Source organism: Anomaloglossus baeobatrachus, chromosome 9, assembly GCF_048569485.1.
Source record: "Anomaloglossus baeobatrachus isolate aAnoBae1 chromosome 9, aAnoBae1.hap1, whole genome shotgun sequence".
NCBI classification, from domain to species: domain Eukaryota; kingdom Metazoa; phylum Chordata; class Amphibia; order Anura; family Aromobatidae; genus Anomaloglossus; species Anomaloglossus baeobatrachus.
The window spans coordinates 190,719,300-191,007,657 of NC_134361.1; the positions used below are offsets into that span (position 1 = coordinate 190,719,300).

At 48.6% G+C, this 288,358-nt stretch overlaps 2 protein-coding genes across 10 annotated transcripts in view; both read right to left on the reverse strand.

The window, feature by feature from the left end:
- Nucleotides 1-51,618: 51,618 nt before the first annotated feature.
- Nucleotides 51,619-241,547, reverse strand: GOLGA1 (golgin A1). 7 transcript variants are annotated; one of them, XM_075324133.1, is made up of 24 exons: nucleotides 241,469-241,547; nucleotides 238,725-239,027; nucleotides 238,554-238,644; nucleotides 236,428-236,502; nucleotides 226,505-226,602; nucleotides 226,163-226,195; nucleotides 224,288-224,416; nucleotides 182,152-182,321; nucleotides 181,895-182,006; nucleotides 170,354-170,449; nucleotides 168,418-168,543; nucleotides 168,182-168,277; nucleotides 150,623-150,718; nucleotides 143,953-144,048; nucleotides 121,110-121,262; nucleotides 113,854-113,949; nucleotides 111,823-111,912; nucleotides 111,638-111,740; nucleotides 75,470-75,630; nucleotides 75,039-75,191; nucleotides 73,433-73,492; nucleotides 72,633-72,791; nucleotides 71,604-71,690; nucleotides 51,619-52,790 (listed from the first exon to the last, which is right to left on the reverse strand). In XM_075324133.1, exons 2-24 carry the CDS (start codon nucleotides 238,857-238,859, stop codon nucleotides 52,710-52,712), a joined length of 2,496 nt encoding a protein of 831 aa, XP_075180248.1. In that variant the 5' UTR covers nucleotides 238,860-239,027; nucleotides 241,469-241,547; the 3' UTR covers nucleotides 51,619-52,709. The 7 variants fall into 7 exon arrangements, with proteins under 7 accessions (XP_075180248.1, XP_075180250.1, XP_075180249.1 ...); XM_075324135.1 differs by lacking the exon at nucleotides 236,428-236,502; XM_075324134.1 differs by lacking the exon at nucleotides 226,163-226,195.
- Nucleotides 241,548-262,730: 21,183 nt separating this feature from the next.
- Nucleotides 262,731-288,358, reverse strand: part of SCAI (suppressor of cancer cell invasion) — a 194,417-nt gene continuing 168,789 nt past the window's right edge. For all 3 annotated transcript variants that reach the window (XM_075324143.1, XM_075324141.1, XM_075324142.1), the window contains exons 14-17: nucleotides 288,325-288,358; nucleotides 285,425-285,598; nucleotides 278,795-278,895; nucleotides 262,731-265,833 (exon numbers count right to left, since the gene is read on the reverse strand). The exon at nucleotides 288,325-288,358 is cut by the window's right edge and continues 39 nt beyond it. In XM_075324143.1, the coding sequence (XP_075180258.1) occupies nucleotides 265,687-265,833; nucleotides 278,795-278,895; nucleotides 285,425-285,598; nucleotides 288,325-288,358 (456 nt within the window). In that variant the 3' untranslated portion in view covers nucleotides 262,731-265,686. The remainder of the gene's footprint in view (nucleotides 265,834-278,794; nucleotides 278,896-285,424; nucleotides 285,599-288,324) is intronic.

Below are 288,358 nucleotides of genomic sequence, written 5' to 3' on the forward strand. Positions count from 1 at the left end.
AGCACTCCTTAATGCTGATTTGAAAATCTTTACTAAACTACTGGCTCTACGTCTTTCGGTCCTGCTCACTCACCTAATACACAAAGACCAGGTGGGTTTTGTCCCATGTAGGCAAGGGGGGGACAACACCAGGAAGATTATTGACTTAGTAGAAGTTGTTAATAAGACAGAGAGTGAAGCACTCCTTCTTAGTTTGGATGCGGAGAAGGCGTTTGACCGTCTGGGGTGGCCATTCATGTTCGAAACATTGCATCATTTTGGAATCTCAGGTGCATTTATTACAGCCCTGAAAAGTTTATATTCATGCCCCTCAGCATCGGTCAAACTTCCTTATGCCGCATCTCAACCCTTTCAGATACACAATGGCACTCGTCAGGGATGCCCTTTGTCCCCCCTGCTCTTTGTTATGTGCATTGAGCCATTTGCTGCTGCTATTCGCATTGACCCTAATATACGTGGAGTAATGGTGAGAGACAAGGAGTTTAAGCTATCCTTATATGCGGATGATGTCCTATTGATTTTGTCCCAACCACATACCACCCTCCCGAATTTGCATTCCCTATTGCTACAATTTGGAAGGCTGTCAGGGTATAGGGTCAACCAGAGCAAAACTGAAGCCCTGCCACAGGGGCGAGTTTCCTCCTTACAGGAAAACTACAATTATAAATGGAAAAACATATCCTTGACATACCTTGGGATACAACTAACATCTAAGTATAAGCTCTTGTACCAGCAGAACTATCCTAGTTAATTTACTGAGATAAAAAGGCTCCTGCTCAATTGGAACAAGCTCCCATTGTCTCTGTTTGGAAGAATCTCTGCAGTCAAAATGTCTGTCCTGCCGAAGCTACTTTACCTATTTGAGACCCTTCCGGTGTAGTGCAACATTCAGTCTATTATACTTCAATTTGTTTGGGCCCACAAGAGACATAAGGTGGCTTTACACACTGCAACATCGCAAACAACATCGCTGTAATGTCACCGGTTTTGTGACGTTATAGCGACCTCCCCAGCGACATTGCAGTGTGTGAAACACATCAGCGACCTGGCCCCTGCTGTGAAGTTGCTGATCGCTACAAATCGTTCAGGACCATTCTTTGGTCCTTTGTTTCCCGCTGTGCAGCAAAGTCTCAGTGTGTAAAGGGGACTTTACAGCGACTTCGTTAGCGACTTCCCTTTCAAAAAGCTGCTTTACAACGTCCCCAATGACTAGCTAGGTCGTTCTGCAGGTCCGGATCGCTGTTGCGTCGTTGGCCAGGTCTGCCTGTTTGACAGCTCACCAGAGACTTTGTAGCGATCCCGGCCAAGTTGGGATCGCTGGTGGGATCGCTAGAAAGTCTCAGTGTGTAAAGGGGCCTATAGAATCAAGAAAGCTACTTTGTTTGACAGTAAACTGAAAGGAGGCCTAGGAGTCCCTGATATTACTAGGTACTATTGGGCAGTACACTTACGTCACATCCCTGCATGGTCTAATCGCAGTGCCTTCTCTAGATGGATGGAAATAGAGAAGTTATGGCTCGCCCCAATACACCCCAATTCCTACCTCTGGGGCACCTCATCAAACAAGCCTGACCCACATACTCTCGGCCCTATAGCCTTCACGAAGAGGATATGGGACTGTTGTGTCAAAAAGTTTCCACTTAAATCTGAACACTCTCCATTGACTTCTTTTCTTTTTAATCCCAGAATGCCAGACGGTATTCTGGGTACAGTGACTAAATCATGGTTTGACAGGAAACTCTTTTGCTTTGCTGACATAGTAGACGCACGTTCCAGAGTCCTTCTCCCCTACGCCACCATAGCTCCTAAATTTAATCTCCCTGGCAATTCCCAATATCGGTATTTACAAATTAGACACCTGATGCACTCCCTTTTTACCTCCTTAGAAGTCTCTATCCCTACACTTTTTGAGAGATTATGCAGAGCTGGGGTCTCTACTAAAGGCCTCATCTCAGATATATATCGTATTTTAATTACCCCCTGCCCAGAATATAAGCCAGCTCATACATATACAGTGCCTACAAGTAGTATTCAACCCCCTGCAGATTTAGCAGGTTTGATAAGATGCAAATAAGGGTACCGTCACACTTTAGCGACGCAGCAGCGATCCCACCAGCGATCTGACCTGGTCAGGATCGCTGCTGCGTCGCTACATGGTCGCTGGTGAGCTGTCAAACAGGCAGATCTCACCAGTGACCAGCCCCCAGCCAGCAGCGACGTGCAAGCGACGCTGCGCTTGCACGGAGCCGGCGTCTGGAAGCTGCAGACACTGGTAACTAAGGTAAACATCGGGTATGGTTACCCGATGTTTACCTTAGTTACCAGCGCACACCGCTTAGCTTAGCGTGTGCAGGGAGCAGGAGCCGGCACTGGCAGCGTGAGAGCTGCGGAGGCTGGTAACGAAGGTAAATATCGGGTAACCACCTTGGTTACCCGATGTTTACGTTGGTTACAGCTTACCGCAGGCTGTCAGACGCCAGCTCCTGCTCCCTGCACATTCAGGATTGTTGCTCTCTCGCTGTCACACACAGCGATGTGTGCTTATCAGCGGGAGAGCAACAATAAAAAAACGGACCAGGGCTGTGTGTAACGAGCAGCGATCTCACAGCAGGGGCCAGATCACTGCTCAGTGTCACACACAGCGAGATCGCTAATGAGGTCACAAAAAACGTGACTCAGCAGCGATCTCAGTAGCGATCTCGCTGTGTGTGAAGTACCCCTAAGTCAGAGCCTGCAAACTTCAAACAAGAGCAGGATTTATTAACAGATGCATAAATCTTACAAACCAACAAGTTATGTTGCTCAGTTAAATTTTAATAAATTTTCAACATAAAAGTGTGGGTCAATTATTATTCAACCCCTAGGTTTAATATTTTGTGGAATAACCCTTGTTTGCAATTACAGCTAATAATCGTCTTTTATAAGACCTGATCAGGCCGGCACAGGTCTCTGGAGTTATATTGGCCCACTCCTCCATGCAAATCTTCTCCAAGTTATCTAGGTTCTTTGGGTGTCTCATGTGGACTTTAATCTTGAGCTCCTTCCACAAGTTTTCAATTGGGTTAAGGTCAGGAGACTGACTAGGCCACTGCAACACCTTGATTTTTTCCCTCTTGAACCAGGCCTTGGTTTTCTTGGCTGTGTGCTTTGGGTCGTTGTCTTGTTGGAAGATGAAATGACGACCCATCTTAAGATCCTTGATGGAGGAGCGGAGGTTCTTGGCCAAAATCTCCAGGTAGGCCGTGCTATCCATCTTCCCATGGATGCGGACCAGATGGCCAGGCCCCTTGGCTGAGAAACAGCCCCACAGCATGATGCTGCCACCACCATGCTTGACTGTAGGGATGGTATTCTTGGGGTCGTATGCAGTGCCATCCAGTCTCCAAACATCACGTGTGTGGTTGGCACCAAAGATCTCGATCTTGGTCTCATCAGACCAGAGAACCTTGAACTAGTCTGTCTCAGAGTCCTCCAAGTGATCATGAGCAAACTGTAGACGAGCCTTGACATGACGCTTTGAAAGTAAAGGTACCTTACGGGCTCGTCTGGAATGGAGACCATTGCGGTGGAGTACGTTACTTATGGTATTGACTGAAACCAATGTCCCCAATGCCATGAGATCTTCCCGGAGCTCCTTCCTTGTTGTCCTTGGGTTAGCCTTGACTCTTCGGACAAGCCTGGCCTCGGCACGGGAGGAAACCTTCAAAGGCTGTCCAGGCCGTGGAAGGCTAACAGTAGTTCCATAAGCCTTCCACTTCCGGATGATGCTCCCAACAGTGAAGACAGGTAGGTCCAACTCCTTGGAAATGGTTTTGTACCCCTTGCCAGCCTTGTGACCCTCCACGATCTTGTCTCTGATGACCTTGGAATGCTCCTTTGTCTTTCCCTTGTTGACCAAGTATGAGTGCTGTTCACAAGTTTGGGGAGGGTCTTAATTAGTCAGAAAAGGCTGGAAAAAGAGATAATTAATCCAAACATGTGAAGCGCATTGTTCTTTGTGCCTGAAATACTTCTTAATACTTTTGGGGAACCAAACAGAATTCTGGTGGTTTGAGGGGTTGAATAATAAATGACCCTCTGAATAAACTTTTCTCAATTTAAAAAAATAAATAAAAATGAAATAACATTCTTTTTTGCTGCAGTTCATTTCACACTTCCAGGCTGATCTACAGTCCAAATGTCACAATGCCAAGTTAATTCCGAATGTGTAAACCTGCTAAATCTGCAGGGGGTTGAATACTACTTGTAGGCACTGTATGAGGAAATGGGAAGATTTCCTTGGTGAGACCATTCCCCTGTGTATGTGGAAACGGATCTGGGATACTGCCTCTAAGACATCTTCATGCTATGTCTATAAGGAAAATCAGTATAAATTACTTATGTATTGGTATCACACCCCATCACTACTACATAAACTAAACCCAGCGATACCTGACAATTGTTGGAGGTGTGGAGCTACAGGAGGAGACATACCGCACATATTCTGGGTATGCCCCATTATCCAGTGCTTCTGGAGGTTGGTGCAATCCCTTATATATAAAGTAACTGGCTTTCGGGTTCCCCTGGATCCTAAATTCTATCTATTAAATATACCACTTGTTCAGCTGGGGAAAAGAGTGAAGCGGTTATTGTTACATATAACTACAGCAGCTAGATGTCTAATTGCCTGTAATTGGAAGTTAGCCCATCCACCCTCATTTACAGATCTCCATTCTCGGATCCAAGATGTGAGAAGGATGGAGTATTTATCTGCCCTGTCAAATAACACGGTAGATCATGTTGAGAGCGTTTGGTCACTTTGGGACACCTATTGGGCAAATAAAGAATAATAGTAAGGTATGGTTTTGATGGAAGCCTGATATATCTACCCTCACCACTTCATCCCCCCCCTTCTTATATCTCCTTGTCTAGTATTGTTTTGTTTGTCTTGTCACATTTCTTGTTTTTATTGTATTAGTGGATAGTATGATTTCTACACTGATTCTCGGTTTACAGTTATTGCTCATATGCTTGTGAGACATATCTATGCATTCATATACTTTTTCCGTGTCTGTTTTTAAAAAATTTAATAAAACAATCAGTTATAAAAAAAAAATAAAAATATTTACGCTGTGAGCTTTAGGTTGAGTGGATGGGTCATTATTCAAGATTGTATAGATCCCTATAAAATTCTATGAAAGCATTTGATATTTCTTTTGGGTGAAGTCATTCCTGGCCATTATCTTTTCTGATTAAAGGGAACCTGTAACCAGATTTGGTGACTATAAGCTGCGGCCACCACCAGTGGGCTCTAATATACAGCATTCTAACATGTTGTATATAAGAGCCCAGGCCGCTGTGTAGAATGTAATAATGACTTTATAATACTTACCTAAACGGTCGCTGTGGTGCAGACTCGTCGAATGGGTTGCTCTGTTCTCGGGTAGCGGCGCTTCCCTTTCAGCCATCTTTGTCCTCCTTTTTCTGAAGCCTGGGTGCATGACGCGTCCTACGTCATCCATACTCGCCAGTATTGAGGTCCTGCGCAGGCGCACTACAATACTTTGATCTGCCCTGTTCGGGGCAGATCAAAGTGCGCCTGTCCAAGACCTCAATGCCGGTCTATGTGAATGACGTAGTACGTGTCATCATGTACCCCGGCTTATTAAAGTTTAGATGACACAGGAGCATGATCGGACCAGGTTATTACCCCTATTTAACTGCAGTGAATTTTTTTAAGCCAATTCTTGAGTATGTTTTATGCTTCTCAGAGTAAAAAGTAAATTCCCTGGAAGAAGAATTCAAACAGCGAAATGTGTCATAGATGCTCACTATGGCTATCCATTTCTTCATATTAACTTTTTGGGTTTCTGTTTTTAGCTGTAGTATCCAGCTTCTCATCTGGAATCATATTGAGACCTCAAATAAAAAAAACTGTTTTTTTCTTGATTCTGCCAAATCCAGAACTTTTCTATAATTGGCTAATTGGCCATTGTTAGGGGCGTAAAATATTGACCAAGGTACAGTCATCGTTATTGATTTTACAGGTAATTATGATGTATCTCCCTTAATTATTGACAATTTGATTTACTAATTGGATGTTAATAGTACTTTTTTTTTATCAATAAAGCAAACCAAGATTTCTTCTTCTCATTACTGGCAAGTATTATATGTGGATAGTTAGAATGATCAAACTTAGGACATTTGGTCTGAGCAAATTTAGTGTTTTGAAGACAGACCATGTTAGCTTGGGATTTTTTTAATCTTTCCATGCTGAAAACTACTTGCATGGACTATTGGGCTTTTAACATAATAATAGAAGAAATTTAGTCTCCATAACAAGCGACTGGAATCCAACAATACAGAATCTGCAGATAAGGAACGAAAGACGAGTAAAGCTGCGAAAAATATACTGTAAATGGCAAATGGAAAAACAACATTACTACAGGGAAAAAAAACAAAAGGAATTCAAAGCTATACACTAGAAAAACAGATTTATACAACAGAAGAAAAAATAAGAAATAACAACTCAGGTGACGCCGTATATGGCAGATCGGCTCCAAACCACTTGGGAAAGTTCAGGCAAAAATGTCCTGGTGGAGATTACTGTCGAATATTCAGAAGAACCATAAAATGAAAAGACCGTCTGGAAACAAGTTGTCCTTCTCTACCCATGAATATATTAATCAAAGATGGAATAAAAAAAGAATAGAGAAGGTCTAAAGCGTCAAAAAACTGCAAACGCTCAAGGAAAATTGGATAAAAAATCAACGGATGTTAGAAGATTCCCTCTTGTTGAATGAGGCTGGGATACTTCATCCAACGCTTTTAAGAAAATCCCTAGGATCTTCTGTTGAATACACTGGAATGGTTTTCCACTGAAGGAGTATTAGAAGCTTGGTTGGGAACCCCCATCTAAACGGGATTCCTTCTCTTCTGATGAACACCGTCACCTCTCCAAAGGCTCTCTTAAGGGACATTGTGTGACGCCTGTCCAGAACAGGGCCAGCGTCAGCACCCGGCACACCTGGGCAACTGATGGGGCTCTGGACTGCCCAGGGGGCCCACTCACAGATGGCAGGGTGGCGTACCACCAATGGCGGCAAGCCACGAGATCATTTTGGAGCCCGTGAGTCAGAGAGGAGAGGCCCAAAGCCAGCGCTGCACCGCGGCCTCCCTCACCTTCCGTGGGCCCCCCTCTCCCCGCTGAGGATGCAATGATGATAGAAGGAGCGGCGCGCTTCCTCTCTCATCATTCTCCTGCAGAGTCTGTCTGTCTGTGCTCTGCCTCTGACAGCTCAGTACAGAGGAAGCACGATGATGTCATTAGTGTGCACGCCTATGTCCTGAACTGTCAGAGCGGCAGAACAGTGGACGCGCTGAGGAGACCAGAGCAGCGGTGGAACGGGGAGAAGTGAGTATGTATTAATCATGGTGCTAGACGACTATGAGGCTGCATAATGCTGCTACATAGGGCTGCATAATGCTGCTACATGGGGCTGCATAGTACTGCTACATGGAGCTGCATAGTACTGCTACATGGGGCTGCATAATGCTGCTACATGATCTGCATAGTGCTGCTACATGGGGGGCTCCATAGTGCTGCTACATGGGGGGCTGCATAGTGCTGCTTCATGGGGCTGCATAGTGCTGCTACATGGGGGCTGCATGGTGCTGCTACATGGGGGCTGCATGGTGCTGGTACATGGGGGATGCTGCATGGTGCTGCTACACGGGGGCTATTGCATGGTGCTACTACATGGGGGCTGCTGCATGGTGTTGCTACATGGGGCTGCATAGTGCTTCTACATGGGGCTGCATAGTGCTGCTACATGGGGCAGCATAGTGTTGATACATGGGGGGCTGCATAGTGGTGCTACATGGGGCTGCATAGTTCTGCTACATGGGGCTGCATAGTGCTGCTACATAGGGCACTGTATAGTGCTGCTACATGGGGGCTGCTGCATGGTGCTGGTACATGGGGGCTGCTGCATGGTGCTGCTACATGGGGGCTGCTGCATGGTGCTAGTACATGGGGGCTGCTGCATGGTGCTGCTACATGGGGCTGCTGCCTGGTGCTGCTACATAGGGTCTGCATAGTGCTGCTACATGGGACGCTGCATAGTGTTGCTACATGGGGGGCTGCATGGTGCGGCTTCATGGGGTGCTGCATAGTGCTGCTACATGAGGGCTGTGGCATGGTGCTGCTACATGGGGGCTGCTGTATGGTGCTGCTACATGGGGGCTGCTGCATGGTGCTGCTACATGGGGCCTGCATGGTGCTGCTACATGGGGCCTGCATGGTGCTGCTACATGGGGCCTGCATGGTGCTGCTACATGGGGCCTGCATGGTGCTGCTACGTGGGAGCTGCTGCATGGTGCTGTTACATGGGGGCTTCTGCATGGTGCTGCTACATGGGGCTGCTGCATGGGGCTGCTACATGGGGCTGCTGCCTGGTGCTGCTACATGGGGGCTGCTGCATGGTGCTGCTACATGGTGCTGCTACATGGGGTCTGCATAGTGCTGCTACATGGGGTCTGCATAGTGCTGCTACATGGGACGCTGCATAGTGTTGCTACATGGGGGGCTGCATGGGGCTGTTACATGGGGCTGCATAGTGCTGCTACATGGGGCTTCATAGTGCTGCTACATGGGGTGCTGCATAGTGCTGCTACATGAGGGCTGTGGCTTGGTGCTGCTACATGGGGGCTGCTGTATGGTGCTGCTACATGGGGCCTGCATGGTGCTGCTACATGGGAGCTGCTGCATGGTGCTGCTACATGGGGGCTGCTGCATGGTGCTGCTGCTACATGGGGGCTGCTGCATGGTGCTGCTGCTACATGGGGGCTGCTGCTACATGGGGGCTGCATTATATTATGTGGAGCAATCTGGGGTGCATTATATTATATGGATGAATATTCAGTGCATTATTCTATATGGATGAATATTTGGTGCATTATTCTATATGGAGGACTATGGGGCCTGCATAACACTATGGTGGTATATGCGGGTGAATTATATGGAGTAATATGAGGCTGCATTAAATTATGTGGAGCAATATGGATGCATTATGTCATATGGAAGAATGTAGGGGCTGCATACTTCTATACCCCCAGAGCTGTATGTCCCCTCCACCCCAGTGCTGTATACCCCCCCAGAGGTCTATGTCTCTTCCACCCCAGTGCTGTATACCCACAACAGCTGTGTCCCCCCCTGGAGCTGTATGCCCCCCATTGCTGTATGTCCACCTCCTCAGTAATGTGTATGTCCCCTAGTAATGTGTATGTCCCCAGCCTCTCCTGTGATGTATGTACAGCAGTGTCTGTGTGTAGCCATGTCTAATAGTGACGGGCACCAATCGGTGCAGCACAGCCACATGCCCTGGAGTAGCTGGACGGGAGACAAGCGGGGGAGGTGACTGAGGCTGCTGCCGGCTTCCCCATATAAATAATACCTCTAATGTGTCTGTGTGTATGATGTGTGTGTATGTGTGTCAGTGTATATGACTGTGTATAGATTTATGTCTGTTTATATGTGTTTTTCTGAATTTCTCTTTAAATATGTACATGTACATATGCATGTATGTGTATGTATCTGTGTGTCTGCGTGTGAATGGGGCCCACTGAGACTCTTTCACCCGGGGCCCCACAAAAAACTGGAGCCGACCCTGAGCTCAGTGGTATAGGGAACTTGTGAGCCCCAATGTGGACAACATGCTGAAATCTGTGAAGTGTTATGGAATCAACGGAGCTTTATAAGTCAGTACAAAAAATAAAATATAGGGCCAAAATCCACGTGTGTGTATCTATATATATATATATATATATATATATATATATATATATATATATATATATATATATATATATATATATATATATATATATTTACACATACACATGGCCAAAATAATTGGTACCCCCCATTTAATGAAAGAAAAACCCACAATGGTCACAGAAATAATTTGAATCTGACAAAAGTAATAATAAATAAAAAAAATCTATGAAAATGAACAAATGAAAGTCAGATGTTGCTGCTTTTCTGCTTCCACAGAATTAAAAAAAAACTGCACAGAAATGATGGTACCCTTGAAAATAATGAGACAAAATGTTAAATCAAGGTATGTCAACTAATTAGCATCACAGGTGTCTACAATCTTGTAATCAGTCAGTGGTCCTATATATAAGCCTACAGATACTCACTGTGCTGTTTGGTGACATGTACCACACTCAACATGGACCAGAGGAAGCGAAGGAATGAGTTGTCTCAGGAGATTAGAAAGAAAATTATAGACAAGCATGTTAAAGGTAAAGGTTATAAGACCATCTCCAAGCAGCTTGATGTTCCTGTGACTACAGTTGCACATATTATTCAGAAATTTAAGATCTATGGGATTGTAGCCAACCTCCCTGGACGTGGCCGCAGGAGGAAATTGATGACACATCAAAGAGACAGAAAATACGAATGGTAACAAAAGAGCCCAGAAAAACTTCTAAAGAAATTAAAAGTAAACTTCAAGCTCAAGAAACATCAGTGTCAGATTGCACCATCCGTCGTTGTTTGAGCCAAAGTGGACTTCATGGGAGACGACCAAGGAGGACACCATTGTTGAAACAATCATAGAAAAGCTAAACTGGAATTTGCCAAACTACATGTTGACAAGTCACAAGGCTTCTGGGAGAATGTCCTATGGACAGATGAGAGAAAAATGGAAATTTTTGGCAAGGCACATCAGCTCTATGTTCACAAACGGAAAAATGAAGCATATCAAGAAAAGAACACTATCCCTACTGTGAAACATGGAGGAGGCTCTGTTATGTTCTGGGGCTGCTTTGCTGCATCTGGCACAGGGTGTCTTGAATCTTTGCAGGGTACAAGGAAATCTCAAGACTATCAAATGATCCTAGAGAGAAATGTGCTGCCCAGTGTCAGAAAGCTTGGTCTCAGTCGCAGGTCTTACAACAGGATAATGACCCAAAACATACAGCTAAAAACACCCAAGAATGGCTAAGAGGAAAATATTGGACTATTCTGAAGTAGCTTCTATGAGCCCTGACCTAAATCCTATTGAGCATCTTTGGAATGAGCTGAAACGTCTGGAAAAGGCAACCCTCACACACCAGACAACTGGAGTAGTTTGCTCTTGAGGAGCGGCCAAAATACCTGTCGAGAGGCGCAGAAGTCTCATTGACAGTTACAGGAATCGTTTGATTGCAGTGATTGCCTCAAAAGGTTGTGCAACAAAATATTAAGTTAAGGAGAAGGAAGAGGAGGAGAAGGAGGAGGAGGAGGAGAGGGAGGGCGCCATCATTTCTGTCCAGGCCTATTACATGAGTTTTATTTTTTTTTAAATTGTGTGGAAGTGAAAAGCAGCAATTTCTGACTTTCATTTGTTCATGTTCATAGATTTTATATTTATTATTGCTTTTGTCAGATTCAAGTTATTTCTATGACCATTGTGGGTTTTTCTGTCATGAAATGAGGGGTACCAACAATTTTGACCGTGTGTGTGTGTGTGTGTGTGTGTGTGTGTGTGTGTGTGTGTGTGTGTGTGCATAGTTTTGTATATACAGTGGAACCTTGGTTAACGAGAACAATCCGTTCTGGGAGTGTGCTTGTTAACCAAGTTACTCGTTCAGCAAAGCAAGATTTCCCATAGGAAATCATTGCAATGCAGACAATTCGTTCCACAACTTGTTAAATGTCCCATCCTGGTCCCCTATTGTGTCATTCCACACATGCATAAACACACATAAACACGTACAAACTCACACAAACACACACAAGCACGCACGCACACGCACATATTATGCTCACCTTACCTTCCGTTCCATCACCGGTCTCCTGGGACTTGCTGTTCGCTAGTACAGGCTGTGTATCTGGTAACCATAGCGACGAGGGAGGAACTTACGCACCCAGAGCGCTGACGTCAAAGGCAGGAGCCGCTTTCCTCTGATTGGTCAGCGCGCTGCCTTTGAGTAGCGTCTGACAGACGAAGTTCCTGCCTCGTCGCCATGCTTGCCGATACACATCCTGGAGCGGCGAACTACAGGACCCAGGAGGCCGGCGTTTGAACTGAAGGTACACATATTATGCTCACCTTACCTTCTGCTCCATCGCCGGCCTCCTGGGTCTTGTAGTTCGCCGCGAGGATTCCTCCCTCATCGCGATGAGCCGGCGAACTACAAGAACCATGAGACCGGCGATGGAACGGAAGGTAAGGTGAGCATAAAACTGTATGTGCGTGCGTGCGTGTGTGTTTGTGTGTGTTTTGTGCGTACATTTGTATGGACTACAAGTGCGGGTTACAGCGCGGTTGATGAACGGAACCCGGAGTGTGTGCGGTGAGGATTTTGCTCGTACAGCAAAGCTTTCTCGTAAACAGAGTTACAAATTTACAGAAAGCTTTGCTTGTGAAGCGAAATTCTCGTTAAGGCTGGTTTCACATCAGCGTTTTCCTGCCGCACTGCCAGATCCGGCATAAGTGTAGTACAGTTCAATACAGTTCACTGGCAAGCTCCGGGCACATGCGGTCATGTGACCGGAGCATGTGAAAGCGTGACCGGGGCTTGCCGCACTGTTTGTGAACTGTATTGAACTGTACTGTACTGTACTGTACTTGTGCCGGATCTGGCAGTGCGGCAGAAAAACGCTGATGTGAAACCAGCGTAACTGGGTTACTCGTTAAGCGAGGTTCCACTGTATAAATGTGGCGCCCTGGACTAGCCAGGTCGTCACAGGTACTGCAACACACACCCCCACCCTGAGACAGGCACATCAGCCAGACACAAAATCCTTGTTGCCTCCCTCCAGTGGCTGATGTCCACACCAGGTGGGGTGGAGCCAGGTGGTTGGCCCCACCCACTGAGGAGTTCACAGTCCTGGAGGCGGGAAAAGGAAGAGAGTTCAGTTAGGGAAGTGGAAGAGAGAGGAGTGAAGGAGGGAGGAGGGGAAAACTGACCTTGTCCGGGCTTGTGGCCCGGGCACTAAGTGCAAGGTTGGCAGACGGTGGTGGCCGTCTGCAGGAGAGGCGAATCAATGCAGAACCGTAGGACCGGGGTCGGGCGGTGGCCCGCCGGTACCGAATCGGGGAGCGAAGTGAAGCAGGCACACATCGGCAGGGCCTGCGGACCCCTATCCAGGCTTGGAGTCGCCGTTAAGAGGTCAAATCCGTCAGTGACTGGAACCCCAGGGGTTTCCTAACAGCTAAGACCCGATAGAAGGCAACCGTCCGACCAGTAGAAGGAAATACAGCTACCGCCACAGCTAGAGTTCAAAGGGCCAGAGCCTGCGGGCAAAAGGGCTCCTCCGGCACATATACACGCTGGGGAGCAGGTTACCGTTGGGAAGCCATCGGGACCGAACATACACAAAGGTGCAGGGAAAGGCAGCCACCACCAACCGTCCGGGAGAAACCACAGCAGCCGGCTGCGGGACCCGTCCATCCAGCCGTTTGGTTTACCAGAGACTTTGCGTACATTTGTGGCTGAGTGAGTACAACCATGCCATCCGGCACCGCGCTGCGCAGTCCAGGCGACCCTGCACCTTGCCAACCCTGCCTCCCCGTCACCTCACCGGGCCCCGGAACCACCAACCCCTACCCACGGAGGGGGAAAACAACATCCCAGCTGCTCCCCACCATCGCTCCCGGGATCCCCGTCACCAGCAGCGGTGGTGCCCAACCTCACCACAACCCGTGGGTGGCGTCACGGACTAAATCACCCAAAACCAACCACCCCTTTCACTCACGGGTGAGGAGCGCCGCTCGAGTCCCCGGATCCGGCCCACCACTCGAGCCACCGAGCAGCCATCGCAGCAGCACCGGACCCGAGAGTTAGCGAGGGCAGCGGCGTCCTCCCCGCCCGCGACATAAATACATTATTATATGGGCACATGACACCAAAGTAAAATCTGTGTCTGTCATGAAGGGTGACCCTGGTGGTCAACAAACATTACAAAACTGATAGGAAAAGACCCTTCCTATTACAGATCTACGATAATTAGGGGTCCTGTTGGAGGTCTTGCACTGGGGTCCACGAGCTTTGTTACCACACTGCTTACATACAGGACGTAGAGACACTCCCTAACTCTTCCTGCAGCGGTCGGGGGCTTCACATTAATATTACAGAAAGTTGCTTCTACTGTGCCGAAGAATAAAATAATATCTCTAGTCAGTTGCCTCAGATTCACATAACACAAACCTCAGCTGCTGGAGAACATCATAATACACACCGCAGGTGTTGTCAGTCTCAGTTGAAGAGGTTCTGCAGCAGTTGAATTGTGTATTGTTTAGCAATAGTGTAGTACCCACAACTAATATTATAAAGAACTAGTTGTAGTACCCGGTGTTGCCCGAAATAGTAACTGTCTCTCTCCCAGTTTCTTTCCCTGTCTGTCTCTTTCCCTGTCTTTCTCTTTCCCTCTCTGTCTCTTTCCCTGTCTTTCTGTTTCTTTGTCTGTCTGTCTGTCTGCCTCTTTCCCTGGCTGCATTGCGACACGCCAATATTCCATTCAAGGGCGTGGCCGTACATTGTGACACGCCAACATTCTTCTGAAGTTCTGGCTGCATTGTGGCTCCCAGGTCAATTGACTTTAATGGAAGCAGGTGTTTTGATAAATAACTGTAAAGCGCAGGGTTAAAATTTCCCCTCAAAACATAGTCTATGATGTTCCCTGAGTCACATGGTGTGTCTGAGCAAAATTTTGTGATTGCACATGCTATGGTGCGGATTCCTTTAGCGGACATACACACATACTGTACATACATACATACCCTCAGCTTTATATATTAGATATTCCCCATAGACATCTAATGTTTAATAATTACCAATTTATACAATAAATAATATATATTATCTACCAAGCAAAATATTTACTATTTACAAACAATGAGAAAACCTGTTTAAATACTTTTTCCAACTCACAGATTTATATACATTAATATTATAAGAAAAGACAGGATATTTCTTTTCCACATTCTCTGCCCTCATTCATCGGTTGGCAGCAAACATGGCGGCCCGGCTGCTGTGATGTCATAATTCTTGGGGTTCCCCATCATGATGTCTTAATGGAATGGAATGCCGGAGGGTATATATGCCACGTCAGCTGATTGCTTACAATGAATCATGGCTTTGCCGACCAGAAAATCGAGGTAAAGTGAAATATTTGGGGACGATAGACAATATTCACACGGTCTAGGGCAGGGGGTCTCAAACTCGGCTGGGTATAAAGGCCGCACATAGAAAAAAAAAATTTGGGGAGGGCCACACTTTTTTCAGGACAAAGTGACATTTTTATTGGCACCATATTGTTTTTCTATACACCTTTGGATCAACATTTTTGAACATTCTTTTGTTTATTACAACAATTGTACAGTTTTTCGCTTAAAAAAAAAAAAAAAAAAAAAAGTGTGTATATATATATATATACAGGGTGGTCCAAAAGTATGTATAGTAAGGTTATCAAACATGGTGTAAAGTGAAACTGACTCAGTTGCTACTGGCAACCAATGAGATTCCACCATTCATTTTCCAAAGAGTCTGAAGAATGAAAAGTAGAATCTGATTGGTTGCTAAGGGCAACTGAGTCAGTTTCACTTTACACCATGTTTGATAACCCTATTACACACACTGTCCACCTACTTTTGGACCGCCCTGTATATATATATATATATATATATATATATATATAAAATAAATATATGTATATATATATGAGCTGTTGTGATTACTGTGGTTACTCACTAATCCCGCCCCCCCCACATTACCACATGCGACTCCGCCCTCCCCACATTACCACACGCGGCTGCACCCCCCCTCCCCCTGCACATTACACACACACACACACACACGACTCTGCTACATCAACACTCTAAATCCCTCCTGACCCCACACATAAACTTCACCTCATCCAGCACCATGACAACCAGCACAGCAGAGTCCTGCATACACTGAGCAACTGATCATGTGATCCCTGACTCCTCCCCTCCATGTGACATCATCACAGGTCCTGTAAGCACAGAGACAAATAGCTGTATACCAGGGAGGTGAACTATATACCCTCGAGGGGGAAGAGAGCTGTTTACCCTTAGGGGGAAAGCTGTATACCCTTGGGAGGAAGGGAGCTCTATACCATTGGGGGAGGGTAGCTGTATACTCTTGAAGGGAGAACTATATACCCTTTGGCGGAGGGACAACTGTATACCTTTGGGAGAGCTATATACCAGGGAGGTGAGCTGTATACCTTTGGGAGGGAGGAGAGCTGTATACCCTTGAGGATGAGAGCTGTATACCTTTCGAGGGAACTATATACCAGGGAGGTGAGCTGTATACCCTTGGGGGGAAGAGAGCTGTATACCTTTGGGGGAAAGCTGTGTACCCTTGGGGGGAGGAGAGATGTATACCCTTGGGGGGGAGGGGAGCTGTATACGCTTGAAGGGGGAGCTGTATACCCTTTAGAAGGACAGCTGTATACCTTTGGGGGGAGCTATATACCAGGGAGGTGAGCTGTATACCCTTGGGGGGAGGAGAGCTGTATACCCTTGAGGATGAGAGCTGTATAACTTTGGGGAGAGCTATATACAGGGAAGAGAGCTGTATACCCTTGGGGGGAGAGCTTATACCAGGGAGGTGAGCTGTATACCCTTGTGGAAGAGGGCTGTATACCCTTGGAGGGGGAAAGCTGTATACCCTTGGGGGAGGGGAGCTGAATACCCTTGGGGGGAAAGGAGCCATTTACCCTTAGGAGGAGAGCTGTATACCCTTTGGGTGAAAGACAGCTGTATACCCTTTGGGGGAAGGACAGCTATATACCCTTGGGGGAAGGACAGCTGTATACCCTTGGGGGAAGGACAGTTGTATACCTTTGGGCGAACTATATACCAGGGAAGTGGGCTGTATACCCTTGACCCGAGCGTTAGCTGGCTGGCTGGTTAGCATGTCTCCGAATTTCCAAGCCAAAAATGTTGTATTTACTTACTTGAAAATGAGAAATGGTCAAAATAAAACAATAAAACACTGCATTTCTTTCAGAGCTCAAATAATGCAAAGAAAACAAGTTCATAATCATTTAGAAACAACAATACTAATAATGTTTTATCTCAGGAAGAGTTCAGAAATCAAGATTTTGTGGAATAACTTGATATTTATATATATAAATATATCTATATATTTATATTAAGATATATATATATATATATATATATATATATATATACACTCTATATACATACACAGTGTTCTGCTGGCGCTGCGCAGAGTCAAGTTCTCTCTGCACAATTATTCCAATAGCAGCCGATGGCCAATCAGAGGCAAGCACCTGAGATCATACGGGTCAGTTCTTGCCTCTGATTGGCCGATGGCTGCCATTGAGTTGTGCAGAGAGAGCTTGACTCCGTAGCTCCAGCAAAACGCTCATCTGAAATAAATCGCTATTCGTGCATCGGCTGCGATCATTACTGGGTCCACGTGCCTGCAGGGGCCGTGGACCTGTAACACCCCAGCCATGTGTTTGAGACCTCTGCTATAGGGCATTCCTGGAAGGAGATATCAAGGGGTATGATGGGCCACATTTTAGGACAAACACTACAGGTAAACTAAAGTCCAAAATAAGGTAATTTTTTCTAGTGTTCTCCTCTCCCTAAACACCACAGCAGCAGAGGGGCCGATCCCCTATAGGCCAAAAGTGTTTGATAAAATTGGAAATAATCATGATAAATTATAATTTCTTTATAGGTCAGGCCATAACTGTCCATAGGTTGAGGTCTCAAGACAAACATCAGATAAGAAATACTACTGGATGTCAGAGAGACAGCAGTCAGTGAGAGGAGAGGGAGACGTGCAAGCGATGCTCCAGATCATAAGGGACATGAAAAGAGCAGGGAAAGAAGCCGCTCACCTCTAAGCCCAGCCTCTGCAGTGCCCTCCAGCTCAACAGCGGAGGGCAGCTGGAGCAGGAGTAGAGAAAGAAGCCACTCTCCTCCTAGATCAGCCCCTGCCAGGCCCTCCAGCTCAACAGCGGAGTGCAGCTGGGGCAGGAGCAGAGAAAGAAGCCGCTCACCTCTAAGCCCAGCCCCTGCCGGGCCCTCCAGCTCAACAGTGGAGGGCAGCTGGGGCAAGAGCAAAGAAAGAAGTTGCTCAACTCTAAGCCAAGCCCCTGCCGGGCCCTCCAGCTCAACAGCGGAGGGCAGCTGGGGCAGGAGCAGGGAAAGAAGCCGCTCGCCTCTAAGCCCAGCCCCTGCCGAGCCCTGTAGCTCAACAGCAGAGAGCAGCTGGGGCAGGAGCAGAGAAAGAAGCCGCTCACCTCTAAACCCAGCCCCTGCCGGGCCCTCCAGCTCAACAGTAGAGGGCAGCTGGGGCAGGATCAGAGAAAGAAGCCGCTCACTTCTAAACCCAGCCCCTGCCGGGCCCTCCAGCTCAACAGCGAAGGGCAGCTGGGGCAAAAGCAGAGAAAGAAGCCACTCACCTCTAAACCCAGCCCCTGCCGGGCCCTCCAGCTCAACAGCAGAGGGCAGCTGGGGCAGGAGTAGAGAAAGAAGCCGCTCACCTCTAAGCCCAGCCTCTGCCGAGCCCTCCAGCTCGACAGCAGAGGGCAGCAGTAAAGAAAGAAGCCGCTCACCTCTAAACCCAGCCCCTGCCGGGCCCCCCAGCTCAACAGCGGACAGCAGCTGGGGCAGGAGCAGAGAAAAAAGCCGCTCACCTCTAAACCCAGCCCCTGCCGGGCCCCCCAGCTCAACAGCGGGGGGCAGCTGGGGCAGGAGCAGAGAAAAAAGCCGCCTCACCTCTAAGCCCAGCCCCTGCCGGGCCCTCCAGCTCAACAGCGGAGGGCAGCTGGGCAGCTTGCCTCTAAGCCCAGCCCCTGCCGGGCCCTCCAGATCAACAGCTAAGGGCAGCTGGAGCAGGAGCAGGGAAAAAAAGCCGCTCCCTTCTAAACCCAGCCCGTGTCAGACCCTTCAGCTCCACAGTGGAGGGCAGCTGGGGCAGGACCAGAGAAAGAAGCCGCTCACCTCTAAGCCCTGTCTCTGTCGGGCCCTCCAGCTCAACAGCGGAGGGCAGCTGGGGCAGGAGTAGAGAAAGAATCCCCTCGCCTCTAAGCCCAGCCCCTGCCGGGCCCTCCAGCTCAACAGTGGAGGGCAGCTGGGGCAAGAGCAAAGAAAGAAGTTGCTCAACTCTAAGCCAAGCCCCTGCCGGGCCCTCCAGCTCAACAGCGGAGGGCAGCTGGGGCAGGAGCAGGGAAAGAAGCCGCTCGCCTCTAAGCCCAGCCCCTGCCGAGCCCTGTAGCTCAACAGCAGAGAGCAGCTGGGGCAGGAGCAGAGAAAGAAGCCGCTCACCTCTAAACCCAGCCCCTGCCGGGCCCTCAGGCTCAACAGCGGAGGGCAGCTGGGGCAGGAGTAGAGAGAGAAGCCCCTCGCCTCTAAGCCCAGCCCCTGCCGGGCCCTCCAGCTCAACAGCGGAGGGCAGCTGGGGCAGGAGTAAAGAAAGAAGCTGCTCACCTCTAAGCCCAGCCTCTGCCGAGCCCTCCAGCTCAACAGCGGAGGGCAGCTGGGGCAGGAGCAGAGAGAGAAGCCGCTCACCTCTAAACCCAGCCCCTGTCGGGCCCTCCAGCTCAACAGCGGAGGGCAGCTGGGGCAGGAACAGAGAAAGAAGCCGCTCACCTCCAAGCCCAGTCTCTGCCGGGCCCTCCAGCTCAACAGCGGAGGGCAGCAGTAAAGAAAGAAGCTGCTCCCCTCTAAGCCCAGCCTCTGCAGAGCCCTCCAGCTTAACAGCGGAGGGCAGCTGGGGCAGGAGAAGAGAGAGAAGCCGCTCACCTCTAAACCCAGCCCCTGCCGGGCCCTCCAGCTCAACAGCGGAGGGCAGCTGGGGCAGGAACAGAGAAAGAAACCGCTCACCTCCAAGCCCAGTCTCTGCTGGGCCCTCCAGCTCAACAGCGAAGGGCAGCTGGGGCAAAAGCAGAGAAAGAAGCCACTCACCTCTAAGCCCAGCCTCTGCCGGGCCCTCCAGCTCAACAGCGGAGGGCAGCTGGGGCAGGAGTAGAGAAAGAAGCCGCTCACCTCTAAGCCCAGCCTCTGCCGAGCCCTCCAGCTCGACAGCAGAGGGCAGCAGTAAAGAAAGAAGCCGCTCACCTCTAAACCCAGCCCCTGCCGGGCCCCCCAGCTCAACAGCGGACAGCAGCTTGGGCAGGAGCAGAGAAAGAAGCCTCTCGCCTCTAAGCCCAGCCCCTGCTTGACCCTCCAACTCAACAGCGGAGGGCAGCTGGGGCAGGAACAAAGAAAGATGCCGCCTCACCTCTAAGCCCAGCCCCTGCCGGACCCTCCAGCTCAACAGCGGAGGGCAGCTGGGGCAGGAGCAGAGAAAGAAGCCGCTCGCCTCTAAGCCCAGCCCCTGCCGGGCCCTCCAGATAACAGCTAAGGGCAACTGGGGCAGGAGTAGAGAAAGAAGCCGCTCAACTCTAAACCCTGCCCCTGCCGGGCCCTCCAGCTCAACAGCGGAGGGCAGCTGGGACAGGAGCAGAAAAAGAAGCCACTCACCTCTAAACCCAGCCCCTGCCGGGCCCTCCAGATAACAGCTAAGGGCAGCTGGGGCAGGAGCAGAGAAAAAAGCCGCTCACCTCTAAGCACAGTCTCTGCCGGGCCCTCCAGGTCAACAGTGGAGGGCAGCTGGGGCAGTAGTAGAGAAAGAACCCCTCGCCTTTAAGCCCAGCCCCTGCCGAGCCCTGCAGCTCAACAACAGAGAGCAGCTGGGGCAGGAGCAGAGAAAGAAGCCGCTCACCTCTAAACCCAGCCCCTGCCGGGCCCTCCAGCTCAACAGTGGAGGGCAGCTGGTGCAGGAGCAGAGAAAGAAGCCGCTCTCTTCTAAACCCAGCCCCTGCCGGGTCCTCCAGCTCAACAGTGGAGGGCAGCTGGTGCAGGAGCAGAGAAAGCAGCCGCTCACTTCTAAACCCAGCCCCTGCCGGGTACTTCAGCTCAACAGCGGAGGACAGCTGGGGGAGGAGCAGAGAAAGAAGCCCCTCACCTCTAAACCCAGCCCCTGCCGGGCCCTCCAGCTCAACAGTGATGGGCACCTGGGGCAAATGCAGAGAAAGAAGCCGCTCCCCTCTAAGTTCAGTCTCTGCCGGGCCCTCCAGGTCAACAGTGGAGGGCAGCTGGGGTAGTAGTAGAGAAAGAAGCCCCTCGCCTCTAAACCCAGCCCCTGCTAGGCCCTCCAACTCAACAGCGGAGGGCAGCTGGGGCAGGAGCAAAGAAAGATGCCGCCTCACCTCTAAGCCCAGCCCCTGCCGGACCCTACAGCTCAACAGCGGAGGGCAGCTGAGGCAGGAGCAAAGAAAGAAGCCGCCTCACCTCTAAGCCCAGCCCCTGCTGGGCCCTCCAGCTCAACAGTGGAGGGCAGCTGGGGCAGGAGCAGAGAAAGAAGCCGCTCGCCTCTAAGCCCAGCCCCTGCCGGGCCCTCCAGATCAACAGCTAAGGGCAGCTGGAGCAGGAGCAGGGAAAAAAGCCGCTCACTTCTAAACCCAGCCCCTGCCGGGCCCTCAGGCTCAAAAGCAGAGGACAGCTGGGGCAGGAGCAGAGAAAGAAGCCCCTCGCCTCTAAGCACAGCCCCTGCTGGGCCCTCCAGCTCAACAGCGGACAGCAGCTGGGGCAGGAGCAGAGAAAGAAGCCGCTCACCTCTAAACCCCGCCCCTGCCGGGCCCTCCAGCTCAACAGCGAAGGGCAGTTGGGGCAAAAGCAGAGAAAGAAGCCACTCACCTCTAAGCCCAGCCCCTGCCGGGCCCTCCAGCTCGACAGCAGAGGGCAGCAGTAAAGAAAGAAGCTGCTCACCTCTAAACCCAGCCCCTGCCGGGCCCCCCAGCTCAACAGCGGGGGGCAGCTGGGGCAGGACCAGAGAAAGAAGCCGCTCACCTCTAAGCCCAGTCTCTGCCGGGCCCTCCAGCTCAACAGTGGAGGGCAGCTGCTGCAGGAGTAGAGAAAGAAGCACTTCGCCTCTAAGCCCAGCCCCTGCCGGGACCTCCAGCTCAACAGCGAAGGGCAGCTTGGGCAAAAGCAGAGAAAGAAGCTGCTCCCCTCTAAGCCCAGCCCCTGCCGGGCCTTCCAGCTCAACAGCGGAGGGTAGCTGGGGCAGGAGTAGAGAAAGAAGCCGCTCACCCCTAAGCCCAGCATCTGCCGAGCCCTCCAGCTCGACAGCGGAGGGCAACAGTAAAGAAAGAAGCCACTCACCTCTAAACCCAGCCCCTGCCGGGCCCCCCAGCTCAACAGCGGAGGGCAGCTGGGGCAGGACCAGAGAAAGAAGCCGCTCACCTCTAAGCCCAGTCTCTGCCGGGCCCTCCAGCTCAACAGCGGAGGGCAGCTGGGAAAGGAGCAGAAAAAGAAGCCACTCACCTCTAAACCCAGCCCCTGCCGGGCCCCCCAGCTCAACAGCGGAGGGCAGCTGGGGCAGGACCAGAGAAAGAAGCCGCTCACCTCTAAGCCCAGTCTCTGCCGGGCCCTCCAGCTCAACAGCGGAGGGCAGCTGGGACAGGAGCAGAAAAAGAAGCCACTCACCTCTAAACCCAGCCCCTGCCGGGCCCTCCAGATAACAGCTAAGGGCAGCTGGGGCAGGAGCAGAGAAAAAAGCCGCTCACCTCTAAGCCCAGTCTCTGCCGGGCCCTCCAGGTCAACAGTGGAGGGCAGCTGGGGCAGTAGCAGAGAAAGAAACCCCTTGCCTCTAAGCCTAGCCCCTGCCGGGCCCTTCAGCTCAACAGCGGAGGGCAGCTGGGGCAGGAGCAGAAAAAGAAGCCGCTCGCCTCTAAGCCCAGCCCCTGCCGAGCCCTGCAGCTCAACAACAGAGAGCAGCTGGGGCAGGAGCAGAGAAAGAAGCCGCTCACCTCTAAACCCAGCCCCTGCCGGGCCCTCCAGCTCAACAGTGGAGGGCAGCTGGTGCAGGAGCAGAGAAAGAAGCCGCTCTCTTCTAAACCGAGCCCCTGCCGGGTCCTCCAGCTCAACAGTGGAGGGCAGCTGGTGCAGGAGCAGAGAAAGCAGCCGCTCACTTCTAAACCCAGCCCCTGCCGGGTACTTCAGCTCAACAGCGGAGGACAGCTGGGTGAGGAGCAGAGAAAGAAGCCCCTCACCTCTAAACCCAGCCCCTGCCGGGCCCTCCAGCTCAACAGCGATGGGCAGCTGGGGCAAATGCAGATAAAGAAGCCGCTCCCTTCTAAGTTCAGTCTCTGCCGGGCCCTCCAGGTCAACAGTGGAGGGCAGCTGGGGCAGTAGTAGAGAAAGAAGCCCCTCGCCTCTAAACCCAGCCCCTGCCGAGCCCTTCAGCTCAACAGCGGAGGGCAGCTGGGGCAGGAGCAAAGAAAGAAGTCGCCTCACCTCTAAGCCCATCCACTGCCGGGCCCTCCAGCTCAACAGCGGAGGGCAGCTGGGGCAGGAGCAGAGTAAGAAGCTGCTCACTTTTAAACCCAGCCCCTGCCGGACCCTTCAGCTCCACAGCAGAGGGCAGCTGGGGCAGGAGTAGAGAAAGGATCCCCTCGCCTCTAAGCCCAGCCCCTGCCGGGCCCTTCAGCTCAACAGCGGAGGGCAGCTGGGGCAGGAGCAGAGAAAGAAGCCGCTCACCTCTAAGCCCAGCCCCTGCTGAGCCCTGCAGCTCAACAGCAGAGAGCAGCTGGGGCAGGAGCAGAGAAAGAAGCCGCTCACCTCTAAACCCAGCCCCTGCCGGGCCCTCCAGCTCAAAAGCGGAGGGCAGCTGGGGCAGGAGCAGAGAAAGAAGCCGCTCACTTCTAAACTAAGCGCCTGCCGGGCCCTTCAGCTTAACAGTGGAAGGCAGCTAAGGCAGGAGCAGAGAAAGAAGCCGCTTGCCTCTAAGCCCAGCGCCTGCCGGGCCCTCCATCTCAACAGTGGAAGGCAGCTGAGGCAGGAGATGAGAAAGAAGCCGACCGCCTCTAAGCCCAGCCCCTGCCGGGCCCTCCAGCTCAACAGCTAAGGGCAACTGGGGCCGGAGCAGAGAAAGAAGCCGCTCACTTCTAAACCCAGCCCCTGCCGGACCCTTTAGCTCAACAGTGGAGGGCAGCTGGGGCAGGAGTAGAGAAAGGATTCCGTCGCCTCTAAGCCCAGCCCCTGCCGGGCCCTTCAGCTCAACAGTGGAGGGCAGCTGGGGCAGCAGCAGAGAAAGAAGCCGCTCGCCTCTAAGCCCAGCCCCTGCCGAGCCCTGCAGCTCAACAGCAGAGAGCAGCTGGGGCAGGAGCAGAGAAAGAAGCCGCTCACCTCTAAACCCAGCCCCTGCCGGGCCCTTCAGCTCAACAGCAGAGGGCAGCTGGGGCAGGAATAGTGAAAGAAGCCGCTCACCTCCAAGCTCAGCCACTGCCTGGCCCTCCAGCTCAACAGCGGAGGGCAGCTGGGGCAGGAGTAGAGAAATAAGCCACATGCCTCTAAGCCCAGCCCCTGGCGGGCATTCCAGCTCAACAGTGGAGGGCAGCTGGGGCTGGAGTAAAAAAAAGAAGCCCCTCGCCTCTAAGCCCAGCCTCTGTCGGGCCCTGCAGCTCAACAGCAGAGGGCAGCTGGGGCAGGAGCAGAGAGAGATGCCGCTCACCTCTACACCTAGCTCCTGCCGGGCCCTCCAGCTCAACAGCTAAGGGCAGCTGGGGCAGGAGCAGAGAAAGAAGCCGCTCACCTCTAAGCCCAGCCCCTGCCTGGCCCTCCAGCTCAACAACGGAGGGCAGCTGGGGGATGAGCAGAGAAAGAAGCCCCTCGCCTCTAAGCACAGCCCCTGCCGGGTCCTCCAGCTCTTGTAGAGCTGTAGGGGGAAAAAGCGCAATAGGGTCTTACCCGGTATGAGGGTAGAGAGACAGAAAGAGGTACACTCACCTTGTAGGGTTGTGAAAGTCACAACTCCTTATGATCGCATGTGAGTGCCTTTTTGTGGTTTAGCAACGGCCCCGGAATGCAGTATATAAAATATAGGTCAGGTAAAGAGAAAACCGGTTTAAATGCCGCGCTAAAAACCACTGATGTTGTAGATGAAAAAGATTTCCTTTATTTCATAATTCTACGCGTTTCAGAGACATCTCTGTCTCCTTCCTCAGGAAAATAAATCATCTTGATGATTTATTTTCCTGAGGAAGGAGACGGAGATGTCTCTGAAACGTGTAGAATTATGAAATAAAGGAAATCTTTTTCATCTACAACATCAGTGGTTTTTAGCGCGGCATTTAAACCGGTTTTCTCTTTACCTGACCTATATTTTATATAGGGTCCTCCAGCTCAGCAGAGGAGAGCAGCTGGGGCAGGAGCAGAGAAAGAAGCCACTCACCTCTAAACCCAGCCCCTGCCTGGCCCTCCAGCTCAACACCAGAGGACAGCTGGGGCAGGAGCAGAGAAAGAAGCCACTCACCTCTAAACCCAGCCCCTGCCTGGCCCTCCAGCTCAACACCAGAGGGCAGCTGGGGCAGGAGCAGAAAAAGGGGCCACTCACCTCTAAGCCAGCCCCTGCCGGGCCTTCCAGCTCAGCAGTGGAGGGCAGCTGGGACAGTAATAAAGAAGCCCCTCTCCTCTGAGACCAGCCACTGTGGGGCCGTCACCATCCTGCCACGAAGCCATTCAACTGCAGACAGAGCGTATGATCCCACCACTACTGCCACAGGTGGAGACACCTGTACAAAATGTACATGTGCCGAGGAGAAGGTGTGGTAGCGTTAGCTGGAGAGCTCGAGAAATTGTGAGACTCCAAACAAGGAATGTAACCTTACAGGAGGAGGGCGAGAGATGTCCCATATGTATAGAGGACTATCAGATCGGAGAGCAGCTCACAGTCGTCCCGTGCAACCACTTCTTCCATCCGGGTTGCATTTCTGACTGGCTGTGCTCCAGCCTTCACTGCCCCCTGTGCCGTAACCACTGCTACAGACGCGCACCACAATGACATCTTAAGATGTTCATGGTGCGGGCAGTGGAAGAGACCATCTTGAATTCCAGCCCAGGTAAGGGACCCCTGTATTCATTACAACTAATTTGAAGGCTGTAAAAAAAAAGACATCATCTTTAACTTCTTGCTGTTCTGTTCTCTAGTTACCATCAACTTTGGTCAATATCTAACATGAAGGGCTAAACACAGGACGTCCCCCAAACACCGGACGGTAAGTCATCACTCCCTCCTCTATCCAGTGATATGTATATTACATGTAACAGAGAAATAATCGCTGCTTTCTCCTCTTTGTAGGAGGAAAGTAAAAAAAAGTTTGGAAAACAATGAAGAATTAGATCAGAACAACCTGTACTTCATGTAAGTAAATATTAGGATTCAATTTCTTTTAGTCTCCAGCTCATTTTACTAGGAATCTATTCATATTATAAAATATGGGGCGCAACGATCATGGTCGGGACCCCTGTGGGGCCTGGGGGGGCACAGGGTGCTATATAATACCAGAATACGGACAAAGATACAAGCATGGGATAGGAAAGCTGGTTACTGAGTGAAAGAAGTGCTTTCCCTCAGCACCCAACTTTCTCATGGTCTTCTATACTTCATTAATCACCCAGCTTTCCGAAGCTCTGCTATACATCTTTCTTTCATCACCCAGCTTTCCCATGCTCTGCTATATACACCTTACCACACTGCTGGGTTCCTTCCACCTCCATTGAATCATTGTTCGTATTTTAAATATATTATTCAATAAATATTTTTGTATAATTGGTTGTGGTACGCAATTTTCCTTTTAAATATCTTTCTTTTATCACCCAGCTTTTTCATGCTATGCTATATACATCTTTCTCTCATCACCCAGCTTTCCCCATGCTCTGCTATACACCTTTCAGCATCCAGCTTTCCTATGCTTTGCTATACATCTTTCTCACAGCACCCAGCTTTCCCATGTTCTGATATCATGGGAAAGTTGGGTGCTGAAAGATATGTAGCAGAGGATAGGAAAGCTGAGTGGTGAGGGAAAGATGTATAGCAAAGAATGGGAGAGCTGGGTGCTGAGAGAAATATATATATAGTAGAGCATATGAAAGCTGGGTGCTGAGGAAAAAATGTGTAGCAGATCATTAGGAAAGCTGGGTGCTGAGGGAAAGATATAGAGCAGAGCATTAGGAAAGCTGGGTGCTGAGGGAAAGATGTATAGCAAAGCATGAAAATGCCAGGTGCTGAGGAAAAGAGGTATATCAGAGCATGGGAAAGCTGGGGGGGGGGGAGGTCAGGTCCAAATCTTACAGCGGGGCCCATTGAACTCTAGTTACGACACTGGATATAATGATTTGTCATTTTCTCTTCACAGAAATCTGCATTATTTTGAAGGCTGGAATAAAATCCTCTTTATCTTCCTGTTGTTCTGGTCTCTTTGGTCACTTCTCACCAAGCATGAAAGACTATGAACGTGGACATCCCAAAACAGCAGCTGGTAAGTTCCCCCTCATTTCCTCTTCTCTCTTCGCCCCATGTACACTGTGTGCAGAATTATTAGGCAAATGAGTATTTTGATCACATGATACTTTTTATACATGTTGTCCTACTCCAATCTGTATAGGCTGAGAGCCAACTACCAATTAAGTAAATCGGGTGATGTGCATCTCTGTAATGAGGAGGGTGCGTGCGGTGTAATGACATCAACACTCTATATAAGGTGTGCTTAATTATTAGGCAACTTCCTTTCCTTTGGCAAAATGGGTCAGAAGAGAGATTTGACGGGCTCTGAAAATTCCAAAATTGTGAGATGTCTTGGAGAGGGATGCAGCAGTCTTGAAATTGTCAAACTTTTGAAGCGTGATCACCGAACAATCAAGTGTTTGTTGGCAAATAGCCAACAGGGTCGCAAGAAGCGTGTTGGGCAAAAACGTTGGAAAATAACTGCCAATGAATTGAGGAAAATCAAGCGTGAAGCTGCCAAGATGCCATTTGCCACCAGTTTGGCCATATTTCAGAGCTGCAACGTTACTGGAGTATCAAAAAGCACGAGGTGTGCCATACTCAGGGGCATGCCCAAGGTAAGGAAGGCTGAAAAACGACCACCTCTGAACAAGAAACATAAGATAAAACGTCAAGACTGGGCCAAGAAATATCTTAAGACTGATTTTTCAAAGGTTTTATGGACCGATGAAATGAGAGTGACTCTTGATGGGCCAGATGAATGGGCCAGAGGCTGGATCAGTAAAGGGCAGAGAGCTCCACTCCGACTCAGACGCCAGCAAGGTGGAGGTGGGGTACTGGTATGGGCTGGTATCATCAAAGATGAACTTGTGGGATCTTTTCAGGTTGAGGAGGGAGTGAAGCTCAACTCCCAGACCTACTGCCAGTTTCTGGAAGACAACTTCTTCAAGCAGTGGTACAGGAAGAAGTTTATATCGTTCAAGAAAAACATGATTTTCATGCAGGACAATGCTCGACTACTCCACAGCGTGGCTGGCCAGTGAAGGTCTAAAAGATGAAAAAATAATGACATGGCCCCCTTGTTCACCTGATCTGAACCCCATAGAGAAACTGTGGTGCCTCATAAAATGTGAGCTCTACAGGGAGGGAAAACAGTACACCTCTCGGAGCAGTGTCTGGAGGCTGTGGTGGCTGCTGCACGCAATGTTGATCGTAAACAGATCAAGCAACTGACAGAATCTATGGATGGTCGGCTGTTGAGTGTCATCATAAAGAAAGGTGGCTATATTGTCACTAATTTTTTGGGGTTTTGTTTTTGCATGTCAGAAATATTTATTTCTAAATTTTGTGCAGTTATATTGGTTTACCTGGTGAAAATAAACAGGTGAGATGGGAATATATTTGGTTTTGATTAAGTTGCCTAATAATTCTGCACAGTAATAGTTACCTGCACAAACATATATCCTCCTAAGATAGCCAAATCTAAAAAAAAAAACCACTCCAACTTCCAAAAATATTAAGCTTTGATATTTATGAGTCTTTTGGGTTGATTGAGAACATAGTTGTTGATCAATAATAAAAAACCCCCCCACTAAAATACAACTTGCCTAATAATTCTGCACACAGTGTATATTACATGTAATATAATATTAATTGTTTTTTTTAACCATTGAGGGATTGGATCAGAGCGACCTGCGCTTCATGTAAGTAGATATTAGAATTTGCTTCTTTTCTTCAGCTCCTTTGTATTTCCTTTAGGAATCTCTGGATGTGATGTAATATCTTGTCGTCTTCTCTTTCCAGAAATCTACACAAGTTACAGGTCATTTCCATCAAGATCCACAGATTCTCATCGGCTCCATGGAGACACAGATTCCATTAGCTGCAGCTCCAGACGATGTTCTCATATATTCCACATATGGGCGGCACGGTGGCTTAGGGGTTAGCACTGCAGTCTTGTGGTGGCTCAGTGGTTAGCAGTGCAATCTTGCAGCGCTGGTGTCCTGGGTTCAAATCCCACCAAGGACACCATCTGCAAGGAGTTTGTATGTTCTCCCCGTGTTTGCGTGGGTTTCCTCCAGGTTCTCCGGTTTGCTCCCACACTCCAATGACATACAGATAGGGAATTTAGATAAAATATTCATAAAAATAAATCATATTAACTGTCTCTATGTCTGGTTGTGACTTTACTGTATAGAATTATGTTACATACCTCTAGGAGCACATAATAATAAGTGACTGGAGTATTCGGGAATAGGGATGAGCAGACTCCTGGATGTTTGCATTCGCTGGTTTCTGCCAAACTATGTGTGTATGTCCGTTAAAGGAATCTGCACCGTCGCATGTACAATCACAAAATTTGGCACAGACACCTTATTTGACTTAGGGAACATCATAGACTACGTTTTGAGGGGAAATTTTAACCCCTCGCTTTACAGTTATTCGCCAAAAAAAAACCCCTGCCTCCATTAAAGTCAATGGAGCTGCGAGCCACTATGCAGCTAGAACTTCAGAAGAATGTTGGCGTTTCACAATGAAGCTAGGCAAAGAGACAGACAGAGGCAAAGAGACAGACTGAGGGAAAGAGACAGAGAGAGGCAGACAAAGAGAGAGACAGATAGAAACTGGGAGAGAGACGGAGAGACAGTTACTATCTTACTATCCGGGCAACGCCGGGTACTACAGCTAATATACAGCATATTATATATATATATATATACATACATACAGTATATATATATATATATATATATATATATATATACACACACACATCACCACCCCTTGCCAACGGCGAGTGGTCCTGTGCCGACCCCACGTCAGCAGCCGGGTTACTCGGATCCGCGGTGGCTCGAGGGGCGTCTGGACCCAGGGGTCGTGCGGCCACTCGAATTAAGGGGATATTTACAGGGGACGGTGTATTTACAGTTCGTTACGCCACCCGTGGTGTGTGGTAAGGTGAAGTACCACCGCTGCAGCTGGGGAGTACCCGGTGGCGATGAAGTGGGCAGCCAGGTGTTTAACCCCTCCACGGGTAGGGGTATGCCCCGGGACTCGGTGATGGTGACAGGGATGTGCCGTTGGGGAGGTAAGGGTCACTTGTGTTCTCACTCAGTCCAATAACGCTGACACCGACCACTTAATAGACCAAAGTTCTGGACACCACTGTTGCTGAGGGGAGCAACGTTTGGGTCCAGTTTCCATTGGTGTTGCCTGTTGATCTGTGACCTTTCCCTTGGCACCTTGTTCTCTTCTTACTTGGCCCCTATAGCTTGAAACTATTCGGGTCCCGCTCCCCAGTGTGGCTAACTGAGGGAGCTTGCTCTCAGGGTTCACGCTTGGGATTTCTTGGACCGTATGTGTGGAAAGTCCTATCCCCCTCGTTGTGCTAGTACCCCGATTTTGGAGCGGGTGGAGAGCAGATCTTGAAGGCTCCGTTCTCGTCGGGTAAGTTGTCAGGTTGACTGAAGCTACTCCCTGCCCTAGGGTCAACGTACCTCGTCGGCCCGGGTCCCAGCCCGGTGATGGTACAAGGCCGCCGGCTGTCCTCCTCCACAGTTCCGTTCCCCTCGTCATGATCCCCTGCGACCGGGGGTCCAGCTCCTACCAGGCCCAGACCAATGTCTGCTACCTAGTACCTCCAAGCAGTCCAGCTCCTGACCTCCTCTCTCCTTCACTTCCAACACTACACTGGCCCACTCCTGACACTCCTGACGTCCCCTTAACCAACACCCCAAGTGGGCAACCATATTCCACTCAGACCGTCCACTGGTGTGTCTGGTGGGTGTGGTGCAGAGTGTTCCTAGGATTTTGATTAGCTGGTTTTGGCAACACCATAGGTTAGGAACCACAGTCTCAGGATGGCTGATATGGACAGGATAGAGAAAAGCTGCTCACTAAGCAGGATCCAGAGAATACAGGGATTTGGAATTACTACAGGGCCTCGGAGATCGCTACTAGTGATGAGCGAGTACTAAAATGCTCGGGAGCTCGAGGCTCGGGCCGAGCATCTCAAAATACTCGTGTACTCGGCCCGAGCACCGAGCCCAATGTTATCCTATGGGAGACCCGAGTATTATTCTGAAATGACCCCCGACAGCATGTAGAAACCATAAAACTGTAAATTAAAAAAAAAACCGTGCGTGTGTGTGTAAGCGTGCATATATATATACACGCGGAGTGGAGTGCGGGAGGGGCCGTAGCCGAGCGGGGAAGTGTCGGGCTAAAGGCACGGTCATGCTGTGCGGGCCGGCCAATCACTGCAATTCCACAAGTAACAGGGCTGTGGCATTGCAGTGGTCTGCCAGCCAATCCCTGCATAAGGGATGGCTGTAAAAAGAGCGCCAACATGAAGACCCCGAGTACAGCACGAGTATCGCGAGATTACTCGGTCCCCGCCGAGTAGCCCGAGTACAGTGATACTCGTGCGAGTACCGAGTAGTAACAAGCATGCTCGCTCATCACTACTCGCTACCTGTGGAAGACTGAGTCCAAAAAGAATAGTTGCCAGGCAGGGTCCAAACCAGGAGATACGGAAAAGGGACAAAAATCGACAGAAAAGGGCGTAGTCAGGAAATCAGGCAGAGGTCAAAACCGGAGATGACAGCGAGGTACAAAAATGGCAGGCAGGAGAGTAGTCAGAGAGCAGGCAGGGGTCAAAACACGGGAATCAATATCCAGAGCAGGGAGAACAAGAAACTAGCAAGAATACAAAACTATATCTAGCAGTGACCAGCAGACAGATGGGGGAATTAGAAGGGTGTGGTGTCTTCCCATTGGCTGTAGCTGAATGGTGGTAACATCAGCTGGAAGACACACACCACCTACTGTCAGCCAGTGGTACTGCAGGTCCCAGGGAACCCCAGCTTAGTGGATGAGCGAGGGCTGCACCCACCAGAGCCACTGGCATCGACACACTAGAGAGAAAATAAATGATGTATAAATATGACAACCTTTATTCTAAACACCCCAAATCTATTCTCCCCAAAATAAGGACAGAACTAAGCCAAATGTGGGGTAGGAAAACTGCAAGACAATTAGATTATTTCTAACCATTGCTTGTACTGTAAAGTACAATACTGTATCCACAAATGCAAATTGATAGACATACTATATAGTATATACTGTTCTATACAATGGTATACTGTATACGGCACATATGTACAGAAAATTACCTCCAGTAGGTTTACCCAGAGTGGGTCAGAGCGCAATGAAAGGACGGAACCACAAGTGTGTGCAGTGAATATTTGCTCTTATTGCAAATCATTGTTCTTAAACCAAGTTACAAATTTTTAAAAACCTTTGCTTGTCTTGCAAAACGCTCTCAAACAAAGTTACTCTTAACCAAGATTCCACTGTATATGTATGTATGCCTGTATGTGTGTGTCTGTGTATGCATAGGGTCCACTGAGGCTCTTTCGCCCGGGGCTCACGAAAACCTTTAGCTGGCCCTGTATCAACGGATCAGTTAAGAAAAAACCCCCATAAAAAATTGTTTATTTTCCATTTTTCACGTATTTAGATAAAGTCCAATCCTCAAAAATAGATAGAACATATGTGGCCTTCGGTCTACGAGACTCAGGGCAGAAGCATAAAGGGTACTTTACACTCTGCGACATCACTAGCGATGTTGCGAGCGATAGCACCCGCCCCCCTCGTTCGTGAGACATTTGGTGATCGCTGCTGTAGCGAACAATATCGCTACGGCAGCGTCACACGCACATACCTGTTCAGCGGCATCGCTGTGACAGCCGAACAATCCCTCCTTCAAGGGGGAGATGCGTTCGGCGTCACAGCGGCGTCACAAAACGACCACCCAATAGAAGAAGAGGGGAGGAGATGAGCGGCCGGAATATGCCGCCCACCTCCTTCCTTCCTCATTGCCGGTGGACGCAGGTAAGGAGATGTTCGTCTTTCCTGCGGTGTCACACATAGCAATGTGTGATGCCGCAGGAACGACGAACAACCAGCGGCATGCACCACCAACGATATTATGAAAAGGAGCGACGTGTCAACGATCAACGATTTTTGACGTTTTTGCGATCATTGATCGTCGCTCCTAGCTGTCACATGTTGCGATGTCGCTAACAACGCTGGATGTGCGTCACGAATACTGTGACCCCGACGATATATCGTTAGCGATGTCACAGCATGTAAAGCACCCTTTAGAGTTCAGGCAGTGATGTTTGGGGTACAGAGCCTAAGAGCGGCCATATTACAGTAGTCAGATACCACCTTGATACAGGAGTCCTGCTGTTCACCAGCTTTTTTTTTTGCATCGTCTTCTTCGGTTTGGCCATTCTCTGCTGAAGTTGTTTTATAGTCTAGGAAAAAAGGGAATTAAGAATATAAAGAAAGGATACATTTATCCTAAGTGGTCAAACAAGATAATCACGAAGCCCCTGTGCTGATTGTTAAGATTTTCATTCGTTACATCTACGGGTTGACATACCATTAATGTAGAGCGCCTGCACTATATCCTTATCGCAGCCAATCATATAGACACAATACAATCCTATATCTGTGAGTAAGAAATAAATTTGCCCCATCTACAATAAATCCACACTTTAGTTACTGGCTCCAACCTTCGCAGGTCACAAGTCATTTTAAAATAGTAAAAGTAATTATTAGTATTTTATGGCCCAAATGAGATGACTTTCACCAAAGGCTTAATATACAATGGTGTACTCTTGACCTGGTACCAAATATCTAACCATGCTCGAATATTCCTGGTGCTTCTAGAACACCGACCACAAGTTTAATGTGCCAATGGTTGGGAAACACAGACAATATGAAACCCTAAATTATATTGACTGCACAGCGATCCTATAGTTTGGACCATCTGAAAAATTTCATGAGGTGAAATTCGAGGCAACATGGGGAGTGGTCTCTCAACCAGGAAATCTTTCATCAGATAGTGAAACTTTGGGGGTTCCCAATAATAGACCTATTTGCCAGCAGAACCAACAAAAAAAAGTACACATGTTCTGTTCCCTGAATCCTCGCGAGAAGCCCTGGGCAGTAGATGGTTTTCAGATTCATTGGGGCTCAGGCCTATTGTACACCTTCCCTCCACTCATTCTCATACTTGCAGTTTTGAGGAAGATTCGGGAGGAACGAGCAAGGATTATTCTGATCGCCCCCTTCTGGCCCAGGAGGCCGTTTTTTTGGCTGAAAAGAATGTCTCTTTCAGACCCATGGGTTCTTCCAGAAATCCCGGACCTTCTCTCTCAAAGCCCGGTTGTCATCTTCAGGTTCCAGGTCTACATTTGAAGGCCTGGAATTTGAGAGGGACCTGTTAGCGAGCCGTGGAGTTTCTGAAAATCTGGTTTCTACACTATTAAAGAGCAGAAATCCTATTACCACTAAAATTTACAATAGAGTCTGGAACAACTTCCTTTCCTCCTCTGGGGAGCTCCTGGTTTGGGGAGGTTCCTTTAGGTTCAATTCTCAAATTCTTACAGAAAGGGCTGGAGCTGGGCTTAGGAGTTGGCACTCTTAAAGTTCAGGTTTCAGCTTTAGTGGCCCTTTACAACTATGATTTAGCAGGTTATAGTTGGGTCAGGAGGTTTTTGAGATCCAGAGATCTGCTCCGGTTCCTTCCTTAAAGATTCCTCCTTGGGATTTAAACTTTGTATTGGATTCCCTTACAGAGCCTCCTTTGAGCCCCTAAATCAGGCTTCTTTAAAGATACCGTACTTACTTTGAAAACTGTGTTTTTAGTTGCAGTCACATCAGCTAGGAGGATAAGTGACCTACAAGCTCTAGCTTCCAACCCTCCTTACACACTCATTTCAGATGACAGAATAACCTTGAAAACAGACAAAGCGTATTTACCCAAAGTAGCCAGATGATTTCATAGATCCCAGGAGATAGTCTTACCTTCCTTTAGGTACCGTCACACATAACAAGATCGCTAGCGAGATCGCAGCTGAGTCACGGTTTCTGTGACGCAGTAGCGATCCTGTTAGCGATCTTGTTATGTGTGACACCTACCAGCGATCAGGCCCCTGCTGTGAGATCTCTAGTCATTGCAGAATGGTCCAGGCCATTTTCTTCAAAGGCGATGTCCTGCTGGGCAGGACACATCGCTGTGTTTGACGCTGTGTGACAGGGTCCCAATGACTGCTGAGATCGTCATACAGGTCACTACTGCGACCTGTATTGTTCCTGCATCGCTGGTAAGATCTGACTGTGTGACATCTCACCTGCGACCTCCCAGCGACTTACCTGCGATCCCTATCAGGTTGCATCGTTTTCGGGATCGCTGGTAAGTCGTTGTGTGTGACTGGGCCTTTTATTCCCTTCCCCAAAAATCAGAAACAGGAAAAGGTTCATACTCTGGACATAAGAAATACGCTGATTCGGTACTTCAGTCTACCAGTGGGTGGAGGAGGGGTCAGGCACTGTTTGTTTGCTTTCAGGGGGTCAGGAAAGGTTTAAGGTACCTTAGCTAGGTGGGTGAAGGAAGCGATTAGTCTAGCCTATACAGGCCAAAATGTTCCGGTTCCTAAAGGCATTACAGCTCATACCACCAGAACGGTATCAACTTCCTGGGCTGAAAAGGTGGAGGTACCTATTGATCAAATTTGTAAAATGGCAACTTGGTCATCTCCTTGCACCTTTTATAAACATTATAGGCTGGCTTTGTCCTCCACAGTGGATTTATCGTTTGGTAGAAGAGTTCTACAGGCGGTGATCCCTCTGTAATCTTTTTTGGATCCATCATAATCTATCTGGTGATGCTGTCATGGCGGTAGGGAAAAATCAAAATTACTTATTGGTAATGTTTTTTTTCCAGAGTCCATAACAGCACCACTGCTTCCTTACCAGAGGGAAAGAGGATATTAGAGTGGCCCTTGACATGTTCTGCATATGGTCTTGAATCTCTGTTCTAAGCTGGAGATATTTAAAGAAATGACATCTAGCAACACTAAATCGGGACTGGATTTAGTCAAAAGATAACAGAATGTTTTGTCACTGAGAGCAGTTACGCCATGTGAACCACAGAAAGTAGAGGATGGGTGATTCAGTAACGTAGGTAAGTACGAATTCTGCCATTTCAGCAATAGTCTCTGAGAAGCGCAAACCTTTCTTGGTCTGTCTCCAGACCTACCTTGCCAACTTGAGAAGAGGTAATATTTTAGACGAGCCTAGTTTATCTGTTTCCAAGAACCCGAGCAAGCACCTCGACCCCGTCGCTTGCGCAAGATGACTTTGAGTTTGGGATATGGGAGCCAGGCATCCACGAGGACAGCGCTTTCAATTGGCCTGACAGATAATACAAGTAAAAATCTGGTATTGCCACCACTCCCTGTTGCCACCGCGGATTTCAACTCGTCCAAAGTGATCTCGGCGTCTAGAAATGCCTGTTGAGTGGCGGTCAGCCTCGGGAAGTCCACATCTGCTAAGTATGCCAGACAGTCCGCTATGGAAGCCTCACTTCTGGACCTGTGCACAGTGATCTGTAAAAGTCACAGAAACATTGGAGAATGTCAGCTGGGGAGGTAGCAATGCTCCCATCTGGTCTGCAAATTTTAAGAACAGTATTGGAGGAATAATGTTGTCTGACCATGAAAGCTAGGAGTTTGCTGGACTGGTTCCCCATCTCAAAATACCGTTGCTGTGTAGAGAATAGTTTACGCTTGGACTTGGTGTCCAAGTGTTGTGTATATCTCCTATGTCAGCTGAGCCATTTCGGTCTGTTATCACTAGACGGATTGGCAATGTAAGACTTCTCCACCTCTCTAACCTGGTGTTTCGCCATGTCTTCCTCCTGTGAGGTGGTGCGTTTAATGCACAAAATTGTTGAGATGAGGCAACCCCACAAGTAGGTTTTAAGGGTATCCCAAACAAGATTAGCATGTCGGGGCCCCACATCTGCTGTAATAAAGCAATCTATTTGATCAGGGATTCTGTCATTTGACCCAATTAATTTTAACCAGAATGTATTTAATTTCCATGCGGGGCGCTGCAATCAGTGGCTAAACCGGAGCGATAAAATCACTGGGCTATGGTCTGAGACGCCTCTGTTTTCTTGCTCTACCCCCTCCACCCACATTGCCAGACTACCAGACCCAAAGATATAGTCTAATCGAGAGAGTGTGCACCTAGTGGAGGAATCGCAGGTGTATTCCCGCAGACCTGGATGCTGAAATCTCCACAAATCTAGCCAACCATTACCCTGCATGTAGATGGAGAATGCAGTGGAGAGCAAGGTGGAACCGGAGGAGACATCATCCAGTCAAAATCTGTCTGAGCCACCATACATGACAAAGTTAAAGTCTCCCATAGACAGCACATGTGCATCTGGGTATCTGAGCGCAAAACTAACCGTGTTCTTCACAATCACCAGATTAGCAGGGGGAGGATTATAAATGCACATTACGATATATTCTAGGGAGTTAATAGCAGCCTGCACAAAGACAAACCTCCCTTCAGGGTCCTTACAGGCAACCCTGAGGTCCCAACGCAGCAACTTATGAACCAGCAAGGAGACCCCTCTAGTGAGGCGTGGTGTGAGAGGCGTGGATGGACCACTGAACCCAAGGTTTTTGCATAAATTTAGCAGTGACCCTGGTTAGGTGGGTTTCCACCAGTGCCACTAAAGAGAGGTTGTAGCGTTTAACCTGTGATAAAACTTTGGCTCATTTACCTGGGAACTTGAGACCCTGTACATTCCATACTAGCCATTTAAAGATGGAACTCATCGTAAGTTCTCAGATATATGAGCTTGACTTAGTGAATCTGTTACAACCACTGCATTCTCATCTCCAAATTGTGGGCTGCAGAAAAGAAGGGTTAGCACCACACATATCGGTAGAACATAAATTGAAAAATACCAAAACAATCATGCACTGAACGGAGGAATTTTCCCACACAAAAGAAGAAAACAAACAAAGGCAATGTCCAGTGCCTATCTTTTCAAACCTCAAAGGGGATACCATCACTGACATCGGTGGTTGGTATAGATGCTAAAAGTCCATGGCAAGAGGGGTTCCTGAGTCCTAGGATGTCATTGGTATAAAAGGAAAAAGAAAAAGCAACATACAGAAGCTCAGGAGAGGACACCAAGGGAGTATAATCATTTTGTCTCCCGGACGTACAATATAATCAATCCTGGTGGGGAAGGCAATGTAAAGTCACTTTCCCCTACTTTCTGGGTGCAGCTGGAGCAATTCGGAGGCCTCTTGGGTGTAGAAAAGTATAGCGACTTGCCCTCGTGGATAATCTGGAGGCAGGCAGGATAGATCATTGAATACAGAATGTTAAGCTCCTTGAGCGATTTCTTGACAACAATAAAACAGTTTCTGGAGGTCCACAGAGAAGTCAGAAAAAAATGGAGACTGTGGCATTATCCAGTTTAAGCGGGCCCTTCTGCCTGGCCAGACTCAGTGCCGTGTCCTTGTTTTTGCGGTTGACAAGCCTTGCCAGAAAAGGTCAGGACCCGATGGGCTCACTCCACCGCCAACGTTGAGGAGAAAGCATCCCCCAGGATGGTCTTAAGCCAATCTTCCAGTAAGAGTTCCGGCTGTTGCCCCTCCGTATTCTGCTATGTCTACGTGTCCGCCTACAGAAAGCGTGTACGCCCGTAAATGGTGCAAGACAGAGCACACGCTGACTCCGTCTGCTCCATTATAGTCAATGCATCCAAAACACGTTTTGCAGGGGTGTTCAGACGGATGCTCCAAAAGGACCACTGAACGTAGGTAAAAATGAAATGTGAAAGCGGCCTAAGAAATGAGGTGATGACATTCTCTTATAAAGGGCTTCTTTCTCCAACCCTTCAAAGCTTTCTGGATAACTGTTTTTGTCAAATATGACCAGCCTTGTAAAAGAAAATGAAAACTTAAGCAGGTAACCCTGTGCTGGGCTACAAAGGTGGAAACCCCTACCGACCCAAGATAAAGAGAATATCCAAAGCCATATTCTAACTGTGCTAACTCACATTACTTACTCCACGCCTTGCCATAAGTATTTCAAGTAGTGGGAACTACCAAGGATCTGACTAAGGGTATGGTTCCACTTGCGTACGTATGACTCGTGCGAGTCTCGTATCGGTATCACCCGACACGGCCGCACACTCTCCTGACAGGAGCAGGTCGGCTGCATGTATTTCCATGCAGCTAAGACGCTCATGTCTGGAGAGTGTCAGGCCGTGCCGGGTGATACTGATGCAAGACTCGCAAGAGTCATAAGTGGAATCGTATCTTAAAGGCATCTTCTGCACATCAGTATATGCCACAGCTGTGGGGCATGGACTACCTTCCTTGGAAGCCTCCGGGCATGAGTTGCCAAAATTCCTACCAACGAAAACATGAAAGAGCATCAGTGCAGATGTTCTTTATCTGTTACATGACGGGACCTAAACCAGATGTTAAACTGAACTCAGCAAAGAACGAGGAGTCTAAGTAAAGCCAGTACTGGCAAGGAAGATGAGGTGAGGTTGTTTATGCAATGAACTAAGCCTATGTTTCTTGTCTTTTACCTCAGACAATAGGAAATCATTCCAAAAATGTAATTTTACTGCAGAGACCAGCCTCGTTCTATGATGACAGCCAGCCGAACGCACACCATTCACTACCATAAATGGCACCAAATCCCATGGCGCTGGCTGCATCAGTAAACAGATATTTCACGATTTGGCACTTCTGCTGAAAGACAACAAGTGCGACCATTGTAGCTGCGAAGAAAAATACACCAAACATTCAAATCACTCTTCATGGATATAACCATCCGTATACGGTGTTTCGGCCTTAACCTCTCATGTGAAAGGTGACACTGGGATATGTTCGGGAAGAAGGGTAAAGCTGACTCGGTCAGATTTTGCCATAAAGGCTTCTTTCCCTGCTTCTCATATCAATGCAACATCCCTATTGAGAGAGACATACAAGACCGATGTATCTTCTTTTGAGATGCCATCGTTCATTAATGAACCCCTGGGATAGGAAATGTGGTGTATTTTTTTTAAGCACTTGCCATGACTATATATACAGTGGCATGTAGAAGTTTGGGCACCATGGGTCAAAATTACTGTTCTTGTGAACAGTTAAGAAAGTTGAGGATGAAATGATCTCTAAAAAGGCATAAAGTTAAAAATGACACATTTCATGACAGCTATCCCCTCCCCTCGTCCCTAGGTCCCTAGGTCCAGGCTCACAGTTAGGTTTCTGGTTTTAAAGTGTATATATGGATTCCTATATTCGTTTAGTACTGGGAGAGATGTAGGGGTGTCTCAACAGGGATTCCTAACCTTCTCCCGTTTTCTCCCTTATCCGGCACTTAATCCCATTTTTTCATGGCCACACAGAGTCCCCCATGCCCTGTAGATGGATTCCTCTAAAAATGTAGTCCTCAGCTTTTGCCGTGGCCTACTCTTGCGGCTAGACCATACCCCCAGCTGTCTGCACCTATTACACTCGGACAAGCTTTTTGTGTGACCATTTTCCAGCACCACAGCCGGTCAGGCTTTCCCTCCAGTCACAGGGAAACATGCGTTCGCGCTCTGGTCTGGCTTGGCTATTTTCGCATGCAGGAGAAAATATTTCAGAGTGTTATCTGCTCTGGCAGTTGTATCCACCCATAAAACCTAAACATGTAAAGGCCAATGGGGTCAGACCCTATACTGGCAATTATACGTTTCCAGAGTTTAAAAGGTTCTATCGACCTAAAATACTTAAGTTCTTAAAGCTGCAGTGCCACCACCACTAATTTAGTACAAGGCCAAGCCCTCCTAAATCAGACAGTAGCTAGGGCTGATTTGTGATGAATGTGTAAAAATGATGACATTCTTTCCGGTACAGCCAATGGGGTGGAAGAGTAATTCCTGATGCCATTCCAGGTTGTGGCTCCAAATGCAGACAAGCTCCACGAATAAGCAACAAAAAAATAAAATCAGACAAAAGCGTGACACCAGCATCCCTTCTTCTTTCGACCTCACCTTGCATGAACAAGACTTCAATTTAGAGGAGAAATGGCGAGAACTTTGGGTCAGTGTAGTAGACGGTGATCCCCAAATTTTCCCTAACTTACAAAATCCTCCACCAGGCTTCAATCTATCACGGAAAACATGGGTTACTCTAAATCGTATGAGAACAAACTTTGGCGTCTGTGCAGATTTTATGTATACCGTATTTTTCGGACTATAAGACGCACCAGACCGGAAGACGCACCCTGGTTTTAGAGGAGGAAAATAGGAAAATAAAATTTTAAGCAAAAAATGTGGTCATGACACACTTATGGGGCAAGGATCTGCTGCTGACCCTGTTATGGGGGTAATGTCCCCAAATTCTCTACTAAGGTACCCTATCGCAGAGGTTCCCAACTCCAGTCCTCAAGGCACACCAACAGTGCATGTTTTCAGGATTTCCTTAGTATTGCACAGGTGATAATTTAATCACCTGCAAAGGCGCTGACTCCAACACCCATGCAATGCTAAAGAAATCCTGAAAACATGCACTGTTGGTGTGCCTTGAGGACTGGAGTTGGGAACCTCTGCCCTATCCTGATAATGATCCTCCTGCCTTGTATATGATCGCCATCCTTGTATATATGTCCCTCATCTTGGTATATATTCCCATCCTGCTATATACCGCCATCATGGTATAGCCCCCATCCTGCTACATAGCGCCATTCTGGTATATGCCCTTATCCTGCTATATACCGCCATCCTGCTATATACCCCCATCCTGCTATATACCCCCATCCTGGTATATGCCCTCATCATGCGATATACCCCCATCCTGCTATATACTGCCATCCTGGAATATGCCCCCATTCTGCTATATAACCCCATCCATCCTGCTATATACCCTCATCCTGCTATATGACCCGCTACATGTGGCACACAAAAAAAAAAATTAAAGTTTATACTCCCCTTTCCTCACTCCATTCAGCATCGCTCCTCCTCCTGTTAGTGCCGGCAGCAGCGTCGCTGGAGTGTGGAGCCGCCCCCGTTCCCCTGCAGCATCGCGATCTCCTCCTGTCTGCCTGTCAGCTGACCTGCGTGGAGACCAGCGGTGCGCACAGCGATGACGTCATCGCTGTGCTCACCACTTCTACACAGATCAGCTGGCTGGCAGACAGGAGATCGCGATGCTGCAGGGGAACGGTGATGGGTGAGTATACTGATTCACTGTCCCCTGCGCTGATGATGATGCGCATTGCTAGAAAATCTTGATATTTGGCTTTGATTTTTATCCTTTTGATATTTTTCAATCTCTGTCTATTGTCTAGTGTTTATTTTTATATGATGGTAAGGTATACGTTCATATGATTAAATAAATCGATCCTTACATATATATGGATTTGAATCCCATGGGGAGTTTAAAGCCAGAGACTAGATAGCAGCGGGGTTGGAATCAGGATTCCTCATTGTTACAGTGAATAAAAATGTAAACTGGATAAATTATATCCACTTTGACCAACTGTTGGAGGCTTATTCTGACCAGCACATGAATGTGGATCCAGTATAGTTTCCTTGCTTGTTGTGGTTTGTGTGTGTGCGCGCTTGTCCACACAACGATGTGACGGGCAGACCGATCCGGAGAATCCGGTGAAGTGGTGTAGACAGGCTTCTTCTATTAGAGGAGGAGAAGGAATCTGAGGACAGCCTGTTGCACCTGCACTTTGGCTGGAACGTCCACCCACTGCCACAAGAGAAGGGAATTGTGATTGCAAGATCTATTTCGAGTGTGTGTACTATATTTCTTCTCTCCGTGTAACTGTTTATTTTAGGTTAGAATCACATGCATCTCTGTCTAAAAGAAAACTAAGTAAAGATCAGAAATGTGAAACTTAAGTGTATGTTACACCCAGACTCTTACAGTTGGGTGCAAAAGATACTAACATTTAGCCAATAGGATATACAGTGTGTCCACCCATAGCCTATCAACCGCCATTAACTTGAGAATGGCGGCAGCTATAGACATAGAAGTGGTGTCTAGGTATAGTAAAGTTCCCACCCTTTAGCCATGTTTATTCAATTTCCTATATAGCCAGGTCCCTGGCTTCCCATACACAAGCAGGTTTCAACCGCACATAGAGGTAACCTTTGGTTAGGTACCCATGCACACAAGCAGATTTTAACTGCATATAGACGTAACATTTGGTTAGGGACCCCATAAATAAGAGATTACCGTGAAGTGGGTATGGGGCAGTAATTAATTGATCAATACATTAGCTAAAGATCTCTTCTTTTCAAATAATGTTCAGCAGTTATGCAATGTCACATTTCAATTTTTCATATGACTAATTGTATTTTTTATTCCTTATGTGTTATAAAGCAGTTATTCTTGTTCATATTTCTCTGAATTTGGTGTGCAGCTTTCACTTCATATAGATTAGGTATAGTAAAGTAGCCATGTGCTACGCAATGAAACCACCTATAGCGCCACCTGGTGGAAAACAACGGAGTTAGCATTTTTATTTCAAAAACGGAACAAGATAGAGAAAAAAAGTGAATTACAAAGTTGTAGGACATCATCAATTCAATACGAATCGACACCTTGCATACAGAAATGCTATGATTAGAGCGTGTAAAAGTCACAAGGCTGTGGACGTGAAGCGATACCTCATGGAGACCTTCCTACAAGTCATTGGGTATGGTGGCTGTGTGGAGTGGCCTCCGCGCTCACCTGACCTGACCCCATTGGACTTCTTTCTGTGAGGTCACATCAAACAGCAGGTGTATGCGACCCCTCCACCAACATTGCAGGACCTACGACGACGTATCACAGATGCTTGTGAAAACGTGTCACCTACCATATTGCACAACGTGCAGCAAGATACAGTATGCTGTGCAGAGTCCAGATGTGCATTGCAGCTGACGGGGGCCACTTTGAGCATCAAAGATAAATGAGCGCCATATGCGTGACCAGCATTCAATGTTTTGGTGGTGGTGGGGGGGGTTATGGGTTTCATATCATAGCATTTCTGTATGCAAGGTGTCGATTCATATTGAATTGATGATGCCCTACAACTTTTTAATTCACTTTTTTTCTCTATCTTGTTCCGTTTTCGAGATAAAAATGGTAACTCCGTTGTTTTCCACCAGGTGGCGCTAGAGGTCATTGCGTAGCGCATGGCTACTTTACTATACCTAGACACCACTTCTATGTCTATAGCTGCCGCCATTCTCAAGTTAATGGCGATGGACAGGATATGGGTGGACACACTGTGTATATGATAATGCCAGCACTATGTAAGAGATAAGCTGAGCCAATAAATGCCTATATACCTGAGTGATGATGATCTGATAAACACAAAGGGAGATCTGCTTTGATATGTCTGCGTAGTTCTTGGCTCAATACGTACTCTTTGTGATGTAATCTGGAGCAGGCCAATGTCTCACAAAGTTGTCCAATGTGTGGCAACGACACCCACATGTATGTGGTTAATGACCTTAATTTTGAAAAGTCTTGAATTGCAGTTGTGGAAACTTTTAAAAATGTGTGAGTAGTATTTCGAGAGACGCCATTTGGTCATTTTGGCCTTTCCAATATCCCTAACGTGCTCTCACACATGACCATTAAACTCTTTGAGTAGTGAAGTCAACATATTTGCACAGGGGCAGTCAGCCTGGTAAATTACAGCTATAGAGGTACATGTTAGCTATCATCTCATTTTATATTTTCTAGGGCCCCTGGTGTTCTTGAGGCAGTTTTTACATTTTCCACATACATAGAAACCCACTGTGCAATGATCTGAGGATATGTGAGCAAGTGACTGTCTACCAACATAGCCTTGAGATTCCGGAATTGTTTATCAGATAGTTTTGGATTCCCAAGGCATTTTTGAGGTATCAGATCAGCTTATAACACATTCCAAAGTCTGTTTTAGGATTTTAGTATGGTTCCACCATTGGCTGTGGTATGTTATGATTAGTCTTACATCATTAGAGGAGTCAATCGTCAAGGGAACCAGTCACCACTTTTTGACCCTATGAACACGACACCACCTTTAACTGATCCTTTGCTGCTTCCTCAAACGGGTATCAGCACCCAACTCCTCCTGTACACCCCTCAAAATACCATTTGCTATGCTCCCAGTGCTGTATGTAGATGAGGGTGGTTTGGTCCAATGGGCGTCCCCACCGTGGCGTCTATGCCTCCTCTCTGCTCCTACTTGCGTCCTCCTGCTTTGATTGACGTGGATAATGGAACCTCTACCATCCATATAGCAAAGTTAGATCTGGTGCATGTGCAGTAGACTCGCAGGCCCATGTGGGTGGATTCTGCTCTGTCCTACTACGGGAAGAGCATACACAATCACTGCGCAAGCGCCGAGTGACGTCATTCTGATTTTGCCTCCATCTCACTTGTGCTCCAATTCTCCCATGCCAGAGAATCGGGCCACAGTGAGTACCACTCTACTCACGCTCAGAGGAGGTTGTGCTGTGTGTCTTTTGCATATAGCATCCGATTCTCTTGCATGAGAGAATCATCGCCAATGTGAGCAAGCCATCGGGTTGAGCTCACACCTGCAATGATTCTCTCTAAGAAAATCGGAGCAATTATGCTAATAACACGCCGATCAAACTCTGATTTGCAGGTCATTTACTGTGATCCGATTTTCTCGGATAAGAGAATAGTATCACAGGTACGGAAAACTTAAAGAGAACCGGTCATCAGATTTGGCGTCAACCACCAGTGGGCTCTTGTATACGGCATTTTAGAATCCAGTATATAGGAGCCCAGGCCCCTGTGTGAAATATAAAAATCACTTTATAATACTCACCTAAGGGGCGGTGCAGTGCAGACTGGTCGGATGGGCATCTCCGTTCTCAGATACCGTTGCCTCCTCTTTCGGCCATCTTTGTCGTCCTTCTTCTGAAGCCTGGGTACATGACGAGTCCTTCATCATCCATACTAGCCGGCATTCAGGTCCCGCGCAGGTGCAGATCAAAGTATTTTAGTGCGCATGCGCGGAACCTCAATGCCGGCTAGTGTGGACAACGAAGGACACGTCATGCACCCAGACTTCAGAAGAAGGATGACAAAGATGGCTGAAAGAGGAGGCGCCGGAGAACAGAGACACCCATCCGACCAGTCTGCACCGCCCTTTAGGTGAGTATTATAAAGTGATTTTTACGTTCTACACAGTGGCCTGGGCTCTTATATACAGCAGTCTAACATACTGTATATAAGAGCTCACTGGTGGTGGCCGCAGCGTATAGTCACCAAATTTGGTGACAGGTTCCCTTTAATTTCTCCACTTTTGTTTCTAGAAATTGGACTGCATGCACTCATAGTGTGTGTTGGATCAAACACATCCATTCAAGACTATCAATCATAGCATGCTGCAAATTTTTTGTCATGCGGAAGCAGCATGAGGGGAAAAAAAAAAAAAATAGGCTACGGGGGGGGGGGGGGCAAAATCCCAAATGCAGCGTAACATTGGACTAAGTGCTACATCAGATAGCACTCGACCGATGTATATGCTTGTGTGAGCAAAGCCTCATACTGTGACTCAGAGCTATTAGCTGCAGAACCAGAAGCATTGGGTGTCTGTCCCACCCTCAATTACTCCCATCATCTCATGGGCGGGGGTCACACAATTTGTAAATCGTCGTTACCACATGCAGAGGAGACTCTGGTGTTGCAAATGACGACTCGCACAAATATAAACCCAAACCAGCAGACTTATCATTTAATCAGTATTGCACTGCAAATTAAATAAGCCGACTCATAGACTATGTACACCATTCATGGCCTATATACAGTGTCATACAGAGGAGACAGGTCATAAAAAAAACCGTAAAGGATGTAGAATTTATAGTGCATCATATCTGCCTCTGGATTTTGTTATATACAATCTGGAGAAATGCAAAAGTAATGGATAAATCTGAGGAAGAAAGGAATTATCTGATTCTAGCTATGAATGTTGACTATCACCAGTATGAGGAACCAATCATTGGTCGTCAGGGCAGATTCTGATCAATGAATCATATATAGAACAACATTTGTACAGCCGCCATCTTGATTTTAGTGGTTCTACAGAATTTAGGATGTCCAATGCTCAACACCCACCAATTACGTCCTTGTGTTTGGGAAAGATTAGGAGGAATAGCTGTTGGTCAAACAATCGATTACCAATGTATGGACACCCAAAGGCCCAGTTTGCAGTTTATTTTCCCAGATCTTTAGCTTGTGCACGGAGAGCACCTTGTATACATGCTAAATGTGACCATAGATCGTCCCCTGCATACAGAATATGCCAAAAAAGTGTCCTTTTGGCCTAAACTGGAACATTTATCCCCCCCCCCCCCAGTTTGCCTATATGGTGGAGTATAGCAAACGTTTAACTAGTGCAGAGCCAGCCTGACGTACAACTCTGGAGTGTGAAGATCATTACCGGAAAGTAATAAGGAGTGTGTACTTAAAGGGTCCTATTTACTAAAATCACCATATGGCCCAACTGACAATTCCCCTTAAGGGATCATTTTGCTGACTATATGAGAGTCTCTGTATATATTTTCTAGCGGTCTAACAAAAAACCAAAAACCTTTTAATACGATCAACTAAACAGATAAAAACATACATTAAAGGGAGCCGGTCACCAGATTTGGCAACTATAAGCTGTGGCCACCACCAGTGGGCTCTTATATACAGCATGTTAGAATGCCGTATATAGGAGCCCGGGCCGCTGTGTAGAACATAAAAATCACTTTATAATACTCACCTAAAGGGTGGTGCGGTGCAGACTGGTCGGATGGGTGTCTCCGTTCTCCAGAACAGGCGCCTCCTCTTTCAGCCATCTTTCTCCTCCTTCTTCAGAAGCCTGGGTGCATGACGCGTCCTACGTCATCCACACTAGCCGGCATTGAGGTCCCGCGCATGCGCACTACAATACTTTGATCTACCCTGCTCAGGGCAGCATACACGAGTCCTACATCATCCACACTAGCGCAGTTTGATCTGCACTGAGCAGGGCAGATCAAAGTATTGTAGTGCGCCTGCGCAGGACCACAAAGCCGGCTAGTGTGGATGACGTAGGACGCGTCATGCACCCAGGCTCCAGAAGAAAAAGAACAAAGATATGTGAAAGAGGAGGCGCCGGTACCGGAGAACCGAGACACCCATCCGACTAGTCTGCACCGCCCCGCCGTTTAGGTGAGTATTATAAAGTGTTTTTTATGTTCTACACAGTGGCCTGGGCTCTTATATACAGTATATGAGAATACTGTATATAAGAGCCCACTGGTGGTTGCCGCAGCTTATAGGCCCCAAATCTGGTGATAGGTTCCCTTTAACCACTGGAGTATGGAGAAGAAAAATGGTCAAAATAGGAAAGAGGCGGCAAAAAGAGGGAACATAACGAGCTCAGAATAATATTTGCTTTTTTTTCCTAGGAGTTAGCATTTATACAGAAAAATATGGTCAGGTCTCCTACAGAAAACCCAAGAGTTCAGCTTTCTTCACCTACATAAAGTGATTGATTGCTACTTTTTTGTAGTAGTTTGTGCATCAAGAGCGCAATCAAGGTGGAAGCATGGCTGAGCCAAATCATGGAAAAATGCTAGACCCCCATGTTCAGAATCTGCCTTTATCATAGGTTGTCATTAAAGGGAATCTGTCAGCAGGTTTTTGCTACCTCATCTGAGAGCAGCATGATGTAAGCAAAGAGATCCTGATTCCAATGGTTTAAACCTTAGATTACTGGATGCAGCCATTCTGACACAATCTGAATTTTTAGCTTTAGTCATGCAGCAGAGCAGAGAGAGCTGTCCCCGCCCACACCAGGCTCTCTATAGAGATTGTATAGTGACAGTAAGGTGTCAATCAAAGCAGGGGGAGTGTCAGACTTTTCTGCATGTGAGTATCTAGTCCTGTAATGATGATAAGTGTCTTGTCACTTAATCAAACATAGCAAATAAACAAAAGATTGGACTGTGACAAGACAGGCATGCCTGAACTTTCTGTGTCAGCCCTTGCAGAATGCTGGCTTCAGCTTACATAGCAAAAACCTGCTGACAGATTCCCTTTACATAGGGATGCATTGGAAATGCTGAACCAGATGATCTCTGCTCAGAACTTGCTCTTGAAGCCCCCATATGACTAATTAATATTTACTACCATTAGGCGATAGTCCTAGAAGCACAAATGCTACTTTTTTTTGCAGGGGTCTGCACTGATCATGGCAGGGTTTTCTTTATGGCTTTTTAGTGCAAAAATAGTGTCTCTGTGCACGTAAAACTGCAAATTTACAGAATATTGGGGAGGGAAGGGAAGGGAAGCACAGTGGGAATGAGTTTTCATGAAAAGACATTACCTTTGCTCGAACTGTATAATATGGTAGAGATTCTGCATATAAAAAAAAAACACAAAAAAGGCACTGCAGGGGGACATTATCACATAGCTAAATTTAATGTGTCCTCGTTTTTCTCCTCAGCCTCTGCCCAAATTATTCCACATAAGGTGATTAACTATTTCTTACCGTTAATTTCAATCTGTGTCGGGTTGACGTCTGGATCTCACACATTGGTACACGTGGTCCCCAAAGTGCTGGTATTTAATTCGGAAATGGGTCACTGTGGTATTGGCCTATTTTACACAAGATGCACCTGTTCTGTGAGCGCTTTCTGGGCCTAGACTCGTTAGTGGAGGAGACTGACGACAAGTTGAGGTGGTACAATGTACAAACCTCATATCAAGGCACGGGACATAATACCCCTCTCCCCGTGGGTATCTTATAAATGCCTGGAATATTAATACCCCAAAAAGCTACCCCTAAATTTAATACTTTGCATTCATCCATAAGTATTGATATGTTCCGAATGGTGAGAAGAGAATAAACCGCTGCCAAACATCAACTAGTCGGTAAGTTTGGCCAACGTTAGTCTACTTTGTGTAGCCGTCTTATGTGTATGGGCTGACTGATCCATTTTAGATCCTATCTGACCTACGTCCAAGCATCCACTTTGGTGACCGTTACCTCTGTATCTAACAGTGATGTTTAGTACAATGATAAATTACCCTAAAAATCTGTTCTCGCCCTGGGAAAACCAACCGGGACGCTGTAAAAAAAGCAGATAACACTGAGGTGCAGCCGTACAAGAACCGTGCCGCTCCGCGTACTAATAAAGTGCCTTGTGGTGGATTAGATCAAGGAAATTCATTAAGTTAATACTTTAGAGAATGATGAGTTGCATTTATAATACATACAATAATTTACTATTGAATGGCCTCTTTACGTTTCCCCTTCTACAAATGCCTGATGTACAGGTTGTGCGTATGTCTTAAGAGTGGTCCTCATTATATTGTGGTCCTCACTATACCATCATCCATTGCTTTATGGTTTGGCAGTTTACCATAGAGTCAGATTTATCATTTATGAGAAAATAGTGCAGCTCCATCTCCCCCCCACCCCCTTAACTTCTCCATTGCAGATGTGCTGTTGTTTTTCAATGGAGAAAGTTGAGGCAAAACTTTTTACCATGTGCTATTACGAAGTTGCCACCTTCCCTGATGTGATAGCGGGGCAACTTTCTGCTCTAGCACCGACTGTAAATGTGGAAATATAAAGTCACTACCTTACCATCATTCACAGACATTTGATAAAACACTTGTCATCTGCTAAAGATTGGAAGTAGGAATGAGCTGCAATACCAGACCCAGCCTGCAGGGCGGTGCTGCCGTATTACGAATCACAGACAATTCCATTTAAAAGGGAACTAGTCCGGTCCCTTATGCCCTCCAAACCAGAAGAATTCAAGTGTATGGAATAACTAACTTCTTAACCAGCCCTGTGTGATGTGATTTACTAAAATCAAGGTTTAAAAGGGAACCGGTCACCAGATTTGGAGATTATAAGCTGCGGCCACCACCACTGGGGAGGGGGTGGCGGTGGAGCGGAGTCACAGGAGGCAGGGACGGTGGTGGAGTAGGGCGATGCTACGGGCGATGCTGCGGACGGTGCAGCGGGTGTCCCAGATGCTCGCTGCGGGCACTGTGAGGCAGGAGGAGCACCCAGAAGGGGTCAGCGGTGCGGGCTTCAAAGAAATGGCGAGAACGTCATCTGCGCATGCACCAGCTCCAGGCGTCATTATTTAAAGCCTGCACCGCCGAAATTTTCAGAATGGCGGTGGATGCCTCACTCCCGCAGCCCCGTGCCCAGCAGTGGCCGCAGCACAGCGCCCAGCACCGAGCCCACCACCATCGCCCCTAGCACAGCCCCCTCCACCGCCCCCAGCACAGCGCCCACCATCGCCCCCAGCACATCGCCCACCATCGCCCCCAGCACAGTGCCCAGAACCGCCCCCAGCACACCGCCCACCATCACCCCCAGCACAGTGCCCACCATCACCCCCAGCACCGCCCATAGCATCTCTCTCCTAGCTCATGTGACCCCTCTCTACCACCCCCGGTAAGCTACATTTGGATTATAAGACGTACCCCTCATATTTCTCCCAAATTTTAAAACAATTGCACACACACTGGTAAGAGAAGCACAGTTGCTTTTTGTTCTTCAACTCTTACAGCAAGCTGCCCTCAGCTTACAAAACTTGCTGACAGATTCCCTTTAAATTCATTCTGCATTGACCCATAGAAGGCAAACAATGAAAAATTTAACATCCTCTCCTTCTGACTATGCTTTCATTTGTTTTTTGCAGCCAACCAGGGAATAAACCTGAGTATGTTTGTGGCTTCCTTATTCGATGATTTTACATGAGTGATGTCCTGACCGTGTGAAGAACAAACCTCAATTTCTAGCCATCCACAGGTCAAGTAAAAAGGAAAAAACATAAGTTTTAAAACACTATGGTTATTCCACTAATATTCCTTAAGGGGTTACAAGTACCATGAATAGTGAGCATCATAGTAAAGATGCTGCAATCAGAACGGCATTGCTACCGTCACCATTCCTGAGTGCACAAACGTTCCCCCTTCCCCCCCTTTATATAAAATTATGATTTGGGACACTGCATACAAATGTGTCAGAGAGGAAGAATGGAATAGAAAATCCCACGATGGCACCATCCCATAAAACAACATAAATGACCCTGTGCCATGAACTGCTACTCACTTCTGTCAAAAGCCCTTTGAAAGAAATGGAAGAATGGAGGCAAGATGCAGAAACAAAATCCTTCCAAAGTGTCAGTGTTGAGAATTGGGGCAAAATCCTCTACTGCTGCCTTTGTGCAGTAAAGGAACAGTACAGGAGTCGTCTTCCATTGCATAGGATCATATGTACAGTGGTTGGAGGTTGTCATTTCTTTGTGCGGTTTAATTGAACACTAATCATCCACCCTAACCAAAAGACGTCACCACCGAGATACCCGGATCGTAGACTAGTCAGGAAAAGCTTAGTGAGTTGAGTGGTCAGGACGCACCAAAACCTTCGTCATTTCATAGAAAGTGCAGTCAAAAAAGAAGAAGTTCATTTCCGAAAGTTCTGTCCACTTAAGACCAGGGTGTCCTTGGCTTGGAAATTGATGGTCGGATTGTACCCTTAGGAGATGGCTTAGAACCAAACCAAGACATCTAAAAAAAAATAAAAGAAATAAAATTAGACATGGTTTAAGTATCTTTTATTATGTTAACATGAATAACAGGTAAAGAGAACGTGAGGAGGTCAGTGTACTCTTCACGTCTGTACTAGACCATTTCTACATCTAGGGTTATTGCAGCCAAGACTCCACACCATCTCGGAGTCACAATGGGGAACGGACTATTATTTCAAGATCTATTCATTAAAATGAATGATCATTAGTGGGCAAAATAAGATTTTGATTACTTAACGTAAAATTCCTTCCTCAGAGCCTTCATTGGGGGACACAGGAAACCATGGGTGTATGCTGCTACTACTAGGAGGCTGAAACTAGGCAATAAACACTAACTGACTGACACAAAGCTAATCAGTTAGTGAGAAAGCAGAAAAAAAATGAAAACAAAAATCTTATACAAGGGCGGGAGTTGTGTCCTACAATGAAGGCTCCGAGAAAGGGATTTTACGGTGAGTACCCAAAATCCTCCTTTCTCATTCGCTTCATTGAGGGACACAGAAAACCATGGGATGTGCTAAAGCAGTCCCAAGGGTAGGATAAGAAACAAGTAAGAAACAATGGCAGGAGGACTAGACCTGAGCTACTGCCGAAGCTCACATCAGCAGAGGCGTAGGTGTGTACTCTGGCCAGGTAGCAGCCTTACAAATCTGCAACACAGAAGCTTGATGCTGTACAGCCCCAGAGCCACAACTGTATGGGTGGAGTTAGCCTTGGCTCCTGGTGGGGACTGCCTGTTCTTTGCACAATATGCTTCCAAAAGGCAGAGTGGATCCAGAGGGCGATAGTGGCTTTGGAAACATGGAGACCTCTACGATGACCTTCCGGAATCACAAACAAGGAGTCCAAAGGTCTGAAGGGTGCTGTTCTGGAAAGATATAGATGTACTCTGACTAAATCCAACTTATCAAGAGACTATTCCCGAGGATGAGTTGGGGATGGACAGAAGGATGGAAGAATGACATCCTCATTGAGGTGAAAAGAAGAAAGCACCTTGGGAAGAAAATAAAAGAACTAAATCGAAGAACCACCTTGTCCTGAAGAAACACCAAAAAAACAGATCGACAGGAGAGGGCTGCCAGTTCTGAGACATGCCTGATAGGAGTTGTTAGCCACTAGGAAAGGCAACCTTCCAGGAGAGGAGAAAAAAATAAAAAGATATCTTGAATGGGCTCAAAGTGGGAACCATGAAGAACATCCAAAACCAGATTGAGATCCCAAAAGTCCACAGGAGGCCAATATGGTGGCACAGAATGTGTGACCCCTGCATGAACATCATTACCTGAGAGCAGGAGGCTAGGTTCCTCTGGAACAAGATGTATAGAGCTGAAGCCTGTCCCTTGAGGGAGCTAAAAGACAGGGTGGCATTGAGGCCAGATTGCAAAAAGGACATAGGAGAAAAAAAAATCTGGGAGATACCAGTCTGGCCTCGCACCAGCGAAAAAAGGCCTTTCAAATCCGTTGGTAGTCACAGGAAAACTAGGATTTCCTTGAATTGATCATTATTTGTATGACTTGGGCCAGTCTGGAGCCACAAGGATGACCAGTACTCCTTACCCTTTGATCTCCTCTTGAGAAGAGGAATCAACAGTAAGGCTATGTGCGCACGTTGCGTAAATTCATGCAGTTACGCTGCGCTTTGTAGCGCAGCGTAACTGCATGCGTCCTGCGTCCCCTGCACAGTCTATGGAGATTGTGCAGGGGCCGTGCGCACGTGGCGTTTTAGAGCGCAGCGCTTCGGCTACTACCGAAGCGCTGCGCAAAAAGAAGTGACATGTCACTTCTTCCGTGCGCTTTGCCGGCAGCTCCTGCTCTGTCTATGGGAGGAGCTGCAGGCAGAGCGCACGTTCTCGCCGGCACCATGCGCTTCAGAACGGAGCTTTTCAGCTGCGCTCTGAAGCGCACCTTTTACGGTGCTGGGCTAGTACGCAACGTGCGCACATACCCTAAAGGTGGAAACAGATACAGCAGGGTGAATTGAGACCAAGGCAGAAAAAGGGCGTTGGAGCCAATCACTAAGGGATCGAGGGACCTGGAGACGAACCTTCCTGTTCATTCTAGATGCCCTCAGGTCAAGTTCGGAAATGCCCCAACTATGGCAGATTTTATTAAAAACCTCCAGATTCAAAGATCATTTGCCTGGGGAAAGGCCTTCACGGCTTAAGTCGACAGCCCAGTTGTCCACGCCGGGAATGTGTACCACCGAGTATCCTCTACTCGGCTCATGAGAGGGTGCGAGAGACTTCTGCCATTACTGACTTGCGCCGGGTTCCACCATGGTGAATGATGTACGTCAAGGATATGGCATTGCTGGAGTGAATGTGCACAGGACAGCCTGACAGACTGTCCTCCCAGTGTTGAAGGGCGTGCTAAATGGCCCTGAGCTCTAAGATGTTGTTTGGGAGGAATGACTCGCTCTGTGTGAACAAGGGGCGAGAGTGGCTATCCAATCAAGGACTGTTTCACACGTGTGGGGAGAATGATGGGATGGTCCCGGGAGGAGAGATCTTGTCTCAGCGTAACAGGAGAGCCAGCTGAACATGACAACAAGTGTGGAACTGTGCAAAGGGAACAGCGTCCATTGCGTCAACCATCTTGCCTAGCACACTCATGCGGCACTGGAGTGGGCAGGGAGAGTGCCGTCTGAGGAAGTGAATCCCAATAGACAGGGTGAAAACCTTTTTTTCAGGAAGACTGGTGTGAGCGGTATCAAACAGAATGCCCATAAAATATAGACATTGGGCTAGGATCAGATATTACTTCGCCAAGATGATCCAGCCTAGACAGTACATCGTTTCCAGAGTGATTTGAAGACTTTCGCACCAGGCTCGATGGAAAGGGGCCTTGATCAAGAGATCATCCTGGTAAGGGATTACCATGATCCCTCTGGGACGCAGAATGACCATGACAGCCGTCATGACGTTCGTGAAGAGTATGTGTGCCGAAGCTAGACCAAAGGGGAGAGTTTTGAACTGGAGGTGTCAGCCCTGAACTGCAAATCGGAAAAATCTTTGACGAGATATGCAAAGGGGTATGTGGAGATAAGAGGCCTGGATGTCCACAGAGCACAGGAATTCCTAAGGTTCCATGGAGGCTATAACTGATCAGAGGGACTCCAGATTGAAGTGGTGAATGCCAGCTTGATATCTTTTGATAAAATGCCCTCAAACTCCTTGTGATTCAAAAAACACCCGAGGGGGGTGCTTTATCTTCTTGAAAGATACAGACTGCCTCGCTAGCACCAAATCGTCTTCCCTGACACAGTCTGCTTGACTAGCAGGACCAGGATGGCCAAATTGAAGCTTGGCGGCCTGGTCGGAGTTGAGGTCGAAATGCGACTCAGAGTTTGGATCAGAACCCTGTGCAGCCTTGGGGATCCAGCGATGAAAAGTGTGAGAAGGATGCCAATCTGGAGGATGTGGAAGGAGTTAAAGAAGAGGAACTGGAGTGTGTCCGCTTCTTTGATATTTATGGGTCTGCCTTGACGGAAAGCATTAACAGGTGAATCAGACCTGCCCCACGAAGCGGTCAGAACACTGGAGGCGCTTGACAGGTTAACAGACATTCTATGACTGAAACTAAAGCGGGCTTTACACGCTACAATATATCTAACGATGTGTCAGCGGGGTCACGTCGCAAATCCGGCATCGTTAGTGTTGTAGTGTAGTGTGACACCTACGTGCGATTCCGATTGTACGCAAAAGCGTTGATCGCATACACGTCGTTCATTTTCTAAAAATTGAACGTCCGGTTGTTCAATGTTCCCGAGGCAGCGCACATCGCTCTGTGTGACACCCCAGGAACGATGAACACCTCTTACTTGCATCCCGCCAGCAATGCTGAAGGAAGGAGGTGGGCGGGATGATGTTTACGTCCCGCTCATCTCTGCCCCTCTGCTTCTATTGGCCGGCCGCTGTGTGACGTCGCTGTGACGCTGAACGTCCCTCCACCTTCAGGAAGCGGATGTTCGCCGCCCACAGCGAGGTCGTATGGAAGGTAAGTACATGTGACGGGGGTTACAGCATTGTGCGACACGGACAACAAATTGCCCGTGCCGCACAAACGATGGGGGCGGGTGCGATCGCAAATACGATCACACGTTTAATTGAAACTTATAAAGCAGTCTTAAGGTTTGGGACACCTTTGTAAGGTCAGGAACGGACTGCGAGAAATTGGTGGTCAATTCGGGAGGAGTAGGTGCGTTCACATCCCTGGCAGTGGGGGATTCCTTGTGAGCTTGCACTGTGGAGGTAGCGCTATTGCTTCAAAGGGCAGAGCTTTGACCTGAACGCAGTTTTTCATTTCAGGAAGAGCAGATAAAGTGAAGAACAATAGGAGAAATACGAGAATGAGTTTCCCTAGAATTAGGCATAGCGAGAGAACTCTGCAGAGGAGTGCAAGAGAAGCCTGTGTGCCCCAAGAACAGAGCCTACATCAGATCCCAAAGCAGCGGATGAAGAGGTCTTGATCTATGCATAAAATTTAGTTGTGGTCCCCTGAAATCTGAATGAGGATGCAGCAGTTCATTGCGACATCTGGTTAATATGCTTCTTGGCGAGAGAAGATGGTGCCAGAGAAAATGGGGTGGAGACTGGGAGAACGCACGCAAGGTGTCCGCACATCTGTGACTGTCTTGTTGCAAGAAGTCCAGTGATTGCCAAAAGATTGGAGATCCCTGACCGGCCAGAAGGATAAAAAAAAAAGGATGACGAGTACAGAGCGCGCATGAGAAGATGCTTGGAGGTGTGGTCAAGAGGAAGCAGGCCGCGGAGAAGCCGGGGTCTAAATTGTATGCAGACAGACCAACAGAACCCACCACAGCTACGTCTGACAATTGCTTGGTAAGAGCTGTGGAAGGACATCAAACTGCTACGCAGGGTTGTCACCAGGACATGTAAGGACACCACGCTTCGGGAAGGAGGGAGATGCCTGTTCAGATACGGTCCTGGTTCCTTCTTCAGAGTGGCACACAGTTCCAAAGGTCCCGGGATGTAGTCTCTATGGATGGATCAAGTCTTCCACCTCAGAGCAGTCTTGGTATGATGGATGATCAGGCTGTGGATGGATGGTGATGACCCTCTAGGTGGCTGCCCCGAGACACTCTTGATGTGTTCAAGGGGTAGGATCCTGCCGGACAGACCAGAGATGGTACGATGTGGATTAGACCACACTGTTCTCTCTGTCTCTAAGGTGGGAAAGCAGGATGAGCGATTTCACCGTGCTGCCCAAATCATAACCTTAGAAAAACAACGACCAAGTAGAGTGGACCTCATATTTGTGTAATATACATAGACCCCATAGAATACATAGTGAAACTTGTGGACAAGAAGGGGTATTTATCATGTTTTTGAAGTAAAACTAAGTAAGTACTGTACCACAGTTGTGAAAAAGTATACAGTTTTTATTATTACAAAAAGTGCAAATATCAAAATCACATGTGATGACCGTTAGTAGTTAGACATACATAGATAAAATCCAATTAGATGAGACAGAGAGAGAAAAAGGTCCCAGGGAGGGAGACAGACTACCCCTTAGCTAAAACTGGGAAGAAAGTGGTATTACTATATCCCAGGGGGTATATAAGTAACCAAAAGATATCAATAGTATATCCCCTGGGCTCATAACCTGTATCTGAAAGCGAAAGGGAAAAGATTAACAACACCCGTTAGTGGAAACTGGCCTGGGAGAAAACCAGTGTCTGCCTCCCACGGACACCAAGCTAAAACTGATTAGCTTTGTGTCAGTCGGTGGGTGCACCCTGCTGAGGAGGAGCTAACCTTTTATCGCCTAGTGTCATCCTTCTAGTGCTAGCAGCATACACCCAAAATTTCCTGTGTCCGTCAAGAAAGTGAATGAGAAACCCCTTTAAAGTTAATCTGACAAAACAAGAATCAAAAGGTGACTCAATTATATTATGAAGTCCTGGCCTAAAAACACTAGTTGGGGTACGTTTATACGTTGCATTTCGCAGTGAAAAAACAGTGTTTGACAGTAACATCAAAGTGAAGTCTCATCCACACGCTGGTTATTTGTTTCCTTTCAGATTTGCAGCCATTTAAAATCTGCAGCATGTCAATTCTTTCAGCGCTTTTCACCTATTCAAATGAATGAGGGGGGCATAAAAAAATTCACGGATTTTACGCAGCTTTTCCTGCCATTACTCCAGTTTCTCTATAGCTTCATTGGGGGACACAGGAGACTGCGTGTGTGTCCCAATGAAGGCTCCGAGAAAAAGATTTTACGGTGAGTACCCAAAATCTTTATTTTTACAGCACATATTTATGCTGCAAATACTGAATGTATGCAGATATTCAGAGCTTTTGCAGCATCATTTTCATGTGTTAAATACAGATTTCATCATGTGACGTACAAAAAGTGAATCAATCTGTTATGACAAGCACAGCAGAAATTAACATACTGCAAATTTAAAACCCGCTGAACAAGTCAATAATCTTTATTTTTTTTTACTCTCACAGCCATTGATGCACTTTGCTACTACCGTATTTTTCATTTTATAAGACGCACTGGATTATAAGACGCATCTCAACTCAAATTTAGAGATAAAAAAGGTAAAAAGGGGGTCAGTCTTTTACTCCGGTGGTGTCTTACCAGAGGGGGGCAGCAGCGGTGGTGGAGCAGGGGTCACACAAGACAGGGGCAGTGCTGCAGTAGGGCGCTGCAGTGGGGGCTGTGCTGGCTGTGTGGAGCAGGGCTGTGCGGCGGGTGTCAAAGATGCAGTCAGCAATGCGGGTTTCAAAGCAATGGCGCCCTAAGTCGGTGTGTGCGCAGATTGAGTTCTTGGTTCAATGACAAGCCAAGATCTGATCTGTACATGCATCACCTCCGAGCACCATCTTCCTCAAGTCCACTGCTGGGAAATCAATGGGCCGGAGGCGGTGTGTGGACAGATGAGATCTTGACCCGAGAACTCCATTTGGGCACTATTATTTGAAGCCTGCACCACCGACAGAGCATTTGGAACACCCTCCGAACCACCCTACACCACATAGCCCCCACCGCAGCCAGCATAGCGCTTATTCTCCACCTCCCAGTTAGCTACATTCACATTATAAGACACACCTCTCATTTTCCTCCCAAATTTTTGGGAGGAAAAGTGCGTCTTATAATCCGAAAAGAAGGGAATTTTGTTTACTTACTGTAAATTCCTTTTCTTCTAGCTCCAATTGGGAGACCCAGACACTTGGGTGTATAGCTATGCCTCCGGAGGCCACACAAAGTATTACACTAAAAGTGTAAAGCCCCTCCCCTTCTGCCTATACACCCCCCGTGCATCACGGGCTCCTCAGTTTTGGTGCAAAAGCAAGAAGGAGGAAAAAGAAGGGAATTTTGTTACTTACCGTAAATTCCTTTTCTTCTAGCTCCTATTGGGAGACCCAGACGATTGGGTGTATAGCTACTGCCTCCGGAGGCCACACAAAGCATTACACTAAAAAGTGTAAGGCCCCTCCCCTTCTGGCTATACACCCCCAGTGGGATCACTGGCTCACCAGTTTTAGTGCAAAAGCAAGAAGGAGGAAAGCCAATAACTGGTTAAACAAATTCACTCCGAGTAACATCGGAGAACTGAAAAACCGTTCAACATGAACAACATGTGTACCCGAAAAAACCCAAAAATCCCGAAGGACAACAGGGCGGGTGCTGGGTCTCCCAATAGGAGCTAGAAGAAAAGGAATTTACGGTAAGTAACAAAATTCCCTTCTTCTTCGTCGCTCCATTGGGAGACCCAGACGATTGGGACGTCCAAAAGCTGTCCCTGGGTGGGTAAATTAATACCTCAAGTTAGAGCTGCAAAACAGCTCTCCCCTACGAGGAGGCAACCGCCGCCTGCAGGACTCTTCTACCTAAGCTGGCGTCTGCCGAAGCATAGGTATGCACCTGATAATGTTTGGTGAAAGTGTGCAGACTCGACCAGGTAGCTGCCTGGCACACCTGTTGAGCCGTAGCCTGGTGACGTAAGCCCAGGACGCACCCACGGCTCTGGTAGAATGGGCCTTCAGCCCTGATGGAACCGGAAGCCCAGCAGAACGGTAGGCTTCAAGAATTGGTTCTTTGATCCATCGAGCCAGGGTGGCTTTGGAAGCCTGCGACCCTTTGCGCTTACCAGCGACAAGGACAAAGAGTGCATCGGAACGGCGCAGGGGCGCCGTGCGGGAAATGTAGATTCTGAGTGCTCTCACCAGATCTGACAAATGTAAATTCATCTCATACCGATGAACTGCATGAGGACAAAAAGAAGGCAAAGAGATATCCTGATTAAGATGAAAAGAGGATACCACCTTCGGGAGAAACTCCTGAATGGGGCGCAGCACTACCTTGTCCTGGTGGAAGACCAGGAAAGGAGCCTTGGATGACAGCGCTGCTAGCTCAAACACTCTCCGAAGAGATGTGATCGCTACCAGTAAAGCCACTTTCTGTGATAGTCTAGAAAGTGAAACCTCCCTCAGAGGCTCGAAGGGCGGCTTCTGGAGGGCAACTAGTACCCTGTTCAGATCCCATGGATCTAACGGCCGCTTGTACGGGGGTACAATATGACAAACCCCCTGCAGGAACGTGCGCACCTTAGGAAGCCGTGCTAGACGCTTTTGAAAAAAGACGGATAGCGCCGAGACTTGCCCTTTAAGGGAGCCGAGCGACAAACCTTTTTCTAACCCAGATTGCAGGAAAGAAAGAAAGGTAGGCAATGCCAAAAGCCAGGGAGACACTCCCTGAGCAGAGCACCAGGATAAGAATATCTTCCACGTTCTGTGGTAGATCTTAGCGGACGTCTCATGGTGGCAACGACCCCTTGGGATAATCCTGAAGACCCTAGGATCCAGGACTCAATGGCCACACAGTCAGGTTCAGGGCCGCAGAATTCCGATGGAAAAACGGCCCTTGGGACAGTAAGTCTGGTCGGTCTGGTAGTGCCGACAGTTGGCCGACCGTGAGATGCCACAGATCCGGATACCACGCCCTCCTTGGCCAGTCTGGGGCGACGAGTATGACGCGGCTGTAGTCGGATCTGATCTTGCGTAGCACTCTGGGCAAGAGTGCGAGAGGTGGAAACACATAAGGGAGCCGGAACTGCGACCAATCTTGCACTAAGGCGTCTGCCGCCAGAGTTCTGTGATCGCGAGACCGTGCTATGAAGGTTGGGACCTTGTTGTTGTGCCTGGACGCCATTAGGTCGACGTCCGGCCTTCCCCAGCGGCTACAGATTTCCTGAAACACGTCCGGGTGAAGGGACCATTCCCCTGCGTCCATGCCCTGGCAGCTGAGGAAGTCTGCTTCCCAGTTTTCTACGCCGGGGATGTGAACTGCGGATACGGTGGAGGCCGTGGCTTCCACCCACATCAGAATCCGCCGGACTTCCTGGAAGGCTTGCCGACTGCGTGTCCCTCCTTGGTGATTGATGTATGTCACCGCTGTGGAGTTGTCCGACTGAATTTGGATCTGCTTTCCTTCCAGCCACTGCTGGAAGGCTAGTAGGGCAAGATACACTGCTCTGATTTCCAGAACATGGATCTGAAGGGTGGACTCCTGCTGAGTCCACGTACCCTGAGCCCTGTGGTGGAGAAAAACTGCTCCCCACCCTGACAGACTCGCGTCTGTCGTGACTACCGCCCAAGACGGTGGTAGGAAGGATCTTCCCTGTGATAATGAGGTGGGAAGAAGCCACCATTGCAGAGAGTCCTTCCGAAAAGGATACTTTCCTGTTCAGGGATGTTGACTTCCCGTCCCATTGGCGGAGAATGTCCCAATAAGAGGACGCAGATGAAACTGCGCAAACGGAACCGCCTCCACCATCTTCCCGAGGAAGTGCATGAGGCGTCTTAAGGAGTGCGACTGACCTTGACGGAGAGTCTGCACCCCAGTCTGTAGTGACCGCTGCTTGTCCAGCGGAAGCTTCACTAGCGCTGACAGGGTATGAAAACTCCATGCCAAGATACGTTAGTGATTGGGTCGGTGACAGGTTTGACTTTGAAAAGTCGATGATCCACCCGAACGTCTGGAGAGTCTCCAGCGCAACATTCAGGCTGAGTTGGCATGCCTCTTGAGAGGGTGCCTTGACAAGTAGATCGTCCAAGTAAGGGATCACAGAGTGTCCTTGTGAGTGCAAGACTGCTACCACTGCCGCCATGACCTTGGTGAACACCCGTGGGGTTGTCGCCAGACCGAATGGCAGAGCTACGAACTGAAGATGGTCGTCTCCCATCACGAAACGTAGAAAACATTGGTGCTCTGTAGCAATCGGCACGTGGAGATAAGCATCTTTGATGTCTATTGATGCTAGGAAATATCCTTGAGACATTGAGGCAATGACGGAGCGGAGGGTTTCATCCGGAACCGCCTGGCCTCCACGTGCTTGTTGAGCAGTTTTAGGTCCAGAACGGAACGGAAAGAGCCATCCTTTTTTGGCACCACAACCAGATTGGAGGAAAACCGTGTCTTGTTCCTGAAGAGGAACAGGGAGTACCACTCCTTATGCCTGCAGAAGAGCATCGGCTCGGTGGGGAGGTGGGGACGTTCTGAAGAATCGAGTCGGAGGACGAGAACAGAACTCTGTCCTGTGCACGTGGGCACAATGTCCCTCACCCACCGGTCTATGACCTGTGGCAGCTAAATGTCGCCAAAGGCGAGCGAGTCTGCCATCAACCGCGGATGCGGAGAGATGAGAGAGCTGAGAGTCATGAGGAGACCGCCTTGGTAGCGGTTCCTCCGGCTGCCTTCCTTGGGCGTGATTGAGCCCCCGGAAACTGAGCCCCTCTGAGGCTTTTCAGCTCTTCTGGGCGAGGACAATTGGGACCTGCCCGAGCTTGGGAAGGACCGAAACCTCGACTGTCCTTCCAGGACAGCATTAAAAGGGTAAGTCGCAATGCAGACATTGCGAGGTTACGGACGCCCATGCGGCACAAATGTACATATGCTCAAGACCAGCTGGAACAGCTGAAAAACTTAGGGTGCCCATACGGCTGTAAATGCCGGAGCAACCGACACGCCGATAGCCTCATAGACAGATTTCAACCAGAGTCCATCTGTCTGGCATCTTTAAGTGAAGTCCCATCTCCACTGCAACTTCATCCCTGTCCTTGGACAGGGTTGACAGGTGGTTCCTTTGGCCACGTCTAGTAGAGACCCCGGCTGACCAAGTGCTCCAGGGGAGCATTGCACACAATGGGGTTCAGTGCCGTGGAACAGTATCACATGCAGTAAAAACAGCATCGAAAGCCTGTGTTGCTTATATGCTGCTGCCGACTAGCCATCTAGGACATAGAGCCAATAATGGCGACCGTACAATGCAATGTATAGCATACAAGCATAAAGTACAATGAACACTGCAGCACATGCAATACAAGCAGCATAGAAAGCCTGTGCCTTGGCACCCCTGCTTTTCTGCCGCTGTAGACTAGCCATCTAGGGGAATATACAGTGCAATGTATAGCATACAAGCATAAGTACAAATGAACGCTGCAACCCCTGCAATACAAGCAGCATAGAAAAAACCTGTGCCTCAGCACCCCTGCTTTTCTGCTGCTGTAGTCTAGTCATTCTAGGCGAAAATAGCCCAGACTAGCGACCGTACAGTGCAGTGTATAGCATACAAGCATAAATACACATGAACACTTCAGTACGTGCAATACAAGCAGCATAGAAAGCCTGTGCCTTAGCACCCCTGCTTTCCTGCTGCTGATGTGTCGCCATCTAAGAGGGCATATAGCCAAAGATAGCGATCTATGCAGTGTAAGCATAAAAATACAAATGGACAACTGCGGTATTTAGTGGGGTCAGCACTTCAGGTGCCGCTTACCGCCCGCCTATAAGCGGGTGTGTGGTCGCCCTAGTCCTGTGCCTGGTTGCCCAGAGTCCGATCTCTCAGCTCGGACTGCAGGAATGGCTGCCGGCGTCTTCTCCAGCTCGTGTGAGTAGGGGCGGGCCGTGGGCGTGCCCCCAAGTCAGAGCGGGAAACCGGCGTCCCACAGTGTCCAGTGAGAGGGCTGGAGCATGTAAATAAGGCTCCAGCCCTCGGCGCTGCTGATTGTACAGCGTCTCTCCCCTACCCTGATTGACAGGGTGGGGGCGGGAACGAAGCGGAGCTAGGCCGCAAAAGCCGGGGACTGGATTTATAAGCGCCGCCGCCGTAAAAGCGCGGTCGGCGCTGAGTCCCCGGCGCACTACAAGTCCCAGCCGCGCCGCCGCTCCCGAGCGTCCGGCGCGGTAGTTCCCCATACATAAAGTCACTCAGCTAGGCTGCAGTGACTGTAACCCTTTACTGTCCCCGGCGCACTAGCACACCCAGCAAGTCTGGAGTGTGCTGTGCCTGTGTGTACGGGGACACAGAGTACCTGAATGGTGCAGGGCCTTGACCCTGAACGGCACTCCCGCTCCACATCCAGCAGGTTCAATGGGTCTGTGGATGGAGCCCGGCCTCAGGGCTTTGGGGCCGGTAAGATCCCACTTCCTCAGAGCCCCTCAGGGGGATGTGGAAGGAAAACAGCATGTGGGCTCCAGCCTCCGTACCAGCAATAGGTACCTCAACCTTACAAACCACCAGCGGGGTGAGAAGGGAGCATGCTGGGGGCCCTATATGGGCCCACTTTTCTTCCATCCGACATAGTCAGCAGCTACTGCTGACTAAACAGTGGAGCTATGCGTGGATGTCTGACCTCCTTCGCACAAAGCAGAAAACTGGTGAGCCAGTGATCCCACTGGGGGTGTATAGCCAGAAGGGGAGGGGCCTTACACTTTTTAGTGTAATGCTTTGTGTGGCCTCCGGAGGCAGTAGCTATACACCCAATCGTCTGGGTCTCCCAATGGAGCGACGAAGAAATTATAAATTGGTTTAAAGTAAATTCAATCCGAAGGAATATCGGAGAACTGAAACCATTCAACATGAACAACATGTGTACACAAAGAACAACAGCCCGAAGGGAACAGGGGCGGGTGCTGGGTCTCCCAATTGGAGCTAGAAGAAAAGGAATTTACGGTAAGTAAACAAAATTCCCTTCTTCTTTGTCGCTCCATTGGGAGACCCAGACACTTGGGACGTCCAAAAGCAGTCCCTGGGTGGGTAAATAATACCTCATAATAGAGCCGTAAACGGCTCCGTCCTACAGGTGGGCAACCGCCGCCTGAAGGACTCGCCTACCTAGGCTGGCATCTGCCGAAGCATAGGTATGCACCTGATAGTGTTTCGTGAAAGTGTGCAGGCTCGACCAGGTAGCCGCCTGACACACCTGCTGAGCCGTAGCCTGGTGCCGCAAGGCCCAGGACGCCCCCACGGCCCTGGTAGAATGGGCCTTCAGCCCTGAGGGAACCGGAAGCCCCGAGGAACGATAAGCTTCGAGAATTGGTTCCTTGATCCACCGAGCCAGGGTTGATTTGGAAGCTTGTGACCCTTTACGCTGGCCAGCGACAAGGACAAAGAGTGCATCCGAGCGGCGCAGGGGCGCCGTACGAGAAATGTAGAGTCTGAGTGCTCTCACCAGATCTAACAAGTGCAAATCCTTTTCACATTGGTGAACTGGATGAGGACAAAAAGAGGGTAAGGAGATATCCTGATTGAGATGAAAGGGGGATACCACCTTAGGGAGAAATTCCGGAACCGGACGCAGAACCACCTTGTCCTGGTGAAACACCAGGAAAGGGGCTTTGCACGACAACGCTGCTAGCTCAGACACTCTCCGAAGTGAAGTGACTGCTACTAGGAAGACCACTTTCTGCGAAAGGCGTGAGAGAGAAATATCCCTCATTGGCTCGAACGGTGGTTTCTGAAGAGCCATCAGTACCCTGTTCAGATCCCAGGGTTCTAACGGACGCTTGTAAGGAGGGACGATGTGACAAACCCCCTGCAGGAACGTGCGTACCTGTGGAAGTCTGGCTAGGCGCTTCTGAAAAAACACAGAGAGCGCTGAGACTTGTCCCTTAAGGGAGCCGAGCGACAAACCCTTTTCCAATCCGGATTGAAGGAAGGAAAGAAAAGTGGGCAAGGCAAATGGCCAGGGAGTAAAACCCTGATCAGAGCACCAGGATAAGAATATCCTCCACGTCCTGTGGTAGATCTTGGCGGACGTTGGTTTCCTGGCCTGTCTCATAGTGGCAATGACCTCTTGAGATAACCCCGAAGACGCTAGGATCCAGGACTCAATGGCCACACAGTCAGGTTGAGGGCCGCAGAATTCAGATGGAGAAACGGCCCTTGAGACAGCAAGTCTGGTCGGTCTGGTAGTGCCCACGGTTGGCCGACCGTGAGATGCCACAGATCCGGGTACCACGACCTCCTCGGCCAGTCTGGAGCGACGAGGATGGCGCGGCGGCAGTCGGCCCTGATCTTGCGTAACACTCTGGGCAACAGTGCCAGAGGAGGAGACACATAAGGGAGTTGAAACTGCGACCAATCCTGAACTAAGGCGTCTGCCGCCAGAGCTCTGTGATCTGGAGACCGTGCCATGAATGCTGGGACCTTGTTGTTGTGCCGGGACGCCATTAGGTCGACGTCCGGCATGCCCCAGCGGCAACAGATCTCCTGAAACACGTCCGGGTGAAGGGACCATTCCCCTGCGTCCATGCCCTGGCGACTGAGAAAGTCTGCTTCCCAGTTTTCTACGCCCGGAATGTGAACTGCGGATATGGTGGAGGCTGTGGCTTCCACCCACAGCAGAATCCGCCGGACTTCCTGGAAGGCTTGCCGACTGCGTGTCCCGCCTTGGTGGTTGATGTATGCCACCGCTGTGGAGTTGTCCGACTGAATTCGGATCTGTTTGCCTTCCAGCCACGGCTGGAACGCCTTTAGGGCAAGATACACTGCCCTTATCTCCAGAACATTGATCTGAAGGGAGGACTCTGTCTGAGTCCAAGTACCCTGAGCCCTGTGGTGGAGAAAGACCGCTCCCCACCCTGACAGGCTCGCGTCCGTCGTGACCACCGCCCAGGATGGGGGCAGGAAGGATTTCCCCTTCGACAGAGAAGTGGGGAGAAGCCACCACTGAAGGGAAGCCTTGGCTGCCCGCGAAAGGGAGACGTTCCTGTCGAGGGACGTCGACTTCCTGTCCCATTTGCGGAGAATGTCCCATTGAAGTGGGCGCAGGTGAAACTGCGCAAAGGGAACTGCCTCCATTGCTGCTACCATCTTCCCTAGGAAGTGCATGAGGCGCCTCAGGGGGTGTGACTGGCCTTGAAGGAGAGATTGCACCCCTGTCTGTAGTGAACGCTGTTTGTTCAGCGGAAGCTTCACTATCGCTGAGAGAGTATGAAACTCCATGCCAAGATATGTCAGTGATTGGGCCGGTGTCAGATTTGACTTTGGAAAATTGATGATCCACCCGAAACTCTGGAGAGTCTCCAGAGCAATGTTCAGGCTGTGTTGGCATGCCCCTTGAGAGGGTGCCTTGACAAGCAGATCGTCTAAGTAAGGGATCACCGAGTGTCCCTGAGAGTGTAGGATTGCCACCACTGTTGCCATAACCTTGGTGAAGACCCGTGGGGCTGTCGCCAGGCCAAAAGGCAGTGCCACGAACTGAAGGTGTTCGTCCCCTATGGCGAAACGCAGGAAGCGCTGATGCTCTGGTGCAATCGGTACGTGGAGATAAGCATCTTTGATGTCGATTGATGCCAGGAAATCTCCTTGGGACATTGAGGCGATGACGGAGCGGAGCGATTCCATCCGGAACCGCCTGGTTTTCACATGCTTGTTGAGCAGTTTTAGGTCCAGAACAGGACGGAAGGATCCGTCCTTTTTTGGCACCACGAACAAGTTGGAGTAAAAACCGTGACCCCGTTGCTGAAGAGGAACAGGGATCACCACTCCTTCCGCCTTCAGAGTGCACACCGCCTGCAGAAGGGCATCGGCTCTTTCGGGGGGCGGAGATGTTCTGAAGAAACGAGTTGGAGGACGAGAGCTGAACTCTATCCTGTAACCGTGAGATAGAATGTCTCTCACCCATCGGTCTTTTACTTGTGGCAGCCAGGTGTCGCAAAAGCAGGAGAGCCTGCCACCGACCGAGGATGCGGATTGAGGAGGCCGAAAGTCATGAGGAGGCCGCTTTGGGAGCGGTTCCTCCGGCGGTCTTTTTAGGACGTGACTTAGACCGCCATGAATCGGAGTTCCTCTGATCTTTCTGAGGCCTTTTGGACGAGGAGAATTGAGACCTGCCCGCGGTCCGAAAGGACCGAAACCTCGATTGTACCTTCCGTGGTTGAGGTCTGTTTGGTTTGGACTGGGGTAAGGATGAGTCCTTTCCCTTGGATTGTTTAATGATTTCATCCAATCGCTCGCCAAACAAGCGGTCGCCCGACAATGGCAAACCGGTTAAGAACTTTTTGGAAGCAGAGTCTGCCTTCCATTCACGTAGCCACATGGCCCTGCGGACTACCACCGAATTGGCGGATGCTACCGCCGTACGGCTCGCAGAGTCCAGGATAGCATTAATGGCGTAGGACGCAAACGCCGACGCCTGAGAGGTTAAGGACACCACTTGCGGGGCAGATGAAGGTGTGACTGTGTTAATCTGCGCCTGACAAGTTGAGATAGCTTGGAGTGCCCATACGGCTGTGAATGCTGGAGCAAAAGACGCGCCGATAGCTTCATAGATGGATTTCAACCATAGTTCCATCTGTCTGTCAGTGGCATCTTTGAGCGAAGCCCCATCTTCCACTGCAACTATGGATCTAGCCGCCAGTCTGGAGATTGGAGGATCCACCTTAGGACACTGAGTCCAGCCCTTGACAACATCAGGGGGGAAGGGATAACGTGTATCCTTAAGGCGCTTGGAAAAACGCTTGTCTGGACAGTCTCGGTTTTTCTGGACTGCCTCTCTGAAGTCAGAGTGATCCAGAAACGTACTCAATGTATGCTTGGGAAACCTGAAACGGAATTTCTCCTGAGAAGCTGACTCCTCGATTGTAGGAGCAGGGGGAGAAATATCCAACACCTGATTGATGGTCGCTATAAGGTCATTCACTACGGCGTCACCCTCAGGTGTATCAAGGTTGAGAGCGGCTTCAGGATCAGAATCCTGATCTGTTACCTCCGCTTCATCCTCCAGAGAGTCCTCCTGCTGAGACCCTGAACAGTGTGATGAGGTGGAGGGAATTTCCCAGCGACCCCGCTTGGGCGGCCTGGGACTGCGGTCCGTGTCAGAGACCTCATCCTGGGACCTATGGGTCACCCCAGGGGCACTTTGCTGTTCCAATTGAGGGGGACCAGGGGTCAAAGATTGAACAGAGCCCGGGGCCTGAATCACCGGTCTGGACTGTAAGGCTTCTAGTATTTTAGCAGACCATTTATCCATACTCTCAGACAGTTTGTCAGCAAAAGCTGCAAACTCCGTCCCTGTCACCTGGATAGCAGTGGTAGCAGGTGGTTCTACCTGGGCCACCAGTAGCAGAGGCTCCGGCTGAGTAAGTGCCACAGGGGCCGAGCATTGCACACAATGAGGGTCAGTGGAACCTGCCGGTAGTATGGCTGCACATGAGGTACAGGTTGCAAAGTACGCCTGTGCTTTGGCACCCTTGCTTTTTGCAGACGACATGCTGTTGTCTCCTCTGAGAACAATCCAGGAGGGTATATAGCCAAAAATCAACAGAGCGACCGTACAGTGCAAATGTATAGCCTATAAGCCTATATATATATATATATATATATATATATATATATATATATATATATATATATATATATATATACACTTCGGTACTCAGTGGGGCCAGCACCACAGGTGCTGCTTACCGACCGCTCAGAGCGGTTGTGTGATCACCAGATTCCCTGCCTGGGTCTCCCTGTGTTGTCTCTCCTCTCCAGCGTCTGAATCGCTGACAGGAATGGCTGCCGGCGTTCTGTGGGGAGGAGGGGACCGTGGGCGTGCCCAAGAAAGTGCGGGAATCTAGTGCCCCAGTGTACTGAGTGAGGGGGGAGGAGGATACTAATGTATGCTCCGGCCCTCAGCGCTGACGATCTGTGCAGCGTCCCGCCCTTCCCCTGACTGGCAGGCCTGGGGGCGGGAATATGCGATACTAGGCCGCAGAAGCCAGCGCGGTAGTCCCCGGCGCACTAACACACCCAGCAGTGCTGCAATGTGTATGGCACAAGCGCTCCATGCGCGGTCCCCACGGGGACACAGAGTACCTCCCTGTAGCAGGGCCTTGTCCCTGACGATACCCAGCTCCTATCCAGCAGATTCCCAGGGGCTGCGGAGGGAGCACGGTCCCAGTGCCTGGAGACCGATTAGGATCCCACTTCACCCAGAGCCCATTAAGGGATGGGGAAGGAAAACAGCATGTGGCTCCTGCCTATGTACCCGCAATGGGTACCTCAACCTTAACAACACCGCCGACAAAGTGGGGTGAGAAGGGAGCATGCTGGGGGCCCTGTTATGGGCCCTCTTTTCTTCCATCCGACCTGGTCAGCAGCTGCTGCTGACTAAGCTGTGGAGCTATGCGTGGATGTCAGCCTCCTTCGCACAAAGCATAAAAACTGAGGAGCCCGTGATGCACGGGGGGTGTATAGGCAGAAGGGGAGGGGATTTACACTTTTAGTGTAATACTTTGTGTGGCCTCCGGAGGCATACCTATACACCCAAGTGCCTGGGTCTCCCAATGGAGCGACAAAGAAATACGCTCTCTTCAGGATGATTTTCCACTCAGAAAACCGGGCGAAAAATCTACAGTGTATCCACCGAGTGTTCAGACAGAATAGGATAGCCTTCGGATTTTGCTCCAGGAGTCGGCTGGCCACATTTTTGTCCAGGACATCAAAATCCATAACTGGGCATAAGTAATGGATGAAATGTTCAATTACCTTATATTCTAGCGTCTCCTTAAGGAGATTTTCTTCTTCCACTGAGAAGTTGAGTAATACTGATACAGCTTTAATAAGGTGAAACGCCTAAAATGTTAAGTGAAAAATAAGTCAATTAATTAACTTAAAAGAATGTATAGAGCGGACCATATGCAGGGCAATACCAATGTATATCGCAAAGACACTGGGATCTTCAGAAAATAATAAACCTCAGATACAGTGGAATTCTTGCTTAACGAGAACAATCCGTTCTGGGACTGTGCTTGTTAACCAAGTTACAAAGCAAGATTCCCTATAGGAAATCATTGCAATGCAGACAATTCCTTCCACAACTTGTACACACACACACACACACACACACACACACACACACACACTATGCTCACCTTACCTTCCGTTCCATCAGGATGTGTATCGGGTAACCATTGCGTCCGATGCCGGAGCTTCCGCTGACGGGGCGCTGACGTCAAAGGCATGAGCCGCTTGCTTCTGATTGGTCCGCGCTGCCTTTCAGTAGGAGCGGACAGCGGAAGTTCCTCCATCGTCATGATGGTTACCCGATCCACATACTGTAGCGGCGATCTACAAGAACCGGGAGGCCGGCGATGGAACGGAAGGTAAGGTGAGCATAATGTGTGTGTGTGTGAATGTTTGTGGGGACTGAAAGAGCGGGTCAGAGCACGGTGGATGTACAGAAACGGAAGTGTATGCGGTGAGTATTTGCTCGTATGGAAAAGCTTGCTTGTAGTCAGAGTTATAAATTTACAGCAAGCTTTACTCGTTAAGCGGAATACTCGCACACCAAGTTACTCGTTAACCGAGGTTTTACTGTATTAATCAAGAACATATTCCCCCCAAAAAATGTAAAAAGCCTGCAATCCTTGTAGAGAAGGTAAAGTTAAGAGGAAATATATAAAACTGCAGCGCCGGTCTACGAAAGTAGCCATTATCTTGTGCCTCCAGCTCTCCATATAAAACAAAGAGGTCTGTGATGAGTTGCCCTTTTGCACTACATGGAGCGTCCCTCACCTCTGCTTCCCGGGCCGACATAAACTTCAATACAACATGTTTCAGGTACTCAAAGTTTATCTCCCGAGAGTCATTGAGATCAGCATTGTTGGTCACGGTGAGGGAAGGCGGCGGGGGGTCCGCAGGACTCAGCCTATCCTCCACTTCTGGTTTCAATCTCTGGAAAACAAGACATAGCAGTTGTCAGATTCTGCTGCTTAAAGTTAAAGGAGCATTCTCAAGGTTGAAAGTTATCCTCTACCCATGGGAATAACTTTCCAATCTTTATTTTTGAGACCCAGAGGTCCGATCCCCAATGTGGTGGTCAATTGTGCGCACTGCCACTTTTCATTCTTAATGGGTCTGAGCCCTGCGCTTGGCTGGCCTACAGCACTCCAATAAGAAACAATGGTGTGGTAGTGCGAATGATTAACCGCCACTAAATGCACACGGGGCTTTTCAGAGACCCAATTTCTCATGGTTACTGGAGGCAGTTATCCTCTATCCTATGGACGGGGGATGACTTTCAAACTTGACTATACACAGAATACACGGTCCTGTTCCCAATCACTCAGCAAGAACCCACAGGATCAAAGTAGGTTCATTAAATTCTATTAGTGAGTTTACAGTCCGTCTTCAATCCGCACAGGTCATGGATGAGGAAGCCACGTTTCTAAATGTGACCTTAAGTCTACGAAACTCAGGACAGAGGTATAAAAGAGTTCTGTGAGTGACGTCTGGGATAAAGAGGCTAAAGAGCGGCCATATTACAGTAGTCAGATACCGCCCTGATAAATGAGTCCTTCTATCCTCCAACTCACCAGCTCTTTCTGTAATGTCTTCTTCAGTTCAGCCATTCTCTGCTGAAGTTGTTTTATAGTCTAGGAATAAAAGGAATTAAGAATTAGGACTCAAAATATACGGAAAGGGTTAACTTATCATAAGTGATCAAACATGCCGATCATGAAGCCCCTGCGCTGATAGTCTACTTATTCACTAGTTATATACGTGGGGTGCGGTACCGTTAATTTTACATTTTTCAATAAGCCAGTACCCTAACCTCGCATGGTCCTTTACATGTGTTCATAAAGGTATGTTACTCCTTGTGAGGAGCAATGGGCCAACTCCCTAAATACGGGACCTGGTCCTGCTGGATCCAGGACGGTTGGGAGCATTACATTAGTTTACAGGTAATATCCTTCGAGAAAGTGTGGTCAACTGAAAGGGACATTCTCATCCTAGACATTCACACACCAATTCTTGACGGAATCTCTGTATGGGAAATCGAAGCACACTTTCTGTAATACTCAAAACTCCCACAGAAGTGAATGGGCGAGCGTAAAACATGTGCAGCACCATCTCTATGCACAACACGTAGGATGAGGGAATGAGGAACGGATATCATTTTCGGTATATAGTGGATGGGCTATAAATGTCCAAGAATGGAATACCTCTGATTATTTAGACCTCATGTTGTATTTAACCCCCCGCCCTGAAAAGAATTTTGAAACCTTCTTTACCTAATCTGAGCCTTAAACAGTTCTTTGAAAGCCCCAAAGCCTGCAATGTACAGGACACATTCAAATTACCGTATTTTTCGGATTAGAAGATGCCCTTTTCCTCCCAAAAATGTTGAAGGAAAGTGAGTGGTGCGTCTTATAATCTGAATGTAGCTTACCGGGGTGGTGGAGAGGGGTCGCAAGGGGCCGGGGGAATGCTGCAGTAGCTGTGCAGGGGCTGCGGCGGTTGGGCTGGTGCTGGGTCTGAGGAAGCTGGTGCGGCTGTGCAGTGTCAGCATCTGCTTTGCGGGGTCTCCGGCTGCTGCAGTGGCTGTGCAGGATCTGTGCGTGGTCTCCGGCGGTTGGTCACGGGCTGCTGTGCGGGGTCTCCTGCGGCTTCACTGGCGCTGCGGGTCGGGCGGTGAGAACTTCAAATAATATCACCCGGAGTCGGCACGTGCGCAGTTGGAGCTCTCGGCTCAAACTCTCATCAGCACAGGGGTAACCTCCGGCCCTTTGATCTCCCTCCAGCGGACTTCAGGTAAATGGCGCCCGGAGGTGGCGCTTGCGCAGATGAGATCTTGGCTTGCCATTGAGCCTAGAGCTCAATCTGCGCTGACTCCGGGCGCCATTTCTGTGAAGCCCTCACCATCTGCAGCCACTTCACAGCACAGCTGCCCCAACACAAAAGCACCAGCCTCCGCCTCCGCCCCGTCCTCCGCCTCCTCCACTACTGCCCCCCTCTGGTAAGACACCACTGAATTAAAAGACGGACCACATTTGTTTTCCACTTTTTCTTGCTCTAAATTTGGGGTGTGTCTTATAAAACAAAAAATACGGTAGATCTCAGTAATTACTATTGGACTGTACCCACAAACCATGTAATATTGTCAGATGCATCTAGTGACATTAATCCAGTTGGAGGCACCTTATTTTTTTCAGCAATCTGTTGCTCCATGTCCCTGTTCTCCTTCTGGATCTGAGCAATGTCTCCAACTGTCACCTCCCCATTGGGCTCCTGGGCGGGTGGACCATGCAAACGTTCATGAAGAGTAGAGACTTCCTCTTGGAGGGAAGACACCTAGAAAAAAAAAAGGGGGGAAAACGACTTGTGACTCCATTGTGTGAAGTTGCAAGACAAATTTCGAATGTTCCTTCTTCAAGGTCAGTGGTCTCCAAACTGGAACTCTCCAGATGTTGTGAAACTACAACTCCAAGCATGCAGGAACAGCTACGGGATTGGAGAGCTACAGGACGAATACTGTCCCAGGCCAGTAACGACCATGACGCTGTGTTGTTATAACAGACTAATGTCTCCTCAACGATCAAAAAAAGTCTTCTTCTCCGGTTCGTTCTTACCTGCGATTCACTTGCCAGCAGAGCCTCTTTTTGCTCCTGGAGCTGCACCGTGACATCTCGTACATGCTTCTCTGCAGATTCCTTGCTCTGAGCAGCTCTAGATTTATATGTCTCCAGATCAGATTGTAACTGCTGCATTTTTAATACGACGGTATCGTAATCTGTGGGGGAAAGGAATTAAAAGAAGGATGCAGAAGAACAGTATGGGATTTTAAGTCGATATTCCTAAAGCCCCCATAAATCTTTGATGGCCGTTCGCCAAACAAATGTTTTGACCTTCAGTTATATTGGCGGTCTCTACCGTGCACGAGCACTCATTCTACCGAGCATTCTCGTGGTCTCTACAAAAGAGCCACTGTCAGACACTCTTCAGGGCTTGATGACCTATCCTACCGGATAGATCATTAATACAGTATGCCCGGACAACCCCTTTAAGATCCAGCCATCTTGATCTAGTCATGCAGTAAGAGTTCCTATACTATTGTGGCATAATGTCAGATAGTAAAAGCTGTTTTTATGTAGCGCTAAGTACTGAGGTGTTCTGTAAGATTCACTGGCTACGTTTGGAAAGAAGTAAATTACAGTGTAACATTATAGACAAAAAATAAGTTAGGCTCAATGTATAACAGGGGGCATTTAGCCCCTTCCAGGGAAGAAGCCATGGTACCAGTATTTAATTTTAAAGACCCTCCGAATTTGATGATCATTTTTCAACTCCGGAAGAACAAAAAAAAATGATCAGTCTCAAATGAGGCACACTGAATCCTTATCGCCATTTACAATTATCTTTACAGGGTCCCCATACACAGACTGTTGGCCAAAAAGGTGGATTTGGCTTACATTAGTCTTAAGGGCGCTTTACACGCAGAGATATCGCTAGTGAGCGTACCCGTCCCTGTCGTTTGTGCGTCACGGGCAAATCACTGCCCGTGGCGTACAATGTCGTTAGGAGCCGTCACACGGACTTACCTGCCTAGCGATATCGCTGTTGCCAGCAAACCGCCTCCTTTCTAAGGGGGCGGTTTGTGCGGCGTCACAGCGGCGTCACTAAGCGGCCGCCCAATAGAAGCGGAGGGGCGGAGATGAGCGACCGTAACATCCCGCACACCTCTTCCCTTCTGCACTGCCGGCGGTCGCAGGTAAGCTGTAGTTAGTCGTTCCCGAAGTGTCACATGTAGCGATGTGTGCTGCCTCAGGAACGACGAACAACCTGCGTCCTCTGCAATCAACGATTTTTTGAAAATTAACGACGTATCAACGATGGACGATTTAGTGAGTATTTTCTATCGTTAACGGCCTCTCGATGGTGTCACACGCAACGACGTCGCTAACGATGCTGGATGTGCGTCACAGAATCTGTGACACCGGCAATATATCGTTAGATACGTCATTGCGTATAACGGGGGCTTTAGGCCTCGATTTCACTAGCATATGGCATCTAATTCTATATGCTAGTGACCCTCTGCTGCGAGCCTGAGCCGAGTATCATGTGACTGTGATCCGTTCTTGTGAATGTATCACAGGTATGGAGAAGAGGGAGAGAGCACTTTCTCCCTCTTATCTGTGGCCTGTCTGCGTATATTGGCACTGCATTCGGACAACATCAGAGTGCAGTGCAATATTTCACTGCACCCATAGACTTTTATGGGTCCTTGTGAGCCAAGACTCACTGTCAGGCCTTAGTCACACTTGCGAGTGACTCGGCGAGTCTTGCATCGGCATCACTCGGTATGGCCGCATACTTTCTAGACAGGAGCATTTCAGCTGCATAGAAATACATTCAGCAGACCTGCTCCTTTCAGGAGAAGCAAGCTGCGCCAAGTGATGCGATCCGATAATTATGCGAATCACACGTTCGTGTGAGCGCACCCTCAAACGCAGCATGCTACGATTCTTTTCTGATGCCAATATGGCATGAGAAGAAAAAAAAAAATAACAGATGGACACTGCCCCATAGTTTTACACTGGTGCGAGTGCAATTTGCTGTTTTATCAGATTGCACTAGTCCATATAAAACGCAAGTAGAGCCAAGGCCTTATGTCTATAGTGGCCTTAGGCTGTGAGCATAGCCTGGATGGTACATTTATAATAAATTATTCCAGTAGTATCGATAAATGAAGAAGGTGATCCAGCTGAGTAATCAGGTGATCTATTCAGTGCAGTTCAGACAATGCATAGAGACGTTAACGCGTTTCTGGCTTAACGCCCTTATTCATAACAACTAGTGAATGTTGCCAGTGCCGCTATATACTCCCCTCTCCATCTGGGGCAATTAAGCGGAAATGGGAACATATGTGTCAGCAAACAAAGCTGGATTAGATAGAAGTGAACAAGTGAGAAAACATATAAAGTCAAAAATACTTTTGTTAGGACTACATATAAATGCTCTATTATTATATGTCCCAATTAATCAAAATAACAGGGAACTCATGTAAGAATTGTTCTGAATTACTTAATTACTTTATGTGTATGATTACAAATAAATAGATCATAAATGCATACTGTCTATGATTCATGCTTATATTTAATTTTTATAAAAAATGTTTTATATATGATATATATATATATATATATAATGTGTATATATTGTGAGACTGTGACCGGGGTTATCTATGACGGCCGGTATGTCTCGCCCCGGTTGTGCTCACTCCATGATAGGAAGTAACTCCACTCCAGGGTTAATGCTGTTTCCCTACAGGCTTAAGGAAGGGTTAAAAGGAAACAGGAACGAGGGCAGGTGTGCCGGGTGTGAGGGAGTGATCACATCTCCCTGAGTTCTCTGCCGGAAAGAGGCTCATATGTACTATTGTGGACTTTTTCTTTGGATAATAAACCGTGTGCTGTGAACCTTGGTGCCTGGATCCCGTGTCTTCTGCAGCGCAGCCGACGACGCTACCTCACATATGGTGGAGAATGCGGGCATGACAGCCGGTGAGGTGTAGCATCCATCCCGGGTGACCCAGCTGCGCATGTCCTGGATTCGAGCGGCTATACTACAGCCCAAACCCGGCGACGCCATGGAGGACATACTAAAGCATTTGGCTCAGGCTAATGCACAGCAGCAACAGACCAATGCACACCTGCTCCAATCCTTGCAAGTGCAGGAAAAAAAACTCCAAGAACAGATGGATCAAGCCAATGCACGTCAGCAGCAAGCCTTGCAATTGCAGGAAAAAAGGCACCAAGAACAGATGGTTCTCCTGGCCAAGTCGATCCGTGCCGGACCGGCAGCAACAACCCCAGGACCGGGTGACGATGGCAGCGTCCGGAAAGCGGTGAGACAAGCGTTGCAAAAGATGACCCCGGGGGATGATGTGGAAGCGTTCCTGGCGGTGTTTGAGCGGGTGGCCGAGCGGGAAAAACTGCCGACCCCCCAGTGGGCTGAGGTATTGTCGCCCTATCTGACGGGGGAGCCCCAAAAAGCATATCTGGACCTCTGTACCGAGGACGCCTTAGAATATGCAACCCTGAAAGCCGAAATACTTGCTCGGATGGGGGTGAATACATATGTACGGGCTCAGCGGGTAAGTCAGTGGTTCTATGAGGAAGCCAAACCCGTACGCTCCCAGGCCTATGACTTGTTGCATCTCGTAAAAAAGTGGTTGCAGCCTGACACTCTGAGCCCGGCGCAAATGGTAGAAAGGGTAGTTGTTGACCGTTTTGTACGCACTTTACCCGTCACCATTCAACGGTGGGTTGGACAGGGCGACCCAAGTACCCTGGACCAATTAGTATGCCTGGTAGAGCGGCATGTGGCTACGCAGGACTTGATACGGGACACTGAGACTGCGTACCGCCCGTCGGTCCGGCCCCTCCAAGCCTAGGGCCAAGGACCCACCGCTGACACCAGTGCGGGAGTCCGCTACCGTCCCGTTTGAGGCCGCACCCTCCGTCCCTGAGGTCCGGAAAACTATGTACCCTAAACGACAACTCGTCAAGGGGGTGTCCTTCCCTATTAGATGTTGGCGGTGCCAGCGGGTGGGACATATGGAAGCCCAGTGTCCACTCACCACGGAGCCCATGGATTGTGGGGTTACCCGGCGGGGTTCAATGTATGCTCAGGTGGTGTGTACCGCTGACCTGGTATACCCAGAGACTGAGCCCCACTTGTGCCAAATACAGGTGAATGGATGTCCGGTTACAGGCTTGTTGGATTCCGGAAGCTTAGTGACCCTTGTGCGATCAACCCTAAGGGCTAAAGTAAAGGCCACAGGACGTACCGTGAGGGTGGTTTGCATACATGGGCACCGCCGAGACTATCCCACGGGGATAGTCACCATCACAGCACCTTGCGGTCAGGTGCAACATGAGGTGGGACTTATTAATACTCTTCCCTATGATGTGATCCTAGGAAGGGATCTGCCCTATTTTTGGACTTTATGGAAGGGACCTCCTAAGTCCCCTCAGATATTGGTCAGTCCGGGACCTGAGCCCTACAATCCTGAATCCGGGACGCCTGCCGTAGGGGTCCCCATGATAGGGACAGGATGTGAACCTGATAGGTCGCCCCTAGAGGTATTGGCAGGAGAGGCTGAGACGGTCGAGCCCATCCCGGAGTTGGAGGCGTCCCCGGATACGTTTGGGACAGCCCAACTCCAGGACCCTACATTAATACATGCCCGGAGTCGGGTGACAGTAGTTGACGGGGTGGCACAGCTGCCTGGTGCCCAGGTAAGATACCCCCATTTCGCTCTTAAGCAGGATTTACTCTGCCGGGTAGATGAAATACGGGGCGTAGGGGTAGAGCAGTTGGTGGTGCCCCAGCCGTATCGCCGGCGGGTCCTCGACTTGGCTCATAAACACCTGATGAGTGGTCACCTAGGGGTCAAGAAAACGCAGGAGCGAATATTGCAAAGGTTCTATTGGCCCGGGGTCTTTGGGGAGGTAAAACGGTTCTGCGAAACCTGCCCGGAGTGTCAGCTTACCGCACCCCTGACCCATTTTCGCAGTCCGTTGGTACCGTTACCCATTATAGAAGTCCCTTTTGAACGGATAGGGATGAATCTGGTGGGGCCCCTCGTAAAGTCTGCTCGAGGGCATCAGCATATCCTAGTGATCGTTGACTATGCCACCCGGTATCCAGAGGCGATACCTCTCAGACATACTGCAGCAAAGCTTATAGCTCGGGAGTTGTTTGCTGTGTTCTGCCGGGTGGGGTTGCCCAAGGAGATCCTTACGGATCAGGGGACCCCATTCATGTCTAAAGTGACCAAAGAGCTATGCCGGCTACTCCAGATCAAGCAGTTGCGTACGTCTGTGTATCATCCTCAGACGGATGGTTTAGTGGAACGATTCAATAAAACCCTGAAAACCATGCTCAAAAGGGTGATTTCCAAAGACGGGAAAGACTGGGATATGATGCTTCCCTATTTGAGGTTTGCCATACGAGAGGTGCCACAGGCATCCACGGGGTTTTCGCCTTTTGAATTGTTATACGGGCGACATCCCCGGGGATTGTTGGACCTGGCAAAAGAAACCTGGGAGCAGGAGCCCACCCCCCATAAAAGTGTGATTGAACACATTTTAGGAATGCAGAACCGCATAAGCGCGGTCATGCCAATTGTGAAGGAGCATTTACAGGAGGCTCAGGCCGCGCAAAGCGGCCGCTACAATAGTCAAGCCACCGTGCGGACCTTTAAACCCGGGGATCGGGTGTTGGTATTGATCCCCACGGCGGAGAGTAAATTCCTGGCTCAGTGGCAAGGCCCCTACGAGATAAAGGAAAGAGTCGGGGTGGTCAACTATAAGGTATTGCAGCCCGGTAGGCGGAAACCTGAACAAATATACCATGTTAACCTATTAAAACCTTGGCAGGAACGGGAAAGCCTGATGGTTGATTTTCCCCCATCTCCCTCCTCTTCGGGTCGTTCAAACCCGGCTCCAGCAACCTCCGGAGAGGACGAACCGGAAGTAAGGATTGGAGAAGCCCTCACCAAGCAACAGAGGCGAGAGGCCAGACGGCTGGTTCAGCAGAACCCCGATGTCTTCTCCGAGTTGCCGGGTAGGACCAGTCTGATACGACATGACATTGTCACCGAGCCTCACCTGAAGGTACGCCTGAAGTCATACCGGGTGCCGGAGGCTCGAAGACAAGCCATATCAGAGGAAGTGAAGACAATGCTACGCCTGGGGGTCATCGAAAAATCCCGGAGTGAATGGGCTAGTCCTATTGTCCTAATACCAAAACCCGATGGCTCCTTAAGGTTCTGCAATGACTTTAGGAGATTGAACGAAATATCCAAGTTCGATCTATACCCCATGCCCCGGGTGGATGAGCTGATTGATAGGCTGGGACAGGCGCGATATTTTACCACGCTCGACCTGACCAAGGGGTACTGGCAGGTGCCACTGACGGAGTCCGCCAAGGAGAAAACCGCTTTTGTTACGCCGGAGGGTCTCTTCCACTATGTTGTCTTGCCTTTTGGGTTACATGGCGCTCCGGCCACGTTCCAGAGGTTGATGGACTTAGTGCTGGAACACCACCAGGCGTATGCATCAGCGTACCTTGATGACATCATTATTTACAGCTCCGATTGGCAGACCCACTTGGAACAGGTACAAGCGGTGGTGGACGCGCTTCGAACAGCCGGATTGACAGCCAATCCCAAGAAATGTGCGTTGGGACTCACGGAAGCCCGCTACTTGGGCTACGTAATAGGCCAAGGAGTGATTAAGCCCCAAATTAACAAGGTTGAGGCGATCCAGAAGTGGCCTAGACCCCTGACCACGAAGCAGGTTAGGGCCTTCCTGGGTATTGTGGGGTACTACAGGAGGTTTGTAAAAGATTTTGCGACCTTCTCAAAGGCAAGAAGTCCGTCATGGTGCGCTGGACTCCGCAGGCCGAGGACTCCTTCCGGGCCCTGAAGGGGGTCCTATGTGGACAGCCCGTTCTTGTAAGCCCTGATTTCCGGAAGGAGTTCATAGTACAGACTGACGCCTCGGAGGTCGGCCTGGGGGCAGTGCTGTCTCAGGTGGTTCAGGGGGAGGAACACCCCGTCACCTTCTTAAGTAGGAAGCTCACCCCTCCCGAGCGGAATTATAGCGTAGTGGAGAAGGAGTGCCTGGCGATTAAGTGGGCCTTGGAGTCCCTACGCTATTACCTGCTGGGACGTCAGTTTCGCTTGGTGACGGATCACTCTCCACTGGTCTGGATGAGGTCCGCCAAGGAACGGAATGCCCGGGTTACCCGGTGGTTCCTTTCTCTGCAGAACTTCAGGTTTACGGTTGAACACCGGGCCGGTAGGTTGCAGGGCAACGCCGATGCCTTGTCCCGCGGCCCGTGTTTGATGGCAGGAGTTCAACCCCGCTCGCTTGAACTGAGGGGGGGGGGTATGTGAGACTGTGACCGGGGTTATCTATGACGGCCGGTATGTCTCGCCCCGGTTGTGCTCACTCCATGATAGGAAGTAACTCCACTCCAGGGTTAATGCTGTTTCCCTACAGGCTTAAGGAAGGGTTAAAAGAAAACAGGAACGAGGGCAGGTGTGCCGGGTGTGAGGGAGTGATCACATCTCCCCGAGTTCTCTGCCGGAAAGGCTCATATGTACTATTGTGGACTTTTTCTTTGGATAATAAACCGTGTGCTGTGAACCTTGGTGCCTGGATCCCGTGTCTTCTGCAGCGCAGCCGACGACGCTACCTCACATAATGTATATATATATATATGTGTGTATATATGTGTATATATATATATATATGTATATATATATATGTGTATGTATAAGTGAAATATAGAGGAATTATAGGGGGTCTCACAAGTATAATATCAATATGATACATAAAGGTGGAAAACATGCATAAGTGAACAGTGAATATTCACAAAAATTGAAAAACTGGAAATCCACTAACTTATGTGAAATTAATTAAAATAATTCACATTTGTCATATTTTTATAAATATTTTAGAAAATACTATCCTGTCATGTCAAGAATTTTAAATGAATTGTTCGGTTTTATTATGTAGCAGTTCTGATGAATCTGACTATAGCTTCAACCATCTAGGTGTCATGTTTCCAATTACTAAGATAACGAGCATGTTTGTGCAGTGGTTTTAAAATCTCTCCCATGACTAACTTGTTATTACATCTTACAATAGTGTTTATTAATAATCAACTTGATCCTGTCTAAAACAAATGACTCTTGTATTCTACAGAAATACCTTGTAAAAGAATGCATCAGTTGTTTCTTATTACAGAAACGATTCTAGAAGTAACTGATGCAGGACTTCGTTCACATTTATTCATGATGACACGGACCTTTTCCATTAAACTTGATCTGGAGAACTTCTGAAAAGATCGTACTTCTGATGTCAGTTTGATCCAAAGGAATTCCCTTGTATTTTCTTATGAAAGAATGCATCAGTTGTTTCTCATTACAGAAACGATCTAAGAAGTAACTGATGTAGGACCTCGTTTACATTCATTCATGGTGATATGAACTTTTCTACTATACTTGGCTTGGAGAATTTCTGAAAATATTGCATTCGTGATGACAGTTTAATCCAAAGGAATTCCTCCTGTTTTTTCTAAACAACATGAACTGCTTTATCTTAATCATTATTGACTATTTGGATTATCCATTTGAAACTGATACACATAAGAAATGGAATTTGCCATAATGTTTGATGAATTTTATATACAATTTTTCATGCTTTCTAAAATATTTATAAAAAATATGACAAATGTGAATTATTTTGTTCAAATCAAAGTTTATTAGAATAGAAGAAGATAATCAAACAATTGCACAGCGCGCAGGCAGAGGGTATATATCCAAGCTAGCTGCTAAAAACACAACAGTTCTTTGACTACACCTGCGCCACTGGCGACCAAAAATAACAAGTACAATTCGTATGTGTTTGAAATAGGAAGAACAAGTTGAAAAAAAAAGAGATAAAGAAGAGGAGGTGGAAGAAGAATTTAGAGACAGTAAAGACAACAGAAACGTGGGAAAGTAAGATGAAAGGGGAAGGGTACAAAGAGTTCCCACCCAAGTGGACGCGCCCTCCTACATCAAAACCACATTTTCAAGGCTAACCTTCTAGGTACAGAAATAAGAGAATGGAAAATTACCTACGTACCTGCCCCCCCGTGAATCCATAGACCCATATCCGGCGAGTCCCTGAACATGATCCACGGGGCCCACGTAGCATCAACTTTGTCCTTGTTGCCGAGTGTCTGACCTATCAAGGTCTCCATCCTGAAGATCTCGTTGCACTCTGCTATGAATTCATCCCGTGATGGGATTCTAGTTTGCTTCCAATATCTTGGAATTAGGTTTCTGGCAGCTGTTAAAAAATGTCTTAATAAACCTTTCCTAAACCCTGAAGCAGAAACATTCCCGAGGGACAGGAGAGCTAACTCTTTTGTGGGCCGGATCTGCCTCAAGGAAAGTTTATTGAGTAACTGGAAAATGCTCTCCCAGAATGATCTCACTGGGGGACATGACCACCAGATATGAGTGAGGGTTCCCCTCTCCTTTTGGCATCTCCAGCACACATCAGAGGCTGATGGAAAGGCAGCATGGATACTCACAGGACACCTATACCACCTAGATAGGATCTTGTAGCACCTCTCCTGTGATATCACATTCAGCGAAGTTTTACCAATAAAGAGAAGGATTTTGGTCCGCTCCTCAGCCGAGAATGACCTCCCCCACTCTCTCTCCCATTTCCCAAAGTACCCAGGCAAGCCGTCCCTCGCACCTCTGCATCTGAGAAACAAGTCATACAAGGTCGAAATGGTATGGCCTGGAGGATCCTTCTCTAGGCAAAGGGCCTCAAAGGGTGTGAGTGCCCTATAGATGTCTACCCTCCTAGCCATAGACACTATAAAGCTTTTCAGCTGTTCGAAGAAGAACCACATATCTTGAGATTTGGTGATATCTGAAGAGTAATTATCTAGGGGTTTAATACCTGTGTCTGAGATAAAGTCACGAATAATAGGATGGTCACTCTTCCTTTTATGGAGGAATGTTGATCTATGGAAACCCGCCTGAAAATCTGAATTACTATGGACCGGTGTCAATGGGCCTGGAATGGAGGACAAGTCAAGATATTTATTACCTCGGGACATAAAATTCCGCAATTGCTTTGTGATAAAGGGTACTGTGATAGAGCTGGAGCTGGGTGGTGCTCTGGTCCAAATAACTACCTTCGGATCAACATCAGATTGCGCGCTTTCGGCTTCCACCCATCTTTTCGTTTCACCTGAGTTAAATAGATCCAGAACGCACGTCCCTAAAGAGGCGTAGCTATACAAAAGGAGATTAGGGAGTCCAGTTCCTCCCATATCCCTTGATCTACTCAATATTTTGTGGGAAATACGTGGGCGTTTATGTGCCCAGACAAATTTGGTTATGCTAGATTTCAGACGTGAGAAAAAAGAGGCCGGCAATACTAAGGGGATGGTTTGGAAGTAATAAAGCAGCTTCGGTAACAGGTCCATTTTGATCGCATTTATCCTCCCAAACCATGAAAGCTGGAGTTTGTTCCAGTTATTGAGGTCTAATTCTAACTTCCTGGAAATGTGGCGGTGATTTGATTTAAAGAGGTCAAGGGGATCTGCCGTCAGTTTAATTCCTAGGTATGTCAATGAATCCACCTGCCATTTGAAGGGGAGAGAGGCTTTGAGCTGAGTCACCAGTATTGGAGGAAGAGATATATTCAGTATTTCGGATTTATGAGTATTTATTTTAAAATTACTCAGAGATCCGAACCTCCGCAATTCAGCCATTATGTTGGGTAGACTAATGAGTGGAGAGGTAACGTACAGGAGCAGATCATCTGCGAATAAAGCTAATTTATGGTCCTGTTTGTGAAATGTAACCCCTTTAATTGATATATTGCTCCTCAATGCCACCGCCAGATGTTCCATGGTCAGAATATATAATAATGGGGAAAGGGGGCACCCTTGTCTTGTTCCATTACATATTGTAAAGGAATCTGAGAGGGAGCCATTTATTTTGATTTGTGCTGTGGGCGAAGAGTAGAGTGCTGTAACTCTGTTCATCATGTGCTCTCCCAACCCTATGTTTTTAAGGACCTGAAACATGAAACCCCAGTGCACCCTGTCAAACGCCTTCTCTGCATCTATCGACAGGATGCACATGGGGATCCTGTGACGTCTTGCGCCGTCAATCAGGGAGATGGTCCTCAGGGTGTTGTCCCTGGCTTCTCTTCTGGGCACGAAACCCACCTGGTCTGGATTTACCAGTCTGGGAAGAAGGTCTCGTAACCTATTTGATATCATTTTAGAATAAAGCTTGATATCTAGATTTATGAGCGAGATCGGTCTATAGTTGCAGCAAAGAGATGCGTCCTTCCCTGGTTTTGGTATAACTGTGATGTGGGCCATCAACGCCTGGGGAGGGAACGCACCCCCTGCAGATATATATCTACAGACCGATAGGAACAGAGGATTTAGAAGTTCTGAAAATTGTTTATAGAAACCCGCTGAGAACCCGTCTGGACCTGGGCTTTTCCCTGACTTCAAATCTGAGACTACCGCATTGACCTCCTCCAGGGAGAAGTCCTCTTCCAGCTCCAGTAAGGTATCATTTGAGATGGAAGGGAGATTATGGGATTTCAGGTAAGCTTTAACATCATCTTGAGTCCCATATGTCGCTGTGTGTCCCGATTGTCCCCTAATATCATAAAGCGCCTTGTAGTATGTGCGGAAGCCTGCTAAAATGTCCTGGTTGCTATGCAAATGACCATCACTTCCTGGGTCTTTTATGAAAGGGATGTAAGTATTCATGGAGCGGGGATGGAGGGCCCTTGCAAGAAGCTTCCCACTTCTATTTCCCAGTTGATAAAAGCGGCTTTTGAGACGTTCTCTTAAGCCCCTGGATTTCTGGTCTAATACCTCTAGTAATTTAAGTCTGGTTGTAGAGAGTTGTGCGTAGGTTGTAGGAGATGAGTCCCGTTTGTGTTTGCTCTCTAGTGAGGCAATCTGGTTAGATAACTGCGTTATTTCAATGGCTCTTTCTTTTTTCAGGCGGGTACCATGTGAGATCAAAATGCCCCTTAATACACATTTCAGTGATTCCCACTGGATTGCAGGAGAAGTGGTATCACATTCATGATCTCTAATAAAGTTATGAATTGACTGGGTAAGGTCCGCTTTGCATAACTGATCCTGTAATAGGTTTTCATTCAGTCGCCAGGTGAAATTTGATTTGACACGAGGCCCTAACTGAATCGATAAGTAAATGGGAGCGTGGTCTGACCATATTATATTACCTATGGTCGCTTCTACTGTCATGTCTAGGAGGGTATGAGAAATGTGGAAGGAGTCAATTCTGCTATAGACAGAATGGACCGAGGAATAGAAGCTGTAATCTTTGGTGTCCGGATGAAGAATCCTCCATATGTCCACCAATCTCAGACCATGCATGTGCTTTTTGACCCTTTGTATGACTGAGGCCGGATAGGACGACTTACCCGAGGACACATCGAGGGCCGGGTTCATTGGTAGATTAAAATCGCCTCCTAATATCACCGGAGAGGAGTCCGCAAAATCTTCCAGAATTTTCCTCCCGTCTGCACAGAATCTGTCCTGCCCCTGGTTAGGAAAGTACATGTTAGCAATAACAAAGATATTGGTTTTCCAAGAAAGCTTTAAGAAAATATATCTTCCCTTGGGGTCGATACAGGAGTCTAACACCTCTGGTATGAAGGACCTATGAAATGCCACGGAAACCCCCTTAGACTTAGCATCAGGATTCGAGCTATGGTGCCAAATCGGGTAGTAAGCCGAGGAACACTTAGGAATTGCATCTGACCTAAAGTGAGTTTCCTGAAGCATCAAGATGGCCACCCGTTGCTTATGACAGGAATATGCTATCTGTTTTCTTTTTTCAGGGACATTCAAACCTTTAACGTTGAAGGAGCAAAACTTGACACTATCCATAATGCAGGTCAGCTGGAAGCATGATGTGGTATCTGGGGGCTGGTCCAGTCAGGTGAGAGGGAAGGATAGAGAAGAAAGAAAGACAGAGAAAAGAAAGAGCAAGGTTTAGGTCAAGGGACCTAAAAGGTGGGTAAGGAACCCTAGTATTAAGTGGTGCAAAATTTCCATGGCAATGGATTGCCATTTGCACTAAGGGGGGTTAGAGGAAGCCAAGAACGGCAGCGAGTCCGTTCCTTACCCCCCGCCTCTAATACAATATGATATATCATTATAAAGCGCACTAACTATATGCTCCCGCTAAAACTTTATCATCTAAAGAAAAGTAAACATCATAACAGGCTATTATTCTAGGCATTGACCCCAATCAGCATTCCCGGTAGGTAAGCAAAGTGTTCAGATCAGGGACAAGATTCTAGTAATTGTAAAAAACAAGAAAATCACATGGGTCTCCCGGGCTTATTTCTCAAAAGGCCCAGATCTTCGCCTCTAGACGGTCCAGCCCCACAGGGTCCAGTCAGTAAAGGCTAGGGGAAGACACTCCCAACCAGGTCCACCAGGTGGAGGGTCCAAGTGGATCTATAACACAAACAGTTTACTGCTTCCTCCTATGAGGTTTAAGTAGTACTTGACCCAATGTCAGAACCTCTGATAACACCTGTGAAATAACACAATGCTAGTCTGGAAAGAAGCAATATTAGGTGACAGGAGAAAGACTTTCAACAAATCACAGTAACTTGCAACGATGCCTTTGATGCAGTTTCATGGAAAGGCCCTCCCCTGTGGCTCCAGGGATAATTGGCTATCATGCCGGAAGGGCCCATGAAGGTTATCCCCAGTAGGAAACAGGGATGCTACACAGGACCGCTACCCTGTCGGATTGCTCTTGTCAGGACCTCTTTGTCTCCCATGGCGACGGACTGGCTGCCATACTGGGGGTTCCACAGGGAGTTGGGGGCCTGAGGGCCAATCCGGCAGTGCTACCATAGGAAGCTCGAAAGTCCCCAAGAACTTAGCCAGATCTCCGAGTTTGCGAAAGATTGCTGATTTCCCATCCTTATGCGCTGTCAGCTGGAAGGGGAAACCCCATCTATATGGAATGTTTCTGTCCTGGAGGTGTTGGAGCAGGGGTTTTAATGCTCTTCGCAGCTGCAGAGTGCGTCTAGCCAGATCCGGTAATATCTGGACCTGGGACCCCTGGTAGTTGATGGATCCTGCCTGCCGCACCGCGGACATGATGGAGTCCTTTACCTTATAAAAGTGGACTCTACATATTATGTCCCTTGGACGTGAATCTGGAGGGGATTTGGGACCCAGGGCCCTATGTATGCGGTCTAACTCAATCGGCCCAGAGCTTTGTTCTCCCAGAATTTGAGCAAAGAGCTTCTGTGCCATGGCCTCCAGTTCAGGCGTGCCAATACTTTCAGGGATGCCACGGATACGGACATTATTTCGCCGATTGCGATTCTCTAAGTCCTCTTGCCCTGAAGTGAGCTCATCAATCTTTGCTGAGTGGCTAAGTAATATTTTCCTTTGTAGGGACAACTCAGCAGTGATGGCTTCCTGGGACTTCTCCACCTCCTCTACCCTGTATGTGAATTCAGACTTCAGTGCCTGCAGCTCTTTCTTATAAGTATTCTCAAGCCTGCTAGCAAATCTGTCCAGATCTTTTTTTGTAGGCAAAGCCTTGATAGATTTACTTATCTCATGTAGATTAGGCAGATCTCCCTCATTGTCCTCCTCGCTGGAGAAGTCCTGCTGTGATTTCCCCAGCTCCTGCTGTGTCTGTGTTTGACTTTCCCGGGGCTGTGAGTTTTCCATGAGGGAGGCAGACGCCATCATTGATCTAGTGTTCCTGACGGCTGCTGAGGTGCTCTGGCTGAGGAAACGATCCATGCTGCTCAATGTCTCCTTTATCTCACCTCGGTGTCGGGTGACTTTCCTGGATCTGCCCATAAGCAGGGAGATGTTAATGTGCTCTAATAGAGGCTAATGGGGGAAGTTCAGGACAGAGCTCCCAGCAAGTGCAGCTCACTCGGCCATCAGCAAGCCACGCCCCCAAATGTGAATTATTTTAATTAATTTCACTTAAGTTAGTGGATTTCCAGTTTTTCATTTTTTGTGAATATTCACTGTTCACTTATGCATGTTTTCCACCTTTATGTATCATATTGATATTATACTTGTGAGACCCCCTATAATTGCTCTATATTTCACTTATACATTATATATATCTATGTATATATATAATTGCCTTATTCTGTCTGTCTGTCTGTCTGTCTGTCTATCTGTCTGTCTGTCTGTCATGCTCCAAAATTGTGTCCTTACGGTGACACAAAGCTGATTGGCCGCTGGGCTCGCCATGGCCCCGCCCCCCCACACGGATTGGCCGCTCGCCCAGGCTGCGCCCCCACACGGATTGGCCAGCCGCTCGCCCAGGCTCCGCCCCCCCCCACAGATTGGCCTCTCGCCCCGGCACCCTGCAGGCATTGGCAATTCGGCCACGCCACGCCCCGCCCCCCTCACGCAATGCACGTTAGCTCTGGCCCCACCCCCTCCCTCCTCCCGCGCATTTCTCGAACTGACACGGCTGTCACGGAGGTGAGTACGGTACTCCCTGCCCACCCCCCCCCCCCCTCCCTCCCCCCCCGCCCCCGCCCCCCGCTCGCACAGGACTGGTGTGGATACGTTGCTAACCATGCTCGCATGGTTACAAGCGCTGTCACGGAGGTGAGTACTGTACTCCCTCCCCCCCCCCCTCCCCCCCCCGGCCCCCGCTCGCACGGCAGTGGTGGGAGTGGTGTGGATACGTTGGTATCAAGCCCATCAAGGTCCTGCTGCGCCAGAAGATCCACACGCACACACACAAACATACACACACATCAGATCACACTCACACTCACTCTTACACACACCTCACACACACCTCACACACACCTCACATCGCATCCACATACTCACAACATCCTGGGATATCGCTTGCTTCTCGGCGGCGAAAATGTGCTGTTGTGATCTTCCAGGACCTGACGGAGGATCACATGGCCAGAAGCATGTGATATCCCCGGATGTTGTGAGTATGAGCGCGTAAGTGCGATATCGTCAGTGTCTGTGTGTGTGAGTGGATGCGATCGGGTGTGTGTGAGTGGATGCGATCGGGTGTGTGTGAGTGGATGCGATCGGGTGTGTGTGAGTGGATGCGATCGGGTGTGTGTGAGTGGATGCGATCGGGTGTGTGTGAGTGGATGCGATCGGGTGTGTGTGTGAGTGGATGCGATCGGGTGTGTGTGTGAGTGGATGCGATCGGGTGTGTGTGTGAGTGGATGCGATCGGGTGTGTGAGTGTCGGCAGAGGACCAGGCCGTGCTGGAGGAGGCTGGGAACAGAGAGGCTGATCATGGGGAAGAGGGGAATGCTGATGCTGAAGGAGGCTGGGATGGGAAGGCTGGGAGGAAGGAGGCTGGGACGAGAGAGGCTGATCCTCAGGAAGGCTGAGGAGGGGAGGCTGATGCTGAGGGAGGCTGGAAGGAGAGAGGCTGAGCAAACGTGCTCCATCCGCCATACTGCGCACTCCCCATCGTGCTGCATCCCCCATGCTGCGCACTCCCAAACGTGGTCCATCCGCCATGCTGCGCACTCCCAAACGTGGTCCATCCGCCATGCTGCGCACTCCCAAACGTGCTCCATCCGCCATGCTGCGCACTCCCAAACGTGCTCCATCCGCCATACTGCGCACTGGAGCACGTTTGGGAGTGCGCAGCATGGCGGATGGAGCACGTTTGAGAATGCGCAGCATGGCGGATGGAGCACGTTTGGGAGTGCGCAGCATGGCGGATGGAGCACGTTTGGGAGTGCGCAGCATGCCGGATGGTGCACGATCGGGAGTGCGCAGTATGGCGGATGGAGCACGTTTGGGAGTGCGCAGCATGGCGGATGGAGCACGTTTAGAAGTGCGCAGCATGGCGGATGGACCACGTTTGGGAGTGCGCAGCATGGCGGATGGAGCACGTTTAGGAGTGCGCAGCATGGCGGATGGAGCACGTTTGCAAGTGCGCAGCATGGCGGGTGGAGCACGATGGGAGGTGCACACCTCCCCCCAACACACACACACACGCGCACTGCACAACACACACACACTAGGAATCACAAACAACGCCCTACACAGACACCCACACAGACAACGCTGCACACACAAATATACGCACATACTGCACAACACACACATTGCTCAAAACATACCTCCCCCCAAAACACACCACACCCACACAAACCGCACAACACACACACACACACACAACGCTACAGACACAGCGCTCCACAAACAACGCAACACACGCAACACACATACAACACCGCTCTCACCCCCCGCGACACTCAGAACATGTACAGCGCCCTACACAAACACTTGGTAACTACACACAACAACATCTATATATATATATAACAAAAATCATACATGAACTACACAATACGTAAATTCTAGAATACCCGATGCGTAGAATCGGGCCACCTTCTAGTATATATATAATTGCCTTATTCTGTCTGTCTTGCTCCAAAATTGTGTCCTTACGGGGACACAAAGCTGATTGGCCGCTGGGCTCGCCATGGCCCCTCCCCCCGCACGGATTGGCCGCTCGCCTCGGCTCCGCCCCCCCACGGATTGGTCGCTCACCTCGGCCTGGCCCCGCCCTCCGCATGGATTGGCCACTCGCCCCGGCCCTCCGCACGCATCGCCAGACATAACCTTGCGCTGCTGGGATCGTGACGGAGCCGGTGAACGCTGGTAACCATTATACACATCGGGTAACTAAGGTCCCTTAGTTACCCGATGTGTATCATAGTTACCAGTGTACACCGGCTCAGTCAGGATCCCAGCAGCGCCAGACATAACCTTGCGATGCTCTGATCGTGACGGAGCCGGCGAACGCTGGTAACCATTATACACATCGGGTAACTAAGGTCCCTTAGTTACCCGATGTGTATCATAGTTACCAGCGTACACCGGCTCCCGGTACACATGTGCAGGGAGCCGGCATTATACTCCTCTCCCCCCAGGACTACTCCTCCTATTATAGTCCTCCTATTATACTCCTCTCTGAGTATAATAGGAGAACTATTATAGCATGGGGGATGGAGCACGATGGGGGGTGTGAGGCATGGGGGATGTAGCACGATGGGGGGTGTGCAGCATGGGGGATGTAGCACGATGGGGGGTGCGCAGCATGGGGGATGTAGCACGATGGGGGGTGCGCAGCATGGGGGATGGAGCACGATGGGGAGTGCGCAGCATGGGGGATGGAGCACGATGGGGGGTGCGCAGCATCGGGGATGGAGCACGATGGGGAATGCGCAGCATAGGGGATGGAGCATGATGGGGGGTGGGCAGCATGGGGGATGGAGCACGATGGGGGTGCGCCGCATGGGGGATGGAGCACGATGGTGGTGCGCAGCATGGGGGATGGAGCACGATGCGGAGTGTGCAGCATGGGGGATGGAGCACGATGGGAGGTGCACACCTCCCCCCAACACACACACACACAACACACCACACACACACTGGGAACCACAAACACCGCCCTACACAGACACCCACACACACAGACAACGCCGCACACACACAACACCCAACACACAAACACCGCGGCATACATAAATATACGCACATACCGCACAACACACACATTGCACAAAACATACCTCCCCCCAAAACACCCCACACCCACACAAACCGCGCAACACACACACACACAACGCTACAGACACACAGCGCTCCACAAACAACGCAACACATGCAACACCCAGACAACACCGCTCTCACCCCCCGCCACACCCAGACAACACCCAGAACATGTACAGCGCCCTACACAAACACTTGGTAACTACACACAACAACATCTATATATATATATATATATATATATATAAATAAAACAAAAATCATACATGAACTACACAATACGTAAATTCTAGAATACCCGATGCGTAGAATCGGGCCACCTTCTAGTATATATATATATATATATATATATATATATATATATATATATATATATATATATATATATATATATATATATATAATTGCCTTATTCTGTCTGTCTGTCTTGCTCCAAAATTGTGTCCTTACGGTGACACAAAGCGGATTGGCCGCTGGCCTCGCCATGGCCCCGCCCCCCCGCACGGATTGGTCGCTCGCCCTGGCTCCCCCCCCCACACGGATTGGTCGGCCGCTCGCACAGGCTCCGCCCCCCACACGGATTGGCCTCTCGCCCCGGCACCCTGCACGTATTAGCAACTCGGCCACGCCCCGCCCCCCTAACGCAATGCACGCTCGCTCTGGCCTCGCCCCCCGCACGCATCCCCCGAACTGACACGGAGACACGACTCCCAGGTGAGTACTGTACCCCCGGGAGCCCACACCAGCATACGCCGCCAACCCAGCCGACACAAACCCTCGCATTGCTGGGGTTTGCCGCCGTATGCTGGTGTGGGCTCCCATGCGAGTGGGGGACGTGATGCGCTGGTAACCATGGTAGCATAGGTCCTGCAGCGGCGGAACATACACACGCACACACATAACAACAGACACACACACACACACATCAGATCGCATCCACACACTCACAGCATCCGGAGATATCGCTTGCTTCTCGGCCGCGATACTGTGCTGTGAGCTTCCAGGACCTGCCGGAGGATCACATGGCCAGAAGCATGTGGTATCTCCGGATGTTGTGAGTGTGAGCGCGTATGTGCAATATCGTCAGTGTATGTGTGAGTGTATGCGATCGGGTGGGTGTGAGTGTATGCGATCGGGTGGGTGTGAGTGTATGCGATCGGGTGGGTGTGAGTGTATGCGATCGGGTGGGTGTGAGTGTATGCGATCGGGTGGGTGTGAGTGTATGCGATCGGGTGGGTGTGAGTGTATGCGATCGGGTGGGTGTGAGTGTGTGAGTGTATGCGATCGGATCTGAGTGTCGGCAGAGGAGCACGGCGTGCTGGAGGAGGCTGGGAGGAGAGAGGCTGATCCTGGGGAAGGCTGAGAGCGGGAGGCTGATGTTGGGGGAGGCTGGGAGGGTGTAGGTTGATGCTGGGGGAGGCTGATGCTGGGGGAGGCTGGGAGGAGAGAGGCTGATGCTGGGGGGAGGCTGATGCTGGGGGTGGCTGGGATGAGAGAGGCTGATGCTGGGGGAGGCTGATGCTGGGGGAGGCTGGAAGGAGAGAGGCTGATGCTGGGGGAGGCTGATGTTGGGGAGGCTGGGAGGGTGTAGGCTGATGCTGGGGGAGGCTGATGCTGGGGGAGGCTGGGAGGAGAGAGGCTGATGCTGGGGGAGGCTGATGCTGGGGGAGGCTGATGCTGGGGGAGGCTGATGCTGGGGGAGGCTGATGCTGGGGGAGGCTGATGCTGGGGGAGGCTGATGCTGGGGGAGGCTGATGCTGGGGGAGGCTGATGCTGGGGGAGGCTGATGCTGGGGGAGGCTGATGCTGGGGGAGGCTGATGCTGGGGGAGGCTGATGCTGGGGGTGGCTGGGATGGGGGAGGCTGGAAGGAGAGAGGCTGATGCTGGGGAGGCTGATGCTGGGGAGGCTGATGCTGGGGGAGGCTGGGAGGGGGAGGCTGATGCTGGGGGAGGCTGGGAGGAGAGAGGCTGATGCTCGGGGAGGCTGGAAGGAGAGAGGCTGATGCTGGGGGAGGCTGATGCTGGGGGAGGCTGGGAGGGGGAGGCTGATGCTAGGGGAGGCTGGGAGGAGAGAGGCTGATGCTGGAGGAGGCTGGGAGGAGAGAGGCTGATGCTGGGGGAGGCTGGGAGGAGAGAGGCTGATGCTGGGGGAGGCTGGGAGGCGGAGGCTGCTGCTGGTGGAGGCTGGGAGGCGGAGGCTGATGCTGAGGGAGGCTGATGCTGGGGGAGGCTGGAAGGAGAGCGGCTGATGCTGGGGGAGGCTGAAGCTGGGGAAGGCTGGGAAGAGGGAGGCTGGGAGGAGAGAGGCTGATCCTGGGGAACGCTGGGAGGAGGGAGGCTGGGAGGAGAGAGGCTGATGCTGGGGGAGGCTGATGCTGGGGGAGGCTGAAAGGAGAGAGGCTGATGCTGGGGGAGGCTGATGCTGGGGGAGGCTGGAAGGAGAGAGGCTGATGCTGGGGGAGGCTGATGCTGAGGGAGGCTGGGAGGTGGAGGCTGATGCTGGGGAAGGCTGGGAAGAGGAAGGCTGGGAGGAGAGAGGCTAATCCTGGGGAAGGCTGGGAGGAGGGAGGCTGGGAGGAGAGAGGCTGATGCTGGGGGAGGCTGATGCTGGGGGAGGCTGGAAGGAGAGAGGCTGATGCTGGGGGAGGCTGATGCTGGGGGAGGCTGGGAGGGGGAGGCTGGGAGGAGAGAGGCTGATGCTGAGGGAGGCTGGGAGGGGGGAGGCTGAGAGAAGAGAGGCTGATGCTGGGGGAGGCTGAGGCTGGGAGGAGAGAGGCTGATGCTGGGGACAGAGAGGCTGATGCTGGGAGGAGAGAGGCTGATGCTGGGAGGAGAGAGGCTGATGCTGGGGGCAGAGAGGCTGATGCTGGTGCAGCATGGGGGATGGAGCACGATGGGGGGTGCGCAGCATGGGGGATGGAGCACGATGGGGAGTGCGCAGCATGGGGGATGGAGCACGTTTGGGAGTGCGCAGCATGGCGGATGGAGCACGTTTGGGATTGCGCAGCATGGCGGATGGACCACGTTTGGGAGTGCGCAGCATGGCGGATGGAGCATGTTTGGGAGTGCGCAGCATGGCGGATGGAGCACGTTTGGGAGTGCGCAGCATGGCGGATGGAGCACGTTTGGGATTGCGCAGCATGGCGGATGGACCACGTTTGGGAGTGCGCAGCATGGCGGATGGAGCACGTTTGGGAGTGCGCAGCATGGCGGATGGAGCACGTTTGGGAGTGCGCAGCATGGCGGATGGAGCACGATGGGGGGTGCGCAGCATGGGGGATGGAGCACGATGGGAGGTGCACAACTACCCCCAACACACACACACACACTTGGAACCACAAACACTGCCCTACACAGACACCCACACACACAGACAACGCTGCACACACACAACACCCAACACACAAACACCGCGGCATACATAAATATATGCACATACCACGCAACACACACACACACTGCACAAAACATACCTCCCCCCAAAACACACCACACCAATACAAACCGCGCAATACACACACACAACGCTACAGACACACAGCGCTCCACAAACAACGCAACACACGCAACACACATACAACACCGCTCTCACCCCCCGCCACACCCAGACAACACCCAGAACATGTACAGCGCCCTACACAAACACTTGGTAACTACACACATCTATCTATCTACAGTTAGGTCCAGAAATATTTGGACAGTGACACAATTTTCGCGAGTTGGGCTCTGCATGCCACCACATTGGATTTGAAATGAAACCTCTACAACAGAATTCAAGTGCAGATTGTAACGTTTAATTTTAAGGTTTGAACAAAAATATCTGATAGAAATTGTAGGAATTGTACACATTTCTTTACAAACACTCCACATTTTAGGAGGTCAAAAGTAATTGGACAAATAAACCAAACCCAAACAAAATATTTTTATTTTCAATATTTTGTTGCGAATCCTTTGGAGGCAATCACTGCCTTAAGTCTGGAACCCATGGACATCACCAAACGCTGGGTTTCCTCCTCCTTAATGCTTTGCCAGGCCTTTACAGCCGCAGCCTTCAGGTCTTGCTTGTTTGTGGGTCTTTCCGTCTTAAGTCTGGATTTGAGCAAGTGAAATGCATGCTCAATTGGGTTAAGATCTGGTGATTGACTTGGCCATTGCAGAATGTTCCACTTTTTTGCACTCATGAACTCCTGGGTAGCTTTGGCTGTATGCTTGGGGTCATTGTCCATCTGTACTATGAAGCGCCATCCGATCAACTTTGCGGCATTTGGCTGAATCTGGGCTGAAAGTATATCCCGATACACTTCAGAATTCATCCGGCTACTCTTGTCTGCTGTTATGTCATCAATAAACACAAGTGACCCAGTGCCATTGAAAGCCATGCATGCCCATGCCATCACGTTGCCTCCACCATGTTTTACAGAGGATGTGGTGTGCTTTGGATCATGTGCCGTTCCCTTTCTTCTCCAAACTTTTTTCTTCCCATCATTCTGGTACAGGTTGATCTTTGTCTCATCTGTCCATAGAATACTTTTCCAGAACTGAGCTGGCTTCATGAGGTGTTTTTCAGCAAATTTAACTCTGGCCTGTCTATTTTTGGAATTGATGAATGGTTTGCATCTAGATGTGAACCCTTTGTATTTACTTTCATGGAGTCTTCTCTTTACTGTTGACTTAGAGACAGATACACCTACTTCACTGAGAGTGTTCTGGACTTCAGTTGATGTTGTGAACGGGTTCTTCTTCACCAAAGAAAGTATGCGGCGATCATCCACCACTGTTGTCATCCGTGGACGCCCAGGCCTTTTTGAGTTCCCAAGCTCACCAGTCAATTCCTTTTTTCTCAGAATGTACCCGACTGTTGATTTTGCTACTCCAAGCATGTCTGCTATCTCTCTGATGGATTTTTTCTTTTTTTCAGCCTCAGGATGTTCTGCTTCACCTCAATTGAGAGTTCCTTAGACCGCATGTTGTCTGGTCACAGCAACAGCTTCCAAATGCAAAACCAAACACCTGTAAGCAACCCCAGACCTTTTAACTACTTCATTGATTACAGGTTAACGAGGGAGACGCCTTCAGAGTTAATTGCAGCCCTTAGAGTCCCTTGTCCAATTACTTTTGGTCCCTTGAAAAAGAGGAGGCTATGCATTACAGAGCTATGATTCCTAAACCCATATTATATATATATAATTGTATTTCTGAACATGTTTTTGTAAACAGCTAAAATAACAAAACTTGTGTCACTGTCCAAATATTTCTGGACCTAACTGTATCTATCTATCAATATATATATATATATATATATATATATATATATATATATATATATATATATATATATATATATATATATATATATATATATATATATATATATATATATATATATATATATATATATATATATATGCGGAGAATCGGGCCACCTTCTAGTATATATATATATATATATATATACACATACATACATACATAATTATATATATATATATATATATATATATTATATATATATAAAAATATTTTTTATAAAAATTAAATATAAGCATGAATCATAGACAGTATGAATTTAAGGTATATTTATTTGTAATCATACACAAAGTAATTCAGAACAATTCTTACATGAGTTCCCTGTTATTTTGATCAATTGGGACATATAATAATAGAGCATTTATATGTGGTCCTAACAAAGAAGGGAATTTTGTTTACTTACCGTAAATTCCTTTTCTTCTAGCTCCAATTGGGAGACCCAGACAATTGGGTGTATAGCTATGCCTCCGGAGGCCACACAAAGTATTACACTAAAAGTGTAAAGCCCCTCCCCTTCAGCCTATACACCCCCCGTGCTGCCACGGGCTCATCAGTTTTGTGCAAAAGCCAGAAGGAGGAAAAAATTATAAACTGGTTTAAAGTAAATTCAATCCGAAGAATATCGGAGAACTGAAACCATTTAACATGAACAACATGTGTATACAAAAACAGGGGCGGGTGCTGGGTCTCCCAATTGGAGCTAGAAGAAAAGGAATTTACGGTAAGTAAACAAAATTCCCTTCTTCTTTGTCGCTCCTAATTGGGAGACCCAGACAATTGGGACGTCCAAAAGCAGTCCCTGGGTGGGTAAATAATACCTCATAATAGAGCCGTAACGGCTCCGTCCTACAGGTGGGCAACTGCCGCCTGAAGGACTCGCCTACCTAGGCTGGCATCTGCCGAAGCATAGGTATGCACCTGATAGTGTTTCGTGAAAGTGTGCAGGCTCGACCAGGTAGCTGCCTGACACACCTGCTGAGCGTAGCCTGGTGTCGCAAGGCCCAGGACGCTCCCACGGCCCTGGTAGAATGGGCCTTCAGTCCTGAGGGAACCGGAAGCCCCGAGGAACGGTAAGCTTCGAGAATTGGTTCCTTGATCACCGAGCCAGGGTTGATTTGGAAGCTTGTGTCCCTTTACGCTGGCCAGCGACAAGGACAAAGAGTGCATCGGAGCGGCGAAGGGGCGCCGTACGAGAAATGTAGAGTCTGAGTGCTCTCACCAGATCTAACAAGTGCAAATCCTTTTCACATTGGTGAACTGGATGAGGACAAAACGAGGGTAAGGAGATGTCCTGATTGAGATGAAAAGGGGATACCACCTTAGGGAGGAAATCTTGGCGGACGTTGGTTTCCTAGCCTGTCTCATAGTGGCAATGACCTCTTGAGATAATCCTGAAGACGCTAGGATCCAGGGCTCAATGGCCACACAGTCAGGTTGAGGGCCGCAGAATTCAGATGGAAAAACGGCCCTTGAGATAGCAAATCTGGTCGGTCTGGCAGTGCCCACGGTTGGCCGACCGTGAGATGCCACAGATCCGGGTACCACGACCTCCTCGGCCAGTCTGGAGCGACGAGGATGGCGCGGCGGCAGTCGGCCCTTATCTTGCGTAACACTCTGGGCAACAGAGCCAGAGGAGGAAACACATAAGGAAGCTGAAACTGCGACCAATCCTGAACTAAGGCGTCTGCCGCCAGAACTCTGTGATCTTGAGATCGAGCCATGAATGTTGGGACCTTGTTGTTGTGCCGTGACGCCATTAGGTCGACGTCCGGCATCCCCCAGCGGCAACGGATCTCCTGAAACACGTCCGGGTGAAGGGACCATTCCCCTGCGTCCATGCCCTGGCGACTGAGAAAGTCTGCTTCCCAGTTTTCTACGCCCGGGATGTGAACTGCGGATATGGTGGATGCTGTGGCTTCCACCCACAGCAGAATCCTCCGGACTTCCTGAAGGCTTGCCGACTGCGTGTCCCACCTTGGTGGTTGATGTAAGCCACCGCTGTGGAGTTGTCCGACTGAATTCGGATCTGCTTGCCTTCCAGCCACTGCTGGAACGCTTTTAGGGCAAGATACACTGCCCTGATCTCCAGAACATTGATCTGAAGTGAGGACTCTTGCTGAGTCCACGTACCCTGAGCCCTGTGGTGGAGAAAAACTGCTCCCCACCCTGACAGGCTCGCGTCCGTCGTGACCACCGCCCAGGATGGGGGTAGGAAGGATTTTCCTTTCGATAATGAGGTGGGAAGAAGCCACCACCGAAGGGAAGCTTTGGTTGCTTGAGAGAGGGAGACGTTCCTGTCTAGGGACGTCGGCCTCCTGTCCCACTTGCGTAGGATGTCCCATTGAAGAGGACGCAGGTGAAACTGCGCGAAAGGAACTGCTTCCATTGCTGCCACCATCTTCCCCAGGAAGTGCATGAGGCGCCTCAAGGGGTGTGACCGACCTTGAAGGAGAGATTGTACCCCTGTCTGTAGTGAACGCTGTTTGTCCAGCGGAAGCTTCACTATCGCTGGAAGAGTATGAAACTCCATGCCAAGATATGTCAGTGATTGGACCGGTGTCAGATTTGACTTTGGAAAGAAGGGAATTTTGTTACTTACCGTAAATTCCTTTTCTTCTAGCTCCAATTGGGAGACCCAGACGATTGGGTGTATAGCTACTGCCTCCGGAGGCCACACAAAGCACTACACTAAAAAGTGTAAGGCCCCTCCCCTTCTGGCTATACACCCCCCGTGGGATCACGGGCTGCTCAGTTTTAGTGCTAAAGCAAGAAGGAGGAAAGCCAATAACTGGTTTAAACAAATTCAATCCGAAGTAACATCGGAGAACTGAAACCGTTCAACATGAACAACATGTGTACCCGAAAAAACCAAAAATCCCGAAGGAAACAGGGCGGGTGCTGGGTCTCCCAATTGGAGCTAGAAGAAAAGGAATTTACGGTAAGTAACAAAATTCCCTTCTTCTTCGGCGCTCCATTGGGAGACCCAGACGATTGGGACGTCCAAAAGCAGTCCCTGGGTGGGAAAATTAATACCCCCTCAAGTTTGAGCTGCAAAACAGCTCTCCCCTACGAGGAGGCAACCGCCGCCTGCAGGACTCTTCTACCTAGGCTGGCGTCCGCCGAAGCGTAGGTATGCACCTGATAATGTTTGGTGAAAGTGTGCAGACTCGACCAGGTAGCTGCTGGCACACCTGTTGAGCCGTAGCCTGGTGTCGTAATGCCCAGGACGCACCCACGGCTCTGGTAGAATGGGCTTTCAGCCCTGATGGAACCGGCAGCCCAGCAGAACGGTAGGCTTCAAGAATTGGTTCCTTGATCCATCGAGCCAGGGTGGATTTGGAAGCCTGCGATCCTTTGCGCTTACCAGCGACAAGGACAAAGAGTGCATCCGAGCGGCGCAGGGGCGCCGTGCGGGAAATGTAGATTCTGAGTGCCCTCACGAGATCCAACAAATGCAAATCCTTTTCAAACCGATGAACTGGATGAGGACAAAAGGAAGGTAAGGAGATATCCTGATTGAGATGAAAAGAGGATACCACCTTAGGGAGAAACTCCTGAACGGGGCGCAGCACTACCTTGTCCTGGTGAAAAACCAGGAAGGGAGCTTTGGATGACAGCGCTGCCAGCTCGGATACCCTCCGAAGAGACGTGACCGCTACCAGAAAGGCCACTTTCTGTGAGAGTCGAGAAAGTGAAACATCCCTCAGAGGCTCGAAGGGCGGCTTCTGGAGAGCAACTAGTACCCTGTTCAGATCCCATGGATCTAACGGCCGTTTGTACGGAGGGACGATGTGACAAACCCCCTGCAGGAACGTGCGTACCTGAGGAAGTCGTGCTAGACGCTTTTGAAAAAATACCGATAGCGCTGAGACTTGCCCTTTAAGGGAGCCGAGTGATAAGCCTTTTTCCAAACCAGATTGCAGGAAGGAAAGAAAAGTAGGCAATGCAAATGGCCAGGGGGACACTCCCTGTGCCGAGCACCAGGATAAGAAAATCTTCCACGTTCTGTGGTAGATCTTAGCAGACGTGGGCTTCCTAGCCTGTCTCATGGTGGCCACGACCCCTTGGGATAATCCTGAAGATGCTAGTATCCAGGACTCAATGGCCACACAGTCAGGTTCAGGGCCGTAGAATTCAGATGGAAAAACGGCCCTTGTGACAGTAAGTCTGGCCGGTCTGGTAGCGCCCACGGTTGGCCGACCGTGAGATGCCACAGATCCGGATACCACGACCTTCTCGGCCAGTCTGGGGCGACGAGCAGGACGCGGCGGCACTCGGACCTGATCTTGCGTAGCACTCTGGGCAAGAGTGCCAGAGGGGGAAACACATAGGGCTGCTGGAACTGCGACCAATCTTGCACTAAGGCGTCTGCCGCCAGAGCTCTGTGATCGCGAGACCGTGCCATGAAAATTGGGACCTTGTTGTTGTGCCGGGACGCCATTAGGTCGACATCCGGCCTTCCCCAGCGGCGACAGATTTCCTGAAACACGTCCGGGTGAAGGGACCATTCCCCTGCGTCCATACCCTGGCGACTGAGGAAGTCCGCTTCCCAGTTTTCTACGCCGGGGATGTGAACTGCGGAGATGGTGGAGGCCGTGGCTTCCACCCACATCAGAATCCGCCGGACTTCCTGGAAGGCTTGCCGACTGCGTGTCCCGCCTTGGTGGTTGATGTATGCCACCGCTGTGGAGTTGTCCGACTGAATTCGGATCTGCTTTCCTTCCAGCCACTGCTGGAAGGCTTGTAGGGCAAGATACACTGCCCTGATTTCCAGAACATTGATCTGAAGGGTGGACTCCTGCTGAGTCCACGTACCCTGAGCCCTGTGGTGGAGAAAAACTGCTCCCCACCCTGACAGACTCGCGTCTGTCGTGACCACCGCCCAGGATGGGGGTAGGAAGGACCTTCCCTGTGATAATGAGGTGGGAAGAAGCCACCATTGAAGAGAGTCCTTGGCCGTCTGGGAAAGGGAGACTTTCCTGTCTAAGGACGTCGACTTCCCGTCCCATTGGCGGAGAATGTCCCATTGAAGTGGGCGCAGATGAAACTGCGCAAACGGGACTGCCTCCATTGCTGCCACCATCTTCCCCAGGAAGTGCATGAGGCGTCTTAAGGGGTGCGACTGGCCTTGAAGGAGAGAGTGCACCCCTGTCTGTAGTGAACGCTGCTTGTCCATCGGAAGCTTCACTATCGCTGAGAGAGTATGAAACTCCATGCCAAGATATGTTAGTGATTGGGTCGGTGACAGATTTGACTTTGAAAAGTTGATGATCCACCCGAAAGTCTGGAGAGTCTCCAGCGCAACGTTCAGGCTGTGTTGGCATGCCTCTTGAGAGGGTGCCTTGACAAGTAGATCGTCCAAGTAAGGGATCACCGAGTGTCCCTGAGAGTGCAAGACTGCTACCACTGCTGCCATGACCTTGGTGAAAACCCGTGGGGCTGTCGCCAGACCAAATGGCAGGGCTACGAACTGAAGGTGTTCGTCTCCTATAACGAAGCGTAGAAAACGCTGGTGCTCTGGAGCAATCGGCACGTGGAGATAAGCATCTTTGATGTCTATTGATGCTAGGAAATCTCCTTGAGACATCGAGGCAATGACGGAGCGGAGAGATTCCATCCGGAACCGCCTGGTTTTCACGTGCTTGTTGAGCAGTTTTAGGTCCAGAACAGGACGGAAAGAGCCGTCCTTTTTTGGCACCACAAACAGATTGGAGTAAAAACCTTGACCTCGTTCCTGAAGAGAAACAGGGATCACCACTCCTTCTGCCCTTAGAGAGCACACCGCCTGCAGAAGAGCATCGGCTCGGTCGGGATGTGGGGAAGTTCTGAAGAACCGAGGCGGAGGACGAGAACTGAACTCTATCCGGTACCCGTGAGACAAAATGTCTGTTACCCACCGGTCTTTGACCTGTGGCAGCCAAATGCCGCAAAAGCGGGAGAGCCTGCCACCGACCGAGGATGCGGAGAGAGGAGGCCGAAAGTCATGAGGCAGCCGGCTTGGAAGTGGTTCCTCCGGCTGCTTTCTTTGGGCGTGAGTGAGTCCGCCAGGAATCTGAGCTCCTCTGCTCCTTCTGAGTCCTTTTGGACGAGGAGAATTGGGCCCTGCCCGAACCTCGAAAGGACCGAAACCTCGACTGTCCCTTCCACTGTTGAGGTTTGCTTGATCTGGGCTGGGGTAAGGAAGAGTCCTTACCCTTGGACTGTTTAATGATTTCCGCCAATTGCTCACCAAACAGTCTGTCTTGAGATAATGGCAAACTGGTTAAGCATTTTTTGGAAGCAGAATCTGCTTTCCATTCCTTTAACCATAAGGCTCTGCGTAAAACCACAGAGTTGGCGGACGCCATTGACGTACGGCTGGTAGAGTCCAAGACCGCATTGATAGCGTAAGTCGCAAACGCAGACATTTGCGAGGTCAAGGACGCCACTTGCGGCACTGATGGACGTATGACAGAGTCCACCTGCGCCAGACCAGCTGAAATAGCTTGGAGTGCCCACACGGCTGCGAATGCTGGAGCAAACGACGCGCCGATAGCTTCATAGACAGATTTCAACCAAAGGTCCATCTGTCTGTCATTGGCATCTTTAAGTGAAGCCCCATCTTCCACTGCAACTATGGATCTAGCCGCAAGCCTGGAGATTGGGGGGTCCACCTTTGGACACTGGGTCCAGCGTTTGACCACGTCAGGGGGAAAGGGGTAACGTGTATCCTTAAGACGTTTGGAGAAACGCTTATCTGGATAAGCATGGTGTTTCTGGACTGCTTCTCTGAAGTCAGCGTGGTCCAGGAAAGTACTCAATTTACGTTTGGGATACCTGAAATGGAATTTCTCCTGCTGTGCTGCTGCCTCCTCCGCTGGAGGAGAAATATCCAGCAGTCTATTGATGGCCGCTATAAGATCATTCACCATGGCGTCACCATCAGGGGTATCCAGGTTGAGAGCAGTCTCAGGATTAGACTCCTGATCACCTAGCTCTGTCTCATCATACAGAGAATCCTCTCGCTGAGACCCTGACCAGCGTGATGACGCCGAGGGTCTCTCCCAGCGAGCTCGCTTAGGCTGCCTGGGACTGTCGTCCGAGTCAGAGCCTTCAGCCTGTGATGTCTGGGACCCCCTTGGAGCACGGATTAGTTCCAACTGAGGGGGACCGGGGAACATTGAATCAGCAGTACCCATGGTCTGAGTGACCGGCCTGGACTGCAAAGTTTCTAGAATTTTTGTCATAGTCACAGACATCTTATCAGCAAAAACTGCAAACTCTGTCCCCGTCACCGGGGCAGGGTTCACAGGCGTCTCTGCCTGGGCCACTACTAGCATAGACTCCGGCTGACGAAGTGGCACAGGGACCGAACATTGCACACAATGGGGGTCAGTGGAACCTGCCGGTAGATCAGCCCCACATGCGGTACAGGCAGCATATGAAGCCCGTGCCTTGGCACCCTTGCTTTTTGCGGATGACATGCTGTTGTCTCCTCAGAGCAATATAGGGGTATAAGCCAAGAAGCGACCGTACAGTGCAATATATAGGTACAGACAAAAGTACACAAAACAACACTGTGGCACTAGTGGGGTCAGCACCTAGGTGCTGCTTACCGCCCGCTTAACAGCGGGTGTGTGGTCGCCAGAATCCCTTGTCTGGGTCTCCCAGGGCTATGTCCGTTCTCCAGCTCAGACTGCGTGCAGGAATGGCTGCCGGCGTCCTGTGAAGAGGGGCGGGCCGTGGGCGTGCTGCAGACAAAGAGCGGGAAACTGGCGTCCCACTGTGCCCAGTGAGAGGGCTGGAGTATGTAAATAAGACTCCAGCCCTCGGCGCTGACTATTGTACAGCGTCTCTCCCCTTCCCTGACTGACAGGGCTGGGGGCGGGAACGAAGCGTAACTAGGCCGCAGAAGCCGGGGACTAGATTTATAAGCGCTGCCGTCGTAAAAGCACGGTCGGCGCGAAGTCCCCGGCGCACCACAAGTCTCAGCCGCGCCGCAGTCACCATGGCGGCCGGCGCGGTAGTTCCCCACACATAAACTCACTCAGCAAAGCTGCAGTGAGTATAACCCAAGCGCGCAGCGCTACTGTCCCCGGCGCACTAGAACACCCAGCAATGCTGGAGTGTGTCTGTGCCTGTCTGTACGGGGACACAGAGTACCTGAATGTTGCAGGGCCTTGTCCCTGACGGTACCCAGCTCCGTATCCAGCAGGATCTCCGGGTCTGCGGATGGAGCCCGGCCTCAGAGTCTGGAGGCCGGTAAGATCCCACTTCACCAGAGCCCTTCAGGGGGATGGGGAAGGAAAACAGCATGTGGGCTCCAGCCTCCGTACCCGCAATGGGTACCTCAACCTTAACAAACACCGCCGACAAAAGTGGGGTGAGAAGGGAGCATGCTGGGGGCCCTAGTATGGGCCCTCTTTTCTTCCATCCGACATAGTCAGCAGCTACTGCTGACTAAAACAGTGGAGCTATGCGTGGATGTCTGACCTCCTTCGCACAAAGCATAAAACTGAGCAGCCCGTGATCCCACGGGGGGTGTATAGCCAGAAGGGGAGGGGCCTTACACTTTTTAGTGTAGTGCTTTGTGTGGCCTCCGGAGGCAGTAGCTATACACCCAATCGTCTGGGTCTCCCAATGGAGCGCCGAAGAAATTGATGATCCACCCGAAACTCTGGAGAATCTCCAGAGTAACGTTGAGGCTGTGTTGGCATGCCTCTTGAGAGGGTGCCTTGACCAGCAGATCGTCTAAGTAAGGTATCACTGAGTGACCCTGAGAGTGGAGGACCGCAACTACTGTAGCCATGACCTTGGTGAAAACCCTTGGGGCTGTCGCCAGGTCGAACGGCAGTGCCGCGAACTGAAGGTGTTCGTCTCCTATGGCGAAGCGCAAGAAGCGCTGATGCTCTGGAGCAATTGGTACGTGGAGATAAGCATCCTTGATATCGATCGATGCTAGGAAATCTCCTTGGGACATTGAGGCGATGACGGAGCGGAGGGATTCCATCCGGAACCGCCTGGTCCTTACGTGTTTGTTGAGCAGTTTTAGGTCCAAAACAGGACGGAAGGACCCGTCCTTCTTTGGAACCACAAACAGGTTGGAGTAGAAACCGTGACCCTGTTGCTGAAGAGGAACCGGGACCACCACTCCTTCTGCCTTCAGAATGCCCACCGCCTGCAGAAGAGCCTCGGCTCGCTCGGGAGGCGGAGATGTTCTGAAGAATCGAGTCGGAGGACGAGAGCTGAACTCTATCCTGTAACCGTGAGACAAAATGTCTCTCACCCAACGGTCTTTTACTTGTGGCAGCCAGGTGTCGCAAAAGCGGGAGAGCCTGCCACCGACCGAGGATGCGGTGTGAGGAGGCCGTAAGTCATGAGGAAGCCGCCTTGGTAGCGGCACCTCCGGCGGTCTTTTTAGGGCGTGATTTAGACCGCCATGCGTCGGAGTTCCTCTGATCCTTCTGAGGCCTTTTGGACGAGGAGAATTGGGACCTGCCCGTACCCCGAAAGGACCGAAACCTCGACTGTCCCCTCCTCTGTTGGGGTGTTTTTGGTTTGGCCTGGGGTAAGGATGTTTCCTTTCCCTTGGATTGTTTGATGATTTCATCCAATCTCTCACCAAACAAACGGTCGCCAGAAAATGGCAATCCAGTTAAGCACTTTTTGGAAGCCGAATCTGCCTTCCATTCCCGCAGCCACAAGGCCCTACGTATTGCCACCGAATTGACGGCTGCAACCGCCGTACGGGTCGCAGAGTCCAGGACAGCATTAATAGCGTAGGACGCAAATGCCGACGTTTGAGAGGTTATGGACGCCACCTGCGGCGCAGACGTACGTGTGAGTGCGTCAATTTGCGCCTGACCAGCTGAGATAGCTTGGAGTGCCCATACGGCTGCGAATGCTGGAGCAAAAGACGCGCCGATAGCTTCATAGATGGATTTCAACCAGAGCTCCATCTGTCTGTCAGTGGCATCCTTGAGTGAAGCTCCATCTTCCACTGCAACTATGGATCTAGCCGCCAGTCTGGAGATTGGAGGATCCACCTTGGGACACTGAGTCCAGCCCTTGACCACGTCAGGGGGGAAAGGGTAACGTGTATCCTTAAGGCGCTTGGAAAAACGCTTATCTGGACAAGCTCGGTGTTTCTGGACTGCCTCTCTGAAGTCAGAGTGGTCCAGAAACATACTCTTTGTACGCTTGGGGAACCTGAAACGGAATTTCTCCTGCTGAGAGGCTGACTCCTCCACTGGAGGAGCCGAGGGAGAAAAATCCAACATTTGATGTATGGACGCGATAAGATCATTCACTATGGCGTCACCATCAGGAGTATCAAGGTTGAGAGCGGCCTCAGGATCAGAATCCTGATCAGCTACCTCCGCTTCATCATACAGAGAGTCCTCTCGCTGAGACCCTGAACAATGTGATGAGGTCGAGGGGATTTCCCAGCGAGCTCGCTTAGTCGGTCTGGGGCTGCGGTCCGTGTCAGAGACCTCACCCTGGGATCCATGGGACACCCCGGGAAGACATTGCTGTTCCCACTGAGGGGAACCAGGGGACAATGATTCCACAGTGCCCCTGGCTTGAGATGCCGGCCTGGACTGCAAGGCTTCTAATATCTTAGCCATAGTCTCAGAAAGTCTTTCAGTAAAAACTGCAAACTCCGTCCCTGTCACCTGGACAGTGTTAGCAGAGGCTCCGGCTGAGAAAGTGCCACAGGGGCCGAGCGTTGCACACAATGAGGGTCAGTGGAACCTGCCGGCAGTGTAGCCGTACATGCTGCACAGGCAGCATAGTAAATCTGTGCTTTGGCACCCTTGCTATTTGTGGACGACATGCTGTTGTCTCCTCTGAGCAATACAGGAGGGTATATAGCCACAAATCAACAGTGCACCATACAGTGTAAAGTATAGACTATAATCATATAAACTATAAATACACTTCTGCACTAGTGGGGCCAGCACCACAGGTGCTGCTTACCGCCTGCGCAAAGCGTTTGTGTGGGCACCAGAATTCCTGCCTGGGTCTCTTTGAGCTTGTCTCTCCTCTCCAGCGTTAGCAGAGCTGAGAGGAATGGCTGCCAGCGTCCTGGGGAGAGGAGGGAGCCGTGGGCGTGACCCAGAAAAGTGCGGGAACTGGTGCCCCACTGTGCAGAGTGAGGGGGGTGGAGTATGCAAAGCATGCTCCAGCCCTCAGTGCTGCCGACCTGTACAGCGTCCCGCCCTTCCCCTGACTGGCAGGGCTGGGGGCGGGAAGAAAGACACAAACACACTCAGCGACGCTGAAGTGTATAGTGGCACAAATGCAGCCAGCGCTGCTGTCCCCGGTGCACTAGCACACCCAGCAATGCTGGAGTGTTGCTGTGCGCGGTCCCCACGGGGACACAGAGTACCTCCAAGTAGCAGGGCCATGTCCCTGAACGATACTCTGCTCCTATCCAGCAGGGTCCTCAGGAGCTGTGGATGGAGCACGGTCTCCTGTGCCTGGAGACCGATGGGATCCCACTTCACCCAGAGCCCTAATTGAGGGATGGGGAAGGAAAGCAGCATGTGGGCTCCAGCCTCCGTACCCGCAATGGATACCTCAACCTTAACAACACCGCCGACAAGAGTGGGGTGAGAAGGGAGCATGCTGGGGGCCCTGTTATGGGCCCTCTTTTCTTCCATCCGACATAGTCAGCAGGTGCAGCTGACTAAGCTGTGGAGCTATGCGTGGATGTCTGACCTCCTTCGCACAAAGCATAAAAACTGATGAGCCCGTGGCAGCACGGGGGGTGTATAGGCTGAAGGGGAGGGGCTTTACACTTTTAGTGTAATACTTTGTGTGGCCTCCGGAGGCATAGCTATACACCCAATTGTCTGGGTCTCCCAATTAGGAGCGACAAAGAAAGTATTTTTGACTTTATATGTTTTCTCACTTGTTCACTTCTATCTAATCCAGCTTTGTTTGCTGACACATATGTTCCCATTTCCGCTTAATTGCCCCAGATGGAGAGGGGAGTATATACCGGCACTGGCAACATTCACTAGTTGTTATGATTAAGGGCGTTAAGCCAGAAACGCGTTAACGTCTCTATGCATTGTCTGAACTGCACTGAATAGATCACCTGATCACTCAGCTGGATCACCTTCTTCATTTATCGTTGCTGTGCGGCCAGGGCAGGGCCGGATCCGAGTCTGAGGCACGGTGAGGTCAGACGTGGGTGAGCTGGATTCCTATACAAATTCCAGTAGTATGTACTTGGGTGTATAAAGACTTAGAAACACTGGACTACGTCTAATACTTACTAGAAAAGCACCACTCACCTCCTTTCAGTAGTGCAGCCTCTTCATCTTTCCTGGCCAGCTCCTCCTTCCTCAGAGTCATCTCTTGGGTGTTGCTGTTGATTAATGCCGTCACATCTGCCATCTGTCAGAGGACAAAGTGAAAAGTACATCACTACTGAAAAATCAACCATGATCTGGCCAGAAACGTTCTGGTAATCCCATACCTGCTGCTGGAGATCTTCCTTCTGCTTCCGGGTTTCCTCCAAAGCTTTGGCGATCTCGACGCTTACGGTCTCTCTACTACTCAGCTCCTCCTGCAAAGAGGACTTACTGTGAGTGAAGGTTTCCAGATAGACGTTTTACACGCAATGTTCCCTATAAACCTCTAAATGTGCCCAAATTGATGAAATCCAGTACAATATACCACGGGTATCATGAGACATATACTGACAAACAATAAAAGCGAATTGGATAAACACGTTGAAACTGCAATTACCTAACTTTATTTGCCTCTGTGGGGTTGGAGATACATGTACGTCTGCCTCCCCTAAATTAGACTTTATAGCCATGTCTGCTACTAAAGTCACTTTCTGTATATAAGAGATAATAGATGACCTCTAAAGATATGCTTTAAGTGTATTCAAAAAGAAATTATCCCCTTCACGACCGAGGACGTACTGGTACATCCTAAATCATAAAGGGGTGATCACTGCTGGATGCTGCAGTGATCCAGCAGCGATCCCCGCACATGTCTGCTGATTTGTTCAGCAGACATATGTGCCTGGCAGGCGCAGGTGGATCCGCAATCCACCTGCACCTGTTAACTCCTTAGAGTGCGCTGTCAAAATGTGACAGCGGGATTTAAATCACCGTAGCGGGTAACGCGCACTTACCTGCTCCCATCGGAAGCCCCGTGACGTGATCATGGGAAACCGATGGTTGCCATGGTAGCACAGGGTCATGTGAGGACTCCTGTTGCTATCATGACGTAGCTCCTGTTACAGCCAGCAGAGCGCTAGCGGCCTGGAACAGAAGATGAGCATTTCTGCTGATCAGAGCTGTGCTGCTCTGATCAAGAGAAATTAATGAGCGATCAGACTGCTGATCCTTATAGTCCCCTAGGACTATATCTCCGATTGATAAACCGCATAGTGGCAAAAAATTCCAATCGCCAAAATTACGTTTTACGCAAAATCCAATATGGGCTTTATCATGAAGCCGTCTCCAGAGCATGTGGATATAATCAGCTTGGAGAAACCTCACCAGTAATTCCCTCCGCAGCACACACTCCATATCCTCCCTCAGCTCCGGGATACGACACCAAGATGGCCACCGCTTCCTCTCCCACACGGGCCCAGTCAGATTTCTTCAGTGTCTACCAGGTCAGTGCCTGAAAACTGATGACCTGCAATCACCCAGCTTTGTCCACCTTTCTTTAAGGAGCATTTTAGTCATCAGATAGTCAGGAAAGGGATACAACCCTCAGGATGGCGTTCAGCAGCTGTACTCCAACATATCAGCTCAGTGCATGGGCATAACCATGACACCCTAGTTTCATGTATTCAGCGGAGAGCTCTTTGTGGTGCACTCTGACCCCCAATTTATGTTGTTGCCCCCCTCTCACAGAATGCAGTATTGCCCAAGAAAGATTATTATGGAGGGTCTAACATTTACCATTTACAGATCCTGCATGAAGCAACAAGGAGACTACAAATAGCCGGAGGTGACACCACTTTACCCCAATTACATATTTGGGAAGGGGGGGGGGTTGGTTTGTGGCAGCGGTGGTGTCCCAGAAACTGTCGGCGGTGTGCGCTTCAAAGAAATGTCACCCACATTTGGTGCATGCGCAGATTGAGCTCAATGACAAGACGAGATCTCATCTGCTTAAGTCCACTACTGGGAGATCTTGAGCAGAGAGCTCCATCTGCGCACTCGCCAACTTCGGGTGAAATTATTTGAAGCCCTCACTGTCCGCAGCCAAAGCACAGTGCCTGCAGCATTGCCCCTGCCTCCTGCTACCCCTCTCCACCACCTCCTGGTAAGCTACATTCAGATTATAAGATACACCCCTCATTTTCCTCCCAAATTTTGGGGAGGAAAAGTGCGTCTCATAATGCGTAAAATACGGTATGTTTATTTCAGTGCTCCAATAACATTATGGGCTTTGTGGTGTCCAACTTCTTCACGGACTTAGTTGGAGCCGCCCCACCGAGTTTACATTACAGCATGTATAGCGGCTCGTTGGCACGTACCTTCATCTTCTCCTGATCGGCTTCCAGGTTTTTCAGAGTAGTTTCCACATCTGTATTCCTTCTTTGTAGAGACTCCTTCTCTTGTTCTAACTGACTCTGTAGACCATTAAAAGACAGAAAAAAGAAGGGAATTTTGTTTACTTACCGTAAATTCCTTTTCTTCTAGCTCCTATTGGGAGACCCAGACAATTGGGTGTATAGCTTCTGTCTCCGGAGGCCACACAAAGTATTACACTTTAAAAAGTGTAACCCCTCCCCTCTGCCTATACACCCTCCCGTGCATCACGGGCTCTTCAGTTTTGGTGCAAAAGCAGGAAGGAGGAAAAACTTATAATTGGTCTAAGGTAAATTCAATCCGAAGGATGTTCGGAGAACTGAAACATGAACCAAAAGAACAATTCAACATGAACAACATGTGTACACAAAAGAACAACCAGCCCGAAGGGCACAGGGGCGGGTGCTGGGTCTTCCCAATAGGAGCTAGAAGAAAAGGAATTTACGGTAAGTAAACAAAATTCCCTTCTTCTTTGTCGCTCCATTGGGAGACCCAGACAATTGGGACGTCCAAAAGCAGTCCCTGGGTGGGTAAAAGAATACCTCGATAAAAAGAGCCGAAACGGCCCCCTCTTACAGGTGGGCAACCGCCGCCTGCAGGACTCGCCTACCTAGACTGGCATCTGCCGAAGCATAGGTATGCACCTGATAGTGTTTTGTGAAAGTGTGCAGACTAGACCAGGTAGCAGCCTGACACACCTGCTGAGCCGTAGCCTGGTGCCGCAATGCCCAGGACGCACCCACGGCTCTGGTAGAATGGGCTTTCCGCCCTGAAGGAAGCGGAAGCCCAGAAGAACGGTAGGCATCAAGAATCGGTTCCTTGATCCACCGAGCCAAGGTTGACTTGGAAGCCTGGGAAGCCTTACGCTGGCCAGCGACAAGGACAAAGAGCGCATCTGAACGACGCAGGGGCGCCGCGCGAGACACGTAGAAACGGAGTGCTCTCACCAGATCCAAAGAGTGCAAATCCTTTTCACATTGGTGAATTGGATTAGGGCAAAATGAAGGTAAGGAGATATCCTGATTGAGATGAAAAGGGGATACCACCTTAGGGAGAAATTCCGGGACCGGACGCAGAACCACCTTATCCTGGTGAAAAACCAGGAAGGGGGCTTTGCATGACAGCGCTGCAAGCTCCGACACTCTTCGGAGTGATGTACTGCCACTAGAAATGCCACCTTCTGCTAAAGACGTGATAAAGAGACATCCCGCAGCGGTTCGAAAGGTGGTTTCTGAAGAGCCGTTAGCACCCTGTTAAGGTCCCAGGGTTCCAGCGGACGCTTGTAAGGTGGGACTATGTGTCAAACTCCCTGCAGGAACGTGCGGACCTGCGGAAGCCTGGCCAGGCGCTTTTGAAAAAATACGGAGAGCGCCGATACTTGTCCCTTGAGAGAGCCGAGTGACAAACCCTTGTCCATTCCGGATTGGAGGAAGGAAAGAAAAGTGGGTAAGGCAAACGGCCAGGGAGAAAAACCATTATCAGAGCACCAGGATAAGAAGATCCGCCAAGATCTGTAATAGATCTTGGCGGACGTAGGTTTCCTGGCCTGTCTCATAGTGGCAATGACATCCTGAGATAATCCTGAAGACGCTAGGAGCCAGGACTCAATGGCCACACAGTCAGGTTGAGGGCCACGGAATTCAGATGGAAAAATGGCCCTTGTGACAGCAAGTCTGGGCGGTCTGGAAGCGCCCACGGTTGACCCACCGTGAGATGCCAAAAATCCGGGTACCACAATCACCTCGGCCAATCTGGAGCGACGAGAATGGCGCGACGACAGTCGGACCTGACCTTGCGTAACACTCTGGGCAGCATCGCCAGAGGAGGAAATACATAAGGCAGGCGAAACTGCGACCAATCCTGAACTAATGCGTCCGCCGCCAGAGCTCTGTGATCCTGAGACCGTGCCATGAAGGCCGGGACCTTGTTGTTGTGTCGTGACGTCATAAGATCGACGTCCGGCGTTCCCCAGCGGCGACAGATCTCTCGAAACACGTCTGGGTGAAGAGACCATTCCCCCGCGTCCATGCCCTGACGACTGAGAAAATCTGCTTCCCAATTTTCCACGCCCGGGATGTAAACTGCGGAGATCGTGGAGGCTGTGGCTTCCACCCACTGCAGAATCCGCCTGACTTCCTGGAAGGCCTGACGACTTCGCGTGCCGCCTAATTTGAGAATGCATGAGTGGATGTGTGCCTCCTTCCACACAAAGCATAAAACTGAGGAGCCCGTGATGCACGGGAGGGTGTATAGGCAGAGGGGAGGGGTTACACTTTTAAAGTGTAATACTTTGTGTGGCCTCCGGAGGCAGAAGCTATACACCCAATTGTCTGGGTCTCCCAATGGAGCGACAAAGAAAATAATCATTACACAATTGGCGGTAACGTAAAAGGACCCCAGACATTTCTTTTCATATAAACAAGTATATAGTGGACATATTAAGTCGCAACCCGACTGCAAATCTCATGATCTGGTATTGCCAGTATCATAGGCATATAGGATGCTGCTTTATCAAACCACAAAATGCATGGTCAGGCCAGGACTACAGGCTGTATTATAGAGAATATAGACATTATAATATTAAAGGGTACCTGTCACCAGATTTTGTCCTTCTAATGTAAAACTAGCACCATAAGCAGTGCCTGCTGCATTCTATAAAAGGTGCACGTTACCCCCTGATCCCATAGTAGACCCCTATAAAATCTCTAGCCACATATGGCGTCCTAATTTGTGCCTCCTGTCCCTCCTTTCGCCATCCTCTTGTGCTGACCGACGTGGATGAAACCTCAGAAGCCATCCACATAGGCAGGCAAAACTTCGCGCCTGCACAGAGATATTCCTGGCTTCCACAGACGCACTTCGCTCTGCCTTATTGTGGGCAGAGTAGAAAACATTGGTGCGCCTGCGCGAACTGGTGAGTTCTCTGCGCAGGTACGAGATTTTGCCCGATGATGTGGATGAAGCGGGTGATGTCATCCACATCGCCGGGCAAAATTTTGCGCCTGATCAGAGAAGTCACTGGTTCACACAGGCGCACCCATGCTTCAGCAACAGGAAGAGAGAAGTGCGCCTGCACAAGTCGGGAATAGGTTTGTGCAGGCGCAAGATTTTGCCTGCCTACGTGGATCGCACCGAAGGCATGATCCATGTCAATCGCCACAAGAGGACAGCAAAAGGAGGGACAGATTAGGACGATCACCGGACGATTTACTTACATGGAGGGAGATTTTCTTAAGGTATTTGTGGTGTCTACGGGGGGGGGGGGGGGGGTCAGGGGGTAGCTTGCCCCTATATAGAATGTAGCAGGCGCTGCTTATGGTGCTAGTTTTAGTTTAGAAGGCCAAAATCTGGTGACAGGTTCCCTTTAACTATTAGCCAGAGAGAATGGGTGTCACTTACTACTGAAGTTGTCCAATAGCTACTACCCTGCGGATGAGTATCTCTTTCCCTTGGGATCCCATACAGGCAATGAGTATCTATTCACTGGGGGTCCCATACAGGCAATGAGTATCTATTCACTGGGGGTCCCATACAGGCAATGAGTATCTATTCACTGGGGGGTCCCATACAGGCAATGAGTACCTATTCACTGGGGGGATCCCATACAGGCAATGAGTACCTATTCACTGGGGGGATCCCATACAGGCAATGAGTACCTATTCACTGGGGGGGATCCCATACAGGCAATGAGTATCTATTCACTGGGGGTCTCATACAGGCATTGAGTATTTATTCACTGAGGGTCCCATACAGGCAATGAGTATCTATTCACTGGGGGTCCCATACAGGCAATGAGTATCTATTCACTGGGGGTCCCATACAGGCAATGAGTACCTATTCACTGGGGGGATCCCATACAGGCAATGAGTATCTATTCACTGGGGGTCTCATACAGGCAATGAGTATTTATTCACTGAGGGTCCCATACAGGCAATGAGTATCTATTCACTGGGGGTCCCATACAGGCAATGAGTATCTATTCACTGGGGGTCCCATACAGGCAATGAGTATCTATTCACTGAGGGTCCCATACAGGCAATGAGTATTCACTGGGGGTCCCATACAGACAATGGGTATGTATTCACTGGGGGTCCCATACAGGCAATGAGTACCTATTCACTGGGGGGGTCCCATACAGGCAATGAGTACCTATTCACTGGGGGGGTCCCATACAGGCAATGAGTACCTATTCACTGGGGGGTCCCATACAGGCAATGAGTACCTATTCACTGGGGGGGTCCCATACAGGCAATGAGTACCTATTCACTGGGGGGGTCCCATACAGGCAATGAGTATCTATTCACTGGGGGTCCCCATACAGGCAATGAGTATCTATTCACTGGGGGTGTCCCATACAGGCAATGGAGTATCTATTCACTGGGGGTCCCATACAGGCAATGAGAATCTGTTCACTGAGGGTCCCATACAGGCAATGAGTATCTATTCACTAGGGGTCTCATACAGGCAATGAGTATTTATTCACTGAGGGTCCCATACAGGCAATGAGTATCTATTCACTGGGGGTCCTATACAGGCAATGAGTATCTATTCACTGGGGGGGTCCCATACAGGCAATGAGTATCTATTCACTGGGGGGGGTCCCATACAGGCAATGGAGTATCTATTCACTGGGGGTCCCTTACAGGCAATGAGAATCTGTTCACTGAGGGTTCCATACAGTCAATGAGTATCTATTCACTGGGGGTCTCATACAGGCAATGAGTATTTATTCACTGAGGGTCCCATACAGGCAATGAGTATCTATTCACTGGGGGTCCTATACAGGCAATGAGTATCTATTCACTGGGGGTCCCATACAGGCAATGAGAATCTATTCACTGGGGGTCCCATACAGGCAATGAGTACCTATTCACTGGGGGGGGGGGGTCCCATACAGGCAATGAGTATCTATTCACTGGGGGGTCCCATACAGGTAATGAGTACCTATTCACTGGGGGGTCCCATACAGGCAATGAGTATCTATTCACTGGGGGTCCCATACAGGCAATGAATATCTATTCACTGGGGGTCTCATACAGGCAATGAGAACCTATTCACTGAGGGTCCCATACAGGTAATGAGTATTCACTGGGGGTCCCATACAGACAATGAGTATGTATTCACTGGGGGTCCCATACAGGCAATGAGTATCTATTCACTGGGGGTCCCTTACAGGCAATGAGAAGGAAGGATCTGTGTCCTCTTTCATTTTGCACTAGTTGCACACATACCTGTCGCACACACAGCACCGTAGCTTTGAATGGAGCTTGGGTTGGGCATGCACATTACTGATTCATTTAAAGAGGACACTCAGGATCCCCTCCCTTATGATTGGGGGGGGGGGGGTCACGGCGGTCAGCGACTTATTTATTCTGTAGCACAATTCCCTTAAAGGGTTAGTCCTGTTCAGCTCACTTTTGCATTGAAAGGTGAGCAGGGCAGGTAACACCATAATGCTAGAACACATACAGTTAGGTCCAGAAATATTTGGACAGTGACACAATTTTGGCGAGTTGGGCTCTGCATGCCACCACATTGGATTTGAAATGAAACCTCTATAACAGAATTCAAGTGCAGACTGTAACGTTTAATTTGAAGGTTTGAACAAAAATATCTGATAGAAATTGTAGGAATTGTACACATTTCTTTACAAACACTCCACATTTTAGGAGGTCAAAAGTAATTGGACAAATAAACCAAACCCAAAAAAAAAATTTTTATTTTCAATATTTTGTTGTGAATCCTTTGGAGGCAATCACTGCCTTAAGTCTGGAACCCATGGACATCACCAAACGCTGGGTTTCCTCCTTCTTAATGCTTTGCCAGGCCTTTACAGCCACAGCCTTCAGGTCTTGCTTGTTTGTGGGTCTTTCCGTCTTAAGTCTGGATTTGAGCAAGTGAAATGCATGCTCAATTGGGTTAAGATCTGGTGATTGACTTGGCCATTGCAGAATGTTCCACTTTTTTGCACTCATGAACTCCTGGGTAGCTTTGGTTGTATGCTTGGGGTCATTGTCCATCTGTACTATGAAGCGCCGTCCGATCAACTTTGCGGCATTTGGCTGAATCTGGGCTGAAAGTATAGCCCGGTACACTTCAGAATTCATCCGGCTACTCTTGTCTGCTGTTATGTCATCAATAAACACAAGTGACCCAGTGCCATTGAAAGCCATGCATGCCCATGCCATCACGTTGCCTCCACCATGTTTTACAGAGGATGTGGTGTGCCTTGGATCATGTGCCGTTCCCTTTCTTCTCCAAACTTTTTTCTTCCCATCATTCTGGTACAGGTTGATCTTGGTCTCATCTGTCCATAGAATACTTTTCCAGAATTGAGCTGGCTTCATGAGGTGTTTTTCAGCAAATTTAACTCTGGCCTGTCTATTTTTGGAATTGATGAATGGTTTGCATCTAGATGTGAACCCTTTGTATTTACTTTCATGGAGTCTTCTCTTTACTGTTGACTTAGAGACAGATACAACTACTTCACTGAAAGTGTTCTGGACTTCAGTTGATGTTGTGAACGGGTTCTTCTTCACCAAAGAAAGTATGCGGCGATCATCCACCACTGTTGTCATCCGTGGACGCCCAGGCCTTTTTGAGTTCCCAAGCTCACCAGTCAATTCCTTTTTTCTCAGAATGTACCCGACTGTTGATTTTGCTACTCCAAGCATGTCTGCTATCTCTCTGATGGAATTTTTCTTTTTTTTCAGCCTCAGGATGTTCTGCTTCACCTCAATTGAGAGTTCCTTAGACCGCATGTTGTCTGGTCACAGCAACAGCTTCCAAATGCAAAACCACACACCTGTAATCAACCCCAGACCTTTTAACTGCTTCATTGATTACAGGTTAATGAGCGAGACGCCTTCAGAGTTAATTGCGGACCTTAGAGTCCCTTGTCCAATTACTTTTGGTCCCTTGAAAAAGAGGAGGCTATGCATTACAGAGCTATGATTCCTAAACCCTTTCTCTGATTTGGATGTGAAAACTCTCATATTGCAGCTGGGAGTGTGCACTTTCAGCCCATATTATATATATAATTGTATTTCTGAACATGTTTTTGTAAACAGCTAAAATAACAAAACTTGTGTCACTGTCCAAATATTTCTGGACCTAACTGTATATTGCATCAGTACCACTAAATGTTCTTTACAACAAATAGATCTTATAACAGTAGGTGATGAAGGACCGCCATGCTTACAATATTGTGCTGTGCAGACGTCCTATCGATTTCCCGAGCACTCTCCAGAGCGGAGACCTGGGCTTCCAGGCGATCCACCTTTTCCGCACATTGCTGTTTCACGTTGTGTAGCTGATGTGTTAGTTTATCAGTCTCGGACTTGAGCTCAGATTGCTTGACAAGAAAAACCAAAAATGTCACCTTGCAATAATAATCACATTTTTTGCTTTACAAATCTTGTATCTTAATAAAAATTCAGAAAAAAAAAAAAAAATAATAGCAGGACGAGATTAATAAAACAAGAAGATTTTTGGTACTCACTATAAAATCTATATGTCGAAACCTTTTTTTTAATAAATTAATATTGCACATGGAGGAGAATGAAAAGAAGGAGGCATCCTTGTCTAAGCAAATAATTTACATAATAAGTACATCCATTGGAGGCATAAGACTATACAGGCCAAATTAGCCCCATTGAAAATATTAACGTGGATTGTTACATAAGTAGCATATTGTATAGACGTACACATTAGCAAAATTACTCATAAGACCAGGCGGCCACCCTAACCTGACGCACGTTTCGCTATATATACTTCATCTGGGGGTGACTGTCTGTTCCAGAGAGATGATTTTTATATAACATAATACCCATTTGGAGATTGCATTGCAAGATGAAACACATGAATTTAATAAAAGGCTTATTTTTGTTTTAGGATTACTCTGCCATTAGAAGTTATTTTTCAAAATAAGTGCACCAGCCTCACCAGGTCTAAGAGATCTATTTAACAATGTACAGTCATATGAAAAAGTTTGGGCACCCCTATTAATGTTAACCTTTTCTTCTTTATAACAATTTGGGTTTTTGCAACAAATATTTCAGTTTCATATATCTAATAACTGATGGACTCAGTAATATTTCTGGACTGAAGTGAGGTTTATTGTGCTAACAGAAAAAATGGATTTTTGTGTACTCACCGTAAAATCGTTTTCTCTTAGCCATCATTGGGGGACACAGGACCATGGGTATTATGCTGCCTATCCATAGGAGGACACTAAGTAGATGCAAAAGACATTAGCTCCTCCTCTGCAGTATACACCCCCTGGCCGGGCAAGGCAACCTCAGTTTTAGTACACAAGCAGTAGGAGGAAAAAAAATAGTAAGAACTTATCTCAACGGAGGAACATGAGAAAAAAAAAAAGAGTCATAACCAAATAAGGTACTGAGAGAACCAAGGCCCAACAGGGCAACAGGGTGGGTGCTGTGTCCCCCAATGATGGCTAAGAGAAAACGATTTTACGGTGAGTACACAAAAATCCATTTTGCTCTGACGCCTCATTGGGGGACACAGGACCATGGGACGTCCTAAAGCAGTCCATGGGTGGGAAAAATAAAAGAAGACAACACAACCCAAGGATGAGGAACCAGTCTCAGACAGCCTGGAGCGCCTACTGAGAGAGGTGCTCTACTGCCGTTTGCAGAATTTTCCTACCCAGATTTGCCTCAGCTGAAACCTGGGTATGGACTCTGTAATGCTTTGAAAACGTATGTAGGCTAGACCAGGTCGCAGCCTTACACACCTGTTCCACTGAAGCCTGATGCCGAATGGGCCACGAAGCGCCAACTGCTAGCGTGGAATGAGCCCGCAGCCCACTAGGAATGGGCTTGAGTTGCAAGCGGTAGACTTCCTGGATCGCCGAGCGAATCCAGCGAGCCAGAGTTGCCTTTGAAGCTGCCTGTCCTTTCTTAGGCCCCTCAGGAATGACGAACAAAGCGTCCGTTTTCCTAAAGGGGGCTGTCCTGGATATGTAATATCTGAGAGCTCTGACGAGGTCTAACGAATGCAGAGACCTTTCCACCCTATGAACTGGGTGTGGACAAAAGGAAGGCAGAACAATGTCCTCGTTCAAATGAAACGGGGTAGGAACCTTTGGAAGGAAATTTGGAAGGGGGCGCAGAACCACCTTGTCCTGGTGAAAGATCAGAAAAGGCTTGTGGCAAGAGTGCTGCCAGCTCCGAAACCCGCCTGATGGACGTAATCACCACCAGGAATGCTACCTGCCAGGACAGAAGAGCAAGGGAGGATTCCTTGAGAAGTTCAAAGGGGGACCTCTGGAGACCGTCCAGAACGAGATTGAGGTCCCATGGGTCCAGCGGCCATTTGTATGAGGGAACTAGATGGGAAACGCCCTGGAGGAAGGGCTTGACTTGCGGTTTTTGAGCCAGGCGGAATTGGTAGAAGATTGAGAGCGCTGAGACCTGCCCTTTAAGGGAACTGAGAGCCAACCCAGCTTGCAAGCCAGACTGCAGAAAGTCGAGAATTCTGGGGATGGCCAGAGGCATAGGCTGGACGTTAGTTTCCCTGCACCATGAAAGGAAGATTTTCCACGTACGGTTGTAAATGCGGGATGAAGCAGGCTTTCGGGCGCTGATCATGGTGGAGATAACCGCGGGGGAGAATCTCGCTCTTGTTAATACCCAGGTCTCAATGGCCATGCCGTCAGCTTCAGGGCTCTGGAGTTCAGATGGGAAATGGGCCCTTGGGTCAGCAAGTCTTGGATGTCTGGAAGGCGCCACGGTATGTCTGCGAGCATTTGTACTAATTCGGCGTACCAGGCGCGCCTGGGCCAGTCCGGTGCTATCAGAATCACCGGAACACCCTCTGCCTTGATCTTCCTGATTACCCGCGGCAGCAGGGGTCGAGGTGGAAATATGTAAGGCAGGCGGAAGTGGTGCAAGGAGCAGACTAGAGCATCCGCGCCGATGGACTGCGGGTCGCGTGACCTGGCGATGAACGCGGGTACCTTTGCGTTCAACCTTGAGACCATTAGATCCACGTCTGGTGTACCCCAGTGAGTGCAGATGTGTAGGAACACTTCTGGGTGGAGAGACCACTCTCCGGCGGCCAGGCCTTGGCGACTTAGAAAGTCTGCTGCCCAGTTCTCTACTCCCGGTATGTGTACCGCTGATATCTCTGACCCAGTCGATTCGGCCCAGCTGAGGATCTTGTGGCCCTCGAGATAAGCCGCTTTTCTGCGGGTGCCCCCCCTGCCGATTGATATAGGCTACAGCTGTCGCATTGTCCGATTGGACTCGAATCTGACGACCCGCTAGCAGAGGGCAGAACGCTCTGAGCGCGAGGAAGATCGCGCGGATTTCCAGGATGTTTATGGGTAGGGAAGACTCCTGGGGCGTCCAACGTCCTTGAGCAGTGTGGTGCCGGTACACTGCTCCCCAGCCTAGGAGGCTGGCGTCCGTGGTCAGGACCAGCCAGTTCACTGGGAGAAAAGATCTCCCCTTCGATAGGGATGAGGACCGAAGCCACCGGCGGAGTGCATACCTGACTGACGGCGTCAGGTGAAGATGTTTGTCCAGGGAGAAGGGGCTCTTGTCCCAGGCAGCTAGAAGGGCTAGCTGCAGTGGGCGGAGGTGCAGTTGAGCAAAGGGTACTGCTACCATAGCCGCCACCATCCTGCCGAGCACCTTCATGCTGAATCGAATGGAGCGAGACGGAGGACGTAGAAGGCAGCGTACCGCTCGTTGAAGAGCGATCGCCTTGTCCTGAGGGAGAAGGATCAAGCCTCGATGGGTGTCCAGGGACATGCCCAGGAAGGTGATGGATCGTGATGGGACCAGGGATGATTTGTCTAGATTCAGTAGCCACCCTAAGCGGGATAGGGTGTCCACGGTGATCTGTACGCTGGTTGAGCAGTCGCGGAAGAAAGGAGGGGGCCTTGATGAGGAGGTCGTCCAAGTAAGGGAGAACGACTACTCCCCTGGCGTGAAGGACGCTCATGGCGGCTGCCATGACTTTGGTGAAGACCCTTGGTGCGGTGGCAAAGCCAAAGGGTAGGGCTACGAATTGAAAATGGGAGTCCTGAACTGCAAAGCGGAGGAACTTTTGGTGATCTGGGGCGATGGGTATGTGCAGGTACGCGTCCTTGATATCTATAGAGGTGAGGAATTCCCCTTCGACCATGGATGCCATAATGGATCTTAGGGACTCCATTCTGAATCTCCGTACGTGCACATGTTTGTTCAGGTGTCTGAGGTCCAGGATGGGTCGAACTGACCCATCCTTTTTGGGGACCACAAAGAGGTTGGAATAAAAACCCCTGAACTTCTCGTCGTCCGGGACAGGTATTATCACTCCTGCTGTTTGGAGCGAGTGGATTGCTGAGAAAAAAGCCTCGCGTCGTTTTCGAGTCTTTGAGGGGTTTCAGAGAAAGAACCGACTCGGGGGCCGGGTCCAAAATTCTGTGTGGTAACCGGAAGACACAAGGTCTCGCACCCATTTGTCGTCTGAGGCGGCAGCCCAGATGTGTTGAAAGAGCCGCAGTCGACCTCCTACAATGAGTGTGTCTTCCGGGGCGCCGAAGGAGTCATGAGGTGGGAAAACGTCGTGGACGAGTCTCCCTAGTCCTGGACTGTTTCGGCCTAGGCTGCCATGACGAAGTGGGTTTCGGGGAGAGCTGAGAAGGTCGGTCCCTGCGTAGTCCGCGGCTAGTGGTGGGGGCAGAGCGGGATGTCGACCAACCAAATGAGTTCCGAAAGGAGTGGAACGAGGACTGTGGACGTCGGGTGAAGGTCGTCCTGGACTTCAGCTGGGGGAGGGAGGTACTCTTTCCTCCCGTGGCGTCAGAAATGAGCTTGTCCAGACGTTCGCCAAACAATCGGTCTGGAAAAAAGGGAAGGGCCCGTGAGAGACTTCTTGGAGGCAGAGTCCGCTCGCCATTGTCGGAGCCAGAGAGCTCTATAGATGGCTATGGTATTTGAGGCGGCAAAAACTGCGCAGGTAGCAGCGTCAATGGAGGCCTGCATGAGGTACTCCGCCGCAGCGGCAATTTGAGCTGTTACCTCTGTGAAGGTATGAGGGAACTGGGATTCCTCAAGCGACGTGTTAAGGGATTCTGCCCAGACCGAGATCGCCTTTGCGACCCACACAAAGGCAAAGGAGGACGAGAGGGAGGAACCCGCAGTCTCAAAGGCAGAGCGGGCGACGTGCTCCACCTGTCTGTCTGGTCCTTGATGGAGGAACCATCGGGTAAAGACAGGAGCGTCTTTGTGGCAAGGCGGGAGACGGGGGGGGCAAGTGAGGCAAAAGGGTACCGGGACTCCATGAGTTTACGGTTACCGAAGCGCCTGTCAGGCTTCTCCCTTTGCTTTGTGAGGATATCCTGAAACTCTGGGTTATCAGCGAAAACCTTTTGGGGTTTCCTTGCCCTCTTAAAGGAGACCGCATGGTCAGTGATAGTGGATGGGGGATCCTCCACATGCAGAGTTTAGTTGATTTCTGCTATAAGGGAGTCTACTGCAGTTTGATCATCTGGGGAGGGTAAAACCAAGGAATCATCCTGGTACAAACAGCATTCTCCCTCCTCCGGCTCTTCAGAAGCCGTGGAGCGTGTGGGAGAGCCTGCCCTGTGTGCTCCTGAGGGAGAGCCATGGGGGCCATGAGAGAGTGCTGGAGACACCCGGCCGTGTGCTCTTTTTCTGATCCCTGCAACTGGTGAAGCATGGGCCCGGATTACCTCAGAAGGACCCTCCATAGGGGTATCCTAAGGCTGCGTTCCGTCCAGGGGCCCAGAAGGGTGTGGAGGACGACATTGCATAGCCAGCACCAGGTTCTGTGACAGTTTTTCCATGGATTGGGATAGAAACTGTAACCATTTCGGTGGGCTGGGAGCCCTAGGCTCTGGGCTGACGGTTGCGGCGGTGGTGACGGGGGGGGGTCTTGGGGGGCTATAGGGGCACAGGACTCACAGAGAGAAGAGGTGTGTTTACGTGGTAGCTCAGCGTGGCAGGCAGTGCAGGCTGAATAATAGACTATGTGGGCCTTAGCACTCTTAGTTCCCTTAGAATTCTGCATGTTCCTAATAGGAGTATGCCAGGAGGGGGACCAATGCTCAGCAGAACTACGTCTCCCCTTACCTGCTGCCGGCCGCAATGCGGAAGGAAGGAGGTGGGCGGGATGTTACGTCCTGCTCATCTCCGCCCCTCCGCTTTGATTTGCCGGCCGCTTAGTGACGTTGCGGTGACGTCGCTGTGATGTCGAACGTCCCTTCCCCTTGAAGGAGGGATTGTTCGGCAGTCGCAGCGACGCCGCCGACCAGGTAAGTACGTGTGACACTGCCATAGCGATAATATTCGCTACGGCAGCGATCACAAACAATTGCATGCGCGACGGGGGCGGGTACTTACACGCTCGATATCGCTAGAAATTGCTAGCGATATCGCTACCGTGTAAAGCCCCCTTTAGTACCCTTAGAATTCTGCATGTTCCTAATAGGAGTATGCCAGGAGGGGGAGCAATGATCTGCAGAGCCACAAGTGAAGCAGTGGGAAGCAAGGATTGTATTTGCTTCGGTGTACCTCACCAGAATCAGCCGATGGCTCTGCGTCCTCAGGAAGGAGTAAGCCCGCTCTGTGGAGATCTTCGTGCGCTTTCCTGGGGGAAGGGGGGTGGGTCTTAGCACTAAAAGAGCGCCAAGAAGAAGTCAGTGTGCCCCCCTGCAGTCGGTAGTAAAAAACGGCGGGAAGGGAGCTTCTGTGACAGTTTTTCTCCCCCTCCCTCCAGTCAGCACACAGCTCGCCACCGGTAGATTATCTCTGCAGGATTCCCTGCAATCAGCAAGGGACTTTCCCCTTCTCCAGCCAGCACGCAGCTATGGTGGGAATAAAGACTGTAAATTCAGTAGTCCTGGGAGCCTTCCCTGCACAGTCTTTCTCCCTTTGTCTGGGAAACCAGTCAGGGGGGGGATCTCACCTTAACACTGCCTCAGTCCAGGCAGTGGAATAGCAGAGTCAGCTTGCTGTGTCCGGCCACACAGGTGCAATGTATCAACTCAGAGCCTGCAAAAAGGAGCTGAGGAATTGTGCCTCTGCCCTGGGCTCTGGAAAATCGGTGTCTGTAGGAGCCGTCGTCCAGTAAAAGGCAGCCCAGGATCCAGCGTCGCAGGAGGGGGTACTCCGCGTTCCCGCCCATTGATGGTATTGGGAGATCGGTCCCTAGGGGAAGCCGTCGCCCTCAAAAAATAACAAAACCTTGAAAGGATGTGCCTCCTACAGACACTAAGCTAAAACTGAGGTTGCCTGGCCCGGCCAGGGGGTGTATACTGCAGAGGAGGAGCTAATGTCTTATGCATCTACTTAGTGTCCTCCTATGGATAGGCAGCATAACACCCATGGTCCTGTGTCCCATAATGAGGTGTCAGAGAAATGTGCAATCTGCATTTGAACAAAATTTGACCGGTGCAAAAGTATGGGCACCCTTATCAATTTCTTGATTTGAACACTCCTAACTACTTTTTACTGACTTACTAAACCACTAAATTGGTTTTGTAACCTCATTGAGCTTTGAACGTCATAGGCAGGTGTATACAATCATGAGAAAAGTTATTTAAGGTGGCCAAAAAAATGTTTTAAATTTATATACTGCCCGTAGGCAATTGTCAGCGCTTAACCTAATAACCCTTATACTCTTGCAGCTAGGTTAAATGACAAAAAGGCCCCTTCAATTTGCCTGATAGCACAAATTCTATAAATGGGATTTTTTTGTATAAAAAAATCCTCAAAAACCAGCGCTAGAAAAGGGTTATAACAAAAAACCTTTTTATTGACAATTTGTTGCTATCCTTGTTCTAGATAAGAACAATAAATCACAGTACATAGAACCATAAGAAATATAAATAATAAATAATAAAAATAAAAAATAAAAAATGAATGGAAGTGATTACAATATTAATATTAATATTTCAAATTAACACAGCAGGTTTTCTCCGGTTAGTCTGTTGTAATGCCCCGGCCGGTGGCAACAAGCAACTATAATAATATGATATAATGGTGATGTACTGCAGATACCATATAACACCGGATCAGACTACCGCTGTAATCTGTAAAGGGTCCAGAATTATTTAATAGCAGTGTGCAGTATATATATATAAAAAAACTTGCAAAGTTCCAGGTGCCTCCAAATAAAAGAGAGAGACTGCTCTCCGGACAGTCTAAGCCGGCAATGTATTCGGGAAATCAGAGAGAGTGAAATAAAGTGTAAGAATAAAGCTTCTCACCTTGCTGCAGCTGAAATTTCACTGTCTCAAGAGTCCCCAAAACTTCTTCCGAATAGGCTGGTTGGCCACGACTCCACGTTGGGCACCAAAAACTGTTGTAGCTGTTCTGTTTTGTCACAAGTCAGCTTATGGGATCACCAGTGAGGTCTTCTCAATTAGGCCTCTTCAGACCTAATCAAGATCGAGCGCTCGGAGAAAAAGACCAGCATCCATGTGGCCATGATCAATTTTCTGTTTATTTAACCAAAGTACACTTTATTTATACCATTTACAGATCAATGTGATATTGCAAATAAGGCTTCTAAGCTGGACTTTACAAGTTGCTCATATGACCTTTAAGTTTTAGCAAAGCAAAAATGTAGTCATGCATATGAGATAAGAAGAAGATAAGAAGAACATTTAGAGACAAAATAATCCTTGAGCCTGTCTCTTATTCCGAAGGCTCTGACTATGAACTACCACCAGATATACTTACTAATAACAATAAAATATCTTTAATGAAGAAATATAGAAACTATTAACCCTTCTATATCATAGGGCACCGGTTCGTACAGTTATTTCAACAAGGCTTTTTACCTGCACTTTAATTTGGGTAGGAATCCCCGCAGGTTTAGTTGCTGCACACACCTCCTTTGTTACTGGAGCCGTTTAAATGCAGGATTCCCCTGTCAGAGCTTCCAGGGCGAACAGTGCAGAGCCGGTGATCCACAATATAGTGCTGGCTCTGCAGCTTGATTTGGGCAGAAAACCCCTGCAGATTAGTTGCTGCACACACCTCCTTTGAAACCGGAGCCGTTATATGCAGGATCCCCTGTTATAGCTTCCAGAGCGAGCAATGCAGAGCCGGTGAACCGCAATATAGTGCTGGCTCTAGGGGGGTACAGATGGTACAGATGTCCCCTTTCACCGCTTCCAGAGCGTACTGAGCAGAGCCGGCAACGCTAAGCAGGGCTGGCTCTGAGGAAGGAAGTAAATTGAGCAGTCCAGGAGTTTCCTTTTTGCGCTTACAGAGCAAGCGAAGCAGAGCCGGTAAAGCACTTAGTACTAGTGCTGGCTCCAACAAGATTGAATTTAAGTGCAGATTGCAGCTTCTCCAGCTCTTCAAAGTGGCAGCCTAGGTAGTCACCTTATTAGGCTGATGTAATCCACATAAAGGAGAAGTCACTAGGAAGAGTGTCACCACACAACTTGAGCTGAGCAAGGACCAAGAGCTGGAGAAGCTGCAATCTGCACTTAAATTCAATCTTGTTGGAGCCAGCACTAGTACTAAGTGCTTTACCGGCTCTGCTTCGCTTGCTGTGTTAATTTGATATATTAATATTGTAATCACTTCCATTCATTTTTTATTTTTATTATTTATTATTTATATTTCTTATGGTTCTATGTACTGTGATTTATTGTTCTTATCTTATCTAGAACAAGAATAGCAACAAATTGTCAACAAAAAGGTTTTTTGTTATAACCCTTTTCTAGCGCTGGTTTTTGAGGATTTTTTTATACAAAAAAATCCCATTTATAGTATTTAAGGTGGCCACTTGCAAGTTGTTCTCCTATTTGAGTCTCCTATGAAGAGTGGCATCATGGGCTCCTCAAAACAACTCTCAAATGATCTGAAAACAAAGATTATTCAACATAACATACTTGTTCAGGGGAAGGTACAAAAAGTTGTCTGAGGAGATTTAAACTGTCAGTTTCCACTGTGAGGAACATAGTAAGGAAATGGAAGAACACAGGTACAATTCTTGTTAAGCCCAGAAGTGGCAGGCCAAGAAAAATATCAGAAAGGCAGAGAAGAAGAATGGTGAGAACAGTCAAGGACAATCCACAGACCACCTCCAAAGACCTGCAGCATCATCTTATCCTAGATAGTCCATGTTATCCCGGGACTTGACTCTGTACTTTTCTTCCTTAACCCTTATCATTTTTAACCTAGAATATAAATAGTATCCTGCCTCTCAAGGCTCTGCCAACAAGACACGTCTTTTCTTGTGTAATGAGCGCGGCACATAACCTGAGTTATACGGTCACAAGGTACCTAGTGAATGTCAATGCTCACTATTTTGATCATGTATCTTTGCGCATACCTTAGAGGTTTTTTCATTTTCTCATATAGTACCGAACCCTAGTGTTCGACGCGGTTGACTACTACACGTGTCATCCATTGGTGCATGTTCATTCTATTCTCTACAATTCTCTAGGTATGTCCAAATGTATTATTTACTAGTTACGGCACCCGTCCATGATATCATATGTTCATACATTGTCTGTATTTTTGTGTTATTTGTACTCCCTCTTCCAGGGTATGATGTGCATTTACAAAATATTTGCATCAGAAGATGTGTTTCATTATCATGTCGTGTTTTCCCTCAATCACCTTTGTATGATTCTCCTTGTGATGATACACTTATTTATTGTATACTCATTGATTGTTTTTGTTGTTTTTTCTTGTTCACTTTGTCAGTCTGATAGATCCCTTGATAAAGGTCAGGTGTAGACCGAAACGTTGGGACAGACTTCATTCCTTTGTTTAATAAAAACGTATTCAGCACCACCCAAGACTTTATACATTTTTTCTAAGGAGTGCCAGAGTTACATGTATTTTTCTGCAGTTGTTTTTGTTCTCCAGAGCACCCAACTAAGATAGTGAGCCAGGCTTGTTTTTTCTATTGGACTCTATTTGTCCTGTGCTCCTATCACCTACACGTTTTCAGTACCAATGTCGTTCAATACCTTATCATATGGACAAGATGAAGTAACTAGTATCCTTTCACGTGTGACCACACCTCGCTCATTCCTTTCAATTCCATCGGAAGAGATCCGCACCCGAGATTATGATAAAGAATTGAGGAGACATACCGCGTTGGATTTACATTGTGCCACCTTAGCGGAATATCACCGTGTACAGAAAATCCCAAGAGGCCTGAGGGTACCTCTACGTCCGACCTTGTTCGCAGATAACCCGGAGTACTGCACCAAATACGAAGGGATCCTAAATAAGTGCTCTATGGACATAATCATACTTACAATAGAATACCTGCAGAAGGAGGTCAATGAATTAGAACCGAAAATCAAATCCATAGAGGACCAGTTTAGCAATACCTTACCAAGTTCCGAGTGGGAAAAGCTAAAACAGAGGTCGAAGGACTCTATTGAAAGCTTCCAAAAAACACTTCAGGAACGCAAACGATTGAAATTTATCAGAGACCAGGAGGACTATGCCAAGGACCGCGTATATCGGTGGCGCTCTCTAGACTCTAACCAACAGCGCCGTCCAAATTATTACCGTTTTTCTGCATCTTCAGGTTCTGATAGCGACTCCCAATCTACTCACTCCTACCGTTTTTTAGAGCCACGAGTACCCGCAGGAGAAAGACGAGGAGGAGTCAGAGGAAGACCGGGTCCATCAACCAGAGCACAGACTCGTTCACAGGTATGACGGACGTAGCTGACAATCTTGTTTTTAACATTTCATCATACAATTTGACACCTCTCGAGTCGCAAGTGTTACAGAAAGGTCTTTCGTTCTGTCCAACCCCTAAATTTGACTCTTTTCTAGTTGACCAAGAGATGAGGCGTTTTTACAGGAACCTAAGACTCAAGGCCCACTTTGCCTCTTCTGATAACGATATCCGTTCTGATCATGTCACCCAGGACACTGGTACCTTCTCTTTACGTAATCTCAACCTAAGGGTCACCAGTACTTTCAATCCCCCTAGATTACATCATCCTATTGAGACATACATCTCTTTGGTCTCTAGGGACATAGATTCAACACTTAAGGAGATTGACAATGGCAATTTTAGGGTTAAGAACAACATCACCCCTGAAGAACACAGAGCTATTAAGGGACTTAAAGACAATAAGGACATCATCATTAAGCCAGCTGACAAAGGGGGCGCGGTGGTAGTTTTGGACAGGACCTATTATCTGTCAGAAATAGATCGACAGCTCAAAGACACGACCACATATCTTCCTGTCTCCAAAGACCCTTCTCCACTTATACGTGGATATATTAAGGACAAGGTAGATTACCATCTACAGCAGGGCACAATTGATAAGACCTTAGCAGAATTCCTGGTTAAATCCAATCCGGTGATTCCGTTTTTTTATGTATTGCCCAAAATACATAAGAACCTACAACGACCACCTGGGCGCCCCATTGTGGCTTCCACCGAGTCCATTTTGTCACCTCTTGCCATCACCCTAGACAAGATACTCACCCCATTAATTCCATTGATACCCTCTTATGTGAGGGACACTTCTGATTTTCTTTCTCATATCAAGGCACTTCCATCTTTACCCCCTGATTGTCTTCTTGTCACCTTACATGTCGATAGTTTATACACCAGTATACAGCACAGTGACGGCATTCAGGCCATCAACTGGTTCCTTGAAAAACATGGTACCATTTCCTCCTCACAACATACCTTTTGTATTGACTTGCTTCAACTGGTTCTTGGCCATAATTTTTTTTCTATTTGGTGACCAATTTTACATACAGCAACGAGGGACCGCTATGGGATCTAACGTAGCGCCTCCATACGCTAACATTTTCATGGCGCATTTCGAAGACATCTTTGTGTACAAACACCTCCTTTGGATCCGACATGCCAAGGTTTGGAAACATTATATTGATGACGTGTTTGTCATCTGGCAGGGTGACGTTGACTCTTTGAGTACCTTTGACAGTGATATCTCCTCTGCCCTACCCGGTCTCACATTTTCCATGCAACATGATCTCCGACAAATAAACTTTTTGGACACCCTAATCATTCTTGCATCCGATGGCAATATCTCTACTGACCTCTTTGTCAAATCCACTGACAAGAACAGTCTCCTATTATACTCAAGTTGCCATCCTTCTCACATGAAGAGATCTTTACCGATCTCACAACATAAGCGCATTGAGCGGATTGTTTCAGATCCCCAACTACAACTACTGCGATATAACGAGATGGGCAATAAATTTATTTCACGAGGCTACCCCTCCTCGGTAGCAATGAACCGTACACCTCGCCCTCAGAGACGTGACACCAATACACCTCGTATCTATTGCGTACAGACTTATCATCCCTTTTCCTCCATCTTTAAGGGAATTATCTCCAGGCATTGGCCACTTCTACACAAAGCCTATCCCTCCATTACAGAGTTCTCGACACCCCCGGTTTTTTGCCATAAAAGACCCAAGAACCTCAGAGACAGCCTGATCAGAGCCGATATAGGATCACCCAGTCCTGCCCGACAAACGTTTCTAGGTCCACCCAAAATGGGCAACTTCCCCTGTTTGCATTGTCTCCAGTGTAACAATCTGACCAAAGGGAATACATTCACACATCCCTACACAGGCAGGATCTTCAAGATCAGGGATTACTTTACCTGTGAGACTTCATTTGTCATTTATCTCATCAAGTGCCCGTGCGGTCTCGGATATGTTGGAGAAACCACCCAGCATATCCGAGACCGCATCAGCAAACACAAATCCACGATACGATGCGGACAACTCCTGTTACCTATTCCCCATCATTTTCATACAGCACACCACACTGTGGCTCAGCTACGATTCCAGGTCATAGAACACGTTCCATCTATGCGGAGGGGTGGTGACAGGATCCGCAGACTGAAGGATAGGGAAGCCTTTTGGATACACACATTGGGCAAGCTTGAACCAAGAGGATTAAACCGGGAATATGACGTTCATTTATAATCATATACATACTTTGAGGTCTTATAATCCATTTTGATGTGACTTCCAATTCTTGTAGACCCCAGTGGTTTTTAATGCTTGAGAGAGTCCCCTTTATATTGGTTAGCACATTGACTATTACCCCTGTGCATCTCATGGCAGATATATGCATGTTTGATCATATCACAGCATAACCTCTCCTTCTTCATTTTGATGTACTATGTCCTTTTTCCTCCTCTAGGCACTTTACACCACGTGATCACGAGGCCTTCACCTACCATCACCTTCGTTAGAAAAGGCACTTCCTCCCTAGCTGTCACTGGTGGATAGCACAACTTGAATATTACCTCCACTCACGAAGTTCCCCCACTGGTTTGATGTTTATGCTGCAATACCAATCGCCACCTGTCTTTCCATGTTTCCTATGCTACAGCACAGGCGCGACACAGCGCCGCAATACCACCATCCACCACCGACCTTTCCACTACGTGATGCACGGTGCGCATGCGCGGACCACGGCACGGTCTGCGCATGCGCCACCGAGCGCATCGCGTCACCACACTGCGTCCTCATAGATCAGGAAGTGGTGTCACCTGATTCCACTTCCCTGGTTCACGGCAGCTATATCAGGTCCGGCCCATCCACCCCACACTGAGCATCCGGTCCACACTGACCCACCCGGACACAGGTCTGTACATAACTATGTCTCCCTCCAGCCTTGCACCATAGCCTCCTGAATGTCTGCTTTCCTCACCACAGGCACAGTCCAGCGCTTGTCACAATAGCCCTGTCCCCCTGACGGTATGTGTAACCTTCCTTTGTCTCTTATGTAGCTGCTAATTTTACACACGGTTTTTACCGTTCCTGTTGCTATTAAAACATTATGTTCTCACTCCCTTTCACATAGTGTTCCCACAGGCATTACCCGATTAGACTTGCAGCTGTTCTGTCGCCCAGTACCAGGACATATGGTAAATCCCCCATAATGATACCACAATCCCTCTCTTCTCCCAGAGTACGGATAACCATCCTCCTTATATACATGCACTTCCACTTTTTTCTGTTAGATCCTTCTCCTGATGCCACCGAAGTCTTGCCATTGTGGCTTTCCACATTAAATATACTATTATCCCATGTGACAGGTACATTACTGTTTCCTATTTTTCATGATATATGTATGGCAGCTTTATTCAAGGGCACATGAACACACCAGTATCCCCTTTTAAGATGCTGTGTTTATTATCTTCTCATTTTTCCCCCTTTTGTCCCTTATCTTTCTTCTTTTCTCTTTCTCACCTAGAGAATAGTCATATTACCTTCTTTACTACCTGACCGAAAATACATGGTCTTTACCTCTAACTGATACTACAGTGAATGTGATTCCAACGCTGAGAAATCAGGTACTTCATTTTCCAGTACATAATCACTCTACGACAATATATGGAGAATGACATTAGTACATCTCACTACCTCTGCTTTTCCCATCAGGACGCATTTTTGGACATAACACCCTGTTCATTCCATTTGGTCCCCCCCCCCCCTTTCCCCTCTCTTCTTTTTTTCTGCCGAACAGCACATGCACAGGTATGATCCTAGATAGTCCATGTTATCCCGGGACTTGACTCTGTACTTTTCTTCCTTAACCCTTATCATTTTTAACCTAGAATATAAATAGTATCCTGCCTCTCAAGGCTCTGCCAACAAGACACGTCTTTTCTTGTGTAATGAGCGTGAGTTATACGGTCACAAGGTACCTAGTGAATGTCAATGCTCACTATTTTGATCATGTATCTTTGCGCATACCTTAGAGCTTTTTTCATTTTCTCATATAGTACCGAACCCTAGTGTTCGACGCGGTTGACTACTACACGTGTCATCCATTGGTGCATGTTCATTCTATTCTCTACAATTCTCTAGGTATGTCCAAATGTATTATTTACTAGTTACGGCACCCGTCCATGATATCATATGTTCATACATTGTCTGTATTTTTGTGTTATTTGTACTCCCTCTTCCAGGGTATGATGTGCATTTACAAAATATTTGCATCAGAAGATGTGTTTCATTATCATGTCGTGTTTTCCCTCAATCACCTTTGTATGATTCTCCTTGTGATGATATACTTATTTATTGTATACTCATTGTTTGTTTTTGTTGTTTTTTGTTTTTTCTTGTTCACTTTGTCAGTCTGATAGATCCCTTGATAAAGGTCAGGTGTAGACCGAAACGTTGGGACAGACTTCATTCCTTTGTTTAATAAAAACGTATTCAGCACCACCCAAGACTTTATACATTTTTTCTAAGGAGTGCCAGAGTTACATGTATTTTTCTGCAGTTGCTTTTGTTCTCCAGAGCACCCAACTAAGATAGTGAGCCAGGCTTGTTTTTTCTATTGGACTCTTGTTGTCCTGTGCTCCTATCACCTACACGTTTTCAGTACCAATGTCGTTCAATACCTTATCATATGGACAAGATGAAGTAACTAGTATCCTTTCACGTGTGACCACACCTCGCTCATTCCTTTCAATTCCATCGGAGAACCACCTTGTCTTGATGAAAAACCAAAAAAGGTGACTCCGAAGAGAGCGCAGCCAAATCGGAGACTCTCCTGAGGGAAGTTATGGCCACTAGAAAGACCACTTTCTGTGAAAGCCGAAACAAAGAAACCTCCCTAAGAGGCTCAAAGGGGGGTTTCTGTAAAACCGTGAGAACCAAATTGAGGTCCCAGGGATCCAAGGGCCGCCGGTAAGGCGGAATGATGTGAGACGTGCCCTGCATGAAGGTGCGGACCTGAGCCAGCCAGGCGAGACGCCGCTGGAACAGCACTGACAGAGCTGAGACTTGTTCCTTGAGAGAGTTGAGGGACAGTCCCAGCTGCAGACCGGACTGTAGAAAGGACAGAAGGGTCGGCAAGGAAAATGGCCAAGGAGGATGGCCGGAAGAGCGACACCAGGACAGGAAAATTTTCCAAGTCCTGTGATAGATCTTGGTGGAGGAAGACCTACGGGCCAGAGTCATAGTGGAGATGACTTCAGGAGGGATACCAGAAGCCGTCAAGATCCAGGACTCAAGAGCCACGCCGTCAATTTGAGAGCCGCAGAATTCAGGCGGAAAAACGGACCTTGTGAGAGAAGGTCTGGACGGTCCGGAAGATGCCACGGCACCTCTACGGACAGAAGGAGCAGGTCTGGGTACCAAGCTCGCCTGGGCCAGACCGGAGCAATGAGAATGACTCGACGGCCCTCCATTCTGATCTTGCGCAGGACTCTGGGCAAGAGAGCTAGAGGGGGAAACACGTAGGACAGACGAAACTGGGACCAGTCTTGGACCAGAGCGTCCGCGGCGAATGCCTGAGGATCGTGGGAGCGAGCCACGTAAACGGGAACTTTGTTGTTGTGACGGGATGCCATTAGGTCCACGTCCGGAGTGCCCCATTTGCGGCAGATTAACTGAAAAACTGCCGGGTGCAGGGACCATTCGCCACTGTCCACGGTTTGACGGCTGAGATAATCTGCCTCCCAGTTTTCCACGCCTGGGATGTGGACTGCGGATATGGTGGACTTGGAGTCCTCCGCCCATTGAAGGATGCGTTGTACCTCCAACATTGCCAGGCGGCTGCGTGTCCCGCCTTGGTGATTGATGTAGGCAACCGCTGTCGCGTTGTCCGACTGGACTCGGATGTGCCTGCACGCCAGCAGATGGTGAAAAGCTAGGAGAGCCAGAAGCACGGCTCTGGTTTCCAGCACATTGATCGAGAGGGCTGATTCGGACGGAGTCCAAGTGCCCTGCGCTCAGTGGTGGAGACATACCGCTCCCCAGCCGGATAGACTGGCATCCGTGGTGAGGATCACCCAGGACAGGGCCAGAAAGGAGCGCCCCTGGGACAGAGAGAGGGGCCGAAGCCACCACTGAAGAGAGCTTCTGGTCTGTGGCGACAGAGGCACTAACCTGTGCAAGGAGGAAGGCCGCTTGTCCCAGCAGCGGAGAATGTCCAGCTGCAGGGGGACGCAGATGGAACTGGGCAAAGGGAACAGCCTCCATTGACGCCACCATCTGACCCAGCACCTGCATCAGGCGCCTGAGGGAATAACGGCGGGGCCTCAGCAGAGAGCGGACCGCCAGTTGGAGGGACTGCTGTTTGACTAAGGGCAACTTCACAAGTGCCGGCAAAGTCTCGAACTGCATCCCTAGGTACGTGAGACTCTGGGTCGGATTCAGAGTGGACTTGGGAAGATTGACAAGCCACCCGAATTGGGCTAGAGTGGCGAGAGTGAGCGAGACACTCTGCTGACAGTCCACGCTGGATGAAGCCTTTACCAGAAGGTCATCCAGGTAAGGGATCACTGCCAACCCCTGTAGGTGCAGGACCGCAATCACTGCTGCCATGACCTTGGTGAATACCCGAGGAGCTGTGGCCAACCCGAAGGGGAGAGCCACGAATTGGAAATGTTCCTCTCCGATTGCAAAACGTAGCCAACGCTGGTGTGAAACTGCAATTGGCACATGTAGATAGGCATCTCTGATGTCGATGGATGCCAGGAAATCCCCTTGGGTCATTGAGGCAATGACTGATCGCAGAGACTCCATGCGAAAATGCCGCACCTGAACATGCTTGTTGAGAAGCTTGAGATCCAGGATGGGCCGGAAGGAACCGTCCTTTTTGGGGACTAGGAAGAGATTTGAGTAGAAACCTCTGAACCGTTCCCGGGCGGGAACCGGTACAATTACTCCGTTGGCCTGCAAGGATGCCACGGCCTGTGAGAAGGCGGCGGCCTTGGAGCAGGGGGGACGTTGAGAGAAAAATCTGTTTGGCGGACTGGAAGAAAATTCTATCCTGTAGCCGTGGGAGATGATATCCCGCACCCACTGATCGGAGACGTGTTGAAACCACACGTCGCCAAGGTGGGAGAGCCTGCCACCGACCAAGGACGTTGCTGGCGCAGCTAGATAGTCACGGAGGAGGCTGCCTTGGTGGCAGCACCTCCTGCGGTCTTTTGTGGACGCGCTTTTGGGCGCCAGTTGGATTTCTGGTCCTTGGCTGAGTTAGTGGACGAGGCCGAGGGCTTAGAGGAGGACCAGTTGGAGGAACGAAAGGAACGAAACCACGACTGATTCCTGCCCTGGACAGGTTTCCTGGTTTTGAGTTTGTGGCATGGGAAGTACTCTTCCCGCCAGTAGATTCCTTGATAATTTCATCCCAAGCTGTTCACCGAACAGCCTGGACCCAGCAAAAGGAGGTCCAGCAAGGTACTTCTTTGAAGAAGCATCTGCCTTCCACTCTCGAAGCCACAAGATCCTGCGGATAGCGAGGGAATTAGCCGAAGCCACCGCAGTGCGGTGAGAAGCTTCCAGCATGGCAGACATGGCATAGGACGAAAAAGCTGAAGCTTGGGAAGTTAAGGAAACTATTTTGGGGCATAGATTCCCTGGCGAGGGAATGCATCCCCTCTAGAGAAGCAGAGATGGCTTTGAGAGCCCACACTGCTGCAAAAGTCGGGGAGAACGAAGCCCCCGCCGCTTCATATACGGATTTGGCCAGAAGATCAATCTGGCGGTCAGTGGAATCCTTAAGAGAGGTGCCATCAGCCACCGATACAACGGTCCGGGCTGAGAGTCTAGACACCGGGGGGGTCTACCTTTGGGGAATGAGCCCACTCCTTGATCACCTCAGGTGGAAAGGGAAAGCGGTCATCAGAACCACGCTTTGGAAAGAGTTTGTCAAAACAGGCCCTGGGCTTGGTCACAGCGGCCTGAAAACTGGAGTGGTTAAAGAACACACTCTTTGCTCTCTTAGGCGAGGTAAACTGGTGGCTTTTCTGCCAGAGAGGGTTGCTCCTCTGATACTGGGGGATTGAGATCCAGTACAGAATTAATGGACGCAATCAAATCACTAACATCTGAGTCAACTTTCGGACAGATCAATGGGGCACATGGAGTTAACCTCTGAGCCCCACTGTAAAGGCATCCTCCTCGCCCTGCGAGTCAGCTCCTGAATCAGAGCCGCGGGACGAGGAAGGAGAGGGAACCCTGCGTCTCTCTTCTTAGAAGGACGGGGTCTGGGGCCAGATGATGAATCCTCTGTGAGCTCCGGTCCTGAGAGACCCCTAGCAGCAGAGGCACCCTGTGAAAGGGGCTGATGCATGTTCAGCAAAGTCCTGGACAGAAGTCCCATGGAGTCAGCAAAAGACTGGGAGATAGACCTAGAAAAGGATTCTACCCAAGCCAGGGGTTCAGCCACAGGAACAGGGGCAGCCTGAGAGACCACTGGGGGTGAGACTCCAGGCTGAGGCACCGCCAGGTTAGAGCAGGCATCACAATGTGGGAATATGCTCGGTTCAGGCAGCAGGAGCTTACATGCAGTGCATACTGAATACAGCTTTAGAGCCTTGCTCCTCGTGTGAGACATGCTGCTGGAGTGAGGGCTCTGCCAGAGAAGGAACCCCAGAGAGTATAATCGGAGACCGGTTGTGGCTTACCAGACCGCTGGAGCGGTGTTGTGTGCCCTCCAGATCCCGAAGCCCGGACCCCCAAGCACAGCACCTCAGCAGAGATGCTGCAGACCAGCGCTTGCAGAGAGAACGCTGAGAAAATGGCCGCCGGAGCGAAGCGAGGGGGCGGGGCTTGCTGAGGAGCGGGAACTGGAGGGCTATAGAGACCTACCGGGGAGGAGGGACGCCCCAGCAGTGGGGAGTATCCAGAACGGCCGCCGGGCGGAGCCGAGCCTGTCCCTCTGCATGAGTGACATGCGAGGGCAGTGAAACCGAACTAGGCCTCCGGCAACAATAAAGTACAGGGACCCCCAATATATAAACGTCTCAGGTACTTAGCTTGCTGAGACGCAGGGTTCCAAGTCCCTGGGGATGAGTGCTCCGGTCTGGCAGGGTCCTGAAGGGCTGCGGATGGAGACCGGTCTCCTGCAAAGCATGGAGATCGTGCTGGCTCCCACTTCAAGCCAGAGCCCAGGAGGGATGGTGAAGGAGCGCGGCATGTAAGGCTCCAGCACTGGAAATCAACCTTAACAACACCGCCGACACAGTGGGGTGAGAAGGGACATGCCGGGAGTCCAGAATTGGACCCGCTTTTCTTCAAACTCTTTCCAAAAATCAAAAAATCAGATGAGAATGCATGTGTGGATGTATACCTCCTGACACAAAGCGATAAACTGGCTAGATCTGGTTCTCCAGGGGGTGTATAAGCTCAGAGGGAGGAGCTACACTTTTAAGTGTAGTACTTTGTGTGTCCTCCGGAGGCAGAAGCTAAACACCCATGGTCTGGGTCTCCCATAGGAACGATAAAGAAAAGCACTTGCTACCCACAGTAAAATTTAGTGGAGGTTCCATCATGCTTTGGGGCTGTGTGGCCAATGCCGGCACCGGGAATCTTGTTAAAGTTGAGGGTCGCATGGATTCAACTCAGTATCAGCAGATTCTTGACAATAATGTGCAAGAATTAGTGACGAAGTTGAAGTTACGCAGGGGATGGATATTTCAGCAAGACAATGATCCAAAACACCGCTCCAAATCTGCTCAGGCATTCATGCAGAGGAACAATTACAATTTTCTGGAATGGCCATCCCAGTCCCCAGACCTGAATATCATTGAACATCTGTGGGATGATTTGAAGCGGGCTATCCATGCTCGGCGACCATCAAACTTAACTGAACTGGAATTGTTTTGTAAACAGGAATGGTCAAATATACCTTCATCCAGGATCCAGGAACGCATTAAAAGCTACAGGAAGCGACTAGAGGCTATTATTTTTGCAAAAGGAGGATCTACAAAATATTAATGCCACTTTTATGTTGAGGTGCCCATACTTTTGCACCGGTCAAATTTTGTTTAAATGCGGATTGCACATTTTCTGTTATTACAATAAACCTCATTTCAATCCAGAAATATTACTGAGTCCATCACTTATTAGATATATGAAACTGAAATAGCTGTTGCAAAAACCCAAATTGTTATAAAAAAAAAAAAAAAGGTTAACATTAATAGGGGTGCCCAAACTTTTTCATATGACTGTATGTAGTCTGTATTGTGAAAACTAATGACAAATCCACTTTTATAGGTGCAAAAAGGTGCTGTTCCCCTTCACTTCTAATTTTATTGGCATCAAAATGCATAATATTCAAAGATGTTGGATAAGTTATTTTTCGACAGAAAATAATTTTAAGTGTGTGAAAAATATGTAAATGGAAATAAAAACAGGAAATCAGAAGGGAAACAGATCAGCAGCAAAAAATAAATATCTATCTAATATATATATATTAGTTTGGTTCTTGTCTACTACTGTATAGGGTTAGTAAAGAGGGATAGAGAGACTACTTTTAAAACTATGCAGTAACTGCTGATCAGCTATAGTGGTCGGATGTACTGTTGGAATAGACGACCATTAGTGATGGGCGAATAGTAACTTAGGCTATGTGCCCACGGGACTCTGTACCTGCGGATACATCTGCAGGTACGGCTGCAGGTTTTCCGCAGCTGATCCCCGGAATCCGCAGCTATCAATTGCTGCGGGATTCCAGCGAAATATCTGAGGTAAACCTGCGGACATTCATGCGACTTACCTGCGGACGTCCCGGCCTCTATCTCCATAGTGGAGAGGTGGGAATTCCGCAGGTATTTCCACAGTAATAATTGACCTGCAGTTATGTACGGCTGCGGGACATCCGCAGCAAATTCCGCAGCCGCACGTACTGCAGCATGGACACAGCACTCCCCATGTCCCATAGGATAACATGGGGAGTGTCTGTACTTGCTAAAACCTGCGGATTTATCTAGAAAATCCAGATAAATCCGCAGGTTTTCCGCGGCAAAATCCATGGGTACAGAGTCCCGTGGGCACAGGGCCTAAGTGTTCAGATTACTTGTAACAAATCCCAAAGTTCTATTCCGGTATTCGTCACAAATAACAAACCTAAAGCAAGTCACTGGGGAAAAAGTGCATTTTTCTTGCCGTGACGAAGACTACTAGTACTTGGTATTCAGTAAGCATTATCCGAACATGAATAGTTACCATTTGCCCATCACTAACAGCCACCATGTATAATCCCCCCTATTTGTTTAGCTGTATGATGTAGTGAAAAGCTGCAGTTGTTGTACGGATACATACACATGTAGCGATCAGCTTCTCTTTGTGCTTCAGCTCCTCGTCTCCGGCATGTAGCTGTTGTCTCACTGTCTGTAATGTCTGCTCTAGATCGCGGAGCTTAAAAATGGAAACAAAATGAAAAATCAGATTTTTGTGTACTCGCCATAAAATCTTTTTCTCTGGGCCTTCATTGGGGGACACAGCTCATGGTTTCCTGCGTCCCCCAATGAGGCAAGAGAGAAAATTAGATTTTTGTGTACTCACCATAAATCTTTCTCTGGGCATTCATAAGGGGACACATGAGCTGTGTCTCCCCAATGAGGTAAGAGATTCTAACTTGGTAATTTTATACCATTTGACCGCTGCCAACCATTAAATTAGTTTTACCAAGATTGAAGAGTATCTTACTGATTGCATGGGAGCCAAACCACTGGGACGCCTCCCAAAATTTTAACTCTGCAAAGCCCTGACTGAAAGGAGCAGATGTCAAGCATGCACACTTCTTTTCCATTCATTGGCTATGCTGAAGAAAGCTGCCAGCAGTGGCTTTGGCAATGAATGGAGTAAGGGTGCGGCGGCTCGACCTCCGATTCATTCAGTTCTCTGAATTCCTGGAATTCAGAAATCCTAAGCATAGGGGATAACTTTCTCTATTACTAATTGTCACAATTTTGCTCATTTGGGGCTACTCTCCAGTAAGAAGGACCCCACTCATTAATGCACTAAGGTGGCCATGCACAATGTCATGATCCAGGCCGGCTTTTCCCTGCTGCTGGTTACACTCAGGGCCTGGTCATAGCAGGAGTTCTGGATCCCAGGACGCTATATCTTGCCTCTCTACCTATGGATCAGTGCCAGTGATATTTCTGCCTTGCAGCGTGTATACTGGCTCTGGTGAGTGTTCCCGATCTGTCCTGCCTCCCTGCTACTGTGTCCTGGCTTGTACCCTTCCCCCGTTCGTCTGCCTGTCCCGGTCCCTGACTTCCCCTCCTGTCTGTTGTTTGTGTTTCCCTCTCCATACCTGATCTCCCGGCTTCCGACTCGGTTCTGTTTTCTGACTTTATTTTGATCCTCCCCTTGCAGGGACTTGACTTTTCTGGCTAGACCCTGACTGACTACTCTATTGCCCCCTGGTGGTCTGCCTGTTAACTGCCTGCTGATGTTACTCTGCTGTACTTCAGCTGCCTTTCCCTTACAGTGTTGCTTTGTCTCTCCTTCACTACTCTGCTGCCACCTAGTGGGGAATACACTGTACTACATCTTACTAGCCTTTGTACAGCATGACACACAGGAGATAAAACATCACGGTCTAGACCAGAGGTCTCAAACACGCGGCCTGCATGCGGCCCCTCAGGCTGCTTTGTGCGGCCCCCAGGCCCGTGCCCCCGTTCACTATCATGGCCGGTGCAGGGGCCGCAGCCCCTGTCTGTGCTTTATGTCAGATGAATGTTTTGCTGGCGCTGCGCCGGCAAAAAAGAGAATTTTGTTTACTTACCGTAAATTCTTTTTCTTATAGTTCCGTATTGGGAGACCCAGACCATCGGTGTTTAGCTTCTGCCTCCGGAGGACACACAAAGTACTACACTAAAAAGTGTAGCTCCTCCCTCTGAGCTTATACACCCCCTGGTGAGCAGACCCAGCCAGTTTAGTGCAAAAGCTGAAGGAGAATAGCCACCCACAAGTAGAACAGAGCAAGAGCCGGAACAACCGGAGACTCTGTCCACGACAACAGCCGGTGAGAACACGCGGAACAAGAAAAAATTGCCAACAGGCAACAGGGAGGGTGCTGGGTCTCCCAATACGGAACTATAAGAAAATGAATTTACGGTAAGTAAACAAAATTCTCTTTTTCTTTATCGTTCCTTTGGGAGACCCAGACCATGGGACGTTCCAAAGCAGTCCCTGGGTGGGAAATAAGCAGAATAAACTAAGAAGTAGGCAGAACCTAACTTCACAAATGGGCGACTCCATTGACGCCACCATTTGACCCAGCACCTGCATCAGACGCCTGAGGGTATAACGGCGGGGCCTCAGCAGAGAGCGCACTGCCAGTTGGAGGGACTGCTGTTTGACTAAGGGCAACATCACAAGTGCCGGCAAAGTCTCGAACTGCATCCCTAGGTACGTGAGACTCTGGGTCAGAGTCAGGGTGGATTTGGGAAGATTGACCAGCCACTCGAATTGGGCTAGGGTGGCGAGAGTGAGCGAGACACTCCGCTGACAGTCTGCGCTGGATGAAGCCCTGACTAGAAGGTCGTCCAGGTAAGGGATCACTGCCAACCCCTGTAGGTGCAGAACCGCAATCACTGCAGCCATGATCTTGGTGAATACCCGAGGAGCTGTGGCCAACCCGAAGGGGAGAGCCACAAATTGGAAATGATCTTCTCCGATTGCAAACCGTAACCAACGCTGGTGTGAGACTGCAATTGGCACATGCAGATAGGCGTCTCTAATGTCGATGGACGCCAGGAAATCCCCTTGGGTCATTGAGGCAATGACTGATCGCAGAGACTCCATGCGAAGGTGCCGCACCTGAACATGCTTGTTGAGAAGCTTGAGATCCAGGATGGGCCGGAAGGAACCGTTCTTTTTGGGGACTAGGAAGAGATTTGAGTAGAAACCTCTGAACCGTTCCCGGGCGGGCACCGGTACAATTACTCCGTTGGCCTGCAAGGATGCCACGGCCTGTGAGAAGGCGGCGGCCTTGGAGCAGGGGGGGGGTTGAGAGAAAAAATCACCTCCTGCCGTCTTCTGTGGACGCGCTTTTGGGCGCCAGTTGGATTTCTGGTCCTTGGCTTAGTTAGTGGACGAGGCCGAAGGCTTAGAGGACGACCAGTTGGAGGAACGAAAGGAGCGAAACCTTGACTGATTACTACCCTGGGCAGGTTTCCTGGCTTTGGTTTGTGGCATGGAAGTACTCTTCCGGCCAGTAGCTTCCTTAATAATTTCATCCAGCTGTTCTCCGAACAGCCGGGACCCAGCAAAAGGGAGCCCAGCAAGGTACTTCTTAGAAGAAGCATCTGCCTTCCACTCTCGAAGCCACAAGATCCTGCGGATAGCGAGGGAATTAGCCGAAGCCACCGCAGTGCGGTGAGAAGCCTCCAGCATGGCAGACATGGCATAGGATGAAAAAGCTGAAGCTTGGGAAGTCAAGGCAACCATTTCGGGCATAGATTCCCTGGAGAGGAAATGCATCTCCTCTAGAGAAGCAGATATGGCTTTGAGAGCCCACACTGCTGCAAAAGTCGGGGAAAACGAGGCCCCCGCCGCTTCATATACGGATTTGGCCAGAAGGGCATCACAATGTGGATAGGTGCTCGGTTCAGGCAGCAGGAGCTTACATGCAGCGCATACAGAGTAAAGCTTTGGAGCCTTGCTCCTCGTGTGAGACATGCTGCTGGAGTGGGGGCTCTGCCAAAGAATGAACCCCAGAGAGTATATACAGAGGTCCACAACCAGAGCCGGTTGTGGCTTACCAGACCGCTGCGCTGTGCAGAGCGGTGTTGTGTGCCCTCCAGATCCCGAAGCCCGGACCCCCAAACACAGCACCTCAACAGGGATGCAGAACGCAGACCAACGCTGAGAGAACTCTGAGAAAATGGCCGCCGGAGCGAAGAGAGGGGGCGGGACTTGCATAAAGAGCGGGATCTGGAGAGCCATAGAGACCTACAGGGGAGGAGACACGCACAGCAGTGGGGAGTGTCCCTCCCCTGTGCAGAATGGCCGCTGGGAGGAGCCGCGCTGTCCCTCTGCATGAGTGACATGCTAGGGCAGTGAAACGAAACTAGGCCTCCGGCGAAGCCAGGGCCTAAATTTGAGCGGAGAGGCCGACGCGCAAGCACCATCGGCGCGGTTCTCGGGCGACAGCTAGAGAACCCGCCGGAAATGTCAGAAAATACAATAAGCACACTCTCCCCCAACAATAAAGCACAGGGACCCCCAAATAAAAACGTCTCAGGTACTTAGCTGCTGAGACGCAGGGCCATGTCCCTGTGGATGAGTGCTCCGGTCCAGCAGGGTCCTGAAGGGCTGCGGATGGAGACCGGTCTCCTGCCAGGCATGGAGACCGTGCTGGCTCCCACTTCAAGCCAGAGCCCAGGAGGGATGGTGAAGGAGCACGGCATGTAAGGCTCCAGCCTAGGAAATCAACCTTAACAACACCGCCGACACAGTGGGGTGAGAAGGGACATGCCGGGGGTCCAGACGTGGACCCACAGTTCTTCAAACTCATTCCAAAAGGGAAAAATCATATGAGAATGCATGTGTGGATGTATGCCTCCTGAACACAAAGCGATAAACTGGCTGGGTCTGCTCACCAGAGGGTGTATAAGCTCAGAGGGAGGAGCTACACTTTTTAGTGTAGTACTTTGTGTGTCCTCCGGAGGCAGAAGCTAAACACCCATGGTCTGGGTCTCCCAAAGGAACGATAAACAAACATTCATCTGACGTAAATCACCGACAGGGGCTGCGGCCCCTGCACTGGCCGCGATAGTGAACGGGGGGCACGGGCCTGGGGGCCGCACAAAGAGATGAGGCAGCCGAGGGAACATGGGACAGATAAGAATAGTGCTTTTTTTTGTGTGTGTGTGTGAAGGACGGCACATTAACCCCTTAGCGATCTATGACGTACTGGGTACACCATAGCTCCCTGGTACTTAAGGACCCTTGACGTACCCTGTACGTCACGGCGAAATCGCGGCCCCGGTGGCTGCGATCGATTTGCAAATAACTTAGATTCGGGGAGGAGGGGATCTCAGGAGGGGTGGTGTCTCCTCCCCAGATCTATGGAGGCTGTGATTGGCTGACGAACGCCGCTCAGCCAATCACAGCCACTGTAATGTTTAGCCATTGAAAATGGCTGAAACATTGAAATCCAGCCCTGATCAGTGCAGCTATAGCCCTGATTGGCTGAAGCTGGGTGACCTCTGTTTTACCAGCCCCCAGCTCTGATTGGAGAGATAGGTCACAAGGCTGGTCTCTCCAATCACTGTGGATCTGGGGCCGGAGACCACTCCCCTCAGCTTCACTCTGGCGTCTGTGGAAGCTTATGGGAGCAATCGGTAAGTTATAGCGCCCCTATCCCCGCCCAAACCCCCCCTCCCTCTTCAGCCGCCACCACCACATTACTATCGGATGGGGACAAAGTGGGCACATTACTATTGGATGGGCACATGACTAAAGGATGGGGACAAGGCTGGGGACATTACTAAAGGATGGGGACATTACAAGGATGGGCACAATACTATTGGATGGGGACATTACTATAGAATGGGGACAAGGCTGGGGGCATTACTATAGGATGGGGACAAGGTGGGCACATTACTATAGGATGGGGACAAGGTGGGCACACTACTATAGGATGGGGACTAGGATGGGCACAGTATTACAGGATAGGGACATTACTACAAGGGGACAATGATGGGAAATATTACTATAGGATAGGGATAAGGCTGGGGACATTACTATAGGAAGGGGACATTACTATAGGATGGGGACTAGGATGGGCACAGTACTACAGGATGGGGACAAGGATAGGCACATTACTATTGGATGGGACATAACTACAGGATGGGGACATTACTATAGAATGGGACAACTATATGATGGGGACAGTACTAGAGGATAGGGACATTGCTACAAGGGGACAAGGATGGGGAACATTACTATAAGATGTGGACAAGGATGAACACATTACTGTAGATGGGGCACAATACTACAAGGGGACAAGCATGGGCACATTACAACAAGATGGGGAGCATAACTAAAAAATGTTGGCCAAAATTTCTACATAGTGCTAATTGTAACAGTTACAAGAAAGGGATAAAATGTAAAAAACAAAAACCCCAACTCAAAATAAGGCATGACTTTTTTTTTTACCATCAAATTTTTTTTTTTTATATACAGTATATTTAAACAAAGAATGTGCACATTTGTTATAATAAACAAGTGACAAGTGTTCAAAATCAGTGATCAAAAAGGTGTGTAAAAAATTAAATATATATATATATATATATGGTACCAATAAAAATGTCACTTTGACCTGCAAAGAATGCAGCCCCCCAAATTATTTTTTTTCCTCTGTGCGGCCCATACACCCAGCCGAGTTTGAGACCCCTGGTCTAGACTTTGCCCTGATGAGAGAAAGAAGGTTCTGGCAAGTTGGATTTCAACAGGTCAAATCTGTTGATCCCACAGGGGATAAGCTGCACAGAAACGTCTGGAAGAGGCTTATTCCCGTCTCCTCGTACAAAACGCAAGCAACCAAGCCTGGCACGCCAGTTTATGCTGGGCTCTGGAAGAATAGCATGCTCAATGTGTATGACCATGACCATAGTATTTGTATTACTATGTACACTGTGCATAGGCAGAAAGCTGCTAATCACCGGTGGTGGTGTAATTGGACTAGGAGACAGACACCTAGTCCTGTAGTGATAATCTTCTGCTGATAAAACACAGATTTTATTGAAACCGCAAAACACAGCCTAGTAAGTGACATCACTGGAATCATAGTTTCTGCCCCTGCATAATACTGTTCTCAAATTAGATAGCAAAAACCTGCTGACCGCGTCCTTTTTACTGTTATTATATAAAATAGTTATATTTCAATCTTTGGGTTGATAAAGATCCCCTTGTTTTGTCAACCAATAGAAACAACCTTCTAAGGCACAGCAAGTGGCGCAAACCAGCTAACCTTCAAGGAACTTTCATCTCGAAACCGGTTTATCTCCATGTCCTTCCGCTGTAATACGTCCTGCGTATCTTGTAACCTACTGTTCAGTTTTGCTGTCTGATGAAAAACAAAGATGCAAGTCTTCGGTAAATAGAACAAAATCACGAGTTCTCATAGCAAACAATAGGAGCTAGCCGAAGACGAACAGTCAATCTTGTGATCATCACTAAGAGGAGGACAGCATGGGAGGTGAACGCGAAAACAAGTCTGGGGCTCGTCTGCTCGTTACTACTGACAGAGAATGGAAATGAAGGGGATCGGCTTTTATTTGGGAGACTGAGCTTCTTGTGCTAAATGTAATCTACATTTGATAGTTTTATGTTTCTTCAGCCGGTGCACCAAAGATCCATTCTAAAACCCCTTTGGTGGACACAAGCTTTACCGAACCTGGCAGCAACATCGGCTCAGTCTCTCCTGCTCAGCATTAATTAGGGAAAACTATGCAGCCGCTTAGTTATCTCAGTGATAGGAGCACAACGCTTATGAATGCTCTACCCTATGATTTAAAGGGAACCTGTCAGGTCCAATATGCACCCAGAACCATGATCAGTTCTGGGTGCATATTGCTAATCCCTGTATCTGGTAGCATAGATAGAGATCTTTAGAAAAAGTATTTCTAAAGATCCTGTATGATATGCTAATGAGTACAAGGACTAGTCCCCTGGGCGTTATATCCCCCAACTAGCCACAGGGGCGTACCAACATGCTACTCAATGCTCATCTCTCAGTGTCATGTGTACCATGTCTGGTTTAGGCTTGGTGCGCATGATCAGAAATCACCGCACTTCGAAGCCGGGTGTAGTCCGGGGAAAATAAGATTTTTGTGTACTCACCGTAAAATCTTTTTCTCTGAGCCTACATTGGGGGACACAAGAAACCATGTGCTGTGTCCCCCAATGAAGTGACAGCGAAAAAAAGATTTTGGGTACTCACTGCAAAATCTCTCTCGGAGCCTTCATTGGGGGACACAGCACATGGTTTCCTGTATCCCCCAATGAAGTGACAGAGAAAAAGAGAATTTTGTTACTTACCGTAAATTCTTTTTCTTATAGCTCCATATTGGGAGACCCAGACCATGGGTGTTTAGCTTCTGCCTCCGGAGGACACACAAAGTACTACACTAAAAAGTGTAGCTCCTCCCTCTGAGCTTATACACCCCCTGGTAGCCAGTCCTAGCCAGTTTAGTGCAAAAGCTGAAGGAGAATAGCCACCCACAAGTAGAACCGAGTAAGAACCGGAACAACCGGAGACTCTGTCCACGACAATACCGTGAGGACCAAGTTAAGGTCCCAGGGATCCAAGGAACGCCGATAAGGCGGAATGATGTGAGACGCACCTTGCATGAAGCTGCGGACCTGAGCCAGCCGGGCGAGACACCGCTGGAACAGCACTGATAGAGCTGAGACTTGTCCCTTGAGAGAGTTGAGGGACAGTCCTAGCTGCAGACCGGACTGTAAAAAAGACAGAAGGGTCGGCAACGAGAATGGCCAAGGAGAATGGCCGGAACAGCGACACCAGGACAGGAAAATTTTCCAAGTCCTGTGATAGATCTTGACGGAGGAAGACTTACGGGCCTGAGTCATAGTGGAGATGACTTCAGGAGGAATACCAGAAGCCGTCAAAATCCAGGACTCAAGAGCCACGCTGTCAATTTGAGTGCCGCAGAATTCGGGCGGAAAAACGGACCTTGCAAGAGCAGGTCTGGACGGTCCGGAAGATGCCACGGCATCTCCACGGACAGTTGGAGCAGGTCCGGATACCAAGCTCGCCTGGGCCAGTCCGGTGCAATGAGGATGACTCGACGGCCCTCCATTCTGATCTTGCGCAGGACTCTGGGCAAGAGAGCTAGAGGGGGAAACACGTAGGATAGACGAAACTGGGACCAGTCTTGAACCAGAGCGTTCGCGGCGAAGGCCTGAGGATCGTGGGAGTGAGCCACGTAAACCGGAACCTTGTTGTTGTGACGGGATGCCATTAGGTACACGTCCTGAGTGCCCCACTTGCGGCAGATTGACTGAAACACTGCCGGGTGCAGGGACCACTCGCCACCGTCCACGGATTGATGGCTGAGATAATCTGCCTCCCAGTTTTCTACGCCAGGGATGTGGACTGCGGATATGGTGGACTTGGAGTCCTCCGCCCATTGAAGAATGTGTTGGACCTCCAACATTGCCAGGCGGCTGCGTGTCCTGCCTTGGTGATTGATGTAGGCAACCGCTGTCGCGTTGTCTGACTGGACTCGAATGTGCCTGCCCGCCAACAGGTGGTGAAAGGCTAGGAGAGCTAGAAGCACAGCTCTGGTTTCCAGCACATTGATTGAAAGGGCTGACTCGGACGGAGTCCAAGTGCCCTGTGCTCTGTGGTGGAGATGTACCGCTCCCCAGCCGGATAGGCTGGCATCCGTGGTGAGAATCACCCAGGACGGGGCCAGGAAGGAGCGCCCTTGGGACAGGGAGAGGGGTCGAAGCCACCACTGAAGAGAGCTCCTGGTCCGTGGCGACCGAGCCACTAACCTCTGTAAGGAGGAAGGCCGCTTGTCCCAACAGCGGAGAATGTCCAGCTGCAGAGGACGCAGATGGAACTGGGCAAAGGGAACCGCCTCCATGGAGGCCACCATTTGACCCAGCACCTGCATCAGACACGCCTGAGGGTATAACGGCGGGGCCTCAGGAGAGAGCGCACCGCCAACCGGAGTGACAGCTGTTTGTCTAAGGGCAACTTCACAAGTGCCGGCAAAGTCTCGAACTGCATCCCTAGGTACGTGAGACTCTGGGTCGGAGTCAGAGTGGATTTGGGAAGATTGACAATCCACCCGAATTGGGCTAGGGTGGCGAGAGTGAGCGAAACACTCCGCTGACAGTCTGCGCTGGATGTACCCTTGACCAGAAGGTCGTCCAGATAAGGAAGCACTGCTAACCCCTGGAGGTGCAGGACCGCAATCACTGCCGCCATGACCTTGGTGAATACCCGAGGGGCCGTGGCTAACCCGAAGGGGAGAGCCACGAATTGGAAATTATCCTCTCCTATCGCAAAACGTAACCAACGCTGATGTGACACTGCGATTGGCACATGTAGATAGGCATCTCTGATGTCGATGGACGCCAGGAACTCCCCTTGGGTCATAGAGGCAATGACTGATCGCAGAGACTCCATGCGAAAATGCCGCACCCGGACATGCTTGTTGAGAAGCTTGAGATCCAGGATGGGCCGGAAGGTACCGTCCTTTTTTGGAACTAGGAAGAGATTTGAGTAAAAACCTCTGAACCGTTCCTGAGCGGGAACTGGGACAATCACTCCGTTTGCCTGCAAGGACGCCACGGCCTGCGAGAAGGCGGCGGCCTTGGAGCAGGGGGGAGTGGAGAGAAAAGAAGGGAATTTTGTTTACTTACCGTAAATTCCTTTTCTTCTAGCTCTAATTGGGAGACCCAGACAATTGGGTGTATAGCTACTGCCTCCGGAGGCCACACAAAGTATTACACTTAAAAGTGTAAGGCCCCTCCCCTACTGCCTATACACCCCCCGTGGGATCACGGGCTCCTCAGTTTTAGTGCAAAAGCAAGAAGGAGGAAAGCCAATAAACTGGTTTAAGCACATTCAATCCGAAGGAATATCGGAGAACTGAAACCATTCAACATGAACAACACGTGTATACAAAAAAACAGGGGCGGGTGCTGGGTCTCCCAATTAGAGCTAGAAGAAAAGGAATTTACGGTAAGTAAACAAAATTCCCTTCTTCTTTGTCGCTCTATTGGGAGACCCAGACAATTGGGATGTCCAAAAGCAATCCCTGGGTGGGTAAAATAATACCTCGTGATAGGGCCATAAAAACGGCCCTTTCCTACAGGTGAGCAATCGCCGCCTGAAGGACTTGTCTACCTAGGCTGGCGTCCGCCGAAGCATAGGTATGCACCTGATAATGCTTGGTAAAAGTGTGCAGACTCGACCAGGTAGCCGCCTGGCACACTTGCTGAGCCGTAGCCTGGTGCCTTAATGCCCAGGACGCACCCACGGCTCTGGTAGAATGGGCCTTCAGCCCTGATGGAACCGGAAGCCCCGCAGAACGGTAGCTTTCAAGAATTGGTTCCTTGATCCACCGAGCCAGGGTGGATTTGGAAGCCTGCAACCCTTTACGCTGGCCGGCGACAAGGACAAAGAGTGCATCCGAGCGGCGCAGAGGTGCCGTGCGGGAAATGTAGATTCTGAGTGCTCTCACCAGATCCAACAAATGCAAATCCTTTTCACATTGATGAACTGGACGAGGACACAAAGAAGGTAAGGAGATATCCTGATTGAGATGAAAGGGGGATACCACCTTAGGGAGAAACTCCGGAATCGGGCGCAGAACCACCTTGTCCTGGTGAAACACCAGGAAGGGAGATTTGCATGACAGCGCTGCTAGCTCGGACACTCTCCGAAGAGACGTGACCGCTACTAGAAAGGCCACTTTCTGTGAAAGGCGAGACAGGGAAACATCCCTCAAAGGCTCGAAAGGCGGCTTCTGGAGAGCAATTAGAACCCTGTTCAGATCCCAGGGCTCTAACGGCCGCTTGTAAGGAGGGACGATATGACAAACCCCTTGCAGGAACGTGCGTACCTGAGGAAGTCGTGCTAGGCGCTTCTGAAAAAATACAGATAGCGCAGAGACTTGTCCCTTAAGGGAGCCGAGCGACAGACCTTTTTCCAACCCGGATTGCAGGAAGGAAAGAAAGGTAGGCAAAGCAAATGGCCAGGGAGAAACTTCCTGAGCAGAGCACCAAGTTAAGAATATCTTCCACGTCCTGTGGTAGATCTTGGCAGAGGATAGTTTCCTAGCCTGTCTCATGGTGGCAATGACCTCTTGAGATAGTCCTGAAGACGCTAGGATCCAGGACTCAATGGCCACACAGTCAGGCTCAGGGCCGCAGAATTCTGATGGAAAAACGGCCCTTGAGACAGCAAGTCTGGCCGATCTGGTATTGCCCACGGTTGTCCTACCGTGAGATGCCACAGATCTGGGTACCACGACCTCCTTGGCCAGTCTGGAGCGACGAGGATGGCGCGGCGGCAGTCGGACCTGATCTTGCGTAGCACTCTGGGCAACAGCGCCAGAGGTGGGAACACATAAGGCAGCCGGAACTGCGACCAATCTTGAACTAAGGCGTCCGCCGCCAGAGCTCTGAGATCGTGAGACCGTGCCATGAAGGCCGGGACCTTGTTGTTGTGCCGGGACGCCATTAGGTCGACGTCCGGCCTCCCCCAGCGGCGACAAATTTCCTGAAACACGTCCGGGTGAAGAGACCATTCCCCTGCGTCCATACCCTGGCAACTGAGGAAGTCCGCTTCCCAGTTTTCTACGCCCGGGATGTGGACTGCGGATATGGTGGATGCCGTGTCTTCCACCCACGTCAGAATCCGCCGGACTTCCTGGAAGGCTTGCCGACTGCGTGTCCCTCCTTGGTGGTTGATGTATGCCACCGCTGTGGAGTTGTCCGACTGAATTCGGATCTGCTTGCCTTCTAGCCACTGCTGGAAGGCTTGTAGGGCAAGATACACTGCTCTGATTTCCAGAACATTGATCTGAAGGGTGGACTCTTGCTGAGTCCACGTACCTTGAGCCCTGTGGTGGAGAAAAACTGCTCCCCACCCTGATAGACTCGCGTCTGTTGTGACCACCGCCCAGGATGGGGGTAGGAAAGACTTTCCTATTGACAATGAGGTGGGAAGAAGCCACCACTGAAGAGAATCCTTGGCCGCCTGAGAAAAGGAGACGTTCCTGTCCAGGGACTTCGACTTCCCGTCCCATTGGCGGAGAATGTCCCATTGTAATGGACGCAGATGAAACTGCGCGAAAGGGACTGCCTCCATTGCTGCTACCATCTTCCCCAGGAAGTGCATGAGGCGTCTCAAGGGATGCGACTGGCCCTGAAGGAGAGATTGCACCCCTGTCTGTAGTGAACGCTGTTTGTCCAGCGGAAGCATCACTATCGCTGATAGAGTATGAAACTCCATGCCAAGGTATGTTATCGATTGGGTTGGGGTCAGATTTGACTTTGAAAAGTTGATGATCCACCCGAAACTCTGGAGAGTCTCCAGCGCAACGTTCAGGCTGTGTTGGCATGCCTCTTGAGAGGGTGCCTTGACAAGTAGATCGTCCAAGTAAGGGATCACAGAGTGACCCTGAGAGTGCAGGACTGCTACTACTGCTGCCATGACCTTGGTGAAGACCCTTGGGGCTGTCGCCAGACCGAAAGGCAGGGCTACGAACTGAAGGTGTTCGTCTCCTATAACGAAGCGTAGAAAACGCTGGTGTTCTGGAGCAATCGGCACGTGGAGATAAGCATCTTTGATGTCTATTGATGCTAGGAAATCTCCTTGAGACATTGAGGCGATGACGGAGCGGAGGGATTCCATCCGGAACCGCCTGGTTTTCACATGCTTGTTGAGCAGTTTTAGGTCCAGAACAGGACGGAAAGACCCGTCCTTTTTTGGCACCACAAACAAGTTGGAGTAAAAACCGTGACCTTGCTCCTGAAGAGGAACAGGGATCACCACTCCTTCTGCCTTTAAAGAGCACACCGCCTGCAGAAGAGCATTGGCTCGGCCGGGAGGCGGAGAAGTTCTGAAGAATCGAGTTGGAGGACGAGAACTGAACTCTATCCTGTACCCGTGAGACAGAATGTCTCTCACCCAACGGTCCTTGACATGTGGCAGCCAAATGTCGCCAAAGCGGGAGAGCCTGCCACCGACCGAGGATGCGGAGAGAGGAGGCCGAAAGTCATGAGGAAGCCGCTTTGGTAGCGGTTCCTCCGGCTGCTTTCTTTGGGCGTGACTGGGCCCGCCAAGAATCTGAGCTCCTCTGATCCTTTTGAGTCCTTTTGGACGAGGAGAATTGGGACCTGCCCGAGCCTCGAAAGGAGCGAAACCTCGACTGTCCCTTCCTCTGTTGGGGTTTATTTGGTCTGGGCTGAGGTAAGGATGAATCCTTACCCTTGGACTGTTTAATGATTTCATCCAATCTCTCACCAAACAGTCTGTCACCAGAAAAAGGCAAACTGGTTAAGCACTTCTTGGAAGCAGAATCTGCCTTCCATTCCCTTAACCACAATGCTCTGCGTAAAACCACGGAGTTGGCGGACGCCACTGCCATACGGCTTGTAGAGTCCAGGACAGCATTAATAGCGTAAGACGCAAATGCAGACATTTGAGAGGTTAAGGACGCTACTTGCGGAACAGATGTACGTGTGACAGTGTCAATCTGCGCCAAACCAGCTGCAATAGCTTGGAGTGCCCATACGGCTGCGAATGCTGGAGCAAACGACGCGCCGATAGCTTCATAGATGGATTTCAACCAGAGCTCCATCTGTCTGTCAGTGGCATCTTTAAGTGAAGCCCCATCTTCCACTGCAACTATGGATCTAGCCGCAAGCCTGGAGATTGGGGGATCCACCTTTGGACACTGGGTCCAGCCTTTGACCACGTCAGGGGGAAAGGGATAACGTGTATCCTTAAGACGTTTGGAGAAACGCTTATCTGGATAAGCGTGGTGTTTCTGGACTGACTCTCTAAAGTCAGAGTGGTCCAGAAAAGTACTCAATTTACGCTTAGGATACCTGAAATGGAATTTCTCCTGCTGTGAAGCTGACTCCTCCACTGGAAAAGCTGTGGGAGAAATATCCAACATTTTATTGATGGACGCTATGAGATCATTCACCATTGCGTCCCCATCAGGTGTATCCAGATTGAGAGCGGTCTCAGGATCAGAATCCTGATCAGCAACCTCTGTCTCATCAAACAGAGAGCCTTCCTGCTGGGACCCTGACCAGTGTGATGAAGTCGAGGGTCGCTCATAGCGAGCTCGCTTAGGCTGTCTGGGACTGTCGTCCGTGTCAGAGCCATCACCCCGGGATGCATGGGACCCCCCCGGAGCACGGATGTGTTCCAAAAGAGGGGAACCAGGGAGCCTTGAATCAACAGTGCCCATGGTCTGAGTTACCGGTCTGGACTGCAAAGTCTCAAGGATTTTAGACATAGTCACCGACAGTTTATCAGCAAAAACTGCAAACTCCGTCCCTGTCACCTGGACAGTGTTCACAGGTGGTTCTCCTTGGGCCACCTCTAGCAGAGGCCCCGACTGAGCAAGTGCTACAGGGGCCGAACATTGCACACAATGGGGGTCAGTGGCACCTGCCGGTAGAACAGCCTTACATGCGGTACAAGTAGCATAGAAAGCCTGTGTCTTGGCCCCTTTGCTTTTTGCGGACGACATGCTGTTGTCTAGCAATCTAGGAGGGTATATAGCCAAGAATAGCGACCGTACAATGCAATGTATAGCATGCAAGCATAAAGTACAAATGAACACTGCGGCACTAGTGGGGTGAGCCCTCGAGGGCTGCTTACCGCCCGCTGAAAAGCGGGTGTGTGACCGCCAGAATCCCGTGCCTGGGTCTCCCAGAGCTCGTGTCCCTTCTCCACTCAGACTGCAAACAGGAATGGCTGCCGGCGTCCTGTGAAGAGGGGCGGGCCGTGGGCGTGCCCCAGACAAAGTGCGGGAAACTAGCGTCCCACTGTGCCTAGTGAGGGGGGTTGGAGTATGCTAAGCAGACTCCAGCCCTCAGCGCTGACGTTCTGACCAGCGTCCCGCCCTTCCCCTGACTGGCAGGCCTGGGGGCGGGAACGAAACGGAACTAGGCCGCAAAAGCCGGGGACTCGATTTATAAGCGCGGCCGTCGTATAAGCACGGCCAGCGCGGAAGTTCCCCGGCGCACCACACGTCCCAGCCGCGCCGCAGTGTAAAAAACCGCCAGCCGCGGCCGGCGCGGCAGTTCCTAATACAGAAAACTCACTCAGCAAAGCTGCAGTGAGTAAAGCACCAGCGCGCCGCGCTGCTGTCCCCGGCGCACTAACACACCCAGCAATGCTGGTGTGTGTGCGCGATCTGTACGGGGACCCAGAGTACCTTAATGTAGCAGGGCCCTGTCCCTGACGATACTCAGCTCCATGTCCAGCAGATTCCCAGGGGCTGTGGACGGAGCACGGTCTCCTGTGCTTGGAGACCGATAGGATCCCACTTCACCCAGAGCCCTAAGGGGATGGGGAAGGAAAGCAGCATGTCGGCTCCAGCCTCCGTACCCGCAATGGGTACCTCAACCTTAACAAACACCGCCAACAAAAGTGGGGTGAGAAGGGAGCATGCTGGGGGCCCTAGTATGGGCCCTCTTTTCTTCCATCCGACAAAGTCAGCAGCTGCTGCTGACTAAACAGTGGAGCTATGCGTGCATGTGTGCCTCCTTCGCACAAAGCATGAAAACTGAGGAGCCCGTGATCCCACGGGGGGTGTATAGGCAGTAGGGGAGGGGCCTTACACTTTTAAGTGTAATACTTTGTGTGGCCTCCGGAGGCAGTAGCTATACACCCAATTGTCTGGGTCTCCCAATAGAGCGACAAAGAAAATCTGTTTGGAGGGCTGGAAGAGAATTCTATCCTGTAGCCGTGAGATATGATGTCTCTCACCCACTGATCGGAGACTTGCTTTAACCAAGCGTCGCCAAAGTGGGAGAGCCTGCCACCGACTAAGGACGTGGCTGGAGCGGGCCGAGAGTCATGAGGAAGCTGCCTTAGTGGCAGAACCTCCTGCGGTCTTCTGCGGACGCGCTTTTGGGCGCCAGTTGGATTTCTGATCCTTGGCTGAGTTAGCCGACGAGGCGGAAGGCTTAGAGGATGACCAGTTGGAGGAACGAAAGGAACGAAACCTCGATTGATTCCTACCCTGGGCGGGTTTCCTGGTCTTGGTTTGTGGCATGGAAGTACTCTTCCCGCCAGTAGCTTCTTTAATGATTTCATCCAGCTGTTCCCCAAACAGCCGTGAACCAGCAAAAGGAAGCCCAGCAAGAAACTTCTTGGAAGAAGCATCTGCCTTCCACTCTCGAAGCCACAAAATCCTGCGGATAACAAGAGAATTAGCTGAAGCCACTGCAGTGCGGTGAGCAGCCTCTAGCATGGCAGACATGGCATAGGATGAAAAAGCTGAAGCCTGAGCAGTTAAGGTAACCATCTCAGGCATAGATTCCTTGGTGAGGGAATGCATCTCCTCTAGAGAAGCAGAGATGGCTTTGGGAGCCCACACTGCTGCAAAAGTCGGGGAAAACGCGGCCCCCGCAGCTTCATACACAGATTTGGCCAGAAGGTTAATCTCACGGTCAGTGGAATCCTTAAGTGAGGTGCCGTCAGCCACCGACACAACGGCCCGGGCTGAGAGCCTAGACACCGGAGGGTCTACCTTTGGGGAGTGAGACCACTCCTTGACCACCTCAGGTGGAAATGGAAACCGGTCATCAGAACCACGCTTTGGAAAGCGTTTGTCAGGCCAGGCCCTGGGTTTGGTCACAGCGGTCTGAAAACTGGAGTGGTTAAAGAGCACACTCTTCACTCTCTTAGGCGAGGTAAACTGATGTTTTTCTGCCAAAGAGAGTTGCTCCTCTGACACTGGCGGATTGAGATCCAGCACAGAATTAATAGAAGCAAACAAATCACTAAGATCTGAGTCACCCTCAGAGAAATCGATGGGATACATAGCCTCCGAGCCCCCAGTGAGGGCATCCTCCTCATCTTGAGAGTCAGCTCTTGAGACAGTATATAAGAATAAGGCTGCACATCAAACTTAGATAATGGTATAATGCCTCAAGCATATGGAAAAATATTGGAATATACAATGAAAAATGCTACTTGCTAATTTGAACATGTGAATAATGAATTGCATACCTGCTATGAATATTAGGAAAAAGGAGATATTTAGCAATCGCATTGATCAATGTAACTGAGCCCCAAGGCCTCGTCAAGGCATATCTCTATATTGGGGTCCCTAGCTCTGTGACCCTAACTGTGTGTCATCTCATTGCAATTAAAAACTGCTATGGGTAGAGAGGGGTAACTAAGGACTTTCTTATATAGGAGATGGAAAAAACATGGCCGAAAGGGGCGGAGCTGTGTTCACATTCAGAAAAAAAAAAACTACATATAACTGAATAGGATAACTGAAGTGAGCACTAATATATATATATATGAGTGCAAGCCAAAAATACATACTATATATAAGAATAAGGCTGCACATCAAACTTAGATAATGGTATAATGCCTCAAGCATATGGAAAAATATTGGAATATACAATGAAAAATGCTACTTGCTACTACTACTTGTGACCCTATTCTTATATATAGTATGTATTTTTGGCTTGCACTCATATATATATATATTAGTGCTCACTTCAGTTATCCTATTCAGTTATATGTAGTTTTTTTTTTTTTCTGAATGTGAACACAGCTCCGCCCCTTTCGGCCATGTTTTTTCCATCTCCTATATAAGAAAGTCCTTAGTTACCCCTCTCTACCCATAGCAGTTTTTAATTGCAATGAGATGACACACAGTTAGGGTCACAGAGCTAGGGACCCCAATATAGAGATATGCCTTGACGAGGCCTTGGGGCTCAGTTACATTGATCAATGCGATTGCTAAATATCTCCTTTTTCCTAATATTCATAGCAGGTATGCAATTCATTATTCACATGTTCAAATTAGCAAGTAGCATTTTTCATTGTATATTCCAATATTTTTCCATATGCTTGAGGCATTATACCATTATCTAAGTTTGATGTGCAGCCTTATTCTTATATATAGTATGTATTTTTGGCTTGCACTCATATATATATATTAGTGCTCACTTCAGTTATCCTATTCAGTTATATGTAGTTTTTTTTTTTCTGAATGTGAACACAGCTCCGCCCCTTTCGGCCATGTTTTTTCCATCTCCTATATAAGAAAGTCCTTAGTTACCCCTCTCTACCCATAGCAGTTTTTAATTGCAATGAGATGACACACAGTTAGGGTCACAGAGCTAGGGACCCCAATATAGAGATATGCCTTGACGAGGCCTTGGGGCTCAGTTACATTGATCAATGCGATTGCTAAATATCTCCTTTTTCCTAATATTCATAGCAGGTATGCAATTCATTATTCACATGTTCAAATTAGCAAGTAGCATTTTTCATTGTATATTCCAATATTTTTCCATATGCTTGAGGCATTATACCATTATCTAAGTTTGATGTGCAGCCTTATTCTTATATATAGTATGTATTTTTGGCTTGCACTCATATATATATATTAGTGCTCACTTCAGTTATCCTATTCAGTTATATGTAGTTTTTTTTTTTTTCTGAATGTGAACACAGCTCCGCCCCTTTCGGCCATGTTTTTTCCATCTCCTATATAAGAAAGTCCTTAGTTACCCCTCTCTACCCATAGCAGTTTTTAATTGCAATGAGATGACACACAGTTAGGGTCACAGAGCTAGGGACCCCAATATAGAGATATGCCTTGACGAGGCCTTGGGGCTCAGTTACATTGATCAATGCGATTGCTAAATATCTCCTTTTTCCTAATATTCATAGCAGGTATGCAATTCATTATTCACATGTTCAAATTAGCAAGTAGCATTTTTCATTGTATATTCCAATATTTTTCCATATGCTTGAGGCATTATACCATTATCTAAGTTTGATGTGCAGCCTTATTCTTATATATAGTATGTATTTTTGGCTTGCACTCATATATATATATTAGTGCTCACTTCAGTTATCCTATTCAGCTCTTGAGACAGAGCCGTGGGATGGGGAGGGGGAGGAAACCCTGCGCCTTCTCTTAGAACAGGGGTGGGCAATTAATTTTTCCATGGGGCCGCATGAGAAATTGGGATGGTTTTAGAGGGCCGGACTAATATAATTAACTCAGTTTTACCCAATACTGTATACAGTATATATACTATCCCTTCATATACAAACAGTAAGTTACGGACTGTGTGACCCCTCGTGGCCCTGCACGCACACATGTCCGTTTTTTTCTCCGGCAGCACGGGTGTCACACAGATCGCACACTGATGTGATCTGTGTGACATCAGTGTGACAAATACCAGAGAAAACACGGGTCTTTTTAATAAAATGATTTTCTATATTTACCTCTCTCCAGCGCTGCTGTCTCTGGCTCTGCTGCCTCCCGCTCCTTATCGCTGGTAATTATACTCACTGAATATTCACTGCAGTGAGCAGCTGGAAGCAGGGACAGCGCTGGGGACCGCATCGCTGGGTAAGTATACAGGTGTGTGTGTGTGTGTTGAGAACCTAGAAGCCGGAGCATCTCGGGGACTAGTCACAGTTCCCAATGAACTCTGATGAACCCATGAAGCTGTAGCGTGGGTGTCGCAGGGGGGTCATCAGAGTTCATTGGAAACTCTGATGACCTCCTGGAGGTCACTGTGCTTGCAGAATACTCACCTGTCCCTGCGGTGATGTCCTCAACGGTGCTGTGCCCGGTGCTGTCATCGCGATGCTCCGGCTTCCAGGTCTTGAGTGCGGTGAATAATCAATGAATGAGCGGTGGTCAGGAGCGGGAGGCAGCAGAGCTGAAGAAAGCAGGTAAATATGGAAAATCTTTTTATTTCACAGACTCGTGTTTTCTCCGGTACCTGTCACATGTATGCAAACAGGTACCGGAGAAACGCAATCAGGCCCTGTAATGGCGGTATGGCGCTGCAGGGGGCGGGGAGAGAGCACGTGGTACCCGATGTAACTCCAGTACCACTCGCAGTTACGGGTTTTCTCTCTCATATATTATATATATATATATATATATATATATATATATGTAATATACATCACTACACCCCTATATACACCTGTAATATACATCACTACACCCCCATATACACTTGTAATATACATCACTACACCCCCATATACACCTGTAATATACATCACTACACCCCCATATACACCTGTAATATACATCACTACACCCCCATATACACCTGTAATATACATCACTGCACCCCCATATACACCTGTAATATACATCACTGCACCCCCATAGACACCTGTAATATACATCACTGCACCCCCATATACACCTGTAATATACATCACTACACCCCCATATACACCTGTAATATACATCACTGCACCCCCATATACACCTGTAATATACATCACTACACCCCCATATACACCTGTAATATACATCACTGCACCCCCATATACACCTGTAATATACATCACTACACCCCCATATATACCTGTAATATACATCACTACACCCCCATATATACCTGTAATATACATCACTACACCCCCATATATACCTGTCATATACATCACTACACTCCTATATACACTTGTAATATACATCACTACACTCCTATATACACTTGTAATATACATCACTACACCCCTATATACACCCGTAATATACATCACTACACCCCTATATACACTTGTAATATACATCACTACACCCCTATATACACTTCTTATACATCACTACACCCCTATATACACTTCTTATACATCACTACACCCCTATATACACTTGTAATATACATCACTGCACCCCCTTATACACCTGTAATATACATCACTACACCCCCATATATACCTGTCATATACATCACTACACCCCTATATACACCTGTAATATACATCACTAAACCCCTATATACACCTGTAATATACGTCACTGCACCCCCATATACACCTGTAATATACATCACTACATCCAGATATACATCACTAGACCCCTATATACTACACCTGTAAAACTACATTGCCATATACTACATCACTACACCCAAATATTACTCACCAGTTACACCCCCCCCCTCCCCTCCATTCCCCCCATTGTCCCCTCAGGTTACTAGTCACCACTCACCTTTCCCTCCTCAGGCACCTCCGTACGGGCTCCCGCTGACATCCTCTTCTCTTGTACGGCTCCCCGCTGAGCTGCTTCCTCTCTCCGTACGGGCTCCGGCTGCTGCATCATCTTCTCCTGCCGGGCGGGAACTTTTCATTTTCAAATGACACACACGCGCGCGCCGTACTGACGACATCAGGGCGCGCGTGTGTGTCACAGAGAAAGTGCCGGCAGGAAACAGAGGACAGATTCCTGCGTTCCGCTGCTGCACTATCTGTCCTCTGTTCCCTGCCGGCACGCAGCGTGTGATGAGGGCAATCTGACCACGGGCCGCCCGGAGCCTGGAGCTCCGGACAACAGGTCAGATTGCCCTCATCAGTGACCGGCCAGCAAGGACGCCCGGAGCCAGGCGGGCCGGTCACAGAGAGTAGGCGGGCCGGATGTGGCCCGCGGGCCGCCCCTTGCCCAGGTCTGTCTTAGAAGGACGGGGTCTGGGATCAGATGATGAATCCTCCGTGAGCTCCGATGGACGGAGGTCAGAGGATAGGAGTCCTCTGTCAAGAGTATTAGAGGCACCCTGTGAGGGGGGCTGATGCATATTCATCAAAGTCCTGGACAAAAGCCCCATGGACTCAGCAAATGACTGGGATATGGACCTAGAAAAGGACTCTACCCAGGCCGGGGGTTCAATCACAGGTGCAGCAGCAGCCTGAGAGACCACTGGGGGTGAGACTCCAGGCTGTGGCACCGCCAAGTTAGAGCAGACATCACAATGTGGATAGGTGCTCGGCTCAGGCAGCAGGAGCTTACATGCAGTGCATGCAGAATAAAGCTTTGGAGCCTTGCTCCTTGTGTGAGACATGCTGCTGGAGTGGGGGCTTTGCAGAGAATGAACCCCAGGGAGAATATACAGAGGTCCACAACCGGAGACCGGCTGTGGCTTACCAGACCGCTGAGCGCGGTGTTGTGTGCCCTCCAGATCCCGAAGCCCGGTCCCCCAGTCGCAGGACCTCAGCAGAGATGCAGAATGCAGGATGTCCCAGAGCAGAGTGAACTCTGCCTGAGAAGAGGGCGTTCCTATAAAAGAGCGGGAACTGGAGGGCTATAGAGACCTGCAGGGAAGGAGGGACGCCCCAGCAGTGGGGAGTGTCCCTCCCCTGTGTAGAACGGCCGCCGGGAGGAGCCGAACCTGTCCCTCTGCATGAGTGACATGCGCGGGCAGGAAAATGAAACTAGGCCTCCGGCGAAGCCGGGGCCTAAATTTAAGCGGCGAGGCCGACAAGCAGGCACCATCGGCGCGGTTCTCAGGCAAAAGCTAGAGAACCCACCGGAAAAGTTAAAACAATCACATACAGCATACTCTCCCCCATACAATAAAGAACCGGGACCCCCAACATAAACGTCTCAGGTACTTAGCTGCTGAGACGCAGGGCCATGTCCCTGGGGATGAGTGCTCCGGTCCAACAGAATCCTCAAGGGGCTGTGGATGGAGACCGGACTCCTGCCAGGCATGGAGACCGTGCTGGCTCCCACTTCAAGCCAGAGTCCAGAAGGGATGGTGAAGGAGCGCGGCATGTAAGGCTGCAGCCTTGTAAATCAACCTTAACAAGACCGCCGACACAGTGGGGTGAGAAGGGACATGCCGGGAGTCCAGACATGGACCCGCTTTTCTTCAAACTCTTTCCAAAAGTCAAACAAATCAGATGAGAATGCATGTGTGGATGTATGCCTCCTGACACAAAGCAATAAACTGGCTAGGACTGGCTACCAGGGGGTGTATAAGCTCAGAGGGAGGAGCTACACTTTTAAGTGTAGTACTTTGTGTGTCCTCCGGAGGCAGAAGCTAAACACCCATGGTCTGGGTCTCCCAAAGGAACGATAAAGAAATAAGATTTTTGTCTACTCACCGTAAAATCTGTTTCTCTGAGCCTTCATTAGGGGACACATATATGGTTTCCTGTGTCCCCCAATGAGACGAGAGAGAAATATGGCAATAATGCGGCCAACACCCCCATATAGAGCAATAATGCCTCCTTATAAAGTAATAAGGTCTGGCGTGTCCCATTTTAAAGTAAGAAATGTCTCTAATAAAAGAACTAATGCCATGAGCACACCCTTAAAAATTATAAGGCCACAAATGCCTTCCTTAAAACCAATAATGCCCAAATGTCAATGTTACAAAAGTAATGATGCCCCCACAATTGTCCCCTTAAAAAGTAGTAATGACCTGACCGGGGTTCCGTGTATATTGTAATAATGCCCAAGTGTTCCCATAATAATGCCCCTCCCGGTATATGACAATACAGATGAGAGCAGCACTCCCCTAAGCAGACAAGGGTCCCGCAAGCTACTGTTGTGGACCCCCCGCTCTAGGAGGTGCTGGCACTAAGCAGCACAGTGTATGATCATAACCCTGGGGAAACGTCTATTCTCCTTCCCCATTGTCTGATTACAATTTTTTTTATATTCTGCAAAAAGAAGATTTTTGTGTACTCACCGTAAAATCTCTTTCTCTGAGCCTTCATTGGGGGACAGAGGACCATGTGCTGTGTCCCCCAATAAGGCGAGAGAGAAATGTGATTGTTACATTAGGAATTGGAGAATAGGATTGTCTTCCAATTCCAAGAGTAAGCAGAATTGTGAGTGCAGCTCTGGAATACATTACAGATGATAATGTTGGAGGAGTATAAGAAAAATAATGTAATAGGGTTACAAAAATTAGTTACTGCTTCTAAAATCTGCCTAGAAGAGATACTGTAGATACAGGTAGGAGAACGTACAGGAACCCCTGATTGTCAGGTATATACCTGTGATTCCATCTGAGTGACTGCATCCATATGTAGAGTCCTGGTCTCCAAAAGTTGTTGTCTTGTCTCATCCAGTCTCAGTTCTAGGGCAGCTTTCTGCATAAAATAACAAGAACTCTGTGTTATACCAGGCAAGTAATCTGGATTATGTTATAATCATCTCATATTTAACTTTTTTAACTCCAATATGGAGCATCTACACACCGGTCACCAGGAGGTCTAGACGATGAGCTCACCTCCTTAAGAAGTTCCTGTAGACCTTCCTCTCCAGAGAACGTTCCTTCAAGCGTCTTCTCCAGTGAACTGACTTTTTCTTGCAGACGAACTATTAAGGCATCTTTTTCTTCAGCCTCTACCGCCATCTAGTGTAAAATAGCGATGTCAGTATCGGGATGAGGTTCTAGTAGCCATGGCATAATTTCACCACGAAGCCAGATTTCTTAAAGAAAGCAGAAGGTCCCCCAACTGGCGATGCGCGTCAGTGCGCTTTTTATTGTTTTATACTAATTCGACAATGGGGGGGTTCAGGTGCTGTACTGCCGCAATCACCGTCGGGTGACCAGCTGAACTGACAGCCGGGACTCGGCTCTCGCTGTCAGGACCAGTGCTTGCGCCGCTCCCGGCAGTTTAATCCCAAAATCGGACAGGGTCAAAGGTGCGAATCTCCCGGGAAGCGTGAAGGCTCATTCCACCCGAGCGGTGGGAGCTTCTTGGGCTGTTCGCCATCAAGCCTCGGCTATTCAACTTTGCAAAGCAGCTACCTGGGCCAGCGTCCATACGTAGGCCTGGGGAGACAAGTTCTGCAAGCGGCGGTGGCTCACCTCTGACTCACAGGGACTCCATTTTCAGTTACAACCTTTATAGCTAATGGTCCGTTGGTTTGTCTGACCTTAATAGTTGTTAATGTTTTTGTTCCCACCCAGGGACTGCTTTGGGACGTCCCATGGTCCTGTGTCCCCCAATAAGGCAAGAGAGAAAGGAAGATTTTAGTGTACTCACCGTAAAATCTTTTTCTCTGAGCCTTCATTGGGGGACACAGGACCATGTTTTTTGCTGTGTCCCCCAATAAGGCGAGAGAGAAAAAGGAAGATTTTTGTGTACTCACCGTAAAATCTTTTTCTCTGAGCCTTCACTGGGGGACACAGCACCCGCCCTGTTTGGATTGGTAATTTCTAATTTCTTTATCGCTTCATTGGGGGACACAGAGACCATGGGTTGTATGGTCTCTGTGTCCCCCAATGAAGGCTCCAAGAAAGAGATTTTACGGTGAGTACCCAAAATCTACTTTTCTTGAATGACTACAGCTACTACTTGTGCACTAAAATGGCTTGGTTCCTAGTCGGTCACAGGGTATACACTGCGGAGGAGGAGCTAACTTTTTTCCTTATTAGTTTGCATAGTGTCAACCTCCTGGCAACAGCAGCATACACCCATGGTCCTGTGTTCCCCAATAAGATGAGAGAGAAATGTCTGCGGACACTGGCTATGTGGCCTAGGTGCAGTGAATTCCGGTGATGTCACAAGGTGAACCGAGTTCATGGCGGCGGATCTACAAGAAACCCCGGTGATCCACCGGCATGAACTAGATTCACCTTGTGACATCACCGGAGTTCCCTGCAGCAAGGTCCCACAGTAAAGACTGCGAGATGAGAAAATGGCTGAAGGGAACCCTAGTGACGTCAAAAGGCAGATTTTTGTGTACTCACAGTAAAATCTTGTTCTCAGCCTTCATTGGGGCATGGTCCTGTGTCCCCCCAATAAGACGATAGAGAAAAAAAGCAATGTGTGCACTATACATGTGTTTTTTCCTGACTCCATTAAAGTCAATTGGTAAAAAAAAAGCAGGAAAAAACCCAGAAGCAATTGACACGCTGCTTCTTTTTTCAGCAACAAAAACAGCAAAGAAAAAAGAAGCAGCGTGTGAACAGCAAGTTAGGATTTTCAGACTTTGCTGGGATGCTTTTTTTCTTGCTGTTATTGATTAAAAGAAGCAAGGAAAAAAAGCATGAAAAAAAAGCAACGTGGGCTCGAGGCCTAAACCCTTCAGCTTTTCCACTGCCGATTACCACTTTAGCGCCAATATGCTGATAATTGGCCAGTGATTAAAGCAATTAAAAAGCAGCCGGTCATTGGCTTAGTGTAATATTTGTAGGGAACGAGGAGACGACATACCTTGGATTTCAACTGTTCATGCTGCAGTTTTAGAGCGTCATACTCATCCCGAATCTCAATCAGTCTCTTCTCACTGCTAGAGGCTCCGGACTGGGCCTAAGTACAAGGCAAGACAGTAGAAGCTAGATAGCAGACAATGCCGTTCTTAAATATAATAGTTCTATTCTTGCGTATGTAATGAGAGGTTTAAGATGAGTTTGGTTTTTTTTAAGCAAATCGTTTAGAATTAAACTCTAAGGAAAAGCAACTGCCCCATTGATCATCTTTTATCCCATATACAACATACGGTGGCAACTCGGATGCCTAACCATCGTTCCATTCCTTCTCTATGGGGCAGTCAGAAAAACCTGAGCTCAACACTTTGGAAATTAATGGATTGGCAGTCAGGTATGAGCATTCATGCTCCATTCTACCAAGAATAAAAGTGCCCCCTTCTCCCGATCGCTGCGGGGCCAAGCTTGCGAATCCCAGAGCGGATCACCCATCTTTTTTTTATCACTGGCCAATCGCTTTAAAAGGTCCAAGTGGTAATTCAGAGACTCCTTTTACGCCACACAACGCCAGGCAGATTTAAATTGAATCTGGCACCCTTTTGTTATTATTTGTTGTTCGTCTGCAAGACGAAGCATATCGGTGCGAAACGCGCGTCGGGTGAGGCGGGACCCTGCTGTTCTATACTGTACTTTGAATGAATGGGGTTTAAATATATGGAGTATTTTTTGGTCAATGAGCATGTATCTTAAATATATAATTATAATAAACGGATTTTTGTGTACTCAACGTAAAATCGTTTTCTCTTAGCCATCATTGGGGGACACAGGACCATGGACCATGGGTGTTAGTGTCCTCCTATGGATAGGCAGCATAAGTAGACGCAAAAGCATAGCTCCTCCTCTGCAGTATACACCCCCTGGCCGGGCCAGGCAACCTCAGTTTTAGTACACAAGCAGTAGGCGAAAAAGCCAGTAAAAACTTACCTCAACAGAGGAACATGAGGAAAAGGAAAAAAAAAAAAGAGTCATAACCAAATAAGGTATTGAGAGAACTAAGGCCCAACAGGGCAACAGGGTGGGTGCTGTGTCCCCCAATGATGGCTAAGAGAAAACGATTTTACGGTGAGTACACAAATACGTTTTTCTCTGACGCCTCATTGGGGGACACAGGACCATGGGACGTCCTAAAGCAGTCCATGGGTGGGAAAAATAAAAGAAAGACAACGCAACCCAAGGACTAGGAACCAGTCCCAGACAGCCTGGAGCACCTACTGAGAGAAGGTGCTCTACTGCCGTTTGCAGAATTGTCCTACCCAGATTTGCCTCAGCTGAAACCTGGGCATGGACTCTGTAATGCTTTGAAAACGTATGTAGGCTAGACCAGGTCGCAGCCTTACACACCTGTTCCACTGAAGCCTGATGCCGAATGGCCCACGAAGCGCCAACTGCTCGCGTGGAATGAGCCCGTAGCCCACTAGGAATGGGCTTGAGTTGCAAGCAGTAGACTTCCTGGATCGCAGAGCGAATCCAGCGAGCCAGAGTCGCCTTTGAAGTTGCCTGTCCCTTCTTAGGCCCCTCAGGAATGACGAACGAAGAGTCAGTTTTCCTAAAAGGGGCTGTCCTGGATATGTAATATCTGAGAGGTCTAACGAATGCAGAAACCTTTCCACCCTATGAACTGGGTGTGGACAAAAGGAAGGCAGAACAATGTCCTCGTTCAAATGAAACGGGGTAGGAACCTTTGGAAGAAAATCCGGAAGGGGGCGCAGAACCACCTTGTCCTGGTGAAAAATCAGAAAAGGCTCGCGGCAAGAGAGTGCCGCTAGCTCCGAAACCCGTCTGATGGACGTAATTGCCACCAGGAACGTTACCTTCCAGGACAGAAAAGCAAGGGAGGATTCCTTGAGAGGTTCAAAGGGGGACCTCTGGAGACGGTCCAGAACGAGATTGAGGTCCCATGGGTCCAGCGGCCATTTGTACGGGGGAACTAGATGGGAAACGCCCTGGAGGAAGGTCTTGACCTGCGTTTTTTGAGCCAGGCGGCATTGGTAGAAGATTGAGAGCGCTGAGACCTGCCCTTTAAGGGAACTGAGAGCCAACCTGCAGAAAATCGAGAATTCTGGGGATGGCCAGAGGCAGAGGCTGGACGTTAGTTTCCCTGCACCATGAAAGGAAGATTTTCCACGTACGGTGGTAAATGCGGGATGAAGCAGGTTTCGGGCGCTGATCATGGCGGAGATAACCGCGGGGGAGAATCCTGCTCTTGTTAATACCCAGGTCTCACTGGCCATGCCGTCAGCTTCAGGGCTCTGGAGTTCTGATGGGAAATGGGCCGTTGTGTCAGCGAGTCTGGGATGTCTGGAAGGCGCCACGGTACGTCTACGAGCATTTGTACTAATTCGGCGTACCAGGCGCGCCTGGGCCAGTCCGGTACTATCAGTATCACCGGGACTCCCTCTGCTTTCATTTTCCTGATTACCCGCGGCAGCAGAGGTAGGGGTGGAAATATGTAAGGCAGGCGGAAGTGGAGCCAGGAGCAGATTAGAGCATCCGCGCCGATGGACTGCGGATCGCGTGACCTGGCTATGAACGCGGGTACCTTTGCGTTCAACCTTGAGGCCATTAGATCCACGTCTGGTGTACCCCAGCGAGTGGAGATGTGTAGGAACACTTCTGGGTGGAGAGAGCACTCTCCGGCGGCCAGGCCTTGGCGACCTAGAAGTCTGCTGCCCAGTTCTCGCTCCCGGTATGTGTACCGCTAATATCACTGACCCTGTCGATTCGGCCCAGCTGAGGATCCTGTGGGCCTCGAGATAAGCTGCCTTGCTGCAGGTATACCCCTTGGCGATTGACGTAGGTTACAGCTGTCGCATTGTCCGATTGGACTCGAATCTGATGACCCGCTAGCAGAGGGCAGAATGCCCTGAGCACGAGGAAGATCGCGCAGATTTCCAGGAGGTTTATGGGTAGGGAAGACTCCTGGGGCGTCCAACGTCCTTGAGCAGTGTGGTGCTGGTAAAATGCGTGGTCAGGAGCAGCCAGTTCACTGGGAGAAAAGATCTCCCCTTCGATAGGGATGAGGACCGAAGCCACCAGCGGAGTGCGTACCTGACTGAAGGCGTCAGGTGAAGATGTCTGTCCAGGGAGAAGGGGCTCTTGTCCCAGGCCGCTAGAAGGGCTAGCTGCAGTGAGCGGAGGTGCAGTTGAGCAAAGGGTACTGCTTCCATAGCCGCCACCATCCTGCAGAGTACCTTCATGCTGAATCGAATGGAGCGAGATGGAGGACGTAGAAGGCAGCATACCGCTCGTTGAAGAACGATTGCCTTGTCCAGGGGGAGGTAGATCAAGCCCCGACGGGTGTCCAGGGACATGCCCAGGAAGGTGATGGATCGTGATGGGATCAGGGATGATTTGTCCAGATTCACTAGCCACCCTAAGCGGGATAGTGTGTCCACAGTGATCTGTACGCTGGTTGAGCAGTCGCGGAAGGAGGGGGCCTTGATGAGGAGGTCGTCCAAGTAAGCGAGAACGACTACTCCCCTGGTGTGAAGGACGCTCATGGCGGCCGCCATGACTTTGGTGAAGACCCTTGGTGCGGTGGCAAGGCCGAAGGGTAGAGCTACGAATTGAAAGTGGGGGTCCTGAACTGCGAAGCGGAGGAACATTTGGTGATCTGGGGTGATGGGTATGTGCAGGTACGCGTCCTTGATGTCTATGGAGGCGAGGAATTCCCCTACGACCATGGATGCAATAATGGACCTTAGGGACTCCATTCTGAATCTCCGTACGTGCACATGTTTGTTCAGGTGTTTGAGGTCCAGGATGGGTCGAACTGACCCATCCTTTTTGGGAACCACAAAGAGGTTGGAATAAAGAGAATTTTGTTACTTACCGTAAATTCTTTTTCTTATAGTTCCGTATCGGGAGACCCAGACCATGGGTGTTTAGCTTCTGCCTCCGGAGGACACACAAAGTACTACACTTAAAAGTGTAGCTCCTCCCTCTGAGCTTATACACCCCCTGGTAGCCAGTCCTAGCCAGTTTAGTGCAAACCTGAAGGAGAATAGCCACCCACAAGTAGAACCGAGTAAGAACCGGAACAACCGGAGACTCTGTCCACGACAACAGCCGGTGATAACACACGGAACAAGAAAATTGCCAACAGGCAACAGGGAGGGAGCTGGGTCTCCCAATACGGAACTATAAGAAAAAGAATTTACGGTAAGTAACAAAATTCTCTTTTTCTTTATCGTTCCTTTGGGAGACCCAGACCATGGGACGTTCCAAAGCTGTCCCTGGGTGGGAATAAACAGAAAAAACTAAGAATTAGGCGGAGCCTAACTTCACAAGTGGGCGACAGCCGCCTGAAGGATGCGTCTGCCCAAGCTCGCATCTGCCGAAGCATGAGCATGCACTTGGTAGTGCTTCAAAAAGGTATGCAGGCTAGTCCAAGTGGCAGCCTGACAGACTTGTTGAGCCGTAGCCTGGTGCCTAAAAGCCCAAGAGGCACCGACAGCTCTGGTCGAGTGTGCTTTGATCCCCGGCGGGGGAGGCACCCGAGTACTCTGGTAGGCGTCCGAAATGGTCGATCTAATCCAACGGGCCAAGGTCGGCTTAGAAGCAGAGAGACCCTTGCGCCGCCCTGTGGTTAGCACAAAAAGAGAGGTGCACCGCCTAAGTGCAGCGGTGCGAGACACATAGATCCGGAGAGCACGCACCAGATCTAGAGTATGCAGCGCTTTCTCAAAGCGATGAACAGGGGCCGGACAGAAGGAAGGCAAGCAAATATCCTGGTTAAGGTGGAAGGGAGAGACCACCTTAGGAAGAAAGTCCGGGGTCGGACGGAGAACTACCTTGTCTTGGTGAAAAACCAAAAAAGGTGACTAAGAGGAGAGCGCAGCCAAATCAGAGACTCTCCTGAGAGAAGTTATGGCAACTAGAAAGGCCACCTTTTGAGAAAGACGATACAAAGAAACCTCCCTAAGGGGCTCGAAAGGGGGTTACTGCAATACCGTGAGGACCAAGTTAAGGTCCCAGGGATCCAAGGGCCGCCGATAAGGCGGAATGATGTGAGACGCACCTTGCATGAAGGTGCGGACCTGAGCCAGCCGGGCGAGACGCCGCTGAACAGCACTGATAGAGCTGAGACTTGTCCCTTGAGAGAGTTGAGGGACAGTCCTAGCTGCAGACCGGACTGTAAAAAAGACAGAAGGGTCGGCAACGAGAATGGCCAAGGAGAATGGCCGGAAGAGCGACAACAGGACAGGAAAATTTTCCAAGTCCTGTGATAGATCTTAGCGGAGGAAGACTTACGGGCCTGAGTCATAGTGGAGATGACTTCAGGAGGAATACCAGAAGCCGTCAAAATCCAGGACTCAAGAGCCACGCTGTCAATTTGAGTGCCGCAGAATTCGGGCGGAAAAACGGACCTTGCGAGAGCAGGTCTGGACGGTCCGGAAGATGCCACGGCATCTCCACGGACAGTTGGAGCAGGTCCGGATACCAAGCTTGCCTGGGCCAGTCCGGTGCAATGAGGATGACTCGACGGCCCTCCATTCTGATCTTGCGCAGGACTCTGGGCAAGAGAGCTAGAGGGGGAAACACGTAGGACAGACGAAACTGGGACCAGTCTTGAACCAGAGCGTCTGCGGCGAAGGCCTGAGGATCGTGGGAGCGAGCCACGTAAACCGGAACCTTGTTGTTGTGACGGGATGCCATTAGGTCCACGTCCGGAGTGCCCCACTTGCGGCAAATTGACTGAAACACTGCCGGGTGCAGGGACCACTCGCCACCGTCCACGGATTGACGGCTGAGATAATCTGCCTCCCAGTTTTCTACGCCAGGGATGTGGACTGCGGATATGGTGGACTTGGAGTCCTCCGCCCATTGAAGAATGCGATGGACCTCCAACATTGCCAGGCGGCTGCGTGTCCCGCCTTGGTGATTGATGTAGGCAACCGCTGTCGCGTTGTCTGACTGGACTCGAATGTGCCTGCCCGCCAACAGGTGGTGAAAGGCTAGGAGAGCTAGAAGCACAGCTCTTGTTTCCAGCACATTGATTGAAAGGGCTGACTCGGACGGAGTCCAAGTGCCCTGTGCTCTGTGGTGGAGATGTACCGCTCCCCAGCCGGATAGGCTGGCATCCGTGGTGAGAATCACCCAGGACGGAGTCAGGAAGGAGCGCCCTTGGGACAGGGAGAGGGGTCGAAGCCACCACTGAAGAGAGCTCCTTGTCCGTGGCGACAGAGCCACTAACCTCTGTAAGGAGGAAGGCCGCTTGTCCCAACAGCGGAGAATGTCCAGCTGCAGAGGACGCAGATGGAACTGGGCAAAGGGAACCGCCTCCATGGAGGCCACCATTTGACCCAGCACCTGCATCAGACACGCCTGAGGGTATAACGGCGGGGCCTCAGGAGAGAGCACACCGCTAGCTGGAGTGACAGCTGTTTGTCTAAGGGCAACTTCACAAGTGCCGGCAAAGTCTCGAACTGCATCCCTAGGTACGTGAGACTCTGGGTCGGAGTCAGAGTGGATTTGGGAAGATTGACAATCCACCCGAATTGGGCTAGGGTGGCGAGAGTGAGCGAAACACTCCGCTGACAGTCTGCGCTGGATGTACCCTTGACCAGAAGGTCGTCCAGATAAGGAAGCACTGCTAACCCCTGGAGGTGCAGGACCGCAATCACTGCCGCCATGACCTTGGTGAATACCCGAGGGGCCGTGGCTAACCCGAAGGGGAGAGCCACGAATTGGAAATGATCCTCTCCTATCGCAAAACGTAACCAACGCTGATGTGACACTGCGATTGGCACATGTAGATAGGCATCTCTGATGTCGATGGACGCCAGGGACTCCCCTTGGGTCATAGAGGCAATGACTGATCGCAGAGACTCGATGCGAAAATGCCGCACCCGGACATGCTTGTTGAGAAGCTTGAGATCCAGGATGGGCCGGAAGGTACAGTCTTTTTTTTTGGAACTAGGAAGAGATTTGAGTAAAAACCTCTGAACCGTTCCTGAGCGGGAACTGGGACAATCACTCCGTTTGCCTGCAAGGACGCCACGGCCTGCGAGAAGGCGGCGGCCTTGGAGCAGGGGGGAGTTGAGAGAAAAAATCTGTTTGGAGGGCTGGAAGAGAATTCTATCCTGTAGCCGTGAGATATGATGTCTCTCACCCACTGATCGGAGACTTGCTTTAACCAAGCGTCGCCAAAGTGGGAGAGCCTGCCACCGACTAAGGACGTGGCTGTAGCTGGCCGAGAGTCATGAGGAAGCTGCCTTAGTGGCAGAACCTCCTGCGGTCTTCTGCGGACGCACTTTTGGGCGCCAGTTGGATTTCTGATCCTTGGCTGAGTTAGCGGACGAGGCGGAAGGCTTAGAGGATGACCAGTTGGAGGAACGAAAGGAACGAAACCTCGATTGATTCCTACCCTGGGCGGGTTTCCTGGTCTTGGTTTGTGGCATGGAAGTACTCTTCCCGCCAGTAGCTTCTTTATCCAGCTGTTCACCAAACAGCCGTGAACCAGCAAAAGGGAGTCCAGCAAGAAACTTCTTGGAAGAAGCATCTGCCTTCCACTCTCGAAGCCACAAAATCCAGCGGATAACAAGAGAATTAGCTGAAGCCACCGCAGTGCGGTGAGCAGCCTCTAGCATGGCAGACATGGCATAGGATGAAAAAACTGAAGCCTGAGCAGTTAAGGTAACCATCTCAGGCATAGATTCCTTGGTGAGGGAATGCATCTCCTCTAGAGAAGCAGAGATGGCTTTGAGAGCCCACACTGCTGCAAAAGTCGGGGAAAACGTGGCCCCCGCAGCTTCATACACAGATTTGGCCAGAAGGTCAATCTGACGGTCAGTGGAATCCTTAAGTGAGGTGCCATCAGCCACCGACAACGGTCCGGGCTGATAGCCTAGACACCGGAGGGTCTACCTTTGGGGAGTGAGACCACTCCTTGACCACCTCAGGTGGTAATGGAAACCGGTCATCAGAACCACGCTTTGGAAAGCGTTTGTCAGGGCAGGCCCTGGGTTTGGTCACAGCGGTCTGAAAACTGGAGTGGTTAAAGAACACACTCTTTACTCCCTTAGGCGAGGTAAACTGATGTTTTTCTGCCAAAGAGAGTTGCTCCTCTGATACTGGCGGATTGAGATCCAGCACAAAATTAATAGAAGCAATCAAATCACTAAGATCTGAGTCACCCTCAGAGAAATCGATGGGATACATAGCCTCCAAGCCCCCAGTGAGGGCATCCTCCTCATCTTGAGAGTCAGCTCTTGAGACAGAGCCGTGGGATGGGGAGGGGGAGGAAACCCTGCGCCTTCTCTTAGAAGGACGGGGTCTGGGATCAGAAGATGAATCCTCCGTGAGCTCCGATGGACGGAGGTCAGAGGATAGGAGTCCTCTGTCAAGAGTATTAGAGGCACCCTGTGAGGGGGGCTGATGCATATTCACCAAAGTCCTGGACAAAAGCCCCATGGACTCAGCAAATGACTGGGATATGGACCTAGAAAAGGACTCTACCCAGGCCGGGGGTTCAATCACAGGTGCAGCAGCAGCCTGAGAGACCACTGGGGGTGAGACTCCAGGCTGTGGCACTGCCAAGTTAGAGCAGACATCACAATGTGGATAGGTGCTCGGCTCAGGCAGCAGGAGCTTACATGCAGTGCATGCAGAATAAAGCTTTGGAGCCTTGCTCCTTGTGTGAGACATGCTGCTGGAGTGGGGGCTTTGCAGAGAATGAACCCCAGGGAGAATATACAGAGGTCCACAACCGGAGACCGGCTGTGGCTTACCAGACCGCTGAGCGCGGTGTTGTGTGCCCTCCAGATCCCGAAGCCCGGTCCCCCAGTCGCAGCACCTCAGCAGAGATGCAGAATGCAGGATGTCCCAGAGCAGAGTGAACTCTGCCTGAGAAGAGGGCGTTCCTATAAAAGAGCGGGAACTGGAGGGCTATAGAGACCTGCAGGGAAGGAGGGACACCCCAGCAGTGGGGAGTGTCCCTCCCCTGTGTAGAACGGCCGCCGGGAGGAGCCGAACCTGTCCCTCTGCATGAGTGACATGCGAGGGCAGGAAAATGAAACTAGGCCTCCGGCGAAGCCGGGGCCTAAATTTAAGCGGTGAGGCCGACAAGCAGGCACCATCGGCGCGGTTCTCAGGCAAAAGCTAGAGAACCCGCCGGAAAAGTTAAAACAATCACATACAGCATACTATCCCCTTACAATAAAGAACCGGGACCCCCAACATAAACGTCTCAGGTACTTAGCTGCTGAGACGCAGGGCCATGTCCCTGGGGATGAGTGCTCCGGTCCAACAGCATCCTCAAGGGACTGTGGATGGAGACCGGACTCCTGCCAGGCATTGAGACCGTGCTGGCTCCCACTTCAAGCCAGAGCCCAGAAGGGATGGTGAAGGAGCGCGGCATGTAAGGCTGCAGCCTTGTAAATCAACCTTAACAACACCGCCGACACAATGGGGTGAGAAGGGACATGCCGGGAGTCCAGACATGGACCCGCTTTTCTTCAAACTCTTTCCAAAAGTCAAACAAATCAGATGAGAATGCATGTGTGGATGTATGCCTCCTGACACAAAGCAATAAACTGGCTAGGACTGGCTACCAGGGGGTGTATAAGCTCAGAGGGAGGAGCTACACTTTTAAGTGTAGTACTTTGTGTGTCCTCCGGAGGCAGAAGCTAAACACCCATGGTCTGGGTCTCCCAAAGGAACGATAAAGAAAATAAGTTTTATTTATATAGCGCCAACATATTCCACAGCGCTTTACAATTCAGAGGGGACATGTACAGACAATGTGAGACAATACAAAATAACAAAATTAAGATACCAAGAAGAGTGAGGGCCCTGCTCTTAAGCTTACAGTCTAATATATATATGTTTTAAGAGGATAGTCTGGTTTCGGATATTCTCTTTACACAAAGATATTAATATATCCCTTATATATATATTATAGTCACTGTGAGCATACATATTTTGTGTAGTATATATTAACCCCCTTATGTACCGTATTTTTCGGACCATAAGATGCCCTTTTTTCCCCCAATTGTTGGGGGGAAAGTGGGGGGTGCGTCTTATGGTCTGAATATAGGGCTGCGGCCGGGAATAAGGGTGCTGCGGTGGAGCGGGTCATCGGCAGCACGAGCAGGCTGTAGCAGCGCCTGCCGTGCCCACTTGGGCCCAATTATTACATATGCACGCCCATCCTCCCTCAGCGCTGAAGCCGGCGCTGACAGGTGGGCGGGATGATGGGGGGGTGCACGCATAGTAAACAGCCGGCCGTGATCACCCCTGGCAACTACAGCCTGGAGTGATCACGTGCGGCTGTATTCACTGCTCCCCGCGCATCATCATCATCAGCGCGGGGGGGGGGGCAGTGAATAAGTACGGTATACTCACCGTTCCCCTGCAGCTTCGCGATGTCCTCCCGTCTGCCGGTCAGCTGATCTGTGTATGAGCGGTGAGCACAGCGATGACGTCATCGCTGTGCGCGACGCTAGTCACGCAGGTCAGCTGACTGGCAGACAGGAGGACGAGCGGTGCTGCAGGGAAGTGACCAGTGACGGCTCCACACTCCAGCGGCGCTGCTGCCGCCACAGACGGGGGGGGGGGTAACAGGTAACAGTGCTGCATGGAGCGAGGAAAGGTGAGTATAAACGTTTATTTTTTTTGTGTGATACAGGCCATATAGCAGGATGGATGGGGTTATATAGCAGGATGGATGGGGTTATATAGCAGGATGGATGGGGTTATATAATAGGATGGATGGGGTTATATAGCAGGATAAGGGCATATACCAGGATGCCAGTATATACCAGGATGCCAGTATATACCAGGATGCCAGTATATAGCAGGATGCCAGTATATAGCAGGATGCCAGTATATAGCAGGATGCCAGTATATAGCAGGATAAGGGCATATACCAGGATGGGGTACATATACAAGACAGGAGGATCATTACCAGGATGGGGTACCTTAGTAGAGAATTTGGGGACATTACCCCCATAACAGTGTCAGCAGCAGATTCTTGCCCCATAACAGTGTGTCATGACCACATTTTTTGCTTAAAATTTTATTTTCCTATTTTCCTCCTCTAAAACCAGGGTGCGTCTTATGGTCCGGTGCGTCTTATAGTCCAAAATATACGGTACTTATATTATCAAATTCCTTATTTCACCTATTTATTAGGTCAGGGGTCCGCTTGCTATTTTTATGTTCTATGTGTCTGGGGTCTCTTCCCTATTTGTTTATATATTAATGATTTAAGAATAGGAATTTAATATTCTACTATTTGGGCTTGTATTTTTTCCTTTTTTGATGTTGGTTATTAATATGGGCATACAGGTGAAATTAGCCATACTTGTATGCCTCCTGGGTGATGGGTCATTTGGCAAATATCCTGTTTTATATTTTTTGGGCAATGATGCATGTGCTGCCCAGAAGATAAGACGGCCTCCAGTTTTCATTATATAGGATTGATAACTTTTTGTGAGTAGTGTATATTCAGCAATAGTAGATATGTTAAAGTTTGATATCAGACCTTCTGCAAGTCCAGGGACAGCCGCTGGATAAAGTCCTGCAGTTCTTGTTGTCTCTGTTCCAGCTCCGTAATCTTCTTCTCTGCCCCTTCCTGAGCTGCTGCCAGTTCTGCCCTGTACAACCAGAACAAGCCATGCTGAACTGAGAGTTATGTAGGAAAAAGCAGTGCGGTTTTATTACTGTGAGCAACTATACGGTATTTTCCCTGTAACAATCTTTCAGACACATAAAAGGGGAGTCATTTCTCTTGGATCTTACCTGTGCTCTGCCAACTCGGCGTTTTCTTCCTGGAGCCGCTGAAGGTCTTCCTCGAGTTTATCCGATCTGTGCCGACTGTCCTGCAGTTCTGCCCGGGATGTCTCCGCGTCTCTCCGTTTTAGCTCTAAGTCTTTTTCAGCTTTGCTCAGCAATTCTTCCTTCTTTAACAGCTGAAATGTTGGCCCAGAAGCAAAATTTCTAGTTAAGACCAAAGCCTCAATGCAATGACGTGGAGCCATAACAAAAATATTCTCAGTACAGAAAAAAAAAAAAAGTCAGTTTTTGGAACAGTACAACCTCTACAATGTTAATGCTGAGAGACTAAAAATTTGCGGGGTTCATAAAAAATGTCCAAAAAAAGGAAGATTTTTGTGTACTCACCGTAACATCTTTTTCTCTGAGCCTTCATTGGGGGAAACACAGGGCCATGAGTCTCAGTGCTGGCAGGCAGATTCCCGGCACAGGAAGGGTGTTTCACAAGGGTGGGGGCCTTTTCATTCATGAGCCCGCAGCCCAAGCCTCCTGAGCAAGGAGCGCTTACCCTGTTCAGATCCAGAATCAGAAGCTGCTGGCTGTGTCTCTCGGGCAGAACAGAGTTTTCCCAAGATGGCGCTGCTGTGAGGATTGCGATCGTGGGCGTAGCCTAGGCTTAGGGGCACTTTGCACACTATGACATCGCAAGCCGATGCTGCGATGCCATGCGCGATACTCCCCGCCCCCGTCACAGCTGCGATATCATGGTGATAGCTGCCGCAGCGAATATTATCGCTACGGTAGCTTCACATGCACTCACCTGCCCTGCGACGTCGCTCTGGCCGGCGAACCGCCTCCTTATTAAGGGGGCGGGTCGTGCAGCATCATAGCGACGTCACACGGCAGGCGGCCAATAGAAGTGGAGGGGCGGAGATGAGCGGGATGTAAACATCCCGCCCACCTCCTTCCTTCCGCATAGCTGACGTGAGCCGCAGGACGCAGGTAGGAGATGTTCCTCGCTCCTGCGGCTTCACACACAGCGATGTGTGCTGCCGCAGAAACGAGTAACAACATCGTAACATCGGTCATTTCCAAATTATGGAAATGCCGGACCCTACACCAATGATACGATAACGACGCTTTTGCGCTTGTTAATTGTATCAAAAAGGATTTACACACTACGATATCGACTGCGACGCCGGATGTGCGTCACTTTTGATTTGACCCCACCGACATCGCAGCTGCGATGTCGTAGTGTGCAAAGTACCCCTTAGGGCAGACCTGGGCAAGGGGCGGCCAGCGGGCCACATCCGGCCCGCCTACTCTCTGTGACCGGCCCGCCTGGCTCCAGGCGTCCTTGCTGGCCGGTCACTAATGAGGGCAATCTGACCTGTTGTTCGGAGCTCCAGGCTTCGGGCGGTCCGTGGTCAGATTGCCCTCATCACACGCTGCGTGCCGGCAGGGAACAGAGGACAGATACTGCAGCACCGCACAGTGCAGCAGCGGAACGCAGGAATCTGTCCTCTGTTTCCTGCCGGCACTTTCTCTGTGACACACACGCGCCCGCCCTGATGTCGTCAGTACGGCGCGCGTGTGTCATTTGAAAAGTTCCCGCCCCGGCAGGAGAAGAAGATGCAGCAGCCGGAGCCCGTACGGAGAGAGGAAGCAGCTCAGCGGGGAGCCGTACAAGAGAAGAAGGATGTCAGCGGGAGCCCGTACGGAGGTGCCTGAGGAGGGAAAGGTGAGTGGTGACTAGTAACCTGAGGGGACAATGGGGGGAGTGGAGGGGGGGGGGGGGTAACTGGTGAGTAATATTTGGGTGTAGTGATGTAGTATATGGCAATGTAGTTTTACAGGTGTAGTATATAGGGGTCTAGTGATGTATATGTGGATGTAGTGATGTATATTACAGGTGTATATGGGGGTGTAGTGATGTATATTACAAGTGTATATAGGGGTGTAGTGATGTATATTACAGGTGTATATAGGGGTGTAGTGATGTATATTACAGGTGTATATAAGGGTGTAGTGATGTATATTACAGGTGTATATGGGGGTGCAGTGATGTATATTACAGGTGTATATGGGGGTGCAGTGATGTATATTACAGGTGTATATTGGGGTGTAGTGATATATATTACAGTTGTATATAGGGGTGCAGTGATGTATATTACAGGTGTATATAGGGGTGTAGTGATGTATATTACAAGTGTATATAGGGGTGTAGTGATGTATATTACAGGTGTATATGGGGGTGCAGTGATGTATATTACAGGTGTATATGGGGGTGCAGTGATGTATATTACAGGTGTATATAGGGGTGTAGTGATGTATATTACAAGTGTATATAGGGGTGTAGTGATGTATATTACAGGTGTATATGGGGGTGCAGTGATGTATATTACAGGTGTATATGGGGGTGCAGTGATGTATATTACAAGTGTATATAGGGGTGTAGTGACGTATATTACAGGTGTATATAGGGGTGTAGTGATGTATATTACAGGTGTATATAGGGGTGTAGTGATGTATATTACAGGTGTATATAAGGGTGTAGTGATGTATATTACAGGTGTATATGGGGGTGCAGTGATGTATATTACAGGTGTATATGGGGGTGCAGTGATGTATATTACAGGTGTATATTGGGGTGTAGTGATATATATTACAGTTGTATATAGGGGTGCAGTGATGTATATTACAGGTGTATATAGGGGTGTAGTGATGTATATTACAAGTGTATATAGGGGTGTAGTGACGTATATTACAGGAGTATATAGGGGTGTAGTGATGTATATTACAGGTGTATATGGGGGTGCAGTGATGTATATTACAGGTGTATATGGGGGTGCAGTGATGTATATTACAGGTGTATATGGGGGTGTAGTGATGTATATTACAGGTGTATATGGGGGTGCAGTGATGTATATTACAGGTGTATATGGGGGTGTAGTGATGTATATTACAAGTGTATATAGGGGTGTAGTGACGTATATTACAGGAGTATATAGGGGTGTAGTGATGTATATTACAGGTGTATATGGGGGTGCAGTGACGTATATTACAGGAGTATATAGGGGTGTAGTGATGTATATTACAGGTGTATATGGGGGTGCAGTGATGTATATTACAGGTGTATATGGGGGTGCAGTGATGTATATTACAGGTGTATATGGGGGTGTAGTGATGTATATTACAAGTGTATATAGGGGTGTAGTGATGTATATTACAGGTATATATGGGGGTGTAGTGATGTATATTACAGGTGTATATAGGGGTGTAGTGATGTATATTACAGGTGTATATGGGGGTGTAGTGATGTATATTACAGGTGTATATAGGGGTGTAGTGATGTATATTACAGGTGTATATGGGGGTGCAGCGATGTATATTACAGGTGTATATAGGGGTGCAGTGATGTATATTACAGGTATATATGGGGGTTCAGTGATGTATATTACAGGTGTATATGGGGGTGCAGTGATGTATATTACAGGTGTATATGGGGGTGTAGTGATGTATATTACAGGTATATATGGGGGTGAAGTGATGTATATTACAGGTGTATATGGGGGTGTAGTGATGTATATTACAGGTGTATATGGGGGTGTAGTGATGTATATTACAGGTATATATGGGGGTGTAGTGATGTATATTACAGGTATATATGGGGGTGAAGTGATGTATATTACAGGTGTATATGGGGGTGTAGTGATGTATATTACAGGTGTATATGGGGGTGTAGTGATGTATATTACAGGTGTATATGGGGGTGTAGTGATGTATATTACAGGTGTATATGGGGGTGTAGTGATGTAGTATATGGGGATTGTTTGTGTATATATGTATATAGCGTGTGCGTGTGTGTATGTATGTGTGCGTGCGTGCAGAGAGAAAAGCCCGTAACTGCGAGTGGTACTGGAGTTACATCGGGTACCACGTGCTCTCTCCCCGCCCCCTGCAGCGCCATACCGCCATTACAGGGCCTGATTGCGTTTCTCCGGTACCTGTTTGCATACATGTGACAGGTACCGGCGAAAACACGAGTCTGTGAAATAAAAAGATTTTCCATATTTACCTGCTTTCTTCAGCTCTGCTGCCTCCCGTTCCTGACCACCGCTCATTCATTGATTATTCACCGCACTCAGGACCTGGAAGCCGGAGCATCGCGATGACAGCACCGGGCACAGCACCGTTGAGGACATCACCGCAGGGACAGGTGAGTATTCTGCAAGCACAGTGACCTCCAGGAGGTCATCAGAGTTTCCAATGAACTTTGATGACCATCCTGCGACACCCACGCTACAGCTTCATGGGTTCATCAGAGTTCATTGGGAACTGTGACGAGTCCCCGAGATGCTCCGGCTTCCAGGTTCTCAACATACACACACACCTGTATACTCACCCAGCGATGCGGTCCCCAGCGCTGTCCCTGCTTCCAGCTGCTCACTGCAGTGAATATTCAGTGAGTATAATTACCAGCGATAAGGAGCGGGAGGCAGCAGAGCCAGAGACAGCAGCGCTGGAGAGGGGTAAATATAGAAAATCTTTTTATTAAAAAGACCCGTGTTTTCTCTGGTATTTGTCACACTGATGTCACACAGATCACATCAGTGTGCGATCCGTGTGACACCCGTGCTGCCAGAGAAAAAAAGGACATGTGTGCGTGCAGGGCCACGAGGGGGGTCACACAGTCCGTAACTTACTGTTTGTATATGAAGGGATAGTATATATGCTATATACAGTATTGGGTAAAACTGAGTTAATTATATTAGTCCGGCCCTCTAAAACCATCCCAATTTCTCATGCGGCCCCATTGGAAAATTAATTGCCCACCCCTGCCTTAGGGTTACAGAGCGGGAAAACAGCCCACTCAACTGTGAAACTTCAATTGGAAAAAGGGATTCAGGGCACTACTCAGCACTCAATATGTCCAATGTAATAACCGTCCTATACAGAAGGCAAAAATCAGCGCAGCTCCAGGGTGCATATAGTAACAGAAGTAGATGTCATCCAATGTAAAAGACAAAAAATGCACTCACCAGATCTTTTTGCTGTGCTATGTGCGATTTATTCAATCGTGGAGGTTACATGAGTGGAGAGGGCTGGTAGGGGAGGGAGCACACGCCAAAACATGTCAAACAACGGCCGTTTCGCACTTTCACAGTGCTTCAGCTGGTCTGATTAAGTGTGACATCGTGTCCTTTTTATCCACAACACACCATGTGGCTGATGTCAAACAATTAAAAAATGTTAAAAACAACAAGTATAAACAAATCTTGATAAAATAACAGCAATATATATATATATATATATATCTCAAAAATATTGTCAGGACAGGCTCTAGGCTTGGTCACAGTAGCCCGAACACTGGAGTGGTTAAAGAACACACTCTTTGTCCTCTTAGGCAAGGTAAACTGGTGCTTTTCTGCCAGAGAGGGTTGCTCCTCTGATACTGGCGGATTGAGGTCCAGTACAGAATTAATGGACGCAATCAAATCACTAACATCTGAGTCACTTTCGGACAGATCAATGGGGCACATGGAGGCCGCCTCCGAGCCCCCAGTAACGGCATCCTCCTCGTCCTGCGAGTCAGCCCTTGAATCAGAGCCGCGGGACGAGGAAAGAGAGGGAGCCCTGCGTCTCCTTTTAGGAGGACGGGGTCTGGGACCAGATGAAGAATCCTCTGTGAGCTCCGCTGAGAGAGCCCTAGCAGCAGAGGCGCTCTGTGAAGGGGGCTGATGCATGGTCAGCAAAGTCCGGGACAGCTGTCCCATGGAGTCGGCAAAAGACTGGGAGATTGACCTGGAGAAGGATTCTACCCAAGCCGGGGGTTCAGCCACCGAAGCCGGAGCAGCCGGAGGGACCACTGTGGGTGCGATTCCAGGCTGAGGCATTGTCAGGTTAGAGCAGGCATCACAATGTGGATATGTGCTCGGTTCAGGCAGCACGAGCTTACATGCAGTGCATATTGAGTACAGCCTTGCAGCCTTGCTCCTTGTGTAAGACATGCTGCTGAAGCGGGGGCTCTGAGCCAGAATGACCCCCAGAGAGTATATAAACAGGTCCACAACCGGAGGTTGTGGCTTACCAGACCGTTTGTGTGCCCTCCAGATCCCACAGCCCGAACCCCCAGACAGATTAGCAGGGATGCTGCAACCAGCGCCGATCGCTGAAAGAACGCTGATAAAATGGCGCCGGAGCGAGGAGAGGGGGCGGGACCTACTCTGAGAGCGGGATCTGGAGGGCCAAGGAGATTTACAGGGGAGGGGACATTTACTCAGAGAGGAGTGTCCCTCCCCTGTGCCGAACGGCCGCTGGGCGGAGCCGCACTGTCCCTCTGCATGATTGACATGCAAGGGCAGTGAAATCGAAACTAGGCCTCAGGCGAAACCGGGGCCTAAATTTAAGGGATGCGGCTGGCGCGCAGGCTCCATCGGCGCGGTTCTCAGGTGACAACCAGAGAACCGGCCGGAAATGTCAGAACAGTTACACAGCACACTCTCCCCAACAATAAAGTACAAGGGACCCCCCGAACATGAACGTCTCAGATACTTAGCTTGTGAGACGTAGGGTTTCAAGTCCCTGGGGATGAGTGCTCCGTCCAGCAGGATCCTGAAGGGCTGCGGATGGAGACCGGTCTCCTGCCAAGCATGGAGAACCGTGCTGGCTCCCACTTCAAGCCAGAGCCCGAGGGATGGTGAAGGAGTGCGGCATGTAAGACTCCAGCCTTGGAATCAACCTTAACAACACCGCCGACACAGTGGGGTGAAAAGGGACATGCCGGGAGTCCAGGCTTGGACCCGCTTTTCTTCAAAAACTTTCCAAAAATGAAAAATCAGATGAGAATGAATGTGTGGATGTATGCCTCCTGAACACAAAGCAATGAACTGGCTAGATTTGGTTATCCAGGGGGTGTATATGCTCAGAGGGAGGAGCTACACTTTTTTAGTGTAGTACTTTGTGTGTCCTCCGGAGGCAGAAGCTATACACCCAATGTCTGGGTCTCCCATAGGAACGATAAAGAAATATTAAATAGATCAACCTAGAAATACACTTAGATCGTTTTTTTCATTTAATCCCAACGGGCCAGTGGCATTAAATTGCATGATATATTCAGCCTCTCTCCTAAGTAACATTTTCTGGGTGTCACCACCTCTAGAAGTGGGCTTAATCAGATCTATGCCCGCAAAAGACAAAACATTACTGTCAGCATTGTGATATTCATGTATATGGTTAATTAACCTTGTGGCTCCTATTCCACTCACAATGGAGTTTTTATGCTCTCTGAATCTCACAAATAATTGACGTATAGTTTTACCGATGTAAAAATATTGGCAAGGACAGAAAATTACGTACACCACCATTTTGGTCCTACAGGTAATCAAATGCTTTACTAAATGTGAATGGTCACCAATTTTAAAGGTTCTGCCAGTCATATGAATGAAGTTGCCGCATCTGTAATTACCTATAGGACCATCTTGCTGTAACCAAGTTTTGGGCGGTATGTGTCGTTTTTTTACTATTATGTCACCAAAATTCCTACATCGTCTGTGTGTCACCAATGGTTTTTGAGGGCCATTTCTCTGAGTTCAGTAATTCCTTCAATTATATGCCAATTTTTGTTTATGACTGTTTTTATCATTTGGTCCATAGGGCCGTATTTGAAATTAAAAACAAAACGATTTAGTTCTTTTTTGGCATGTGGTTTAACCAGATTTTTACTAGAAGGATTGTTTTCATGCAGAATTTTCTCCTCAGCCTGTTTTTGCATCGAATTAATCAGATTCAAGGGGTAACCACTAGTAAATCACTATAACACAAAATCTCAAACCTGGCTGAAAAGGAGATCTCTCTCTTTTTTGGTCGGCACAATCATTGCGTTCCTACAAAGACTGTAAACGTGTCCCTAGAGGACTCAGGGTTATGAAAGCAATTTCATTTTACCAAGAAGACGCTGAGTTTAAACACCTATAGAATGAGGTCCAAACGGAGTGTTCCCTCAAGTTTCTGAATTTGGTGCTACAAATAAAAATAAACAAGAGCACATAAAAATAACTGAATTAATCAGATTGAGGAAAGAGTTGGAAACACGCCTTTCAAAAGAACAGTGGAACAGATTTTTGCAGAATTTGGATAATAAACTAATCCCTTACCAGTCCATAGTAAAAGAACACAAAAAAGACAAATTTTTAAGGGATAAGGCGGATGATGATTCTAATAACGTGTTTAAATGGAATAAAAATCAGGACTTTCCTTCCTTTTTCAAAAAAAAGGGAATTTTGTTTACTTACCGTAAATTCCTTTTCTTCTAGCTCCTATTGGGAGACCCAGACAATTGGGTGTATAGCTTCTGCCTCCGGAGGCCACACAAAGTATTACACTTTAAAAAGTGTAACCCCTCCCCTCTGCCTATACACCCTCCCGTGGATCACGGGCTCCTCAGTTTTGGTGCAAAAGCAGGAAGGAAAAAACTTATAAATTGGTCTAAGGTAAATGCAATCCGAAGGATGTTCGGAGAACTGAAAACCATGAACCAAAAGAACAATTCAACATGAACAACATGTGTACACAAAAGAACAACCAGCCCGAAGGGAGCAGGGGCGGGTGCTGGGTCTCCCAATAGGAGCTAGAAGAAAAGGAATTTACGGTAAGTAAACAAAATTCCCTTCTTCTTTGTCGCTCCATTGGGAGACCCAGACAATTGGGACGTCCAAAAGCAGTCCCTGGGTGGGTAAAAGAATACCTCAATAAAAAGAGCCGAAACGGCCCCCTCTTACAGGTGGGCAACCGCCGCCTGAAGGACTCGCCTACCTAGACTGGCGTCTGCCGAAGCATAGGTATGCACTTGATAGTGCTTCGTGAAAGTGTGCAGACTAGACCACGTAGCTGCCTGACACACCTGCTGAGCCGTAGCCCGGTGCCGCAATGCCCAGGATGCACCCACGGCTCTGGTAGAATGGGCTTTCAGCCCTGAAGGAAGCGGAAGCCCAGAAGAACGGTAGGCTTCGAGAATCGGTTCCTTGATCCACCGAGCCAAGGTTGACTTGGAAGCCTGCGAACCATTACGCTGGCCAGCGACAAGGACAAAGAGCGCATCTGTACAACGCAGGGGCGCCGTGCGAGACACGTAGAGTCGGAGTGCTCTCACCAGATCCAAAGAGTGCAAATCCTTTTCACATTGGTGAATTGGATTAGGGCAAAATGAAGGCAAGGAGATATCCTGATTGAGATGAAAAGGAGATACCACCTTAGGGAGAAAATCCGGGACCGGACGCAGAACCACCTTATCCTGGTGAAACACCAGGAAGGGGACTTTGCATGACAGCGCTGCCAGCTCAGACACTCTCCGGAGTGATGTAACTGCCACTAGAAAGGCCACCTTCTGCGAAAGACGTGATAAAGAGACATCCCGCAGCGGCTCGAAAGGTGGCTTCTGAAGAGCCGTTAGTACCCTGTTAAGATCCCAGGGTTCCAGCGGACGCTTGTAAGGTGGGACTATGTGGCAAACTCCCTGCAGGAACGTGCGGACCTGCGGAAGCCTGGCTAGGCGCTTTTGAAAAAATACGGAGAGCGCCGATACTTGGCCCTTGAGAGAGCCGAGTGACAAACCCTTGTCCATTCCGGATTGAAGGAATGAAAGAAAAGTGGGTAAGGCAAACGGCCATGGAAGAAAACCGTTATCAGAGCACCAGGATAAGAAGATTTGCCAAGACCTGTAATAGATCTTGGCGGACGTTGGCTTCCTGGCCTGTCTCATGGTGGTGGCAATGACATCCTGAGATAACCCTGAAGACGCTAGGAGCCAGGACTCAATGGCCACACAGTCAGGTTGAGGGCCACGGAATTCAGATGGAAAAACGGGCCTTGAGACAGCAAGTCTGGGCGGTCTGGAAGCGCCCACGGTTGACCCACCGTGAGATGCCACAGATCCGGGTACCACGACCGCCTCGGCCAGTCTGGAGCGACGAGCATGGCGCGACGGCAGTCGGACCTGATCTTGCGTAACACTCTGGGCAGCATCGCCAGAGGAGGAAACACATAAGGCAGTCGAAACTGCGACCAATCCTGAACTAACGCGTCCGCCGCCAGAGCTCTGTGATCCTGAGACCGTGCCATGAATGCCGGGACTTTGTTGTTGTGCCGTGATGCCATGAGATTGACGTCCGGCGTTCCCCAGCGGCGACAGATCTCTCGAAACACTTCTGGGTGCAGAGACCATTCCCCCGCATCCATGCCCTGACGACTGAGAAAATCTGCTTCCCAGTTTTCTACGCCCGGGATGTGAACTGCGGAGATGGTGGAGGCTGTGGCTTCCACCCACTGCAGAATCCGCCGGACTTCCTGGAAGGCTTGACGACTGCGAGTGCCGCCTTGGTGGTTGATGTAGGCGACGGCAGTGGCGTTGTCCGACTGGATACGGATCTGCCTGCCCTCCAGCCACTGATGGAAAGCCAATAGGGCTAGATACACTGCCGTTATCTCCAGAACATTGATCTGAAGGGAAGACTATCGGAGTCCAGGTTCCCTGAGCCCTGTGGTGGAGAAAAACCGCTCCCCACTCTGACAGGCTCGCGTCCGTGGTGACCACAGCCCAGGTTGGGGGTAGGAAGGATTTTCCCTGCGATAGAGAATTGGGAAGGAGCCACCACTGAAGTGACGTCTTGGTTGCAAGGGAAAGAGAGACGTTCCTGTCGAGGGAAGCGGACCTCCTGTCCCATTTGCAGAGAATGTCCCATTGGAGTGGCCACAGATGGAATTGCGCGAACGGCACTGCCTCCATTGCTGCCACCATCTTCCCCAGGAAGTGCATGAGGCGCCTTAAGGGGTGTGACTGACCCCGAAGAAGTGATTGCACCCCTGCCTGCAGAGAAAGCTGTTTGTCCCGCGGTAGCTTGACTACCGCTGACTGTGTATGAAACTCCATCCCGAGGTAAGTCAGTGATTGGGTCGGTGTCAACTTGGATTTCGGGAAGTTGATGATCCACCCGAACTGCTGGAGAGTCGCCAGAGCGACGGTAAGGCTGTGTTGACACGCCACCCGAGAAGGGGCTCTGACTAGGAGATCGTCTAAGTAGGGAATCACCGAGTGGCCCTGAGAGTGTAGGACCGCCACAACGGATGCCATGACTTTGGTGAAAACCCGTGGGGCTGTCGCCAAGCCGAAAGGCAATGCCACGAACTGAAGGTGTTCGTCCCCGATGGCGAAACGCAAGAAGCGTTGATGTTCGGGTGCGATCGGCACGTGGAGATAAGCATCCTTGATGTCGATCGATGCTAGGAAGTCTCCTTGTGACATCGAGGCGATGACCGAGCGGAGAGATTCCATCCGAAACCGTCTGGTTCTCACATGTCTGTTGAGTAGCTTGAGGTCCAGAACGGGATGGAATGATCCTTTTTTGGCACCCCGTTGCTGAGGTCTCTTAGGTTTGGACTGGGGTAAGGAGGAGTCCTTTCCCTTGGATTCCTTAATAATCTCATCCAATCGTTCGCCAAACAAGCGGTCGCCAGAAAACGGCAAACCAGTTAAGAACCTCTTGGAGGCCGAGTCTGCCTTCCATTCGCGCAGCCACATGGCCCTGCGGACTGCCACAGAGTTAGCGGATGCCACAGCTGTACGGCTAGCAGAGTCTAGGACTGCGTTCATGGCGCAGGAAGAAAAAGCTGACGCTTGAGAAGTCAAAGACGCAACTTGCGGAGCAGAATTGCGTGTGATAGCATTAATCTCAGCCAGACAAGCTGAGATAGCTTGGAGTGCCCACACGGCTGCAAAGGCCGGGGCATAAGACGCGCCCGTGGCCTCATAGATGGACTTCACCAGGAGCTCTATCTGCCTGTCAGTGGCATCCTTTAGCGATGAGCCATCTGCAACCGATACCACGGATCTAGCCGCCAATCTAGAGACTGGAGGATCCACCTTGGGACATTGAGCCCAACCCTTAACGACTTCAGAGGGGAAGGGGTAACGCGTGTCAGTGAGGCGCTTAGTAAAGCGCTTGTCCGGAACCGCTCTGGGCTTCTGGACAGCATCTCTGAAGTTAGAGTGATCGAAAAACGCACCACGTGTACGTTTGGGGAACCTAAACTGGTGTTTCTCCTGCTGAGACGCCGACTCCTCTACAGTAGGAGGCGGGGGAGAAAGATCCAACACCTGGTTGATGGACGAGATAAGATCATTCACTAAGGCGTCCCCTTCAGGTGTATCAAGGTTAAGGGCGACGTCAGGGTCAGAGCCCTGAGCTGCGACGTCCGCCTCGTCCTCCAGAGAGTCCTCAAGCTGGGAACCCGAGCAGCGTGAAGAAGTCGGGGAAGATTCCCAGCGAGCTCGCTTAGCCTGTCTAGGACTGAGGTCCGGGCAGGAGTCCTCCACGTGAGACCTAGGGCCCAACCTGGGAGCGCGCTGCGGCGCAGACCGAGAGGGGCCTGGAGGCGACGATCCAACAGGGGCCGGGGCCTGTGTAAGGACCGGTCTGGACTGCAAAGCTTCTAGCAGCTTGGCAGACCATTTGTCCATAGACTGAGCCATGGATTGTGAAAGTGACTCAGAGAGTTTCTCAGCAAAAGAGGCGAACTCTGTCCCTGCCGCCTGGACAGGGGGAGCAGGGGGGTCTACATGAGCCGAGGGGCCCACTAGTGACCGAGGCTCCGGCTGAGCAAGCGAAACAGGGGTTGAGCATTGCTCACAGTGAGGGTAGGTGGAACCCGCAGGTAACATAGCCCCACAAGAGGTACAGGCCGCAAAAAAACCCTGTGCCTTAGCAGCTTTGCTCCTTGTGGACGACATGCTGTTGTCTCCTAGGAGAATGATCACTGAGGGTATATGGGCAAAAAAGGGTATACAGCCCGACCGAACAGAAATATATATATAAATACGTATCTATTCCGGCACCCTAGGGGGACCAGCACCGGGTGACCGGTGTGGCTTACCGACCGCTAACAAGCGGAGTGTGTGTGTCCTCCAGATTCCCTGCCTTAGGTCCCCCGGAGCTGCAGAGCTCTTCACTGAGAATCCTCCACCGGCAGAATGCCAAAAAATGGCTGCCGGAGCTCTCAGGGGAGGAGTGGAGCCGTGGGCGGCGCCAGGAAAGTGCGGGAATCTGGGGTCCCCACAGTGATCAGTGAGGGGGGAGGAAACATGCAGGATGCTCCAGCCCTCACATCCGACGTCAGGTCGGCAGTCCCGCCCTTAGCCCTGACAGGCAGGCCCGGGGGCGGGATTTTTGCGACTAGGCCGCGATGAAGCCGGGGACTAAATTTGAGACCGCGCCCGACAAGCAGGCACGGTCGGCGCGGAAGTCCGCCGGCCTTCTCAATTCAGCAGCTGCCGCAGCGTCCGGGAAGAAGGTGCGCTCCCTGCACAGTCCCCAATGGGGACACAGAGTACCTTTGAGATGCAGGGCCCGGTCCCTGAGGTTGAATAGACTCCGGTCCGGCAGATTCCCACAGGGGCTGCGGAGGGAGCACGGTCCCAGTAAATGGATGACCGCTCAGGATCCCACTTCTCCCAGAGCCGCTAAGGGATGGTGAAGGAGACGGCATGAGGCTCCGGCCTTTGTACCCGCAATGGGTACCTCAACCTTAACAACACCGCCGACGTAGTGGGGTGAGAAGGGAACATGCCGGGGGCCCCGTGGGGGCCCTCTTTTCTTCCAACCGACATAACTAATATGAGAATGCATGAGTGGATGTGTGCCTCCTTCCACACAAAGCATAAAACTGAGGAGCCCGTGATCCACGGGAGGGTTTATAGGCAGAGGGGAGGGGTTACACTTTTTAAAGTGTAATACTTTGTGTGGCCACCGGAGGCAGAAGCTATACACCCAATTGTCTGGGTCTCCCAATGGAGCGACAAAGAAATAATACCTCGATAAAAAGAGCCGAAAACGGCCCCCCTCCTTCCACACAAAGTATAAAACTGAGGAGCCCGTGGTCCACGGGAGGGTGTATAGGCAGAGGGGAGGGGTTACACTTTTTAAAGTGTAATACTTTGTGTGGCCTCCGGAGGCAGAAGCTATACACCCAATTGTCTGGGTCTCCCAATGGAACGACAAAGAAAAGTAAATCAAGAAAGAATTTTAAAAAAATCTTCCACAAATAAAAAAGCTGCATGGACGACGGATTCCGACTCCAGCGGGCAAGAGGAACCACCACCTGCTAAAAGAAAGTTCAGTGATGATAGAACTCCCTCAACTTCAGCAAGTAACCCTTTAGAAAGAGGACAAGAAGAGGCCGTGGGAGGAACAAACGAACAGCTTATGGGGAAAAGGAAGAATGTGTCCTGGATGGATTAACATCTTACCCTATAAATAAGAAAAAAAATCTATAACCTCACTGACCATTTACTTGATACGAATATGCTGTCTGTCCTTGAGAAAGGACTGAATTTTTGTCTCCCAGAACCATTCGATTTGGTGGACTTTGAAGTAGATCTCTACAAAGCATGTCGTAAATTGCACCTAAAAAAAACAACATTTTTCTAATCTGAATAAAGACACATGGCAAAATCACACCAGTGAAAGGCAATGTTACAGCAGTGCCTTAGGCTTTTCGTATGAAGGCTCTGAGATGAGCAAGATTAGACAGGATGCTTTACAGCTATTGAGCTTGACGGATGATAATGCAGACAATGCGGTTTTTCCCTCAGTGAGAAGTAATTTAAAACACCAATACAAGGTTCACTAGAGGTATAAAATCCTCGTTTGTTCCACCAATATCTCCAGGAAATAGTATTAATCTATTTCAGGAGATCGTAAAAAAAAAGGACATTCAGAAGTTAGAGTCAGTTCAAAGGCGGACGAGTAGACTACTACAAGGAATGGAGGCCTCCCATATGATGACAGGTTGAAAAAGTTAGATATGTTTAGCTTAGAAAAAAAGACGTCTCAGAGGAGATCTCATTTATATGTATAAATACATGTGTGGTCAATATAAAGGACTGGCACATGACTTATTTCTTCCGAAGACAGTACTAAGCACCAGGGGGCACTCACTGCGAGTGGAAGAAAAGCGATTCCGACAGCTAAATAGGAAAGGGTTCTTTACAGTTAGAGCAGTCAGACTGTGGAATGCCGACCACAAGAGGTAGTAATGGCAGATACTTTAACAGCTTTTATATCAGGGCTGGATGATTTCCTCAGTACACAACATTGTTGGTTATAAATGACTTAGTGACTAAATGTAGAACTGGTGGAGGAAGGTTGAACTAGATGGACCTAGGTCTTTTTTCAACCTTAGTAACTATGTAACTATGTAACTATGTAATGAGAGACATGAGGGCATTAAAATATCCTAGTCTAAGAAATAACTTGTCAAATGCAGAAAAACTAGCTCTAAATAAAATCAAATCCCTTAAAAACGTGGTAATACGAAAGGCAGATAAAGGTGGAGCTACGGTCCTTATGACCACTGACTATTATTTAGAAGAATCCAAGCGTCATCTAGACAATCGTGCAGTTTATCAAAAATTAGATAGTGATCCAACTAATAGGTTAAAGGGGTGGTTCACCCATTTTTTTTTTTCCCCCAATGATTCTCACTTACCATTGTCTGCATCTTCTGCATTGGCTTCTGTTTCCATTTCTGGCACTGAGCGGCGCTATCCTGCACGCTCAGTGCCAGTCACATGACCCCCTGGAGCTGTGGCTGCCGGCATCCTCTGACGTCCCGGCATTTCCGGGCTCTCAAACTGGACGGGTACGTCACAGGATGCCGGCGCCACTCACACTGATTGACTGGGCTGTGGGCGGTGACTACCTTACGTCACAGCCCAGCATCGAGGGGAGGATCCGGAGGACGCCAGTGTGTGGAGCGGTGAAGGCAGAGCGCGCGCTACCAGCATTCAGCTGTGGGAGGTACGGGCTCCAGTGTGGAGTACAGGGGGGGTTTCCTCCACTGAAATCCCCCCTGTCACGCAAGTATGTGATCACACTGTCCACCCGCCCGCTGTGCTCAGCTGTCAGGAGAGCGGGCGGTGTCGGCAGTGTGATCATATACTCCCACAAGCAGCACAAGTGACAGGACGCGGAGTGAGTGTGTATGTCATACTCACCTGTCTGCAGGGTCCGGGTGCCATGCCTGCTTCCAGCCCCTGTCTCGGTCCCGCCGCTTCGGCTGTGTGCAGTCTCCCCGGTGCACGCACGAAGCTTGCAGGACCTGGCCGTGGATCACCTGATGCAGTCACCTGACGCATCAGCTGATCGTAGTCTCGCCGGCTTTTTCGCGCCCGGCCGGCTATCAGCTGATCCTGCCGTCAGGGGACTTCATCAGCTGATTACCGGCAGCTCCTGCAGCGATGGGACAGGATCATACTCCTGTCCAATCGATCGCTGCAGGAGCTGCCGGTTATCAGCACATAAGTGAGTATGTATTTATTTATTTATTTTTTTTTTTGCACTGATGCATTAGCTGATTGTATAATCGGCTTTTATACAATCAGCTGATGTGTGATGTGATTCAAGCACTTGATCCTGACACATCATCTGATCGCTTTGCCTTCCAGCAAACCGATCAGATGATATTGGATCCGGATTGGACGGCGCGGGACCCTAACCCAGGATTACTGCGGAGGGGGGTTTATTTCAATAAAGATGGAGTCACTAATTGTGTTGTGTTTTATTTCTAATAAAAATATTTTTGTGTGTTGTGTTTTTTTTTTTTTTTTATATCATTACTAGAAATTCATGGTGGCCATGTCTAATATTGGCGTGACACCATGAATTTCGGGCTTAGGGCTAGCTGATAATATACAGCTAGCCCTAACTCCATTATTACCCGGCTAGCCACCCGGCATCAGGGCAGCTGGAAGAGTTTGATACAGCGCCAGAAGATGGCGCTTCTATGAAAGCGCCATTTTCTGTGGTGGCTGCGGACTGCAATTCGCAGTGGGGGTGCCCAGAAAGCTTGGGCACCCTTCACTGTGGATTCCAATCCCCAGCTGCCTAGTTGTACCCGGCTGGACACCAAAATTAGGCGAAGCTCACGTCATTTTTTTTTTAAATTATTTCATGAAATTCATGAAATAATTAAAAAAAAAAAAGGGCTTCTCTATATTTTTGGTTCCCAGCCGGGTACAAATAGGCAGCTGGGGGTTGGGGGCAGCCCGTACCTGCCTGCTGTACCCGGCTAGCATACAAAATATGGCGAAGCCCACGTCATTTTTTTTTCTTTTTTGGCAAAAAACTGCATACAGTCCGGGATGGAGTATGCTGAGCCTTGTAGTTCTGCAGCTGCTGTCTTCTCTCCTGCTTACACTAGTGAATGGAGGATGCTGAGCCTTGTAGTTCTGCAGCTGCTGTCTGCTCTCCTGCATACACTAGTGAATGGAGGATGCTGAGCCTTGTAGTTCTGCAGCTGCTGTCTGCTCTCATGCATACACTAGTGAATGGAGGATGCTGAGCCTTGTAGTTCTGCTCCCCCTGCCTCTCCCTCCAGCATACAGTCCTGGATAGAGCATGGTGAGCCCTGTAGTTCTGCAGCTGTATGCTCTCCTGCATACACTAGTGGAGAATGAAGAACATATTGAAGAAGGAAATTACTTCAGAACTTTTATATTTTTTTTTTCTCTTTCAACAATCTTTCTGTGATAAAAAAAGCATAAAAACACAGAGCAAAAAACGCACCAAAACACGGTAAAAACGCATCTGTTGTTTGCCACGTATGCTTTTTTTTGTTTTTTTTGACGCAAAAAAAGGCACAAAAACACCGCTTAAATAAAACGACGCAGTGTGTGAACTTAGCCGAAATCCACACTGTTACTTGTCATGCATGGGACACACTTTTTCCACTCTCAACTGCACAAGTCCCAGAGTGGCTCAAATTGTGATAATCCCTGCAATCATTAGAGGATTGGAGATTAGATTCTGTAACAATAAATGTTTAGAGCAATATTGTTATATTGATGGTGTATCCTTAGTATAATACATCATTATGTGATCGTAGGGATCTGATACACGGCCATGTTCTCCACTAAGATTTTCATGGCCACACAATGGAAAAAGTATCGTGTTCCTTGAGACTCTGCCCTGACTCCATCACAGCTAAGTCTCCACCACTCAAGCCTTCTACTATTACACCGCCAGGCAGTGCAGCCATTTTGAAAATTTATTAAAGTTTATTTTTCTCATTAATAAAATACTGAAATGTCTCCAAATTTCAAATTTTACCTATAAAGATAAAAATCAGTTAACATGAACTTTGATGATGTCATAGTCATGAGACCAGTCTGAAAGCTAAGGTCTGTGCAACATTCACACCAGACTGGTCACATGGCTATGTTGTCATGGAAGGTCTTTTAGGCCGTTGTGCATACCGGGGGACATAGCAATGATCTAAAGCAGAAGAGCCACGTAGACAGAGTCTGCAGGATGCGTTGCTGAACCTGTCTGTATAATGAAACTTTTTTTTTATTCTTTATTTTACAGCACCTCACCCGCCCCATACCATAACTGTAAAGACAGAGTTCGGTGTTTACCCACAAGGTCGCGTTATCTCTTCAACTCTGCCACTATGTATAATATCACCCACACACACTGCCAATCTGTATAATATCTTCCTGGTATACAGTATATGTCCTCTTCTTGGTATTTATGTCTTCCTTTTGGGTTATGTCCTCATCATGGTTTGTGTCCCCTTTTTGGTATATATGTCCTCTTAATTGTATAGAAGTCTCCTTTTTTGGCCCTTCGTGTCATATTATGCAGCAAAAACAAAAGACAAAACATTTTACTCACCTTCCATAGCTCCAATGTTAGTCAATGTTCTCTTTGAGCCACGATGCAATTCAGCTAGTTGTGTGCCTTCCGATGCATAGCCAGCTGAGACAAGGCTGGTTCTTTGGTCGGCGTGCCACCCAACCACCCCTGGCATTTGGCCCGCGCATGTGTTCAGCTCACAGAGTGCTTTCATGCAGCACTGTGATGAGGTCGCAGACTAATGACCTAATTAAGCTGCTGCACACACAGCGCTTTGCTACATTGACCTTGCCTTCAGCACCTGGCTAATTTTCAGGCAATGTTCCTTCACATGCAAATTTGCTATGTGTTGTGGTAGAAGTGACATGGCTGGGTCCCTCTGATGAGGCTGTGATTGTGGCCATTTGCAATGGTGGGCCAGACCGTACCTGGGCTTAATAAAGCTAAGTTATTACCCAATGCCTGGCCATGCCCCCCTCTTCATCGGGACCCATACAACAGTCATTGTTTTCATGCACTGATGGTGGCCCTGTACACGCCACCACGCAGATTTCGTGTTTCTGGTGTCAATTAGAGTAGCACAGTTGCGTAGCTGCATAGACCCTTCATTGTAATAGTCACCGTGGTCATGTAATGCACATGCGCCATCTATTCAAATCAACATGAACTGCTGATTGGCGGTGGCGCTTTTTGATGTACCTACACCGATCACACAATGATTACATATCTAAAGGATTGACCATCAATGTAAAAGGTCATAGACAAATAGCTTTCATGGAGTTATGCATTATTGACACTGTATTGCAAAATTTAAAACCAAAACTAATATATGCATTTCTACTCTATACATTGAATGTTTTACAGAATGCCTTGCTGCATTGTCAAAGGTTGCTCTTGTGAATCCAGAAGGCTGAATACTGCTGTCATTCTACATGTGTTCCCATGGAATCCACAGCGCATAAGAGATTGGCTACTTCAAACTGGACAGTATGGAGAAAATCTTGAAGACATGGTTCAAAAGGTTCTCAATGGAAAAATTAATGATACTTATCGATTATGCTCACTACATTTTGCAAGTGATGCCTATATCTACATTGATGACCGTCGTTCTCTGAGACCGGATGCAATTCCTACTATCTTTCCCAAAAAATTATTACAAATACCACCCATTGAGTATTATGTGGAGCAACCCACAACAAGTGGTATAACAACAACAAGAACTCCTACAAGCCGTGGATCTCTTGTTCCATGTGTGTCAACAAACACAAATACAACAACCAGCGTGTTATATACTTTAAGCTCAAGTTGCACAACTACACAAACTAACTTCCAGCAATTATGTAAAATTTGTAGGAGATATGTTTACAACAATACCTTCCATTGTATTCCAAACAGAGCAACCATCACGAAAGAGGAAGAGGAGTACCCACCAAACATTCCCTACACCACAAAGTGGTGAAACTTCAGTGTTTAGTAAAATAAATAATACACAATCTGTTGCTGTGAACACAGAGTTTGAAAAATTTCAGAAATCAAGAATGACTCAAACAATTTTTTCAAAAAAAAATAAATACACGATGTGCAAAATGGGTCCTTCAGAAAAACCAAAGGATGACCAAACGCAAAATAATACTGTATTTGAACTGAAGACATTAGTAGGTGACTCAGGTAGTGATTCAGACCTGGAACAACATTGGTCACAACACAGGAAAAGGACAGATAATCAAGATTCAAGCGAAAAACAATTACGATTTAATTTAAGCGCAGCGAGTGCTGTTCACAAAGAAATGCCTGTTACAGATCATTTAGAATATTCAGATGAGATGGATTTGGATGTATCCTTGGCAAGATCATCACAATCCACATCAACACCGTTGAAAAGATATAATCCCACAGTTGAAACATGTTTGCTTGAACATAATTATTGTGCATATAAAAGTACAGAATATGACGAACTAAAAGAATATGGCCAACACTCTGGTCAGCTTTTGACAACATTTGAGGAAAGAGCGTGCCCACTATCACCAATACAAGAAGAAGTGGAAGGAACCGAAACATCCCCTCAGATTGTTGTGCATGAAAGTACAAGGGACCAAAGTGGCACTACTTACATTGATCCAAGTGATGCATCTTTTCATTTTTCTGATTGTGCAGAGGAAAGTGAAGAAAGTTGTAATGAGGACGTTGATGAGGAAACCGAAGAAAGTGATTTCAAACTGTTGCGTACACAATGTGATAATCATTCAGCTGAAAAGAAATATCTTGTATTTGACTGTTCTCTGAGGGTTTTAATTTCTATGGTACCTTGTCAATACACACCTCGATGCTCGGGTAAATTAAAAGAAATTAAAAGGCAATTAGTTGGCAGCATGATTACCGTATTTGTCCAGTGTGAAAATGGACATAATTATAAATTGTGGGACAGCCAACCTAAGCATGGATGTAGACCAATGGGAAATGTTTTGATTTCTTCTGCCTTAATTTTAAGTGGTTCAAGTTTTCTGAAAATGAAGCATTTCTTTAATACTTTAAAAATGGCCAGCATAGGAAAAACTACGCATTACAATAATCAAAAAGATTACATTTTCCCAGCAATAGATCATCAATGGAATCTAGAACAAAGAAATGTACTTGAGGACATGAAAAAAGGTTCGGTGTGCCTCTCAGGGGATGGACAGTCAGACAGTCCGGGCTTCTGTGCAAAATATTGCATATATTCTCTGATGGACACAGAAACGAAGGGAATTTTGTTTACTTACCGTAAATTCCTTTTCTTCTAGCTCCAATTGGGAGACCCAGACAATTGGGTGTATAGCTACTGCCTCCGGAGGCCGCACAAAGTACTACACTTAAAAGTGTAAGGCCCCTCCCCTTCTGGCTATACACCCCCCCGTGGGAGCACGGGTCCTTCAGTTTTAGTGCAAAAGCAAGAAGGAGGAAAGCCAATAACTGTTTCAAAAACAAATTCAATCCGATAAACAATATCGGAGAACGTAAGTTATTAACATGAACAACATGTGCACCCGAAAAACAAATACCCTCAGAAAAACAGGGCGGGTGCTGGGTCTCCCAATTGGAGCTAGAAGAAAAGGAATTTACGGTAAGTAAACAAAATTCCCTTCTTCTTTTTCGCTCCTAATTGGGAGACCCAGACAATTGGGACGTCCAAAAGCAGTCCCTGGGTGGGTAAAATAATACCTCGCGATCGGGCTGTCAGGCAGCCCTTCCTCACAGGTGGGCCACCGCCGCCTGCAGGACTTGTCTACCTAGGCTGGCATCCGCCGAAGCGTAGGTATGCACCTGATAATGCTTGGTGAAAGTGTGCAGACTCGACCAGGTAGCCGCCTGGCACACCTGCTGAGCCGTAGCCTGATGCCGTAATGCCCAGGACGCACCCACGGCTCTGGTAGAATGGGCCTTCAGTCCAGAAGGAGTCGGAAGCCCAGCAGAACGGTAGGCGTGTAGAATTGGTTCCTTGATCCACCGCGCAAGGGTGGATTTGGAAGCTTGCGACCCTTTATGCTGACCAGCGACCAGGATAAAGAGTGCATCCGAACGGCGCAGAGACGCCGTGCGGGAAATGTAGATCCTGAGTGCTCTCACCAGGTCCAACAGATGTAAACCCTTTTCAAATTGGTGAACTGGATGCGGACACAAAGATGGTAAAGTGATATCCTGATTGAGATGAAAGGAAGATACCACCTTGGGAAGAAACTCTGGAATTGGACGCAGTACCACCTTGTCCTGGTGAAACACCAGGAAGGGCGATTTGCAAGATAACGCCGCCAGCTCTGACACTCTCCGAAGAGACGTGACCGCCACCAGAAAAACCACTTTCTGTGAAAGCCGAGAAAAGGAAATCTCCTTCATAGGCTCGAAAGGTGGCTTCTGGAGAGCAATCAGAACCTTGTTCAGATCACAGGGTTCCAATGGCCGCTTGTAAGGGGGAATGATATGACAAACCCCTTGCAGGAACGTGCGTACCTTAGGAAGTCGCGCCAGGCGCTTCTGAAAGAATACGGATAGCGCAGAAACTTGTCCTTTAAGGGAGCTAAGCGACAAACCTTTTTCCAACCCAGACTGCAGGAAGGAAAGAAAAATAGGCAATGCAAATGGCCAGGGAGAAACTCCCTGAGCAGAGCACCAAGATAAGAATATCTTCCACGTTCTGTGGTAGATCTTGGCGGAGGATGGTTTCCTAGCCTGTCTCATGGTGGCAACAACATCATGAGATAAACCTGAGGTCCCTAGGACCCAGGACTCAATGGCCACACAGTCAGGTTCAGGGCCGCAGAATTCAGATGGAAAAACGGCCCTTGAGACAGCAAGTCTGGACGGCCTGGTAGCGCCCACGGTTGTCCTACCGTGAGATGCCACAGATCCGGGTACCACGACCTCCTTGGCCAGTCTGGAGCGACGAGAATGGCGCAACGGCAGTCGGACCTGATTTTGCGGATCACTCTGGGCAATAATGCCAGAGGTGGGAACACATAAGGTAGTCGGAACTGCGACCAATCCTGAACTAAGGCGTCTGCCGCCAGAGCTCGGTGATCGTGAGACCGTGCCATGAAAACCGGGACCTTGTTGTTGTGCCGTGACGCCATCAGGTCGACGTCCGGCATCCCCCAGCGGCGACAGATCTCCTGAAACACGTCTGGGTGAAGGGACCATTCCCCTGCGTCCATGCCCTGGCGACTGAGAAAGTCTGCTTCCCAGTTTTCCACGCCTGGGATGTGAACTGCGGATATGGTGGATGCTGTGTTTTCCACCCACGTCAGAATCCGCTGGACTTCTTGAAAGGCTTGTCGACTGCGTGTTCCCCCTTGGTGGTTGATGTACGCCACCGCTGTGGAATTGTCCGACTGAATCCGGATCTGCTTGCCCTCCAGCCACTGTTGGAAGGCTCGCAGAGCAAGATAGACTGCTCTGATTTCCAGAACATTGATCTGAAGGGTAGACTCTCTCTGAGTCCACGTACCCTGAGCCCTGTGGTGAAGAAACACTGCTCCCCACCCTGATAGGCTCGCATCTGTCGTGACCACCGCCCAGGATGGGGGCAGGAACGACTTTCCTTTTGACAATGAGGTGGGAAGAAGCCACCATCGGAGAGAGTCCTTGGTTGCCTGAGAGAGGGAGACATCCCTGTCGAGTGACGTCGACTTCCCGTCCCATTGGCGGAGAATGTCCCATTGTAGAGGGCGCAGATGAAACTGCGCGAAAGGGACTGCTTCCATTGCTGCCACCATCTTCCCTAGGAAATGCATGAGGCGCCTCAATGAGTGGGACTGGTTCTGCAGGAGAGATTGTACCCCTGTCTGCCGAGAGCACTGCTTGTCCAGTGGAAGCTTCACTATCGCTGAGAGAGTATGAAACTCCATGCCAAGATATGTTAGTGATTGGGTCGGGGTTAGATTTGACTTTGAAAAGTTGATAATCCACCCGAAACTCTGGAGAGTCTTCAGTGCCACGTTCAGACTGTGTTGGCATGCCTCTTGAGAGGGTGCCTTTATAAGTAGATCGTCCAAATACGGGATCACAGAGTGACCCTGCGAGTGCAGGACAGCTACTACTGCTGCCATGACCTTGGTGAAGACCCGAGGGGCTGTTGCCAGCCCGAAAGGTAACGCTACGAACTGCAGGTGTTCGCTTTCTAGAACGAAGCGTAGAAAACGCTGATGCTCTGGCGCGATCGGCACGTGAAGATAAGCATCCTTGATGTCTATTGATGCTAAGAAATCTCCTTGAGACATTGAGGCTATGACGGAGCGGAGAGATTCCATCCGGAACCTCCTGGTTTTTACGTGTTTGTTGAGCAATTTTAGATCTAGGACGGGCCGAAAGGACCCGTCCTTCTTTGGCACCACAAACAGATTGGAGTAAAAACCGTGACCTTGTTCCTGAAGAGGAACGGAAGTCACCACTCCTTCCGCCTTTAGAGCGGCCACCGCCTGCAGCAGAGCATCGGCTCGGTCGGGCGGTGGGGAAGTTCTGAAGAAACGAGTTGGAGGACGAGAGCTGAACTCTATCCTGTACCCGTGAGACAGAATGTCCCTCACCCAACGGTCTTTGACCTGTGACAGCCAAATGCCGCCAAAGCGGGAGAGCCTGCCACCGACCGAGGATGCGGAGAGAGGAGGCTGAGAGTCATGAGGAAGCCGTCTTGGTAACGGTTCTTCCTGCTGTCTTTTTTGGGCGTGACTGCGTCCGCCAAGAATCTGAACCTCTCTGATCCTTTTGAGTCCTTTTGGACGAGGAGAATTGGGACCTGCCTGAGCCTCGAAAGGACCGAAAACCAGACTGACCCCTCCTTTGTTGGGGCTTGTTTTGTCTGTGTTGAGGTAAGGATGAGTCCTTACCCTTGGAGTGTTTAATGATTTCATCCAAACGCTCCCCAAACAATCGGTCACGAGAAAAGGGCAAACTGGTTAAGCACTTCTTGGAAGCAGAATCTGCTTTCCATTCTCTCAACCACAGGGCCCTGCGCAAAACCACGGAGTTGGCTGACGCCACCGCCGTACGGCTCGTAGAGTCCAGGACAGCATTAATCGCGTAAGACGCGAATGCAGACATTTGAGAGGTCAATGGTGCCACCTGCGGGGCAGATGTACGTGTGACCGAGTCGACTTGTATAAGCCCAGCTGAAATAGCTTGGAGTGCCCATACGGCTGCGAAAGCTGGCGCCAACGACGCTCCAATAGCTTCATAGATGGATTTCAGCCAGAGCTCCATCTGCCTGTCAGTGGCATCTTTAAGTGCCGCTCCATCTTCTACTGCAACTAAGGATCTAGCTGCAAGCCTGGAGATTGGAGGGTCCACCTTGGGACACTGGGTCCAACCCTTGACCACGTCAGGGGGAAAAGGATAGCGTGTATCTTTAAGCCGTTTAGAGAACCGCTTCTCAGGATAAGCGTGGTGTTTCTGGATTGCATCCCTAAAGTCAGCGTGGTCCAGAAAAGTGCTTAATTTACGCTTGGGGTATCTGAAATGGAATTTCTCCTGCTGTGAAGCTGCCTCCTCCTCAGTAGGAGCTGGCGGAGAAATATCTAACATCCTATTGATGGACGCTATAAGATCATTCACTATGGCGTCACCATCCGGTGTATCCAGATTGAGAGCGGACCCAGGATCAGAATCTTGATCAGTTACATCCGCCTCATCACCCATAGATTCATCCCGCTGGGATCCTGACCAGTGAGACGAAGTTGAGGGCCCCTCATAACGAGCCCGCTTAGGTTGTCTGGGACTGTTGTCCGAGTCAGAATCGTCACCCTGGGGTGCATGTGACACCCCCGGAGCTTGGAAGTGTGCCAGCTGAGGGGGACCAGGGAGCAATGATGCCACAGTGTCCATGGTATGAGTTACTGGTCTAGACTGCAATGTTTCAAGAATCTTTGACATGGTCATAGACAATCTGTCAGCAAAAGCTGCAAACTCCGTTCCTGTCACCTGGACAGCATTCACAGGTGGTACACCCTGGGTCACGTCCAGCAGAGGCCCCGGCTGTGCAAGTTGCACAGGGGCCGAGCACTGCACACAATGGGGGTCAGTGGAACCTGCCGGTAGAGCAGCCGCACATGCGGTACAGGCAGCATATAATGTCTGTGCCTTGGCACCCTTGCGTTTAGCGGACGACATGCTGTTGCCTCCTTGTAATCTAGGAGGGTATATAGCCGAGAATCACCAGCGACCGTACAGTACAAAGTATTTGCAAACACAAAATACTCAGTATACAAACGGCACAAGTGGGGGTGAGCCCTTGAGGGCTGCTTACCGCCCGCTGAACAGCGGGTATGAGGCCGTAGAATCCCGTGTCTGGGTCTCCCCGTCTCCCCTCTGCAGCTCAGCGTGCAGGCAGGAATGGCTGCCGGCGTTCTGTGAAGAGGGGCGGACCTTGGGCGTGCCACAAACAAAGAGCGGGAAACTGCGTCCTACTGTGCCTGGTGTGAGGGCTGGAGTATGTAAAAAAGACTCCAGCCCTCAGCGCTGATGCTCTGTACAGCGTCCCGCCCTCCTCCTGACTGGCAGGTGCGGAGGCGGGAACGAACGAACTAGGCCGCAAAAGCCGGGGACTGTAGTAATAAGCGCGGCCGTGATATATGCACGGCCAGCGCGGAAGTCCCCGGCGCACCACAAGTCCCAGCCGCGTCGCAGTCCCAGCGGCCGGCGCGACCGTTCTCCCCGAGTCTACCCATTCAGCTAAGCTGAAGTGAGGAAATGGCACAAGCGCAGCAGCGCTGATGTCCCCGGCGCACTAACACACCCAGCAATGCTGCGGTGTGCGCGCGTATGCACGGGGACACAGAGTACCTTGACGGAGCAGGGCCATGTCCCTGACGATACTCAGCTCCAAATCCAGCGGCTTCTCCAGGGGCTGCGGATGGAGCACGGTCTCTGTGCCTGGAGACCGGTAAAATCCCACTTCGCCCAGAGCCCTAATGGGGATGGGGAAGGAATCAGCATGTGGGCTCCAGCCTCCGTACCCGCAATGGGTACCTCAACCTTAACAAGCACCACCGACAGAAAGTGGGGTGAGAAGGGAGCATGCTGGGGACCCTTGTATGGGTCCTCTTTTCTTCCATCCGACATAGTCAGCAGCTGCTGCTGACTAAACAGTGGAGCTATGCGTGCGTGTCTGACCTCCTTCGCACAAAGCAAAAAACTGAAGGACCCGTGCTCCCACGGGGGGGGTGTATAGCCAGAAGGGGAGGGGCCTTACACTTTTAAGTGTAGTACTTTGTGCGGCCTCCGGAGGCAGTAGCTATACACCCAATTGTCTGGGTCTCCCAATTAGGAGCGAAAAAGAAAAAGAAAATTTGCACTTTTTCTGTGGAGCAGGTGGTGCCACCAACTGCATCCGTTGCACTTGAAAAACTTGCTTTTGAAAAAAAATGTAAATTTCCTCCTTGAACAAGGAGTTGACATTCAAATCATTGCCACCGACCGACATGTTGCAATACGTAAATTAATGAGGTTAAAATATCCAAATATTAAACATCAATTTGATGTTTGGCATCTGGCAAAGTCAGTGGGCAAGAAGATTCTAGCAGCATCCAAAAAAAAAGAAGGTGCAATACTGTCACATTGGATCCAGCCAATAAAAAATCATTTATGGTGGTCATCACGTACCTGCCGAAGAGATGCTGACCAATTGATATTGCGATGGAAATCAGTTTTGCCACATGTGAAAAATGTACATCAGTGGACTGTTCCTGAACCGTATATTGCATGTGAGCATTTACCACTCACTGAGGAAAAACTGGCCAATACTAAATGGCTTGAGCCTACATCCACAGCCATGAGCCTGCTGAAAGACATAGTAGAAAACAAAAATCTTCTACGGGACATAAGACAGACCAATTACTTTTGTCACACAGGAGAATTGGAATTATATCATAGTGTGAGCTTAAAATACCGTCCTAAACGTTTACATTTCTTTATTGATGGCATGATTGCTCGAACTCAGTTGGCAGCATTGGACCACAATAGGAATGTCAATCGGATGAAAGCTGTGCAGCAACATAACAGTGAAACAACTGAGTCCCCTGTCAGTGTTAGACACCGTGTGGAATTTTCCAAATTACGCAAAGCATGGGTTGTAAAATATTTATATCACCCAACATCACAAGCTTTTCAACAAGACATCCAGGACGATGTAATTCGAATTATGAAGCAGGAACTTCAAACCTCCTGGACCTCCAAACGTCCAGATTTTCCAACAAATATTGCTTCTATCCCGAAGCCGGATAAACAACAAATTGTTGAAGAGCATGAAACCCGATATTAAAATGTAATAACGTTGCATGTGTAAAAGTACTAGTCTAGCTAATGTTTGTAGTTAAAGTGGTTGTGTGGTCTTGAAATCCAAGTCACCGGGCACTATGTTCCACTATGTTACTGCAGACTTAAAAATCCTCACATTGTGTGCTCTGGTTGCTCTGAGGATTTTCCGTTGTTGGGAGAGGAGAGGGTGTTATTAAAAATATGCAATTTGCATACATGCAATCACGTGGTCACTTCACTTTAGCGGTCCACGCTCTATCAAAATGTAGTTTGTGGCCAGATATAGTGTATTCATAATGTGGATGAAACTTAGAAAAAAGCAGACTTGCAGTGGCATAACAGGTTCATTACTGTAACGTCAAATACTCACTTGGCGTATTGTGAGTGCTGTGAGGACAGACAAGTACGTAGTCAAATGAAGTGACTATTGGCTTGTCCAGCATTCCTCTGTTTTCCTTTGTCTGTTTTAGTTTTGGGGTATTCCCATCACCAAGATCCTATCTCAATATGTATGAGGTGTTATAATAATAATATTAGCAAATATATGCAATTTGAAACGTAGTATACATCTCATGATTAGCCATGTATCTTACCTGACGTGGAAGTGATTAACTCTAAGGTATCCATGGTTACAACCAATCATATAGTGAAAGTTGATACTGTTCGTTGCCATTGATGCCTAGGCCGTTGGAATGCCCCTGCCCATGAGGTAAGTGACATGGCTTATCACGAGAGCTACACTACATTTATAATGCGATATATTTGCTAATATTCTTATTATTACATCTACTACATAGTAGTAGTGGATCTTGGACATGGGAATACCCCTTTAACTGTTAATAATGTAATCTGTTTATCTAATAATATTTTTTTTTTAGTTGACATTGATTAAAACAGTTAATATTTTCATACACAGGTATAATTAAAAAGTCCAGTCAAGTACATATCATATTTTTCATTTATTTTATGCAGCAGAAATCACAGAGTGGTGCAGTTAGTGACATGTATCATCCGGTCACCTGCACAACAAGTCCCAGAGTGGAGGCAGTGACATGCTCTGCTCTTACACATAGTGTGCTGCATGGCACTATCTGTCTCCACTGTGGGACTTGTTGTGCAGGTGACCAGATGATACATGTCAATAACTGCCCCACTCTGAGACTTGTTCAGGTGAGAGTGTATACAGTTGGAACAATGCAGCAGAAGTCACTGAGTGGAGCAAGTTAGTGACATGTATCATCCGTTCACCTGCACAACAAGTCCCTGAGTGGAGACAGTGACATGCTCTGCTCTGACACATAGTGTGCTGCATGGCACTATCTGTCTCCCCTCTGGGACTTGTTGTGCAGGTGACCGGATGCTACATGTCACTAACTGTATCCACTCTGGGACTTGTGCAGGTGACCGGATGCTAAATGTCACTATCTGTCTCCACTCTGTGATTTCTGCTGCATAGTACCAACTGTATACACTCTCACCTGCAGAACAAGTACCACAGTGGAGACAGTTAGTGACATGTATCATCCGTTCACCTGCACAACAAGTCCCAGAGTGGATACAGTGACATGCAGCACACTATGTGTCAGGGCACAGCATGTCACCAACTTGCTCTGCTCTGTCACCTGCGGTGCTGCATGTCACGTTTTTGCTGCGATTTTGTGCGTTTTTGCTCACTGCGTTTTTAATCAGTGCACAATGCCATTAAAGATTGTTGATGAAAAAAAAAAAAAAGGTCTGATGTCATTTCCTTATTCAAAATGTTCATTGTATGCAGGAGAGCAGACAGCAGCTGCAGAACTACAAGGCTCAGCATCCTCCATTCACTAGTGTTGCAGGAGAGCAGACAGCAGCTGCAGAACTACAAGGCTCAGAATCCTCCATTCACTAGTGTATGCATGAGAGCAGACAGCAGCTGCAGAACTACAAGGCTCAGCATCCTCCATTCACTAGTGTATGCAGGAGAGCAGACAGCAGCTGCAGAACTACAAGGCTCAGCATCCTCCATTCACTAGTGTATGCAGTAGAGCAGATAGCAGCTGCAGGACTACAAGGCTCAGCATCCTCCATTCACTAGTGTATGCAGGAGAGCAGACAGCAGCTGCAGGACTACAAGGCTCAGCATCCTCCATTCACTAGTGTATAAGGAGAGCAGACAGCAGGTGCAGGACTACAAGGCTCAGCATCCTCCATTCATCAGTGTATGCAGGAGAGCAGACAGAAGCTGCAGAACTACAAGGCTCAGCATCCTCCATCCAGGACTGTATGCAGTTTTTTACCCAAAAAGAAAAAAAAAATGACATGGGCTTCGCCATATTTTTGTATGCTAGCCGGGTACAGCAGGCAGGTATGGGCTGCCCCCAACCCCCAGCTGCCTATTTGTACCCGGCTGGGAACCAAAAATATAGAGAAGCCCTTTTTTTTTTTTAATTATTTCATGAATTTCATGAAATAATTTAAAAAAAAAAATGACGTGAGCTTCGCCTAATTTTGGTGTCCAGCCGGGTACAACTAGGCAGCTGGGGATTGGAATCCACAGTGAAGGGTGCCCAAGCTTTCTGGGCACCCCCACTGCGAATTGCAGTCCGCAGCCACCCCAGAAAATGGCGCTTTCATAGAAGCGCCATCTTCTGGCGCTGTATTCAACTCTTCCAGCTGCCCTGATGCCGGGTGGCTAGCCGGGTAATAATGGAGTTAGGGTTAGCTGTATATTATCAGCTAGCCCTAAGCCCGAAATTCATGGTGTCACGCCAATATTAGACATGGCCACCATGAATTTCTAGTAATGATAAAAAAAAAAAAAACAACACACAAAAATATTTTTATTAGAAATAAAACACAACACAATAAGTGACTCCATCTTTATTGAAATAAACCCCCCTCCGCAGTAATCCTGGGTTAGGGTCCCGCGCCGTCCAATCCGGATCCAATATCATCTGATCGGTTTGCTGGAAGGCAAAGCGATCAGATGATGTGTCAGGATCAAGTGCTTGAATCACATCACACATCAGCTGATTGTATAAAAGCCGATTATACAATCAGCTGATGCATCAGTGCAAAAAAAAAAATAAATAAATAAATAAATACATACTCACTTATGTGCTGATAACCGGCAGCTCCTGCAGCGATCGATTGGACAGGAGTATGATCCTGTCCCATCGCTGCAGGAGCTGCCGGTAATCAGCTGATGAAGTCCCCTGACGGCAGGAGCAGCTGATAGCCGGCCGGGCGCGAAAAAGCCGGCAAGACTATGATCAGCTGATGCGTCAGCTGACTGCATCAGGTGATCCACGGCCAGGTCCTGCAAGCTTCGTGCGTGCACCGGGGAGACTGCACACAGCCGAAGCGGCGGGACCGAGACAGGGGCTGGAAGCAGGCATGGCACCGGGACCCTGCAGACAGGTGAGTATGACATACACACACACATACACACTCACTCACACACTGTATATATACACACACACACACACACACACTGTGTATATGCACACACACTGTATATACACACACACACACACTGTATATACGCGCACACATACACTGTATATACGCGCGCACACACTTTCTTCCCCTGGCTGTGTAGAGCTGCTGCTGTCTCTATATGATTGATCTCAGTGCACATCCACTGGGAAGAGGCAGGGAGGAGGGTTTGGGTGGGAGCAGAGTGGGTGTATTAGACACAATGGGTGTGTTAGATAAGCTAGACACCGCCCTAGAGCCACAAAGAATTCTGGGACTTGTAGGAACTGAACACAGGAAGTCAGAGGGGAGATTAACCCCATCAGATCTGGAGCCAGCAATGAGCATGTGCTGCTAGTGCACAATGAAAGGTAATTTTGCTGAAAAAACATAATAGATGTGTTGAAAGGCACATATTAGCAAGATTTATCAGAAAAAAAAAAAATCAGTTTTGGTAACTGGACAACTTCTTTAACCCCTTAACGACCGCGGGCCGTAAAATTACGTCCTAAATGACATAATCTTACTGCCCGCGGTCCTCCGGCGGCAGCATGCCGCGATCGGCACACATCTCAGCTGATTTTCACAGCTGAGATGTGTGCCTGCTAGGCACGAGCAGAATCGTTATCTGCTCGTGCCGATTAACCCCTTATATGGCGCTGTCAATACATGACAGCGCCATTATAAGCGCAATCGCGGTAAAGTTTTACTTACCGCCGAAACCGGAAGTCACGTGACGCGATCACGTGACTCCCGATAGTTGTCATGGTAGTACAGGGTCATGTGATGACTCCTGTACTACACATGAATTGGTTTCACTTTCGCTGTGCCCGGGGCACAGCAAAAGAGAAAGAGAGCGTATCTGCTGTTTACAGCCTTCCAGCTGTGATCAGCAGATACTGCAGAGCGATCGGAATGCTGATCGCAATAGCCCCCTAGGGAGACTAGTAAAATAAAAAAAAAAAAAGTAAAAAAATAAGTTTTAAAAAATTAAAAAAAAACAAAAAAACCTAAAAGTTCAAATCACCCCCCATTCGCCCCATTGAAAATTAAAGGGTTAAAAAAATAAAAAATATACACACATTTGGTATCGCCGCGTTCAGAAACGCCCGATCTATCAAAATATAAAATCAATTAATCTGATCAGTAAACGGCGTAGCGGCAAAAAAATTCCAAACGCCAAAACGACGTTTTTTTGTCGCCACAACTTTTGCGCAAAATGCAATAAGAGGCGATCAAAACGTAGCATCTGCGCAAAAATGGTACCGTTAAAAACGTCAGCTCGAGACGCAAAAAATAAGCCGTCATTGAGCCTAAGATCCCGAAAAATGAGAACGCTACGGGTCACGGAATATGGCGTAAAACGTGCGCCACTTTTTTCGGACAAACTTCCGATTTTTTTTTAACCCCTTATATAAAAGTAAACCTATACATGTTTGGTGTCTACGAACTCGCACTGACCTGAGGCATCACACCCACACATCAGTTTTACCATATAGTGAACACAGTGAATAAAATATCTCAAAAACCATAGTGCTATCGCACTTTTTTTGCAATTTTTCAGCATTTGGAATTTTTTTGCCATTTTCTAGTACACAATATGGTAAAACTGATGGTTTCATTTAAAAGTACAGCTCGTTCCGCAAAAAATGAGCCCTCACATGACCATATTGACTGAAAAATAAAAAAGTTACGTCTCTCAGAAAAAGAATGGCGAAAAAAAAAAACGGAAAGCGAAAAATCGGCCGGTCGTGAAAGGGTTAAAAGAGAAATTGCGCAGTTTATTAAATAGACATGTGATGGCGGGTTTCATCACAAAAAAATAGGGCAGAAAAACTTTTCCCCTTTTTCCAACTAAGCCGCACTGGTACTGGCTACCTAAGGTGCATAAGTCTGAGTCCAAGCCACCGGGGAGACAGATAGTCTCGGGATCAGGTTCACTCACTGAGCCCCTCTCAGCATATCTTGATTGGTTGCTGCATCCTTTGTTAAAAACTATCCCTTCTTTTGTTAGGGACACAGGAGATCTGGTTAAGCAGTTAGAACAATTTGAATGGCAAGAAACTTTTTGTTGGGCGTCATTAGATATAGAAAGCTTATTCACAAGGCTACCGCAGCAACTGGGAATGGATGTCATAATTGAGATGCTGAGAGGGCTCGGTGAGGATGACCTTTTAGTAAATTTTGTAAATGAGGCTTTGTCTTTTGTGTTGAAACACAATACTTTCAAATTTGGTCATTCCTGGCACCAACAAGTGAGTGGTGTGGCAATGGGCACCCCGGTGGCATGCACCTTCGCAAATCTTTTTCTCGCACACCTTGAGGATAATCTGATCTATAGTCTTGCTAACCCCTATATTAAATATATAAAAAGAAGGGAATTTTGTTTACTTACCGTAAATTCCTTTTCTTCTAGCTCCTATTGGGAGACCCAGACAATTGGGTGTATAGCTTCTGCCTCCGGAGGCCACACAAAGTATTACACTTTAAAAAGTGTAACCCCTCCCCTCTGCCTATACACCCTCCCGTGGATCACGGGCTCCTCAGTTTTGGTGCAAAAGCAGGAAGGAGAAAACTTATAAATTGGTCTAGGGTAAATTCAATCCGAAGGATGTTCGGAGAACTGAAAACCATGAACCAAAGAACAATTCAACATAAACAACATGTGTACACAAAAGAACAACCAGCCCGAAGGGAACAGGGGCGGGTGCTGGGTCTCCCAATAGGAGCTAGAAGAAAAGGAATTTACGGTAAGTAAACAAAATTCCCTTCTTCTTTGTCGCTCCATTGGGAAACCCAGACAATTGGGACGTCCAAGAGCAGTCCCTGGGTGGGTAAAAGAATACCTCAATAAAAAGAGCCGAAACAGCCCCCTCTTACAGGTGGGCAACCGCCGCCTGAAGGACTCGCCTACCTAGACTGGCGTCTGCCGAAGCATAGGTATGCACTTGATAGTGTTTCGTGAAAGTGTGCAGACTAGACCACGTAGCTGCCTGACACACCTGCTGAGCCGTAGCCCGGTGCCGCAATGCCCAGGACGCACCCACGGCTCTGGTAGAATGGGCTTTCAGCCCTGAAGGAAGCGGAAGCCCAGAAGAACGGTAGGCTTCGAGAATCGGTTCCTTGATCCACCGAGCCAAGGTTGACTTGGAAGCCTGCGAACCCTTACGCTGGCCAGCGACAAGGACAAAGAGCGCATCTGAATGACGCAGGGGCGCCGTGCGAGACACGTAGAGTCGGAGTGCTCTCACCAGATCCAAAGAGTGCAAATCCTTTTCACATTGGTGAATTGGATTAGGGCAAAATGAAGGTAAGGAGATATCCTGATTGAGATGAAAAGGAGATACCACCTTAGGGAGAAAATCCGGGACCGGACGCAGAACCACCTTATCCTGGTGAAACACCAGGAAGGGGACTTTGCATGACAGCGCTGCAAGCTCAGACACTCTCCGGAGTGATGTAACTGCCACTAGAAAGGCCACCTTCTGCGAAAGACGTGATAAAGAGACATCCCGCAGCAGCTCGAAAGGTGGTTTCTGAAGAGCCGTTAGCACCCTGTTAAGATCCCAGGGTTCCAGCGGACGCTTGTAAGGTGGGACTATGTGGCAAACTCCCTGCAGGAACGTGTGGACCTGCGGAAGCCTGGCTAAGCGCTTTTGAAAAAATACGGAGAGCGCCGATACTTGGCCCTTGAGAGAGCCGAGTGACAAACCCTTGTCCATTCCGGATTGAAGGAATGAAAGAAAAGTGGGTAAGGCAAACGGCCATGGATGAAAACCGTTATCAGAGCACCAGGATAAGAAGATTTGCCAAGACCTGTAATAGATCTTGGCGGACGTTGGCTTCCTGGCCTGTCTCATGGTGGCAATGACATCCTGAGATAACCCTGAAGACGCTAGGAGCCAGGACTCAATGGCGACACAGTCAGGTTGAGGGCCACAGAATTCAGATGGAAAAACAGGCCTTGTGACAGCAAGTCTGGGCGGTCTGGAAGCGCCCACGGCTGACCCACCGCGAGATGCCACAGATCCGGGTACCACGACCGCCTCGGCCAGTCTGGAGCGACGAGAATGGCGCGACGGCAGTCGGACCTGATCTTGCGTAACACTCTGGGCAGCATCGCCAGAGGAGGAAACACATAAGGCAGTCGAAACTGCGACCAATCCTGAACTAACACGTCCGCCGCCAGAGCTCTGTGATCCTGAGACCGTGCCATGAATGCCGAGACTTTGTTGTTGTGCCGTGACGCCATGAGATCGACGTCCGGCGTGCCCCAGCGGCGACAGATCTCTCGAAACACTTCTGGGTGCAGAGACCATTCCCCCGCATCCATGCCCTGACGACTGAGAAAATCTGCTTCCCAGTTTTCTACGCCCGGGATGTGAACTGCGGAGATGGTGGAGGCTGTGGCTTCCACCCACTGCAGAATCCGCCGGACTTCCTGGAAGGCTTGACGACTGCGAGTGCCGCCTTGGTGGTTGATGTATGCGACGGCAGTGGCGTTGTCCGACTGGATACGGATCTGCCTGCCCTCCAGCCACCGATGGAAAGCCAATAGGGCTCGATACACTGCCCTTATCTCCAGAACATTGATCTGAAGGGAAGACTCTATCGGAGTCCAGGTTCCCTGAGCCCTGTGGTGGAGAAAAACCGCTCCCCACCCTGACAGGCTCGCGTCCGTGGTGACCACAGCCCAGGTTGGGGGTAGGAAGGATTTTCCCTGCGATAGAGAATTGGGAAGGAGCCACCACTGAAGTGACGTCTTGGTTGCAAGGGAAAGAGAGACGTTCCTGTCGAGGGAAGCGGACCTCCTGTCCCATTTGCGGAGAATGTCCCATTGGAGTGGCCGCAGATGGAATTGCGCGAACGGCACTGCCTCCATCGCTGCCACCATCTTCCCCAGGAAGTGCATGAGGCGCCTTAAGGGGTGTGACTGACCCCGAAGAAGTGATTGCACCCCTGCCTGCAGAGAAAGCTGTTTGTCCAGCGGTAGCTTGACTACCGCTGACTGTGTATGAAACTCCATCCCGAGGTAAGTCAGTGATTGGGTCGGTGTCAACTTGGATTTCGGGAAGTTGATGATCCACCCGAACTGCTGGAGAGTCGCCAGAGCGACGGTAAGGCTGTGTTGACACGCCACCCGAGAAGGGGCTCTGACTAGGAGATCGTCTAAGTAGGGAATCACCGAGTGGCCCTGAGAGTGTAGGACCGCCACAACGGATGCCATGACTTTGGTGAAAACCCGTGGGGCTGTCGCCAGGCCGAAAGGCAATGCCACGAACTGAAGGTGTTCGTCCCCGATGGCGAAACGCAAAAAGCATTGATGTTCTGGTGCGATTGGCACGTGGAGATAAGCATCCTTGATGTCGATCGATGCTAGGAAGTCTCCTTGTGACATTGAGGCGATGACCGAGCGGAGAGATTCCATCCGAAACCGTCTGGTTCTCACATGTCTGTTGAGTAGCTTGAGGTCCAGAACGGGACGGAATGATCCGTCCTTTTTAGGCACCACGAACAAGTTGGAGTAAAAGCCGCGACCACGTTCCTGAAGGGGAACGGGGATCACAACTCCTTCTGTCTTCAGAGCGTCCACTGCCTGAAAAAGTGCGTCGGCCTGAGTGGGGGGCGGAGAGGTTCTGAAGAAACGAGACGCAGGACGAGAGCTGAACTCTATCCTGTAACCGTGAGACAGAATGTCTCTCACCCATCGGTCTTGAACATGTGGCCACCAGGCGTCGCCAAAGCGGGAGAGCCTGCCACCGACCGAGGATGCGGCTAGGGGATGCTGAGAGTCATGAGGAGGCCGCCTTGGAGGCAGTGCCTCCTGCGGCCTTTTGGGGGCGTGACTTGGACCGCCGCGCATAGGAGTTCCTCTGGCCTTTCTCCGGCCTGCTGGACGTAGAGGATTGGGGCTTGGCGGAGGGACGAAAGGACCGAAACCTCGATTGTATTTTCCGTTGCTGAGGTCTCTTAGGTTTGGACTGGGGTAAGGAGGAGTCCTTTCCCTTGGATTCCTTAATAATCTCATCCAATCGTTCTCCAAACAAGCGGTCGCCAGAAAACGGCAAACCGGTTAAGAACCTCTTGGAGGCCGAGTCTGCCTTCCATTCGCGCAGCCACATGGCCCTGCGGACTGCCACAGAGTTAGCGGATGCCACAGCTGTACGGCTAGCAGAGTCTAGGACTGCGTTCATGGCGTAGGAAGAAAAAGCTGACGCTTGAGAAGTCAAAGACGCAACTTGCGGAGCAGAATTACGTGTGACAGCATTAATCTCAGCCAGACAAGCTGAGATAGCTTGGAGTGCCCACACGGCTGCAAAGGCCGGGGCAAAAGACGCGCCCGTGGCCTCATAGATGGACTTCACCAGGAGCTCTATCTGCCTGTCAGTGGCATCCTTTAGCGATGAGCCATCTGCAACCGATACCACAGATCTAGCCGCCAATCTAGAGACTGGAGGATCCACCTTGGGACATTGAGCCCAACCCTTAACGACTTCAGAGGGGAAGGGGTAACGCGTGTCAGTGAGGCGCTTAGTAAAGCGCTTGTCCGGAACCGCTCTGGGCTTCTGGACAGCGTCTCTGAAGTTAGAGTGATCGAAAAACGCACTACGTGTACGTTTGGGGAGCCGAAACTGGTGTTTCTCCTGCTGAGACGCCGACTCCTCTACAGTAGGAGGCGGGGGAGAGAGATCCAACACCTGGTTGATGGACGAGATAAGATCATTCACTAAAGTGTCCCCTTCAGGTGTATCAAGGTTAAGTGCGACGTCAGGGTCAGAGCCCTGAGCTGCGACGTCCGCCTCGTCCTCCAGAGAGTCCTCAAGCTGGGAACCCGAGCAGCGTGAAGAAGTCGGGGAAGATTCCCAGCGAGCCCGCTTAGCCTGTCTAGGACTGTGGTCTGGGCAGGAGTCCTCCACGTGAAACCTAGGGCCCAGCCTGGGAGCGCGCTGCGGCGCGGACCGAGAGGGGCCTGGAGGCGACGATCCAACAGGGGCCGGGGCCTGTGTAAGGACCGGTCTGGACTGCAAAGCTTCTAGCAGCTTGGCAGACCATTTGTCCATAGACTGAGCCATAGATTGTGAAAGTGACTCAGAGAGTTTCTCAGCAAAAGAGGCGAACTCTGTCCCTGCCGCCTGGACAGGGGGAGCAGGGGGGTCTACATGAGCCGAGGGGCCCACTAGTGACCGAGGCTCCGGCTGAGCAAGCGAAACAGGGGTCGAGCATTGCTCACAGTGAGGGTAGGTGGAACCCGCAGGTAACATAGCCCCACAAGAGGTACAGGCCGCAAAAAAACCCTGTGCCTTAACAGCTTTGCTCCTTGTGGACGGACATGCTGTTGTCTCCTAGGAGAATGATCACTGAGGGTATATGGGCAAAAAAGGGTATACAGCCCGACCGAACAGAAATATATATATAAATACGTATCTATTCCGGCACCCTAGGGGGACCGGTGTGACTTACGGACCGCCAACAAGCGAAGTGTGTGTCCTCCAGATTCCCTGCCTTAGGTCCCCCGGAGCTGCAGAGCTCTTCACTGAGAATCCTCCACCGGCAGAATGCCAAAAAATGGCTGCCGGAGCTCTCAGGGGAGGAGTGGAGCCGTGGGCGGCGCCAGGAAAGTGCGGGAATCTGGGGTCCCCACAGTGATCAGTGAGGGGGTTGGAAACATGCAGGATGCTCCAGCCCTCACATCCGACGTCAGGTCGGCAGTCCCGCCCTTACCCCTGACAGGCAGGCCCGGGATTTTTGCGACTAGGCCGTGATGAAGCTGGGGACTAAATTTGAGACCGCGCCCGACAAGCAGGCACGGTCGGCGCGGAAGTCCGCCGGCCTTCTCAATTCAGCAGCTGCCGCAGCGTCCGGGAAGAAGGTGCGCTCCCTGCACAGTCCCCAATGGGGACACAGAGTACCTTTGAGTTGCAGGGCCCGGTCCCTGAGGTTGAATAGACTCCGGTCCGGCAGATTCCCACAGGGGCTGCGGAGGGAGCATGGTCCCAGTAAATGGATGACCGCTCAGGATCCCACTTCTCCCAGAGCCGCTAAGGGATGGTGAAGGAGACGGCATGAGGCTCAGGCCTTTGTACCCGCAATGGGTACCTCAACCTTAACAACACCGCCGACGTAGTGGCGTGAGAAGGGAACATGCCGGGGGCCCCGTGGGGGCCCTCTTTTCTTCCAACCGACATAACTAATATGAGAATGCATGAGTAGATGTGTGCCTCCTTCCACACAAAGCATAAAACTGAGGAGCCCGTGATCCACGGGAGGGTGTATAGGCAGAGGGGAGGGGTTACACTTTTTAAAGTGTAATACTTTGTGTGGCCTCCGGAGGCAGAAGCTATACACCCAATTGTCTGGGTCTCCCAATGGAGCGACAAAGAAATACATGAGATTTGTCGATGATGTACTCCGTGTAGGATGGGGACAGATTTCAATTCGAATCCTTTGTGGCATATTTAAATTCAAAGAACAACTATAACATGTTATTCACACACTTTTTTGGTGACAAAACTATACAGTTTCTAGATGTGAAATTGACAGCACATGAGGGGAAAAAAAAAAAATCACACGGGAACTCTATAGAAAATCTATCACCGTGAATACGCTGTTGCATCATTACAGTGCCCATCCAGGACATGTTTTGAAATCTGAATAGGATAACTGAAGTGAGCACTAATATATATATATATATATATATATATATATATATATATATATATATATTATGAGTGCAAGCCAAAAAATACATACTATATATAAGGATAAGGCTGCAGCCTTATCCTTATATATGTTTTGAAATCTGTCCCATTTAGTCAATTTCTAAGGCTAAACAGGGTCACAAATAATCCAGACACACTACACACTCAGACATTAGACCTTAGACAACGATTCCTAGAAAGAGGTTACCCCGTGAATCTGATTAATTCGATGCAAAAACAGGCTGGGGAGAAAATTCTGCATGAAAACAATCCTTCTAGTAAAAATCTGGTTAAACCACATGGCAAAAAAGAACTAAATCGTTTTGTTTTTAATTTCAAATACGGCCCTATGGACCAAATGATAAAAACAGTCATAAACAAAAATTGGCATATAATTGAAGGAATTACTGAACTCAGAGAAATGGCCCTCAAAAAACCATTGTGAGTGGAATAGGAGCCACAAGGTTAATTAACCATATACATGAATATCACAATGCTGACAGTAATGTTTTGTCTTTTGCGGGCATAGATCTGATTAAGCCCACTTCTAGAGGTGGTGACACCCAGAAAATGTTACTTAGGAGAGAGGCTGAATATATCATGCAATTTAATGCCACTGGCCCATTGGGATTAAATGAAAAAAACGATCTAAGTGTATTTCTAGGTTGATTATTTAATATTTTTGATATATATATTGCTGCTTAATTGCTGTTTTTATCAAGATTTGTTTGTACTTGTTGTTTTTAACATTTTTTAATTGTTTGACATCAGCCACATGGTGTGTTGTGGATAAAACGGACATGATGTCACACTTAATCAGACCAGCTGAAGCACTGTGAAAGTGCGAAACGGCCGTCGTTTGACACGTTTTGTCGTGTGCTCCCTCCCCTACCAGCCCTCTCCTCCACGATTGAATAAATCGCACATAGCACAGCAAAAAGATCTGGTGAGTGCATTTTTTGTCTTTTACATTGGATGACACTCAACTGTGGAATGTGCAGGGCAGTGAGAAAGAGCCCCCCCATAGGGACGAACCACCCGCATACAGAGAAACTGTCCCAGCGCTGCCGTGAGAAGTGAAAGTGCCCCCACCCTTGTGAAACACCCTTCTTGTGCCGGGAATCTGCCTGCCAGCACTGAGACTCATGGGCCTGTGTCCCCCAATAAGGCGAGAGAGAAAAGCAGCTTGGACTACTTTAAGAAGCAATACTAAATTCAGATTTAACAAATATATACTTGAACTTGTTTTTTTTACCTTTTAACGATCCATGATGAGAATATCAGTCATTGAGCAGGTCAGAGTGTGTACAGCAGCTTTAAGAGCTTAGTCAGAGCAGATGCCGGCTGTGATACACAGCCAGCATCTGCTCCTGACAGCAGTGATTGACACAAGCATTTAAAAGGTTAACAGCAGTAATCACAACATTGCCAAGGTGCACGTCTGCAACCTCGTGTTGTAATCACATATTAGAAATGTGCTACCCTCGTTACGCAAAGCCTTAATACAAAACACAGGACTAAAGCCCACATTGTTCTTACCATGTGTTTGATTTTTGCCATTTCTTGCTGCTGAAACACTTCCAACTCATCCACATCTTCTCGTTTTTGGAATAAAGTGATGCTCTGCCTCTTCAGAAGCTCCACCTGCTCGGAAAGTTTTTTCTTTTCCTTTAAAAAGTACAAACAAAAAGAATTCAGAAGCTGCAAACCCATAAAAGTATATATGCAAATTAGATCTGCAAGTGCACAGATTTTCATATTGGTGCACTTGCAGTCCTCAGCTCCTCTGTGATTCTCTCAAGAGGCGCCGTTTTATTCTTCTTGACTGAAAGTGGAGGCATAGGTTTAACTGTCCGTCATCACCTCTGTCTTCATGGTCATTCAAAAAGCAAGGGCAGCACCAGCGGGGAGAACCAAAGAGGAGCTATGGACTGCAAGTGCACCCAAGCTCCCACCAGTACCCTTGTGAGCCTAATTTGCATCAGAATAAAACACATGAATTGCGGTGCAACTGAGCGTCGGATAATTGTAGGATAGGTATACTTGGAACTGCGCTTCCCTGCAGTATATCAGGTTTCCTAGGTATAGTCTTAGGCCTTGGTCCCACTTACATTGTGCATAAACGAGTGAAATGAAATAAAACATTGTACAAAACCAGTACAAAACTACGAGGCAGTGTCTATCTGCGATTCTTTTCTCATGCCATATCGGCATGAGAAATGAATTACAGCATGCTGTGTTAGGCAGCCATTTTCGGCTCACACGCACCCATACAAGTCTATGGGCGCGTGTGAAACATTGCACTGCACTCGCATGTCATCCGACAGCAGTGCGATGTACGCAGAGACAGGCCGTGGAGGAGATGGGGAGAAAGTGTTCCCCCCCCTTCTCCTCAGCTGTGATCCAATTGCAAGATCAGATCACAGTCACATGACCCTCGGTTGATGCTTGCAGCAGAGGGTCATTAGCATATCGCTTCCGATGCTCTCGCATCAGATGCTATGCGGAACCGAGGCCTTACTGACAGGTTCGCTTTAAAGGGCTGTTCCACAAAATGTTTTTCAAAACTCAGTAGATGTCAAAAGAAGTGTATTTAAAATATAGAGTGTAATTGTAGTGCCCCGTTGCTTCTTCTTGGGCCCGACCTTCGCTGTTAGACGCACATGCTCAGTAGCTTCAATGCTCGGTCGCTCTGTATACAGTGTAGTGATCAAACAGTAAAAAAGCTGATACTATGTGGTAACGAAATGAGCATGGAGCAGGTTCGGAGGGAAAAAGTCAGGATGATCACTAGCTAGCTAAGACGTAGGTGGCTATATCAGTGGGATTGCTGAGGCCGTGTGAGGGTTTTTTAGCATTCATATGATTAAACATAACTTTGTGTGTTTATTTCTTTAAAATATTTTCATTTCATTTTATTAAATTCCCTTTAAAGGGAATCTGTCAGCAGATTTTTGCTATGTAATCTGAGGATAGCATGCTGTAGGGGTTAATAAACAAAAATCAACAATGCTTTTCTTATGTTGTGTGCGGTTTACTTAAACTAAAGGCTTTATCATCTAGTGATTATCATGGCTGGACTACAATGTCAGAAGCAGGGCAGTCAGGCACACCCCCCTCCTGTCATTGGCAGAGTCTGGTGTGGGCGGAGACAGCTCCCTTGGCTCTGCTGCTTTGCTAAAACTAAAAATTCTGATTTGTGTCAGAATGGCTGCACCGAGTAATCTAAGTGATACATCGTTGGATTCAGAATCTCTTTGCCTACATCATTCTGCTCTCAGATGAGGTAGCAAAAACCTGCTGACAGATTCCCTTTAAGCCTATACTTTGTTTAGTAGACAAAAATATTTTTTAGAAAACTGTATCATTTCAAAAGTTAATTACTTTTATTGTTTAATTCTACTTTTAAATTACCTCTTCAAGACTTTCAAGATTCACTAGCCACTCCTTAAAAGAAAAAAAAAAACATTCAGTTACATTTATGGAAGTTGCAACACCACCCAGTGCCTGTGGCCTACCATGGTGCCGATTCTGGAAGAATGCACTGTCTTATCAGACAGTCCCTCTAAAGTTCTTCCATACGTATATCATTACTATTTCTCGGTCTGGCAGGTTTATCTGTTATGCTGGAGATGCGTCATTTGCTCATCTCACATCAGGTTGCATCCTTAGATCCTTAGTCACTTGCGGTAACGTGAACACAGCTCGTCACAAGAACAGACAAAAGTAACACAAGCAATCGCTCTTCACACCCACCTGCTCCTTCTTTTCTAGAGAAAGCGCATATTCCTCCGCCATCTTGGCTCGGCTTGCCTGATACGTCTCATTTTGGTCTTGAAACTTCCTCATCGATGCTGGGACAGAAGCAGCAAGTCACTAAAAACAGACCCCCTCCAATGCACACAGAGACCACCAATAAACAAGTGTAGAGGTAAGTAGGGGAATCCAGAGCCACCAAACCATCCGCTATGGAGAGCAACGGCCGTCTTAAGTGTGTGCTACAATATTAAAGGATTCTCTGGGAATACAAGTTATCATATAGCCATTGGATAGGTGAAAACCTATTGATCGGTCGGGGTCCGAATACTGGGACCCGCAGGGATTTTCAGCACGGGGAACATTTATCCCAGTTACATGCCTGACCACCACTCCATTTACTTCCTATGGTGCTTGGCAGCCCCATAGAAAATGAATGGAGCAATGATTGGGCAACCTATCGGCAGCTGCATATTGCAATAGGGATGACTGTGCCCTGTCAAAGACCGGTAGGGACCCCTTAAATTTACAGGACAACTCCATTACCCAACTAGATGGCTAACTTTAAGATTCATGGGTCCTGAAAAAACCCTTGTATCACAGGTCTTTATGCCCCAAAACACCCAAACTGCCCCCAATTTTACATGCTTATGGGCATATTGTATGAAGTAGACGTTTGGCCACATATGTGATGACACCGGCATGGAGTACCTACTTTTAAGATGACTGAATCATAAAAACTAAAAAACTTTGTACCCCCTTTTAATTTTTTTTGTTTTTTACTAGGATAGGTAAACATGGCCACTTTTCATCAGAAGGAGCACCAAACCTATCCATGGGTGGTGTCTGGTATCACAACTCAACGCCCATTGAAGTTAACACAGTAGAGGAACTTCAGTGTAAATTGCCATAATCATATGTGTATGGAGGGGTACGGACTCTCCTGGAATAGTAGGTGGCAGGGGAGAAAAAAAAAAAAAAGATTGGGCATGCTGAATATCAACATGCCCAATCTTTTTTTTTTTTTCTCCTTACACCTACTGTTCCAAGAAGAGAAAGATTGGGCATATTGATATTCACCATGCCCAATTCATTTTTCCTTACAAGAACTAATCTGCCTCCAAAAGTGACCGACGGGGGTTTACTCCACCCTCCCCAATCAATAGCACATGCACGCTAAGAAAACAGAGCATGCACGTTCATGGGGACCAGGAGGACTAAAGAGTATGGCCGGCTGACCCATGGAGTGGACACATATCAATGCATACGTTTGTAAAGGTAATTCCACTACAGTTATATCTGAACATGCAATAAATCAGATGACACAACTATTAAAATAACAATATTATTGGATTAAATGATTATAGCAAATAAGAAATGCAAAGAATTATTAATAATTAGAAGGATTAAAGCGATGTGATCATTAATAAGCTTGAAGGATTGTACGGGATTAGAAAAAAAAAAATGGCTTTTTTTGCTCTTTAGAAACAGCACCACTTTGGCCTAAGGGTCTAAAACTACAGCTCGGCCCATCTACATAAAGGGGTATTCAGTTTCCAAACAATCAATAAATAAGTGCAATATCTATTTATTAATAGAGAAATTAATAAATAAATACGTATAATCGGTGTGGGTCCTCGTGCTAATAATTATATTCCCCTTTCTCACCTGATAGCAAATCCCATCATGTAGGAGTTGAATGATGAAACCATACAATAATATTATTATATTGTTATATTATTAATAACATTATTATTATTATTATTATTATTATTATTATTATTATTATTATTAATAATAATAATAATAATAATTATATTGACAATATAATTATTATAAGTAATATTTGCATTATTAGCAATAATATTAATGATAATAATATTGTTAATATTATTCTTTATAATTTAAATAATATATTTATTATATTATAATTTATTTTGTATTACTATTATTGAATAGTAATAATAACAATATATTGATAATATTATTGATTAAAAATAATAATATTTTTTATTATTATTAATATTAGTAGCATAAATTATAATAATTATATTGTTATTAATATTTATAATTTAATTATTAATATATATTATAATATAATTATTTACTATTAATATTAATTATTCTTATAATAAATATAGTGATAGTTTATTAAAAAATATTAGCAATAATATTAATGATGATAATATTAATATTGTTATTAAAATTTATAATTTAAATTATTATTAGTATAATTTATTATATTATCACAATTAAAATAATTACTATTTAATATTAATTATTATTAATAATAATAAAATGATGATAAGGCTAAATTCCTACAATTAATATTTGGAGAGTTTCTCATGTCAAAGATTTTCTGCACCCATTAGGTAAATTAGGTCACTTGCATTTTGTTTTTCATTGTGTATTTTAAAAGCTTTTTTTAATCTCATTTTTTGTATCTTTTCAGCATGTCATACTTTTAAGAAAAAAGAAGGGAATTTTGTTTACTTACCGTAAATTCCTTTTCTTCTAGCTCCTATTGGGAGACCCAGACAATTGGGTGTATAGCTTCTGCCTCCGGAGGCCACACAAAGTATTACACTTTAAAAAGTGTAACCCCTCCCCTCTGCTATACACCCTCCCGTGCATCACGGGCCCATCAGTTTTGGTGCCAAAGCAGGAAGGAGGAAACTTATAAATTGGTCTAAGGTAAATTCAATCCGAAGGATGTTCGGAGAACTGAAACCATGAACCAAAAGAACAATTCAACATGAACAACATGTGTACACAAAAGAACAACAGCCCGAAAAGAACAGGGGCGGGTGCTGGGTCTCCCAATAGGAGCTAGAAGAAAAGTAATTTACGGTAAGTAAACAAAATTCCCTTCTTCTTTGTCGCTCCATTGGGAGACCCAGACAATTGGGACGTCCAAAAGCAGTCCCTGGGTGGGTAAAAGAATAACTCGATAAAAAGAGCCGAAAACGGCCCCCTCTTACAGGTGGGCAACCGCCGCCTGAAGGACTCGCCTACCTAGGCTGGCATCTGCCGAAGCATAGGCATGCACCTGATAGTGTTTCGTGAAAGTGTGCAGACTCGACCAGGTAGCCGCCTGACACACCTGCTGAGCCGTAGCCTGGTGCCGCAATGCCCAGGATGCACCTACGGCTCTGGTAGAATGGGCTTTCAGCCCTGAAGGAATCGGAAGCCCAGAAGAACGGTAGGCTTCAAGAATCGGTTCCTTGATCCACCGAGCCAAGGTTGACTTGGAAGCCTGCGACCCCTTACGCTGGCCAGCGACAAGGACAAAGAGCGCATCCGAACGGCGCAGGGGCGCCGTGCGAGAAATGTAGAGCCGGAGTGCTCTCACCAGATCTAACAAGTGCAAATCCTTTTCACATTGGTGAACTGGATGAGGGCAAAAAGAAGGTAAGGAGATATCCTGATTGAGATGAAAAGGGGATACCACCTTAGGGAGAAATTCCGGGACCGGACGCAGAACCACCTTATCCTGGTGAAACACCAGGAAGGGGGCTTTGCATGACAGCGCTGCTAGCTCAGACACTCTCCGAAGTGATGTGACTGCCACTAGGAAGGCCACCTTCTGCGAAAGGCGTGATAGAGAGACATCCCGCATCGGCTCGAAAGGTGGTTTCTGAAGAGCCGTTAGCACCCTGTTAAGATCCCAGGGTTCCAGCGGACGCTTGTAAGGTGGGACTATGTGGCAAACTCCCTGCAGGAACGTGCGGACCTGCGGAAGCCTGGCTAGACGCTTTTGAAAAAACACGGAAAGCGCCGATACTTGTCCCTTGAGAGAGCCGAGAGACAAACCCTTGTCCATTCCGGATTGAAGGAAAGAAAGAAAAGTGGGTAAGGCAAACGGCCAGGGGGTAAAACCCCGATCAGCGCACCAGGATAAGAAGATCCTCCAAGCCCTGTGATAGATCTTGGCGGACGTTGGTTTCCTGGCCTGTCTCATGGTGGCAATGACATCTTGAGATAACCCTGAGGACGCTAGGAGCCAGGACTCAATGGCCACACAGTCAGGTTGAGGGCCGAAGAATTCAGATGGAAAAATGGCCCTTGCGACAGCAAGTCTGGACAGTCTGGGAGTGCCCACGGTTGACCCACCGTGAGGTGCCACAGATCCGGGTACCACGACCTCCTCGGCCACTCTGGAGCGACGAGGATGGCGCGGCGGCAGTCGGACCTGATCTTGCGTAACACTCTGGGCAGCAGTGCCAGAGGAGGAAATACATAAGGCAGTCGAAACTGCGACCAATCCTGAACTAATGCGTCCGCCGCCAGAGCTCTGTGATCTTGAGACCGTGCCATGAATGCCGGGACTTTGTTGTTGTGCCGAGACGCCATGAGGTCGACGTCCGGCGTTCCCCAGCGGCAACAGATCTCTTGAAACACGTCCGGGTGAAGAGACCATTCCCCTGCGTCCATGCCCTGGCGACTGAGAGTCTGCTTCCCAGTTTTATACGCCCGGGATGTGAACTGCGGAGATGGTGGAGGCTGTGGCTTCCGCCCACAGCAGAATCCACCGAACTTCTTGGAAGGCTTGACGACTGCGTGTGCCGCCCTGGTGGTTGATGTACGCGACCGCCGTGGCGTTGTCCGACTGTATTCGGATCTGTCTGCCCTCCAGCCACCGCTGGAACGCCTTTAGGGCTAGATACACTGCCCTTATCTCCAGAACATTGATCTGAAGGGAGGACTGTCGGAGTCCAGGTTCCCTGAGCCCTGTGGTGGAGGAAGACCGCTCCCCACCCTGACAGACTCGCGTCCGTCGTGACCACAGCCCAGGATGGGGGCAGGAAGGATTTTCCCTTCGACAAAGAAGTGGGAAGAAGCCACCACTGAAGAGAGGTTTTGGCTGCCAGTGAAAGAGAGACGTTCCTGTCTAGGGACGTCGACCTCCTGTCCCATTTGCGGAGAATGTCCCATTGAAGTGGACGCAGATGAAACTGCGCAAAGGGAACTGCCTCCATTGCTGCCACCATCTTCCCTAGGAAGTGCATGAGGCGCCTCAAGGGGTGTGACTGGGCCCGAAGGAGAGATTGCACCCCTGTCTGCAGTGAACGCTGTTTGTCCAGCGGAAGCTTCACTATCGCTGAGAGAGTATGAAACTCCATCCCGAGGTAAGTCAGTGATTGGGTCGGTGTCAATTTTGACTTTGGGGAATTGATGATCCACCCGAACCTCTGGAGAGTCTCCAGAGCAATGGTCAGGCTGTGTTGACATGCCACCCGGGAGGGTGCCCTGACTAGAAGATCGTCTAAGTAAGGGATCGCCGAGTGGCCCTGAGAGTGTAGGACCGCCACCACTGCTGCCATGACCTTGGTGAAGACCCGTGGGGCTGTCGCCAGGCCGAAAGGCAGTGCCACGAACTGAAGGTGTTCGTCCCCGATGGCGAAACGCAGGAAGCGTTGATGCTCTGGTGCAATCGGCACATGGAGATAAGCATCCCTGATGTCGATTGATGCTAGGAAGTCTCCTTGGGACATCGAGGCGATGACAGAGCGGAGAGATTCCATCCGGAACCGTCTGGTTCTCACGTGTCTGTTGAGTAGCTTGAGGTCCAGAACGGGACGGAATGATCCGTCCTTTTTAGGCACCACGAACAAGTTGGAGTAAAAGCCGCGACCACGTTCCTGAATGGGAACGGGGATCACAACTCCTTCTGTCTTCAGAGCGTCCACTGCCTGAAAAAGTGCATCGGCTCGCTCGGGGGGCGGAGAGGTTCTGAAGAAACGAGACGCAGGACGAGAACTGAGCTCTATCCTGTAACCGTGAGACAGAATGTCTCTCACCCATCGGTCTTGAACATGTGGCCACCAGGCGTCGCCAAAGCGGGAGAGCCTGCCACCGACCGAGGATGCGGTTTGGGGAGGCCGAAAGTCATGAGGAGGCCGCCTTGGAGGCGGTTCCTCCGGCGGTCTTTGTAGGACGTGACTTAGACCGCCATGCAGAAGAGTTCCTCTGGCCCTTCTCTGACCTGTTGGACGTGGAGGATTGGGACCTGGCTGAGGGCCGAAAGGACCGAAACCTCGGTTGTATCTTTCGTTGCTGAGGTCTGTTTGGTTTGGACTGGGGTAAGGACGAGTCCTTTCCCTTGGATTGTTTAATAATTTCGTCCAATTGCTCGCCAAACAAACGGTCGCCAGAAAATGGCAAACCGGTTAAGAACTTCTTGGAAGCAGAGTCTGCCTTCCATTCGCGTAGCCACATGGCCCTGCGGACTGCCACCGAATTGGCGGATGCTACCGCTGTACGGCTCGCAGAGTCCAGGACGGCGTTCATGGCGTAGGACGAAAAGGCCGATGCCTGAGAAGTCAAAGACACAACTTGCGGAGCAGAGGTACGTGTGACCGCATTAATCTCAGACAGACAAGCTGAGATAGCTTGGAGTGCCCACACGGCTGCAAAGGCCGGAGCAAAAGACGCGCCTATGGCTTCATAGATGGATTTCATCAGGAGCTCTATTTGCCTGTCAGTGGCATCCTTGAGCGATGAACCATCTGCCACTGATACTACGGATCTAGCCGCCAGTCTAGAGACTGGAGGATCCACCTTGGGACACTGAGCCCAACCCTTAACTATGAAGTCGGGGAAGGTTCCCAGCGAGCCCGCTTAGCCGGTCTGGGACTGCGGTCCGTGTCGGAGTCCTCACCGTGGGACCTAGGTGTCACCCCAGGAGCACTTTGCTGCGCCGACCGAGAGGGGCCTGGGGGCGATGAACTCACAGTGCCCTGGGCCTGTGTTACCGATCTGGACTGCAAGGCTTCTAGTATCTTAGCAGACCATTTGTCCATAGACTGAGCCATGGACTGTGAAAGCGACTCAGAGAGTTTCTCAGCCAAAACTGCAAACTCTGTCCCTGCCACCTGGACAGTGGAAGCCGGCGGTTCTACCTGAGCCGAGGGTCCCACCAGTGCCTGAGGCTCCGGCTGAGAGAGTGCCACAGGGGCCGAGCATTGCACACAGTGAGGGTAGGTGGAACCTGCAGGTAACATAGCCGCACAAGAGGTACAGGTTGCAAAATAAGCCTGTGCCTTGGCACCCTTGCTCTTTGCGGACGACATGCTGTTGTCTCCTCTGAGAGTGATCAGTGAGGGTATATAGCCAAAAGCAAAATAATGCGGCCGAACAGAAGAAATGTATACAATATATATATATATATATATATATACACTTCGGCACCTCAGGGGGGCCAGCACCTGGTAACCGGTGTGGCTTACCGACCGCCCAAAGCGGTTGTGTGTCCACCAGATTCCCCGCCTGGGCCTCCCAGAGCTGTGGAGCTTGTTCTGAAATCCTCCACCTGCAGAAGTGATTGTAGCAATGGCTGCCAGAGTTCTTAGCAATGGCTGCCAGAGTTCTTAGGGGAGGAGGGAGCCGTGGGCGGTGACTAATAAAGTGCGGGAATCTGGAGCCCCACAGTGCTCAGTGAGGGGGGAGGAGAACACCTAAGTATGCTCCAGCCCTCACTGCCGACGTCCAGTCGACCGTCCCGCCCTTACCCCTGACTGGCAGGCCCGGGGGCGGGAGTTATGGTACTAGGCCGCAGAAGCCGGGGACTAAATTTAATAACGCGGCCGACGAACAGGCGCGGTCGGCGCGGTAGTCCCGGTCGTCACAGAAAAACAGCAGCCGCTGCAGCGTCTGTAACACAGGCGCTCCTGCGCCGTCCCCAAGGGGACACAGAGTACCTTTTAGATGCAGGGCCTGTCCCTGATGATACCCAGTCTCCTGTCCGTCAGATTCCCCCAGGGGCTGCGGAGGGAGCCCGGTCCTAGTGAAAGGTGACCGGTTAGGATCCCACTTCTCCCAGAGCTTCTAAGGGATGGGGAAGGAAAACGGCATGTGGCTCCAGCCTTTGTACCCGCAATGGGTACCTCAACCTTGACAGCACCGCCGACTTAGTGGGGTGAGAAGGGAGCATGCCGGGGGCCCCGTGGGGGCCCTCTTTTCTTCCATCCGATACAATCAGCAGCTGCTGCTGACTAAAATGTGGAGCTTGCGTGAATGTGTGCCTCCTTCAACACAAAGCATAAAACTGATGGGCCCGTGATGCACGGGAGGGTGTATAGGCAGAGGGGAGGGGTTACACTTTTTAAAGTGTAATACTTTGTGTGGCCTCCGGAGGCAGAAGCTATACACCCAATTGTCTGGGTCTCCCAATGGAGCGACAAAGAAAAAAAGTTTGTTTTTTTATATTATTTGGCTTTGACAATACTATAATGATACTTGTATAGTCATGTGCAGATCACATGCCTTTTTAGTGCGTTTCTGCAGCAAAAATGCACTAAAAACTCATGCATTTACTACCTGGTATTCAATTTGGATAAATCCGCATATAAAAAGTCAGCATATCCGCATGAGAGATTGACATGCTGCAAATTTCAAACAAAGCACAGTGGTCAGGAGATTTCTATCAATCCCATCCACTATTTTGAAACTGTAAGACGTTGCGTGAAAAGGAAGATTTTTGAGTACTCACCGTAAAATCTTTTTCTCTGACCCTTCATTGGAGAACACAGGACCATGGTTTTTTGCTGTATCACCCAATAAGGCGAGAGAGAAAGGAAGATTTTTGTATACTCACCGTAAAATCGTTTTCTCAGAGCCTTCAATGGGGGACATAGGACCATGTTTTTTTGCTGTGTCCCCCAATAAGGCGAGAGAGAAAGGAAGATTTTTGTATACTCACCGTAAAATCGTTTTCTCAGAACCTTCAATGGGGGACATAGGACCATGTTTTTTTGCTGTATCCCCCAATAAGGCGAGAGAAAAAAAAGGAAGATTTTTGTGTACTCACCGGAAAAAATTTTTCTCTTAGCCTTCATTGGGGGGGGGGGGGCACAGCAAAAAAAACATGGTCCTGTGTCCCCCAATAAGGCGAGAGAGATCACCAAATACTCATTGTGGGAACAGTCTACAAGGATGTGCACCAGGGGTTAAATGGGGAAAATAACTCCTGCAACGCTTGAGCAATTATTCTTGGAAACTAGATTATCCCTGTAGGCAGTTAAGCAATATCAGCTCGACCCAGCCAGTAGGCAAGGATGGTGATGAAGGAAAAGATCAAAAAAACATGTTAAGCATTTTTTATTTTGAGCATACCCAGCCCAAAGACAAGACTGTAAAACTCCTTTAAAAGGGAACCTGACAAGTGCAATATGCACCCAGAACCACGAGCAGTTCTGGGTACATATATCTAATCCCTGCATCTAGTAGCATAGATAGAGATCTTTAGAAATAGTATTTCTAAAGATCCTTTATGATATGCTAATGAGCTCGGGGATTAGTCGCAAGGGTGTTAGTTCCTGCGCTCATTACGCCCTCTTAGCATGTTAGCACACCCACAGAGGGGGTGCCAACATGCTATTCAATGTAGCATCACCAGAAGTGACGTGTATATCTGTGTCCGCTTTCAGAGCTGATCAGAAGCCCCGACACTTCCGGTCATGCATATAGACCTCTCTGAAGCTGGGACACGTACAACGGGCTTCATACTGCACATGGCCGGAAGTGTCCGGACTTCTGATCAGCGCTGACAGCAGACACAGGTATACACGTCACTTCTGGTGATGCTGCATTGAATAGCATGTCAGCATGCCCCTGTGGGTGTGCCAACATGCTAAGAGGGAGGAATTAGCACATGAACTAACGTCCTTGGGACTAGTCCCTGCGCTCATTAGCATATCATAAAGGATCTTTAGAAATACTTTTTCTATAGATCTCTTTATACTACTAGATACAGGGACGGTTAGGAAGGGATTCGCAATATGCACCCAGAACTGCCCGTGGTTGTGGATGAATATTGCACCTCACAGGTTCACTTTAAGAAAATCTGGAACAGATGGAACGTGAATAATGGCGGTCAGAGACAGGACATGGATAAGCGACAACATGACAGGTTAAATACGTACAATCCTGGTGCGTTTCTAAAGCAAGCTCAAGCTTTTCCTTCGTCTTCTGTAAATTTCGGATCTGTTCTGCGTAATCTTTGTTGGTGGAGTAGACATACATGATGGAAGTACGAGGAGAGGACAAAGTGGGAAAAGGCAGGACAGAACAGAAAAGTAGAGGGGGGGGGGGGTAACGAAAAAGGGAAAAAAAAAAACATGAGTGGGAGAAGGGCAGGGATAGTCACACGTCTAAAATCAATTTACTATTGGGAGGCACCAAACAGGAGCGGACATTTATGGGAAAGCAACCAACCATATAAGAACAGACGGCGTCTTAAAATACAGCAAGACATTAAGGCGAACACATATTGATGCTCTTTGTGGGTAAATGAAGTCTCGACCTTGGGCACCAAATGATTTGGTGATGCCACTTACCGGACAACTCATTGTCTACAGAGACAACCCGATAAATATACTAAAGTTGTCTAACTTTTAGATAGATCAATCCTAGAAGAAAGCCCTCCCCTATACATAGGTGAAAATAGTCAGAGCCCTCCGAATAAACGACCCTGGCTGACCCTCTGATGTGTATGGGGGGGGGCTTTTTGACTCTCCCCAGACAGATGATGTTGGGGGAGAAACATTGGAGATTTGGTATTTTAACCGCCAGTCGTTTTCTTTTCAGGAGGTGAGCCGCTGCCAGGAGTCTCGCATGGTTTTCTCCCCATGGAAAACACAAGAAATCTTGATCGAGTCGAGCACTTGTGTGTATGGGGGAGTGAGGAGAAATACCATATTTTTCGGATTATAAGACGCATTGTTCCTCTCAAAAAATTTGGGAGGAAAATGAGGGGTGCGTCTTAAAATCTGAATATAGCTTACCAGGTGGGCTGTCTGTGCGGCTCTGTGTGCGGGCGGGCAAGTGCCTGTCGGTGCGTGCGGGCGGCTGGGTGACTGGTGCTGCGGGTGTTCCAGTCTCTCGCGGTCCCGGCTTCAAATGATGGCACCAGGAGTCAGCGCGTACACACATGGAGCTCTTGGATGAGAGCTCCATCTGCGCACATACCACTCCGGGAGTCAGCGCGTGCGCAGATGGCGCTCTTGGATGAGAGCTCCATCTGCGCAGTTGTCACTCCAGTAGTCAGCGTGTGTGCAGATGGCGCTCTTGGATGAGAGCTCCTTCTGCGCATGTGCCGCTCCGGTATCCAGCGTGTGCGCAGATGGAACTCTTGGATGAGAGCTCCGTCTGCGCAGTTGCCACTCCAGTAGTCAGCATGTGCGCAGATGGCGCTCTTGGATGAGAGCTCCATCTGCGCACGTGCAGCTCCGGTATTGAGCGCATGCGCAGGTCGCGCTCTTGGATGAGAGCGCCATCTGTGCAGTTGCCACTCCAGTAGTCAGCGTGTGCGCAGATGGCGCTCTCGCACGTGCCGCTCCGGTATTCAGCGCGTGCGCAGATGGCGCTCTTGAATGAGAGCTCCATCTGCGCATGTGCCGCTTCAGGTGCCATCATTTGAAGTCGGGACTGCGGACAGACAGGGACACTTGCCGCACCGGCCTGCTCCACCACTGATCCGCCGCTGCCAGCACAGCCTCCACCCCCACCGGTAAGACAACACCGGAGTATAAGGCGGACCCCATTTTTTTTTACCTTTTTATCTTTAAATTTGGGGTGCATATTATAAAACGAAAAATACGTTAGTCATTTGGAGACAGAACATTCGACCAACAGTTATCCCATGCGTATGACCAGCTCTAAGCAGTACCATGCTTGGTGCTCAAAACGAGCAGATTGGAAGCTTAGAACGGCTCAATTCGTTTCCCAAGTATAATGTATTTCAATGGGGGACTCGAGCATTCCAGAAACATGTTTGAGTTTCCCATTGACTGACATTATACTCTTTAAAAGAGTCATGTCCGTCCGAGCATCCGACCTAATGAGTACCGAGCACCCGAACATGGTAGTGCTCGCTCATCACTACCTGTGGAATATTGTCCTTCCTGGCACACAAAAACTTCTCTCTGATAAAGGGGTTAAAACGGTGACACAGAAGTGGATGGATCAAAGGATATGATTCCCCAGTAATGAGATGTCACTATGTAGGAGAGTATAATAAGTGATATTATTATGTGGAGGAGATGAATACCTGATAACTTGGCTTCCAATCTGCGGATATGCTCATTCCTCCTGGAAATTTGAGAAGGTAAATCGTCTCGGGAGCTGCTGCCATCTGAGGCCTGTAAGAGTAGAATCACATGAGAGTCAATAGGCGATCATACCCGGAAAACAGATATTACTAATGTCACCTGTCACTCACAAAGTCATCACCAGAATCCGCCCCGACAGACGTGATGGACTCTTTGCTGATGGAGCGCGGGATGCGGGCAGCGCCCCCGGGCCGTGGGGCTATGGCCGCCTCCTCCGCAAGTTTCTTCTTCAGCTTGGTGAACATTGCCCTGATTCCCAGCCTGAAGAAGGACAAGTACTAAAGACTGGGGACGAGGAGGGGCGCTCAGACCGTGCCAGGAGCTGTCAGAGGTGCGCTTCAAAGGCACCGCACGGAATCAGATCACACGATCCATAGTCCCTTCCATTCTGCGGCCGGAGAGAGCGATAAATCCTTTAAATACAGAAAGCAAAAGTCACAACGAGAAAAGCCGCTGCAGATCTCACCTAAAGAGCAAAATAATAGTAATAATAGTCATTTATATAGCGCTATTAATTCCACAGCACTTTACATACAATGGCAACACTGTCCCCATTGGGGCTCATAATCTAGGTTCCCTATGAGTATGTGGGAGGAAACCCACTCAAACACGGGGAGAACATACAAACTCCTTTCAGATGGTGTCCTTGGCGGGATTCGAACCCAGGACCCCAGCACTGCAAGACTGCAGTGCTAACCACTGAGCCACCACAAGACCACAGTGCTAACCACTGAGTCACCACAAGACTGCAGTGCTAACCACTGAGCCACCACAAGACTACAGTGCTAACCACTGAGCCACCATGCAGTGCTAACCACTGAGCCACTATGTCGCCCATAAACCAACAATACACAAAAAACCTCCCTCCACTGACCCCCGACCAGCTTTATTTTTTTTCTTCTTCTTACGTTCGGGGGTGCCTGGATGTTTTTCCCTGATTGATCAATTGCGATTTTTTTAAGATATGTATGTGCAATTGTATTCCTCTCCCACCCGCTTCTCATTATAGCTTTGATCTTTACGACGCTTTAGCGGAACGTGACGTGCTTAAAAAAAAAAAAAAAAAAAAGCAAAAAAACAAGTTTAAGACCAAAAAAAAAAAAGAACAAAATCATGATTTTGTGGCTCGGTCGACAGCCGTCCATACACAGGTTTGCTCCCCTAGAAGTAATCACTTTATATAGTTCATCTGATGACGCTTGCTGCTATGAAAATCTGCAGAAAGACTTGTTATGGTGGGATTTAAAGGGAACCTGTCACCAGATTTGGGGCCTATAAGCTGCGGCCACCACCAGTGTGCTCTTATATACAGCATTCTAATACACTGTATATAAGAGCCCAGGCCGCTGTGTAGAACATAAAAATCACTTTATAATACTCACCTAAGCGGTCGGTGCAGTGCAGAGTGGTCAGATGGGTGTCTCCGTTCTCTGGGTGCGGCGCCTCCCCTTTTGGCCATCTTTGTCCTCCTTCTTCAGAAGCCAGGGTGCATGACGCGTCCTACATCATCCACACCAGCCAGCATTGAGGTTCTGCGCAGGCACACTACAATACTTTGATCTACCCTGTCCAGATCAAAGTGCGCCTGCGCAGGACCTCAATGCCGACTAGTGTGGATGACGTAGGACGTGTTATGCACCCAGACTTCAGAAGAAGGAGGACAAAGATGGCCGAAAGAGGAGGCGCCGATACCGGAGCCACCCATCCGACCAGTCTGCACCGCACCGCCCCTTAGGTGAGTATTATAAAGTGATTTTTACATTCTACACAGCGGCCCGAGCTCCTATATACAGTATATTAGAATGCTGTATATAAGAGCCACTGGTGATGGCTGCAGCTTATAGGCCCCAAATCTGGTGACAGGTTCCCTTTAAAGGGAGTGGTCCCCCATCAGATTTCACAATATAAACTGCCTACCTTATTAAATAGATCTTAGACCTGATGAGACTTGTGTACTTTCTTTGGACATCATGGCTGTGGTATAAACTTACTTTACTGGTAGGACGCAAAATCCACAGCTAATACATTATGCCGAAGATTTACTAAAAAGGGGGTTTGTCATTTTCTTTCTTCAAGAGCACACCGCTCCCCTGCCTCTCGGCTTCCTGAAGATTGACATTTGGTTGGACAACTGCATTGGTTGAGCTCTTCCTATGAAACGTGTGAAGGCAGCTTTGCTTCAGAGCAGCGCTTACAAGCTCTATAATTATAGCTGGAGTGGAGGATAAGGCCCAGAGCGGCTCTCTGACCACACAGCCCAACACATAGCGCTCTGGGCACTGACATCTGGCTTAGGAGTGCGCAGCATTTGGCTATGTCAGTGATCTGTGAGCGCAGGCGGAAGCGGGAGACATCTCTTATCTGACACCGTCCCCGACTCCTCTTGTAGTTGGCTGGGCTTAGTGTGATGTCATCGTTGAGACATGACATCACACCACATTGGCCAATCACAAAACGCCCCCAAAAACACATGAGTAGGAGGGATGACCGCTTCTCGGGGCGAACTAAGCCAGGGTCCAGCCGGATCGTCCCGCTTGCTCATTTTCTCGCTTCCATTGCATCGACTTTGACAGATCCCACCCTATAATGGTACAGCCGGGGTCCGCACACCATTCATAGCCCCATACATGGGCACAGACACCGCTCCAGGAGGGGTATCGCCAGGACACACCTGTACCAGTCTGTCCGGCTGATACTCAGCCATATATGCACGGGAGAAACCAATACACACCACTTTCCCATAGTTATAAGGCACAGCCATATGCCCGGGCTCAGTGTGGGGCTGAGTGACTGATAAACGTCACCACCTCCCGAGCCACATCAACCTCCCACAGTGTGACGTCACAACGTTTACCCCGTCGGTTGATTTTTCCGGTATCCGTCTTCTTCTCCTCTGCCCTCCTGGGGTAGATGTGGCTGATGACGTCACCACAGCGCCCGGGTCAGGTGAGGCGCAGAAAGCTCATTGGCTGTAATCGAGAAGGAGGCGGAGAGTTCACGAGAGGCAAAAGACTGCCATTTGATTGGCTAAAATAAGGACCCTGACGTCAAGAGCATCAAGCATGCGCAGTACGGAGACAGCTTGCAAAGCATGATGGGATGTGTAGTAGAAGAACACCAACAGGAAGTTAAAATGTGAAACCAGATTAACCCTTCCTTACCTGAAGCTCTGTAGTGGTGGGGTGCAGAGGGGCTGGGGGTCTGCTTTTTTAATTGTTTAATTTTTCCTTCCATTTTTTTTTCACCTCGACATTAACTTTGTGTCATTTTATTTTATGGCTTCTCTCCCCCCCCTTTGTTTTTCTGTTTCCCCCTTAATTCACTTTGTTTATTATTCATCCCCCTTTTTATTTAACTTAACCTCATCATTAACTTTATATGTTTCATTTAGTGGTTTTTCCCCCCCAACATTCTTTTTTTTTGCCCATTTTTTGCTATTTTATCCCCCCTTTTTTAATGAAAAACATACATTATACCCTATAGCACATGAAAAAGAAAAAATACACCCCCCCCCCCCCCAAAAAAAAAGTAAATAAATAAGAGGGGAAAAAAAACCAGAAATGGTGGAGAAAAAATAATCCTGCCATTGTTTTTTGGGTTTTGGCTTTCTGCGGGATCATTGTGAAGTAGAAATGACCTGTACGATACTGGTGATATCGAATATGTGACTATAGTGACTTTCATAGTTAGAAAAACAATCTGAACATTGTGTGTGTGTGTGTATATGTGTATATATATATATATATATATATATATATATATATATATATACATATACATATATATATATATACACACACACACACACACTTGAAACCTAAAGTTCACATACATTATTTTCTCACTATCTGACATGAAATCAGCCCCTTTTGAGGTCCCCCAGTCTCCAGCAGCCATTCCCTAATGATGTGACCTCGATGAGCGGCAGCATTGTCCTCCATGAAGATGACATTAGGCCGGTGTTGTTCATACAGAGTCACAATGACTGGATTAATGATGTTATTCCAGTAGTCAGGGCTGTCACTGCACCATTCACACAGTGTAGGGCCATTTTGTACTGATGAGACACACCGGCCCACTCTGTAACACCACCACTACCAGAGGCTCGTCCGGTGACAGCAGTGCCTAATGCATAACACTCTCCTTGACGTCTCCAACATCATTGGAGGCCATTATTTCTGCTCAGTGTAAATTGACTTTCATCCGTGAACAGCACGGAGGCCCACTGGTCCCTCGTCCAGTGTAGATAACGGCCATGCCGGGGGGGGGGGGTGTCAGGTGACCTTGCAGGTCGTCTAGCACACAGAGTACACTGATGTAAATGGTTTGGAATGGTCTGACGTAATACTTGGTGGCCTCTCATCTCCCTGAAATGTGCCTAGAGTTGTGTGGCATTTATCATCCATGACTGAAGGGCTTTGCTCATGATAATGGGGTCATCAGTGTGGGATATGGCCAAATGGCATCCACTTCTCTACCTTTCTTTGACTTTTCCAGTCTCTCTGTATCTCTGTACAGCCTTCTGGTGACACACTAAGCTCAGTGGCCACTTCAGTATGAGAACATCCTCACACTGGTGCAGTCCTGCTGCTCAATTGTTAGGTGTCACCTTGGTCCCATGCTGTCAAAATGTGAACAGCATGATGAGGAGAACTGCTTAAATACCCACACATACAGGAGATTATAATTAATAAATGTGTATAATCAGGGGGGGGGGTATTTAGTCAGCCACCAATTGTGCAAGTTCTCCGACTTAAAAAGATGAGAAAGACCTGTAATTGACTTCATAGGTAGACCACAACTATGGGAGACAAAATGAGAAAACAAATCCAGAAAATCTCCTTGTCTGATTTGGCAAGATTGTTTTTTTTGCAACTTATGGTGGAAGATAAGTATTGTCACTAAAAACATACAGCATTTCTGGCTCTCTCAGACCTGTAGCAGCTTGTTTAAGAAATTCCTCTGTCCTCCACTCATTACCTGTAGTAATGGCACCTATTTGAACTTGTTATCAGTATAAAAGACACCTGTCCATAACCTCAAACAGTCACACTTCAAACTCCACTATGGTGAAGACCAAAGAGCTGTCGAAGGACACCATAAACAAAATTGTAGCCCTGGACCTGGCTGGGAAGACTGAATCTGCAATAGGCAAGCAGCTTGGTGTGATGACATCAACTGTAGTAGCAATAATAAGAAAATGGAAGACATACAAGACCACTGATAATTTCCATCTATCTGGGGCTCCATGCAAGATCTCCCCCCGTGGGGTCAATATGATCTCAAGAACATTGACCAAAAATCCCTGAACCACACGGGAAGACCTAGTGAATGACTTGCAGAGAGCTGGGACCACCGTAACAAAGGCTACCATCAGTAACACACTATGCCAGGTACTCAAATAATGCAGTGCCAGACGTATTCCCCTGCTTAACACTAGAAGTCCCTGAAATTTCGAGCTCCATAGGGTTCCAATGGTAGAAATGTTAAATGACCCCTCTCTGGGACTTCTAGTGTGAAGCCAGTACATGTCTGGGCCCGACTGAAGTTTGCTAGAGAACATTTGGATTATCCAGAAGAGTAATGGGAGAATGTCCTATGGACTGATGAAACCAATGTAGAACTGTTTGGTAGAAACACAACTAGTCATGTTTGGAGGAGACAGACTGCAGAGTTGCATCCAACACCATACCTACTGTGAAGCATGGGGGTGGCCACCTCACGCCGCTTTGGGGCTGTTTCTCAGCAAAGAGGCCAGGACAACTGATTCGTGTACATGAAAGAATGAATGGGGCCATGTATCATGAAATTTTGAGTGCAAACCTCCTTCCATCAGCAAGGGCACTGAAGATGAAACGCCGCTGGGTCTTTCAGCATGATAATGATCCTAAGCACAGTGCCAGCGCAAAGAAGGAGTGGCTTCATAAGAAGCATATGAAGGTCCTGGAGTGGCCTAGCCAGTCTCCAGATCTCAACCTCATAGAAAACCTTTGGAGGGAGTTGAAAGTCCTTGTTGCCCAGCGACAGGCCCAAAACATCACTGCTCTAGAGGAGATCTGCATGGAGGAAATGGTCCAACATACCACCAACAGTGTGTGCCAACTGCGTGAAGACTTACACAAAACGTTTCACCTCTGTCATTGCCAACAAAGGGTATATAACAAAACATTGAGATGAACTTTTGTTATTGAGCAAATCTTAATTTTCCACCATAATTTGCAAAAAAAAAATCTTGCCAAATCAGACGCGGTGATTTTCTGGATTTGTTTTCTCATTTTGTCTCTCATAGTTGTGGTCTACCTGTGATGTCCATTACAGGCCGACCTCATCTTTTTAAGTGGGAGAACTTGCACAATTGGTGGCTGACCAAATACTTTTTTTCCCCCACTGTAATACATATATACACAAACTCACACATACCAAATACATAGGTCTATGATGGTTTCTCTTCTGTTCCTTTAAGGCCGGTTTCCCACATCCGGCTTTTTGCCGTTTTGCCGGATGTGGCACTCTCCCGTACAGTTAATACAGTACAATGACAGAGCAACAAGCGCCGGTCACATGCTGTCATGTGACCGGCGCATGTGACCCGGAAGTTACAGCGCTGTCATTGTACTGTATTATCTGTACGGGAGAGCGCCGGATCCGGTAAAACGGCAAAAAGCCGGATGTGTGAAACCGGCCTAGGTAATCCACCAGGACGCACTGATGCACTGGATACGATCTACAGTAAATAAAATTCTGCCACTGGCGGAAGACATTGGTTCCCAAACGAATACAAACCACTGTCCTTGTTGCCCATAGCAACTAGCATCCATATGTCTCAGGCTCCAATCGTCTCTCGAAGGTGTGATTAGGGTTGTTTGCCTGTGTACATCTCTAGCCGAATGCAATCATGTATTGCCATAGGTATTGCCATAGGTATACACTGGCATATGTCGTAGACATAGGAGAGTGTAGCAGACCAGGCTTTTCTATTCAGTCACGTGAAAAAAAAAAGGCTGTCAATGTGCACCGGCCTAGTGCATGTCTGGAGGACACGGCTGTGGCACGTGCTGGGTTGCCATAGAGGCTTTCTGTGTAAATTCCCAGTGGTGTAATGTAAAACTTATTTGTCCTAATACAAAATCTCCAACAAGACCCCCAACTATCTAAGGTCTATTGTAGTTTTGGTCTTCTTGTATGGTCCAAAGGCAGCTTTTGCACTGAATCAAGCGTGAATGATCTCTGACTGCGGAGTACGGAAGACATTGAAGCAACATGAAAGTGGAGGTTGGGTGGAAGTTTGGCCACTACCAGGGGACTGAGCGAATGCAAGCTGCAGTGTCTGAAGGGGAGAGGGACACTAGTGTTTAAAGCCCAGGAAGACTGTGCAGACCAAGGATGGATGACCTACACTTGATACCATTCAAGAGTATGGTGCCCCCCCCGAGGTAGATAGTATCGAAACGTGCGTCGGTGTTGGACGCACCCAGATACCTGTGCTCGGTCCCTCTTATCATGGGCAAGTTTATATGATGGTGGTTGTAGTTCCTTAGGGATCTGTTTAGACAGTCTTAATTGTGTGCACGTTAAGTGTCTGGATGCTACTTGAGCACCATCTAGTCACTAAATGGTGCTCAAGTAGCATCCATACACCTAAGGCTAGTTTCACACTTGCGCTATTTTGACGCAAACGGAATCCGTCACTAATGTAGTACAGTTCATTTATTTACAGTGGAAGCGCGACATCATGTGGACAGAAGCGGGTACTGCATGACACACACACGCGCCATAGTAACGCGCTTCCACTGTAAATAAATGAACTGTACTACATTAGTGACGGATTCAGTTTGCGTCAAAATAGCGCAAGTGTGAAACTAGCCTAATGTGCACACAATTAAGATTCTAGTGGCTGTCTGTGGTATACTAGGTTAATCTTATTTTGAACTTTATTTAATATCACCAGTGTTTTCCATATACTTTTTAACTCCCCATGGAATTGGTTGTTGCGCTCAGGTCCCGGTATGTTGTCTCTTCATAGGGCTTATTCGGAGGTCCACCATATGTTCCTGATCATCTTTTTTTTTTATTATGTGATGTGATATATCTATGCTTAATTATAAACCCCACATGGGATTTATTTGTATACATTGAATTGTCTTTTTCTACCTTAATAAAATTATTGTGATTTCTAGACGGATCTGGTATTCTCTTTTATTAATGGGGTTGTGAAAGTCGGCCAAAAAAACCCCCTATTCCTCGTGTTCAAATTATGTGTACGTATGGGGGGGGAGGGGTCATTTCACTTAAAATGAATGTCCAATTTTGCCTTGCTTTTGTTCTAATGGAGAGTATATTATTATTATTATTATTATAGCGCCATCAATTCCATGGCGCTTTACATGTGAAAGGGGTGTACATAATAGGGACAAGTACAATAATCATAAACAATACAAGGCACAGACTGATACAGGAGGAGAGAGGTCCCTGCCCACGAGGGCGCACAGTCTACAAGGGATAGGTGAGGATATAGTAGGTGAGGGTGGAGCTGGTTGTGCGGCACTATATCTGAGGGTTGCGGCAGGTTGTAGACTTGTCGGAAGAGGTGGGTCTTCAGGTTCCTTTTGAAGCTTGTCAAGGTACGCGAGAGTCTGATGTGTTGTGGCAGAGCATTCCAGAGTATGGGGGAGGCACGGGAGAAATCTTGGATGCCATGGTGGGAAGAGGAGATGAGAGGGGAGTAGAGAAGAAGATCTTGTGAGGATCGAAGGTTACGTGCAGGTAAGTACCGGGAGTATATAAAGTAGTAGTAGTTGTCGGATGGCAGCCACATTATTCCTCCCCCACATCACTGTGGTGTTCCAGGTAATACCACGCGTGGTGCGTAGCAATAGGCACCTGAATCTCCACTTGGTAGGATGGCCAGTTGCCACATACCTTTGTTTCTCAATCGTTCAGCTAGACGTCGGTGGAGTTAGTCACACTGGCAGCCACAATGGGTTGCCACACCTATAGGGATCTTCTCAACTTCTTCCTTCGGAACCACATCACACTTCTGCCTAATCAGCTCCTGTTTTAAGAGGGTGGTGTTCTTCTGAAGACTGACAGTTCGGACCAGAGGCCTGGTCGCACCGCTGGTCCAAAGCGAGCACTCTGATAAAGGCAGCATTGCATTTACTGAACGAGAAAAGCACAAGAGAATTTAAAGGAATTTTACCATGAACAAAGTTCATTTTAATCAATAGATAATTATATTAAGTTGTACTATTTCGTGCGTGTAAAACAAAACGTTCCTGTGCTGAGAATCTTATATATGTGCACCTGCTGTGTACTGTGTAATGGCTGTGTCTGACCATACAGGAACATGGTCTGATCATACCACATTTCATGGGCAGGGGAGGAAGCAAAAGAGTATACAGACATTACAGCACAGGATCATAGGCGATTCTTGGAGGTAAAACATTTTTTTTTTTTTATTAAACAGGCAGAGAAACGTTTCACCTCACCGAACGAATGAGTTATTATCCCGTACTGTCCTGTCTATATTCCCCTTTTGTTTCCTCCCCAGCCCAGGAGATTTGGTATGATCAGACCATATCCCTGTACAGTCAAACATGGCCATTGCACAGTACAGAGTAGAGACACATTAAGGCTGGTTTCAGACGTCTGTATCCAGCGATGCTCTCTTCTGCTCTGCTGCGTCCTGCTCCTGATCCCCGCTCATTATTTTCATTGATTATTCACTGCCTGAGGATCTGGAAGCCGGAGCATCGTGGGGACAGGCTGGGTACAGCACAGCAGAGGACAGGACCGCCAGGGACATCACCAGGGACATCGCCGGTGACAGGTGAGTATACAGAAGTTTGTGCAGTGACATCCAGGGACTCATCAGGGTTCCCAATGAACTCTCATGAACCCCTGGAAGTCACCATCGTGACACTCGCTGTAATGCAGTTGTCGCAGGGGTGTCATCAGAGTTCATTGGGAAATCCGATGACCTCCTGGACATCCCTGCACACACTGCTGGCAGGATACTCACCTGTCACTAGCGATGACCCCAGCGATGCTGTCCTCGGCGATGCTGTCTCCTTCGCTGTCACCGCGATGCCCCTGCTCCCAGCTGCTCACTGCGGTGAATAATCAATGAAAATAATGAGCGGGGGTCAGGAGCGGGAGGCAGCAGAGCCAGAGACAGCATCGCTGGAACAGGTAACTATAGAAAATCTTTTTATTTAAAAACCCGCGTTTTCTCCGGTACGTGTCACACTATCACACGGATCACATCAGTGTGCGGTCCGTGTGACACCCGTGCTGCTGGAGAAAAAACGGGCACGTCTCCGTGTGAAATAGCAGGGCCACACGGTCCGTGTGAAAACACAGCCGTGTGAGTACACAATAGGGTAACATGGGTACGTGTGACATCCATGTTAAAAACGGATGTCACACGTACCTAAAACACGGACGTCTGAAACCAGCCTAAGAGAGAGGAAAATAAGTATTTGATACACTATCGATTTTTAATGTTCTGCACCTACAAAGAATGGAGAAGTCTTTAATTGTTATCACAAGTATAGGTTAACTGAGACACAGAATCCAAAGGAGGAAAAAAAAAAAAAAAAAAAACGAAAAAATTGCATTGTTTGATTTTTAAATATTCACTTTGCATTTAGTGCATGGGAATATATATATTTGATATAATAGAAAGAGCCTAATATTTGGTAGAAACCTTGGTTTGCAGTTAGGCTACTTTCACACATCAGTTTTTTGGCATCAAGCACAATCCAGCGTGTGCCTGATGCAACAGATCCGGTGCAAAATATGCAAAAACGGATGTGCCGGATCAGTTTTTTGACGGATCCGGTATACCGGATCTGTCAAAAACGGATCCAGCGCATCCGTTAAATCCATTTTTTTTGCAGGATCTGGTTTTTTTTTACAATAAATTGGAGCATGCTCAGTTTAAAAAACCGGATCTGGTGGCCGCATCAGTTTTTTGCCGCATTACGCTGGATCCGGCATCCATGGGCTTCCATTGTAAATCATGCCATATTGCACCGGATCCGGCGCAATGTGTTTTTTTGTCAAAGACAAAAATCGTTACAAGAGACGTTCCATACGGCCGCCGCATTAGCCAATTATGAAGGATCCGGCAAAAGCAGGATGCAACGCAATGCCATCCAGCACAATCTGGCGCTAATATAAATCAATGGGGATAAAATGGGCACGGCGCCGGATCAGTTTTATCCGTTTTTTTCTGGATTGTGCCTGATGGAAAAAAAACTGATGTGTGAAAGTAGCCTTCGAGGTCAGACATTTCCGGTAGTTCTTAACCAGGTTTGCACACAGGCATTTTGGCGACTCCTCCATACAGATCTTCTCCAGATCTTTCAGGTTTCGGGGCTGTTGTCGGGAAACATTGAGTTTCAGCTCCTTCCAAAGATTTTGTATTGGGTTTAGGACTGGAGATTGGCTAGGCTACTCCAGAATCGTGACATGTTTCTTATGGAGCCACGCCTTAGTTGCCCTGACTGTGTGTTTCGGGTCACTGTCATGCTGGAAGACCCAGCCTTAACCCATGTTCAATGCTGTTACTGACAGAAAGAGGTTGTTGGACAAAATCTTGCGATACATGACCCCATCCATCCTCCCTTCAATACAGTGCAGTCGTCCTGCCCACTTTACAGAAAAGCATCCCCAAAGTATGATGTTTCCACCCCCATGCTTCACGGTTGGGAAGGTGTTCTCGGGGTTGTACTCATCCATCTTCCTCCAAACACTGCGAGTGGAGTTGATACCAAAAAGATGACCTTCTCCCATGCCTCCTTTGCATCATCCAGATGGTAATTGGCTGACTTCAAATGGGCCTGGACATGGGCTAGCGTAAGCAGTGTGACCTCACGTGCCCTGTAGGGTTTTAATCCATGACAATGTAGTGTTGTACGGTTATCTTTGAGACTGTGGTACCAGCTCTATACAGGTCATTTGACCAGGTCCCCCTGTGTAGTTCTCCTTAAATATCCTTACCCCAGACAACAACACAGATCTCTGTGTGAGAGCCTATCCACCTTCCAAACTTGCCAACTGTAACTGTTGAGGCTCTGGTGAGCGTGATTTTTTTTTGGAGGGCAGTCTTCTCTCTTTTGGGGGGTGTCTTCTCTCTTCAATGAAGTGTCCTGCTGTATTCGATTATTTTTTTTAGCTGCCTGGACACGTCATTATTGAACCGCAACTGGGGCTTATTTTTGAAGTAGGGCTTATATTTTAAACATACTCACTCCAAAAAGGCCAAAAATGTCTGCTAAGGCTCATTTTCGGGGTAGGTCTTATGTGTCGCCCAGGGTTATGGGGTACTCTGTCCCGGGCAGTGTATAATTGGGGAATGTCACTTCGGTGGCCGTTGCCCAGTTCCGTGCCCTGGGTGCTTTTTGAAAAGGGGAATATTTACAGGGGATTAGAATAGTGTTCACACGTAACGCCACTTGCGGTGTTGCGGCTACGTAGATGGAGCCGCCGCTGCACAATGTCCTCTACTGGGGCTGATGTTACTGGCAGCCTGGATGTTAGGCCCTCCGCAAGCAGGGCCAGGCCCCAGAGGGTAGGTGTAATTATGGGTGTTAGATTAGAAGAAGGTAGTCCACACAAAGGGTTCAGTGCAACTGGTTCTTTACTCACTTTCTGGTGGTAACTGGTCACCGGAGGCCAGCTGGTTTCACCTTCAGGTCCCCTTTGTCCCAGTGCTAGTGTAGTAATCTGGTACCTTCTTCCCCTGCACCTGTCTCTGGTTGGTGGGTCCCCGTGGCGTAGAGCAACTGGGGGTCCCCGTCCGGTGTTTTTTCCACTGCTGTCCATATGATGGTAGCGTGAACGCTATGGGGTTGGAGTCTCTGGTCCTGTCCACGGCTCTCTTTGCTACTGAGTCTCGGATTTTTAGGGTCAGTGAGGTCCTTGATGGTCCCCTCGCTCTGCAGGTGTTATCAGGCCTGCCTGGAGCTTCTGCCTGACCTAGGGTCCTGTACCCCGTCTGTGCGTAGTTCCGGGAGTACTCCACCGGCAACTACTCTCCTGGGCACCAGGTTCCTGTTCACTCCAAGTCAGTGCGTCTCCTCACGTCCACCTTCAGTGCTTGACTCCTCTGACTACTGACTGTCCACCCCTCTCACTTGGTCAACTAGTGCAGAGGTTCCCAACTCCAGTCCTCAAGGCACACCAACAGTGCATGTTTTCAGGATTTCTTTAGCATTGCATGGGTGTTGGATTCAGCACCTTTGCAGGTGATTAAATTATCACCTGTCAATACTAAGGAAATCCTGAAAACATGCACTGTTGGTGTGCCTTGAGGACTGGAGTTGGGAACCTCTGAACTAGTGGACTGGACTGGCTCAACCTCTAGGTGGCCATCCATTGGTCCGACCCTAGCTTTGCACCATTCTATGGGAGATTGTTGGGGAAAACTTGGATTACCTGGAGTGTGTGTGTGTTACCGGCACTGGTCTTCTGGGGCCCTAGGGGGTAGACCCTGCATCCTGGTGGGTATGCAGTACCTTGTTGCTACACTTATTTTTGGGGAACACCAGTTTGCCCACTGATTTTATAGAATCTCTGAGGGGGCTGTGAACACTTGATAGAGACAATAATAAGAAAATAGAACATGAAAATTTATGGAAAAAAACCCCAAATCTTTATTCTGAAGGAGAAAATGCTCATACAAGTAACCACAGACATCAAGCAAATATATTCAAGTTTAAGAATCAACATTTTCAATTTTTTTCATTTTTGTTTTTTTTCTTGCTGCTTTCAATTTCCGGAGAGAACGACATTTACAACATGACCCAAGCAGCCAAGTGTGAGTACTATGTACAATAGCTGAGGAGTGATGGACATCATACAATCTGTGCTGTCCTGTGGCACAATCACGCTACAGGACCGAGGACAAGAAACGCCGTACGTAGCATGGAACAAAGGACAGAAAGCTCGAGACAAACAACCATCGACAGCAAAACAAAAAAAAATCCCAAGCTTTTTGTTTGTTTTTTCTTGTCTTTCACAATGGCACAATGCTCGTCATTTTTTTCTACAGATTTGGCTAAACTGGAGTTCAGAACACAGGCACAGCTATCTACAGTAATGGACACAGTCCGGCAACCATTTATTGCAAGACGAGCCGACGCCGGTCACTTTCTCCAGCGCAGACTATTACATGTGCTGAGACTTAATCACACGCTACATAAAAACACAAAATAAAAGTTATGAGGCTTTTGTCAAGGCTTTGTTGTTTATAAAGTTTATTAAAAAAAAAAAAAAGCTAATGTCTAAGTGAGCCTGTCCGCGACCATCACAGTACGCAGTCGTTTTATAGACCGCCATTAATAACGGACAGGAATGCGTTCATGGAACTCAAATATTCCGCGCTTTGGAGATGTCTAATATAGTGCGAAGAATGAACACGAAGCTTAAAAAGGGGTTGTCTGATTTAGAAAATCCTATCAGGGAATTTAAAGGAGGTTCTTAAAAGGGATTGTCCAAATTTGGGGACTTTTTCTTACAACTTTAGAATTGGGTTTAATTTAAAATTTTGCAGCGTTTGCTTTCTATAGTCTGTGTTGCTGGCTTGGAAAGGAGTCAACTGGGAATCTCTAAGTGAGCTTGTTGTGACAATCCAATTGGAGAGTTAACTTTTTTTGCTTAGCTGATTTATGAACATACACCACATTGAAGTTAAAAAGAAAAGGAGGAAAGGGAAGCAGGGAAGGGAAGGAAAGAAGGAGGGAAGGCAGGTAAGGAAAGAAGGAGGGAAGGGAGGTAAGGAAAGAAGGAGGGAAGGGAGGTAAGGAAAGAAGGAGGGAAGGGAGGTAAGGAAAGAAGGAGGGAAGGGAGGTAAGGAAAGAAGGAGGGAAGGGAGGTAAGGAAAGAAGGAGGGAAGGGATGTAAGGAAAGAAGGAGGGAAGGGATGTAAGGAAAGAAGGAGGGAAGGGAGGTAAGGAAAGAAGGAGGGAAGGGAAGGAAAGAAGGAGGGAAGGGAAGGAAAGAAGGAGGGAAGGGAAGGAAAGAAGGAGGGAAGGGAAGAAGGAGGGAAGGGAAGAAGGAGGGAAGGGAAGGAAAGAAGGAGGGAAGGGAAGGAAAGGAGGGAAGGGAAGGAAAGAAGGAGGGAAGGGAAGGAAAGAAGGAGGGAAGGAAAGGAGGGAAAGAAGGAAAGAAGGAGGGAAGGGAAGGAAAGAAGGAGGGAAGGGAGGGAAGGAAAGAAGGAGGGAAGGGAGGGAAGGAAAGAAGGAGGGAAGGAAAGAAGGAGGGAAAGAAGGAAAGAAGGAGGGAAGGGAAGGAAAGAAGGAGGGAAGGGAAGAAGGAGGGAAGGGAAGGAAAGAAGGAGGGAAGGGAAGGGAAGAAGGAGGGAAGGGAAGGAAAGAAGGAGGGAAGGGAAGGAAAGAAGGAGGGAAGGGAAGGAAAGAAGGAGGGAAGGGAAGGAAAGAAGGAGGGAAGGGAAGGAAAGAAGGAGGGAAGGGAAGGAAAGAAGCAGGGAAGGGAAGGAAAGAAGGAGGGAAGGGAAGGAAAGAAGGAGGGAAGGGAAGAAGGAGGGAAGGGAAGGAAAGAAGGAGGGAAGGGAAGGAAAGGGAAGGAAAGGGAAGGGAGGGAAGGGAAGGAAAGAAGGAGGGAGGGAAGGGAAGAAGGAAGGAGGGAAGGGAAGGAAAGAAGGAGGGAAGGAAAGAAGAAGGAAGGAGGGAAGGAAAGAAGAAGGAAAGGAAGGAGGGAGGGAGGGAAGGAAGGAAGAGAAGGAAGGAAGGAGAGTAGGGAGAAAAAAAAAAATGGAAAAAAAAAGAAAAAAATAGAAAAGGAAAAAGAAAAAACAAAAACACCCAATTCGGTTTTGTTTTATTGTTGCCCTAAATGCATGCAGGAGACAAAAAAAAGTCTCCAGAGATGGACAATGGACTCTTCATTATTTTACAGAGCAGATAACAGCTGTAAGATCCTTTATCTCAGAACTGCCCCCGCCAAAACATTACAAATACAGAATATTAATTTCAATGTTCACCATGTATTGCCTCATTTCTCCTGCGCAGGAGCTGTGGGAATATTGAACATGTGTCCTGCCATGTTCCTCCACAGTTTACAGCTAATCCTGACCCTGGGGGATAAAAAAAAAAAAAAAAGCAGACAAGCCCTTTAAATAGAGGCTTTCCTCCATAAATATTAATTGAATCACTGATGGTAATCGATGACCAAGTTTTTTATGGCAGGAAAACGCCTTTAAAAACAAAAATGTCAGAAAAAAACCCAAAACACAATTCACAAAAAACAATTCACATCATCCTCTTAGTTTATAAGCCCTAACCTACTGTTTTCTAAGTATACACAATATACACTGTGCTAATTTAAATAGTAAATCCTAACCTCTCTCGTGACTATAGAACATGAAAGACAAAATGCTACAAAAACAATAAAAAAAAGGCGCACGATGAATAATTGTGTGCTTATCTGGGTTTATAGAACCTGAAACTTGCATAGGACGCTTACCTCTTGCTGACTTTGTAAAATTTTAAGAGTTTGAGCAACGAGTCTTTTACAGAAATTCATTAGGGGACGTACGTGACGGTTATATAATGGCACTGGATGGCAAACACGCAAGACAGACAGACGTAAAGGAAAAAAATATTTTCTTTGCCTGGTATCCATTTTAAGGGGTTAAGCCATATATCCACAGGAAAGTTGATATATGGTATCCCAACCAGTCACTAAATTAGTAGACCAGGAATGTAGTGGAGGGGTTTTAATAGATCAGTGGTCACTCATGGGTCCTACTGATCAATTAAGTTTCTATAGGACTGACCACAAACAGTGGGGTGGGCTGATTCACAAAAATGAATGGAACCACAAGGCTCACGCGTGACCGGTTGTACACTACAGAATGGTTGGGTTCGCCACCCAAATAACGAAAGGAACCACAGGGCTCAGACGTGAAGGGTTGTGTGCTACAGGATGGTTATGACAGCCACCCAAAAACCAATGGAACAACAGGGCTGATGTGTGACGGGTTGGCTCTACAGGATAGTTAGGACCTCCACCCAAAAATAAGATTGAACAGGGCTCACACGTGATGGGTTGTGCACTACAGGATGGTTAGGACCGCCACCCAAAAACCAAATGGAACAACCGGGCTCATGTGTGACGGGTTGGGCTCTACAGGATGGTTAGGACCTCCACCCAAAAAAAAAAGATTGAACAGGGCTCATGTGTGACGGGTTGGGCTCTACAGGATGGTTAGGACCTCCACCCAAAAAAAAAAAGATTGAACAGGGCTCATGTGACACGGGTTGGGCTCTACAGGATGGTTAGGACCTCCACCCAAAAAAAAAAGATTGAACAGGGCTCATGTGTGACGGGTTGGGCTCTACAGGATGGTTAGGACCTCCACCCAAAAAAAAAAGATTGAACAGGGCTCACACGTGATGGTTTGTGCACTACAGGATGGTTAGGGCCGCCACCCAAAAACCAATGGAACAATAGAAGCTCATATGTGACGGGTTATGCGCTACAGGATGATTAGGACCGCCACCCAAAAACGAATGGAACAACAGGGCTCACACGTGACTGGCTGTGCACTACAGGAAGGCAGGATTGATATATAATAACAAAGAAGGAGTCGTTACGTGCAATGTTCTGATGATTTTAATACAAATATCAGTTATATATAAAGGACATTAAAGGGGGTGTTACACGTAGCGATATCGCTGGTGAAAGCAACTGCCCCCCGTCATTTGTGCGTCACGGGCAAATCGCTGCCTGTGGCGCACAAAATAGTTAGTCCCAGTCACACGGGACTAACCTGCCTAGCGACGTCGCTGTTGCCGGCGAACCGCCTCCTTCCTAAGGGGGCGGTTCGTGCGGCGTCACTAAGCTGCCGCCCAATAGAAGCGGAGGGGCGGAGATGAGTGGCCGTAACAACGTCCCGCCCACCTTCTTCCTTCTTTATTGCCGGCGGGACGCAGGTAGACTGCAGTTCGTCGTTCCCGAGGTGTCACACGTAGCGATGTGTGCTGCCTCCAGAACGACGAACAACCTGCATCCTGCAACAATCAACGATTTTTTTTTAAAATGAATGACGTGTCCATGATCAACGATAAGGTGAGTATTTTTGATCGTTAACGGCCGTTCGTTGGTGTCACACGCAACGACGTCGCTAACGATGCCGGATGTGCGTCACAGAACCCGTGACCCCGCCGACATATCGTTAGATATGTCGTTGCGTGTAACGGGGCCTTAAGATGCATAAATCAGGGGAAAAATACATAGAATCTCCGTAAATCACCATGACTGTTGGAATAAAAATTGTCATAATAGAGTGTCAGTATGCAACAAGGATATAGCAAATTGCTGTGGGGAAACCGTGCGGATCCGGATTTTTCCAGTCCGGGTCCGCTTAACACTAGTCAGAACATCAGAACAAGGTCCGGCACTGCACAACTACCCATTATTTTATTAAAATTGGTCAAATCTATTGCAAATGGATGAGCGAGGGGTCTAGTAACCTACAATACCCACGAATACAATAGGGGTGAAGGCAGTGCGTCCCTAGGTGTTCTACGATTAGTGCTTATGATGTAGAGTTCAATCCAAATCTACGTAATGAATCTCCATTCAAAAGATCGACATGAGCCCTCAACATAGCCATACCACCAAGGGCAGAAATCTCTAGTGCGATCATGACCCTTGGGGTCAATTGTTCACCCCCTTGCTTACGAACTAGGCAGTTGGGCTAAGGAAAGGGGTCTAGTGCAGATCCCCCCAGTTGAGCCAACGACAGGACTGGGTCTCCTTTTTTCATGAGTCCTATGGCACCTGCATGGTCGGCCTGTAGTGTAATCATTCCCGTCACTTGGCCTTTACTAAATCAACTATAATCTCTCCCTCAGGGAGGCCGTTTGCATCAGATAAAAGTAGATTGAGGGTTTAATAAACATTGAATAAAAGGATTTCAGTCACTAAACCTGGCCAAACATTTTATAGGACACTGGGCGGATAATTTTTACAGGGAAATTGTCATGTTGAAAGGGCTATCTGATTCTAGACCAGAAGAGCTGATCAAATTAAAATATAATTTTTGGCTTGAAAAGTATCAGTAATTTTTTTTCATTGAAATCCCTGCTTTTTGGTATGCATGAGTCCAGTGGGCGGTGCTATTAACACGCCTCCCTTTAGGACTGCATGTGCAGATAGCTGTCAATCACAGAGTAGGACCGCCCACTAGACTCATGCATACAAAAAACTGGGATTTCAATTTAAAAAAAAAAAAAAAAAGTTTTACTGATAATTGAAATCCTTGTTTTTTGTACGCATGAGTCCAGTGGGTGTGCTAGTCATTGACATCTCCCGTTAGGGCTGTGCATGTACAGATAGCGGTCACTCACAGAATAGGACTGCCCACTGGACTCCTGCATACAGTAAAAATCAAAACAGGGATTTCAATTAAAAAAAAAAAGCAAGTTTTACTGATAATTGAAATCCTTATTTTTTTGTATGCATGAGCCCAGTAGGCAGTGCTATTTGACATGCCTCTGACTGTGCATGTACAGATCGCTGTCAATCACTGAATAGGAATGTCCACTGGACTCATGCATACAACCCCCCCCCACACAAAGAACGGGATTTCAATTAAAAAAATGCAAGTTTCACTGATGATTGAAATCCTTATTTTTTGTATGCATGAGTCCAGTGGGTGGTGCTATTCATTGGCCCGCCTCCCTTTATGACTGTGCATGTACAAATAACTGTCAATCACCGAGTAGGACCGCCCACTGGACTCAAATGCATATGAATAGCAGGGATTGCAATGTATAAAATAATATATGTTTGCGCAAACCTATATATCATTCTGTGCTCAGCTTTTCACTATATACCATATGCTTTGCAGATCGAGCTGCATGTACAATGGGACAGGTTTCCTTTAAGGTTAGGGTCATCTGGAGAAAAAAAAAAAAAAAAAAAGAAAAATGGCTCATTGTTAATGAAATGATCACACTTGATATGAGAAAGTGGGAAGTAGACACAGACCAGACTAGAAAAGTATATACAGTATATATAACCCAAGACTCTACACAGTTTCTTATCTTCACAGTTAGGAGGGTAGATGGGTCCTTTAAGACACCTAACAATTCTGAAGCATCTTCTCTTTGCTTTGTGCAGTTTCTTTGCCAACCCTGCTAGTCACGCATGAATAAATGGACAACTGGGTGTTACCAGTTGGGGGTGTGGCCACACATTATAACCCAATCAGCACTGATTGGTCAGAGTTTGCAGGGACAAACCCCTGTAATAATGGAGTGACCGCTCAGTGAATATATACATTCGAAGGGAGAATAAAATAGTAATGGCACAATGCGACTCAAAAAAGCAGCTCCAAAATAGTAATTTTACAGATAATATATGTATTTCCTAAAAATCGACATCCCTTTAAGCTTAAAGATTGTGCTTTAATTTTGTATTTGAAAAGCCCTTAGTTTACTTTATTGCATTCTCCTATCCCAGAACTGGTTACCTTGATCCCTTACAGAAACATAATCCACTCTCTTATTTGCTGACTTTAAGAAGCCTAAAGGAGAAAGGAAGCCAAGCACAAGACCCACCTGGAGAAAGGAAGCCAAGCACAAGACCCACCTGGAGAAAGGAAGCCAAGCCCAAGACCCACCTGGAGAAAGGAAGCCAAGCCCAAGACCCACCTGGAGAAAGGAAGCCAAGCCCAAGACCCACCTGGAGAAAGGAAGCCAAGCCCAAGACCCACCTGGAGAAAGGAAGCCAAGCCCAAGACCCACCTGGAGAAAGGAAGCCAAGCCCAAGACCCACCTGGAGAAAGGAAGCCAAGCCCAAGACCCACCTGGAGAAAGGAAGCCAAGCCCAAGACCCACCTGGAGAAAGGAAGCCAAGCACAAGAACCACCTGGAGAAATGAAGCCAAGCACAAGAACCACCTAGGGAAAGGAAGCCAAGCCCAAGAACCACCTGGAGAAAGGAAGCCAAGCCCAAGAACCACCTAGGGAAGGGAAGCCAAGCACAAGACCCACCTGGAGAAAGGAAGCCAAGCACAAGAACCACCTGGAGAAAGGAAGCCAAGTACAAGAACCACCTAGGGAAAGGAAGCCAAGCCCAAGAACCACCTAGGGAAAGGGAGCCAAGCCCAAGAACCACCTAGGGAAATGAAGCCAAGCACAAGACCCACCTGGAGAAAGGAAGCCAAGCACAAGAACCACATTGAGAAAGGAAGCCAAGCACAAGAACCACCTAGAGGAAGTAAGCCAAGCACAAGAACCACCTGGAGAAAGGAAGCCAAGCACAAGAACCGCCTGGAGAAAGGAAGCCAAGCACAAGAACCACCTAGAGAAAGGAAGCCAAGCACAAGACCCACCTGGAGAAAGGAAGCCAAACACAAGACCCACCTGGAGAAAGGAAGCCAAGCACCAGAACCGCCTGGAGAAAGGAAGCAAAGCACAAGAACCACCTAGAGAAAGGAAGCCAAGCACCAGAACCACCTGGAGAAAGGAAGCCAAACACAAGACCCACCTGGAGAAAGGAAGCCAAACAAGAACCACCTAGAGAAAGGAAGCCAAGCACAAGACCCACCTGGAGAAAGGAAGCCAAGCACAAGAACCACCTAGAGAAAGGAAGCCAAGCACCAGAACCACCTAGAGAAAAGGAAGCCAAGCAAAAGAACCACCTAGACCATGGATGTGAAAATGGGGGCCAAACAGATCTTTATTTCCATTTACTTGGGACTCCACATAAAACTTCATGCTCTATTACAATATATTATAGAGAGGGGGCTTGCTAGGGTCATCACTTTATAAACCAAAACACTCCGATTGCCAAGAGGGCATCATTTAAAATTAGGTGGTGTCCGGTTAGCCCTTGTGATCAAGAGAAAGTCCATGGAGGTGGCCTTTAACTAGCAGATTTAGGAAAAAAGCAGCTTTTCATTAGAACTAAGCACCATAGGCTGTAGGAAAACAATGTGTTAAGGGTGGATGGACCAGTTATCTCTCGCCTGGAGCAATACACACATTCCCTCTGCAAACCAAAGCACTCCGATTGCCAAGAGGACATCATTTAAAATTAGATTCTGTCCAGTTAGCCCTTGTGATCAAAAGTAAGTCCAGGGAGAAGGCCTTCAACCAGAAGATTAGGGCGGGAAAAAGCAGCTTTTCCCTTGAACTAAGCACCATAAGCTGTAGGAAAACAATGGGTTAAGGGTGGATGGACCAGTTATATCTCATCTGGAGCTCACTATTGAGTGATATACACGTTCACAAGGAATAATAGCTACTTACAGCACCATTAATGCCACTAAGCACACTGGGACTACAATAATGCACAGATAGCAGCAAACTATTGTATTCCCGTCACTTTTTGCTGGAGAACGTCTGAGGATAATGCAAGGTCTGAATAAAAGTCCATTCACATGGGACGATTTCTGCACATACGGTAAGCAAATTGGCGCCTCCTTAAAGGCCCCTTTCCTCGGGCCAATGCAAACTGTACGGGAATAATCGTTAGGTCACCGTACAGTTTGCATATCATCAGCAACACATTCCCTGTTTACGCGGGAAGAAGTGCTGCCGACAATAAGCAGCAGATTGCAGTCAAAGATTGGAAATGGGCTCTCATTTGGGCAATTATTGCCTATTGGAAAAAGCTTTTGTTCAGTGCTCAGGAATCCTCCATTGATTTCCATCTAACAAGACCATGGGACAAAGTGTATAAAACAACTTTTAGATTCCAAATTTTTAACTTTAAAAGGGGTCACCTGTGTGTGACAACCTTGTATTAAAGAGGACCATGTCATTTATCAGTTAAGTCGTGGACATATACACTTGGAGTTAAAAAAAAAAATGACTATATTTTGGCTCTCAATTGCCACGAAACATCCCTTAGTGGGGAACCGTCCCCCTGGCGGAGAACTGTCCCCCTGGCGGAGATTCTAGTACGTTCAGGTGACAAATCCATATGGATCGCCTTTTAACTAGTGCATGAAACTACAAAAACCTAGTTAATGAATGAGCTACTAAACCTCTTTCTTGTCAAAGTATGGTCTGTACCGGCAAGCCCAACATCCATACGTCTTGCGAATAGCTGCCCATAATGGCTTAAAGATAGCCAAATGATAAGGGTCATTAGCCATGCTTTTTAGCTTTCCAACCAATGGAAATCTGCCCCATGAGAAGAGCGAATCTTCTTGATCAGGTTACCAAATGTTCTTGGTCATTAAAGGGTTATTTCCAACATTAAAATTTGGGAACAATCCAAACTTGCAGATCAGACAGGTGGTACCTCGACCAATCCCGGGAATGGGGTTCCGATATGCCTCGTTGGAAAAGTGGTGGCGTTACAGTCTGATAGCAGAGCCTCGTTTTCTGGATTGTTGGCGTCCCCGCAGTTAGACCCACACTGATTCACATGAAGGTAATAACCTTTAAATGTTTGGAATAACCCTTTAAAAGCACCAATACAGAGGGGTCGTTTTTCAGCACTGGAGTGGCGCTTTAAATCTAGGCCAACCGCCTCACTTTCCGGAGGCTTCAACAGTTACAGGCGCACCTCCAATCCCATGGAGCCATCTTGTGACAGAAGCCAGAAGTCACATCACAAGCTTCCAATTAAAGTCTATGAGAGCCAGAATGAGGCTCTCATAGACTAGTATTGAGTGAAACATGAAACACTGGAGCTGCCAACATGTCAGAAATCACAAGAAACCGACTGATAGAAGACGAAGCTGCCAGAAGGCGAGTATAGGGGGACTTACATTTAAAGCATTAGCCCAGCGGTGAAGTAGAAATAGCGGAGTGGAGCTTTACATTGTAAGTGCATTATATATATATATATATATATATATATATTAATATATATATATATATATATATATATATATTAATATATATATATATATATATTAATATATATATATATATATATATTAATATATATATATATATATATATATATATTAATATATATATATATATATATATATATATATATATATATATATAAAATGAAAATTGCTCTTATAAAAAAAAAAATTATATATATATATATTATATATATATATATATATATATATATATATATATATATATATATTTTTTTTTTACTTTTTTAATAAGAGCAATTGTCATTTGGCATTGTTTAAAGATAGGGAATATATAATCTTATATTTAAGTAAAACTATACAGTAATGGCCTCATTTCAACCCGTGAAACATCCCCTGATAAAAAAAGGAATTACTGTGCTGAATTTGAAGGTACGGATGGTATTTCCACAGTTCAAAGACCGGAAAGAAGGATTGGTTATGTTCAGATGGTTTTTGAGATTCTGCTGGAACTTCCTGCTACGAACGGGGAGTGAGAGCTGCTTCATTCACAGTCTGATTAGAGCTATCCACACGGCTGCAATTCTACATTCCTAAATAGCAATGCCCATACATATTACAATATTTTTTAAGCACGTGGATCCCCTTAATCTATTGATAGACACATTTAGCTCAGTATCTCAGCTCTAAAGTTAACACACCCTCTATATTCTTATCATTGGACACGTTAAACCCAAAACTAGCAAAAATGACAAATCCTAATGTACCAACAACATAATAGAGAAGAACAGAGAATTGCATTTCACAGACTGGCAGATAAGCAAGTCATACAAGTGCCAACCTAAGAGAGGAGTCCTATTTGGCAAGTCCTACTATTCTCAGGCTAAGGAAGTTTGTCGTATAGTGTGCAAGCCCCATACCTGCATTATTAAAAGGGTTATTCCACAATTAAATATATTCATCGTACAGATTATAAAAAGAAAAGAACAATATATGTTACTTATATGCTACTTTCCAGGGTATTTGTGGTAGCATATAAGTATTGCTGGCTTCTAGATACTATCAGCTGCCAGAAGGGTAAGGAGACTGATTTTGTTCAGACTCCGCCTCCAGACCATCAGCTGCCAGAGGGGTAAGGAGAATGTTTTTTTCAGACTCCGCCCCCAGACAGCACAGATTAGCATCACATGATTTTTTTTATGCTTTAAACAACAAAATTGACAATTAAACAACTAATCTCAACCTTACAGGACTTTTTGGTATGAAAATAGCTTATAGGATAACATCGTTAAAGTGCTCCTTGACTGATATTATATTCTTACTCTTCCCTCTCCTGTTTTGTTGTCCCCACGCTAAAGGCGCCCATAAACCTTACCCAACAGTTGCCTGGTTTGGTGATGTGTTTCCTCTCATGACCCTTCTATGCACATAGATGCGTATTCAATTAAGTCGCGCATGTGTTTGGCCATAGGAAAAGCAGGGTAAGCCACTGCCAAACATTTCTGGCGGGGGCCTGTTTCCAGTAAAAACAAAAATGATCAACAATTGAAATTTAACAAGCCCATTTTTTTTTTCTCCAGGATTGAGGAGGCCCCAATATATCTCAGATGGTTGGCCTGGCCTGCAGAGGTGGGTGGGTTTTGGAGAGCTTTTATGTAACCTTTATAAGGGTCTTTATGACCAACCTCCAACGAGGTATTTTACTACAATTTTTAATGTTTCTTAAAAGGGGATATTTGAGATGAGCCTAAAAAGGGATGGTTATAACCTAAATGGATACAATTGCAAAGTGGTTGTAAAAAAACGGCAACTTTGCAATTTACATCTTAAAAGGGATTGTCCACTACTTTTACATTAATGGCCTATCCTTAGGATAGGTCATCAATATCTGATCGACGAGGTCAGACACCTTGCACCACCGCCGATCAGCTCTTCTCGCTCCTGGCTGCGGCAGTAGGAAATGCTCTGTATCAGAGCTTCTCCGTCTTCTCATAATGGCGGCGGCCGGGCACTGCACATTCGCCTCCCATTCTAATCAATAGGAGGCAGATGTGCATTTTATAGTTTCCCACTACCTAAGATAAAGGCCACCTCTGCAGTCTATCAAAGGCAAGGAGCATGTGGGTCAACAAACTGGATCCAGTCTCCCTTTGCTCCTCTGATCCTGTGGTAGCAAAGCGGCTTCTGCTTGCAACATGGCTTCTGCTTGCAACATGGTAAAGCGCACAGCTCAGACCAGCAGTAAGGCCAGGCTGCTGATTTGCACAGTCAATCTTCAGAATTGCAACCCCCAGAAGAAAGCCGGGTGCGTTTCTGAAAACAGACGTTAAGACAGGTCACTTTTGCCCTTCGAATAGAATGCATCACCGCTAATCCCAAATGCTTTGTTCTGTACAACTACAAGGGAGAAATAATCTGTAATAAAGATTGTCATGTACAATTGTCAAGATAATTCTATGGTTTAAAATAAACTAAAATAATAACACATAAGGCACTACTATGCAATGCTGACCCTGTGACGGATGTGTATGTCCTAAATCATACAGTTCTATGACTGATGAAGACCCCTTCAGTGCACAGATCCCACAAGGCTATCTTTGGCATGCACTGGGTTAGCTATAGGATGTAATATGGATGCAAGAAATGAAAAGGAAAATGCATTTTACTGTGCCCGTCCACAACTGCTTCATATATAACCGAATAATGAAAGAGCTGCAAAGTACCGTATCGGAAAAGTCCAAAAATATGAAAATAGAATGGTGGAAACCGCCAACGGTGGAAGGCAGGATCTTCTTTTGTTTTGTGCGGTATAGTCATGTATACTGAAGAAGAGACAGTGGTCCGGGCTGTCTGAACGCTTTTTTTGGTTCTCCTGTCTCCACATTGGAAATTCTTCATGCTGTGAGAGGGGGAAGGAGGGGGTTTCGTCATTCCAGGACAGAACACCTAAAACATCATGCGCAGGAAAAGCTAGAGGCGATGACCTGCAAGCAAAAAACACAAGCACTATGTGCCACACTACTGATCGTACGGGGGAGTTAAAAGGGGGCAAGAAAGTGCAGTCACGACTGGCTCCTCTGTACCTTTTCTCAGGGAGGCGCTTGATTTTAAATCAAAGCTTGGGATTTACAAACTAAAAAGTTCTCTGCAGAAGAGATTGAGCCTTAGAAAATATGCACCTTCCAGGTTCTGTGACCGCGAAGTCACAAATGTTCAAGTAAAACTGGTGCTTTATTTGTGTTTTTAGTATTCATCCATGTTGGTCTCCATAAATAGGTTCCTCACGTCTAAAATTGAGGCCAACTCCAAAATCTGTTTCTGCAAGTGAAGGTTTTCCACCAACTCGTCTCGGGGAAGCGAAGGATAGGTTTCCGGGTAATTCCTAGTCTCCTGTAAGAAAAGAACAGAATTGTGACGTGATCCAAAAGATACAAAGGCATACATCTCAATGGCCCAGTAGATTTAAAGGGACCTTCCATGACTTTTCATAACTCGCCAAAGAATAGGGATGGTTCTAAAACTGAAAAATAAGTTGCTTCTTGCCGTACCAGCAGTCTCCATCGAGTCCAGAAATAAAGGATCCCTAGCCCATGATTCACCTGATCATTGCAGCGGTCAAATGGAGGACTGATGAACGAGACCAGTCCCACCAGTAGTGATCATCAATCATCTGACTCCATGGTCTTCACTTCTAGTCCTGGTGGAGAGGACTGGAGTGGCATGGGATTCCAAAGGCAAGGGACACATTTCTTAAACACTATATTGCTGTCTACATTTTGGTACAAATGGAAACTTCTATATACCACTTTGCCTCCAACCCAAGTTAGTGTAGAGAGGTCGTTCTCTGGCCTTGAAATAATTAGGCCAGATTTGAGGTCATTTATGAAGGAGGATTTGATGGAGGCAAGACTATTACTGAGAACAAATTCACAGACTGCACAAATATTATTCAAGAATAAAAAAAAAAGAAAAAGAAAATATGTAATCCAATAACCAAAGGAGAGTAAAATATATATATTTTTCTGAGTATAATAAAAAAAAACAACAAATGTCAAATAGTGATGAACACAAAAAGCCACAAGGTGGCACCACGCTCCAAATTTCATATTGTACTACTATAAGTAGATAGAAATATAAATTTATATGCAAATGTAAAAAACAATAAATTTATATCTATCTATCTCTCTCTCTCTCTCTCTCTATCTATCTCTATCTCTCTATCTATATCTATATATATATATACCGTATATGCCGGCGTATAAGACGACTGGGCGTATAAGACGACCCCCAACTTCTGCCCTAAAAATATAGAATTTGGGATATACTCACTGTATAAGACTACCCCGCTCCCAAATGAAAAAAAGTCTGCTTTGATTGCAACATGTTAATTTTAATTCCGCGAGAGCCATACAATATGTTTTTAAAGGGCCATTGACAGATCAATTGCTCCAATGTTCACTTAGTACAGCAAGGAATGCTCCTCCCTGCTGTATAAAGCCACAACTGGACTGAAACAATGGTACTACACTCTGCTACAAACAGACACACACAACTCTGCTACAAACAGACAAACACACACAACTCTGCTACATACAGACAAACACACACAACTCTGCTACATACAGACAAACACACACAACTCTGCTACATACAAACACACACACAACTCTGCTACATACAAACACACACAACTCTGCTACATACAAACACACACAACTCTGCTACATACAGACAAACACACACACACAACTCTGCTACATACAGACAAACACATACAACTCTGCTACATACAGACAAACACATACAACTCTGCTACATACAGACAAACACATACAACTCTGCTACATACAGACAAACACATACAACTCTGCTACATGCAGACAAACACACACAACTCTGCTACATACAGACAAACACATACAACTCTGCTACATACAGACAAACACATACAACTCTGCTACATACAGACAAACACATACAACTCTGCTACATACAGACAAACACATACAACTCTGCTACATACAGACAAATACACACAACTCTGCTGCTCTGTGGGGCCTGCACCCGCGGCTCGGCGGGTACAGCACCCGCGGCATCGGCGGGGGGGGGATTGGCAGGGCATACATCTGGGGGGTTAGAAGCAGCTCACCGGGGCCCATAATGGGCACAAGTCCCCCTGTGTTAGATATCGCCCCCATAGTGCTGCCCATGGCCCCTATATAGATCGCACAAGTCCCCCTGTGTCAGATATCGCCCCCATAGTGCTGCCCATGGCCCCTATAGATCGCACAAGTCCCCCTGTGTCAGATATGGCCCCTAGGCTGCTGCCCATAGTAAAATAAAACCCTCTTTCCTTATCTCCTCCAGCGCTGAGCTCCCTCCTGTCTGGCTCCGTGCTTCTGTTCTTCCACTTCCTGGTTGTCAGTGCGGTCATGTGATCGGCACAGCAGCCTGAGCTCTCTGCGTGCCTGATCACACTGGAAGCAGGGACACAGGGAGAAACGCTGCAGGGGTAAGTAAAAAGAGAATTTTGTTTACTTACCGTAAATTCTTTTTCTTATAGTTCCGACATGGGAGACCCAGACCATGGGGTGTATAGCTAGCGACCTCCGGAGGACACACAAAGCACTACACTCAAACGTGTAGCTCCTCCCTCCGGGCTATATACACCCCCTGGATGACAATCTACCCAGTTCAGTGCAAAAGCTGAAGGAGGACATCCACCCATAAGTAGAGATAGAGTAAAACTCGGCAAAACCAGAACTCTGTCTACTAACAACAGCCGTGAAGCACACGGAACAAAAACTGCCAACAGGCAACAGGGAGGGAGCTGGGTCTCCCATGTCGGAACTATAAGAAAAAGAATTTACGGTAAGTAAACAAAATTCTCTTTTTCTTTATCGTTCCTTTATGGGAGACCCAGACCATGGGACGTTCCAAAGCAGTCCATGGGTGGGAAATAAACTAAACTGAGAAGTAGGCAAAACCTAACTTCACAAATGGGCGACAGCCGCCTGAAGGATGAGTCTGCCCAAGCTCGCATCTGCCGAAGCATGAGCATGCACTTGGTAGTGCTTAGAAAAAGTGTGCAGACTGGACCAAGTGGCAGCCTGACACACCTGCTGAGCCGTAGCCTGGTGCCTGAAAGCCCAGGAGGCACCGACAGCTCTGGTCGAGTGCGCCTTAATCCCCGACGGGGGAGGCACCTGAGAAGATTGGTAGGCATCGGATATGGCCGACCTAATCCAACGAGCTAGGGTCGGTTTAGAAGCCGAAAGGCCCTTGCGCTGACCCGTGGTTAGCACGAAAAGTGAGGTGCACCGCCGAAACACGGCGGTGCGAGACACATAGATGCGGAGCGCCCGCACCAAATCCAAGGTGTGCAACGCCTTCTCAAAGCGATGCACAGGGGCCGGACAAAGAGAGGGCAATGAAATGTCCTGGTTAAGGTGGAAGGAAGACACCACCTTAGGAAAAAAGTCCGGAGTCGGACGAAGAACCACCTTGTCTTGGTGAAACACCAAAAAGGGGGATTCCGAAGAAAGCGCAGCCAAATCGGAAACTCTCCTGAGAGAAGTTATGGCTACTAGAAAGACGACTTTCTGTGAAAGTCTGGACAAAGGAACCTCCCTGAGAGGCTCAAAAGGGGGTTTCTGTAAGGCCGTGAGGACCAAATTAAGGTCCCAGGGATCCAAGGGTCGTCGGTAAGGAGGAATGATGTGAGATGCGCCCTGCATGAAGGTGCGCACCTGAGCCAGTCGAGCGATACGCCGCTGGAACAATACCGACAAAGCCGACACCTGTCCCTTAAGGGAATTGAGGGACAGACCCAACTGTAGACCTGACTGTAGAAAAGACAGGATGGTCGGCAAGGCGAACGGCCAAGGAGCATGGCCGGAAGAGCGACACCAGGACAGGAAAATTTTCCAAGTCCTATGATAAATCCTAGCCGAGGAAGACTTCCGAGCCTGAGTCATGGTGGAGATGACCTCAGAGGGAATGCCTGAAGCCGTCAGGATCCAGGACTCAAGAGCCACGCCGTCAATCTGAGAGCCGCAGAATTCTGGCGGAAGAACGGACCTTGAGAGAGAAGGTCTGGGCGGTCCGGGAGATGCCACGGGATCTCTACGGACAGGCGGAGCAAGTCTGAGTACCAGGCTCGCCTGGGCCAGTCCGGAGCAATGAGTATGACTCGACGGCCCTCCATTCGGATCTTGCGCAGAACCCTGGGCAAGAGCGCTAGAGGGGGAAACACATAGGCCAGACTGAACTGAGACCAATCCTGAACCAGTGCGTCTGCTGCGAAGGCTTGAGGATCGTGGGAGCGAGCCACGTAAACCGGAACCTTGTGGTTGTGCCGGGAAGCCATTAGATCTACTTCCGGAGTGCCCCACTTGCGGCAGATTGATCTGAACACTGACGGATGCAGGGCCCACTCGCCGCCGTCCACGGTTTGACGGCTGAGATAATCGGCCTCCCAGTTTTCCACGCCTGGGATGTGGACTGCGGATATGGTGGACTTGGAGTCCTCCGTCCACTGGAGGATTCGTTGAACCTCCAACATCGCCAGACGGCTGTGAGTTCCGCCCTGGTGATTGATGTAGGCAACCGCTGTCGCGTTGTCCGACTGAACCCGAATGTGCTTGCCCGCCAGTAGGTGGTGAAAGTCTAGAAGAGCTAGAAACACAGCTCTGATCTCCAGCACATTGATCGGGAGGGCTGATTCGGACGGAGTCCAAGTGCCCTGTGCTCGGTGATGGAGAAACACCGCTCCCCAACCGGAGAGACTGGCATCCGTGGTGAGAATCACCCAGGACGGAGTCAGGAAGGACCGCCCCTGTGACAGGGAGAGGGGCTGAAGCCACCACTGAAGGGAGTTCCTGGCCTGTGATGACAGAGCCACTAGCCTGTCCAAAGAAGAGATCCGCTTGTCCCAACAGCGGAGAATGTCCAGCTGCAAGGGACGCAGATGGAACTGGGCAAAGGGAACCGCTTCCATGGACGCCACCATCTGACCCAGCACCTGCATGAGGCGTCTGAGGGAATGACGGCGGTGCCTCAGCAGAGAGCGCACCGCCAGACGAAGGGACTGCTGTTTGACTAAGGGCAACTTGACAAGTGCCGGCAGAGTCTCGAATTGCATCCCTAGGTACAAGAGTACCTGGGTCGGGGTCAGAGTCGACTTGGGGAGGTTGACAAGCCACCCGAACTGAATTAGCGTGGCGACAGTGAGAGAGACACTCCGTTGGCAGTCTACACTGGATGAGGCCTTGACTAGAAGGTCGTCCAGGTAAGGAATCACTGCCAATCCCTGGAGGTGCAGGACAGCAACCACTGCTGCCATGACCTTGGTGAACACTCGGGGGGCCGTGGCTAAGCCAAAGGGAAGAGCCACGAACTGGAAATGTTCCTCTCCGATCGCAAAGCGTAGCCAACGCTGGTGTGAAACCGCAATAGGCACATGCAGATAGGCATCTCTGATGTCGATGGAAGCGCGAAAATCTCCCTGGGTCATTGAGGCAATGACCGATCTTAGAGATTCCATGCGAAAGTGCCGCACCTGAACATGCTTGTTGAGAAGCTTGAGATCCAGGATGGGCCGGGAGGAACCGTCCTTTTTGGGAACTAGAAAGAGGTTTGAGTAGAAACCTCTGAACCGTTCCCGGGCGGGGACCGGAACAATTACACCGTTGGTCTGCAGGGATGCCACGGCCTGAGCGAAGGCGGCGGCTTTGGAGCAGGGGGGGGTGGACAGAAAAAATCTGTTTGGCGGGCTGGAAGAAAAAGGTATCCTGTAGCCGTGGGTGAAGATATCCCGCACCCACTGATCGGAGACGTGTTGCAACCACACGTCGCCAAAGTGGGAGAGCCTGCCCCCGACCAAGGACGTTGCTGGCGCGGCCAGATAGTCACGAGGAGGCTGCCTTGGTGGCAGCGGCTCCTCCGGTCTTTTGAGGACGCGGCTTTGCGCGCCAGTTGGATTTACGATCCTTGGCGGTAGTGGACGAGACCGTGGGCTTAGAGGATGACCAGTTAGAGGAACGAAAGGAACGAAACCTCGATTGGTTCCTGCCCTGGGTAGGTTTCTTGGGTTTAGCTTGTGGCAAGGAAGTACTCTTCCCGCCAGTAGCCTCCTTAATTATGTCATCCAGCTGTTCCCCAAACAGCCGTGACCCAGTAAAAGGGAGACTCGCAAGGTACTTCTTAGAGGAAGCGTCCGCTTTCCACTCTCGAAGCCACAAGATCCTGCGGATCGCGAGGGAATTAGCGGAGGCCACTGCCGTGCGGTGAGAAGCTTCCAGGACGGCAGACATGGCGTAGGATGCAAAAGCTGAAGCTCGGGCGGTTAAAGCATCCATCTCAGGAATAGAGTCTCTGGAGAGGGAATGAATCTCCGCCAGAGAGGCAGAGATAGCCTTAAGAGCCCACACCGCCGCAAAAGACGGAGAGAAGGAGGCTCCTGCCGCCTCAAATACAGACTTGGCCAGAAGGTCAACCTGGCGGTCAGTGGGATCTTTAAGAGAAGTGCCGTCGGCCTCCGCAACTACTGTGCGGGCTGAGATTCTGGACACTGGAGGGTCTACCTTTGGGGACTGGGCCCAGTCCTTAACCACCTCCGGTGGAAACGGGAAACGGTCATCTGAACTACGTTTCGGAAAACGTTTGTCAGGACAGGCCCTTGGCTTGTTAACAGTGGTCTGAAAGCTGGAGTGGTTAAAAAACATACTCCTAGGCTTCTTAGGAGAGGTAAACTGGTGTACCTCTACCAGAGAGGGTTGATCCTCTGACTCCTGTGGGTTAAGGTTCAGTACGGAGTTAATGGACGCAATCAAGTCACTAACGTCCGCATCGCCCTCAGACAAGTCAATGGGGTACATAGAGGCAGAGTCTGAGCCCACAGTAAATGAATCATCCTCGCCCTGCACCTCGGCTTGTGAATCAGAGCCGTGGGACGAGGAAGGAGGAGGGTCCGTGCGTCTCCGTTTGGGGGGACGGGGTCCAAGGACATGCTCTGAGGGCTCTGCAGAGCTCTGAGCAGCAGAGACACCCTGAGAGGGGGGCTGAGAGGGAGGCTGATGCATAGACAGCAGCGTCTGAGACAGCTGCCCCATGGAATCGGCAAACGACTTGGAAAGAGCCTGTGTAAAGGATGCTACCCAAGCCGGGGGTTCAGCCACCGGGACCGAAGCAGCCGGAGGGACCCCTGCGGAGGCTCCAGGCTGAGACACAACCATATTAGCACAGTTATCACAATGTGGGTACGTGCTAGGCTCTGGCAGAATTAGCTTGCAAGCAGTGCATATAGCATACATGTTTGCAGCCTTGCTCCAAGTGACAGACATGCTGCTGTGGAGGAAGCTCTGCAGCCAAAACACACTCCTGTAGAAAGCCTGAGTGTATAAAAATCCACAACCATAGGTTGTGGCTTACCAGCCCTGTTCTCTGTGTCCTCCGGACTTCACCGCTCCCCTGTAAAGTGACAGCTTCCAAAAAGTATGCAGCAGTAGCATCCAGCGCTTCTCAGTGATAAAAACGCTGAGAAAATGGCGGTGGGAGAAGGAGGGGGGGCGTGTATAAGCCCAGGAGCGGGAAAAAACAGAGGCCAGAGAGACACAGGGGGGTAGACAGAGGAGGGGACATCCCCCCAGAGGGGAGTGCCCTCCGCTCTGCTGGCCGGGCGGTGGGCGTCGCTGTATGCAAAACATACAGAAGAAGCCAAAAACGAAACTAGGCCCAAACTGAAGCCGGGGCCTAGATTTTAAAGTGCGGCCGACGAGCAGGCACCGTCGGCGCGGTTCTCATGGGAAATTCCCAGAACCGGCCGAAATTAACAGTAACGCTAAAGCACATACTGCCCCCATAATAAAAGTACCCGGGACCCCTGAAAAAACGTCTCAATACTTAGCTTTGAGACGCAGGGCCATGTCCCTGAATGGGGGTTAACGCTCCTTCCAGCAGGGACCAGACAGGGCTGTGGATGGAGCCGGCCTCCTGCAAGCAGAGAGGACCGTGGAGGCTCCCACTTCAAACAGAGCCTCGACAGAGGATGCGAAGGAGCTCGGCATGTGAAGGCTCCAGCCTTATTAAAATCAACCTTAACAGCACCCCGCAGAGTGGAGCGTGAAGGGACATGCCGGGAGTCCAGACTGGACCCGCTTTTCTTCCAAATCTTTAAAAAATTAAAATAAAATTGAAAAAAATATGAGGAAATAAAAGTGTGTGTGATCCTCCTGGAACACAAAGCGTTGAACTGGGTAGATTGTCATCCAGGGGGTGTATATAGCCCGGAGGGAGGAGCTACACGTTTGAGTGTAGTGCTTTGTGTGTCCTCCGGAGGTCGCTAGCTATACACCCCATGGTCTGGGTCTCCCATAAAGGAACGATAAAGAAAGCTTTTTTATTTTAGAATGAGCAGCAGCCTGGGGGCCAAATCTAACACATGGGGGACATGTGCGATCACACTGGGACGCAGGCTCATAGAATATGCACCGCTGCCCCAGCCCCTCACTGCGTGCGATTTCAGCACCATTGGAGATGGACAGCGGCTGTGCATATTATATGAGCGGGTGCAGGAGATCAAAGGATGCAGGCCGCAGCGTTCCCCTGTGCTCCAGAGCTGCTGCCCCCACCTCCCCTGGACGCTGCAGTGTACATACACCCCCCCCCCCCCCCGTATATCCGGCGTATAAGACGACCCCCCACTGTAGCCATTATTTTAAGGGGGTAAAAAGTCGTCTTATACGCCAGTATATACGGTATATATATATATATATATCTAGCTATCTATATCTATATATAGCTATCAATCTCTATATCTATCTATCTATAACATAGATAGCTATATACACTGTGTGCAGAATTATTAGGCAAGTTGTATTTTAGAGGATTTTTTTTTATTATTGATCAACAACTATGTTCTCAATCAACCCAAAAGTCTCAAATTTCTAAGCTTAATATTTTTGGAAGTTGGAGTGTTTTTTTTTTTAGATTTGGCTATCTTAGGAGGATATCTGTTTGTGCAGGTAACTATTACTGTGCAGAATTATTAGGCAACTTAATAAAAACCAAATATATTCCCATCTCACTTGTTTATTGTCACCAGGTAAACCAATATAACTGCACAAAATTTAGAAATAAACATTTCTGACATGCAAAAACAAAACCCAAAAAATTAGTGACCAATATAGCCACCTTTCTTTATGATGACACTCAGCAGCCTACCATCCATAGATTCTGTCAGTTGCTTGATCTGTTTACGATCAACATTGCATGCAGCAGCCACCACAGCCTCCAGACACTGCTCCGAGAGGTGTACCGTTTTCCCTCCCTGTAGATCTCACATTTTATGAGGGACCACAGGTTCTCTATGGGGTTCAGATCAGGTGAACAAGGGGGCCATGTCATTATTTTTTCATCTTTTAGACCTTTACTAGCCAGCCACGCTGTGGAGTAGTTGGATGCATGTGATGGAGCATTGTCCTGCATGAAAATCATGTTTTTCTTTAACGATACCGACTTCTTCCTGTACCACTGCTTGAAGAAATGGTCTTCCAGAAACTGGCAGTAGATCTGGGAGTTGAGCTTCACTCCATCCTCAACCCGAAAAGGTCCCACAAGTTGATCTTTGATGATACAGCCCATACCAGTACCCCGCCTCCACCTTGCTGGCGTCTGAGTCGGAGTGGAGCTCTCTGCTCTTTACTGATCCAGCCTCTGGCCCATCCATCTGGTCCATCAAGAGTCACTCTCATTTCATCAGTCCATAAAACCTTGGAAAAATCAGTCTTAAGATATTTCTTGGCCCAGTCTTGATGTTTTATCTCATGTTTCTTGTTCAGAGGTGGTGGTTTTTCAGCCTTCCTTACCTTGGCCATGTCCCTGAGTATTGCACACCTTGTGCTTTTTGATACTCCAGTAACATTGCAGCTCTGAAACATGGCCAAACTGGTGGCAAATGGCATCTTGGCAGCTTCACGCTTGATTTTCCTCAATTAATGGGAGGTTATTTTGCGCCTTTTTGGCCCAACACGCTTCTTGCGACCCTGTTGGCTATTTGCCATGAAACGCTTGATTGTTCGGTGACCACGCTTCAAAAGTTTGGCAATTTCCAGACTGTTGCATCCCTCTGCAAAACATCTCACAATTTTGGACTTTTCAGAGCCTGTCAAATCTCTCTTCTGACCCATTTTGCCAAAGGAAAAGGAAGTTGCCTAATAATTAAGCACACCTTATATAGGGTGTTGATGTCATTACACCGCACCCCTCCTCATTACAGAGATGCACATCACCTGATTTACTTAATTGGTAGTTGGCTCTTAAACCTATACAGCTTGGAATATGACATGTATAACAAGTATCATGTGATCAAAATACTTATTTGCCTAATAATTCTGCACACATTTCTATAGCTATAATAAATGGAAAAATAAAAAAAACAGTCGCACTCTATAATAACACAATAATACACCACCTAATAAATAAATTGGAGGTATTTAGAACATTAAAATGCATTAGATTAGCCCAGCACCCCTTCACGGCACCCTCCTTTGCTGGGTCCTACTCTACACTGCATTTTTTTTTGGGTTTCTTAAAAACCTACCCAAGATCAGCTGGTGACCACAAGAGGCTAATGAACATGGCGGGGTTGGAGTGCAGAGCTAGTTAGACAGGGCATCACTCCACATTAAATAGAAGGAAAAAAAGTTTGAAGTCAGGCAAGTACCGCCATGGGAGACGGGCTGGGAATCTCTGGTTTCATTCTTTCTCCTTATATTTAATGTGGAGTGATGCCCTGTCTAACTAGCTCTGCACTCCAACCCCATGTTCATTAGCCTCTTGTGGTCACCTGCTGATCTTGTGTAGGTTAAGTTTTTCCAGTCTTATTTTTGGAAAAAACATGGTACTTATACCAGTACAATATGAAATTTTGAGTGTGGTGCCACCTTGTGGTCATGTGTGTTCATCACTATTTGTCATTTTTTAATTATACTCAAAAATTATATCTTTTACTCTACTTTGGTTATTAGATCACACTTTTTTAATTTTGAATTCTTGAATGAAGTGCACAACCTTCATTTAGTCCAGTGATTAAGTAACATTATTACTCCAGTTTTGATTATGTGTATATACTGTATCATTTTTGTTTTCACAGACATTTAGGCTTATGTTTGCACAAATGTTATTTAGTACATTTTTGTTGAATACGTTTTTGGGTTTTTTCCCCCCTCATTTACTGCATATCTACAATGTACTAAAGTTTTAGGTGTTCTCAAGTTGTATTCCAATAAGTATATCTTATGTTCTATTTAAATGGCTTGTTGTATCATAATGGTGATGAAAAGCCTGATGTTACCATTTACTACACTACATTTATCACTTAAACATGAGCCATGTATGAGAGAGTTTGAGTGAGGGAACTTGAGGAGTCGGAGGTTTGGCTGGTGCGGATGCACTTACAGCTTCTCAGCCTCATGCTGTAATCCTTGCCTAGTGCCACTCTCCTCTGGTTGACTAATAGGTTGTTAGCCCGGATACATGGCTGGGAAAACAGAGTGAGGCTGAGAAGCTGTAAGTGCATCATTACGTCCCAATGCACTTACAGACACATACACAAGAAAGGAGATTTTTAAATATCGTATTTTTCGGACTATAAGCCGCACCCTGGTTTTAAAGGAGGAAAATAAAATTTTAAGCAAAAAAATGTGGTTGTGACACACTGTTATAGGGACCTGCTGCTGACACTGTTATAAGGTTAATGTCCCCAAATTCTCTACTAAGGTACCCCATCCTGGTAATGATCCTCCTGCCTTGTATATGATCCCCATACTTGTATTTATATGTCCCTCATCCCTGCTATATAGCCCCATTCTGCTGATATACCCCCATCCTGCTCATAATATAGCCCCATCCTGCTCATAATATAGCCCCATCCAGCTCATCATATACCCCCATCCAGCTCATCATATACCCCCATCCTGCTCATCATATACCCCCCATCCTGCTCATAATATACCCCCCATTCTGCTCATAATATACCCCCCATCCTGCTCATAATATACCCCCATCCTGCTCATAATATACCCCCATCCTGCTCATAGTATACCCCCATCCAGCTCATAATATACCCCCATCCTGGTGTATGGCCTTTATCCTATGGCACAGAAAAAAAAAAAAAATGAACGTTTATACTCCCCTTTCCTCACTCCCAGCAGCATCGATCATCTTCCTCTCTGTGTTAGCAGCAGCGCCGCTGACCTGTGTGGAGCTGTTCCCCTGCAGTATCGCGACAGTACCTCCTGTCTGCCAGCTCGCTGATGTGTGTGGAGACTAGCGGTGCGCACAGGGATGACTTCATCTGTGTGCTCACCGCCTTCTACACAGATCAGCTGGCTGGCAGACAGGACGACATAGCGATGCTGCAGGGACACAGTGACCGGTGAGTATACTGTACTTATTTACTGACCCCCACGCTGATGATGATACGTGGGGCAGTGAATACAGGTGCACATGATCACTCCAGGTTGTAGTTGCCAGGGGTGATCACGCGGGCCAGCTATTTACTATGCGCGCACCCTCCACCCACCTGTCAGCGCTGATAGATGATGGGCGGGAGGATGGGTATGCATATGTAATGAGTGGGCCCACGTGGTCACGGCAGGCGCTGCTACAGCCTGCCGTTCCCCCGATGACCCGCTCCACCCTCATTCCCCGCAGCCCTATATTCAGACCATAAGACGCACCCCCCCCCAACATTTGGGGGGGAGTGCGTCTTATAGTCCGAAAAACACGGCAGCTTGAATATTGTATCATAATGGCAATAAGCCTGATGTTACCATTTTACTACAGTAAATTTATCACTTAAAACATGAGCTAAATATATATATATATATATATATATATATATATATATATATATTATATATTATATATATGAGGGAGTCAGTCGTGGTAAGGGAAATTGAGGAGTCGGAGGTTTGGCTGGTGAGGATGCACTTACAGCTTCTCAGCCTCAAGGTTTAATCCATGCCTAGTGCCACTCTCCTCTACTTGACGGCTAGATCGTTGGCTTGAATACATGGTCGGCAAAACAGAATGAGGCTGAGAAGCTGTAAGTGCATCTTCACGTCCCAATGCACTTAGACACATACATATACATATGAAAGGAAGTTTCTTCCTGCCAGAGGATGACCTGAAGGTGGATCCTGCCTGCTAGATCCACCTTCAGATTGCACTGATTGCTGAAGGTAAAAGCAAAACTTCTACCAAAAGCAATAAGAAAACCAAATCCCCCCCTCCCCCCCAAAAAAACATGTTATATATTGCCTAAATTTAATTGTGGTTAAATACTTACTTTAAAACTTTTATGCATTCTGAGGGCTGCAGAACAAAATATGAATCTTGTAAGAAGTAAACGCAAAAACTCATCCCCGAAAAACTGAAGGAACGCTTGGTCTGCGAAGGAGAAAGCATTGTCAGGTTGGTTTGTAAGTGGTCATTGTATATAAAAAAACAAAAACAAAAGTCCCTGCTTTTTTTGGCTAGAAACATCACCACTCTTGTCCAGGAGTCTACATTGACTTAAAAGGGGTTTCCCCATCTCCAAGCTTCTATACCAATATGAAGTAGGTAGTAAGTAGTAGGAGGTAGTAGTAGTAGGTAGTAAGTAGTAGTAGTAGTAGTAGGTAGTAAGTAGTAGTAGTATTAGTAGTAGGTAGTAAGTAGTAGTAGTAGGTAGTAAGTAGTAAATAGTAGTAGTAGTAGTAGGTAGTAAGTAGTAGTAGTTGGTAGTAAGTAGTAGTAGGTAGTAAGTAGTAGGTAGTAAGTAGTAGGTAGTAAGTAGTAAGTAGTAGTAGTAGGTAGTAAAGTAGTAGTAGTAGGTAGTAAGTAGTAGTAGTAGTAAATAAAGGGAATTTTGTTTACTTACCGTAAATTCCTTTTCTTCTAGCTCCTATTGGGAGACCCAGACAATTGGGGTGTATAGCTTCTGCCTCTGGAGGCCACACAAAGTATTACACTTTTAAAAAAGTGTAACCCCTCCCCTCTGCCTATACACCCTCCCGTGGATCACGGGCTCCTCAGTTTTGGTGCAAAAGCAGGAAGGAGAAAACTTATAAATTGGTCTAGGGTAAATTCAATCCGAAGGATGTTCGGAGAACTGAAGACCATGAACCAAAAGAACAAATCAACATCAACAACATGTGTACACAAAAGAACAACCAGCCCGAAGGGCACAGGGGCGGGTGCTGGGTCTCCCAATAGGAGCTAGAAGAAAAGGAATTTACGGTAAGTAAACAAAATTCCCTTCTTCTTTGTCGCTCCATTGGGAGACCCAGACAATTGGGACGTCCAAGAGCAGTCCCTGGGTGGGTAAAAAACAATACCTCAATAGAAAGAGCCGAAAACGGCCCCCTCTTACAGGTGGGCAACCGCCGCCTGGAGGACTCGCCTACCTAGACTGGCGTCTGCCGAAGCATAGGTATGCACTTGATAGTGCTTCGTGAAAGTGTGCAGACTAGACCACGTAGCTGCCTGACACACCTGCTGAGCCGTCGCCCGGTGCCGCAATGCCCAGGACGCACCTACGGCTCTGGTAGAATGGGCTTTCAACCCTGAAGGGAGCGGAAGCCCAGAAGTACGGTAGGCCTCGAGAATCTGTTCCTTGATCCACCGAGCCAAGGTTGACTTGGAGGCCTGAGAGCCCTTGCGCTGGCCAGCGACAAGGACAAAGAGCGCGTCTGAACGGCGCAGGGGCACCGTGCGAGACACGTAGAGTCGGAGTGCTCTCACTAGATTCAAAGAGTGCAAATCCTTTTCACTCTGGTGAATTGGATTAGGGCAAAAGGAAGGCAAGGAGATATCCTGATTTAGATGAAAAGGGGATACCACCTTAGGGAGAAATTCCGGGACAGGACGCAGAACCACCTTATCCTGGTGAAAAACCAGGAAGGGAGCTTTGCATGACAGCGCTGCAAGCTCAGACACTCTGCGAAGTGATGTGACTGCCACCAGGAAGGCCACCTTCTGGGAAAGACGGGAGAGAGAGACATCCCGCAGCGGCTCAAAAGGCGGCTTTTGAAGAGCCGTCAGGACCCTGTTAAGATCCCAAGGTTCCAACGGACGTTTGTAAGGTGGAACCATGTGGCAAACCCCCTGCAGGAACGTGCGGACCTGCGGAAGCCTGGCTAGACGCTTTTGAAAAAACACGGAGAGCGCCGAAACTTGGCCCTTGAGAGAGCCGAGGGACCAACCCTTGTCCATTCCAGATTGTAGAAATGAAAGGAATGTGGGTAAGGCAAACGGCCATGGAGGAAAACCGTTATCAGAGCACCAGGATAAGAAGATTTGCCAAGACCTGTAATAGATCTTGGCGGACGTTGGCTTCCTGGCTTGTCTCATGGTGGCAATGACATCCTGAGATAACCCTGAAGACGCTAGGAGCCAGAACTCAATGGCCACACAGTCAGGTTGAGGGCCACAGAATTCAGATGGAAAAACGGGCCTTGTGACAGCAAGTCTGGGCGGTCTGGAAGTGCCCACGGTTGACCCACCGCGAGATGCCACAGATCCGGATACCACGACCGCCTCGGCCAGTCTGGAGCGACGAGAATGGCGCGACGGCATTCGGACCGGATCTTGCGTAGTACCCTGGGCAGCATCGCCAGAGGGGGAAACGCGTATGGCAGTCGAAACTGCGACCAATCCTGGACCAAGTCGTCCGCTGCCAGAGCTCTGTGATCCTGAGACCGAGCCATGAAGGCCGGGACCTTGTTGTTGTGTCGTGACGCCATGAGGTCGACGTCCGGCGTTCCCCAGCGGCGACAGATCTCTCGAAACACGTCTGGGTGAAGAGACCATTCCCCCGCGTCCATGCCCTGACGACTGAGAAAATCTGCTTCCCAGTTTTCTACGCCCGGGATGTGAACTGCGGAGATGGTGGAGCCTGTGTCTTCCACCCACTTCAGAATTCGGTGGACTTCCTGGAAGGCTTGACGACTGCGAGTGCCGCCTTGGTGGTTGATGTACGCGACGGCAGTGGCGTTGTCCGACTGTATTCGGATCTGCCTGCCCTCCAGCCACCGATGGAAAGCCAATAGGGCTAGATATACTGCCCTTATCTCCAGGATATTGATCTGAAGGGACGATTCTATTGGATTCCAGGTTCCTTGAGCCCTGTGGTGGAGAAAAACCGCTCCCCAACCTGACAGGCTCGCGTCAGTGGTGACCACGTCCCAGGTTGGAGGTAGGAAGGATTTTCCCCGAGACAGAGATGTGGGTAGGAGCCACCACTGAAGTGATGTTTTGGTTGCAAGGGAAAGAGAGATGTTCTTGTCGAGGGAAGCCGAACTCTTGTCCCATTTGCGAAGAATGTCCCATTGGAGTGGCCGTAGATGGAATTGCGCGAACGGCACTGCTTCCATAGCTGCAACCATCTTCCCCAGGAAGTGCATGAGCCGCCTTAAGGGGTGTGACTGACTCCGAAGAAGCGATTGCACCCCCGCTTGCAGAGAAAGCAGTTTGTCCCGCGGTAGCTTGACTAATGCTGGCTGGGTATGAAACTCCATCCCGAGGTAAGTCAGTGATTGGGTCGGCGTCAACTTGGATTTCGGGAAATTGATGATCCACCCGAACTGCTGGAGAGTCTCCAGAGTGACGGAAAGACTTCGTTGACACGCCACCCGAGAAGGAGCCCTGACTAGGAGATCGTCTAAGTAGGGGATCACCGAGTGGCCCTGAGAGTGCAGGACCGCCACGACGGATGCCATGACTTTGGTGAAAACCCGTGGGGCTGTCGCCAGGCCGAAGGGCAATGCGACGAACTGGAGGTGTTCGTCCCCGATGGCGAAACGCAGGAAACGTTGATGTTCGGGTGCAATCGGCACATGGAGATAAGCATCCTTGATGTCGATCGATGCTAGGAAGTCTCCTTGTGACATCGAGGCGATGACCGAGCGGAGTGATTCCATCCGAAATCGTCTGGTTCTCACATGTTTGTTGAGCAGCTTGAGGTCCAGAACGGGACGGAATGACCCGTCCTTTTTTGGCACCACGAACAAGTTGGAGTAAAAACCGCGACCACGTTCCTGATGGGGAACGGGAATCACAACTCCATCTATCTTTAGAGCGTCCACTTCCTGAAAATGTGCGTCGGCCTGCGCGGGGGGTGGGGAGGTTCTGAAGAAACGAGCCGTAGGTCGAGAGCTTAACTCTATCCTGTAACCATGAGACAGAATGTCTCTCACCCATCGGTCTTGAACGTGTGGCCACCAGGCGTCGCCAAAGCGGGAGAGCCTGCCACCGACCGAGGATGTGGCTAGATGAGGCCGAGAGTCATGAGGAGGCCGTCTTGGAGGCAGTGCCTCCTGCGGCCTTTTGGGGGCATGACTTGGACCGCCACGCATAGGAGTTCCTCTGGCCTTTCTCCGGCCGGTTGGTCGAAGAGGATTGGGACTTGGCGGAGGGACAAAAGTACCGAAACCTCGATTGGATTTTTCTCTTCTGAGGTCTCTTAGGTTTGGACTGGGGTAAGGAGGAGTCCTTTCCCGAGGATTCCTTAATAATCTCATCCAACCGTTCGCCAAACAAACGGTCGCCAGAAAAAGGCAAACCAGTTAAGAACCTTTTGGAAGCAGAGTCTGCTTTCCATTCGCGCAGCCACATGGCCCTGCGGACTGCCACGGAGTTAGCGGATGCTACAGCCATACGGCTAGCGGAGTCCAGGATGGCGTTCATGGCGTAGGATGAAAAGGCTGACGCCTGAGAAGTCAAGGAAGACACATGCGGAGCAGAAATCCGCGTGACAGCATTATTCTCAGTCAGACAAGCCGAGATTGCTTGGAGAGCCCACACGGCCGCAAAGGCCGGGGCGAAAGACGCGCCCGTGGCCTCATAAATAGACTTCACCAAGACTATCTGTCTGTCAGTGGCATCCTTCAGGGATGAGCCATCGGCAACAGACACAACGGACCTAGCAGCCAATCTAGAGACTGGAGGGTCCACCTTGGGAGAATGTGCCCAGCCCTTAACGACTTCAGGTGGAAAGGGATAACGCGTGTCAGTGAGCCGTTTAGCAAAGCGCTTATCCGGAACCGCTCTGGGCTTCTGGACAGCGTCTCTGAAGTTAGAGTGATCAAAAAACGTATTGCGCGTACGTTTGGGGAAACGGAATTGGTGTTTCTCCTGCTGAGAAGCCGACTCCTCTGCAGGAGGCGGCGGTGGTGTGAGATCCAACACCTGGTTGATGGACGAGATAAGATCATTTACTAAGGCGTCCCCCCTCAGGGGTATCAAGGTTAAGGGCCCGGTCTGGACTGCAAAGCTTCAAGGAGCTTAGATGACCATTTGTCCATAGACTGTGCAATGGACTGAGAAAGTGACAGAGAGTTTCTCAGCGAAAGAGGCCAACAACGGTGACTCTGTCCCTGCAGCCTGTTCAGTGGGAGCAGGGGGATCTACATGAGCCAAGGGGCCCACAAGTGCCCTAGGCTCCGGCTGAGCAAGCGTGGCAGGAGTCGAGCATTGATCACAGTGAGGGTAGGTGGATCCCGCAGGCAACATAGCCCCACAAGAGGTACAGGCCGCAAAAAAAATCTGTGCCTTAGTAGCTTTGCTCCTTGTGGACGACATGCTGTTGTCTCTTAGGAGAGTGACCACTGAGGGTATATAGGAAAAGGGTATACAGCCTGTCCGAACACCGTGACCGGTGTGGCTTACCAACCGCTAACGAGCGGAGTGTGTCCTCCAGATTCCCTGTCGTGGATCCCCCGGAGCTGCAGAGCTTTGCTGCTGAGTAGCATCCACCAGCAGAATGCTAAAAATGGCTGCCGGAGCTCTCAGGGGGGGAGTGGAGCCGAGGGCGGCGCCAGCAAAGAGCGGGAATCTGGAGTCCCCACAGTGGTCAGTGAAGGGGGAGGAAACATGCAGGATGCTCCAGCCCTCACATCCGACGTCATGTCGGCAATCCCGCCCTAACCCCTGACAGGCAGGCTCGGGGGCGGGATTTTTTGCGACTAGGCCGCGGCGAAGCCGGGGACTAAATTTGAGGCCGTGCCCGACAAGCAGGCACGGTCGGCGCGGAAGTCCGCCGAAAAGACAACAGACGGAACTACCGCGGCTTCCGGGGATAAGGTGCGACCCTCTCAGTACAGTCCCCACATGGGGACACAGAGTACCTTCCAGTTGCAGGGCCCGGTCCCTGGGGGTGAAGAAGCTCCGGTCCGGCAGGTTCCACCAGGGGCTGCGGATGGAGCACGGTCCCAGCTCATGGATGACCGCTTAGGATCCCACTTCTCCCAGAGCCGCATAAGGGATGGTGAAGGAGACGGCACGTGGCTCCAGCCTCCGTACCCGCAATGGGTACCTCAACCTTAACAACACCGCCGACATAGTGGGGTGAGAAGGGAACATGCCGGGGACCCCATCGGGGTCCTCTTTTCTTCCATCCGACATAACTATGTATGAGAATGCATGAGTGGATGTGTGCCTCCTTCCACACAAAGCATAAAACTGAGGAGCCCGTGATCCACGGGAGGGTGTATAGGCAGAGGGGAGGGGTTACACTTTTTTAAAAGTGTAATACTTTGTGTGGCCTCCAGAGGCAGAAGCTATACACCCCAATTGTCTGGGTCTCCCAATGGAGCGACAAAGAAAATTCAAATTCGGAATGTAGTATAGTTCACCTGATTATCTATGTCTTTTACCTAATGTGCAGGGCATTGCAGAACCTGGATTCTTAAGGTCCTGCAATGCCCTGCACATGAGGTAAGTGATATAGCTAATCAGAAGAACTATACTACATTTGCATTTGGAGGCATTTGCTATTATTATTACATCTACTACATATTAGGATAAGATCTTAAAAATGAGAATACCACTTTAAATAAAATCTGACAATAAAAGATAAAATCGTGGGACAAGAGTAATGCCGAATCTGGAAGCATTGGCAGTTTTCTTCTAGCCCTTTAAAGGCCGCCCCATGCCTTACCTATAGATCGTGAATGTGTCAAAAGCTGTGCGATATCTCTATTGATTTTTCGTAGATGATCCTGACATTTTTCCCAAAGCCCTTTGCGCATGCTGGACAGGCCGGAGATGAACAGGAATGCCATAAGAGGGTTATTTAGGAAGAGAGTGAAGAGGCTCCCACGCTGCGAGTGATCTGTAAGATGGAGGACAAGGTGAAAAATACTACAAGGAACAAATAACAGTATCTTCATAGATCTTGAGCACTATTAAAAAGAGCTACTCGGATAAAAGCATGTAAAAACAAGCACTTATGCAATTTACTGCTTATTAAAATTTGCATCCGTTCTTGAGATCGCAACACTTGTTTACAGCTCGTTACCAAAGCAACCGACCACCGCTGCCATCTAGCTTGTTAACGCCACACAATCGGGGTAGGACAAAGTAAGGTAATCTGCTCAAGTAATACTGGACAGCTTTAAAACAGTGCTTACAAGCTCATCAGACAAGAGCTTGTAAGCACTGCTCATGTCCTGCTGTCTAGCAGTGGTGGTCGATCTCCAAGGCAACATGCTGTAAACAAATAGAAAAGTGTTAATATCTCAAGATCGGCTGACAATATTAAAAAACAGCAAAGTGCAAAATTGCGACGCTCTATCAGACAATACCCATCTCTGAAGAGGAGAGTAACCCTTTAAATGTAATACTAAGCTCCAAATACCCATCATACATAGCTGTTCGAAGGGTTGTTTAAGTCTTTGTGGTCTGTTAAAAAATGCAGTGACGCAAAAATGACTTGACCCGTGAAATGTTCTCGAATGTGCAGAACTACTAAAACAGGGGAAAAAATAATTGATACAGACTGGTAGAAAAATGTGAGCAGGTAATTAAAACGCAGGTAAAAAAAATATATGTAATATATTTCATTATATTTTATTACTATTTTATTTTTTTATTTAGAATATATATTTTTATATAGATTATTAATACTTATATTAATACTATTACTAATAACTATATTAATACCAATATTAGTATTGATATAAAAATTATTAATATTGATAAAATAAAAATACTAATAATGCTAATACTAATATCAATAATAATGTCAATTATATTAATAATATTCATAATAATAATATTGATAATATTAATATTATCACTAATAATACTATTGTTAATGATAATAATAATTGTATTACTATAATATTATTGATATTATAAATAATATTATATTACATAATAATAATAATAATAATAAACAAACAAGGAACAAACAATCCAAAACCTACACTGATGGCAAAACAGTTACTTCAAAAAGGCTCCCAAAAATGTGCTTTACTCACCCTCCCCTGGATCCAGGGCTGATCCCACGCCTGTTGTCTTATTGGCTGTAGCGTTGATTTAATGTAAACAGCACTGCAGCCAATCAATGAGCTCAGCAGCTGTGAGCAGCTCATGCAATCCAGTTGGGCGGAGTAATGATGTCACCGATTGGCTGCAGCGCTGTCGATGTGACAATGTTGTAGACTATAACGGACACCGGGAGCAATGGTTGAGACTCTGCACTGGACCCGGGGATGGGGAGCACAGCACAGTTTGTTTTTGTTAGGTGGGGGGGGGCAATTGATTTTTGACATAAGAAACCCCCTTTAAGACTCAAGTAGACCTGGTTATTAAAAAGGTTTAACAGCAAACTTAAAAGGTGGATTTTCGATTTAAGAAATATTTTTAGGTAGCATTCTGGGGTTGTAGCTTTCGAGGCTGCACTGTTATCTGTAGAGGTGGGCACAGTAAGGGGAAGGCAATGTCTCCTTTTTCAAATGCTTTTGTCAAAAGGCCAAAAAAAATAAAAAATAAAAAATGCGGGGGGAGCCATCTTCCTGGCACGCTGTGTGCGTGTGGACTGAGGCCAGTGTGAATCATGGCTTACCGGCTGCTTACTTAAGGTCACTGATCACAGATGAAGGAAGCCAGGAATATTCGTGTGAGCCGCGCCACAAAGACGGAAGTGTGAAATCACGACAGACCGGGCCTGGAACGCCACCACCAGAATCTGCTGGCTTGGCAGAAGTACAAAGAGGCCTTATACAGCCCCCATCAGCTCCACTGCTGCTGTTAACCCCTTCATGACTGGGTTATTTTAACCCCTTATAACATAGACACCATTTACCAATTTACATAAGAGTCATTTTTCTATCTTTTACAACTTTGCACCCCATAAACATAAATCCTTTAAATATTATTATTTCCAGATTTCCGGACTTAGAGGAAGCTTTTTTTTTTTAATCATTTTTACCACTAGGTGGCGCTTTAGAATACATTTCTCATGCAGGTGGCAATAATGGAGATCTGGTAGAAAAAGTAACAAAAGCTCCGCTCACATTAGCGCTATGGCGTCCATAGGGAAACCACAAGGCAAAGCTGGTCTGGATCAAACAGCAGCGCCTGACAGACCCCAATGACTTACAAAGGGGTCTGTCAGGATCCACCAAGGTGGATGTAGCTCTCAAATGAGGAGATCTTCTTTAGGCTTTGCTTATATCCACCTTTAAAATCCATCAAAAATATACAAACAGTATAGAACTGACACCGGTGACTTCTAGTGGGTTCCTCCAAGGTGCACTGAAGGCACAAAACATGCTAAGGGCAACCAAATCTGACTACAGACGTGTACACCTCTAGGCTTTCCTCTCTGCTGTAGCTAAAGATGGGAGCCCCTTTTGGTGCCCATGCGATGTCCTGGGATCCATACCCCACCATACCGTGGATAGAAGCAGCAGCATTTTGCTGACCAACTCTCTCTTCCCCCTCTTTGTCCAACTTTGTGAAATTTCACAATTTAATTAAAGTAATCTTGACATACAGACCTGTTTTTTAAAAAAAATAAAGATTGAAGAAAATCCAGAATGTTTACTTTACCTTGAAAAGCCTTAGGATATGCTGTCGGGGAAAG

Coding starts and splice junctions, on each gene's coding strand:
- GOLGA1 (XM_075324133.1), bottom strand. CDS start 238,859: ATGTTCACCAAGCTGAAGAAGAAACTTGCGGAGGAGGCGGCCATAGCC. Junction 72,792..73,432: donor AGACATTACAGAAAGAGCTG/GTGAGTTGGAGG, acceptor CTTGTTTTCCAG/AGATTGAAACCAGAAGTGGA. Junction 71,691..72,632: donor TGTCGGCCCGGGAAGCAGAG/GTGAGGGACGCT, acceptor TTAACATTTTAG/GCGTTTCACCTTATTAAAGC.